Source organism: Eulemur rufifrons, chromosome 7 (genome assembly GCF_041146395.1).
Source record: "Eulemur rufifrons isolate Redbay chromosome 7, OSU_ERuf_1, whole genome shotgun sequence".
Classification (NCBI taxonomy): Eukaryota; Metazoa; Chordata; class Mammalia; order Primates; family Lemuridae; genus Eulemur; species Eulemur rufifrons.
The window spans coordinates 222,636,805-222,894,331 of record NC_090989.1 but is presented as its reverse complement, the minus strand read 5'-3'; the positions used below and the strand labels follow the sequence as shown (position 1 = coordinate 222,894,331).

Here is a 257,527-nt window from a genome sequence, read left to right as displayed (position 1 = left end):
TTTCTTTTCTTTTTTTTGCTTATCTGTATTTTCTAACTTCTACAATGCATTTATATTTCTTTGGAATATTAAAAGGGTTTTTTTGTTTTAAAAATTAAAATGAAGGGAAACTGAAGACTAAGTTTAGAAAGAATACTTTTATTTAAACACTACAAGAGAATGAAATAACTTCCTGTGTTAGTTTGGCTGCTGTAACAAAGCACCACACACCAAGTGGCTTAAACAACAGAAATTTACTGTCTCACAGTTCTGGAGGCTTGAAGTTTGAGACCAAGGTGTCTGCAGGGTTGGTTCCTTCTGAGGGCTGTGAAGTAGAATCTGTTCTGTCCCTCTCTCCTAGCTTCTGGTGGTTTACTGGCATCAGCGTGACCTCTGGCTTCATCTTCACGTGGCATTCTCCTTGTATGCACGTCTGTGTCCGAGTTCCCCTTTTTTATAAGGGCACCAGTCACGTTAGATTAGGGATCCACCCTACTTGAGCATGACCTCATCTTAACTAATTACATCTGCAGCGACCCTATTTCCAAATAAGGTCACATTCTGAGGCACTGGGGTTAGATCAGGACTTTAACATATGACTTGGGTAGGGCACGATTTAACCCATAACTCCCCAAGAGAAGATTCCTCACTATTTACAATTGTGTAAACTTTCCTACATAAGGGAATGAAAGTTACAATTCACAAGCTGTTTTCTCTCTCCTAGTCAACGCAAAATAACTGAGACTTTTCTCTTGACCTGTAAACAGTGCACAATGAAGACAAATAAAAATATCCCCACTTTAAAAAATGACTAAGCTGTAATGACACCTTCATAATCAGTATGTTTTATTTGAATGTGAACTTAGATTTTCACGGGCCAAATAAATGTCTGTAAAAATCCTACCGCTTTTGATAAAATTAATAGAGAAGGGTTTAAAAATAAAAAGCAATTATTGATTACTGGGAAAATCTTAACTTTTGAAGAATTAGTGTTGGTCTCATGAACAGTTTTTACTTATGATGTAAGACCCAGAAATGAGGATTCTGTATCAAAATACATATTTTCTCTTTCTAAATCCAGCAAACATTGCCAGTAATGAACTGTGATCTGACAAACGTTTAAATCTGGCTCCCTCTACTGGAGGATTTGATAGTTTTTCTTTCCTTTTAACTGAAGGTTCAAAAAGCATATACTGTACAGGACAAGGGTTCACGGCTCAGGGTTTTCCATTCCTTACTCATGTATGGACATTGCCTCACTGTCCAACTTGCGGTTTATAGCAGGGAATCACTTGTAAATTTCACTAGTTACAAACCAGCAACCACCTACCTGCCACCGTCCATTTCAAATAGAGCTAACATTTAATTCAGCCCCTAACGCAAATAAGAACATGACCTTGACATTCCATTGTCACCTTGATGGGGCGTAGCTTGCTGGTCTGAATTTAGGCTTTCAGAGCTGGAAGGAATCCATAGAGATCCTCCAATCCAGTTGTTCATTTTTCTGGTGTGAGAGCCTAGGTGCAGAGAGAAGTGATTTCCTTAATAAAGCAATTACGAGGTCTTCAATATGAATATAATCACAAATTATATATGATAGATTTCTCTAATATTTTACAGCAATTAGTGCAAGTTAATAAATATTTCTTGATTGCCTTCTATGTGCTGACACCAAGAGATATACAAAGATGTGTAAAATGTGATTTTGCTCCTCAAAGAGCTTATTGTTAATTAAATAGTGTACTATAAATGATGATTCCAGGTTAGACACAGCTGCCAGGCCTGCAACTCCAAATGGTCAATTAAATGATGTTTTTCACGTTAATAAATACTAATTCTTGACAGATGATTGATCATTTCTCTGTACAGCCAATCTTCTTGATTAGTTGTTGGCTCCTATGAGCCGGCTTTGGGGTTTGAATGCCTTTCTGACCTGGAAATTGGTCACTTTGAATGAGAGGGGAGTGAGATGTGTGTTGGGGTAGGGTTTCAAAATTGTGGGTGTTTGTGGTTAATGCATAAAATGACTTTGGATTGCCCTGGTGAATGATCTAAAGTTGCTTTTGAATGGAAATGTCTGAATCTCCATAAATTCATTTGTTCCCTGGAAAACGCATCTGAGTATCTGGTTCTATTTATTGATGCAGCCGTCTCAGCCGTAAACCCGTCTTGCAATGCTAAGATTGTCACTGAGGTAAAGGTCTGCAAAAGGGCAAAATGTATTACGAGTTGTCTCTTTAAAAGCCCCCACCCTTTTGGGGAATTAAAACCTGCATTCCTACCCAAGGCCAGTAATCAAAGGGGCAGAAAAAATGTTCTTTATTTTCTAGTATCTTAAATTATAGGAGACGGTTCAACAGAATTGTCATGAGATCATCTTCACTGGAGATAAGGTTGACTAAAACCACCAACTACAGTTAGACCCAAAGCCACAACATGTGACACTGGTCACATAGACTCAAGCTCCACCTAAGAAAATCTCCCTTTAAAAAGCCCTGTATTTCTGCCTAAAGCGGGAGTGGTGGTTTTTCGAGACGCTAGTCAGCTGCCTTCCTCATTTGCTGGTAAATAATAAACTTCTCTTTCCTGTCTCTCATATTGCTTGTCCTTGTTCTTTGTTCTCACTGATTTGGCCTTGAGGACAAATACCGAACTTTCAGTAACGAGATGCCCATGCACGTCTTTTGTAATCCATTCAGTGTGTTACTTTTATCTGGCTACTATGGTAACACAATCTTACACACCTGTATACATATACAGACCTTCACCTAAGAGTTAACTAGTAAGCAGAGAGAGAATGGAGCCCTGAAGCCATTCTGACTTCATTGTTTGAACCACTCTGCTGATCACTTATTCTGCTGCCCCAAGAAACAATATGGGTTACTACTGATACGGAGGCAGTACACTGCAGTGATTGGCAGAGGCAACGTCACCTAGGGAAAGTTATTTAAGCTCTTTGTGCCTCACATTCCTCACAAGTTGTTGTGATGATTAAAGAATTAATAAACATGAAGCCATGAGAACAGATCCCGGTACATAATAAAGATGTGTATGTGTTCACTGCCATTATTATTTGATTTGTGTGTGCAAGGAAAACTAATACAGTGTTTATACATTCCAAGAAAGGGTGCAAAAGGTCAATTACAAAATGAGAGCTAATGAGATAAATACCATGGCATGTTGGCTCTGGACACAGAAGTGGGGGAATTATTCTCCGGGGAAAGTGAGCCTCTTCAGTAACCACAGGCACCAGGGTGAGAAATCTTAGTTCTAAGCCAGTGATCTAAATGTTAATCCCCTGCTGTTCTCATATCTTCTGCTTAAAAGATATAAAAGTATTATGGAAATGATTTTTAAGTCCATCAATGGAGGGGAAAAAAATCCTAGTTTCAAAAGGCAAAGAATATGTATTTGAGCACACAGCATCTCTCTTCTTCCTCAAACATCTTTAGACATTATAGGATTTTCTATTTCAAACTCATTGGTGATTCTTGGGTTTTAGCCTCAGAGAAAAGATGCAACAGCAACAAAAGAACTCTGTGTTCTTAATATTCATGATATGCCAGCAGGGGCTCTGCTCAGCACCTCTCTGAAGATTTTATACAATTTGAAATATCTTCCAGAGGTGAGAATCATTCTGAGGTTGAGCAGTACCTCATTTTCATCAAGGTAGATGTAAATGTGATTATTGTAAATGACTAGAGATTTTTTTCCGAGCATTTATCTTTTCAAACTCAGATGAGGCTTAATCAGCTGTTTTCTCATTTTATATCACCAATGATATAAAATGCATGGCTCAGAAATCAAACTGAGCTTGAATTAAAATCTGTTTTTCCAGGATGTTTATGAAAGATAAAAAGATTAATTGGTTTACAGCTTCTTCAAAGCCCATACAATGGGTTGAGTTTTAGATGTTTAATCATTTGTATTACTATATAGTGTCTCTTCTATTACTGACAGACCCGAACCTTCTATGAGATGTTTTTTCTTAGTGCCTGTGATCTCACCAGAGCAAATCACCATTTCACCAAAAGTATCTTGTCACTATTAATTTGGGATCTCACATCATGTTACTAGTTGCTGCAAACCCATTTGGCATTCATGAGTGGACGACATATACTCCGTATGCTTCCTGCTGCAAGTTAGCAATGAATAAACCCACTAAAATGAGGGTTTGCTGGATTTCCTGCATTATAGTGCGGGGTACTCTGCTGACCTTCTCCACGGAAAATATGGTGAAAATTACTAAAAACAAACACACTTAAAGCCCTTGGAAATGGTCCTAAGGGCAAACAGCAAATGAAGAAACATCTAATTAAGAAAATCTACAAAAATTTGGTAGGAAATGTGAGACTCAATGGTATCTAAGCCAAGACTACTCTCTCCTTCCCCCTTTGCAGCTCAATGAGGCAGAAACTTCACATCACACTGCTGTAGCCAAGAAGGCAGGGATCCCTCTCTGTCCAGCTCCCAGTAGGAAGGCTTTTTCCCAGGAGGAGCAGGACTTCAGCCTTTCTCATTCTGACCCCAGCTATCTACTGCTGAGGTTAAGTACTGGGTGAGTTCAGTCAATAAGTGGGGACTCCCTCCCTCCTATGCCCCACTCATGGAGTGGAGACTATATCTTGGGCATGGCCCACTAGGAGCACTGGGGGCCCCCATTACCCATACCCCGGTTCATGAGGTGGTGGTTCCATGCCAGGAGAGACAAGATCGGGCTGCTGCTTTCACCCTCTACCAAGCACTCAGATCCTAGAGTAGAGAGAGCTATCACTCAGAGAGAAGCTTGAGCCCTGGATCAGAGATTTTGCCCGGTGGGATAAGCAGGCCATAAAGCAGATAGCTGTCAATCTCTTCCCAAGGGAACTGACTTCATTTGCAACCATGGAGAAGGACAAGCCAAAGGACTTTCTCAAGAAATTTATGAAGAAGACCGCTAAGGCAATCATAGCAACAACAAAAATAAATAAATGGGACCTGATTAAATTAAAAAGCTTCAGCACAGCCAAAGTAACAGTCATGAGAGCAAACAGACAACCTACAGAATGGGAAAAAATTTTCACATGCTACACATCTGATAAAGGACTGATAACAAGAATCTGTTTAGAACTCAGGAAAATCAGTAAGAAAAAAATCAAACAACCCTATCAAAAAGTGGGCAAAGGACATGAATAGCAATTTTTCAAAAGAAGATATAAGAATGGCTAACAAACATATGAAAAAATGCTCAGCATCTCTAATCATCAGGAAAATGCAAGTCAAAACCACAATGAGATATCACTTAACTCCAGTGAGAATGGCTTTTATCAAAAAGTCCCAAAACAATACATGTTGGTGTGGATTCGGAGAGACAGGAACACTCATACACTGCTGGTGGGACTGCAAACTAGTGCAACCCCTGTGGAAAGCAATATGAAGATACCTTAAACAGATTCAAGTAGACCTACCATTCGATTCAGCAATCTCATTATTGGGCATCTACCCAAAAGAACAAAAGTTATTCTACAAAAAGGACAGCTGCATCCGAATGTTTATAGCAGCACAATTCACAATTGTAAAGATGTGGAAACAACCCAAATACCCATCAATTCATGAGTGGGTTAGTAAAATGTGGTATATGTATACCATGGAGTATTACTCAGCTATAAGAAATAACGATGATATAGAATCTCTATCGTTCTCCTGGAGAGAGTTGGAACCCATTCTACTAAGTGAAGTATCCCAAGAATAGAAAAATAAACACCACGTGTACTCACCAGCAAATTGGTTTCTCTGATCATAACCTAAGTGCACATTTGAGAATAACACCAATTGGGTATCGGACAGAGGTGGGGGGTGGAGAGGATGAGTGTATACCTACATAATGAGCGTGATGCGCACTGTCTGGGAATGGACATGCTTGAAGCTCTGACTTGGGGGGATGGGGGGGCATCAGCAATATACATAACCTAAACTTTGTATCCCCATAATAATCTGAAATTAAAAAAAAAGAACAGTAGAGATTGTGGTGAAAGGCACTTGGGATGCACATTTGTGAAGTCCATAAAGACAGAGCCTAGACTACAGGTTGGCTAGTTTGTTGGAGAATACCAGAATAAGATAGCTGGGAGGAGCTCTCCTGGGGTGAGAACAAATGTCAAGTGCTGACCTCAGAAACCATTTCTTCAAAGGAGCCACAATTTGATTGAATTAGTTTGTAAAGCTATTTATGTCCCAGGCTACTTTTGAAAACAATGAAGTCATCAGCCAGCAATTAGTAGAATTCAACATCTGGGTGTCTCCAGAGAAGGAAAGAGAGCCCTACCAATACCAGGCATCCTGTCATCCCAGGGTTACCTTGGCAAGCCCAAAGCCATGCCTCCCCGGGGAGCAACATCAGGTGCTTAACACTGTGTGTGTGTGTGTGTGTGTGTGTGTGTGTGTGTATGGTGGGGGGGGGCGGTGAAACTTCGCTGAAGTAACCCAGTCAGTCCAATAAATAAATAAATAAATAAACAAACAAACACATGACAATAACAGCCCAAGGGAAGGGGGGGGTCTATAGTATTCAGAATTGCTACAATATATCATCTAAAATGTCCAATTTCCAACAAAAGTATGATGAAACATGTAAAGAAACAGGAAAGTGTGACCTATACATAGGAAAAAAAAAGCAAGCAACATAAACTGCCAGTGAGAGCAACCAGATGTTGGATTTAAAAGAAAAATACTTTGGGCCGGGCGCGGTGGCTCACGCCTGTAATCCTAGCACTCTGGGAGGCCGAGGTGGGCGGATCGTTTGAGCTCAGGAGTTCGAGACCAGCCTGAGCAAGAGCGAGACCCCATCTCTACTAAAAATAGAAAGAAATTATATGGACAGCTAAAAATATATATAGAAAAAATTAGCCGGGCATGGTGGTGCATGCCTGTAGTCCCAGCTACTCGGGAGGCTGAGACAGGAGGATCCCTTGAGCTCAGGAGTTTGAGGTTGCTGTGAGCTAGGCTGACGCCACGGCACTCACTCTAGCCTGGGCAACAGAGTGAGACTCTGTCTCAAAAAAAAAAAAAAAAAAAAAGAAAAATACTTTGAAATAGTCATTAAAAATAGGTTCTTAGGACTGGGCATGGTGGCTCACACCTGTAATCCTAGTATTCTGGGAGGCTGGGGCAGTGGGAGGATTTCTTGGGCCTGAGCAAGAACGAGATGAGTGCCCCCCCGGCCCCCACCGCCCATCTCTACAAAAAGTAGAAAAATTAGTCAAGTGTGGTGGCGTGTGCCTGTAGTCCCAGCTACCCAGGAGGAGGCTGAGGCAGTAGTTTGAGGTCAGTTATGATAACACCACCGCACTCTAGCCCAGGTGACAGAGCAAGACTCTGTCTCAAAGAAATAAAAAAGTTCATGGAACTAAACAATAGCACTAAAGAAGTAACGGAAGGTGTGATGACAGTGTTGCATCATATAGAAAATAATAAAATGATAAAAATTCTGGAATCAAGTAGTTCAAGAATTTAAACAAAAAAGTCAACAGTAGATTTGAACTGGCAGAAGAATTAACCTGCAAGCTGAAGAACAGAGAGAAAAAAAAAAATAAAGAAAAGTTAACACAGGGAAACAGCCTTGGAGAAATACGGAACACCATTAAATGCACCAATATAGGCATAATGGAAATGCCATAAATAGAGGAGAAGAAAAAAATGAAAAGAAATTATGGCCGGAAGCCTCCCAAATTTATTGAAAAACAATGACCTACATATTCAGGAAGTTCAATGAACTCCAAGTAGGGTAAACACAAAGAAATACACAAGCAGATACATCATACTAAAAATGCTAAAAGTCAAAGACAGAGAGAAAATCTTAAAAGCAGCAAAAGCACAGCTTATTACTTATAAGGGAAACCCAATAAAATTAACAGTAAACTTGTCAGTCAAAACAACAAAGGTCAGAAGACAGTGGAATGATATATCCAAAGTACCCAAGGGAAAATAATCCTGTTAACCAAGAATTATACACCATAACCATGTGAGATTTATCCCAGGAATGCAAGATTAGTTCAGCATCTGAAATCAATTAATGTAATATCTCATATTAACAGAATAAAAAAAAATCACACAATTATCTCAATCAATACAGAAAAAGCATTTGACAAAACCCAATACCCTTTCAAGATAAAAACACTCAACAAACAGAAGAGAATTTCCTCAACCTCATGAAATGAATCTATAAAAATCTCACAGATAACATTATATTTAATGGTAAAAGAGTAAATACTTTCTCTCTAAGGTCAGGAACAAGACAAGAATGTCCATTCTCACCACTTCTATTCAACATTGTACTGAAGTTTCTAATCAGGGCAGTTAGGCAAGAAAATGAAATAAAAGGCATTTACATTGCAAAGAAAGAAGTAAAACTATTTCTAGTCACAGATAACATGATCTTGTATATTTAAAACCTTAAGAAATCCATTAAAAATTATTAGAAGCAATGAACAAGTTCAGCAAGTTTGCAGTACACAAATCAATTATAATTTTATACACATGCAATGAACAATCCAAAGATGAAATTAAGGCAACAATTCCATGCACAGTAGCATCAAAAAGAATAAAATGCTTAGGGTCAAATTTAACCAAAGAAGTGCAGAATTTATGCCCTTGAAACCATAGAGCATAGTTGAAAGAAATTATAGAAGCTCTAAATAGATGGAAATCATCCCACGTTGATGCACAAGAAGACTTAGCATTGTTAACATGACAATACTCCCCAATCTGGTCTACAGATTCAACACTACTCCCATCAGAATCCCAGATTTTTTTGTAGAAATTGACAAGTTGATTTTAAAATTCATATGGAATTTCAAGGAACTGAAAATAGCCCAGAAAACTCTAAAGAAGAATGAAGTAGGACTCACACTTCCTAACTTTGAAACTTATCACAAAGTAATGGTAATGAAGACTGGCATAACAGTAGACATACAGATCAATGGAATAGAATTGAGAGTCCAGGACTAAATGCATACACCTATGGTCATCTGATTTATGACAAGGATGCCATGACCATCCAATGGGGAAGAAATAATCTTTTCAGCAAATGGTGCTGGTACAACCAAATAACCACATACAAAAGAATAAAGCTGGGCCCTTATCTTGTACTATATAAAAAAATCAGCTCAAAACAGATCAAAGGCCTACATATAAGAGCTAAAAACTATGAAACTTTTAGAAGAAAACACAGTAGTAAATCTTTATGACCTTGAATTTGACAAAACATTCTTATACATGATGCCAAAACTATGAACAACAAAAGAAAAAATAAATTGGACTTTATCAAAATTAAAAACTTTTGTGCATCACAGGCACTATTAGGAAAATAAAAGACAACTCACAGAATGGGAGAAAATATTTGTAAATCATATGTCTGATAAGGGACTTGCATCTAAAATATATAAAGAACCTTATTACTCAATATAAAAGTTAAATATCCCAATTAGAAAATGAGCAAAGGATCTAAATAGACATTTCTCCAAGAGAGATATATAAATGGCCAATAAGCACATAAAAAGATGATTGACATCATTAGTCATCAGGGAAATACAAATTAAAACCACAATGAGATACCATTTCACGCTGACTAGGATGGCTAAAATCAAAAGGTGGATGATGATAAGTGTTCCTGAAGGTACAGAGAAATTGGAACCCTCACACAGTACCAGTGGGAATGTAATATGGTGCAGTTGCTTTGGAAAACAGTCACACAGTTTCTGAAATGATTAAACACAGAACTATCATAAGCTGCAGCAATTCTATCCCTAGGTGTGTACCCAAGAGAAAAGAAAACATATGTCTACACAAAAAGTTACACACGAATATTCATACAAGCATTATTTATAATAGTCCAAAGGTAGAAACAACCCAAATGTCTAGCAACAGATGATTAGATGAACAAAATGTGGTGTATCTATACAGTGGAATATTATTCAGGAAAAAAAAAGGACAGATACGTGCTACAATGTGGAGGAACCTTGAAAACGTGCTAAGGGAAAGAAGCCACTCACAAAAGACCATGTATTATATGATTCTATTTATATGAAAGTCAAGAACAGGGAAATCAATGGGAATGGAAAGTGGATTAGTGTTTGATTAAGACTGGGGAGGGACTGGATGGATATGAGGGTGATAGCTAAGGGATGTGGGGTTTCTTCTTGATGTGATGAACGTGTCACAAAATTGTGGTGATGACTGCATATGTCTGTGAATGTATTACAAACCACTGAAATGTAGACTTTAAATGAGTGACTTGTACGATATGTGAATTATATCTCAACAGAGCTGTTTTAAACATAAATAAAAGGGTTGATGAAAGAAGGAAGAGGAATATAGGAATAAAATATTTAAAATAATGCAGCACTCAAACTTAGGAAAATGTTGAGCACTGTGTGTTTTTGAGTGTTGGTGAGGGAAGGGTGCCTGGTCATTGAGTTACCTATGAAATTTATTGACATGCTGAAGTCACACCGAGAATGATAAATATGCATGCAGATTTTTCTCCCTAATACTTTGAATTAGAAGAAATTCAGAAACAGAGACTATAAAGTTTTCTTGTATGTAAAGGGTCCACTGTCTTCCCAGGGTTCCAAAATATTATATTAGCACAACCTGCTTAAAACTCATAGTGTCCTTCTAAGGCCAGTGGCAATTAAGAACTTTCACTTTTGTATTTAGAGAAAAGAGGCATAGGAAATTTTATGGTTTTATCCTGCATATATTCCTAACTATTATTTTATTTTAAAAAACCTATTCTGTCCTCCACTAAAAGGTAAGCTTCATAATCCATTCATTCAACAAATATTTAATGAATTCCTGCAGTATTCCAAGCACTGTTATAGGTGCTTGGGGTATTTTCTTGGGGAGCAAAGCACAAAACGTTATGTCCTTGTGGAATTTACATTCTGTTAAAGAAAAATAGACAATAATAATAAACTTTTTATTTCAAAGTATCACGAGGTTACAAATCTTTTGGTTACATGGATTGCTTTTATAGTGCTTGAGTCATGATTGTAAGTGTACTCATCACCCTGATCGTGTTCATTGTACCCATTAGGTAAGTTTTTGCCCATCCCATCCTCGCCCTCCCTACTGCTTGCTTTCTGTTGAGTTTTACTTTCCTCTGTGCACATGTGTGCTCATCAATGAGTTCCAACTTAATAGTGAGTACATGTGATGTTTGTTTTTCCATTCTTTAGATACTTGACTTAGGGTAATGGTCTCCAGTTCCATCCAGTTTGTTGCAAAAGGCATCAAGCCATCCTTCTTCATGTCTGAGTAGTATTCCATGGTATACATATACCACATTTTGTTAATCTACTCATGAATTGATGGGCATTTGGGTTGATTCCACATCTTTGCAATTGTGAATTGTGCTGCAATAAACATTTGAGTACAGGTGTCTTTTTGATAAAATGACTTATTGTCCTTTGGGTAAAAACCCAGTAGTGGGATTGCCGGATCAAATGGCAGGTCAACTTTTAGTTCTTTGAGGAATCTCCAAACTGTTTTCCATAGAGGTTGTACTAGTTTTCAGTACCAACAAAAGTGCATTAATATAAGCGTGCCTGTCTCTCTGCATGCACACCAGCATTCACTGTTTTTGGATTTTTTAATAAAAGCCATTCTGACTAGGGTACGGTGATATCTTATTGTAGTTTTGATTTGCATTTTCCTGATATTTAGTGACATCGAGCATTTTTTCATGTTTATTGGCCACTTGTCTATCTTCTTTTGAGAAGCTTCTGCTCATGTCTTTTGTCTACTTTTTAATGGGGTTGTTTGATTTTTTTTTTTTTTTTTTTTGCTGCTTTGCTCGAGTTCTTTGTAGATTCTCATTATTAGTCCTTTATTGATACATAGGTTGCAAATATTTTCTCCCAATTAATAAACTTAATAAATAAGTAAACCATAGTGTGTGTTTGGAGGTGGGAAGTTTCAAGGAAAAAACCATGAGAACAAGGGCTTCATGTGTTTTCATCTGTGCTAACCCCAGTGCCCCAAAGAATACCCAGCCTGGGGAAGGTATAGTGAATATTGATTGAATGAATGAATGAATGAATGAATAGATGTAGTTCAAACTGTGTGTTTGCCTTACAAAAATTTGCAGTTTGCACTTTTGGATTGGTTTTCTTTTGTTTTTTTAAAAGAATCACTGGAGCTATAGAAAGAATTTAACATCTATCCTGCTTCCTATTTGGCTTTGCTCTCTAAGAGGAGGCAAAGCATTAAGCACAAAAACCTCCGGAGCCAGACTGTATGGATTCAATGTCAGCTTTACCACTTATTATTTCTGGAAACTTTAATTATATTTATCTTTACTAATAACAATATTTCAGTTGCATTCATTTCATTCAACTACAATTTGAGGCTTTGTGTTTTGAGACCTTCCTTGCTACAGATAATTTTGATGTGCATTAACTTCAGCCTGATAATTCCCTTGAATTCTTATAGTCAGTCAACATTTATTATGTGTCAGTTATTTGCAAGAATTGACGTTGAGTATTGGGTCCTAAGGGTATTATATAATGATGTGTCCATCATAGGTGATGTTAATGATCCTTTTCTGCTGTCAATAGGAAACAATATATCTAGATTCTATTTAAGATGTGAACTCTTTGGTCAGCTGGGACTGCCTCATTCACATCTAACATCCGCAGAACCTTACACAGGGACTGGCACATATAGACATACAGCAAATGTTTGATGAATAAATAAAAAGTAAAACACACTGTTACAGTGATTGGACATTCTGTTTAGCATATCTCTGGGCTGTCTGAGGTTGGCCTGCCTGAGTCTGGACTCCCTTTCAGATCAACAAAGCCTGCATGGAGGAGGATCAGGTGACCTGTAGCTTGGCAGCAGCCCAGGAACATGCTTCTCTACCTTGGACATCAGCCAGCCTGGGGCAAAATTGAGAGAGTAACTCTCTCCTTGTTGGATGTGCTGCTGCAACCCCCCTTGTGAGCTGGTTGTTCATTTCTGTGTTTTGGTTACCATTCTCTTACATCATTTTCTGCTCTCTCTCTCTTTTTTTTTTTTTTTCCTGTTTTAAAAGTAAAACAATAGTAGGGTTTGTTAAGACATCTCAAATAGCAATTTATTAGCTATGATACAATGACATCAGGAGATAACAAGATCTTTGGCTGTTTATTTCCCTTGCTGTGGATGGAAAGAGTAAGTACAGAGATGTCTCAGTTGCTATGGATACCAAGTGTTTGAGATAACAAAATTCTTTTAACATAATCCAGTTCAGTTAGGTTGGCTTTTCTCTCGAATGTTACATCTATCCAATATAATTTTTTTAATATAAAAAATTATATCCCTTTCTCTCAACATCAGGAAGTGTTATTTTAATTTTTCCTCCAATCTTTCCCTGTAGTTTTTCTTTTTCTTATATCTCCTCTTTCCTATACCAAAAAAGATGACATGGAAAAATAAAGTATAACCTTCTATCTAAGCAGGAAAACTGATTTTGTTAGTTCCACACAATTATTTACAAGTGTTACAACATAATTGGCCCAGATATGATGCCTGGATCTTTTTAACTCAATCTTTAAAACCCAGGTTGACTATAAAAAGTCCTATAACTATCTCTTCAGCATTCCATTGATTAATTGAGTCAGATTTCTTTAAAATATAATCTCTTCGGGATGTATAATTTTGAACACAGCATTAAGTAAATGATTGTTGCAGAGGAAAAAAATCACCAAGTCTTAAAAAAAAAAAAACCCTCAAAAAATAGCAACTCATAGTTTAGGGGTGTAAGAAAAATCTATTCCCATGTGTGAAAGTAGTCAGACTCCTTGCTAAGAGCAAACATTTTAAAAAGTTTAAAATGCTAGTTAAATTATCATTCATCTATTTTTTAGAGGAATCATCTTAGTGGATTTATAAGAACATGGTGATGTTTGAACTCCTGCTTTGGTCCCTCATTCCTAATTCTAACTTGTATTTATTTTTAAAGAGGGAATTGAGTTCATTATATAAATTTAAAATTCTACATGAGAAACACTGTTTTGGGCTATTGTGCTGGAGTCTGCTATGTTGAAGAAGAAAGAGGCAACTTATGTGTCATGAGGCCTGGATTTCAGGCCCAGCTCTGCCTTTGTTGTGTGGCCTCAGATGAGTCATTTAACCTCTTGGGTCTTAATTTCATCATCCAAAAATTAGAGGTCAGACTACATTGTTTTCGAAAGCCCCTTGGCATCCTAAAATATCTACATTGCTTTGAAATTTATCCATATCTCCAGTTGATTTCCAGAATCAAGGTTAGAAACTATTTTAAGTGAGTTTACTAAGTTCAAAACCACATAGAAAAGAGAAAATCTTACAATTACAAGCCTGCCAGCAACTCTATTTCCGCCCTGCACTGCATTGAAAATAACTTTAAATTTACAGTGGAAAATAGGAATTAGACCACATTCAGGTAGATAGTTTCAAAACCTTTATTGTTGGTGATATTTTCTCCAAATGGAAAGTAAGTATGTAAAAGTAATCCTGGCGAATGCTAACATTTATTGTTCCTTTAGTAAATGCCAGACACTTTGCTGAGTGCTTTATGTGGTTTTCAGCTCATCAATCCTTACAGCAACGCTATGGGGCGGGTGTTATTATGTCCATTTTATAGGTAAAAAATGTACATAATAAAGAATAAAAAGATAAATCTTTAGCCCTAAGCGGCTCAACTAGTAATTGGCAGAGCTAGGATTCAAATACATGCTATCTGACTTTGTATGTCCAGAGCATGACTTTCAGATTTTGTGTGTGTGTGTTTTATACCATTAGCCCTTGAACAACATGGGTCTAAACTGTGTGGATCCACTTATATGTAGATTTTTTTCAATCAAATATGGATGGAAAATACAGTATTGAGAGGGATGAGAAACCCATCTATATGGAGGGCTGACTTTTCATATATAGGGGCTCCACAGGGCCAACTGTGGGACTTGAGTACGTGCAGATTTGGGGATACATAGGCGGTCCTGGAACCAATCCCCTGCATATACCGAGGGAGGACTGTACATTCTTCATACATCTCACCACAAAGTCATTGTTTCTTGTGCACTCCCCAACCCAGTCCTTCTCTGCATGCCTGATCTCAGACAAGAGCACCACATCCACCAGCTACACAAGACAGAAAACTCAGAATTCCCTTTGCACTTCCCTTTCCCTCATTTCACTCACTACTCACGCAACCTGTCACTAAGTCCTGTCAACTCATTAAAGAGCTCTCAAAACTGTAGTATCCCTGGGCTTAAAAAAGTGATTGTTTTAAACCACTAAATTTTGGGATAATTTGTTATTAGTAATTGAAGCATATATGCAAAAGAAATTGTTCTGAAAATATATATATATATATATTTAAAATTATTAAGCATAGTTTAGTTGGGGATGTGATTTGGAGATGTGGCAGGAGAAGGGAGGGGAGAAACAGATGTTAATTTGTTCAAGGGCATATATTCTTTTAAAATAACATAAAGCAATAGAAGCTTTGCACAGTTGAAAGAACCAAGGGTTCTATACTGTAGAGAAATTGACATGGAAAATAGAACAGTGTTGGAGCTGGAAATGGGAAGAGTCCATGGAGCCTGGGGCAGGTTTTTGAAAAAGAAATCTACCACTCCTGTCCCTTTCTACTACCACCTCTGACATTCCAGTTTGTGACAACCAAATGTAACCCCAGAGAGTCAAGGGGAGAAAATGAGCTGGGGAGAGCATTCTACTTGGGAGTGTCCCACAAGATGACTCTCCTTATTTAAGTCAATTTCTGTAATAGCTACTGCAACCACAAACCAAAAATCTTTATATGTGGTTGTTGAAATGCTATGTAGTTTTAATGAGTAAGATATGAACTCTTCCCTGCAAAAATTCACCATAAAAGAATGACACCTAGCTGCTATTCTATTGGCTTTTGTTTTCTGGGTTGTACTACTGGTACCCAAGATAGAGGCCAAGGGAAAACTCTCCCTTTGCTCTTTGAAGATTTGCTGAAAAATCAGTTGACAAAAGGCAGATTAATAGGAGAACAGGCATATAAATTTATTAATGTTTATAAGAGTCATACAAAATATAAGAACTCTTGGTTATCCTAATTTCCAGTAAAAAACCTAGGAAGTAAGCAATTTAAATTGTTATGAATCAAATGCAAAGCCCAGCACAGAGGACAGAGTGGTGAAGACAATACTTGGAGAAACTGACTCCTCCCAGCATGGCCAAGAGGCAGAGCTGGGCTAGGGAGAAGAGAACCATACTGGGCTTGGATCTGCTCTGCCTCTGCTTTGGACACACATATGTCCCTAGATCTCACCATAGCCATTATGGTGAGAATCTAAGGGCTCAAAACCAAAGACATAAGCTCACAGACAAATCAAAAGTATCAAAAATATCACAAAAGTAACACTTTTATGACCTTAAAATATCTATCAGGGATAGTATAAATTTATCTGACCAGTAGACCCAGGCAAAAATGTCTAAGATTCTGAAGAAATTTCTGTTTTATTTTATCAACAATTTAAAAACTAGTTTTATTTATCAAAGATTACTAAAGTAACATAAACTTGAAAAGCCTTTGAGCTAGTTGTTTAATTTATGAATACTCATATATTTGTAAGTCAATTTGCTACCATGTAGACAATATACAAACAGACATGTATACACGTATTCATAAAAATACCAACAAACACAAATAAAAAGTTTTAGCTTTGATTTTAAAATTTTAGTCATGAGATCAGTAAAATTCACTAGTTTAAAAGGACAGTTGGAGTCAAACTGTGTCCTTGTAAATGGAACAAATTAAAGTTTATCTGTTCCACACGGCTGAAGACCTTACCACGTTTTAGAGAAAACAGGTTAGCGAATTTGCATTTCAAAACACAGAAAGATAATTTAAGCTTTTTTAAGAAGAATTTTGGCATGTTAGTTAGAGGAAGATTAAAAATGGTTGCCAAGGAACACAAAAACATAGGAATTCACCACAGGATTTTATTAGAAGAATCAATTTCATTTAGATAGGTAGCTTCTAATTTAGTCTCCATTTTCCAACTGGACCACTGAGTGCAGGGCAGAATCCATTAATGAATAGGGCCATCAAAATCTTTACAGTTTGGGGGACCTAATACTTATATATGTAAAAAGTAGGTGCAGCTAGAAGGCAGAGCATCTAGATTCCTAGTCATCAAGGATCCCATTTTAAAACTGAATCCTAGATCCTCCCCAAAGAGGGAAATGTCATGATTGGGGCTTGCCATGCATCCACAGTACACCTTGCTGCAAAAACATTCTCCTGAGGCTGGAGGGTGACCCAATGCCAATTAGCCACTCTGCGATCAGCCCATCCCCCGTGGGAGTCTTATCCTTCAGTGATGAGCGGTTGCACAGCCTCCAAACGCTCAAACCATGCCTTTCTTAACTATACACAAAGAGAAAAAGAGTAGTCCCCTGCAGAGACAATCACTATCAGCCAGCTCCAAACCTGCAGTCCTTGCCAGTTACTTGCCAGCCATTGCACACACAAAGGTCAAGTGCTCCCTCACAGTACAAAGTAATCCCTGGTACCCCTATCCCCAAAGACATCAGGGAACTCAGTGCAAGAGAGAGCAGAGCTTTAGACCTTAGAGAAATGTGCCCATGATTCTGAGAACTCCACATGGAAAACAGAAGACTCCCAAAAGGGGATGTGTGGTGCCTTTTTCTGTGTTCCCTTAGGGGGTCTCAGAGTTGTCAGAAGTCTCCTCCCTAGATTCCTTCATGTAGTACTGAAGATGGCAAAGAGGAAGGAGGATTAGAGGTAAATGGGAGAGCAATTCTCAGAGGAGCCAATTTGGAGAGATTTTAAGCTTTTTAACATTTTTTTCCCAGCAAAAATCATACCAACAAGAAAGGAAGCAAACAAACAGAGGGAACAAACATGTCACTAAAAAGGGGTTTTAGTCAAATGTAAAAATTTCCCAGAAACAGGATCCAAAAGAGAAGAAAAGTAGAAAGTCCTTAAAAAAATTATAACTGGAGTATCAGCTTTTAATTAAGTTGACTTCTGACCATAGAGCTCTTTTAAAAAATGTTTTTAAATCTCTTATTACCAGATTTTACCTGGGATAAACAGCCAATATTTCTGGCTTTTGATTTTCCTTTTTTTTTTTCTTTTCTTTTAAACCAAAGGCGCCTCTCAAAGTGAATTGCCAATACCGACAAGGCTCAACCAAGGTTATGACTTAACCAAAGACACATGAGGCATCTCCAAAGAGGTGCAAGGCAGCCCTCACAAGATCCAGAATCACCCCCAAGGTAGCCCAAAGAAAGGAAAGTTTCGCTAGCCACAAATGGAGTCGACCCACATTTATGTTCCACCATATTCTCTAGGGTCTCAGCTTCTCAGCTGACTGTCGTCACACAAAGGCTGACCATCCCTTGTGCCCACACATGGAAGATTATTTTAATTTAGGCATAAATTTTAGACAGTGAGACAGGAGATCAAAAGCTGCCCATGGAAGGGAAAAGGATCAGTAACAAATGAATACCTCCCTAAATCAAGAATCACACAAATATCAAACCAATTTTTTTTTTTTGAGACAGAGTCTCACTCTGTTGCCCAGGCTAGAGTGAGTGCCGTGGCATCAGCCTAGCTCACAGCAACCTCAAACTCCTGAGCTCAAGCGATCCTACTGTCTCAGCCTCCCGAGTAGCTGGGACTACAGGCATGCACCACCATGCCCGGCTAATTTTTCCTATATATATATATTTTTTAGCTGTCCATATAATTTCTTTCTATTTTTAGTAGAGATGGGGTCTCGCTCTTGCTCAGGCTGGTCTCGAACTCCTGAGCTCAAACGATCCGCCCACCTCGGCCTCCCAGAGTGCTAGGATTACAGGCGTGAGCCACCGCGCCCGGCCCAAACCAATTTTTTTATAAATATTACATCTGCAGGAACTGGTTCCCTGGCTAGGAATCAAACCTGGGCTATGGGTGTGAAAGCACATGATCCTTGTCACTAGACTACTTTGAATATTGGTATAACAGTGACAACTATTGCTTTTGTGATTCCTCTAAAGTGTGCCTACTATCTTTCTGACATTTCAAATGCATTAATATAGAGTAATAGTTTCAAATGTTTATAAATTAACAGTAATGCCTGTGTGACCAAAATAGTCAGAATACTTATAAATTAAAAGGTTGTGTGTCTCCAAATGACTAGAACAAGTGGTACGTATCTTTGAAGTTTCATTAATCTTTACTTAAGAGCCTTGAGAGCAACACTCACTACTCATAAATTTTAAAAAATGTTTTGAAATGTTAAAAGTCTAGGGACAATTTATGGAAAAAGAAACAGTGGAAACATTCTTTTCATAAAGTAAAAGAAGGACAGCAATATGAATAAAATACAGCAGGGTGTGAGTGTGATTTTTATAATAACAATAATGCTCTTGAGTAGTTAATTTAAATGCCAGCACTAACTTTCTAACTACTCTTGGTTTGTAACTACCCCTACTTTGGTGAGAGGACTTGTGTTACTCTCTAAAGGAGCTTGCAAAGCCCTTGTACCTTTAGTCGAGTCATGTGCTCTGTAGCAAATCACTATATCAATTGGAAAACACATCTGATAATGAGCAAGAGTAATTAGCACTAGACGTTTTATAATTCACATGGTGGTAAGGTACCATCCAGAATATAGAAAAAGCCAATTCACAATCATGAGAATTTGCATATTTATATTCTTTTGGAGAAAAAGCACACCACAGATATAATAACTCTAGGCTGTAATGAGTAAATTTTGTCATTGATTATAAAATATTTTCAAATTCAGTGTTATAGAGAGCACTTGCCTAGGCTCTACAAATGCTTCCTTAAATGAATTTCCCTTTATCAGTTGCAACATATATGACTAAAATAACGGTTATTACTTTTTAGTCTATAGCTAAAGTGACATAGAATAAAGTGTATTAATCATCAAATTGAATTCTATTAAAATTCACAGTTCAACACAGATTGAACACTGTAGCAAACACTGGGTCTTCTTTTAGTTCAAAGTTCAGAGTTCCAACTTGAGGCATTTAAAAATTCCCCTTTGAATAGTTCTTCTACCCACTGGTGCTATTTTAAAGGCCTTAAAATTTCATTTCCCCCCTTAACGTGTTGATTTAGTCAGAACAGATGTGTGTAGCATCTGTGCACATATGTTCCCTGCAGAATCCTTGGGAGTGGAGGATCAGTCCTCCAACTTTGAATCAGACCCCGTATGTTGAACATATTTGAAACCACTATTTCTGAATCTGAGAAACTACACTTTCTCCCTATCTCTAAAACTATCTGTGTTTTATGTGGTGGGCAATTTAATGAGCTGCCTTTTTCTTCCTACTAGATTTTTCCTCTAGCATGTGTCCCACTTTTCCAGCTGGGGACAGGCTTGGGAGTCCACTTCTGTGTCTGGAAGTCAGCCTGGCAGCCCAGCCCCAGAGCTACGGCCTCCTCACAAAGCCAGCTTTGTCACAGGGCTCCTTGACTGTGGAGAAACCCACCAGAGCAAGAAGTTTCTTTCATCAACTCTTAGGAGCTCTGAAAAATGTTCTGAGCAGTTTCCCTGGGTGTTCTGATTCCCTAATGAGGTTTCTGTGACTCCGTAGTCAACTTTTTCCAATACTGACTTTGGGGAGAGCTCCAAGAAATAATGTCTGTTTTATATGAAAAAAACTTGTTATTTCAGAAATTATTAGGAATGTCAGTAATATTTGGGAACTCACTGAAGTGTCTCATGCCATAGACAGACATACTCTCCCAGAGGCCCCACATGGTCAAAAGGGCATACTTACTGCTGCTGATGGTCTGAGGGTGAGTGATGCTCACCATATCAGAGTCCACAATCAAAGTGCTCCTGACATCTGTCAGAGGACCATGGAAAGATAGGGATGTGACAAACAAGAGCCCAGTGTCACTAAAAACTGGCATTTTTTTTTGTTTGTTTGCTCGTTTGTTTTTGCATATTTTGCAATGCATGAATAGTTTCCTACTGCCTCTTTCCAGGAGATCAATCAGGTATTTTTTTAAAAACAGTTATTCTGCCAGAATCCCAATCTATAATCTTCTGCAACTCCCTTAAACCTTGCACTACGTCTACTATGGTTCAGTGTGCATTACTGCAGGGCCAGGTAATCTTGGAACTATAGGGGAGGAAAAATAATTTCCTCTCTACCTTTCATGGTTCTTAACCAGGATTCCCTGTAACAAAAGACATATTAGCAAGAGAAAAACAAACAGGAGTTTATTAACATACACCTCAGGTATACATGAGAAAAAAACCTAGGGACATGAGTAAATCTCTAGAGTAGATCTCAAAGAAAGCTTAAACTTCAAGCTTAAATACCATTATTTGCTGAAACAAAGAAAAAAGCGTATGGGAAAAGTCCTGCTTAAGGTGAGATGGCCAGAAAAAGCACCTTAAGCAAAAGTAAAGTTTGTTGTACAGATTTAATTTGATGCCTTCTCCACTGATAAGAGTCTCTCGTGATTTAGTCCTCTTTCTCTTCCTGGTGCAGAGAGGAGACACCCTTTCAAACAGATATTTCCTTCATAGATGTAAATTTCCCTTACAAAGGACAACTTTTCAGAACTACTCCTTTGTCTGCAGTTTCTCAAAATAACTATGTCACAATAATCAATATGCCAAAGAAGCATATTTGGGGCTGCCATTTTCTGATCTCCTGGTCTCCTATTTTGGGAGACCATGTATAGATCATTGTGTTACAGTTCAACAGCCATTAATTTCTAAAGATAGTTCAAAATAATTTAAATATAACATATTTTTGTAATAACTCTTAGAAGTTATTATAAATAGATAAGGTTGTATACTATGAATAGGTAAGAATTACTAAACTCATCCTATGCAGTAAAAATGTACTAAGTACTTTGCATTATCTTATCCTTATGAAATCTCTCTGTGGTAGGTGCTATTTACTCTTATTTTACAGATGAAAACAGAGATTCAGAGAAAGTAATTTTTTGTTTTAAGACAGAATCTCACTCTGTCGCCCACTTAGAGTGCAGTGGCATCATCATAGCTCATTGCAACCTCAAACTCCTGGGCTTAAGCAATCTTCCTTCCTCAGCCTCCTAAGTAGCTGGGACTACATGCCCATGCCATGACGCTGGCTAATTTTTGTATTTTTAGTAGAGACAGGGTCTCATTCTTGCTCAGGCTGGTCTCGAACTCCTGAGCTCAAGCAATCCTCCTGCTTTGACTTCCCAGTGTGCTAGAATTATAGGCATGAGCCACTGAGCCTGGCCCCAGAGAAAGAAATTTAACTAGCTAATAAGTGGTAAAACTTGATCCTGAACCTAAGGGTATCTAAGACCAAGATAACATGGTTTTAACTACTGTCAAGAGACAAAATTACAACAAATTCAGTTTAAAGATCTAATTGGCTTTTATTTGTGATTCTAAAATTGGGCAACCCCTCATTGTCTAAAACAGAATTGGTGTTCCAATGAGCTGAGCAGAGGAGATTAGTTTTATTAACAGAAAAAGGCTGAGGGAAGCAGAAACAGAAAACAAAAAGAAGATTCCTTATTTCATAGTGACTTTCCTTTTGTCAACTGAAGAATCACAAGGTTCATGAATTGGGAGAGGAGAGCTTTATTTTTTATAAAGGGTTTTAGCCTGCAGGCTGGACATACCTCAGGCTGGGCAATGTAGTCTCCAGCAGAAATTGGAAGCAAGCACTTCTAGGGAGGGATGGGTGGAAAGGAATTTATGCCAAATGGGTTAGCTAAGAATATACGAGTGACTCCATTTTAGCTTGTTCTGTTGGATCTAGAGAAGGGCTTAGTCCAAACCAATGGCCTCCTATAAATGTTATTTAACATTACCATGCTATTTTTTTCTTCAGCATCCTTGTGTGTGTTGTACTTTCCAGTCAAAATCTGAGCAAATTTTCAGTTTCATCGGACTTTGGGAAAGCACTAACTTTTCTCTTGGATCCCAAGTTTATCTCTTTCTCTGGGTTTTAAGCTACTGTTAGGAGAAATATAATTAAAAATGAAATGTCTCCAAATCCAGAAAACCTCTCTATAATGGTAAGAGAGAAAGAAAGCAATTCTGTTATCAAAAAAGTATGAAACAAGAAAGTGATATGCATCACAGGTTGCCCACTAATGTGATTGAAAATACACAAAGAAATATCACTCTTTTACTATAGTCAAGTGGAGGATACATTAGGTAGATTTTGCAATTTGCAGGCAGCTGACAAGTTGGGCCTATTTTCTCCCAGGACACTGGGAGATGGGACATTTCAAAGAGACAACATTCAGGTCCTTGAGGAAACTTTCCTGAGCTGTGAGACTGGTAAGAAGCTTATTTAGCCATTAAAAATATTTACATGCCTTTGTAAAGTATAGAGAAAGAAATGCTGAAAGTAAAGGCGGGAGGAGGGGGAAATTATCTACCCTTATTTTCAACAGGGAGAATTAATTATTTTTAATTTGTATTTGCCTTTTGTAGTATCTAAGTCCTAGCTCTTCAGGATTACAATGAAATTTCCCCACCCTTCTCCATACACCCAGCTTTTAGAGTCAATCCCTCTTCACTGCCCCTGCTTCAACAATTCCCTAAAAAGTTCTCCTTGTATGACTTCACCTAGGATTTTACTTCTCTGGTCTGAAGTCTCTTAGCTCCCCCTAAAGCAGCTACCACTCCCAGACACAAGTCTCTATTTCCTTTCCTTGGGAACAGCATTAGAATAATCATTAGCTTCTCTCCAGATGAATTTATATTTCACTTATTCTGGAGCTGGACTGGGATTACTACCAAATGCATAGCGGTGGAGGACCCTGCAACCCTCCCTTCAGTATTTAGTGACTAAGATTATAACTTTGTGAAAAGGGTCAACCTCTAGCAAGAATTAGGAAAGTGATAAAAGTGGCATATCAGCCATAGATCTATCTTCCAGTTAAATGACCAGAAAAAACACTGAATTCACTGCCTGAGCTTTATATAAATGAAGTCTCAGTGGAATCTCAGGCTTACCGTGTAATTGCATTGCTCAATGTTAGAGTCATCTCCTGAGGGTGCCTCCCCTCCAATTCTCCCTCAGACAATTCCTATTCTCCAGAAAAAAAAAATGATCCTAAACATTACATTTTTAAATCTGATAGGATATTAATTAGGTTCATACCTATTAGCAAATTTATGTCAGCATTACCAATTGCCAACATGTCTCTGTTCTTCAAATTCTCATTTGAATTGATTTTAACATCTTACTGGTTTCCTCACTAATTAATGAGTTAAATAAAGTCTTTGACTCATGTTTATTTTACATTTGTTTGAGAGTAAGTGATGTTTTTAACCTTTTAAAGAATTATATTTTAGCATTAGGTTTTAGAGTTTGGGCTCTTGTTTGGGTGGTTCCTATTAAAGTAGGATGCCAGGGTCACTAGGAGCCAAACCTAAAACTCCGTGGAAACCTAAACTGACCTCTTTTAAATACTGCTGCTGTGGTTTGAATGTTTTGTCCCCTCCAAAACTCATGTATTGGAAACATAATCATCAATACAACAATGTTGGGAGGTGGGACTAATGGGAAGTATTCAGATCACAAGAGTTCCATCCTCATGAATGGATTAATGCTATTATAAAAGGGTAAGTTCAGCCCCCCCTTCTGTCATGAAATTGTGAACTAAAATAAAATCTTAAGCAACCCCCCCCCCCCAGCTGACTGAATAGTCCCTCTGTTGATCAAGGGAATCCTAGAAATATCCTAAAGCTGAGCTGAGTTGCTGGCCATGAGAAGGGAGGTCAGACATGCCTCACCATTCACCTGCCCCCCACCCCGCTTTCTTGGAGATGTCCTTTATAACTCATTAACAGGCCTAAGGCTATGCAAGACAAAGCTTAAACCACAACTGTAGGTGCTCAATTTACTTAACAGATCACTTAAATCTGTGTATATGTCTGGTGGTTTGTCTCTGATTAACAGACTTCCGTATCTTAACTTAAAACATTCTAAGTCTTTAGACAAAGCTTCATTTTTTTGACCAATTACAAATCAAAGAATCTTTAAACTCACCTATAACCTGTAATGCCCTGCTTTGAGATATCCTGATTTTTTTTTGCCAAACCAAAGTACAACTTCCATGTATTGATTTATGACTTTATGTGTAATTTCTGTCTCCCTGAAATATATAAAACCAAACTGTAACCCAACCATGGCTAGACCATTGCTCAAGGATTCTTGTATGTGGCTCCAAGCCATAGTCACGCATATTTGACTCAGAATAAGCCTTTTTAAATTATTTTACAGACTTTAGATTTTTTTCTATTAACAAAATGATACAGCCAGTAGGCCCTCAGAAGATCCTGCTACCTTGATATTGGACATTCTAGCCTTCAGAACTATGAACCACTACATTAAAAGTTACTTAGTCTGTGGTTTTTATAGCAGCACAAAATGGACTAAGACAGCTCCCATTCATTTATTCATTAAATAATCATTCAGCACTTACTATTGTAGGACATTATGCTAGACACTGGAGATATAGTAATGACAAGACCAAAGGTCCCTATCCTTAGGAAGCTTAGACCACAAATCAGTAACCTAATAGAAAAAAATAATTAAATTTCAAAAAAGTGGTAAGTGCAATGAAGAAGATAAAACAGGGTTGGAATGAGGTGAGGAGCTGTTATAGATTGGGTGGTCAGCGAAGCCCTTGTGAAAGAGTGGCATGGAATGTCAAGAAAGAGTCATCTGTGGGTGGGTCTGGGGAAAAGCATTCCAGGCAGAGGGGGTGGCAAGGGCAAAGGTCTCAAGATGGGAACAAGCCGGGCTGGCTTGGAGAAGTCAGGGACCAGACCATGATGGGTCTTGCAGGCTCTGGGAAGGAGTCTGGACTTTCCGGAAAGCGTAACGTGAAATCACTGGAGAGTTTCAAGCACAGGAGTGGCATGATGTCAGTTATTCTCTATAGAGACCGTTCTAGCTGTAGGGCATTCTGAAGGGAGACAGACATGGAGCTTTGGGAAAGCTATTCCATCTCTCTTAGCTACAGATTCGTTATCTGTAAAGGGAATAAAATAGTAACTACAGGGCAAGATTGTTGTGAAGATGAAGTGAGACTAGAAACCTGCCTGCCCCCTCTTTGTTGTTGTTATCACGGCTCACTCAGACCAGTGTGTCTGCATGAAGCCAGGCTGGGCCAACATGGCCACTGAAAGCATCAAGATCTTCTGAGTGGGGAGAGGGGTCAGGGTGGTAGAACTAGGCTAGGTAGGAACAGGAGTGGAGGTGAGAATAAGAATTGAAACACATGTTTTACGAGCCCTGGCAAGAGTACAAGTCTTGTTTGCAAGATTGAATAAGGAACAGTCCAGATTAAGGAACAGTTGAACAGAGTTTTTGTTTTGTTTTGTCTTATTTTAGTAGTAGACAAAGGTAAAATAATCCTGTTATTCTTGTGAAAGGCAGAAAAAAAGAAAGAGGAAGAGAATGAAAGAAAAAGAAAGAAGGAAAAGAAAAGAAAAGAATAGGAAAAGAAAGGAAATTCTCTACATTGCAGATAAGTCTGGATTGAAGAAATTATCTCACAGATAGATTTTTTTGATTTTTCCTTTTGAAGGAGTATTGTCTTTCGATCCCTCTTGCTTGGGGCAGTTTTTCAGGCTTAATTAAAGGAAGGAAAAACCTGGCCTAGACAAACTGTGGGAAGAGAGAAGAAAGAAGCTTTGGTTTCCCAAAATGTCTGAAGGTTTCCTTGCCTTTTACTTGTGGGGTGTCAGTTGAGATAGCCTACACCTGGCAGACGGCCTGGCGTAGCAATGACCCTGGGAAGCTGATTTCATCTCCTGCATTGCACAGATGTTGAAACTGTGAAGGCAGAAAATTTAAGGCAGTGGTCCCCAACCTTTTTGGTGTCAGGGACCAGTTTCATGGAAGACAGTTTTTCCACAGTCCAGGGGGTAGGTGGGGGGTGGTGATGTGCGGCCTGTTTCCTAACAGGTCACAGACAGATACCGGGCCTCGCTCGGGGGTTGGGGACCGCAGGCTTAAGGAACTTGTGCATAGTGGTAAACAATGCAGCTAGGACCGAAAGCAAGTTCTATCTGACTCCAAGTCTCATGCTTGTAAAACACATGGTAGATATATATCAGCATTTTCATATGGTTTGACTTGTCCCCAGTAATGATTTTTGAACTCAAAATATTTGAATTTTGAATATTTTTGCATATAACATAGATTCTGCTGTGATATTCTCCATCCTATGCACATTCTTTTTCTGATTAGGTAGGAAGAAACACACGCACATTTTAGATATTTTAGATTTGAGATCTGTAATCTTCAGTTTTTTCTAGAGAATAAATATTCCTGACACATTAAAAAAAATCAGATTCCTTTGGTTTCTCATTAAAAATACAGCATGTTGTTGAAATTGTGTATGAGAATAGGTTTGCTTTGTGCAACATAAATCCATTAGAATGGTTAAGGCAAATATATTTCAGATTCACTTTTGTTGATTAAAGAAGCAGCCAAAGTCAGATGGTAGAGAAGCTGCCCACGGAGTGTTTTCCACTTGGGATAGTGCCAGGAATCACCAACTGATAAGGCCTACCTTGGCTTTTTGCCTTGTAATAGCTCCTGTTATGTTTTTCATCATATTGGGTCTGACAGTCATTTCTCTGTCGTGTGATCATTTCTGTGATCTCAAAACAGTCTGTTTTCCTACCCCTGAATTAACAGAGTGGGACATGGGGCATCAGGACTGAGTAAGGAATTTGTGTGTGTGCTTGCATGCATGTGTGTGTGTGTGTGTGTGTGTGTGTATGAGAGAGAGAGAGAGAAAGAGAGAGAGAGAGAGAGAACAAGACACTGGAGGGCAGGGAGAACACGCATACTTTAATTTTCCAAGACAATGCACTAATTCATCATCTTGTAAATTCTGGTATTGGCTTTTTGTGGTATTTAGCCCACTGCTAAGAGTTTTTGCTTTCATTTGTTCCAATTCTTGCCATTTTAGTAAATGACTAAAGCAATCAGCTCCTTGATTTGTTTCTGTTCCCGAGGTGTATGTTGAAGAAAGCAGAATGAAACAGCTGGAAGGAGGGAATCTCTGAGCTCCCTCTTTACATTTTAAAAGAAAAATTTAAAAGCAGCCTCCTTTTCTGGTTAGTTCTTGCATATTTGCCAACAGAAGTGAACTGCTCATGGTGGTAGGTGAGACAGTGAGCTGCCAAGGCTGTGTTCCCCCCAAAGCTACGTCCTCACATCTCTGACTGGTACCTCAGTACCAGGTTTTGTTCTCCAGGACTCACTGGTTTTGGTAAATGACACCTACTCGCTATGGGCTGGAGGTTTGTGTCCCTCCAAAATTCCTATATTGAAACCCTAATCTCCAATATATTTGGAGGCAGGGCCAGTAGGGGGCAATTCGGGTTTGTTCAAATGATGAGGATGGAGCTGCCATGATGGAGCAGTGCCCTTGTGAGGAGATGGAGGGTCCAGAGATTTCTCTCTCTGCCACGTGAGGACACAGCAGTCTGCAAGCCAGGGCGGGGGCCTTCACCAGAGCCTGACCCTGCTGCACCCTGATTTCAGACTTCCCAGCCCCCAGAAGTGTGAGGAATAATTCTATTTTTCAAGGCATGCAGGCTATAATATTTTTGTTACAGCAGCTGACTAAGATGTCACTCAAAGTAGCTTAAGCACAAAGGTCTACAGGGGAAGGAGAATAATCTTTTCTTAACCCTCATAAGTTCTTAGACTGGGTCCTGGTTACAAAAGACATTAACAAGAGAAAAACAAACATAAGTTTATTAACATGTATATTTCATATGTGCATAGGAGACACCTGGGGTATGAGTCATTCTCAGAGAGGGGGCTTTCAATCCCAGCTTGTATAGCATCTTCAACAAAGAACATGCATTTTTAGAGAAGTGACAAGACAAAGGAAAAGGACTTTGAGTTTCTAGGGGCAGCAAATTGTGGGAAGGCAAATAAATGGCAGATAAAGGTTAGTTTGTAAAGTTTGTTAATGTAGATTCTTCTGGTACCATCTGTAGGCCAATAAGAGTCCAAAGTTCTCTTCAGTGTTTCACTGTTGTTTTCCCTGGTGGAGGCGTGGGGGGAAGGGGCCCTTCTGTCTCTGTAAATCTGTCCTGCTTTTAGGCAAGTAGAGGGAGGACAGAGAGCTCTCCTGCCTTTGTTGCTTCTGAGTCACCTTCAGCTCAACCATCCTTTGTATTTTGGGGTGGTACATTCTGGCCCCCCACAGGTTTAAAAGAGTCCATTAAAAGGGCAAAGGGGTAGTTTAGAATACCCCAGGGCAGGGATGTAGCTAAGCCAGGAGCAGATAGAGGGGTGGGGAACCTGTGGCCTCAAGGCCACACGTGGCCCTCCAGATTCCCGAGTGTGGCCCCCTGATGGAATCCAAACTTCACAGAACAAACCCCTTTATTAAAAATATTTGTTCTGTAAAAGTTAGATTCAGTCAAAAGGATCCAGAAGGCCTTGCTGAGAAAATGATATTTGAGCAAAGACTTGAATGAGGTAAGGAAGAGAATCCTGTGGCCATCTCAGGGAGGGATGCTCCAGGCACAGAGAACAGCTTGTGCAAAGGCTGAAGTAAGAACAGGCTTGGTACATTTGAGGTGCAGCAGGGTGAGCAAGTGAGAGAGTAGCAGGAGATGAGGTCAACAAGTACCTGGGGGCCACAATCGCCCAGGGCTTTGAAGGCCATCACAAGGACTTCCACTAACTCCTATCCAATCAGGTGGTTTCCGAGGAGTCTCCCAGTCCTAACTGGTCCCCCAACTCTCATCCAATCATGTGGCTTCCACCAGCCAACATTATTTAGTCTGGGGGTGGATATAGGACCCATCTAGTTTGAGTGAAGTTCTTCCATGAAATTTTAAACCTGAACATGGGTGGGAAGAGTCAGGATTTGTTCTAGATATTGCAGTTGGGCTCTCTCAACCCCATTCCAATTGCCTGCAGCAAGAAGGAAGTTTTCTTCCTTCCAGAGAAAGGAAACTTAAAGAAAAAGTCTTAGCTCGGGCTGCTGTAACAAATTATCACATACTGGGGACCCTGAATGACAAATGTTTATTTCTCACAATTGTGGAAGCTAGAAGTCAGAGATCATGGTTGGGTTCTGATGAGGGCCCTCTTCTGTGTTGCAGACTGCTGACTTCCCTTTGCATCCTCACCTGGTGGGAAGAGGGCCAGTTAGCTCTCTGGCCTCTTCTCATAAGGGCACTAATCCCATTCACGAGGGCTCCACCCTCATGAGCTAATCACTTCCCAAAGGCCCCACCTCCTGACACCATCACATTGGGGGTTAGGTGTCAACATATGGATTTGAGGGAAACATCATTCTTCATCCCATAACAGAACACATCACCCAGATTCTTTCACAGCTTGCTTTTTCTGGTAATTTAACGGACACCAGCCACATGCCCCTGAGAGATCTGGAAGGCAAAAGTCCACATTATGGGGCTGTTTGGGGGCAAGCATGGTGTGCAGACTTTTGTTTTTTCTGTAACAGTTGTAGCCGAGGTCCCAATGACTGGTTCCTAGCTTTGTGGGCATCAAGAAGTAGAACACAGAGCATCCTTTTCACTTGCACAGAGAGTAGCAGAGGCAGGCACAGCCTTCTGATTGGAGCAGGAAACTGCAGTATTGTCCTAGCAGTTGGTCCAGGAAACTCAGTCGAGTGCCTGCATCTCCAGCCCTTCCAGTGATTTTGTAAACACCGAATTCTAGGAGTGATGAATGGAGTAGGAATCACATGGCAAGCATGACAACCGGGTGTATGCTTTCTGCTCGAACTTGCAGGAGAGGTTTCTGTTATCTGCGACTGGTTGAGACCCTTTCTGGTAGGAGCTGCAACATGAAATGTGGGAGTTTTCAGTGATTCTGTTTTCTGCTATGGGGGAATGCTCATTGCAGAGAGAGAGAGAGAGACTAAAGTCAACACAGACTGAAGCATAGGTAGAGATATAGGCAGACAGTTGAAGTAAGACAGAGTTTAGATGCCCATTATCTGTGAGGCCCTGTAACACACGTTACTCTTGTGCTTTGGTTATCCAACCTGCCTTTAATATTGAGATATCCCAAAATCCTTACTATGAATTCCTTCTTTTGCTAAGCTTATGCAAGATGGATTTCTGTCACTAGCAAATCAAAAGTTGAATTTAATTGTGGTAAAGAGGACCCTATAGATGTTATTACTGGGTTATAACTTCAAAATAATTTGTCTGTTAAGCACGTGTATTCCTCTATTCTCTGTCCAATTTATGATGGTTACTTATTTTGATCATAGAGAGCTTGGGGTAAGCAGGTCAAACTTAAGGCGGAGGGGTTGCGTCTGCTCTGACGTGCAGTTACAGCTTCCTCCTAACACATCTTTCACTGCTGGAAAATCACCTCAAATCAAGGTGACTGCTGTTGGCAGGTTAGAAACCTATTTTTTTTTTTTTTAAAGAAAGTAGAGGTAACAAATAAATGGAGCACATATGGCTGCAGAGTAAACTGCTCCGCCCGACCAGTGATGCCTGCCTACCGGAGAGTAGCTAGCTGTCTGCCATGGGGAAGCAGCACCCCAGGACGGCAGTTACAAACTTATGGAGATAATCCCACCTTTCACTCGAATCCAACTGAGTCACAAAAAATCCAAAAGCCAAGCACGCCCATTCCCAACTAGTGGCCTATCTGAAATTTCTTGCAAAATGTTTTCGTAGCTACCTAACTAGCAACTGTGAACTAGTACCCCCGAGCCTTTTCCATTTTCACCACTGGGTGGCAGCCAGGTGCCAGGTGTCAGATCGGCTACAGTTGACAATGTTCTTGGCGGGCGGGAGTGTGGCCATTCCATGTGCCTTTTTTGGGAACGACCCCTCACTCATCCCCCTTGCTGGTAATGCACCCCTGGTGGTCACGTTTTACCACAGGATCTCTTCTCCCTCCATCACTCCTGGTCCTCAGATCCCTCGATCTGCCCCCGGAGGAGCCAGTCATTGACTAGCCAGGGAGCCCCCAGAGTTGTTCTTCAGAAAGGACAGTAAGAAAGCGATTGTCTAGTTGGTAGCGAAAGCTGGAGTTCAACGATGTCATGGACCAAAAAGCACAAGACATTGAAGGAAAAACAAATAAATAAATTAGACTTCATCAAAATTAAAAACTTTTAGGTGTCAAAGGACTATCAAGAGTAAAAAAAAAAAATGACACACAGAATGAGAGAAAATATTTGCAAGTAATACTAATATATCTGATAAGTGTCTAGTATACAGAGTATATAAAGACTTCTTACAACTCAATAACAAAAAGACAAATAACCCAATTTTAAATATGGGCAAAGGATGTAAATAGACATTTATCCAGAGAAGAAGCACAAATGACCAACAAGCCCACAGAAAGATGCTCAACTCATTAGCATCAGGGAAATCAAAGCCACAGTGAGATACTCCTTTATTCCTACCAAGATGTCTATAATTTAAAAAAAGGAAAATAAGTGTTAGGAAGGATGTGGACAAGTGGAATTCTCATATATTGCTGGTGTGGGAGTTAAGGGGATTTCCCTTGGCCCTCTGAAGTTTCACTGAAAAGTCAACTTGCAAAAGGCAGATATTTGGAAGAAAGGAATAAAAATTTATTTAACATGTAGACACAAGAGCCTTCAGAATGAGGACCCAACCCCCAACAGGGTGCAGAAGCTGACAAACCATCCTGAGGTTACAGAAAGAATGAAGACTTGGACCCTGGCGGAACAGGTTATGGGAGTGGGGAGAAGAGGCGTTCCACCGAGGGGCAGTAGATGATCACTAGGGGGATTTCAATGGGCTTGAAGAACATACAGTGGTCTGGGGCAAAGTCTGTTGGGACCAGAAAGCAGATGATGGTTCATAATAAAAGTCTGTCCAGGCTTGTGCTCTAATGGGGAAAGAGAGTAAAATGCACACACACACACACACACACACACGCATACACACACACACGAGAGCGAAAACAAAACCACATACATAACCAGGATTTGGGTTGAAACAGGATGGATTTTGGTATAAACAATGGATCTTAGCAAAGTTTGGTTTGATGGAAAAAGTGGGCTGTGAATTTCTGGGCCAAAGAGGCCCTCACGATGTGGTAGGACAGGCCCCGGGCCAGGGCTCAGGGCACAGCAGTGCCGGCCGGCTTGGCTGCTAGCTGACTGTATGCGTACCTATTTTTCTAGGCCTCAGTTTTCCTGATTTCAAAGGAAGGAAGGTAGTTTAGATCATCTCTATGGCCATTTAGAGTTTTTACACGTTGCTTTTCCTGCCATAGTAGAAGACAGAATTGGTTTAAATAGGGGAGGAAAGTCTTGGGGAGAGAACTATAAAGCTTATTGGCAAAGTTTCCCTTTCACTGGGAGCCAGTGTTGGCATCTGAGAAGGGCTGTTTTACAGGCTTATCCTTATGGGGGTTTGTAGGACTGGAGAGATGTGTGTGTACGTGCCTGGGGCGGGGGGCAGAGGGAATAGAACTCCACATGTACCATCAGCATGTGACTAAGTGACCCAGCTGCTGCTACCAACTGCTCAGGTACGACAGGCTTGTGACTAAGACTGAGACTGAGGCCATGGGGACAAGGGAGTGGGGGGATCATATAGGAGAGATACAGAAATACAGGATAATAATTCATCGTTCTTACTGTAGTGTGCGTAGAGGCAAGGCAGGGAGTGGAAGATGCAGGTGCCATCAAGTGGCTGGAACTCAAAGCTGACTCTGATCACACGTTGTTCCCTCCAGCTCTCCACTCCTCCATGCCTGCCACACTCACCTTCTCTCCCTTCACCACCTCTCGTCCCTCTGTCAGTCTTTATTCTCTTAGTCTTTTCAGTCCTCTCTGACTCCACCTGACTCCCTAGAAACTCTGAGCTCCTCAAGCATTTATCATTTCTTTGTGTTAGGAGCATTCCAATTCCACTCTTTTGGTTATTTTAAAGTATACCCTAAGTCTGTAGTCCCCAGTCCTCGGGCTGCAGACTGGTACTAGTCCATGGCCTGTTAGGAACCGGGCTGCACAGCAGGAGGTGAGTGGCAGGCAAGCAAGGGAAGCTGCATCTGTATTTACAGCTGCTCTTTATCTCTCACATCACCGCATGAGCTCCGCCTCTTGTCAGATCAGCAGAGGCATTAGATTCTAATAGGAGCAGGAACCCTACTGTAAGCTTCCCATGGGAGGGATCTAGGTTGTGGGCTCCTTAGGAGACTCTAATGCTTGAAGATCTGAGGTGGAGCTGAGACGGTGATGCTAGCACTGGGGAGCAGCTGCAAATACAGATTATCATTAGCAGAGAGGTTTGACTACACAATAAATGTAATGCACTTGAATCATCTCGAAACCATCCTCCCCACAGCCCTGCTCTGCCACGCCCCTCTCCGATCCGCGGAAAAATTGTCTTCTATGAAACCGGTCCCTGGTGCCAAAAAAGTTGGGGACTGCTGTCCTAACTTATGGTTGATTCTAGTCACTTGTTGTGCTACCAAATATTGTTCATTCTATCTAACTATATTTTTGCACCCATTAACCATCCCCACTTTATCCCCCCATTGCCGCTACCCTTGCCATCTTCTGGTAACCATTATTCTATTCTTAGTCTCCATGAGATCAATCATTTTAATATTTAGCTCCCACATATGAATGTGAGCATGCAAGATTTGTCTTTCTGTGCTTGGCTTTTATCTCACTTACTATGTTATTTCACTTAATGTTCTCCAGTTCCATCCATGTTGTTGCAAAGGGCAGGATTTCATTCTTTTTTATGGTTGTATAATATTCCATTCTGTGTATGTACCACAATTTCTTTATCCATTCACCCAGTGATGGACACTTAGGTTGATTCCAAATATTGGCTATTGTGAATAGTGCCGCAATAAACACGGGACTGCGGATATCTTTTCCGTACACTGAACTTCCTTCTTTGTCAAACCTCCTTTTCATCTCAGCTGAAATTCTTTTTTTTTTTTTTTTTTTTGAGATTTTTTTTTTTAAAACAATAGTTTCATATTTTTTTCCCCTCCCCCCCCTTTCCCGAGTCAGCACCTTCAAGTGTTACCACTCCCCAAACGGTGCGCAATGCACTCATTGTATAGGCATACCCCCATCCCCTCCCCCACCCCCCACCTCAGTCTGATGTCCAATTGGTGTCGTTTCCAGATTTGTATTTAGGAGATGATCAAGGAAACCAATTTTCTGGTGAGTACATGTGATGCTTGTTTTTCCATTCTTGGGATACTTCACTTAATATAATGGGTTCCAACTCTCTCCAGGAGAACCATAGAGATGTTGTATCTTCATCATTCCTTATAGCTGAGTAGTATTCCATGGTATATATATACCACAGTTTACTAATCCAATCATGTATTGATGGGCATTTGGGTTGTTTCCACATCTTTGCTATTGTGAATTGTGCTGCTATAAACATTTGGGTACACGTGCCTTTGTTACAGAATGACCTTTTTTCCTTTGGGTATATGCCCAGTAATGGGATTGCTGGGTCAAATGGCAGGTCTACTTGAATCTGTTTAAGATACCTCCATAATGCTTTCCACAGAGGTTGCACTAGTTTGCAGTCCCACCAGCAGTGTATTAGTGTTCCTGTCTCTCCACACCCACGCCAACATGTGTTGTTTTGGGTTTTTTTGATAAAGGCCATTCTCACTGGGGTTAAGTGATATCTCATTGTGGTTTTGATTTGCATTTCCCTGATGATTAGAGATGTTGAAGACTTTTTCATATGTTTGTTAGCCATTTTTATATCTTCTTTTGAAAAATTTCTATTCATGTCCTTTGCCCACTTTTTGATAGGGTTGCTTGATTTTTTCTTGCTGATTTTCCTGAGTTCTAAATAGATTCTTGTTATCAGTCCTTTATCTGATGTGTAGTATGCAAAAATTTTTTCCCATTCTGTAGGTGGTCTGTTTATTCTCGTGACTGTTTCTTTGGCTGTGCAGAAGCTTTTTAATTTAATCATGTCCCATTCATTTATTTTTGTTGCTGCTGTGATTGCCTTGGGGGTCTTCTTCATAAATTCTTTGCCTAGGCCAATGTCTGTAAGAGTCTTTCCTACATTTTCTTCTAGAATTCTGATTGTATCACGCCTAAGGTTTAAGTCTGTTATCCACCGTGATTTGATTTTTGTGAGAGGTGAAAGCTGTGGGTCCTGTTTCAGTCTTCTACAAGTGGCTAACCAATTCTCCCAGCACCATTTGTTGAATAGGGATCCTTGTCCCCAGAGTATATTCTTTCCCGCTTTGTCGAAAATTAGGTGACTATATGAGGATGGTTCTATATTTGGATTTTCTGTTGTGTTCCACTGGTCTGTGTCCCTGCACTTGTGCCAATACCAGGCTGTTTTAAGAACCACGGCCTTGTAGTATAGTTTGAGGTCTGGCAAATTAATACCTCCCATTTTGTTTTTGTTGCTTAAAATTTCAGCCGAAATTCTATCACTCTCCCTAGCCAAGGCATCTTTGACACCTGCTCCTTTAATAATCCTATATAGCTTGCAACTTTATTTTCTGTCTCTCCATTAACATTTTCCTAATGATAAATTTGTCCAAGTCTCTTTTCATTAAAAACAAAACAAAACAAACAAAAAACTGCTTCTTTTTCATCCAAGTTTAATAGACAGAAATAATGCTAATTAACACAAATAAACAAACTATACTTAATGTTTTAACCCAGTCTGTTTATTGTTGAAAGTTGGTGGAACAGAACTTCAGATCTCATTATGGAATGGAAGGACACATTTTGGACACAGACCCCAACTCTATATGGGCTTCACATCAAAGGAACTGAAAATCCTAAGGAAGGCTAGCCATACAGAAGGCTTGGTTTTATAGCTCAATGATGTCATCAAGAACCTGATTTCTTTCAATTTTTTGTTTCTCTTTCCATGGTGTCAGCTTTATCTAAAATGAAATCTTCTTGTGGTCCCAAGATGGCTGCAACAGCTCCCTGACCCACTGGCTTCCTTTTCACCTCTAGAGGCAGGAGAAACTTCATCCCAACCTCCCCGGCAAGAGTCCTGAGGTCTACTCTGAGTGGTCCAACTTAGGTCACATGCTCACTTCTGAACCAATCATTAGGGTTATGGAGTGCGTGTAAGGGTTGCCAAAGCCTCAGTTAAAGGCTCTACTACTAACTATACATGGAGTGGAGTTTTGGTTCCTGAAACCACGTGACCTGCCTAAACTAAATTAGAGGGTTTACCCTTTACTCATGTACTTCCAGGACCTGCAGATTGGTTCAGACTCCACTCACTGACGTGTCTCTAGACCTATGGCTAGCTGGTGCTCTAACCTTTGTCTGCCCCAGCCCTCCCACTAAAGTCAGAGCCCTTGGAAGTTAACAAAGTACCAAGTGGAAAATTCCAGAACTGTGCATGGAAGCATGTGGGCAGAGATGAAAGGACGCAGAGAAGTGGGTAGGGGTAAGGACTGCTTGGCCCTGTAATAGTGATGTGGTGATGTCAGGACTGTAACTCTCCAGACATCTGCTGCGAGGCTCCTGCTGCTAAAAGTGGAACAGCTGATTAGAGGACAAAAAGAATCGAGCGTCCACTTAATTCTGACCAAAAAGGAAAAGCCAGTTGGTGAAAGAGAAGGTATGGGAAACATGGGAGGAAGTGACTGAGTCACCTTGGAATTCAAAACGGCAGAGAAAGGGAACAAATAGGCATGTCCAGACACAGCCGTAGAATTTTTTTTTTTATCAGAGAAAAGTGAAATGAGTTCATGGTCCATTTCTAAAAGGGAATATTACTTAAGAAGAATAAGTAGCTTTAAAAAAGGAATGCTTGCTCTGTAATCTTGGGTTATCCTAATGAGAAGGACACTGAGAAGACGTTAAAGAAACTGAGTGTGCTCAGAGCTAACCAAGCCCATATTTAGAATGAACAAAAACAGAATCTGGGAGGAAGGGCACATAGTTAAGGTTGAATATAAGAACATGGACATGCACAAATCAGTGCAAATGAAACATGAAGGCTATCTGTGAATAAGTTGAGACTTGAGAAAATGTTAAGACCAAAAAGTCTATTTTCCCCCTTACTGTTATTATTTATTTTGTGCTTTTAATTGACAAACAATAATCAGACATATTAATGGAGTACATTGTGATGTTTTGGTACGTTAAATGGATAGTGATCAGATCAGGGTAATCAATGTATCTGTCATCTCAAATATTTACCATTTCTTTGTGTTGGGAGTACCCAGTATCCTCCATCTAACTCTTTTAAACTGTATAATATAGGTTAAAGCAAAAAGATAAACAAAGAAGGGAGAGATCATTGTTTGGGGTAGAGGGTATCAAGTTAGATGACAGAGAAAACAACTATTTTTTGCTTGACTCTTCCCTCTCAAGGATAGAGTTTTTCAACATGAAAAGGGTAATATATCAGAGAGAACTGTATTCCAAGAGAATAAAGATGATAGTAAGAGTATTAGCCCATTAAAATGCATTTCAGTAGTTAAGCCAAATGAATTATATCCAAAGATACTGAAGCAACGTGCTGCTGTGATGGTCTTGGGATCTGTGGTAGGCAGAATAATGACTTTCTTCAAAGATGTCCACATCTTAACCCCTGAAACTTGTGAATATGCTACTTTACATGGCAAAAGGGACTTTGTAGGTATAATTCAATTAAGGATCTTGAGATGGAGAAATTATTCAGTTATCTGGATGGACCCAATGTTCGCAGGGTTCTTATAAAAAGGAGGCAGGAGAGTTAGAGAAGGAAAAGATGATGTGATGATGGAAACAGAGGTTGGAGTGACACCATTGCTGGTTGGGGGCCCTCAGCCAAGGAGTGTGGGTGGCCTCTGGAAGCTGGAAAAGGCAAGGGAATGGGTCCTCCCCTCAGAGCCCCCAGAAGGAATGCAGCCCTGCCGATAACTTGATTTTAGCCTGATGAAACTGATTTTGGACTTCTGACCCTTAGAGCTGTAATATGACAAATCTGTGTTGTCATAAGCCAGTAAGTCTGTGGTAATGTGTCACAGCACCAATAGGAAACTAATACAGGATCACTGCTGCAGACTTGGAAACCCATTGAGAAGAGGAAAGGCACCAAAGGATGGAGGTAGGCAGATTCTAATTTTATAAGGGGTGTTATAGTAAGCACAGACTTAGTGTTAATTACTGGTGAAATTTTGGGTTAGATTACTAAACAACCGATTTGTAGGCACTTTGCAAAGGAGGTAATAACCAGAAGCAAGTGTAAATAAACTAAGAATCAATTATCTCCAAATAAAGTGACTTAGGTTTTAAAGATATTCAAATTATTGTCAGGGATATGTCTGTATTAAACAAATAAAAAATTCAGCAAAGCTTTTGGTAAAATTCCCTATGATTATTACGGAGACAAGATAAACAAATGTAGACTGGATTATAGACAATTTAGATGGATTCATAGTTGACTAAACAAATGTTGATTTAATAGATTGTTTTGCCATTTTGGAAAAAACAGTCTTCTTTGCTATTTTTTGGCCAAATCCTCTTAAGACATTATTTTAAAATCAACAACATGGATAGGTATGTAAATAATATCCTTATTAGATTTGTGGATAAGGCAATGTTAATAGGTAAGTGGAAAGAATTAGTATTTAAAAGATCTTTCCAGATTTTAAAATCAACAACATGGATAGGTATGTAAATAATATTCTTATTAGATTTGTGGATCAGGCAATGTTAATAAGTAAATGGAAAGAATTAGCATTTAAAAGATCTTTCCAGATTGGAAAAAACGGACAGAAGCTAGTAAGGTAAAGGTGTAAAAGGATATATGTAAAGTCTGGAATTAGGTTAAAACAATTCTGCAAAAGTACAGTATAGAATTATAGGAGAAACCTGGAAGGGCAGAAATTCTTATTTCAGAATAAAATAGTATTCGATGATTTTAGTTGATGATGAATGGTATTTGAATTAAGAAGAGTGTGGTCTAACTACAATTTAATCTTGAAATTAAATTGCCTTTTTGGAAGCCCAGGCTTTAGATCTGCCCTGGTCCAGCTGCTGCTGGAGTAGGTGCCCAGTTTTGTTCACTGCATGGTGTGTAACCTGAACAGTGCTGGAAGTTGTATCTGTGATTGTGGGTCCTGAAGATGTAAATGTGCAGGGTGTCCCCTGGGGTGGTGAACAGACCAGTTGGTTAGAATGGAAGGCTTCCATTGGAGAAGATGTGAGAGGAACCATATTGGGAGGATCGGTCAGGGCAGATTGTAGAGGTGAGGCTCTTAAATGCCCGGTCTAAAGAGTGTGAGTCTTATTTTTTAAAACATGGAGGTTTTAAGGATTCTTAAGTGGGATGAAAGAGCCAATGGGAGTCGTGGTTTTGAGGTTAGATCTGAGAATTTAAATGACATGGAGGCAATGTGATGGAAAGTAGTAGAGCTGAAGGAATGATGGTCTTCAATTTCTTCGACTTCGGGCATGACTCTTTACCTCTTTGTGCCTCTGTTTTCTCATCTGTGACATGTAGATAATAATAATATCTACCTTATAAAGTTGTTATGAAGGTTAAATAATTGAAATATATAAAGTGCTTAGAATAGTTCCTGGCACATAGTAGTGATACTGGTGCGGACCACCACCCACAATGACTGAGAGGATTCTTGACCTCCACGAAGGAAGGGATTCAGGTGCAGGATCACAAGCAAGAGAGAAGAATTCAGACAGGAAGTATGGGCAGAAGGAGATACATTTATGGAAAGCAAAGTACACTTTTTTAGAAGTAAATGAAAGAGTAGACTGATCCAGAAAGGAACAGGGTTAGGGTCTGTCCTTTTATGCTAATCTCTAATAGTATGCTAAGCTGGGGCAGAAAATTCATGGTATTCGTGGAGAGTTCTAGAACCGGGAACCCTCCCCTTTCTCAACCTCATAGGGTAACTTCCTGGAGTTGCCAAGGCATTTGCAAATTGTCTTTGTGCTGTTGGATGTGATTTTTATTATGTTAATGAGGGTAGTTCCTTTAGGGACACTGTTGCCTCAACTATGTGCATGCCCCCAGAGATATTACGGCTAAAGTAAAATACCTAAAGGTCCCTATTGATTACCGTTGTCTTAGCTAAGCAGATTCACATTCTTGTGACTTTCTTGTACTGTAGGCCTTCTCCAGTGACACCTGCCCTAAGTTCCTGCAGGATATCTGACTCTTCTCTCGGTAGTGCTACACAATATTAGCAAGTAGCTGCTATTACAGTTCAAACCTGGAATGTGTGGGCGGTAAGAACTACAGGAAGGAAGGAAAAGCTGCATAGAGCATGATGAAGGCACAATCCAGAGGCCTTGCTGCTTGCTTACCTGGGCCCCAACTGGTTCTCACCTGGTCTCCCTCATGAGTTCCAACCTTGGCTCCTGTCATGGTTGGAGGGCAGAGGAGGGTGTCTGCGTGGTACTCTGCATGGTGGCCTTGGTGCCTGAGGTCTTCCCCTTCATCCCTGCCCAGAGGGATTTCCATAACCACTTGGCTCTTAGGATACATTTCCTTAACTGCCTTTTCATTGCGCACACATGTGTCACTCTACCCAATTTCAGGCTTATCAAGGCCAGGCATTGTTTTACATATTTGTTTTTATCCCCTACGATATCTAGCACAGTCTCTTGCATGTAGTACATATTCCAAAACTGAATATTATTAATAAAAGAATGGGCTAAGTTAATGATGATTCCCGGTTTCTGAGCCTGTGTTCTTGGGGAAAACGGTAGCACCTGTGATGAAAGAGTAAAGCACAAGTCAGGGCTGGGGGTGTCAGTTTCAGAAGTTAATGGGTTCAGTTTTGAGGTATAGTGAGGTCGTAGAGCACATGGGGTTAGGTTCCAAAAGCGCAAAGTCAGAAGTTTAATTTTGACATAATTACCTTTAAGTCGCTTAAATCTCAGTGTTTCTCAATAAGTGATTTCAGTTGCATTGGGCCTAGTGTGTCTCTCTTAAGCACAGATGGAATTGTTGGTTTGTGTTTAGGGGGATATGCTGCACCAAAAGCACGCTTTTCTTGGCATGTGAGACGGTGGTGATGGTGTGGTGCCATCTGTATTTTCCCAAAGTGGGTATTGTGACATGACACATAGTCACATTGTGTGTGATTGGACTCCAGTGTAATTTTGTAGCATCCATGTAGAGATGCCTAATGAATTTCAGTAAGAGATTTAATGCTTCATGGCTCCCTGAGATTTTCTTTCTTTTCATAGTGATAACCTTCTTTTGATGAAACCTTTGGGGGGAAATTGTCTACCATCTGGTGACTCTAAACAAACACATGTCCTGGAAGATGCCCTCCATGACAGAGTTGGGCTTGGAAGTGGGCACAGAGGTGTAGGGGAGGATGAGTTCCCTATGCTCTTTCTAATTCCCCCCTTCTTCCCCATAGTGATGCTTCCACTTTCTACACTATCCCTGAAACCCACACAGGGAGAGGAAGCAAAGAATATTCTGGAAATGCTTTTCATTCCTTCAGCAGATGTGGATTATTGCATCAACCAACAGATTTGTAGACTGGGATAAAAAGACTACTATCAGCCTGACACTGTTTGTGTGTAACTAGTCCTGGTTATAAATCAGAGTCGACGTTTAAAAAACATTAATTAGCTTGGGGGTGGGAAACGAAAACCAAAATGCAATGTTTCATTTCACTAGACTCAAGAAGCAACTTTAATGACCCTGATGAATGTAGAAGCCAGCAATTGAATAAAACAACCTATTAGGCAGAAAATGTGTCCCATCATAGGAACAATCCAGCCATGCAGTGACAGTCAACAGACGAGAGCTGGCTGACAGAAATTAGCCATGAGCAAAGCCTACACATGAATACCATGGCGTTTTCACCTTAAATGCCCGGGAAAGGTTGCCTTGTTTTGTTGATATTGCTGTTAAGGAAAAAGAAAATCATGAATCTGGATATCCTTCCTCTTAATATTAACCATCTGCCCAAACGTAACCTGCTTATTTCCTGGCTGACATGCAACTGTTGTGGCTCTTTCTTTTCATAGTGATTATGAAAAATCCCTAATGGTGACTGGTGCTCACTAATGTAACTTGGAACAGTCATTTGGAGGCTGGCTTCCAAGTTCTTCTTCAACTGAAACTCTTCTCCCCAAATTCCTTACATTCAAATGTTAAAACTCCAAGAGGGTGGCCACGCAAACCCATGTTCCTTGTGAAAACCTCCCAAAATGAAATCTGTTTTGGTAATTTTTTAGAAGGTTAGAGGGAAGAATTGAGCAAAAGCATTCAAGGCCAAGATCGACTAACTCTGATTGAAGGGAAAAGGGGACTTAAGTCTGTTTTGCAGGGTCCCCCCAGGAGCAGAGAGGAATCATTCTTCTACTAGTGGTTAGCAGCTGTTCAAACAGACGTGCTAACCTCAATTGTCTTAACCAAAAGTGATTGAAAAATAATGTTTAAAAGAAGTGACAGGCTGATATTTCTGTATTTGAAACATTATGCAGCAAATGTGAGATTAGAAAAATGGGAGGGTTTCAATGATACTCTATAAACTTTAGCTATTTAGCTCAAACTTTGACTTTTGCTTGGTCTATTGTCTGTATGGGATATTCTATTTGAGAAGGTAGTCCTGACTTTCATGAGCTCAACTGTGTGTGCTGCATGGGTAATACTGGAGGAGCATCTAAGAGAGTTTGGAGTGGTACTCATGATTAGCCATACCTTCAGAGTCTTCTCATCAGCCTGAAAGCTGACAGAGCCTTAAATCATCAAACTGAAGGGAAGAGTTAATTTTTGTTGAGCCTTGATTCCACATGAAGGACAATTACAAATAACCCTAAAGAGATGCCTGGTGAGATTTCTTGTTCTGTGGTTCCCAGGATAGGGATACAATCAATTTACCCATATTTATCAATCAGTATTTTTTATTTACCTATAACCCTTTTTATTAATTAGTTCAAAGTGCTCTATTGAAGGTTTCTTGGGACAGAGTCTCTGTTGCATCTGCCTTGGCATTTTTCCAGTCCCTACCATTTCTGCTGTAGGTGTTCAATTCACGTTGACCTGGGAGGGGATCTCATGAACATTTAAAACTCCAGTGTGTAGAGGAGCAAATGTAAGCAGAGGAAATGGAGTGACTGAGTTCATCTCTCACTTGGAGGGCTATGACCTCTTGAAGAAGAATGTGAAAGCCAAGAGTCAAAAGGAGGGAAAGACGCAGCTTGTGCTGGAATTCCAGACTCCCTGCAACTGCTGGGTGATGTACGAGTTGCTCTTGAAGGCGGAAACCTGCTCTGTTCCAAGTTCTCTGGCTTTTCTCCTTAAATATTGGCCATAATTTCAGGCCAGTTGAAATGGATGCCATGTTATTGGGATTTACATTGCATGGCTTAAAAAATATTCCCCCTTCACTTGGCTCTGAGCAATGTGTTTCTCCTTTTTACCTCTTCCTCCTGCAGAGATAAAATGCTCTGCAAGAAGTTAATGGTTTTACGGCCATGCAGCTGGCAGCAGTAGATCACAGAGCTCAGTACAGAAATCCAATTATTTCCTTTGTCTGAAATGAAAACCTATACTTTGGGGGCGGGGGAAGGGCCTCTGCTACAGGGCTACTTGATTTAAGATTTTGTTCTAGAAAGGACATGTTCTCTGATGCAGCTTGGCTCCTGGGTCACAAAAGCTTGCCTTTCTCCTGCTTCTTCTTGGCCACCTGAGCATGCTTGGGATCCGGGAAATAGGACAAAACTTCTTCTAGGTTTCTGACTACTTTAGGGCTTAGACTGTGTGGTTAAACTAGTAAACTAGCATTAAATTTCCTAGGCTAATGATGATGATGATTCCAAGAGCTTACTAGCAATGCAGGAGACATTTTGGTAGTAATTTGAAAAGAGAAGCTGCTGCTGAGACCTTGGAGACCAAAAGTAGAAAGAAATCTATAAATGCACCGAGAGATAAGATAGATGATAGATAGATAGATAGTCCTCCCTCTGGGGCTTTTCACTGGCTTAGAGTGGGTAGGAGAGTTTCCAATTCCAAGCCAAAGAAAATGCTTGGGTCTCATTTTTTTAAAAAAGTAACCATTGCAAATGCAAAAAGAATAGAAACAGGTATCAGAAACCACTCTGTCACTTAACCTAACATTCTCATGTATTCCCCATTCATTTTGTCCCATTAATCTTGTGGAAAGGTGTGATAATGTGTTTTCCCTATAATAATGCTATAGAGAATATGAAAGAGAACAACGGATAATATGAAGGGAAAGAAGTTGGACTCAGGTTATGGAGGAACTAGAATACATCAGCGGTGCCTGTCAAGATGTTTGGTCACAATGGACGGAGATGGGGTTTGGCTAATAGTAATATGGTATGGCCAAGCCCATTGTAGGTTCAATAGGAGTCTATAGCAAACATACCACAGTGGAGAAGCAAGGCTTTCCTCATAGGGCCACTGTTAATTAGACCTTTCAATACTGGCATGTTCTTACTCCAGCCTAAAAATATAAAAGATGGGACTCTCACTTTACATGAGATGTTCCAACCTCTGAACTTAGCCCCATATCTGGAAAGCTCTAGGGTCCACCTGCTCATGTGTATCCTTTTCTGGCACATGCCATTTGCACTGCTTGTTGGCTGGCATGGGGGTAAACCAAAGTGAGATCATTCGAAAACCTCCTCCAAGTCATCATTCTTGTCAATTCTCAAACTTGGACCATTTCTTTGTGGTCTGGTATAGCTAACCCACTTAAGCCAAACAATTCTGAATTATTAATAAAAGGATATGGGATAGTTCAGGGAATGAAAGGAAATGCTGAACAACCAGACCCGAAGAGACAAGAGTCTGGCTTTATTTGGTTTATTCCTACAGGAGGCAGAAATTAATAAGCATTCTTTTGGGAGTGCCATCAATGCAATTGATTGGTTTCAATCATTTTCCCAAACTGGCTTCATTCCTCTGAAGATCCAAATTCCTAAGGGAGAGAATCCGATTGGCAGAGCTCTGATCACATGTCTGCAGTCCCATCCAAACTCTTCCCAATAAAAGAGGGATGTTTTTTCCAAGGAAAAGGAAGAAGGGAATGTGGGCCCATCAAAACACCGGCTTTCTCTTTTCTGGTTAGGACTCTCAGTAGAAGAGTTATAATCTCCTGATATTGTGGCCTCAAATCTTCCTCTGAAGGTAAGCTGCCTTTGCAGAGGACAGTGAAAAAATGATTAACCAAAACCTGTCCATATGTTGTACCTCATTCCTGAGCTAAGTTGATCCTATTAGCAAGTGAACAAGCTTCAGGATGATTTAGTATAAAACCACACAGTGCAAACATTGCAGGACTGCATTTTGAACAGAAAGTCTGTATTTTGGCACCTAGAAGGCAATACGCCTCCTGGATATGTGTATAAGAAGCTAACATAATTCCAGGTCTTGACGCATAGAATAACATCTATCCTGAGCAGCCAGAAGGCAGGAGCTGCTGGGATTGCAGCAGGAAGAGTCACGGTAGGGCTGACGTCTTGGCACTCTAGTGCTGAGCATGGCAGCCTTGAATAGCTTTCTGGACTTAGCAGACGGGACTCAGATACCATGTCCCTGAAGTATGATATTCTGTGTCACCCTGAGTCAAAGCATTCAGAAGCAGCTCTCCAACCCCTAACCCACCTCCCTAGGCAAAGTAGCCTCATTCCGAGGTCTGGATCTCTATCCACATGCCTTCTCCCCACTCTCTGAGGGACCAAGGACTCTCTCCCTGTACAACCCTATCTGAATCTCTTCTTAGGAAAGGATGTGAGATATTCATTCACACAAACAATAAACAATAGCTAATATTTGTGTAACACTTCATATGCTTCCAATGTTATCTCTTTGAATCTTTGCAATGATACCAAGAACTGGAATGCTCCTTTTCTGTCCGTATCCCCTCTTCACCCTTCTCCGTCCTCCTCTCTGCTGCAGGAGACTGACTTCTATGGACCATTCCAACAGGCTCCCTGGCCCATTGGTTTTTGCTTGGGTCTGACCAGTGGGAGGCACCAGCAGGTGGGTGGCACCAGCAGGAAGGCCACAACTCTTGTTGTGTGGCCCTTTCCTAAAGCTCCAGCTCCAGCTCTCTCCTTTTCATAGTAACCCTTCTTTCTCCTTGTTCCTTCAGATCTAGGAGGGATGAAAGGCTCTCTACTTAACCAGTCCCAGAGTGCTTCAGCATGTCTTGTTGGTTTCTTGTAATCCTGTGTACACATTTGTAAAATCCCTCCTTAAACCCTCCTCAATCACCTGTTTGAATGTAGTATGTATTTGCTGTGGGGACTCTTCCTGCTAGAGCTGAGTATTATTGTCTCCATTTTATAAATAAGAAAATTGGCCCAACAGTGTGTTGAAATTCACCGGTAGCTCTGGGCTTGAACCCAGATTGTCCATCTATAAATCGCAGGCTATCTCTATTAACTTTGTCTACCTGATTATCTTCACGTTAAAGAGAGCTCATAACCTTCAGCCTTTCAGCAATAACTCATGTTTAGAGGAGTGACCCCTCCTTCTTCCCACAAAGAGTAGATGCAGTTCTGTCCTACTGCCAAATACGATCTGGGTCCTCGTTTTCAATTTTTGAAGAATCTTTCCTTCTGTGGTTAAAAAAAATTGCTCTGAATCCCCTCTTTTTCCCTCAAAAATACCTCCTGAGACTTTGATATTTGTAATTCTATTACGTAGAACTCTTAAACGTAATTATTGGAAAAGAACCTTAATAAAATCTGACTCAAGGCAAGTTCTGAAATACCAGATCAGAGAAGAACCTAATTATCTATTTTTTTTTTCTTCACTCTAGAAGCCACAAAGCACATTAGTGCTGCAAATGGCCTTAGAGGTTATTGAGGCTCTTAACCTCGTTTTGCGTAACACAAACCCTCTTCAAATTTAAAAGAGCAGTGAACTCTCTCTTAAGAAAAATGTGTAGTCTGTCTTGCTTGCTTGCGTGTCTCTCTCTCTCTCTCTCTCTCTCTCTCACACACACACACACACACACTTACCTATAATATTTTTTGATTTATTGTCATCCTGAAGACCACTCATGGGCCCCCAGATTAATGCCCCCTGTTCTAGGCTAATCCCTTTGGCTTGCAGATGAGGAAGCTGATACCCCATTAGGTAAAATGACTTCTTTTCCAGGATCACACAGTGATCTTGCCCAGGATCACTAAGTGGTTGTTGGTACCTCAGTCAGGTTGGGCTAAGTTCTGCTGCAGTAGCAAACAACAATAACCTCAATAGCTTAAAACAACAGTTTTTGTCTTTTTCTCATTCATGTGGTTTCCACTGTGGGTTAGCTCAGGGCTCTGCCCCATGTCATTTTTACTCAGTGATACAAGGTGAAAGAAAAATGCCTTCTAGAATATTATCTATCATCATGACAGAAGACGAGAAAGCATTGCAAACCATGCACTGATTCTTAAAGCTTCTGCTTGAAAGTGACACATCACGGCCGGTCCTACTTCATTGGCCAAAGCAACTCATATGGCTGTGCCTAGCCTCCAGGGTGGCAGCGAAACAATTGGCAGATTAGCACACATGACTAATTTCTACCCTGGAAAAGCCAGGGTAGAACCAAGACACTTTTATATTTTTTCCAAATCCCTCTACTCTTTCAAGGCTACCATATCACAATCTAATTCATTTGGATGTAACCCACAGATTTGTCCTCCACTTAGGAGGGCTATGTTTTTGATATAAAATTGAGCCTGGGTTGGAGGCTCCTGTTTGTTTTATTTGTAAATGCTGATTTTCTGGCACAGTTCATTTAAGATGCTATTGCAGCAAAGGAGGCTTATTTCATGGGGGGGGGGGTCATTATTGATTTTATGTAACACTCATTTTTCAAACCAAAATCTTTTCTTTCTTTTGTATGGATTGTTCTTATGTGTCTTTGTTTCTAATACTCATTTGTTTTTCTAATACTCATTTTATTTTTAGCTTTGGACCCATGGTGTTGCCAATGCTAACACAGGGGAGTCTGGATTTTTCTTACTTTAGCAAGTGATGACAGTTGTGGCTCTATTTTTGTTTTCAATTGTTCGTTCATTCCACAGTTTATTGAATGCTTGCTTTGCTCTGAGGGTTGTAGTAAGGATTAAATTACAAAATCTACACAACCTGGCACAGAGTAGTTGCTCAAAACATGTTAGCTGGGTGTGTGTGTATGTGTGTGTTTAGTTTTTAGTTTGAAATCAATATAGGATAATGATTAAGAGCATACTATGCTGGAATCTGACAGGCTGGGTTAGCATCTTGATGCCTCCACTTACCATAAGCCATAAGATTTTAGGCAATTTTATTAACCTTTCTGTGCCTCAGTTTTCTCATTGGTTAGAGAGGGATAATAATACTACCAAACTCCTCAGCTGTGGTGAGGATGAATTGAAATAAATACACATATAACATCTACCACAGGACATGGTTTGGAGAAAGCCCTTGATAAAATTACCTAGTTATTGTTTATTAGCATGCATATTGGAAAATCAGATGGCCATTTGCCAACTGGATAGTGTAGCAAGGAGGAAAGAGCATAAGCTTTGGAATTCAGCAGACTTAAGTTCAAATTTCAGCTTTGTCATGGTGTGAATTTGGACAAGTTAGTCACTGTTCTGAGCTGTAGTCTCTTCTTTGGTAATATGTGATAGTCCTCTTCACCTTGCAGGGTATTTGGGAAAACCTCATAGAAATACGACACTACAACATCTCACATGGTGCGTGGCATGTTGGAAGCAGTCAATAAATATTAGTTGTTCTGGATGTTGTGGGGCATATGGAGAGGAACAAAGGAAACAAGTCCTATCCCCTGCCTTCTAGGGGTTTACAATCTAAACGTGGCAGTAAGACATGTCCACAAATAGCTATTGATAAGCTAAAATGGTGAGTGCCATGAGAGAGTGACAACTAATGGGCTGTGGAAGTTTGCATTTGATGAGTTATTTTTTATAAGAGGGTCATTTGAGCTGGGCTGTTGGCTTTGGCTGCAAAAAAAAAAAAAAAAGTATACTTTACTGAAGAGACACTTTAATTTACAAATACTTGTTTTCTTTTCTCTCTTTTTCCTCACCCCCCAGACCTGGGAATATTCTATTAGGCACCACTGGTAATTTTGTCCAGGGAGGAGAAATTCATTACCCTTACTGCCAGCACGGCTTGCTGATGCACTCTGTTTTCTGCTTGTGATATTTACAGCAGCTCAGTTAAGATTTAATTTTCTATTATTGCCTGAACTTTGCAGCCCTCATTTTTCATTTGCTGTCTGAGATTCATTGCTCCAGCACCCTGGAACCACGGCTGGAAAGACTTACTTAACATTCAGAATCAATGAACAAACAGGAGAAACGTTTTACCAGAGACAGGCCTCAAGTGGCATGGGGTTTAGCTTTGATTATGAGCAATAGTTTTATGCTTTTCCTTCTGCTTTCTGTGACCAGCTGCATTTCTCCACCTAATTACCAAATAAGATGCCTTGGAGGTACCTGAGCCTGGGTGCTCTCTCCTGAAAATGTTATTGTCCTGGATCTCCCTGGGTGTCATTATTTCCTTTTAATCTTGACCTCTGGACTTGCTTGATATTGTGGGAAGCCTGATTTTTCTTTTCTGTCTCTCAAGTCTCTTGCTGGACTTGCCGTATGACACAAAAACTTGTCTAAAGAGATCTCAAGGCCAGCAGGCCTTTTCCCTGCTTCATTATCTGTGGATTCATTTGGTTGGTGAGACAGGACTTTGATTAATGTATTTTTCTACTCCAGAGCTCACTGCTCCCTGCACAATCCCATCCCCTTAACCCCCTGAGAGTGTTCGTCAAGGATGGGGCTCATTGGAGGCTTTCTCATCCCATTGCCTTTTAGCCCACAGCCCTTCTACTGAGACGTTAGTGAATGTATCTGGACCTATGGCACGTTGATAACTGTCTTCCGTTCCCTGACACACACACCCATGGCATTGTGCTGGGAGCAGCCATTTTGGACAGTTTGACTACGTCTTTCTAGCCACACTTCCTTGGTGGGATGGGAACACTTAAAAAGTAGGGGCAATGAGTCTTTTCCTTGAGATTGTGAATTTTGGACTGAGAGAGCAGAACCTTGGGCTAGTCTTTTAATAGAGGCTGGAGCCACAGCTGTGAAAGTGAGGGCAGTTACATGCCATTTTTCTTCCAAGTGGAGCCAGTGTGTGGTAAGAGGAAAATGGAGAAGGGCTGTAGAAAGGAGAGAATGGAAATGCAGGGTTGGAGGGTTCCCAGGGCACTTAGTTCCAGTTGTTCCTAAAACCCAGTAGTATCTGTCTTCTCTGTCTTTTCAAGGCTCAGGTAACTCATATAGAAGATGAGGATAATTGTAACACCAACTTCATGGGGTTGTTGAGACTACTAAAGGATACAATGCACATATAACACTTAGTATAGTCCCTGACACACATTAAATGATGAAGACATACATAGAATTATTTTTTGCTATTATAAAGATAACTAGAGAGAGATGCCACACTGACGCTGTATTCTATCAAGATAGAGAGACACGGACTAAAATATGTATAAAGCAAAATGGAAAGTGCCAAGTGCCAAGAAGTAAAGAGCATTCCACAGGAGTGAGAGGAGGAGGTGGGAGGAGGGAGGAGAGAGTGAGAGGGGAGCCTGAGTGGGGTTTCATAGAGGGGTAGTGATTGCCCTAGGTCAGACATGTAGGTGGCAGAACTAAGCTGCTAATTGTATTTGTATATTTAATTATGTATGCTGTATCATATATTAATATGCCACATACATAAATATCTATGCTTGAATGACCTGGAACAATATGCATTCATTACTTATTCATTCAATAGATATTTACTGGGTGCCCGCCATAGGAAGATTACTGTTCCAGATGCTAAAAAAACAGCAATGCACAAGCAAAGTCCCCACCTTCATCAAGCTTATATTCCAGGGAGTGATGTTCACAAATATTAAGAATAAAAATATTCAGAAATAGTATGTGCAGTCTGATCTTATTTTTAACATGTATCGATATATAAACATACATATGAAACTGAGATCGTGTATGTATAGTTATGTATAAGGAGAGCTAGAGCAACAGAAATTTGGAGAGATAGATACAAAAGAATTAACAGTGATTATATTTCAGTGGTGGAATTATATTTTCTCTTTTTCATTTATCTGTATTTTCTAAATTTGGGAGCAATAAACTTGTGCTTTATGCATAATGATATTAACAAAAAGTTGTGTATAACATATGTAATTAAGCAACTAAGTGCTACAAGTTAGAACTTAACAGGAATTGCAAAAAGCCCTACTTTCCTTATTCCCATCTCCTAAAACAGCAGTCACATCTCTAACCCTGAAGGCCTCTTGATGTTCAACGTTTTCTCCTATGTATGCTACCATCCCCATTGTTTGTGGGCCATAAATCCTTCTATCTGATAAAATAAAATCTCCAGCTTGAGGGGAGTGCTTTCCCCAAAGAACACGCTCAAAATCTGAAGCTTTGGGCTTTCAGAGGGAAACATATTCTCTAAATGCAAGTGATTACTATTCCTATTTGTTTTATAGGTTGTTAATGTTTAGAAGATGTTCAAATAAAGCTCTCTAGAAAGTATAATAGCTCATGGGTTTTATGATGAAAAGTAAAACCCAACAGAAGTTAGCCTCCACTTGGTGGCAGGGGTCTCCCACTTGCAAGAGTATTTCTGACATAAATGTGCGGTGCTCTCTCCTGGCACCCAAAGGCAGGGGTGGGCCCTGACTCACCAGCCCTCAGCCCAGAGCCTCAGCTGTTGGGTGCGCTGGCAAAGCCACATTCTAGGCTCAGGTTCAGGAAAAGTTTGTTGGTCATGGCATCACTTCTGGCAAACGCAAATACATCTTTTTTCCACCGAGGTCCCAGTTTGCTTGGCATGACCTGGTTTGTCTGGCAAAGCTAGTTCACGGTGCTCCAGCTGCCTGCCTCTCGCAAATGGGCTGGGTGTGGTGATTTTAATAGGCTCACAGTTTAGAATATGACATTTTCACATTTCTGTTCATTTATTTACTCTTTGGTTTCCTATCCCCATCATTTCTGTCTTCTTCATCATGTATTGATTTCGTAAGTATGTTTTCATCCTGACTTGTCACTTGTGATTATGGACCTTGCTCATTCTGAGTAAAAACTAAGCACTTTGCCTATGTAATTGTTTTTAAGATGAAGGTCCGGTGGTGGTGGGTATAATTTAAGAAATGATTTACATGGATTTAGAGCAAAAGAAAATGAGTTATTTAAATATTGAAATGAATATGCATAGATATGATCATGCCAATAATAAAACCCCTCTAAGTTAAAAAATATCTGATTCCTCGTCAAGAAAGGCATTTATATGATTGTTTCACTTTGTTACTTAAAATTCTTTGAAGTTTTCTATTGCTCTTAGGATGAGGTTCAAGTGCATTAAACTGTCCTACAAGACCTGGCCCCTACCTGTTCTGCAGCTACAACCCTCACATTCTAACCACAACATAATCAATTTCTTTCATTTCCTCTACTCTTTGATCTCTGGATCTTCACGTTGTATTTTCTTCCTGGAACACTCTGCCCACTCCTCTTGGTCTGGGTACCTCCTACTTCTTTGTTACGTCTCAGCTCACAAGTGACTTCCTCTGAGGAGCCTTCCCAGATCTGCTCAGTCTAGGTTAAGGGCCCCTCTTCTGTGTTGTGTCATCACAGCAGGTTATTGACTGCTCACCTCTGTCTCCTCCCCGGTCTGTAAAATTGCTTGAAAGACTAGAGACCATATCTTTCTATTATCAAGTCATCCCTTGAACCTTGCACAGTGCCTAGCTGGAACATAGTAGGTGCTCAATAAATATTTCTTAACTGGATGGGTACAATGGAATAATTTGTTGAGATAAGGAGTCATGATTCAAGCGATTTTATGGGTCCCATGCTGCCATTTACTTGGGAGCCTGAATTATTCCAGACTGAACAAATATTATTGAACATTGGTATGTGCCAGCTGCTTCCACCTACACTATTTCATTTGATCTTTTCCTTATCTTTCTATTTTACAGTTGAGAACACTCAGGCTCAGTGAGGCTGAACAACTTGATCATGGCAACCCATAAATAGAAAGAACACTGAGCTTTGAAGACCTAACTCGTTGCTCTATCGGGGTGTTGCCTCTTTAAACGTTTGACTGTTACCATGCTCTGTTGCCACAACCATCCTCTAGGCTATCCTATTAGAACATAGGAATCCTTGAATTGCCTGCATATAAGGTACAACTGAGAAAAAAATTGAAATAGGGTTCTCGAGGGGAAGTGGGGGAGGAAGCTCCTGTCTGGGAATCTGTCTTTCCTGGGTTTTTGTCTTTCCTGTGTGACACTGGGCAAGTCACTTTGTTTCTCTGGTCCTTAGCTTTTTCATCTATACAATGGGTGGGAATGATTGGATAATTTTTTAAGGGGATCTCCAGCTTTAAATTCAATGATCCTTATAAGCCGGTATAGGGCATCAGAATTGCACAATGATTATTGCTCAGGATATCACTAAGTCTACCTGAGAGATTTCACCTCTCATGGGCTATTCTAAAATTGCATTCTGAAGGTAAGAAGTGAAGAGAATAAACACAATTTCATATCACCCTCTTATTTGCTTCTTTGTGCATACACAGATAACAAAATAATAAACATGAGTCAGGAGGGGAATTGAATGAAAAGAATGAATCACTGGCAATAAGCCACCTTTTCATCTGCTGTCATTATCAGTCTTTGAATAAGCGCCAGGGAAAGTTGGTCCTCTTCTGCACACCTTCCCGTAATCATAGAACAGACTCCTAATTGACGCTTGTTCTGTGAAAATTGTTGGTAGCTCTGCCTCTCTTGAAACTACCTTATGTACTCAAGCAATTTCGCATCTTATTGCTGCACAAGCAAATCTGAAATGTGGAAATGCAAATCGTAGGGAATGAAAATAGATTTTACATTGTTTGCATATAAATTGATTTTCATAAACAATTAAAACTTACCATATTTGTAATGACTTTTAGAGGTGCTAAAGTAAATATAATAATTATATTACCCACATGTGAACTTAGTAAAAGAATGGGAAAACTGATTTGAATAAGAGAGAGAGAGAGAGAGAGAGAGAGCGCGCGCGCGAGCGCGCCAATGAGCATGATCCAAGTTTGGCTTTAATGTAGGTGAAAACAAGGGATACTACAGAGTAAATTATAAAATATATGTAACTTTAAAATCTTAACATTGTCATAGAATGTATATCAATGACTACCTTAAATCTCCCTTTATAAATTGAAGTGGTAGAAAAGGAAACAAAAAAGAAATTAAAATTAACAAGATGTTTGTACGTGAGGATTAGTCTGGGTTAAAACAGTAGGAATAGAAAATGAGGATATTTATTTTTTCCTGTTTTCTCTCTTCATGTGAATTTGAAACTACATCAAAATTCAGGAAATTCAATTTGTCCTGTCACTAGCTAACTGTCTCAATTTAGGCAAATCGCATCAGGTCTCTGCAGAGAAATTTTGCTGTACATGGAATTAATATTTTATAAAAAGAGTTAAACTTTAGTAACTTTAGGAAAATGCTGGAAATGTCCTACCAGGAATGACACTACAGAGTGAAGCCGTATTCCAAGTTAAATAAATTCTAGAAGTAGATGTCCACTTTTCATGGAAAAAAATGATGCATTTTGTTTCCATATTGGATCAACTTCCTGTATTAAAAAGGGATTTTTGCTATGAAAATGGCTTGATTATTACCACTGTGGTGTGGGCACAAGAAGATCAAACCCTGAAGAACATAGATGCAAAAATTCTTGAGGACCTTAACCTGCATGGCAAAATATAGAACGCACTCCTTTAATCAAGAGATATATTTCTAGCAGGGCTTTTGAAGTATTGAGACATCTCATGGAAAATAAATCTATTTTCTGTTTTAGGAATGCTGCACATTTTCTGAGAAGTTAATTAAGAACTGCATTGTTTCTTTGTTGACAAAAAATCAATCACAACATTCTAGAGTTTTATAGCACCTTTCTTCAAAGAACTTAATATACTCAAGTGAGAAATCCTATTTTTCTTGTTCATAAAATTGCTAATTTGATTTGTCTCAGTGACAATGTAAAAACATGCATCACCTATGGACCAGAGAGAGTATATATTTCATCTGTTAAACTCAGAAGGAAACAAGGAATGGGGTGAGCTTCGGTGTTAAACTGTGAAGAGAAACTTCACTTGAGTTTCAAAACAATAGCCATAACAATAATGTAGATTTAGGGAACAGGGTTCATTTTGATGTTGAGCTTTGCTATGGTCTGAATGTTTATGCTCCCCCAAATTCATATGTTGAAATCTTAACCCTCAAAGTGATAGTATTAGGAGGTGAGGCCTTTGGGAGGAGATTAAGTCATGAGGGTGGAGATTAGTGCCTTTATAAAAGAGGCCCCAGGTTGGGCATGGTGGCTCAAGCCTGTAATCCTAGCACTCTGGGAGGCCAAGGCGGGCAGATCGTTTGAGCTCAGGAGTTCGAGACCAGCCTGAGCAAGAGTGAGACACTGTCTCTACTAAAAAAATAGAAAGAAATTATCTGGACAGCTAAAAATATATATACAAAAAATTAGCTGGCATGGTGGCACACGCCTGTAGTCCCGGCTACTTAGGAGGCTGAGGCAGAAGGATTGCTTGAGCCCAGGAGTTTGAGGTTGCTGTGAGCTAGGCTGATGCCAGGGCACTCTAGTCCGGGCAACAGAGTGAGACTCTGTCTCAAAAAAAAAAAAAAAAAAAAAGAGGCCCCAGAGAGCTGCTTTGTCCTTTTCTTTTTTTTTTTTTTTTTTTTGAGACAGAGTCTCACTCTGTTGCCCAGGCTAGAGTGAGTGCCGTGGCGTCAGCCTAGCTCACAGCAACCTCAAACTCCTGAGCTCAAGGGATCCTCCTGCCTCAGCCTCCCGAGTAGCTGGGACTACAGGCATGCACCACCATGCCCGGCTATTTTTTTCTATATATATTTTTAGCTGTCCATATAATTTCTTTCTATTTTTAGTAGAGATGGGGTCTCGCTCTTGCTCAGGCTGGTCTCGAACTCCTGAGCTCAAACGATCCGCCCACCTCGGCCTCCCAGAGTGCTAGGATTACAGGCGTGAGCCACCTCGCCCGGCCTTGTCGTTTTCATCATGTGAGGACACAGTGAGTAGGAGCCGTCTATGAACCAGGAAGCGGGTCCCCACCAGGTGCTGAATCTGCTGACACTTTGACCTTGGGCTTCCTAACCTCCAGAACTGTCAAAAATAAATTTCTATTGTTTATAAGCCACCCAGTCTACAGTATTTTCTTATAGCAGCCTGAACAGATAAGACAAGCTTGAACCAGATGTTCAGAGTGAACCAGGTGTTACATAATAAACTCCATGGAACTCCAGCATGAGCTATAAGAGCCAGATGAAACATGATAAAGTAAGGGAAAAAGATGATGAGCAATGAGAAAATGAAGTGAGTGCAGAAGAAAATGGGGCTGAGCTATGTGGGTCAGAGGAAAGAATGAGATGGAGGGTATATGAGGAATTGTGAATAATATGAAAGTTATGGTGAGAGATTGCCAAGGCATAATCATAAGGCTGGAGTAGAAGGGACATAGTAAACTTGAGGGTGGTAATTACTGGGGGGTACATTTGACTTGCTGTCAAACATGAGTCCCTGAAAAGTTGTGTGGAAGTCTAAATAGGTAGTTATTTAAAGGAAATTTATGCCTGTAAGGGAAGGGATACTTTTGTAACATGAATACCAATCCCCTAATTTATTTCTTTTAAAATTCAAGATTTGTGTCTAGGTTGAGTTTTCTTAAATCCATGGACAATTGAATCAGGCAGCTGAGAGAGAGAGAGAGAGAGAGAGATACAAGTTGTTTTAGTTTTGGGTGTGGCATCAGGAAAGGACAGCATGTTCCCAACTGAAAGAGGCCCTTGCGATTATCTAATTCAACTCCTCACTCTCCAGATGAGAAAACTGAAGGTTCAATGTGAAGTTCAAGGTTAAGCAGTGGGTCATGGAGATTTAATCAACAGTTGAGTGATTTGTTCATGGTCCTCAGCTGGTTGGCTGAAAAACGAGAGCTATAACCCAACAGCCCTCCTTCCCACCCAAGGCTCATTCTCTGCGTGTCACTGAGGCTGATGGTTTACTGTGTATATAGGGAGAAAGGAAGCCACAGCTGCACACTTCCCTTCTGTGGGGCCCTCTCTAGCTTCAAAATTCTGTGACTCTGTATCATCACTGAATCTCCTCTTTTTAAGACTGCTGCCTAAAAGGATTCATTGTAAGATCAGGAGGCAGCCAAAAGAAGAAAGAACTGTTACTGGCTCCCAAATGGCCAGGGAGTATAGTAATATATCTTATAGAGGGAGATAGATAATGTTAAAAGAAGAAATTTATCTCCCAGAAAGCAATAAAGCTTTAAAACTGAGTGTAGAGAAGGAAAAAAATAGCAACCCAGTTTCTCTTTAGTTCTTCCAGAACCTATCAAACATGGCACCTTGAATTGGTCCAAGTTTCACGGATACCAGGAAACCAAAAGTGTGATGTTTTGAAGGATGCCATACATCTCCAAAAACACATTGTTTTGTTCCAGCTTTCTCTTCTTTGCACTCCATTTAACTTAGCTTCTTGTCATTTCTTCTTAGAGATCCCACATGTATCTCTAATTCCCCAGAAATGAGCCCTTTATTTGTAAACTGCAGAAAATGCATTATGTAAGAATTGAAAGAGAGAAGGATTAAATATAATTCTCAAGCACTACTTTTTAATTCTCTGGCAAATACCATAGTGCTACCCACAGGTAAGTAACAGCCTTGCATTCCCCTTCCTGTCCCCCCTACCTCTGGCACTTATCTGACATACAGATTTCTTGCTAATAATAATGCTTTGGGTCATATGCATTCATATGAAGTCTTTAATGTAGCAGAATTTTTAGTGGGTCACCCAAAGAAGAATAGATATGACTGTTCTAAAAGAGAGATCCTAAACTAAATTACCTTCAAAATAAAAGTCATACTCTATTATGACATTATCTATATTTTAAATTGCATGTAAGATATCAGATAAAGCATTTAAATAGCCATCTTTTGCTGCAATGTAGACAAAGCCATAGAATCAAAGAATGCTAGAGCTGAAAGAGATCTTCGAGTTCTGGGGAAAGTTTTCTTATTTTATAGATGAGAAAACTGAAGCTGAAAACAGACAGATTAGGAGGAGGGCTAGCAGGCACTGCCCCAGTTGCCAATCTCTGAAGGGCACTAAAATATCACTGGGATCAATGGGAAATCAGAGCCAGATAACTCAGGTTTCCATTCACAGCTCCTTATGACTTTGTGTAAAGTCAACTGAAAGTTGACTGTCACCTAGTCTGCTAAATTATCTGGAACTAAAAAATGCATGATGTAGTATTTTAATCAGGAGTAAGTGATTTATTTTATTATCTGCATTTTAATTTCTTTAGTATGCATCCAAGCACCCTGATTTTTAAGTTTACAAAAGAAAAGAGAAGAAGAAGTCCAAAAGAATAGGTGACATTTTCTTGGATTTTTAAAAAATTACTGATCCTATTTTGGCCAGTAGAAAATACATTGGTAATCAAATTTCTTTCTCAAAGGAAACATTTTAAAATTCAAATTCACTCTATTTCTACAAAATGACAAAAGTGAAAGAAATAGTGGTTGACAAAAGGCAAAATCATTAGCTTGCCTCAAATACCCACACATCTTAGCCAGACCCTAAGCCCAAGAGGAGGGGCTGCCTTTACCAAGATCGTGAGCCACTGATATATTTGTACTGATGGATTTAATTCAGTAATTATGGATGCTGTGCCCATGCTGGAGTCCTGGGGATACACAAATAAAACAGTGACCCAGTCCCTTCCCCTGGGATCTGACATTCTAATTGTGAAAAAGACATGCAGACATTAACTATACCATAGACTAGCTCTTTCCTGAGATAGCTGGAGGTCCTTGGGGACACAGAAGATGGAAAGCTTGTGATTGCTGGTGGAAAGCACAAGGCCTCCCAGAGAAGGTGACATTTGAGCTGATAATTGCAGGATGAATAGGAGTTTGCAGGTGGAATAGAGCAGGAAAGGAAAACCAAGAGGTCATTTTGGAACATCAGCGTATGCAACAATAGCCTAGATGATTAGGAAACTTTCCCTGGTGAAAATATAAAGCTAAAACATTAATATTATACTTTAAAAGCATCAGCAAAAAAACTGGAACAGGGTAGTGGTTATAAAGATAAGTGCTAGACCACCGAGATCCTGTGTTGAGCCTTAAGGACTTATTCCTCTAGCTGCTGAGACAGTCAGTACTTGGCTACCAGACTTCTCCAGGAACTCATTTCACAAGAGTTTCCCCGGCTAAGGTCTCACCCTCTTTCTGGGGCACATCCAGTGACTGGTCAAAGTGGAGGTGTCCCAACTTGAGACGGTGCTGAAGGGCTCATTCCTGTTTCCTAGCTCCCAGAGAAATCAGCTGTGGCCATCTGCATTGCAGCCCAACTTCTCCCTCTGCCCAGTCTTGCTCCATGGCTTTCTCTCCATGACCATTGATCCTGCATGCAAATCTCCATCCCAGAGTCTTCTTCCTAGACACAGGGGGATAACTGAATAGTATAAGATGAATAAGGATGTAAAATATCACATGTCAATAAGCAAGAGCCCACCAGTCTCATACTCACTGCAGGGTGGTAGGATGGTCGGAGAAGCTAGGATTCATCACCAATTTATGGCCATCCCATCTGAACCCTTCTTTCTAGCACTTTCCGTTTAGAACAACTTTTGCCCTTTTTGGTCTTCTTTCAGGCAAACCTATTCTGCCATCCCTACCTGCAGGGGCTTTTAGGAGTTTCTTGGGCTCCAGCCTCCAGATGACTTTTCTGTGAGCCTCTAGACCAGTTCTATTCCTGGGGGGTCCTCAAGATGATTCCTCTAGCCCACTTCAAATGTTCTGATCACTATTTCTTAAAGCATGGTCCTCAGAAAGCCTGAATCAGATGCTTGCTTAAAATTCAAATAATAGACTGCACTCCAGTCCTACTGATTCAGGGGAGAAGCCAGGGCGGGGGCTGAGGGGCTGATGTCTGTCTTATAAGCAAGCTCCTCAGGAGGTCCTCATGCCCACTAAAGTTTTAGACCTAGAATCTTTTCCTAGGATTCCTAGGATTTTCTGGGGAAGATAGTAAAGAGAAACCATGGTGTTTTTTTTTTTTTCTTTTTTTTTTTAATACCACCTTTATATTCTTTTTTTTTCATTAATAACAATTTAATTTTACAGAATCAATGAGTCTAACAGTATATCTTGTTAGATACAGTATGTCCTCATAATGTATACATTATTTCTTGTACAATGATATGAAATAATATGGGAAATATTCATGATAAATTATTAAGTGAACAATGCAAGTTAAAAACAACAGTTTCATATTTTTTTTCCCCACCCCCCCTTTCCTGAGTCAGCACCTTCAGGTGTTACCACTCCCCAAACGGTGCGCAATGCACTCATTGTGTAGGCATACCCCCATCCCCTCCCCCACCCCCCACCTCAGTCTGATGTCCAATTGGTGTCGTTAACCATGGTGTTTTTGAATTGCCCGTTGAATCGATTGTTACATGTAATTTAGAGAGCTCTATAATTCAGTGACGAAAACAGTGTAGACATTCCTTTATCCTTGCTGTGATGATACTCTAACTTAAGCTTGCTCTCAGTGGGTAGAATAGAGGCTGTCTAAATCTAACCACGCTTCAGAAATCAGGCAACTCTGACCACATGTGGGGAGGTTCTGGATGTTGTTTGGATCTAGGCTGGGGTGTCGGCGGATCATTTTTCAGAGGAAGCATGGCAGCTGGCTGGTAAAAAGAGGTGGGTGCCTGTCATGCAGTTTTCAAAGTCCTAGTTCCAGGTTTCTGTTCAGCTGGAATAAGGGAGGGAGCAGGTATATATAACTGAGATATTTTTTCTTTCACTTTTTATTTAAGAAGGTTTAGGGGATACAAGTGGTTTTTTGTTACATGGATGAATTGCATAGTGGAGAAGTCAAGGCTTTTCACATACCTGTCACCTGAATAGTGTACCAGAATGGCCATTACTAAGAAGTCAAAGGACAGATTTTTAACTAGAGTGAAACAACCAAGGATTTGCCAACGGGCACTGAAGTTAGTGATTGCTGCCATTGTTGATAATAATTTGTTTAAAAAAGTCAACTTAATTGAGGCATAAATTAATTAAATTTAAACACTCCTCTTTTAAATGTACAGTTCAATGCTTTTTGACAAATATACTGCTGTGCAACTAGTTAAGATAAAGACAGTTTCCATCGTCCCCCAAATTCTTCAGTGCCCCATTTGTGGTCAACCTCCACGCACCATACCTGGTGCAAGGCAACCATTGAACTACTTTCTGTCACAAAAGATCAGTAGAGAATTTTCTAGAATTTTCTAAAAAGGGAACCATGCAGAACATGCTCTGTATTAGGAGGATGTCTTCACTAGATATAAAATTCTTAGAGACCGTTTTTCTTTCAGCACTTTAAAGATGTTCCACTGTTGTCTCACTTGCACAGTTTCTGGTAATTTCTGTAATAGTTCTTATCTTTGTTTTTCTCTATGTAATGTGTCTTTTTTTCTCTGGCTTCTTTTAAGATCTTTTCTCTCTCAATGGTTTTCAACAACTTGTGTGGGTGTGTTAGTGTATGTATTTACACAGCTTGGAATTCATCGAGCTTCTTGGAATCTGTGGATTTATGATTTTCATCAAGTTTCAACATTTTTTGCCATTGTATCTTCAAATATTTTTAGTTTCTTGGTGTATTCATCTATGAGATAAAGAGAACGATAGTGTCTTTTATTAGGTTATTAAGATAATGCATACAATGCACTTAGTACAGTGTTTGATACATAGACTATGCTTCCAAAAAAATGTCTGCTTCAGTGGGATGTCATCTAATTAATTGTCCCAAACTGATCAGGTTTGAGACTGAAAGGGGGCACTGTTAATATCCATGCGGGCTACAGGCATAGACTATTGCAGGCAAACCAGCATATGTAGTTGTATATGAGAATAAAAGCTGACTGGTGTAGCTTCCGTTTATAACTTGGGACACAGCTTTGGTGTGCTGGAAGGTTCCTCCTCCTCCCCCTCCCCCCATTAATGAGTGGATTTGCCCTTAAATTACAGTGAAGTCACCAGGATTGTAGACCATGACACCAAACAGCGGTGTGTACTGAACAACTCTCAATGAGCCTTTTAAACAATGAGTTGTTAAAAAATTTAATTACTAGACTTTTTTTAGAGCAGTTTTAGGTTTACAGAAATTGAGCAGATAGTACAGATAGTTCTCACATACCCCTTCTCTCTCTCACTCACAGTTTCTCCTAAGTTGTTAATAAGATCTTGCATTAGTATGGTACATTTTTTATAATTCACGAACCAATGTGGATCCAGTATTATTAACTAAAGTCTATAGCTTACATTAGGATTCCATCTTCGTGTTGTGAATTCTATGGGTTTTGACAAATAAATAACATCACGTACCCACTGTTGTATCATCATACAGAATAGTTTCGCTGCCCTAACAACTCCCTGTGCTCCACTCATTCACCTCTCTCCCCCAGTCCCTGGCAACTACTGATGTTTTGGCTGTCTCTGTAGTTTCAGCTTTTCCAGAATGTCATATGGTTGAATCATACAGTATATAGCCTTTTCTGGTTGGCGTCTTTCACAGAGCAATATGCATTTAAGGTTTCTCCATATCTTTTTGTGGCTGAGAGCTCATTTCTTTTTATTGCTGAATAATATTCTATTATGTGGATGCAACACTGTTTTTTTACTCATTTACCTTTGGAAAGACATCTTGGTTGCTTCCAATTTTTGGCAATTATGAATAAAGCAGCAATGAACATTCACATGCAGGTTTTCATGTGGACATAAGTTTTCATTTCAGTTGGGAAAATACCAAGGAGCACGACTACTGGGTCATATGGTAAGAGTATGTTTAGTGTTGTAAGAAACTGCCGGACTGCCTTCCAAAGTGACTGTACCATTGTACGTTCCTACCAGTATTGAATAAAAGTTCCTCTTGCTTCACATTCTTGTTGGCATTTGGTATTGTCAGTTTTCTGGATTTTAGCCAATCTAATAGGTATATAGTGGTATCACATTGTTGTTTGAATTTCGAATTCCCTAATGACACATGATGTTGGGCATAGTTTCACCTGCTTACTTACCATGTATATATTTTCTTTGGTGAGGTGTCTGTTCAGCTATTTCCCCCATTTTTTAGTTGGGTTGTTTGCTTTCTTATTGGTGATTTTATGAGTTCTTTTTATATTTTAGGTACAAGTCCTTTATCATATATGTTCACAAATATACCAGATATGTGTTTTGCAAAACAAAACAAAAAACAGATGTGTGTTTTTCAAAGCCAGTCCATGGCTTGTGTTTTTATTCTCTTGGTCTTGAAATGTTTTTATATTCCACCATCTTTCTGGGAAGCCAATTACATGTATATTAAACTCCTTGATATTGTCCACAAATTACTTGAGCTCTGTTCATTTTTTTCAGTCTTTTTTCTCTGTCCTTCAGGTTAGATAGTTTCAATTGCTCCACCTTGAAGTTTATAAATCTTTTCTTCTGCACTATCCAATTTGCTGTTAATTTCATCCAGTGAATTTTTCCCCATACACTGAATATTTTTATCTATAGAATTTCTATATTTCTGTTCTTTTATATTTTCATTTTCTCTCCTCATTAGTTATATGTATTCCATCACATATTTGAACATATTTACAATAGCTATTTTAATGTCTTTTTCTGCTAATTCCATTATATCTTCCATTTCTGGATCCATTTCTAATGACTAATTTCTTCCTAATTTATGGGTCACATTTTACTGCTGCTTCTCATGCCTAGTAATTTTTTATTGAATGCTGGACATTTTGAATTTTAGGATATTGAATATTGGATTTTTTTTTCTTGCTTTAAAGAGTCTTAGGCTTTGCTCTGGTAGATGGCAATCCTTGCTGATCAGCTTTATCCTTCCAAGGTTTACATAAAAGCTGTTAGAGAAGATCTGGAGTAAACTTTAATCTGGGGCTAGTTCATTTTATTATTAAGATGTGACCCTTCTAAAATTCTACTGAATGCCCTGAGCACTCTCCACTTCTGCTAATCAGATCTTCAGCATCTCCCAGACCTGTGTGAGCTCTGGAAATTGTTCAGTTTGTGGTTCCCCTGTCATTCTTTGCCTGATGTAGATGAATTTCACCCTAGGAACTCATGGCTCAGTATTAGCAATGGGCTCAAGAGGAAACCTGAGCAAATTTCTGGAGCTTTTCCTCTGCCTCATAGATTCCAGCTACGTTTGCCTCCTTGAACTTCAATCTTTGTCTCTTCAACTCAGTGATTCTATTGTGCTCTGCTTGGGATTTCCCTCCCTACACTACTTTCCAGAAAGTTACCCAGACAGAAAGCCAGGGCAACCATAAAACTCACCTCATTTGTTTCCTTTTTCTCCAAGAGCACAGTCCTGTACTGCCTGTTGTTCAGTGTCTAAAACCAGTTATTTAGTATATTTTGTTAAGTTTACAAGTGATGGTGGGAGTGTAAGTCTAGTTCCAATTACTCCATCATGGTTGGAAGCAGAATTTCCAATATTAAATATTTAAAAATTATGTAATCTTTCCCCAGCTGTGGTTGAGAGCTTATTCTAGCTCTGAGTCAGCCCCTTCGATAACTGAAGAGAGACCTAAGCACGAAGGGTCTCTCCTCTGGGCCCCACACTTTAGAAGAACACACCAACATGCGCACACGTGAATTTATTAGGAGCACGTGGGCAGCAGTGTCTCTGTCAGTTGAGATCTGGTGCTCAGCACTGACTCAGCAGGACTTGGAACCCAAAACATTCTGATCAGGCCTCAGGGATTACTTTTTTACATCTCTTGCCCTATGTCCCTGAATTGAAATTACAGAATGTGACTTCATCTGAATGCCACAAAGTTTTCTGGGTTGTGCCACTAATGATTTCAGAGACAGACACTGCTTTATGGTGCTGGGAGCATTTGAATGACAGAAACACATAGTAAGAGAAAAGACAAATTGACTTGCTAAATCCTTCCACTCAGCCTGAATACAATAAATTCTTATTGATCATTTGTTATTTGCCAATAATGCCAAATGTTTATTTTCTTGCTTCTTGTGTTACAATCTGCTGTACTAGAGACACTCACAAGTTATTATAGTATTTACAACAGCTTCACATGGCAGCTGAGGGATGCTTGACAATGTTTTAAAAATTAATATTTATGTTAAATTTGCATCAGTGTAGATGTAGACATAGCATGTGTGAAATATAATACTGATGCTTTATATCACCAACTAAATAGATATTGATGCCTAGAATTTTGAATAGGCTAAATTTTATTAAAATACTTATTGACTTAATTAAATTTGCAAAAGAGCAAATTTTATAATTTCTGCATTATTTGAACAACTTTAATTTAAGATTTTGATATTCATGAAGTATAATTTGTGTTTTGTTTTTAATCTTTATAGATAATTTTGAATATTTCAGTAGAAGCAAAACTTCAAAACCTGAAAATAATTTTAATTTTTAACATTTACCTTAAATTTTTGATAAGATACATTATCATTTTGATAAATTATATTTTAATATTTTATATCATTGGGAAGTAGTACAGGTTGAAATCAAGATAAATGTAGAAAATACAAACACGTAGTTTAGTTAAATGGCTGAAAAGGAAAAATAAGCATCATTCTGAAGGTGTATATTTGTCAAGGAGGGGGATAGAATGTATTTTATTTAATTAACTTGATTTGTAACTTTTAAATATTGACACATACAATGTGAGAGGCATTACTGGTACTTTTGCTCTGGACCTCATGAATATTAGGGGTGAGCCCAGATGAGAGGGATGGAGACAAAATCTTACTAGTTGAGACAGCCTCATGGAGTATGTTGTGCTCAGACTGGGCTGCTGAGGTGGGGAGTATAGAAAGGCTGATTTGACAATGTTTGTCCCTAGAATTGCTGGTTACGTCTCTGGTGTAGAGGTCTGCTTTCCCCAGCCAGGGGTCCTGTGGTAGGGGTTGAGAGCAAGTAGGCTCAGCTATGGGGCAGGATTTTAGCCAACAAGGAACTTAATTGCAAGCAGGGTCACTGAGACAAACATCTGATCTGTTCATGCAAAAAGGTGGTGGTTGTGGTGGGAGGGGGAATAGACAGGAAATGCCGGCCCTACCTCCCCTCTGGAGGTCACAGTGGCATAGCAGCACCCTTGGATACAAGCTCCCAGGGGCCATGTACCTGACTCCTGGGATGCTTCCTTCACTGGCCCAATCTCTGAGCTGGTGGAACACATCACTGACTCTTGCTCAATGCGGTAGGAGACAAAAAAATAATGGGGGATATTTTTTATCTATCCCATAGGAGTAAGAATAGCATTTGCAGCAATGGTTTATGAACAGTTTAGCCATAAGCACCTCTCTAGGCATGTCTCCTATGAAAAAATTTATGTTCTGTCTGTGATCAGCTTTGCTGGGTTACTTTGGCTGAACGAAGATTGATGGTGTGTTTGTTGTCTTTGTGCCAATGGCCATGCTGGGCACTGGGGAACTTGGGTCGGGAGAGACCAGCTATCAGAGTTTAATGGACTGCATCAGCTGTGAGAGGAAACTGTGCCTGTGAGAAACAGCCACTGAAACAAATCAGAGAAATTTAAAAATAACCATGTGGGGCCCTTCATTTGGCTAGCAGATAGCGCATCTTTCTTACCCAAGTGATCTCCGTCCTGAGAAACAGTGTCAGCAAAGCCCAAATTGATGATTGCCTTTCCCAAGGTGAAACGTTAGTGCCCGTTACAGATTAGCCAAAAACCACTTGGATATTCGTTTCCGTGCCTCCGGTACCTAGTTCGCTGGTTCTCAGCCCTGGCTGCACGTTACAAACACCAGGGAACCTCTAAAAATGTTGCTCCAACCCAATCAAATCAGAATCTCTTAGCCACTGGGCACTGGCACCTTCTTTTGTGAAGCTTCCCAGGTGATTGTAATGTGCAGTCAGGGCTGGTGTTGCTAAGCTAGCTGTCAAGCTATCCATTACATAGTATTAATAATTGCTTAATAAACATTCCATAAACTGAACTTGGAGCAAGTCACTTTTGCAGATGCCACTTTAATTGAGAGAAAGAGAAGGATGAGGAAAGGGCTGCATCCTTCCAGTGGCAAACTGCAGCACTAGGGCATTTTTTCTAGAAGTATAGTTTCATGGCTACTACACAGGTGTGTGGAGTAGGGGATGGTGGTGATCTTAGGTTGTTTTGGGAAGTGGCAAGGTGGCAGCCTAGGACTGTCTCTCTAGCCGGAAGTCTAAGGGCTGTGGTGAAAGCATTAGAATTTTCAAGTTGTACCACATTGCTGCTTTTGGTAGAATGAATAACCTCTGTTCAGATTTGCCCCTTTGCACATTTGTTTAAGATAGATGCAGCTTCTTCTGTTGCCTGTGGGAAAGTGTGGCCCATGGGCCCTGGCAAGAGGACAAGAATGGCCATTCTCTGTGTATAAAAAATGCATAACCCTAGACCACTCAGGTCTGGGAGCCTTCCCTCTGTGCCAAAATGTGGGTCTGGGTTTAAGGCGGTTCTTACCTCATATATTTTTGAGTTGTTCAAGGCCGAAGAACAATGTATGAGTTTGCAGACAAGATAAATATTAAAGCATTGAACTAACATTTCTAATGAAGGCATTAATGAATATATTGAGAGTAAAAATGGCTTGCTCTTTTTCCTTTCCCTTCTTCCATGGGTGAGGGAGTTAATGTATACCCATGTGCAGATGACTACTTTTTAGGTAGTATTTTAAGTTACAACTGGTTCTTTGTGGGGATTCCTAATCTTGATTATTGGCTGTGTCTGGCTGAGTTCCAAGAGTGGACTGAGTTTTGATGACCCAAAGGAAAGAATATTATACCTAGTGTTGCAATATATTTCATTGTTACTTTGTACTCTCTAATAACTTGTCTTACAACAAAAAGACATGCTTGAACTTTTGGGGGGTTGCCTAATAGATAAGATACATTAAGTTATTAAAAAATTAAAAAGTGGGCCGGGCGCAGTGGCTCACGCCTGTAATCCTAGCACTCTGGGAGGCCGAGGTGGGTGGATCGCTCGAGGTCAGGAGTTCGAGATCAGCCTGAGCAAGAGTGAGACCCCGTCTCTACTAAAAAAATAGAAAGAAAATATATGGACAACTAAAATATATATATACAAAAAATTAGCCGGGCATGGTGGTGCATGCCTGTAGTCCCAGCTACTCGGGAGGCTGAGGCAGTAGGATCGCTTAAGCCCAGGAGTTTGAGGTTGCTGTGAGCTAGACTGACGCCACGGCACTCACTCTAGCCCGGGCAACAGAGTGAGACTCTGTCTCAAAAAAAAAAAAAAAAAATTAAAAAGTGGAAAAATGAATAGATGGATGGATGGATGAATGACAAAACGATATCAACCTTTGATACCTGTGGCTGCTCCATGACATGTGCTGTGATACAAAACTGGCCCATCGTAGTCACAGTTTCATTCAGGTTTTGTGTGTGTAGAAGGAGCTGTTGTCCAGCCACTGATAGTGAGCCTAACATTGATTTCACTCTACGTAGGGATTTTGCTCTGTTCTGGTCATCAGCCCATGACTTCAGCTGTTTCTTGTGTCCTTGTATCTGTAATGAACGGTGAGGGTAGACTAAAATGAAATAAAATGTTTAGGGTATATCACAAGACCAGAAATGACTTTTCAAAGATATATAACTTTATCTTGCATTGTATTATTTACTGCCTTATAACATCTAATAAACGATGACAACTTTCTTTAGAAGCTTGCTGCCACTTGTAAGATCAGAAAAATATTACTAAGTCTTGGGAATTTTAGAGTTAGGGAACTGGAGTTATCTAGTCCATTTTGTAGATGAGGACACTGAGGCCCCGAGAGATTGGTTTGTCTTAGACCATGCAACAGCACACACAGCAGAAGGACCCAGAGGGGACATGACTAGTCAAACTCAGTCAGGAAGCGAAACCTCAACCATCAAGTGACTGAGTTGATAGAGTCCCCTTTTTTCTACTATGACTAGAGAAAATCTATTTGTCAAGGCTAAGAAATTTGGGAGTCGGTGTGGGTAGGAATAAAGAGGCGGAGAAAGGGAGGGTATATCGTCTTGGTTAGGAGCAAGCTTCCCCCAGCTGTAGGTGGTATCATTCCACTAGCTGTGGGAACTGTCAGGGTTTCCATAGACTAGTGCTCAAGACTACTGGGAATGGATTGAGTTCTGAATGAAGGTGATAGCTCCATCTTATCAGTCGTAGAACTGGCTCAGGCTGCCTCAGTTCTGTCCTCTTGACCAATTGACCTCTCAGCATGACACCACCACCCTTCTTGCCCTGGTGGCAGCTCCCATGACCTTGAGCTGCACGTGGTTCCCACTGCAGTGTTCCACTTGCATTGATTTACTTTTGTAACTGTCTAGGACTCAACTCTTAGTCCAGGCATTTAAGGGAAAAATAAGAGTAAATATGACAGAAACATTGATATCACAGCGATGAATGAAAATAGCATTCCTCAGCAATCGTATTTTATGGAGTCTGCTGAGTGAATTATTCCAAACCAATCGGAATATTACTTAGCAGGACTTGAATGGGGTTCTGTTACCTTGTCCACATGCAGATAAGCTCAGGGAGGTTAAGTCACTCATAAGTATTTTCAACCTAGGATTTGCTCCTCAAAGAAGAGTTCCTTGAAATGTACTCAAAAGTGAATTTGACTGGGGGATCTGATAGACCTGGGCTCCGGAGCTAGTTTTGCCAGTAGGGAGTTGCTTTACCTTGCCCAAGTCACCTTCCCTCTTTGGGTCTCATTTCCTCATCTGCGTAATGAAACGATAGTGAGACTAGCAAGCCTCTGGCTTTTCTTTTGGTTCTAACATTCTGGCAAGTATCTTATGATCCTAATTATTTCTCTTGCTCCCTTTCCCCCGTACATGGTTCCCTGACAGCAGTACGTGGAGAAGGAGACTTGTGAGCTGTTCAGTGCTTTGGGACTAAGCGCTGGTCTACTTACAACTAGTCCACCAGCTGCAGCGTCCTTCACCCGGCTGCCTCCTCTCTGGGACTTGTCACCTACAAACCTCATTGATCATGCTCATCACTCTTTTTTCCCTTGGAAAAGCCCCTCACTTCTAAGAGACCTCAAATTCTTTCTCCTGAGCCATAACCTCTCCACTTTCTAGCAAGGCAAAGCCTGGCACAAAGACTCCCCCTTTCTGTGCAAAGTTCCTAAGACTAGACCTCAGTCTTAAGCCATATAGGGAAAATAGTCCATTTGGAGATCTGTTCGTATAGCCTCATGAGACAAGCTGTATTTTTATTTGGTGATTTTGAGATCCAAAGCACAAAAAATAACTTTAAAAATACTTTTGACCCCTTAGATTTCATTTCTGTTTCCAAAAATCATCTACCACATATGAATGTATATTCTTAGATGTATGCTACATAGGATCAGCTATGCTTTCTGTTGATCTTTACCCTTCTATAGTTCCTTGTGCTTTCTTTGTAACAGAAATTAATACATGAACATTCTTTGGTCCTAGAGGAAACATTTTGCCCAGGAAATGAAAGTCTGTTGTTTTCTCTGACAACCTTTATTTGTGTTTCTTTGGAATAGATTCCTGAGTCATGTAGCCAGTGAAAAATGCCAAGTTCTTTTTATTAAAATCTCACTGGAGTCTGCGAGACAGCAAAGAGTTATAGCATTAGAACATTATTTGACCTAAACGACTTTCAAAATTACAGAATCCAACCCTGTCTCTACAGATAAGGAAACAGGCCCAGAAAGGTGAACTAACTTGTCTGAGGTCACACAGCTTGCGAGAAACACAGAGAGAAGCATCTAGGTCTCCTAATTTTTAGCACATACATTTTAGGAGAAGGTAAAGTAGAGTAAATGGAACAAACCATAGTTACCTTTTTGGTGATTTTACATTCTTATATTTTAAAGTTTTGTTATTAAGTTTGATATTTTAACAAAAATTTCCAACATTATAAAATAATCTTGATACCATTATGTACTGCAAGAATATCTTCTCAGACCAGGGCAGTAAACTCAACTGCTTCAGGGGTCAAGCAGGCTTGGGGGAAAAACCCAATGGAAATGGATGCTTCTGGCACACTGGAGCTACGATATAAGCCTTGCCCGTAGTCCTGGGTCTCCCTGACCCGCTTCCTCCTTCTCTGACACATCCATACAAAACACTGAACCAAAGAAACAGTGTAGCCCCTAGGTGACCAATTTACTCCCCCTAGTGGAAGCTGCCGGTTCTTCTACTGCAGTAGGGTATAAGCAAGGATTCTTGTTCACTAGTTAATCCCCAGCACAGAACCTGTCATATCATGGGTAGCCAATAAATACTTTTTTCAGAGGGGCCGGTGTTTAAATATGTATCAACACTGGGAGTCGGAATTCAGTGTAATCAGCTGCTTTTGTGAAGATAAACTAGTTCAGATCTGGAGGAAAATCTTTCTGAAATTTACCATGTAGAATGTGCCCATTCTTAAACTGTGAGTACCTTGGGAAGGCCATCAGTCACTCACAACTGAGTATGAATCAATCCCACTTGCTTTTCTTTCCTCCTCACCCTGAGTTGAGATCAGTCGCATTGGGAAGGAGGATGTGGTAGAGGAAAAGAAGAGTCATGTGCCAGGGGGTGGGGATTGGGGACGTTGGCCTCATGGCACAAATGGACGGCAGGGAGAAAGAAGGGGCTTCAGAAGGCAGAACGAGAAGCAAAGGAGTGGGGGAGAGAAGTAAACAGTGCCTATTGTACCATTTGGTTCAAGGCTGGCAATGCCTGATTCCAATGTAAAGAAAATGAGGAAAACTTTCAGCTGTAGCTGACTCATCAGTGAGCTCATTATCAATTCTTTGCAAGAAATTAGGCCCTGTATTCTGTTCCTTTATCTGAGAATCTTTTCCCTTCTGCAATCTCAATCTCCCCCCACTCAACAATTATAGGGGCCAGAAATATATTTCCTCCTTTATCACTGGGGCCAGGTATCTCCAGTTACATCACCATCCTCTCGAGCACAACACAGCCTGCAGTTCATCACACACTGTCAGGGCTCCAGGCAAGCTGCCCCACACATGGCTTTGGTTAGGGGAAATTGGGAGCAGAAGTGCTCTGAATTGCACTTTTCAAAACCTGTTGTGCACTCGTGCCAACAGAATGGGGAAAATTTCCTTCCAAAGCTGCCAGGAAGAGCCTCCAGCTGTCTTCTCTGAGCTGAAGTGCACCTGCGTAAGAGGTTGCCTGGGATAGCAGCTGCCAGGATCCCTGGGGAAATCAAGCCATGCTCAGCGCCATGAAGTGGTGTCGTGGACAACTTGGAGTTAAGAAGTTTCGGGGAAAAGGATGCTGGACTTCACAGCAGATGATCTGAGTTTAGTTTCTAGCGCTGCTCTTTCCTAGCAGGTGGTCTTGGGTAAGTCCCTCAACCTCCCTGAACTTTACTCTTGTTTTCTGTAAAGACAGACTCCAACTCCTTCTCTGCCTCTAAATTACAGCCCCCATTCCTTTAGCTCCTGCTCTATGCTGGGCACACTTGAGCGTCCATTAGTGTGTTCATTCCTCACGACAGCTCTGTGTGTAATTAGATTCTGTGATTAACTTCACCTTAGAGATGGGCAAACCCCAGCTCAGAGTGTTTAACGGAACTGACTAAAGTAGCACAGCCAGGAAGGGGCAGGGCTGAGGTTTGGAATGAGGCCCGCTTGCAGAGTTGTTGAACAGACCAAATATTATGTTGCCTGCGGGAGGGCTTGGAAAACTATAATCTAGAGATCGCAAGCATGAGTGGCTTAACAGCACGCGATCTTATAGTCAAAGAGGTGGCTGTGGGTGGTGAGCAAGTTATTCACCCTCTCCCAGCCTCATTTTCCTTATCTGTAAAATGGAGATGGTCACAGTACCCACCTTCTGAGGTTACTGTGGGAATGAAATAAAACTGTGCTTATAAAACCTTTAGTGCAGTGGCTGGCACCTAGTTCCACCAAAGAGTTAGCTGCTGCTTCTGCTGCTGTTAGGAGAATGACTCAAAGGGACTGACTATTAATTAGAGAAGAAAGGTTTATTCACAGTCTTTTTTGCATCTTATGCATGCCATCTTTCCTTCACTTTCTATTCCCATTTAAATGCAAAAGCCAGAAGCAAAGCTGATTACTCACATCAATTTTTAACAAGAACATTTTTTAGTATGAGTAACAAATGTCCTTAAGGCTCTCTGTTCCTCAACCTGAATAAATAAATCCAACCCCCAATACTTCAATAAATAATAGAGCCTTCTCCAGCATGCCTAGCCCTGCCAGCCTTCCACAAGGGTTCTTGGGAATCCCCTTTCATCCCAGCCTTCGTTTGCTTCTTGTCTGTTTCTGGGCCCTGAAGTGTCAACTCCTCTCCCACCTGCACTCCTGTGGGTGGGCGTCCATCCTCATCCTCTCATCACTGGGCCCCAGGGATCCTTCATCCACGGCACTTCCGGTTTCCACAGTCACTTTGGTCTCCGGCCCCTGGAGGCCCCGCCCTGCTGTAATTGATGGTGGAGAGAGCTTGGGCTTCACCCGGCTTGTGTGCTGTGCCTTCTGCTACTCCCTGTTTTTAGCTCTCTCATGATTCACACAGGGGCATTTACCAAGCAAAATAGCAATTGAGGCTCAGACTGTGTCTCTCAATGTTAGGCCTCCAGATGTTTCCAGAAACCCAGAAGTTTTAATCATGCAGCTGAATTCCTGTCCACTTGAGTGAATTGTTAACTTTTCCTCATGATGTGGCATCCTGCAGCCACAGCCTGTGACTCACGCAAGCTAAGAGCAGGATCTCTCGGGGCACAGACATTGGAATTGTCTCTGATGCAAATATACCTTTTCTAACTAAGCAGACAAAGGTCTTTTCAGGCTAGTGTCAAAACTGGACTGTGTGAGGTTTTCTACAATATGGGAATTAGGTTTTAGTAATAGAAAAAAGAAGGCATGGGATTCATCTCTTTCATGCCAGCAAAGCATGCTTTTTCAAATAGCTTTTTCCTCAGTGGCTTCCAAGATATCTGCAAGTCTTCCTTCTGCCCACACCTCCCAACTCTTATGGCCCAGTGGAAACTGTGTAATCTGCAGAAGAGTTACCCAGACCTGGGATGGAAACCTCACTCGACCACTGACACGCGTGTGTACTCAGCAAGGGGGTTAACTTCTACAGCTCCTGACAATGGAGGTGATAGGATCTGAAACTTGCCAGTTGAGGGAGTTAAAAGAGTGAATATATATACATGCACAAAGTAGAAGTCTATGTGGGTGTTATGTGTGTGTAGCTATGTGACTGGTATGCATGGATGGGGTTCAGGACACGCTACCCCCAAATGTGGTACCTTTTGCATTTGAGAAAACAGCAGAAGCAGGAAGGCCACTCTCACCTTCCCCCTGAAGCAGGTCGTAAAACTTTCATTGCAGAGGTGCCCTCCCTATACCCACAGGAAAGGAATGTCCTTATCTCTGAAGACACAGGGACTCAGAGAAGAATCTGAACAAACAGGCCTTGCTAAGTTCCCCCCAGTTTATTACCCTTAGGTAACACGCCCTTGACCAATCTTACTTCTCTACAACTTCCATTTCTTCATCAAGTTTAGCATAAAAATATGCAGGTTTGCCTGTTTATTTGGGTCTTCGTTTCCTGTGTCACATAAAACTTACATTAAATAAATGTGTATGTTTTTCTCTCGTTAGTCTGCCTTTTCTTATAGGAGCCTCAGCCATGAACCTAGTATTAGGTGAGAAATACTTTCCTCCTTGACAGTATCCGTGTGTATATCGGTCTACATAATACTGTCACTTCAGTCCTCCCCATTTTGGTGAGCCATTTCTTATAAATATCTTTCTCTGATCACAGGGACTATTTGTAATTTTATCCTGATCCCAGCAGTAAAACTGGAGTTGTTGAGCTGAAAAAAATTCCTAAAAGTAGCCTCTTGTTCAGACACTATAGGGTTATTGGGTTTGTTTTGATTGTATGTGTGTGTGTGTGTGTGTGTGTGTGTCTGTCTGTCTGTCTGTCTGTCTGTCTCCTAATCTTCCAGTTTTTTCTATTGCCACCATTTGTCTCCTGCAGGCCTCTGAGAAGTGGTCTGGTGGCTGTCCGGTTGGGCTGGCTGGTGGAGCTGTTTCAACTCACTGGCCTCAGAATTTCCATTGGCCTCTCAACCACTCTCCTTCCAATATGTCCTCAGCTAGTCCAGTACTAGATGGGTTGCTTGCTCTAGCAAATACATCTGCATGATTTCTTTTGCAAGAAAAGTTTTATTAAGGTGCTTCCCTCCATCACGCACACACAGAAAAACATCCACCTGGTGTCTGATGGTTGGGAACATTATGCTTTATCTGTCAATGAGTAAATTCTCTGTAAGTAAACAAAGCCCTGGTGGTACCACTTTATTACTTCATCATCACTTGAGAGTTCTAAAAACATATTATTTTCCTCTCATCCAGGGAGAATTTGAACTTCTTTCAAAAATGGGTGCCATACAAATTAAACAAAATCAAAGGTGTCAGATATAAGTAAGAACTCAAAATAAGAGGAAAGAGTAGCACATTTGTTCTGTAGAGTTGCTATTGTCCGATAGCCAGTGGCCAAGACAGAGAGAGAAGCTCTCTCAGTTCCAAGAGCTGTAGTGTCATAATATAAATGCAAACTAATTTTTCTCAAGACAAGAGGGAATTCTATGTGACACTTCCCCAAGAAAAGCCATTGCAATAACTCCCAAAGTGCTATTCAACCTGAATTTCTGGACAACTCAAAACCCTAGGGACATTTTGTCCATTGACTTGGGCCTAGGAAAAAGGTATAACCGTGTTTATGTATGCACAGAGAGAATAAAACTATAATCACTCGTCTCCTAAGCATGGGAGTAAGAGTAATGTGAGCATGCCCCTGGCTCTTCCAAGTAGCGGTATTATGTAACGTGGTGTAATTGAAAACAATACTAAATTCCTGAATGTGTGTGATTTTAGATCATTCAGCCGAAGGGAAAGTTGTATTTATCCTTCATGGGCCTGCCGAAGTATCTCTGGTCTATGAAGTTCGGAGGCATCTCGAGAGTCCCCAGCTAACCCCTACCAGAGTAGCAGGAACCTTCTACGTCCTCTGCTTCGATACGTCTTAATTAAAAAAGCACAATGAATACCTTTCATGTCTGCTGCTCAGCTAGACTGTGAGATTCCCGAGGCGAGGTTGCCTTATCCATGGTTCAATGTGGTTGCTTTCTTGGTGTCTTCTACCCTGAACTTTGAGCATAAAGAGTAAATATGATATAATAGGCAGAGTTCTCTAAGGGCTGCACATGGTTTTTCTCATTTAGTCCTTTTAACAGCCACATGAGGTAGTTACTATGATTATCCCCATTTTACAGATGAAGAAGCCATGGCCCAAAGAGTAGTTGGTCTCTTTACTGGAAGGAAATGGTAGAAGAGAGAATTTAAACCCGTCCTCTCAAGTTCTTTCAACCAACACACCAGAACGAAGACCAAGTCTGAATGTTTTCAGGAGGTAGGCCAGTCTCGGGCTTGGAAGGTGCTAAACGTAGGTTGTGTCACAGGAAAAGAGTAAAATGTTGTGTTTACTAAGATACTTGACTTTGAATTCCCTTTTATTACCACAGCCCCAGGAACGAGGCCCTTCTTTGACCTGCAGCCAATAAACATTATCTTCAGAAGCCGTGGGCATTCCTAGGGACAAGCATGGCAGGGCAGACGGAGCAGCTTTATAGATCTTCATTTCTTAAAGCATGACATCATGTTAAAATTTAGTAATAAAGCTAAACAGGTTTGCGAATGGTACTGCATTAACTTATTGGAAGCTACCAGATAGAAAAATAGAGGCAATAATCTTTGCTTCTGATTTCTCCTAAATGTTTACTCTCTCTCAAAGCAAAGTACTGTTTACAACTCTCCGTTAATTCACTCTTAACTCAGCAGATTCTTAAGTGGCCTGACATCTTTTTATAGTTTTCTAGGGGAAAGAATGAAACAGTTGCACTAATCTAATGTTGGTATTTGCTCTAACATTTAGATAAATAAACCTCAGTTTCGAAAGGGAATTATGTTCTTTAGCTATACTTCACATATTTCTTTTCCAAGTGCTTCCCAAATACGTTGACTACAAATATTTCTACTAATAAGATGGCCTTGAAATATCAGCGCTGTGATTATGGGCATAAACAGTGAATTTCATTAGGTTGCTTGAGTCCATTTTTGATAACGTAGTAAATCTCAGAAAAACCGTGCGTGGTAAATAGATGAAAACGTTTTGCATATAATTAACTTATTCTAGTACACCTACTAGCTACCTTAACATGGTAATTCTAACCCAATCTCAGGCTACTTTAAATACGTAAAACAATTTAAAACTGTTATAGGGACTCTTCATGAGCCCAAAGAATTAATAAGTTAAAAGAAAACAAAACTCCACAACTTTCAAGTTTGATAGATGCATGAGGTTTTTTTTTATTTCAGCATATTATGGGGGTGCAAATGTTTAGGTTACATATATCACCTTTACTCCACCCAATTCAGAGCTTCAAGCGTGTCCATCTCCCAGATGGTGCACACTGAAATCATTAGGTGTGAATATACCCATCCCCTCCTCCCCACTCCCACCTGCCGGACACCCGATGAATGTTACTACTATATGTGCACTTAAGTATTGGTCAGTTAAGTCAGTTAATACCACTTTGATGGTGAATACATATGGTGCTTGTTTTTCCATTCTTGTGATACTTCATATAGTAGTATTTTTTAAAATTCTCCCTTTACTTCACTAATACTCACTGTCATTTGGCTATAATCTAGGCTATAATACCTAGTACCTAAAGTAATATCACATAGCGTACTCACAGTAAATTTAATTGCATCAAATCCTTAATATTTTGTCCTAAATGATATTGTTGTGCTTTGACAGTTCTCAGATTACTATTCATTTTGGTATATGTCCTGATGAACTCATAAGTTTTATTTGTGAATGTGCGTTGGCATTGGGGGTGGATAAAGGGGTTTTTCTAAGCTAGGAATACACATGGCCTTGGAGATACACGTACAGTTATACCAATAGTACATAAGAATACCAGTTTCCTCACCTCTTCACCAAGGTTGTTTTGAAGAGAACAGGCCATTTGTCTTGTAGAATGTTTCATATTCTGAATTTGTGTGATTGTGTCCCCACGGTGGAGCTTAACTTGTTTCTCCATCACCTGCATTTCCTGTAAACTCGAAGTTAGATCTAAAGACCTGAGTAGATTGAGGCTCATTGTTCTGGGAGCTAGTACTCCACAGGTGATGCTGTACACGTCATGTTGCATTGCACCTGGGGTCACATCATGTCACACTGTCCCTCCACTCATGCAGCCTGGTCATGGTGCTGATGGTCAGACCCTCCTTCGGAAGGCACTTTTCTCACTTTATAATTAGAAAATAGTTGATGGGATGCATTTATTTAATTTTAATAATGGTACATATTTGCATATGTTATTGGCCAAGGAATTAATTTCCTCTGTTGAGGAAGCAAGGTTTTTATTTGTGTTTGGAGCAGCGCTGGGGGCACCCGGCACTCCGCAGTGCACACCAGGCAGGCTCCCACTTAGCAGGAAGTCGCAGAGGATATTCACACCACGGGCACCTGGGACAGTTCTGTTGCTTAAATCATTTTATAGGGTTAAGTATAGCCAAAAGCTTAAGCCAGGGAATTTTGGAGCTAATTTTAGTTTTGTTTACTTTTTAAATAAGTAATACATTCATGTGATTCAAAATTTAAAGTCTATAAAGGGCAAAAAATAGAGTCTCTCTTTCAGTTATCTATTGCTATGTAATGAACCACCCCAAAACAGTGGCTTGAAACAGTAACGGTATCATTATTTAGTAATGAAGCGGGGGTGCATGGGCCCAGATGGTCAGTTCTTGTTCAGGGTCTCATGCAGTTGCTGTCAGACAGCAGCTGGAGCTGGAGCCGTCTCAAAAGTGTCACCACTTATATGTCTGGTGCCTGAGCTGGGAAGACTCAAAACAGCTGGCGGCTGGAGTGGAGGGGCACCTTGGGCATCCCTCTTCTCTCTTTTCCCTCTGTCTCTCACTGTGTGGTTTCTCTGCTGGTGGCCCCTTGGTGGCCGGGCTTTTTACATGGCAGCTGATAACTCCTGGAGTGATTGTCCCAGCGGAACCCGCAGGCACTGCATGCCCTTTTCAAACACAGCCTCAGATTTCTTGTAGCAGGACTCCTACTCCATTCCATTCATTAGGGCGGCGGCAAAGGCCCACGAGGGCCCAAGGAAAGGGTCAGAGACTCCACCTCCTGATGAGGGGGTGCCAAAGAATCTGCAGCTGGGCTTCAAAACCATCACATTCCCCCTCATTCTCCTCTCCCCCAGCTGCCCAGTTTACTTTTCCCAATGCTACCAATGCCGGTTTCTTGTGAGGCATTGAAGAGACCCTCTATATATGGGATAAACATACATATTTTTCCCACTCAGCCTAGTGTAGGCAGTGTCCTGTACCTCGACTTTTTCTTAACAATATTTCATGGAGATTATTCAAATCAGTCTGTAAAACGAACCTTCATTTTTTTTTTATTGCCTTTGTAGTACTGCGTTATATAATGTTTAACATTCCTTTGTTCATGGTTATTTTCAATCTTTTATTTATTTATCTTTTATTTCAATAGATTTAGGGAGTATGTGCGTCATTGTTGTTGTTGTTGTTTTGTTGTTGTTGTTGTTGTTGTTGTTGTTGTTGTTTTGAGACAGAGTCTCACTCGGTTGCCTGGGCTAGAGTGCTGTGGCATCAGCCTAGCTCACAGCAACCTCAAACTCCTGGGCTCGAGCCATCCTCCTGCCTCAGCCTCCCGAATAGTGGGAACTACAGGTGTGCACCACCACACCTGGCTAATTTTTTCTATTTTTAGTAGAGGCAGGATCTCACTCTTGCTCAGGAATCCTGCTGCAAGAATTCTGAGGCTGTGTTTGAAATTGGCATTCAGTGTCTGTAGGTTCCCCTGGACAATCCTATCAGCTGCCATGTAAAAAGCCCGGCCACCAAAGGGGCCACCAGTAGAGAAACCACATGGTACACATGGTTTTCTGATACATGGATGAATTGTATAGTGGTGAAGTCAGGGCTTTTAGTGTACGTGTCACCCGAATAGTGTACATTGTACCCAATAGGTAACTTCTGATCCATCACCCTCCTCCCACCATTCCCCCTTCTGAGTCTCCAAAGTCTGTTAGACCACTGTGTATGACCATGTATACCCATCGTTCAGCTCCCACTTATAAGTGAGTACATGCAGTATTTGTTTTTCTGTTCCTGAGATATTTCACTTAGGATAAGGACTTCCCGTTCCATCTAATTTGCTGCAAAAGACATTATTTCATTCTTTTTTATGGCTGAGTAGTATTCTATGCTGTGTGTTTGTGTGTGTGTGTGTGTGTGTGTACACTATGTTTTCTTTATCTGCTCATCAGTTGATGGGCACTTAGGTGGATTCCATATCTTTGCAATTGTGAATTGTACTGTGATAAATATACAAGTCTTTTTGCTATAATGATTTCTTTATCGATCCCCAGTAGTGGATTGCTGGATCAAATGGTAGCTCTCCTTTCAGTTCTTTGAGAAATCTCCATACTGTTTTCCATAGAGGTTGCACTAAGTTACTTTCCCACCAACTGTGTGTAAGTGTTCCTTTTTCACTGCATCTGCACCAACATCTATTGTTTTTTGATTTTTTAATAATGGCCATTCTGACAGGGGTAAAGTGGTATCTCATTGTGGTTCTAATTTGGATTTCCCTGATAATTAGTGCTATTGAGCATTTTTTCATATCTTCTTTTGAAAAATGTCTGTTCATGTCTTTTGCCTAATTTTTAATGGGATTATTTGTTTTTTTCTTACTGATTTGTTCAAGTTCCTTGTAGATTCTGGACATTAGTCCTTTGTCAAATGTATAGTTTGTGACTATTTTCTTATGTTCTATTGGTTATCTATTTACTCCACTGATTGTTTATTTTGCTGTGCAGAAAATTTTTAGTTTCATTATTCCCATTTATTTATTGTTGTATTTGCTTTTAGGGTCTTAGTCATAAATTATTTGCTTGGGCCAATGTCCAGAAGAGTTTTTCCTAAGTTTTCTTCTGGAATTTTTATGGCTTCAGGTCTTACATTTAAGTCTTTAATCCATCTTGAGTTAATTTTTGTATATAGTGAGAGATAGGAATCCAGTATTATATTTCTGCATTTGGCTAACCAATTTTCCCAGCACCATTTATTGAATAGGGTGTCCTTTCCCCAGTGTATGTTTTTGTCCGCTTTGTCAAAGATCAGCTGGTTGTAGGTGGATGGTTTTATTTCTGGGTTCTATATTCTATTCCATTGATCTGTGTGTCTACCTTTATGCCAGTACCATGCTGTTTTGGTTGCTATAGTCTTGTAGCATAATTCAAAGTTGGGTCATGTGATGCCTCCAGATTTATTCTTTTTTGTTTAAGATTGCTTTGGCTAGTCAGGCTCTTTTTTGATTCCTTATGAAGTTTAGGATAGTGTTTTCTAATTCTGTGAAAAATGTCATTGGTACAAACAATGCTAGTATGAACGAGCCTCTTTGAACATACATCATTTTGGATGTGTATAAGTATATTTGTGTTATAAATTCCTGGATGTAGAATTACTGGACTAAAATGACGTGAGCATTTTAAAATTTGATAGATATTGCCACATGGATCTTCACAGAGGATGCGGACATTTTCACTCCGGCCGTGCACAAGAGGACCCACTGCCTCACACCCTCACAACAGAAAGAAAGTTCTCAAATGTTCTGATTAGTGCTAAGTGAAAATATAGTTTTAAGTCTCTGTAGTTTTAATGTGCATTCTTTTTTATGCATGAGTTTGGGCATTTGTTTTTCTGTGTTGAGGAACCACTTGTGTTTTTTCAATTTCCATAAAAGTTTTGGAGATCATTTTAATATAAAACAAATGTTTGAGAGTGAAAATGTGAGATATGCTACATTTTTAAATAAACCTAAAGATCTTTTAATAATCCAAAAAGGCCACTTTTCCTGAATCCTGCAAAAAATGTAAGCTGTAAGCATCTGGAGCCTTTGTGACCCTGGAGTTATCATGTCTCTCAAACCCATCCTGAGTTTCTCAGGTGGGCAGAAATTGCTCTGAGATATTATAATTAATTAGATGTCTACTTCTATAGTGATATCTACTCTTTATCAGAAAAATTCTTAATTTAAGAAAGGTTTCCTCACAGTCCCTTAAGGTTTAATATAAAACCTTCATTATTTCTGTAAAGCTTTCTCTAATATCCAGATTTGAGATGAATAATCAGTCCTTTGGATTTTGTGTGCTTTCCTCAGATTTCTTTCTTACATTCCACCTTGCTGTCTGCTCCCACTCCCCAGCTAACGTTTTATTTTGTAGATTTGTGGAATACATGGCAGTTCAGTGTTGTACAGTGATGTGGTGTAGTAAGTAACAGAGAATTGCAGCAAAAGTCTGTAGGTGAGAGAGAGGACAAACTGATGTGGTTGAAAGGCACCAGTACTGGAGCCAGAAAGCCTTCCATTTACTCACCTGGCCATGGGCTAGTTACTCAACTTTCAGAGAATCAATTTTCTCATGCGAAAATGAGAAAAATACGTACTTACAAAACTAGGTTGTGGTGAAGATGGAGAGAAAGAATATATTCAGCTAGCATTTATTGAGCACCTGCTATATCCAGGTGCCTTGATATACTTGATCTCATTAGTCCTCAGAGAGTTTCACTAACTTTCCAACTTAGTGACAGTATTAGATTCTTAGAACTGCTGTAACAATTTATAGGTGGCTTCAAACAACGGAAGTTTATTCTCTCACAGTTCTGGAGGCCAGAAGTTTGAACTCAAGATGGTGGCAGGGTTGGTTCCTTCTGGAGGCTCTGAGAGAGCCTCATCCATGCCTCTCTCCTAATTCTGGAGGCTGCCTGCAATTCTTGACACTCCTTGGGGTGTAGATACATCACTCCAATCTCTGCTTGCATCTTCATGTGGCCTTCCCTTCTGGGTATTAAGTCTGTGTCTTCTTTTCTGTCTCTCATAAGGACAGGCCCACCCTAAATCCAAGATAATCTTGAGATTCTTAATTTAATTATATATAAAAAGACTATTTCTAAATAAGACCACATTCACAGGTACATGGGGATTAGGAATTGTACGTATCTTTTGGGGATCACTATTTAACCCTCTATAGTGACCAAGCTGAGAACTGAATCCAAGTTCTTTCTGATTCCAAGTTCAGTACGCCTTGGACTCCCACGCTCTCTCCTTCTGTGAAACCACTTTGCCAGTGTTAAGGACTATGTCATGGTTTCTTCTTGTTCTGGATTTTATATGGTTCCCTGTGCTTCCAATTTATAACAAAATGTAGCTAGGGTACCAAATCACTGGATTTTACTAAATTTTTTATTTGCTTATAAGAGCATCCCCTGCCTCAACAATTTTTGAATCTCCAGACATGCTTGAGGGGGGAAAATAATTTTTGAATACTAAGTTGGGCTATGCACTTGGGAGTTGTTAAATCATCCAACTTATAGCAAAAATAAAAATGCCTAACATTTATTGGGTGTTTATTATACGTTAGGCCTGTGCTAACTGCTTTGCATGCATCATGTCCTTTCATCCTATGACATAGTGACTGTTACCATCTCTCATTTATAGAAGAAACTGAGGTTCAGAGGGGTCAAGGAACTTGTCTCAAGTCATAAAGCTGCTAAGTGGTGCAGCTGAGATTTGAATGTAGTCTGACACCAACCGTCACACTTTTGAAACTGCAGTAGAATAAACTTTACTACTGCTGCTCGTGACACCTAATCAACACCCCGTCACCAACTGGCCTGGAGCCAGTTGTGCTTAATGAAAAAAGACTTGTTAATCATGAAAATTAACCATGTATTTCTAATAGGAACAGACTGGGCATTCAGATGTCTTTTTGTTTTCCTACATTTCTGGAGTGACACAGTTGAAAGATATTTGGAACTGTTGAATGAAAAGTACTTGGAACTTAAGCTCAGTTTTTAGGAAAAAAAAAAAATCGGGATATTTCCTTTCTGTCATTGCCATTCCACTCCCTTTGGTCTGGAGTTTCCCTCTGCATTCATAACTCAGAACAGTTACTTTGAATTCATCAGTATGTTATAATGCAATTTTGCTTAAGAAATATAGCATTTCCCCCACCACCACCACAAAGGCTGAATTTGTTTTGGTTTGTCATCAGTGTAAAACAAATTTCCCTTCAACAGGGTAATATAATAAAAAGCCACGTAACTACAAGAGAGGATGTAGTTAAGTTAGACCTAGTCAGCACTGTAATTCTTTCTTTCTAATTAATATTTTTAAATTATCTGTAGCTGAAACTAGAAAGATAAATCTTTAATATGACCCCAAAGTCTAAACAAAACTTATTGCTTTAGAGTATATTCATTTGTTTTTAATGTTCATGTCAGTTTTTAAAGAATGACTTTGTAAAAATATTTTAACTACTTAAAACATTAACTACACAGTCTGCCATTCTATCATCTTAAGTGAAATGCTGAACTAAACTAGAATTGCTCATTGTCTTCTCATGCCTGTAATGAAATTCGTCAATGATGGTTTATTTATAGCTGATATGGAAAAGGTCGTCTTCTTTTGTATATTGTCCTCTTTTAATTAACTTAAGATCCTTGAAAAGGAATTTAAGCCTAAAAATCCTTGTGGTAGATTTATTATTTTCCTCTTAAAGTAACAATGTCACTTGTATTTAAAGGATCAAATTAGCTTGCTTCAACTCCAAAGCAGTCTATAAATCATGCATTTGAGAGGTTCTTGGAACATATGCTTGGATTCAGGGTTGCAATTTAATTGCATGAGGATGAGCAAGATTAGGAAACAAAAAACAGAAGTTCTGGCAAGAAAGGGAAAGGTTGGCCCTCTTGCCCATTTGCTGAGCAGTTACTTCCTCTCCTTAGCATTCAACACCAAGTCACCAGGACAACACAGGCAAGAGACATAGGGTGGAGTTGCATTGCGACTGGGAACCAATGTGTTTAGACTTTTGAAAGCCATGACACAGAAAACTCCAACAGTTGTATATAAAGTTTCTATGTTATTATTTGAATCATTTTGCGTGCACTAAACCAACTTTTGATGATTCTTGCTCAATATATTGTTTTATAGATTTTTCTATAAGTTTTAAAGAAACAAGATGTCTACCCTGGGTTTCTCCATGCCGTGGATTTACTTGACAACAGCGAATTCAGTGAATTTCCCAACACCTTGGTGGGGAAGCTATTTTTTCATTGCAGGGCTAGGGAAGATAAGGAGCAGAGAGCTTAAGCGATTTGCTCAAGGTAAATTGGAGATCAGGGAATACTTGGCTCCAGACTTCCTGTGCTAATTATTATTCCATTGCTCTCTCCTTGATTTATGCCTCTGTTAATAACTGGGTTTTCTTTAAAGCTGAAGAAAATGAGTCTGAAAGACCTTTTCAAAAGAAAACTAGCTTTTGATATTTTTGTCGTCAGTAAGCCCATTCTGCTAGTCTTCATTCCAGGTCTTTTAAATCTTTTTTCATTGCTCACCAAAATGGGGAGACTTGAAAATGGATGAGTGTTATTCTGAGGCTCAGTTTTTCAATATGCTTCACTGACCAGGGGCTGCGAGAGTGTTGCCGTGTTATCTAAATTATGTGGGGTTCAAGTCCCAACATTCAATTCTCATAACACCAGCATAACCGGCCCGTCGCTGCAAAGTGGGTCTCACACAAAGATATAACAGAAATCATTCTTTATTGCCTTTTTTCCTGCTATCTTACCATCTGGGTAAATACCAAAGTGTGGGTATAAGTAAAATAAATTATCTAGTCAATTTCCATTTCGTTTTGATTTCCAAATCTACTAATCAATTCCATATTTTTTATTGTGGTAAAATATATATAACATAATTTACCATGTTGACCATTTTTAAGTATACAATAAAGTGACGTTAAGTACATTCACATTGTGTGCAGCCATCACCACTATGCACATCCACAAACTTTTCTTCTTCCCAAACTGTAATTTTGTACCTGCTAAACAGTAATTCCCTGTTTCCTCTAGCCCTCAGCCCCTGGTAACCACTATTCTACTGTTGTCTCTATGAATCTGACCATAGGTACTTCATTGAAGTGGAATCATGCCATATCTGTTCTTTTGCATCTGTCATTTCATTTAGCATAATGTTTTCAAGGTTCACCCATTTTGTAGCATGTATCAGAATTTTATTCCTTTTTGAGGCTGAAAAATATTTTATTTTATGCATATACCACATGTATTAGTCAGGGTTCTCCAGAGAAACAGAACCAATAGGATATATAGAAAGAGAGAGAGCAAAAAAGATTTATTATAAGGAATTGGCTCACACAGTTAAGGAGACTGAGAAATCCCACAGTCTGCAAGCTGGAGACCCGAGAAAGCTGATGGTGTAATGCAGCCCAAGTTTGAAGGCCTGAGAACCAGGGAAGCCGATGGTATAGATTTCAGTCTTGGTCTGAAGGCCTGAGAACCAGAAGCACTGTGGGCAGGAGAAGATGGATGTTCTCGCTCCAGCACTAATGCAGCGTGGGCCAAATTCTTCCTTCTTCATATTTTTTGTCTTGTCAGGCCCTCAATGAGTTGGATGATGCCTGTCCATATTGGGGAGGGAAAACTGCTTTACTGAGTTTACTAATTCAAATGTTATTTTCATCTGGGAACACTCTTGCAGAGACACCCAGAAATAATGTTTAGCCAAATACCTGGGTGTCTTGTGATCCAGTCAAGTTGACACAGAATTAACCATCACAACAAACTCTATGTATCCATTCATCTATTAATGGATGTTTGGGTTGTTTCCATCTTTTGGCCATCATGAGTAATGCTGTTATGAAAGTCAATGTACAGATATCTGTTTGAGTTTCTGCTTTCAATTCTTTTGAGTATATACCTAGAAGTGGAATTTCTGGTGCATAGGGTAATTCTACGTTTAAATTTTGACGAACTGCCATACTGTTTTCCACAGTGGTTACACCCATTTACCTTCATACAAGCAACACACAAGTGTTCCAATTTCTCCACAGTCTCACAAACACTCATTATTTTGTTTGTTTGTTGTTTTATAATAGCCATCCTAATGGATGTGAAATGATAATCAACTCTATGTTGAACATTGCCCATAGTGGACATGTGTCACATTTGCAGTGACCCATCATCTTCTGAATGGTTTTTCTAAGCATGGGGGAACTTCCATGTTATAAGTTCTGCCTTTGCAATATAGAGCTCAGAGTTCAAATCCCCAACTCCTTTTCGGTTAGAATAAAATCATGTGACCTAGACTCCACTAATCAACGCAGATTTAAATTTCTAAGTGACGAACAAAACATATAAGTCCTTTTCAACATTTCCATTTTGTTGGATTACGTGGTGGCAATGGAGTCTGACTTTTGGGGGCATTAACCATTGCAATAGGTCCAGGGTAGTCAAGTTCCTGGTATCCACGGTGACAGTGGCATTTTTTCATCAAGCCATTTCTGCAGCATGATTTTGGATATTGTTCCTGGAAGCTCAGCTTCAAGCCTGTTTCTCCAACCAAAAAATTTCAATCCAGTCTCATTTAAACTGCCCCATGCCAGCAGCTAGGCTTCTGCTTGAGGGCCTTCAAATGGGGAAAGGGCATTGTCTTCATGCTCACTCTTCCTTCTCTCTTTTTCCTCTAGTCTCAGTTTCTGTAGTGCAGGGCCAGGGAGGATGGATGGAAAAAAAAAAGAACGTTCACCTAACTGGTGCCATTATAGTCCCCTTTCAGATATCATTTCCCTCGCTGTATTTAGGCACAGGTCTAAATACTGATACTCCTGGTGGCAGACTTTTTAATATATGGAAGTTGTCAGAAAACTGGAATCTGCAAAAGTGTCATTAAAGAAGAACAAAGGCAGATTCAATAAAGCATGGTTTTTTTTTTTTTTTTTTTGGAGACAGAGTGTCACTCTGTTGCCCTGGCTAGAGTGAGTGCCGTGGCGTCAGCCTAGCTCACAGCAACCTCAAACTCCTGGGCTTAAGCGATCCTACTGCCTCAGCCTCCCGAGTAGCTGGGACTACAGGCATGTGCCACCATGCCCGGCTAATTTTTTCTATATATATTTTAGTTGGCCAGATAATTTCTTTCTATTTTTAGTAGAGACGGGGTCTCGCTCTTGCTCAGGCTGGTCTCGAACTCCTGACCTTGAGCGATCCACCCGCCTCGGCCTCCCAGAGTGCTAGGATTACAGGCGTGAGCCACCGCGCCCGGCCTATAAAGCATGGTTGAAGGCAGTAAGTGGACAAAAATCAAACCCGTTTACATTCAAGCCCCTCTGAGTTCAGGTTGTCTAACATGCTGATTACTAAAGGTGCAGCCTTTTGAGGGCCCTATTCTTATAAAGAAGTCTTGGTTCCAGCTCTTCACAACCCCTCAACCCATCTTCTGCTCTGGGAGGTCTACTCTGTCTTGACCTTTGCCACTGCCCTCACCCAGCTTTGGTCAGTGGTGGAATACCCCACCGCTTCCAGCTATAGGAGTTCCTTATTTGATGGGTCACCCTCTTGGGTGGGGTGCTAGCAAGACAGCTCAAGCCTGGCTACCGTGGATCCACAGGAAACTTACGTACCTTTGCCCTACCAAATAGTGAGAGCACAGACTGCTACTCATTTGCATTCTTTCTGTCCTATCATTTTTCTTCTCATTTCTTTTTCCCCTGAGCATATAGGTCACAGATCAGAAAGTGCACTGTCTAAACAGAACCTGACCTAAGTAATAAGGTATCAATAAGACACTCGGGATCTCTGAGAATGATATGTAGAGCCCTTTTTACATTGGGGGAATTTGGAAAATGGCAGCTTCCTTTTTCTCTCCCAAGGGGAGATCAGGGAAAAGCCACAGTATTCTCATCTTTCACCAGCAACACTCAACTCACAGAATTCTACTTTCTCTCTCTAATCTTCTCTTACGTACCCTGGGGATGGAAGAAAGGGTGGGGCAGAGGCTGGAGTGATGATTGGGAGTTACCAAGCCTATTTGGCCACTTCTTAATAATCCCTGGAAGAATTGCCTGGCCCCAGTTGGTTTCACTTCTCTTCCAAATCTGGGACATTTCATACCTCTTTTATCTCTGGGCAATAGGTCGTATTCCATTCAGCATTCTAATATAAAACATCTACTCCCTGGGTATTGGGGGAGGGGGCGGTAAAAGCCCATTATTGATAGTCTCCTTTCAGAATTACATATCTTTGAACATCATCCAAAAGCTATTCTTGTGCCTCCAATGATTTATTTTATCGGTATAATTTTTGTGTCCAGGGGAATTAACGAGCCCAGCATACAACTGTAGTGCTATACATTGATTCTTAATGAATCCTGAATGAGCCCCATCAAATCCTCCCTGGGATTGCTGGAAACCCTAAAGAGACTACAGGAGACCAAAGACAAAGATCGATAATATGCAAAGGAACAACTATTAGAGTGTCAACAAACTTCTCAACAGCATCAACAAAGGCCAGTGGGTAATAGAATAATTATTTCCACATTGGAAGCTAGGGATTTCTTTGTTTGTTTGTTTCCTTTTGCATCTGCCATACAGTTGCATACTTCCCAGAGCCTCATGCTTTTAACATAGTAATAGTGTAATTTTGCTTAGATCAATCATCAATGTTTACATTATTATAAGTATTATTTGCTTTAGAGTATATGTGACCCCTTTGCCCTCTGAAAGCTTTTAAGATATTGTTGTCCCTATTCTTCTGTTATTTCACAATGATATGCCTTGGTATGAGCTTGAAAATTCTGAAACTTTTAGTCTGGAAACTCACATATTTGAATTCAGGAAATTTCCTTAAATTATTTTTATAATTATTTTCTTATTCATTTTCTTTGTTCTCTCCTTCTTAAATCCCCAATATTCAGATTTTGGACTTTCTAGATAGTTTTATAAAATGTTTTATATTTTATATATAAAAACATAAATATATAAATATAAATCTATATAATATAATATAATTTTTTCTCCTTTTTTCTTCTCTTTGCTTTTTGCTCTACTTTCTGGGAGTTTGATTCAATATGAACTTCCAACCTTTTTATATTGCATGTTCCAGTTCTACTATCAGGTTTTAAATTTCTAAGAGCTCTTTTATGTTCTCTGAATGTTCCTTTTTAAATAGCATTCTGACCTTGTTCCTGGGATTTGGTATCATTGCTTATCTCTTTGAAGATATTAATAATAGTTTTATTTTGGAGTTTTCTCTTCCCATCATAGTTTAACTTTCCTCCAAGTTGTTCTTCTCTGTGGCTTGTGTGCTTGATCTTTATCTTGTGTGTTAGAGGCATTCTTCATCTGTGTGGTATGATAACACTGGGTGTCTGCTCATGTTTAATTGTGGCTGAGTGAAAAGCTGATGTGAAGATCTAGTGGCTTTTATTGGAGGGTGATCTGGCGGGGTCATTTTTGGGGGGGAAACTCTGATATAAGTATGTGTGAGTTTTTCCTATCAGGCTGGTCAGATCCCCCAGAGGTGACTCTTCCATTCTTCTAATTCTTCTACCTTGAGAGTAAAGATCTTGTCATCACCATTCTGGAAGCTGAGTAGGTGAACAGGGCCTAAAGCCTTCGGTGTCTACATATTCATTTATTCTCCCTAGTGTCAATGTGGTATTCCTCTTTATAATTATTATCATTTATTTTTAGAGAAGAGGGTCTCACCATGTTGCCCAGGCTGGACTTGAACTCCTGGGCTTAAACAATCCTCCCGCCTCGGCCTCCTGAGCCACTGCACCCAGCTCAGTGTGGTACTGTTGATCTTAATGCAGCCTGTGCCCTCCAAGTCCAGGTGACCTCTATTTTACCCTTTCCAGAGAGTAAACATCCTTTCTTTGGCTGGGGTGGGGTGATGTTGTCCAGCAGTGTGGAGTGTAGAGGGAATCTAGAAAGCTGGTGCTTCTCAAACAGCTTTTCTAATCCTCCTTACTTTAAGCCTTCCTATTCTCTCCCATTTCCAGTATTACCTAATGTCACCATTTCCTGAACTCTTGATGATGTTGCAAACAAATAAACAAACAAAACAAAACAAAACTGAACCAGCTTCATATCTGACTGTCTTTGATCTGCTTGGTCAATTTTTATTTATCCAACTTATTTCTAGCTTCTAAAAGTTTGTTTTTGTCTCCTCTCTATTTTCCATATCCTTAAAGGTTCATACATTTTTAAATAATGTCTATGCATGGCAGTTTTTATATGGTTTCTGGAGAAGCAAAATCTGGATTAGTGTGTTCAATCCACCATCTTTACTCAGAATTTTAATCTAGAAGTCTACATCTAATTGAAGTATCCTTTGTGATTAATGTTTTCAAAGCCCCCCCCCCAAATTGACCTCTCATAGGTCTTTGCTGAAAAAAGTTATGTATTTCAAAAATAAGGAAATTAAACCTTGAAGGAAAGAGTGGAATACAGTAAGATGCAAGAATTAATAGACTCAGGAACCTGGTGGAGACTCAATGACGTAGTGACGTCATTGGTCCAGTATGGAAACTTAGCAGAGATGCAGAAGGCGGCCCCCTCCTGCAAGGCATTGCCACAGGGAGAGTAAGAGAAGCCATTCCAGTCCTATTGCCTCGTTTTGGAGTGGAGCCTACAGGTGAGGGAACTGAGCACACCCATCCCCCACCACCATGGGAGAAATTCTGAGTCCAATGAGTTAAATCTTCAGAAGTCTAACTTGAACCTGCTATGGGTGACTGAATCAATAAAGCTTCCACATAATTAACTAAACAAAAAATAGATATGTATGTAATGGTGCAAAATGGGTAATGTAAAAGCAACCTTTTCAGTTTGGGGAGGATTTATGGGGGCTTCCAGCTATTCATAAAACAAGATGCCCCACTTATGAGTTTCCTCTGTGATTCTTTTTCTCAGAAGACACTTTTATCAGACACAGAGAGACTTGCCCCTCAGCCTATAGCTAGGGCCCAAGATAATTTCCTTTAGCCCCTAGAAATATCATCTTGTAAGATGCCTCTTCATATATTCCGTTCCATGTTGTTTGCTCCACCTTAAGTGTCATCAAATAAAGATTTCTATTTTAATCCTGAAACCACATTTTCCACATTACTATTTTTATACCATAGTTGTTGATCCTTATAGTGGCATCCACTCAATAGTTTAAATTTTTCTTCTATTCTGATAGAAGCTACAGTTTACTAATGGTTCAATTTGTATTCCAAGTTTCTGCGCCTCTCACCCCCAAAGGCAGGACACTATACGAAAGGCCATTTTGATGGATAAACTATGTTGTCAATTTCAACTATTGGCCTGGACCTGTGAAAAACTTGGATTGTTAGAAAATTAATAGTAAATATTTATATAGTACTTCACATCATGCCAGGCACTCTTTGGAGCACTCTAACCATATAAACTCATTTAGTGCTCATGACCACCCTGTGAGGTAGGTACTATTATTATTTCCATTTTATGGATGAAGAAATTTTGACACAGACAGATCGAATAATGTGCTATAGGTTCATACATAGTCAGTGGCAGAGCTACAAATTGAATCCAGGTAATCTGGCTCCAGAGTCTGTGGTCTCAAGGACAGAATTACGCTCCCACTCCCGATATAACACTTTCTTACTCTCTTTATACAGCCTTTTTTCCCTTCTGTTAACAGTAATAGACTTAATTTTGTTGATGATGAATGGATTAAGCCAGTGTGTTCTTAACCCCAGCTCAGGAGAATCACCTTCCAGAGCCTTAAGGAAATACCAGTGCTTTGGTTCTGCCCCAGAAATTATAATCTAGTGAGGCACAACCTTTGTATTACAAAGAAACAACTCCACAGATGGTTCTGAGTTGTGATTTATGGGATTAGGTCATCGAGCCATCTTGCAATGTCTGGTGATAGAGTTTCATCATTATCACCAATTATCTGGGCCTTAGGTACTTGGAAAATCTGAAAGAATCAGTGACATTTAACATCTTTAAACCCCCAGTGCTTTAGCCCTTTGCATCCCGAGCCTCTGGATTGGTTGTAACACCGTGACTCAGCTTCTCGGGGCTAGTGTGTCCTTGCACACACCCCATACACCTGTTCAGAGCTGACATTCTCTATCTGTCATCCTCCCAGCTGGCATCTATTCTGTCTCTCAGTGCCCAGGCTTGTGAGGAATATCACTCCATCCCTGTTCAGTTTAGATCAAATCACACAATCTGTGGATCTCCAGTCTAACAGATTAATAATGTCAGAGATTATGAATCAGAAGCTAAGCTGGAGTTTAACTGATCTCCTTGGAAATGTTTTTGCCTACAGATGCTTTATTCTTCCCATTTCCATGCCAACGCACTCGATCAAAACCTGTAGAGGAGAAAGCATGCCACCTAGGTTTAGCCTAAGTTGTCCACGTGTCTCCCCGGCTCTGGAGCAACCGTTAGCTATCATAAGTCACATTCCAGTGTCCTCTGCCTCATTCTTAACCACAACAGATGACACAGAGCCTCAGCTCCCAGAATTTTTGGGGATGTCCTAGGGTGAACATGTGTGCACATGAACCAGCCTGCACATCCTGGCACTGCCACTGTGCTGCCCATTATCACTGCAATGAACCCTGAAATGCCAAAGGGGTCATGGTCTATAGCAAAGTGGGCCATTGTGCTGCTCACCTGCTCTCTTTTTAATACTGTCACAGGCAGTATTAATGTAGGTCATAGACCTATCTGTGGCTCAGTGTTTTGTAGAGATTTAGGAGACTAGATTTTTCTGGTTTTCCAATAGCCCAGTCTTTCTCCTAAACCCAGCTGTCCACAGAGCTGGGCCAGGACAGACTCAGGCGGCAGGATCCAACCTGTTTCATAATCTCTATTTCCCTCCAATCTCCAAGGCCTAGTGCCTCCTTCCAGGGGTCAAGTTCTTTCTCTGCAGCCCTGTCTGCCTCTCGTGAAAGTAGACTTCTAAGAGTTTGCCTCCCTCCTCCAGTTTGCCAAATGTACCATTCCGACCCACGACAGCCTGCTTTTGCTTCCTGTTCCTACCCTTGCTCCTCTTCAGCTTGGCTCTGAGCTCCCAAAGTACATCTGTGAAGTTCATTCCCATAAATATCCCCCTGGGTGACCTATAATTTAGATTTAGTTCTTTTCTTCTAATCATAGGTTGCAGCTTAGGCAGGCCCTTGCTTGGGTTGCATGTACCAATGAGGATACGCCATTCTGTAGCCTTTCCTTCAGCAAGCATTTATTGAGTAACTACAATTAGCCATGCTCAGAGATAGCACAGGAGCAGACACAAAGATAAAACAGATTTGCTCTCCTCTCTTCCCTTGAAATCTCAGCTTCTATTACAGATAACAGAGACATAGGAGGCCACGGCAGGCAGATCGTTTGAGCTCAGGAGTTCGAGACCAGCCTGAGCAAGAGCGAGACCCCATGTCCACTAAAAATAGAAAGAAATTAGCAGGACAACGAAAAATATATAGAAAAAATTAGCCAGGCATGGTGGTGCATGCCTGTAGTCCCAGCTACTCGGGAGGCTGAGGCAGGAGGATCACTTGAGCCCAGGAGTTTGAGGTTGCTGTGAGCTAGGCTGATGCCACGGCACTCTAGCCCGGGAAACAGAGTGAGACTCTGTCTCAAAAAAAAAAAAAAAAAAAAAGATAACAGAGACATAGATAAAGTCTATTACAAAGTCATACAGCATGCCAAGGCATGAATGTTTGTGTCTCCCCCAAATTCATTTGTTGAAATTCTCACCCTCAAAGTGATGGGATTAAGAGGTGGGGGCCTTTGGGTGGTGATTAGGTCATGAGGGTGGAGCCCTCTTAAATGGGATTAGTGTCCTTATAAAGGAGGTCTGAGAGAGACCCCTTGCCACTTCTGCCTTGTGGAGATAGAGTGAGAAGACGGCTACCTGGGAGGAAGCAGGCCCTCCCAGACACCCAGCCTCCAGAACCGTGAACTATACATTTCTGCTGTTTATAAGCCACCCAGTCTGTGGTATGTTGTTATGGCAGCTTGAATGGCCTAAGACACAACATAACACATGCTGCTGCATAAGAAGTCAGACATAGAAGAGGGGACATTTGAATTGATCTTGAGACATGAGCAGGAGTATATTTGCCAGGGCTGCCATAACTAGGTACCACAAACTGGGAGGCTTAGACAGCAGGAGCGTATTGTCTCACAGTTCTGGAAGCCAGAAGTCTGAGATCACAGTGTCAGCAGCTTTGGTCCCTTTCGAAGGCTGTGAGGGAGGATCTGTTTTATGCTTCTCCCTTAGCTTCTGGCCTTCATGGCCTCAGCTCTGCCTAAAGGTAGAGTAAGGAGACAGGGTATCCGAGAACAGGACATTTCAGAGTGTCTGCTCAAATTCTCCCTGTGTCAGATGACGGCACAGAGGTCGAGAGGGCCTTGGCAGGAGCTAGAGTTTGGCTCCCATCCCAGCTCTGTACCCTTGGGCACGTCCCTCCAACTCTCCGAGCCTAGTTTCTTCCTCCATGAATTGACCGTGAAACTGCCTACACATCACAGACACTCAACAAAACATGGTAGTGTCATCCCTGTGACAAGTCAGCCCAGAAAACTTTGATTTAAAAAAAAAAAAATCAAAAGGTAGCATTCAAACTGTAGTGAAGGATGTTTGACTCCCAGCGAGGATCCGGAGTGAGCTGATGGAGAAAAGATTAATTACAGAAAGAAAACATCCATTTAAGTATCTATTTCCTTTTAAATGCTTGCTCTAAAAGAACTACTTTCTTCACGGGTTCAGGTCATTTGAGTGTGGCCATTTGAACAGCGGGCTATATATTTTGTAATAAAAGGGATTTGTAAGAACTGGCTACCCTTGGGCCTTGGTCCCTCACGGCAGATGATTCAGATCTGTGGTGGGCACATGACGCCCCTTGGGGATGAGAGGCAGCCAGTGCTGGGCAGTAACCAAGGGACACCACCGGCCTCGGGGCAGAGCCCGCAGACACCTCCTGCTGGAATGCAACAACGGAGGTCACTGGCAGGACAAGCCACAGAGCCTGGAATTATTTTAGCAGCTCGTTTCCACCTGATAGCGGGAAATGAATGGGGGCACACTGGGTGTATGTGTAGCGAGAGAGAAGGAGACAACAACACGAAAGCAAGACAGAGCAAGACACTGAGTGCAGTATTGCAGATTCGGTCTTACTTTCAAATAAAATCCTAAAGAAGTCGGTAAAATTCATATAAAGATATGTTTAAAAGGTTACCAGAAAACACAAAAATTTATAACAGTGGACCAAAATAAATATCGCAATCCTTATAAGTCACTGTACATAAGTAATGTGATTCTAATAAATAAATCAAACATTAAAAAACAACAACCACTGAGTGCAGAGTGACAGTTAGAGGCAGAAGTGAGCCCAGTCAGAGTGCACCAGAGCGAGAGAGAGACAGGCAAAGACAAAAATGCAAAGATAATGCTTTGGCACAGATTAGAGAAGACCCAGGTATTAAGAGAAGAAAAAAAGATATCTATTCATTTTATTCAAAAAGATATATAAGAGAATGAAACAAAGTATAATGATAACAAGAATATTATCAATATTATTATTAATAGCCTTACATCTGCACAGGTCTTAGAGTATATGAAGTCCTTTCCATGTGCCCAAATATTGGCCAATTTGGAGGCTTCTCATCCTGTCCCTTCCACTTAGGGACATGTGGCCTTGGTTAAAAGTCACTTAGACTTTTCATGCATTTTTCTCTTCTGTAGAATGGGACTGCTCCCGTGTGCCCAGCCGCCTCCTCTTGAGGGGGGTGCAGTGGGGCCCCGCACTCTCTGTCTCCAGGGTTCTTTCTCAGTGCTGCAAACTGCAGCTCAAGAATTGAATTTAACCTCCCAACAGGTTTTGTTCTATAATGTTTTAATTCCTTGCCAGCATCTGAAAACCAGGAGCTACTACACAAATACCTGGATGTTGGGCTTCTTTTGCAAAATGGGCAGATGGAGCAGAGCTGGTCCCTGTGATGCCCTGTAGTTGGGCTTGCTCGCTCCAGTTCACCACACTCCCCATCACTCCCTATTGCCTGCCCCACACCAGATCACTTCATTCATTTATGTGACTTCCCTGGCCCCTGGGCTTTTTATGTTTGCAGCCTTTGTTCTGTCTCATCCACATACGTCATTGCTTGCGGGCCAGTCTCCTGTCACAGAGGCAGAGGATGTGTCTTGTTCACCCCTGGCTCACAGTAGGTGCTCAGGAGATGTTTGCTGAACATTAGATGACACTACATGAGAATGACAAGAAAGGCGAGAGAACAAACGTGAGGGAAAATGGGCGATCGAGACAGCAGCCACTTTGGCCAGCCTCAGAGCTGCGTGCGAGGATGTGATCATACGCACTGGCTGGCTTGCTGTCTTCCCATGGCTGAGCTTGCTGCTTCTAACCCCTCGCCCGGCTCTGAGCGGAGACACTGGATAGAGAGGGACAGGACGTGGACACCTGTGAGGAGTGGCAGTTTCATCTTCCTCTTACAAGCAAGAATTTGGAGATCTCCAGGCTGAAAGTGTCGCAACAAGAATCAGAGCCCCTAGTGAAGGGTACCTGAGGAGATCAGAGCAGGGGTGACAAAGAGCAGAGGCTGTCCAGGCTCTGTGGGAGGCGGGCGTTGTGCGGGCACTGACAGAGCAGGGCACTGCGCCTGTGTGTGCTGCAGGCAGCTCCCGTCGGGAGAGACAGGCCTGTGTAAAGAGGCTGTGTTCAGGGAGGCGGTGTCGTGTGTAGCCAGAAGACTTGGGCATCCGGGGTAGCCGGGCTCAAACCCTGGCTACATGCTGGCTGGACGTGCAACCTTGAGCAGGTTAACTGACTCTCTCTGGGCCTGTTTCCTCTTCTGTAAAATGGGAACAATAATGATATTCTCCTTATAGGGATGTTGCACGGATGAAATGAGATGACGCATGTTAAGTCCCTGGCACATGTTTGCTTAATACATAACACTATCTGTATTGTCATAGTTTCCTACAGCTGCCAGAACAAATTGCCACAAACTGGTGACTTAACACAACAGAAAGTTATTCTCTCACGGTTCTGGAGCCAGAAGTCCAAAATCATGGTGTTTGCAGAGCTACAGCGCTCTGGGCCTCTGGGGGAGAAGTATTTGCCTTTGCCAGCTGCCGGTGGCTTCAGGCGTTCCCTGGCTTGGAGCTGCATCACCCCAGTCTCTGCCTCCATCTTCACATGCCTTCTCCTACATGAGTCTGTCACTTTTGTCTCTTAGAAGGACACTTGCCATTGATTTAGGACCCACCTGGTAATCCAGGATGACATTATCTCAAGATACCTAGCTTAATTACATCAGCACAGACCCTTTTTCCAAATAAGATCATGTTCACAGGTTCTAGGATGTAGACATATCTTTTGGGGAGGCCACCTTTCAACCTATCATAATACCTAAGTACTGAGTGCTTTGTGTAAGCCAGAATTTTACATACATTATTTGATCATTCGATGAAGGTAAATCTTAGAGGATACCATTCCAGGTTCCTTGGGGCCTGATCCTGTTTTCCCAAGTGATAAGGGAGTGCCATAACCATGTGGGCTCCATGATTAGTGACCAAAAGAAGTAGGTGGATACACATAATTTCTAGATTCTCTGTATTCCCTCCTTGGCCCTCTCCCTGGTCCCGATTTAGTCCACAGGACTCAGTCCTTTCTCTGCAAAATGCCTGTAATGGACACTGATGTGCAGTCCAGATCCCCTTTCAAGGAAAGACTTGTTATCCTAGCTGCTGGGAGTATTGTCATCAGCCTTCAGCTAGTGGCCTTTATGGATCCTCCTCAGTAGAAAGAGCTGCCTCATGGAGACGAGTTTCGTCCCAAGATGGGCAACGTCCAGTGACTGATGGAGGCAGCAGTACAAAGGTCCAGTCATTTCGGCTGAATGTGGGACAAGCCAGGTGGGCCATTTTAACTCTAGAGTTCCCTGTGGGGTTGGAAGAGACTTCACGGGACTTGTATTGCAACGTCACTTTTCCCTCTGCCCGCTCTGCTTCCTCTCCCTCCCTTCCATGAGTGCCGATTCCAAGGGCACCCCCTGATAGACACCCTGACACTAAACTCCAAATCAGAGTCTGCTTCCCAGACACCCCAAACTGTGCCAATGTCTAAGGATCGTATGTTCTTGGGATCACACAATTATGTGCAAAATAGAAAACTTACTCCTAGTTTATGTATAGTGATTCTATTTCCCAGAGGTGGCAATAAACCATGTCATCTTGAAGTTTTAAATCATATTTAAAATATTTTGGAGATCTCTTCAGGGCTTTGCAGTTTTTCATTTTTCTATGACTTGTAACGTAAAACATGAATCTAAGGGAATTCTAAAACTTTGAAATACTCCATAGGAACCTGGAGAAAGGAGCACCAGTTTGATAGTTGCTGAAAACTTGCTTGGCTGAAAATAGTATTTTGAGGTTTCAACTGAATTCATTCTTGTCTTTGAATTTTTAATTAACTAATTTGATGAAGTCCGCTAGATATTTAGCACTGTCAGTGAGCAAGAAGACAAAAAAGAATGTAAGACAAGGGGAAACAGGCTTGTCGGGTTGAGAAAATAGGCTTTTGGAATAAAGCAGATCTGGGTTTGAATCTTCTCTCTAATACTTGCTGTTGTTGGGCTCTGCACCTCAGTTTCCCAATCTATTAAATGGGGATAATAAACATATCTACCCCATAAAGTCTTCGAGAAAGTTAAATGACATTATCTATATAAAACATTTATAATGGTAAATATAACAAATGTTCATTATTATTAGCTACTACCTGAGGCAAAACATATAAACACACACATACACCAAATAGCATACACTAAATACATTTTAGATTATTTGAGTCACTGCTTACAGAAAACTCATGAAAATTTGTACAAACTTTTAAAGAAGGGTCCTGGACATTTTTTCATTATTAGAGAGAAAGCTAGTAAATTTCTGATACTAAAGGCGATATCTCATTGAAGACCTCACTAGGCAGCGAGGCCTGTGGCTCTTTGTGGAAGAACATTTCAAGCAGAGGGAACAGCAAGTGCGAAGTTCTGAGAGGACAGCTGGACCGTGTTTGAGGATGAGACTAGAGGAGTAAGCAGGGCAGCTGAGGTCAGAGAAACTGGCAGGGGGTCAGGGGAGGGTAGGTCTTGTAGGACCTGGTAAGTCATTGTGGAGACTTGGGATTTTGCTAAATGATTTGGGAAGTTGTTGGGTCTTGAGCCAAAGAGTGACTTGGCCCATGTTCCATACTCAGAGGATGCCCCTGACTACTGTGTTAAGAATGGACGTAGGGCAGGCAAGGCAGAAGAAGGAGACCATGCTTAGGAAGCCACTGTGGTATCCCAAGCTAACAGTGATGGCAGCTTGGATCAGGCATCACCACAGACATGGAGTATGGTCAGCACCTGCTGTTTGTTGAATCCTGAACTGACAGGAATTGGTAATGTCTTGAGAGGAAGAGACGGGCTCAGGATGCCTGTGTTTTCTGTCCTGTACCACTAGAGGAAAATAGTTCTTTTAACTGAGATGAGGAGGCTGCAGGGAGGGCAGTTTGGGGAAGGAATATGAGGCTTTTATGTTGGGACCCATGAAGTATGACATAGCTTTGAAGCATCCAATTGATGGCCAATTATTGAGGTCCAAGAGTCTAGCATTAGTGAGCAGTCTGGGCTAGAAATATAAATTTGGGACTTATCAGCCCATATTTGGTATTTAAAATGATGACACCGGATGAAATCACTGAGGGAGTGGGTAGAGACAAGCAGGAGATTAAAGGGTAGAACTTGGAGACACTCCCCAGTGTTAAGGGGTCGTAGAGAACAAATAGCAAAGGAGACCAAGGAGGAGCTGCCAGTGAAAAGGAAAGCCAGGAGTCTGGAAGCCAGGTGAAGACCTGCAAGTAGGGCTTTGATGGCTGAACAGGAGTTTGCTAGGCCAGTGATTCTCAAAGTGTTGTCCCAGACCAGCTGCATCCACAGCAGCATCTGGAAACTTGTTAGGAGGGTGCAGAATCTCAGGTCCCCGTCCAGATCCACTGGAACAGAAACTCTGACCTTGAAGGCCCCCAGGGGATTCTGATGCACCCTAAAGTTTTAGAACCACTGCCCTCTTCACAAAATTGCCTACACAAAATTATAAAGAGAATAAAGGAGGAGGAGGAGGAGAGGAAGAAGAAGTCTTTACTGGAAGAGAATATTGTTGGATACTCACCTAGTGCTCAAAGCAAACTTGTAGCGAATAGGTTCCTTAGAAGTCACCCCCTGCCCAACACCCCCCCCCCCACACACACCCTCCACACCCCAGTTTAGAACCCTCTGCTAATCAATCTACCATGGCTCTTTGGAGAGGAGGAATGCCCCCATTTCACTGGACAGAGGGAATGGTGAGCACCAGGCATGCCAGACATTCCAACGGCTAAAAAGAGGGGTGGTATTCCAGGGCTAGCATTACTGGGCTGAAACTCCTGAGATATAAAGCACATTCCACCCAGCTGTTTCCAAATTTTCCCCTAGGCTGTCCTAGGAGAATTGCACCCTCTTCCATTCTGGGGAGAAGTTAAAATTAGGGCCAGCCCTGCGGGGCTGACATGCCAGATGCCGGGAGGCTGTCCCCAGAAATAAGCTGGTTCCCACCGCGGATGGGCGGGGCGGGCGCCTCCTGTCCCAGCCCAGCGGAGAGGCTCCTGGAAGGCCTGCCCCTTCCAAGTGTCTGCAAGGGGTCTGGTCCCAAGCTTTAAAATCCTGAGAAGGCACTGCGTGCCGGCCTCTCCTCTCCCAGCCAGTCGTGGCCGGCCTTTCAAAAGTGTGCAGTTGTCTCCTCCCTGCCCGGCCCCGTCGTCGCCCAGGACCAGCTGGCGGCGGTCTGACCCGCGGCTGCAGCTCAGCGCCGCGGCGCTCTGCATTCGGGCGCCTCCAGCGCGCGGCTCGGCTCCGGGAGCCGCTCTGCAAAGTTGGGCAGCTCCAGGCGCACGCTTTGCCTCCCTCCCTGGGTCCCCGGGTCTCCGGCGCCCCCGCCCCCCACGCATCCTTTCACCAGGAGCAGCCTGTCCCAACGGGCTGGCAGCTTGCACTCCTTCCCAGCCTTTCTCCCTGAAGCGCGACCATGCTGCTAAGGGTCGTCCTCCTGGCGGTGCAAGGTAAGGGCTGGACCTGGGGACACCCCCGGGGGGCGCTCTGGCGACTCGCTCCGGCTCCTGCTGCCCCGGGTGGCCTGGCTGGCTGTGCTGGGCTGAGGTGCCTCGCGGTCCTTCTCCGCAGCCGCCAGCCTCCCTCTCCTAGCCAAGGCCAGTGGGGTGGGCGTGGGGTCGCGCAGAGTAGGCGCCGGGAGTGTGTGTCGCGGGGAGGGGGGGCGTGTAGTAGCTCATTCCCCTCCCGCCCCTGCTGCACGCCTTCCCCACGCTTTCACCAGGTCGTCTCCCCGCGGTGCCCCAGTTGGTGCAAATGCTCGCGTATGGGAGCCCAAACTGAACTGAAACTCGCTTTGTGCCCGCAGCCCTGCAGCTCGCTAGTGCCCTGGACCTGCCCTCTGGGTCCTGTGCCTTTGAAGAGAACACTTGTGGCTTCGACTCGGTGTTTGAGTTTTTGCCGTGGATTTTAAATGAGGAAGGTAAGGTGGCTCCGTGGAGAAGAGCCGTAGGTGAACTTTTGTCCTCGCTGGCTGGGCTTTTTTTTCCCCCACATGGGTAATGTTATCTTGGAGTTAATTCCCCTCGGCAGGAAAAACGTGAGTCATGGATCCTCCTCTTAACCCTCAGCCGTGCTGCAAGGGATGGCCAAGGAAGAGACCCGAGGCCGTCTTTGTTTACCTGGCCTGTGGTAGAACTTCTGAGAATTTGCTCCCCACCCCATTGCTCCTTAGTGGAAGAAAGAGAAAGAGAACAGCTAGTGATTGTCACCCACCAGCTGTGTGGCCCCTGCAGGTCATCAGCCTTTCTGGTCCTCGGTAGACATGTGTGAGCTGGGAGAGTTGGATGGCACTAGTCCAGCTTTGCAGAAGTGGTTCCATAATTCTGCAACGGGACCTCAGTGCCAAGACCTCACATTTGCCTTGTGTATGATAGTGTTTTTGCTGCATGATTTCATCCTCACTCCTGTTTATAATCCAGCACTGGACAAAAGAGGAAACTGAGTCCACCATGGAATGCCTGAGGTCACTCAGCAGGTGGGCGTTGGTCACTGCCTCACTACACCATACTGTTTGGGTCCCAGGGAGAAAGCATAAGTGTGAGGTCTTCAGAAGTGTCTCCTTAACTTCATTTATATAAAGAGAAAGTGGTTCTCAGTACCCAAGAGCAGGCACTGGGTGTCTTCTCCTTCCCTTTCTCTCTCCCTTGTGTCACCACCATTTAGAAACCTGATGGCCCGGATCATCTGGACTGGAAAAGAGCCTCCTTTAAAAAACACTGCACCATAAATGAAACCAGCTAAACCTCCTTCCACACTCAATGGATCTGGAGGATGGGGCCCAGAACCTCTGGTTAGGTGTATGAATTTGTCTTCACAGCTCACTCTGCCCCAGGCTTCTGCCCAGGGCTTTGCATACATTAGCTTCTCTTACCCTTACAAGTGGGTAATGTTGGCCCCATTTTACAGAGGAAGAAATATCAGTCTTAGAATATTCAAATGGCTGGTTCATGTCACGCAGTGTCACTGAGTGGCCAACTCTGAGCTGTCTAGTTAGGAGAAGAAACAGGAAGGAACTAATTCAGTAGTAATCTTCATTTATCTCCAACAATTGCCAACTCTTGCCCACTACAGTGTACTTAGGGGTAGCTGGGAAGGGGCAATGCCTGATTTATTATCAGAGGGATTCCTACCTTGCTAATGGCTTTAGGAATGTCTCTTTAATGTCACCACCCCACCTTTCCCTGTTCTGGTTGTGGGGGACACATTTTGGGAGATGGCCTTGCGTATGCTGCGAGACTGGCTTTGGAGAGCATTATTCTCTAGCACAGTGCTTCTCAAATGTTAGCGGCATCGGAGTTACCTGGTGGGTGTGTTAAGATACAGGTTACTGGGCCCCACCCACTAAGTGTCTGATTCAGGGGGTCTGAAGTAAGGCCTGAGAATTTCTAGCAAGTTCCTAGAGGCTGCTGCTGCTGCTAGTCTGTGGGTCACACTTTGAGGGCCCGTGACTTCCACAGTGTATGTTTACACACATGCACACACACAAACACACACACATACACCCTTCTGTACTGTGGGTCCTCAGCAGGGCCAGGGCTGGGGCGAAGAAGCCACTTGCATGACCCTGAGCGTGAACAGCTCCTGGTTTGCCTCACTGTAGTGCTGGCCCTGAGAAAAGGAAGCTCAAAGCAGTCCCTGAGCCCCCACCCCCAGCCCTCTGTCAGGATGGGGGCCTCTGGGTCAGTGGGCATGCCACAGCCTGCTGAATGCAACCGCCTCCCAGGCCCACAGGAAATGCTCTCTGCTGAGTTGGCACTTCTGCCCAGCATGGCAGTTAAACAGTCCTCCTTCAGGGAAAACAGGAAGATGCTTATAGGAAAAGGTGATTACAGTTTAATAGTATAATGAAGGCACTGTGGCTTCGCTTTTTGCTTTCTTTCTAACAGCCACTGCTTTCTGGCTCAGGATTGGCACTACTGGCTTGGCTGGGGGAAGTTAATTCATTCTCCTCTGAGCTCTCCAGGGTGGAGCAGGCAGGTTAGACTTCAGTCATTACAGATCTGGTTTTTCAAAGGCCAGAACTTGGACATAACAGTCCACTCCAGACTCCAGGGCAGTGTGCCGGTTGCTGTGGTTGCCTGCTGAGAAGCCATCACCAAGAATTTCCTCTATAAACCCATTTCTAGGTTGGTAAATTAAAGATAATAAAATTATTCCAGGCTGAAATCTGGCAAACTGTTCATGAGCCTCTCTGCAAATTTATGTCATCTTGCTGCAGAAACCCTTTGAAATTGGTCCCCTCCACCTCCATGGGTTGGACCCACCACAGAAAGTTGTGGGTTTCAGAGAATTTTGCCCACAAGCACTAGGGACACAAATGGTACTTCCTATATGTCCTTGGTCAATATGTTAATTCACAGTGGAGAGAAAGGTGCTAAAGCCCAGTGAAGGGAGTTTAGTTGGAAAACAGTCTGCAAATTAGAATTCCATCACAGGAGGATCAAACATGGGGGTAGGTGGAAAAGTCACTTTGTCTCTATATATGTCCCCTTCTGCCTGAAATTCTATTTGAGATTCACTCCTTTGGTTTATTTAGAGTATGAAGTCCCTAAGCCTCTCTGATTACAGTTGCAGTGTCCTTCGTTCATGGCCATTTTGAAATATGCTTTGTCTCCATTGGACACAGGATCAGGTAAATTTCAGCCGGACAGCGTGTTGTGTACCACAACGGAGGGTTCCCCCAGGCAAAGGTGGTTGCACTGGTGCAGGTGACCACACACTGCAAGTCCAGCTTTGTGTTTCTAGTTTTGCCAGCAGTTGCCCTGCTTCCTTGATTTCCCTCGATGTATTTTGTAGAATATTTTTATTTTCCTGACATCAAGAGAAGTGAGATTACATCAGACTCAAATTTGAACTCACTTCTATATCTTAGATTTGAATTAAATCAGGACAGGAGGTATCTATTTTATCCTATAAAAATCATCTTCATTCATTCATTTATCCTATAAAAATTTCAACTGTGATTGATTCATTCACAGTTCAAAGAATCTTGGAACCCCTTTGAGTGATGGCGCTCCACTGAATTGAGACTGTTCCTTCCATTTTCCTAATGCCAGCTGTGGGGGCAGGAGCCCTTCGGCTGAGGATTCTTGGAGACCATGCAGTTGGGCGCGCATCCAAACAGTCACAATTTAAAAGAGTCATTGAGTGGAGTTTGGCTTCACTCTCATTTTGGGGCATTGTGGCTTAGTACCTTTTACCTGATCCTATGAGGAAGCCATTGGAGGAACTTAGGAAGGAAGGAGGGGAGGTAAAACCAAATTCAGGTACTGCTCCTTAATGAGAAGTTTGGAACACTAAGCCACCTGGGAGGGGAAGGCAGCTGCGGAAAGGTGTCAGGTTAAGAGGAGGTAAAAAGGGAAATTGAAAGCACTTGTAGGGAAGCCCAACATTGCTTTTCCACAATAGGGGCCGGGGTGTGAGAAATTGCCTAATGCAGGAAAAGTCTGGATGGTTTTTGTATCTTGGAGCAAGTGATAGCATCTGAGGCAGGCAGGCTTCGGGGCTGGGCGTAACCAAGGGGAGGGTGGGGTGTAGCAGAGTGTACTGAAATCACGTTGTAAGTGCACGTGTGTGTCTCTTTCTGATACCCCCTTCCTTCACTCAAACTCATCCCTTCTCTTTTAAGGACAATCTTGGCTACTTGGCCATCTGCGTTTCGGTTCTGCACTCAGTCATGTGCCAGTTATTATTAACAGTGATAAATCCCGCCTCGTACTTCTTGAGGCCCAGCTGGAGCCACAAGTCTGGCCAGGATCCCAAGGGGAATTCCTGGGAGAGAAGGGCCAGTCCTCTTCTTCCTGTAGATTATAGCTCCTGTCCTGACTTTGGGGGGCTGATTCAACATCCCACCCTCACATCACAAAGTTCATAAGGCAATTCTTATCTTCAGGGGCTGCTTGATCTTCCATCATCCCTGCTGGTTGTTCTTTTTGGAGCTCTCTAAGCAGAAGTGCAATCTCCCATTGTTTAGAGACTGGAAACCAGCACAAGTCTGGGGGGGTTCCTTGGATGCCTCTGGGAGAGATGGTTTACACCAAAAATTTGGCCAAGTTGTCCTACAGTATCATGTGCCCTTCCCTGGTGCTGCCCTGGCTACTACTACTGTCCTGTTGAGCATGGCTGTCATGTACTATGCCCAAGAACAGCCTGGCTTCTCCCTGGCTCTGCCTGGAAGCCCAGATCCTAGAGCCGGGCCTTGGGGGTCATCCAGTGTAACCTCCTTATACACAGAACACGTCGGCGCAGCCCTGGGGCAGGGCCTGATCTCCTTGGCTCTCCACGGGTTCTTTCCTCCAGCAGTGCTGCCTCTCTGCGAACATCCCTGTCTCCCCTGAGACCTGGACTCTGCAGCTAGCTTTGTTGTGTTGGAAACTCTTCATCAGAGAGCTAATTATATTCCAGACATGTGGAAGAACTCAGATTCCAAAGATGCAGTGCTTTGGGCCTACCAAACCCACAAAACACTACGTATTATGCCATACCACGTAACATTTATTCACTCTTTCAGATGTGTAGGGATCCTACCTGGCTGTGATCTTCAGCATATACAAAAGGGCATGGCACATAATGGATGCTCACTAAGTATTTGTTGAATGAATGAATTCCGTGAATGAATCCAATATTAGATGATGAAAATGTTCTTATGCATTTTCCTACATTCTCCTGGTTCATTCTACCCCTTCAAAGGTAGTTCCTTATCATGAGTAACAGTTTAAGCCTAGGGGCTAATACAAACTCTGGAGCTGGACAGCTTGGATTAGACCCCAGGCTCTGCCCTTTCAAGCTGTGTGGGCTTGGGCAAGTTATTTATCCTCTCTATGTCTCAGTTTCTTTGCCTATCAAATGGAGATAATAGAAGTACCTATCTCATAAGATTGTTGTGAAGATTATACTACATTTAACACATGGTGAGCACATTATACGTATAACCTGATGTTATTCTTACTCTTAGTGTTACCAGATTTGTATTTTATCAACATTATAAACATGACAAATAAACATTAATTCTTCTAATTAAGACAGCTTTCCAACACAGCTTCTGGGGAGATAAGGAGAATGTAATTTTCTTTTGCTTATAGTTTTACCATTTGCTCTTTATTCCAACCAGAGAAAGAACCTTCTTTTTCTCGTTATTTGGCTCTAGTGTAAGCATCAGTGAGCGTCCTCTCACTTTTGTGTGCCTGAACGAGGTGCGAATGTAAAGTAGTAAGACTGAGTTTCACGCTTAGCATATGCACTCCCAATGGAGTACACTGTTTTCTTTATAAATTACTGGGTTTTGCCAGTAGTGCTTTGCTTTCTGCCTCATCAGTCTCCCACCCCAGCCTGCGGTTCCCCACTTCTCTGTTCCCTATAGTTGGTACCTCAGCATCAATCAGCTCTATTATTGGTGGTGCTGGTGCCAAACTGATCTCTCATCCCCTAAGCTCTTGGGCAGGTCCTTAACCCTTGGCCTCCTTGTCAACCAGTCTGGGTCCTCGAGTTCCCTGGTGTGAGCCCTCCACTTGGGACTTAACCTGCCTGGGTTAGTGATATCTGCCTGCTCCTCCCTCCTTGACTGACTTTTCTGGATGTAGACTCCATCTGGGCAACCTCCTTTTATCAAGGCCAACACCCAGTCTGGGTTCCTCCCTAGTCGCATTAGACTTGCTGAATGGGAAGTTGCTACCCAGCTTCCAGCCTGATCCCCAACAAGACACCTGGGGATTTTTAGGATGTTTCCCTTCTCATAATTGCAGAAGTCAGACAAGGTCACAATATGTTGGAGAAAAAAAATAATTTCTTGTCAAAGGACTTTATGTTTTTGTTGCCATCTTCAAACCTTTTAGCCTACAGTTATCATGTTTTGTGACTTGCACCGTGGGATATAGTATTCATAAAAAGTTCTGGTTCTTAAAATAGCAGAAGCTCTTTGGGTAGGTCACCCCAGCAGCAATCCCACTTCTCTCTCTTATTAAACTGTATTTGGTTTGTAAGGGTGAAATCCATTTATGTTAATAGAGGTGATGGGCATCTCAGTAAGTAGAGCCAGCAGGCAGTTGAACGTGTCTTGGGCAGCCTTGCTGGTCAACCCTGCTTTTCACATCTGACAACTATCCCAGCACTCTCCCTCAGTTTTTTTATGCTTGTCCTAATCAACTAAATCATGTGAATGTATTTATGCATTCATGTCTAGGTTGTGTTCAATTCAGGTCTTGGAGTGTTTCATTACCTATTCAGCTATCTACCTCTCTATCTGTCTATCTTAGAAGAAGGTAGTGCTTAACACAGCATAGATTGCTAGGAGGAAGTTATTTAGGAGTAAGGAATTTTCACAGTATATCAGAAGTTTCCATCATATGAACAACCTGCTGTTTCACCTATGCAGTGGTTCTCAGTCCTGGCTGGACATTAACAACCACACAAAAAGTTTTTTTAAAAATAGCCGTGTCCAGCTCCTACCCCAAGAGACAGTGATTTATTTGACCAGAAAAGGGGCCAGACTTGGCATTGATTAAAAAAAAAAAAAAAAAACCCAAACACATTAACAAAGAAACCTACTCCCTAGGTGATTCTAATGTGTGTCCATAGCTGAGGACTATGCATTGGGATGGCTACCAACTCCCTGGCCCCTCCAGATGTAAGAAAGAAGAAATGCCCTCTTGTTAAGCATCCTTTGATGATTAGCAGTTGCCCACAGGATAAAGTGCAAACTGCCTAGCTTGGCATTCAAGGCCCTTCATGATTTGTCCCAAACTGTAATTCTACTCCTCCCTCCCATTAATCCCTAATGTACTGGTCACTGTTCTCCTCTTCCTTCCCATTAATCCCTAATGTGCTGGTCACTCAGCATATCCTTTACTTTCTTGCCTCTTAGTCTGTGTACACTGTCTCTACACCTGTATAATCCTGATTTTTTTATTCCCCTGTCCCATCCTGGCCTATTTAAATGCTATCCATACTTTGAGGTCTGGCTCTTTCTTAAAACATTCCATGGTTTTCCCAGGTGAAATGAACCTCTCCTTTCCCTCCCTGCCCATAGCTTTCACTTCCCACTCTGTAAATCTGATTAGCGTCTCCCTTTTGGAATCTCCATCCCATCACCTCATCGGACTATTACATCTTGGAGATCAGGGATCACATCCTTTCTACAATACCTGACGGAACATGATATAAACAAACACTTCGAATTGAATCAATCTCTAAAGCCCTTGTTGAGATTGATTAAAAAAAAAAAAGAGAAAAGAAAACCTTTAACATTTTTTTCTGTAGTGAAAGAGGTTGTGTTTAATAATCCTTCCTACCATAGGACTTCAAAGACTTTAGAGGCTTATGTTGTAATTTCCAAATAGGACAGTGAAGCGGTGTTACAGCTGGCCTCACCAATACATGGCCTGTTTCACCCCTGACATGCCAATGGGGAAATAGCTCTTGGATTATTTAGCCATCACGCTGCCTGAGTCCCTTGATCCTCTGCCATCACAAACAATCACAGTGCAACCTTGAGAGTGGAGCTGCTGGGTCTGAAAAGTATTTTTTGGCAAAAGATTGTCAGACTTTGAACTAGGTATTGAAAGCGGGTGTTTCTAAGGCACTCAGGTGTGAGCTATCAATAGTATCTGCCTTGGTGGTTAGAAGCAGGTAAAGATACCTGTGTGCTCTGGGAAGAAGTTCTTGCATACAGATATAACAGATGGAGAAACCAAAGGATCAGGTTTGTGATTCAGTGAGATCTGCCAAAACATTTGCTTTCTCTACTTTGTGAGAAATTTGTGTGTGTTTGGGGGGATTCTAGGGCTAAAAATAAGATAATAAAACAAAACAAGTGGTGTCCTACTGTACCTTCATAGCATCATGAAAAGCTGCTAAGGATATTCATACTATGAACAAGCACTGAAGAGCCTACTATCCGTCAGGAACTATGTCAGTAGCTGGAGGACATACACATGGGTGCACAGTACATGGAGTACATAGCCCCGGTCCCTGCCCTTGGTGGCAGCCATGGGCCAATCCAGGAGACAAAAATCTGTAATCATGGTAGAGAGTAAAAGGAGTTGTGTGCTAGTCAGGGATTTTTATCCCTGGGCTGTTTAAATCAAACAGAAAAGGAGTTTATTGGAAGGGTGTCAGCTCTCAGAATCAGAAGGAAGTCACAAGAGCTCTATCTGGGCAAGAATAATAAAGAAATGCAAGGTGAAGGCAAGATCCTTCTGATAGAACCATTTGTGTGACTCTGCCACTGAGTATTTGTTACTCCACTGCTGGACCTGCCTGTTCAGTAGCTGTGGGGGAGGTAAGATTGGCCATGGGAAGCTGGTTAGGGGGTTCCCCGGGGGCCTAAGTGAGCGACGACAAGAGCCTGAATTAGGGCAGGGGTATTAAGTTTAAAAGGGAAGGGGTAAACAAGGCACCATAAAGGGGATTAAATTGGCAGGGTTTGAGGATTCTTGAGTGGGAGTGAAGAGTCAAAGGAGAGTGACTCTGGGATTTCTGGTTTGGGCATCTGCTTGGTTGATGGTGCCAACAGGTGAGAGCATTTCAATAGGAACTTGATGTTTAGGGTAGAAGAAGATATATGGCAGGTTCTGAGCTGCCTGGAAAATACCCAAGTGGAGATTTCCAGCAGGTCTTTGATGCAAGAATCTGAAGGCCAGGTATAATCTGGGAAAGACTGTGGCCATGGGAACCTTTAGCATAAAAATCGTGGTTACAATCCTGAGAAGAGATGGTATCACCCAAGGAGAAGGTAGAAAGTAATAACAGTAGGAGGCCAAGTATGAAGGCTTAAACTCGCAATTAAGGCTTCAGCTTAGCAAGGGGGAAGGGACACAAGAGAAACAGAAGGAACCAGGCATGCTTGAGGAGAATTAGGAAAGTGAAGGGTCACAGAAGCCAAAGGAGTTAGGAGTCTCCAAAGGAGGATGTGATCAGCAGAGTCCCGCACATTAGAGAGGATGGACACAGTGGACTTGGCCATTGGAATTGACAATTAGGAGGCCATTGGTGCTTGAACAAATGCAGTTTTTGGTGGAATGATGAGGGGAGAACCAGGCTGCCCTGGGTAGAAGAATGAATGGAAAATGTAGACGGTTGGTAGAGATTTCTCAGCAAAGATGCTTGGATGTGATAAGAAAGAGAATCAACCATACCTACAAAGAAACTTGAGAAGAGAGTTTTTGTTTTTGTTATGTTTTTTTTTTTAAGAAGGGGAGACTTTTACTTGTTTATGGTGTGAGAGGAAGGGACCAGCAAAGAAAGAAGACTGAAAAGCTGGTGGTGGGGTTGGGGGAGGCTTCCTCACTAGCTCTGAATTAGACCCAATTTCCACTTTGACAATTCAGAAACATACGAATTTCTTTGGCCCGTGTAACCCAAGAGCCCTGCACTGAGTGGCTGAGGGCACTGGAATGTCCACTTTGACATATGTGTGATTGTATTTCTGCTGTAAATGCAGAGGAGGTAGGAGATTGGGCTGAATCTGTGGTAATTATGATGTGTCCTGGAATTTGCCCATTAAAAAACACAAACGAATCTTTCATAAGCTGCAGGAGAATGTTTTAGGTCTAAGGGAGCTTGAATGCATAGCATATCCTATTTCTGTTACAGAAGTAGCTCCCAGAGGAAGTGTGAAGTGAAACTTAACGAAATAGTCACACAATAGCTTCCTAGGCAGCCAGGGTCTGTGATCTACAGAAAGCATTAAGCAGTGCCTGCCAAGCACATTTATTGTCATCTTCTCCAGCCTTTACGACAATCTTGAAGGTGGTCATTATCGACACTTTATGGATGAGAAAGTGTGAGGCATGGTGAGATTAGGATGATATGCCCAAAGCACTGCAGTTAGACAGCAGGAGAGTGGACACATCAACCTAAGCTCACCTGGCTTCAGCTTCCCCTGGTCCTAGGCTGCCTCCCACAAGTGAGTAGAATGATGCCTTTGTTCTTCTAAATGTCAACACCAAGGAAGACAGACTTGCATGGTTTATGTTTCTCTAGACAAAGTGGGAAGCCTCTGCCCACATCATCAATTTTGATGATGTCCCAATGTTAGAACTCCTTCCCTGAGTTCTAGCCCCCAGCTACACCTAGAGTGTCCCCCATGCATTGGCAAGCCTTCGGCCTTTGGAAGGCATCAAGAGACAGGGAGATGTAATTTTTACTTCTTTTTTCCATAACAGATTATAGTTTACTCTGGGAACCATTTGAAGGATTCTCTTCTCATTCCTCAGCATAATCTTGGAAGAAAACTTCAGGAAAAATTTACAGCTCGACCTAAAATACTTTGGCAGTCTTAAGGAGTATTCCTAACCTTCAAATTCATCTATTCCTACTGTGAAAGAATTAAAAGAGTACATGGATAAATGTGTTTTTGCAAGCTGGTTGCCCCTCTAGACAAGCATTTTGGTACTTATTCATTCTATTACTCTTAACAGAATGGCAATGTTTCTATATAGCTAGGTGATATATAACTTAGCTAGATGCTTAGAGAAATTTCCATTCCTTATTTGAAAAACTTTTGCCTCACTGCCAAGGAGAGCTGAAGTGTTATTTGGGGCTATGCTTATAATGAACGTGACTTTAATATGCTTTCGCTTTACTGGGAAGCTGCCTCCTTTGCTTAACAATATTTTACGATTAAGACCATCTCGTCTGAAAGTATAACTTAGGAAGTTCTCTTTTTAAGTGTCCACAGATTTCTTCTATTTCTGTGACTTTATTAAAAATGGATAAATAGGTAGATGGTTGGAGAATTTTCTTTTGAAGTATGTTTTGATCCTACACTAGCCAACTTTAAAGTATAAGCTGTATGGAAAGAAATCCTTTGGTTTTCCATTATAAATCCTGAAAATGAGTGACGCATGTCTGAAATTGCACTGTTGTTCCTGAAAACTTTTTTCTTTTTTCACAGATTCTGAAAAAACATTAGTACCTTAAAAAAAAAAAAAGAATCAACACTGAATATTAGTTCTCTTAGAACTCACATTTGGAAAAACGTATAGGAAAAACTGAAAAGAAAAATGAATATCTCCCAGGTTATATATTAGTGATACAGATTTCCATCTTTGTTGTCAACATAAAATACTGAACAAACTACCTACACATGGTTCTGTGCTGAATATTGTAGAACACAAGAGAAGTGGTGTTGGGAATAATACATCTGAAAGTGCATTGAAAGTTGCATGAGGCACAATTCATCTGTAATCCCAGGTTTTTAGGCCATCCTCATTTAAAGAACCCATCAATAATTATTAACGATGTCTTCATTTCTGCCGTGTTCAAGTTTGGTCCCAGTGGCCATCTTGCCTGTCAAGTATGCTATTAACCAACTTTGGAGAGAGGATGAGGATGACCTACTTGTGTAACAGCTGGAAGTGGACAGCTCAGTTGCTAAGAAAGTTTTCCCACCCCTCAGAATATTCCTTGAGCCTCTTGTCTTGCCACAAACTCAGCTACTCACAATAAAAATTGCTGGTAGATGAAAATGGTTTATATTTTTAATTAACCCCTTTCAGTTTTCATTTTGGTTATTAGGAAGCCATACGTACTTTTGTGGCTATATTCCTGTCATAAAATAAGTTTGGACACATTTATGAGTGATCTCTTGCTGGGCATAATGTTAGCCTAGTAGTCTAAGAATTCTTAGAAAATTAATGGGTCTTGGAAAAATAGATAATAGTCACCATCATTCTATCCAAATGCGCAGTGAATCACAGTCATGCACAAAAGACGCTGGGTTTTAGACTCAGATGATTTAAAAATTCTGCCTTGGAGATGGTGACAAAGGAAAAAGCCTGGAGAGTGAACAACAGGGATTCAGAGTTTCAATCTCCTTCTAGTCTCTGTCTCCAGCCCCCAGGTGTGCTGCAGAATGGCTTGCCGTCAGGGTACCCTCAGCTGGGAGTTCAGGATGAAGCCTGGCATATTTTATTTCAATATTTTGAAAGTGGATACATAGATGATTGGTTTTTTTGCTTTTATCCTTAGATCTCATTTCAGAGTAGCTAAAAACAAGCCCAGAGACCAAAGTGGCACTGGCAAGCATTTACTGAGCAATGGGTGAGGGTGTTGATGTTGAACCTGAAGATTCAGTAGGAAAATGAATAATGATGTTATTTTATTGAATATTTATTGGGTAATTATTATATGCCAAATACTATGCTAAGTGCCTTACATGTGTTATCTCATTGAATTCTTCTAATAACCCAATGAGGAAGATACTTTTTACAGATGAAGGAATTGGGGTTTAGAGGGTTTTTTTTTTTTAAACATTCCCAAGTTAAATCAGCAAGTAATTGATAGGACCTGGATTTTAACCTAGGTTTGTTTAAACACTAAGGACATCGCCACTCTGCTATATTGCCTCTGTTCCCATTCTCCCTTGACATGAGGTCTCAGGGAGTCTTTGTGATAGAAATAATGATAGTAGTTATAATATAGCTAACCCTTATAGAGTGTATATGTCTCTTGTGCATATGTTGTTCTAGTGTTTTATAAAATTAACTAATTTAACCCTCCCAAGAGCCCAGTGAGGCTGGGTCCTATTTTTATCCCCATTTTAGGGTTGAGGAAAGTGAGGCATAGAGAAACCTGAAGATCACTGAGACTCTAGGTAGCAAGGCTATATTTTATAACAGGTTTTCTGGCTCCAGACTGTGTTCTGTGATGGATATAGCAACTGTCATATTCTTTTTTTTTTTTTCCACTGCACTTTGAGGCAAGAAACTCTTCTACTTGAGTTCTGATGTGAGTGACTAAGAGAACCATGTAAAAGTATTCTTCTCCTAGATTCTCCCATGGACAGAGAGAAATGAATTCTAATTCGAGGAAGTGAATTCTAACTTGAGGAAATTTTAAATCAATCTTTTCCTTTAGAAATGGCACAGGGCCCTGGGACAACAGAAGAATTTTCTGCTTGGTTCCAAGTTCTAAATGGGATTAACTTGGGAACTCCTGTGAGAGTCTCACACTCAAAGGGTCCCCACGACTGCCCTGCATTCTCTGGACAAATTCCAGTCCAACTGTGTTCCTCAATGATCTTGATGGTCTTGTTTTGAAAATGAGTCAAGTATCCCTATGCAAGGAAAAATGAAAAATGTAATATTTGTCTGCTTGAGTTATGCAAAAAGACATTTAAACTCAAATGAGGAGGGATATAAGCAGGAAACAACATATCAGCCCCAAAACAAGAAATATCTTTCAACCTTGGATAAAGTCAGAGGAATGAGATTGGTTTTTCTGTCTTTTCATGCAGTAGTGGGCAATGTCTTTTGACCCGTGGCATAGGAACATGCATCTCTCATTTAATTCTTGTAATGACCCAATCAGGAAGGTATTCTCTATAGATAAAGAAACTAGGGTGTAGATCGATTGTTTTAACATTTCCTAAGTTCATTCCATGGGACATGATGTGTATTTTAGGAACCAACACATAAGGGCCCACGGTCATAATAGACCTGTTAAGCTCATCTCGCATGATCATCTCCCCTCTCTCCTCTTCCCACTGGCTCTTGGTCCCTTAGGACTTGTTCTTCCAAGCCTGGAACAAGTTCCTTCCTCATTAATTCAGGTAACCTAGTGCCATCATCACAAAACTGACTTCACGTTCCACTTCCCAAAGCCAGTTTCAGTCTCCTACAAGTGGAAAGAAAGCTTCTACCACTACATTCCATTCTCTTTGGCCTCAGTCCTTGAAGAATAGATTTTTTCATCATTTCCAGAGAGTCTGCAATGGCTGATGGCTCTATTAGCATCTGTTAGAAGCTAAGGGGTCAAGATCAAAGGTTATTTTCTTGTGAGAAACCTGCACTACCACACCCCAATACCCAGTCCATGCGCTCCATGAACTGGAGCTCAGCACATGCTTCATTCACCTGTGAATGACACAGGTAAGGGTGTGCAGTAGTGCCATTTCCTGGGCATGCCCAGAACCCTTCTCCAGACTGTCCCAGGGCATTCTCTTTCTCATCATTCAAGCCTAGGCTGAAATGTCACCTCCCCACCCAGCACCCCATCTCAAGGCTGACCTTCCTCCAAGTTACTAACTATCACATCGCCTAATTTTATTTTTCTCTCTAGCACATTAGCTCTCTGATATTTTTCTTGTGGATTTAATTATTTGTTTGCTGTCTCCCAACTCTGTTAAACCCTAAGCTTTGTGAGAGCAAAGAACCCATCTCACTCGTGTCACCAGACATTCTCCCACGCCTAACACATTGTCTGGCACCAAAGAGGCGCTCGGTAGATGTTGGACAAATGGATGAATGAATCTTAGTCCCCGTGGCGATGCGGCCTTAGCAATCTACAAAGGCCAATGTGTTGTCAGGATCTGTTCAATGAAATGAAATCCCAGATGAGCTTAAGCATCAGAGAGACTTTCTGCAAAGTGATGCATTTCCCTCAGGGATGTATCCAGGCAGAAGAAGTGGACAGGAAAGATGGATTTTTCAGTTATGCGTTAGTCCTGCCATTGTGGCGCCACCAACTTTCCCTCTGTCTGCTGGTTTGAGTGAGTGTTCCACTGTGGGAACAGACTGATTTCCCAGAAACAAGGTAGTATTTTCTCCTTTTGACAAATCTAGAAAGTAATTCCTGCAGCAAAGAAAGATATATAACATGTAGAAACTAAATTCTAAGACACTGTCCAGCCATGAATAAGGAGTGTGTGTATGTGTGTGTGTGCGCATGTGTGTGTGTGTGTGTGTGTGTGTGTGTGTAAAGGGTAAATCCTTAGCTAGTCCGTGGTTTGAGAGTGATTTTTCAGAAAACTGGGTAGGTCCTCCCACTAACCAGTTGTGTATGAATCATTCAAACAATTGTTTTAATGCTTTTTTCTTCCCCTATGATAAACCAAACTGATACCCGAAATCCATCATGGTAATAAAACTACAGATCATATGGAAAACACTCCCTTATCACAGATTTTTCTTTTAGGATCCTAAATGACACAGAACTCAGTGTGGAGCTCTGGAAGCAGTTCGAAAAGAAATTGCCAATTACTGGGTGTGAGTGTCTGTCCCCCTTTCTCATGCATCCTTATGCAAATGCACACAGTGTGTTGCATTTCTATGCCCTTCTCTCCATGGAGGACTGGGGGAACCAGTATCATAACCCAGAGTTATGTGCTATTCCCCAGGCCCACTTAAATAGAATCACAGCTACTAACTGCTGCCATTTATCGTGGGCACCTGCATGCTTCGTGCACTTAACTTCGTTTCATCTTACAACCATGCTCTGAGGTGGGTGACATTCCCTCTAGCTCACAGATAAGGAAACAGAAGTCTCTGGTGGTTGAGTGGTCTGCCTGACATCACACAGCTAGAAGTGGCAGGGCTGGGGCAGGAAGGATTGTCATGGCTTCTATCCTGCCTTGTCACTCCTGAAGCACTGTCATGATTTTTGAACCTCTCTTAAAGTGCTTACCACGCCTTCATTTTATTGGCTTTCCTTCAGCACATACCTTTTCCCTCCTATTAAGCTATGATTCTAGAAGTTGGCATCCATGTCTCTTCCTTGCCTTAATCCTGGGACTTAGTGAAATGCCCGGCACGTGATAAAGCAGGGCCTAGACCAGGGGCGAGTCAGGCACTCGCCATGGGTGCAAAATTTAAGGTCGTGCCAAAAATCTCAATAATCAAGATAACTAATATTTTAATGCACTATTTTAAAAATTCAAAATTAATGCAAAAATTTCATGAGGAGCAAAATGACAAAATTTTAAACGAAGATAGGCTCCGAACCTGCACTTGGCTTCCTTTGAATTACCCTGGTCCCAGTCCCATAAGAAGCACTTAGGACTTGTTGAATGAATGGATTGTAGAACTGGTGTTTGGCGCACGTGAGCTGAATGTATGGCTAACAATCCAGTGAAATGTTACCATTCAGAACTCATTGATGAATCTGGTGGACGAAAGCCCTTGGACTTTCCCGCTGTTGGTTTGTCCACAGAGATGTTGATTCAGCTGTCGTGGTCACTCCCAAGCCTGGAAGAACTGCCAGAGTCCAGCTTCCCTACCAGCCTTGGCAGCAGTCTGCCCATGGGGAGTAGTTTTCTTAGCAGAAGTTTAACTCTAAATAAGAAACTGTCATTGGTTGTCTAGGATTTTGAAGTTTCTACAATTGCTTTTTCATTTTGTTATTTTCCCCCTTTTCAGATATTTTTATTTTAAGAAACCAGAGTAGTTGTTTTGGAAGGACAGTGATATATGTATTAATATATACATATGTATATATACACACACACACACACATACACACACACACTTATATATCTATCCATGCCTTCCCCACCATTCCTACCCCTCCACTAGGGCTGGGTGGAAAATAGAAGCTCAGTAAATATTTGTGAGTTTGTCAGTTGAAGGATTAGTAGAAGATGGACTGTAGGAAAAAGAATAGTTTAATTTTGAGCATATTAAATTTATATCCAAAGTCACCATTATGTTTTGTAGCCAACAAAAAGCTTTAAACCAAACAAAAAGATCAGCAGGTCTAATTTGCTTTCATTTGTGTTATGCCCATTTTCCCAAGCTGTTTGCATTGTTTGTATTTGGAACACTACTTAGCCAAGTGAGGGAATCCGTAAGTGGAATGTAGTTGCTTGTTGTTCACAATAACATTTAATAAAACAAAAAACAGGCTCAATTACAGAACAAATCACCACTTTCAGGGGAACTTTAGTCTCCCTCTAAAGATATGTCTCCTCAAAGTCAACAGAATTAAAATGTAGAAAACGAGTTTCAAATGCACAAGCGGTCAGCCTGACTAGAAACCGAAAGGGAACAGAGGAGCCCTGAGTGCTGTACAAGCAGGGACTGGGCAGGAAAATCTTTCTTCTCGCCCATAGATGTGGCTGTCTTAACTGGAGCACAGGGGTTGCAGCTCTGGACCTAAACTGTTGAAAAGAAGAAGAAATTTCTATTGGAATAAGTCTTTCTACTGCTTAGGTATGATCTACCTAGACAGGCACAGTCTAGAAAAAGTTACCCATTTTCAACAAGACCAGGTTATTTATTTATTCATTGATTCTACAAATATCTACTGAGGATCTTTGGATGCCAGGTGCTGGGGATTCAACAGTGAACAAAACAACAGTCCATCTCACATGGAGCATGTGTTGTGGGGGGGAAACATAAGATAAATGACTGACTAAACAATGGTATGATGTGCTGGGTGGTAGAGGTTTCATGCAGAGAAATAGGACAGCGTGGAGTAGCTCTTTGGGCTTAGGTAAGGAGGAAAAGACTCTCTAGAGAGGAAACAGTTGACCAGAGGCCTGAATGAGAGAGGGCGTGAGCGTAACACATGATGTGTTTGAGGACCAGCAAGGAAGTCAGTGTGGCTGCAGTGAGGACAAGTGAGAATGAGAGCAGGTGGCACAGGTGCCTGGGTGCCCGATCGTGTTGGCCTGGTGATGGCCCCGGGAAAGAGTGAACTTTATTCTGAAAGAAATGGGAAACCTTGGCCAGGGGGCGGGGTGGGTGTTGAGCAAACAATGAGCTGATGTGATTTTTGTTTTGTAAAGATCACTCTCACTTCTGGGTGGAGAAAGAAGGGTGCTTTAGCCCTGGGAACCCAGAAGACAGGCATAACCCTGCCCTTGTGGAGCTTACAATTGCATGGGGAATTTTGGCAATGGGCAAAGAAAGAGATAAAGTCAGTTCAGGTACATTAGGAGTAAAATTAAAGAGCATGCTAGGAAAGCAGAGAGAATGGGACTGCCTGCTTCAGTTCATGGTTAGGAGAGCTCTGGAGAGGTGGCACTGAGCTGAGAGCAGAATAAGGAACAAGAGCCAGCCATGCACCAATGAGGGACGGGAGACCATGCCAGGTGGACAGTCAGCAGTGCAGAGACCCTGAGGTAGAGATAAGCCGTGTGTGACAGAAGGACAGCAAGAAGGCTAGTGTGGCCGGAGCACAGTGGTGAGGGGGGCAGGGCCAGACCTTGGAGGGATGTTTAGGTTGTGGTGAGAAGTTTGGATTTTAATCTGATTGAAATGGGTAGCCACTGGAGGGATTAAGTCTGAATTCTGTTTCAAAAGGACCACCCTGGGTGCTTTGTGGAGAATCAATGGTGGAGTGAAATGGAAGCCAGGAAACCAGCCTTTGCAATCGTGTAGGCAAGAGATGAGAATATTTGTATTCTGGTAGAGGTTTTGGTGTCAAAGAATGAATTTGGGATATATTCAATATTTTGTGGAGGTAAAGCAACAGGATTTATTCATGCCATGGTTGTGGGAAGTAAGGAGAATCCAGAATGATATCTAGGTCATTGGCTTGAGCAACTGGGTGGGTGGTGGGACCATTTATGGAAACAGAGAGGAACGGGGTCAGGTCAGGTGGAGGAGGGCCTTAGTGGACGCAGGAAAATCCAAGAGTTCTGATTTGGACACATTACTTTTGAAGCATTTGTTAAAGATTCAAATGCAAATGTTTCATAGATAATTCAACACGGGCATCTGGAGTTCAGAGATGAAGTCCGAGGGGAAGATATCAAGTTGGGGATTATCAGCCTGCAGATAGTATCAGATGCCCAGAGATGGATGAAATCAGTTAGGGAGATGGTGCGGATAAGGAATAGAAAGAGGGTACAGGACCAAGCTCTGGGATACTCCAAGATCTGGAGTAGAGATGGAGAGAAGGTGCCAGCCAGGAAGTCTGTCTCTCTGGAAAATCCTGGCTGAGAGGGGTGGCCAGGCAGGAGGAAGGCAAGCCAGGACAGAGGGATGCCTTAAAACCAGAAGAAGAGTGTTTCTGGGAGAGTGTCCAGCTGTTATTGCAGCTGATTAATAAAATGAGGACAAAGAGAAACCATTCAATTCGGCAACATGAGGGCATTCGGTGATCTTGGGCAAAAGCAGTTTGAGGTGAACAGAGAATAGCAGTTTTGAGCAGCTTTCCTTTAGCTGAGGAAGCCAAGTTTTATGACTCCTCCATGAAGCCATTTGTGAATTTCTTTCTCTGTAGCACAGACAGACACACCTGTCACCGGCTGCTGTTGAACAGACTGAAAACGGTTGCATTCTGTGGCATAGAATTAACCAAAGTTTTTGGTATCCTCTGTTTTGTCCAAAAACAATCCAAAAAGCCCAGTTGTTTCACTTGTGCCTATTATTTTTGAAGTGTTTGGAATCACAGAATGGCCAGATGACTTTGGCGATCATGTGTATAATCCCTTTATTTTATGGATGAGGAAACAGAAGCCTGGAAAGGTAGAATTATGGAGGGAGGCTAGAATCCAGGATTCTTTCAACTGCATCATACTCGGGTTTTATGATCCATATAACTCTTCCCTTCATCCTCAAAATTCACCAAATTAAATAGGATTAGAAGCATGGTCCCTAGGTGGTTTGCATTAAAGGCATTCCACCTCCCTAGTTAATTCTGATCTGAGGCTCTTATCTGTAAAACAGAATCACCTCCATTGGTTAGGTAATTATTAAACCACAGATGGTACTATTTATGAAGGTCTGAAAAACAGAGACAAATGACTGTGTAGTAAGAATGGCCTAGCTCCATGCACATCACATGGGGTTTCTGTTCATCCTCTTGTCTGATTCTAGTGATATGGGTGGAATTATATTACCTCCCTCCCATGAAGAGGTTGAGCCTCATGCAAAACTTGACTTCCGTGGGCCAAATGGCAGAAGGTACTGACTTTAACCGGTTCATGCCAAGAGCAAGGACACAGGCCTTGGCCAACAAGACTAGAGTCTGGATTTACTCATTTCAGTATTTTTGTCTAGAAGTTCATACTGGGCCTGGTTCCCTGACTCAAACAGCATATATCTGTTGTGGCTCACACAAGGAGTGGATTTAAACTCCAGTTTAATACAGGCACGGGAACCCGTTGAGATTGAATGAGTACTTGGGGGGCAAAAGGTTAAAATCAGTGTGACAAAGTACAGGACAAAGAGGGACACCAGGTCAAACCTGGTACCAGAGTTTAGACAGAAAATGTGTGCTGTCTTAGAGCTTCCCAAGAACAAGTTTTTCTATTATTTATTTATTTATTTCAGGATATTATGGGGGTACAAACATTTTGGTTACATGTTATGACTTTACCACACCCAAACCATGATTTGAGGCGTGCCCTTTCCCCCCTACCACGTTTTTCTAACTGGTTCTAAAGGCTGGTTAGGGTGGGAGTGGGTGCCTTTTGTGATCGGAGCCCCAGGTTTTCCTGGAATAGATCTTGACCGTATTCCAAAAGTGTCAAAGCTAAATGAATTTCAATGTTATTGAATAAGTGAATAAAAGAAAAAAATATAAGAAAGTTTTTTTTACTACTATATTTCAGAACTAAGTATTTAAAGTAGATCTTTTGAAAATAGTGTTAATTTGTCTTGTAACTTAATGTCTTTTCATTCATCACTAGATCTTAAAAGAGAAAACAAGAAGATGGTAATAGTATTACTAATAGTTATCACTGGAACCATCTTTGTGCCACACACTTATTAGGTATTTTATTTTAATCATTTAAAATCTTCCCAATAGATTATCAACCTGCAATTAAGTATTGTTATTATTAGTCCCATTTTGTAGATAAGAAAATTGAGGCTCAAATAATCTGCCTGAAGTACATGGTTTTAAATATTACATCTGGGATTTATACCCAAGTTGTCTTCATTCCAAAGCCTGTTCTCTTTTCAATGTGCCAATGATTAAACGGAAACCACCTGAAAAAATAGAATTTTATTGAAAAAGATCTTCATTGATTTTTGCTGAATTACAAAGGAATAAACATTTTTTATTTAAAAAAAAACAGAAGTGTCTGAAAGACAAATCACATGTGCTTCTCACGTCACTGTTGAAGCTTTTATTTATAAAAATGATGCATATATGATAACAATTTAAAAACAATATAAGGATATATAAATTAAAATTAAAAGACTCCTTTCTTTCTCCCCAAGCCTCAATCTCACTCCGTATAAGTAACCACTACAACCAATTTCTCGTGTAATATCTGCAATTGTGTTTGCATTCAGAGGCAAAGAGATGTGTGTGTTCATGTGTGTGTGTATAATCCATCTTTGGGATATAGCTTTTAAAAATAATTTTCTGTTTCCATCCATGCCACTTATGCAGATAAATCCCTCAACTTCCTAAATAGCAAAAATTTTACTGCATAACACATCTAAATTGGAGAATTGACTAAGGAGGAAACTGAAGTCCAGGAAAGTCAAATGACTTTTGTAAGGTCTCACAGTCGGTGGGGGAGGCCAGCACCCAGCCAGTGAGAAACCTGGTTTGGTACTTTGTCTATGTAACCTCATGCTGCAAAATAAAACAAAATGAAATCAAGAGAATGCTGAGCTCCTGTAACTCAAGTGGAAACAACATTCCAAGAGCTTAACTGCCATGTGAATTAATATTTAGGCAAATACTTAATCATGTTTCCATCTGTCTATATAAAATATAATGAGAAGAATAAATCAGTAAAACCTCCTTCTCTCAAAATCACCACGGAAACATACTGGAGAAATGACTAACAATGATTACAACCTACTTAACCAAAAACCACATATATCAGCTTTCCAAATCTTGGAGGCAAGTGTGAAATAAAGTCTTATTACTAAAAACTTGTCTTTGTCTTTGAAAGGTGCTTTATGGTGAACATTCCAATACATTAGATTTATCTAGATTGATGAGATTTCCTATGTATGTTGCACAAAACGTCAGGGATTAAAATGAAATGAGTTCTCTTTAAGAATCCTAACTTCTATCTAGAAAGTAAAGATTTTTAATGACTACTAATCTATCCATATGCAAATATTTGGGTGCTTTAAAGTAGTATTAGAGTCTACTTTAAATGGCTTTGGTTTAGGAGGTGGACCATACAAAAAGCACATTTCTATGCTCATTGGAAAAATGTTATAATTTTTATCTAAGAGAATAGACTTTGTCTCATCCAAGCAGGAGTCAGAAATCAGAATAAGGCAGGAAAGCCATGTAGAATTATGAAGTCACATTTTGGTAGAAAACATGTGCACTTTACTCCAATCCCCAGCCTTGCCATTGGGCTGAGCTATCAGATGAAGTACACTGTGTTTCTACCAAAATTATTTCACAATCTCATCCATTATTTTTGTAAGAATTACCAGAGCTCAGGAGTCTTACATTACATAGCCCTAACGAGCATGTTCCCATCAGTTTTTCACCCTCCTATTCCTTGTGCGCTTGCAGAAGATTTGGTAGGAGCTGAACGTTGTTTGTGAGCGAGTTTATTTATTCAGTCATTTTTCTCAACAGAATCTATTGGATACCTATGATATTTCAGGCAGTAATGTAGGGACTGGGATATAGTAGTGAACAAAACAAAGTTCCTACTCTCGTAGAACTTATATTCTGGTAGGGGGAAGCAGAAAACAAACACATAAATAGGTATACGAGAGATCATGTGTTATGAGGAAGTCAGTGCAGGTAGGAGGATGGTAGGAAGAGGGTAGAGGCGGTCTGGGAAGACCTCTGTCACAGCTGCACAGAGACCCTAGGGAAATGAGAGGACAGCTGCATGGCTCTCTGGCATCTGAGGGTAAAGCAAGGGTAACACCCCTGAGGAATGAGTGTGCTCGTGGGGAGCCGGGGAGAGCTGTAGAAAATGAGGTGAGAGGCTGCTGGGCCAGATAACTCAAGGACTAATAGGATTTATCTGCATACGTGGGAGTTGGATGATTTTGAGAAGAGAGGGGCCATAGTCTCATTTCCTTTTAAAAGGACTGCAGGTTGGTGTGGGGAGTACACTGTGAGTGGGCAAGGGACAAGCAGGGCAGCTAGAGGTTATAGTTCAGACAAGAGGTCATGGTGGCTTAGGAAGAGCTGGCTGCAAGGCCATAGTGTATGATGGTACAGGTTGTTCACTGCTCAAGGACATCTGGCTTTTCTCATTAAGCCAGGGGCTGCATCAGTCAGGAGGAAAGATGCCTTTTTCTAATTGGCATTCTAGGTGGGGGCTTTTCTACAATTCATTTGTCTTTTTCTAAATTGCATGCTGGCGGGTAGCAGAGAGATAAGTGAGAAGTGGTCTTACTAGGGATATATTTGAAGAATAAAGCCAATAGGATTTGCCAATAACTTAATGCATACATGAATGGCTCAGTTAATAAATTAATCAATTCAGTCAGTCAATATATAGCGCCTCTTCATTGTTCCCTGTTGCAGGTGGGTTCCTTGGAAGCGGTCCCCAAGGAGATTAGCAAGTTTATGAGGGAGTGCTCCTGGAATCAACACCTGAGGAAGGGAAAGGGAGGAAGCAGTGTTGGGTAGAGGGAGAAACTGGGCTGAGATGCAACCTCAACAAAGGCCTCAGCCTACTTCATGGATGCTCTGGAGCTGGACTGGCCCTTTGTGTTGTTCCAAGCTGGAGCAAGGGGGCCATGCCTTTATATCCCTATGACTAGTATCCAGGAAAAAGGATGTGATCTTGGATGTGCCAGGTCTCTTCACTGGAGGCATTTTCCAAAGACGGCTGACCAGCTGAGGGCTGCCTTCCAGTGGCAGTCCCGGCATCTGGCATAATAAGTACTTCAGTCCTGAAGGAGGATCAGCAGCACAGCATGTCCATGTCCCTTGCCTATGGCATAGATACTATCAGGCTACTCTTTTCTGCTTGCCCAAATATGTAGATATATCAATCCAGTAGATTTCCAGGTATCTACCAACAATCCTTTCAAATGGCGGTGCAGTGAAACCTATGTGCCTTATACATTTTAGAAAAAAGTTGCCCAGACCCCAACCCTCAGAAAGCTTAGAGTGCACAAGGGCAAAAACTGTACATAGAGCAAAAAGTAATAGATTCAGAGCTCTTCAATCTGTCAAAGAACTCAGGTGATTCTACGGGCCAGATTCTGGCTGATGCGGTGTTTATATGCGTTTACTATCTAAGGATAGTATCTCTCAGTTTGGTGATGCAAGTGGGAAAGTGAAGTGGGAGATGTAGCTCTTCTGGATCATTTACAAAAATCACTTTGTTTATGAGGAAAGCATCTCTTAGACTTTCCCTGTGGCTCACCAGTGTGGTGTTGCCGTGGCAACACCGCCTGACTGAGATGCTAGATCAGAAAACTAGACCTCAGTGTACTACCTTGTGTGGCTCCAGCCGGATCTGAATGTGCTGAGCCATGGGATCTTACTCAAGGCATTACCCCACCTAAGTCTTATTCTCAACATGTGTAAAATGAGGAGAATCCCTGCTCTGTATCCCAAAAAGAATGCTGTGTGGCTCCAGTGAACTAATTTGAGCGTGTGCAGCTGATGAAGCATGCTACAGCCGTGAGCTGTTACAAGACTTACAAAGAGAATTCAGAGCCGAGTTAAGCTTGACAATTTTGACGCCTTAAAAGTATGAGAGACTATAAAAATAGGGAAAATATTTATTTCAGTTATCTTGCAAAATAGGCAAAGGGCTATTTTATGATTATTCTGGGCATACGTACTACTTCTTAAAGGCACAATGATAACTCTGCATGTAGGGCAGCCTGTGTGTAGAGGCACAGCCTGGAGCTGGGGATCCAGTACGAGAGCATTTATGGAGCACCTCTTCTGTGGGAGCAGGGAGCACGGGGCTGGGCGGATTCAGTGACGATGGAGGCAGGATCCTTCCCTCAAAAGAGTAAAAGCCTAGAGAGAACAGGAGACAAACATCTAAACCCCAGGACAGAATGTGATGTGTGCAACAGGAGAGATACAAGGGTGTCTCAACGTCCAAGGAGTTCTGTTAGGGATGGAGGACAGCAGAAAAGATATCTTAAAGTGGTAGAATTTACAATATGCTGCGATGGATGGGTAGGATTCTGAAAGTTAGGTAAGGTAAGCCAGGTGTAAGGCAAAGGCTCAAAGATAGGTAACAAAGTTTATTCCAGTGAAAGAATGATTCAATGTGATTGGAGCAAAGGTCAAAGTTGAAGAATTCTAGCTAACACTTACTGAGTGCTTGCTGCACACTAAGCACTGGCCTAAGAACATTAAGGATATTTCTTTAGGTAATTATCATAGTGATCTTATGGGATAGATACTGTCACCCCATCATACAGATGAGCAAATTGGGGCACAAAGAGGTTAAGTAAATTGCCCAAAGTCACCCAGCTAGTGAGTAGTCACTGGCAAAAGCTGGAATCACACTGGAGCCATGGAACCGTGCTGCAGCCATGGAAAGGGATGCAGCCACAGGTCAGGTGACATTACCTAAGGCAGAGAGGGACAGGGGAAAATACCCACACTTCTTTCTCCATGCAACTCTCCAAACTCCTCCCTCCAGCACCTCCTGTTGGCTGAACCCTAGCTAGGAAACACAGCCCACTGCGGTACAGAGCAGGGGACCAGGGTGCCAGCACTGAGGCTCTAGCCCTCACCTACTTAGAAGTAATTATGGAGGGGCCAGTGGAACCGGGATGCAGAAGGTGCATTCTAGAGACATTGATAGACACAAAGGATGGGATTTGCTATTGCTTGGAAGGAGTAGAACATGGTGGGAGGATTTGTGTATATGTGAGAAAAAGAGAAATAAGCTGAAGAAAACCCCAGATTCAGCCTTCGGTTATGAGTCCCCCTGAAGAGTACCTTCTCTTTTATTCACAGATTTTCCATCTCACGTGGCATTTCGGTTGCATGCTCACCAGCAGTGTTTGCATTCTTCTTGTTACTGCTTTGTTTTGTTTTTCTGTTACCATAGTTGTCACTTCACTGGTCACGTTAAGGAGCCACACAACTATTATTAGTAATTATATTTATTATGGCCAAGAGTATGTTAAGCATTTTACCAATCATAGCACAACTTTCTTGTGCAACTATTACACCTGCCTGCTTTCTTGGCTAATGTATGTGAACATAAGTCTCAGGATCTTTAATATTCCTGTGGATCAAATAGCCAGGGCTCGTCATTGGAAACATTTTATAGATGATAGGGTCAGAAGGAAACTGTGAACATACATAGTCTTCGGATAATTTGTTTAGGATAGGGTTCCTGACAAGTTTTAAAATCAAAAGCTACTTTGTTCCATAGTGGCTAGCTGAGGCTATAAATAATCCAAAGTTTTGTTTCAAGGAAGAAAATTGAGGTTTCCAATTCCTGAAATGGGGAACTTCTTCAAGATGATCGTGAATATTTTGCATTGGCCCTGATCCACTGTAGCACCCAGGAGGGAACTGCTTTGCTTTCCGGAACTTCTTGCTCCTGAAGAGTTCACAGGAAAAGTTGGAGAATTTCAGCCAGAAACCTTTGCTCTTTTGGTTGCTCTCCCCTTGTTTCCTAGGACATCATTCTCGTGTCGGCATGGCCTTGACTGAAGAACAATTTATTCCTCTTGACGTTTTCCTCAGCTAAGAAAAACAGTCTTGACGTGCCTTTTCGCAACCCTGTCTGAGACTTCTCTGGTCACCCTCTTGGGGGGGAGGTGGTTGCAAAAGAGCTGAGCTGAACTTTGGAAACAGTGTAGGGTGAGTGAGGACTGGCTGGTTGATCATATTTTCATTGTGCATTGTTAGAAACTGTCATGCTATTTGGGAGATCCACCAATACCTAAATCCTTCCTTGGCCAGTTATCCCTCAATTTCTTGAGTTTCCTGAGAAATAATCATGCACAAAATGAGCATGATATTAGCTGCTTCTTGGGAGGAGAAAAAGCAAGATCTGGTTTTATCCTGTGGAAGAGTGGGCCTGGGCCCTTACCACTCCAGGCATATGGAAAGAGAAAGGGAAGAAAGACTAAACCCATATGGGCTTATAGTCTTCAAAAAGCTCCACTGCTAAAATAAAAAATGTGTATAAATATATATATATATATGCACGTGTGTATGCATATATATATATATATATATATATCCCAGTCAATTTAAGGATTTGCTCTCTTTTTTGGAGAGCACAGTTTTTTTATCTTAATCTTGACTCATCCTTTGGAAGAAGTAAGAGATAGGGAAGTTGAGCCATCAGCTCTAAGAAAAAACAAAACAAAACAACAACAACAACAACAAAAACCCCACACATTCCCATGTAGTACAAATATCTATAATATTAATATAAGCATTTAGCAACATCCAGAGACTTGAGTCACTGAAAGTACATAGCTGAGCACATAGTAGGTGTTCAGTAACTTCCTAGGGATTGGATGTTTGATTGACTTGAGAGACAAGAAGATCTTATAATAATATATTTCATCTATGATGTGGTCTTCCGGTCTGCAACTTGAGTAGTGAATTATATTCAAACCTTAGACTATTTCTGAACCTTCTTTATAGGTATTTATTTGTCATAGATCCTTGGCTAATATACTCACTGTCTTATCCCATTTCTTCTTTTCCTATATGTATTCTTATAGCAGAATATATTCCTCTGCTATGTCTATACTCAATTGTCTTCTCCCTCCTTTTTAAGGTAAATATTCTAAGATTTAAATATGTTATATAATGTTGCTAAAAAACATTTCAATAAATAGAGTTGCTATTTGCAAAGCTTTCAAAAAATCATGACCAAATAAATATTTGAATATCAATGGTCATTTATATTAACCTTTTAACACCAAACATATGATATCTGGAACTCTATAAACAAGAAATTTAAAAAGGACCTAATAGAATTCCTTAATAAAGAGTAATTTTTAAAAGGTCAGAAGGAGGTTACTGGTCTGTCAGAATGAGAGGCCTTCTCGGTCCTGGTTTTGATAAAATTAACTTGGGTTGTGTTGGGTTAATAGTGTGTGCTTGACCATACACATTGACTGTCTCTTCCCTGTAAAGGAGACCAACCGTGAGATGAAGGAAAACTTGAGAGCAGTATTTGCTTTACCTAAGATGTCACAGTTTCCTTTCAGGAACCAGAAAATTCCCCAACTGAGGAGGCCATGCTACAGCCCAAGGGTTCCAGAATTAAGAAGTTACTCTATTTTTTTCCATTCAAGTAGAAATAATTAACTTAGGAACCAAGCATGAGTCATAAATCTAGGGTTTTTGGTGAAAATGTTCTTTCTTTGATTCTCAAATTTTGTAAGATCAGAATGACTGCTTGTCTAACTTCTCTGAATATGAGCTGAATTGCCATATTCCTTGCTTACCTCCCCAAACTACTGTGACATTAATGGAGACAGTCAAGATAAACAGTGTTTTGTGAACCTTGATGTTCTATACATACATGAGGTATTATTTTTATTCTTACTTATTAATAAGATAAAGCCAAAAAATTTGCATCATACAGCCCTTGGGTGACTTTTCAGCAGTGGGTGGAAGCATTTTCATTCGGGAGGTTGTTTATGGGGGGTGGTATCAGGAGTCAGCAATTCTAGAGAGAAAGCAAAGTGACAATCTTAAAGAAATGAATAAGTTGGGCAGAGGGAGAGCACCTGGGCTTGGAGAAGATTAGTAATGAATAGATGAACACAGAGGCTGAAGGAAGGGACCGAAAATGAAATTGACATTTCCCTTTAATTTGCCACAAAGTTCCTGGGAGTAAGTTACAAAGTGAGCTTGTACAATAGGAAGTAGGTACACTGGGAGTTTAAATTTCAAAATACAAATGTAAAATGTTTAAATGAGCCCTCATTTCAACTATTTCAGGAACCACTTAAGATTAAAACCTCACAGAGTTTATTAAAGATTGGCTGCCCATTAAGCAGATGCTGTTAATATTATGACTGACTAATATTAATCTCAGATGTATTTATTGTTAAGAAATTTTCAGTCCTTTGGTAATTTGGGGAGGGTGGAAGATGCTAACTCTCATCTAATTCGCCTTGTTTTCAATTCTTTTAGAAAGAACAACATGTCAGGTTTTCCTGCTTAGTGGCACCATCTCAACATAAAACCCCTCTCAGAGAAATTTGGTTCGTGGTGATCACTGGTCCCACCACTGTGTGACTTGTCTGCCTGAAGCTCCAGTTCCCAAGGAGTGAATTTTCAGTTCTAGCCGAGGCCCTGTTTCCTCCAGATAAGTACTCAGGAAGCCACCCTGAATTCTAGTCTCTTCCAAACTAGATTATAAATTCTCTTAATTTTAGAATTATGATACTGCATATACTAGAATAATACTGGTAGTTTTCATACTTAGCAAACACTTTCTACATATCAGCCCTAACTCATTTAATCCTCACAACAAATCTATGAGCTGGATATTGGTATTATTATTATCCCCACTTTTAGATGAGCAAATTGAGGCATGGTGAAAAAGTTAAGTAACTTGCCTAGGTTATATTGAACTGGATTTGAATCTAGGCAGTGTAGGTTCTTAACCACTAGACTCTATTATCTCTCTAAGCTAAATACTTTCCCAAACTTTTGAATCATCAGCAGATTAATATATATATTTGTCTCTGTTGCTGCCAAATTAAAACAGAAAAGGCTGAGATAGAAGAGTGCACCAAAAATTAAAGTCAAGAAGGGCACATTCTAAGAAGAAAGTTGAAAACATATTTTTATGACTTCTGTTTGAGATTCAGGAGAGATTTGTGTAAGGGAATGACAAATAGGCTGCAAAAGAGTCAAGCTCTCATTTCCAAGCTTAAGTATCTGCAAGTATGTTCTTTCAAAGGGAAAAGGCTTTCACTCTGACAAGCCAAGTTTGTTTTACTTTGTGGTACTTGTACATCTTGTACCTGAGGAGCACGGAATATTTGTAATAAAGTGTCCCAGTTGTCTTCAAACCAAAACAAAACCAAGGGCTGGAGTAGGGGCTGATTCAGCTCCAAGGGAAGACTCTCCATCCAGGCAACAGATAATTCTTGTGGGAGGGGATCGACTTTATCTTTTCCAGGTTCCAGGATGGCTGTTTCAAATGTCAATATGATCTCTGCAGCTCAGACACCTCTGCTTAAGCTACTGAAAGATTCATGGACTCTGGCCTTTGGCCAAAGACACTGAAAAGACTAATTGGAAAAAAAAGCACTATTCTGCAGTGATTTATTATAGACTGTGTGCTCGCAGCTTTCAAATAATGTGAATTATATACAGGATCCTAGCAACTTTCAAATAGTGATCAAGTGCAAATCATTTATGGTTCTGGTATAAGCCGTGAATCTCATCTCACCAAGATGGTACTGGGAATAAAGAATTTAGAATTTCTCTCCTAGCCTGGCCACAAGCCCCTTCTTTCATCATTCCAGTCCTGGTGGTATCTTTTCCATGTTGCCTTCTTCTACATCTTACATTGATCTGGCTAGTGACTGTTATTACTTCAACATGTAAACAGCCAAAGAGAGCTCTGTCTGCAGCTGCGTAAAGCTCAGTCCCCATTGCTATGTTTCTTTAACTCTTAGAATGTGGGCCCTTTTGGAATCTGATGAGAGCCATGCATGTTGTCTCCAGAAAATTACTCAGATACATAATAGTTTGTCTATAGTGTCACAAACCTCTGGAACCAATCCCTGTATCCCAGGCTAAGAACCCTGACCTTGTTATCTTTAAATGAAAGGATGTTGTTTGGCATACAGGCTCTTTCTCGCTCACACTTTGCCATGCCTAGTTGTAGCCCTTATCCTCATAGTCTCAGATAGTGGCAAATTCTCTATGCTATTAAGGGCATTTCCCAAAAGTTGCACATAAAACTTATGCTTAGATGCAAGACTGGCTCCATGGGCATGTGACCACTGCAGTTAAATAGGTAGTTAAACCATCTTGAAATTCTTAATAAATTTATGTTTGAATCTGTGTTTTATTAAGTGAAGTCCAATGGGATAGTGGGGCACATGCCAGGGGTTTGAAGCCTCAGCTCATGCAGGGTCCCACCTCCCGCCTCCTGTCACCTCCTCAGGACCAGTCCTTCACTGCTGGACCCTCTCCCCTTGACACCCTGGGCCTTCCCAGCCTCCCCTCTCCATCCCCACCTAGCGATTGCAGCAGCCCACTGTCCTGTGCACGTGGGCCCTAGGGGGGCGGTGTCAGGCAAGTGGAGCGGCATTTTGTGGCAGGGCATGGTGACAGTGGTCCCTGCCCTGAGCTGCCGGTGCGGTAGGTAGCTAGCGAAGTAGGCAACTCAGTGGGAGTGAGCAGCTCCCTCACCTGGACACCTAGCATGTCCCAGCGCATGGAGGTTGCAATACCCTTGGGGGCCACTGTCCATGGTGTGCTGGGGCAGCAAGACAGTAGGAAGAGGAGATGTCTGATTCGACCTCCCTGCCACCGGGGCACCAAATGCAGGGCTGGCCTTTGGCAAGAGGGCAAACCCAGCAGCCCAGGGGCTGTGTTTCACTGAGTCGCCAGAGTGAGGGACTTCATTTGTCTGATGAGTGTCTGTGAGCTTGAGGGAGCAACATAAAATAGCAAATAAAAATCATGATGACAGGTTGAGAGAGAGATCCTGGAAGAAATGAAAAACTTTATATTTAATACTTTTAGCTGCACCTTTTTTTGCTTTTTCAACAAGGAGCCCTGCATTTTCTTTTTGCCCGGCACCCTACAAATCATGCAGCCTGTCCTCCTGTGTCTCACCGGCCAGCCACAGAGGGCTGCAAAGGAGGCTGAGAACTATAATATTCATTCTGGTGGCTGTGCCCAGCCCAAATCAGGAGTTCCGCTACCATGGAAGATGGGGACAATGGATATTGGGGTAGATAACTAGCAGTTTCTACCATATAAAAAAATATTTTTAAAATAATCACCAAGGACCAAGCATTATTGAAAGTGTTTACAACTTTTTAGCTCATTTAATCCTAAAAGCAATAGCATTATTAGACCCAGTTTACAACTAAACAGCAGTACACCCAGGTGAAGTAACTTGCTTAAGAACACACATCTAGCAAGTGAGGAAGCCACGGCACCTGGATTTCAAAGTTCAGGTCCCTAACCCTGCACAGCACCACATCTGCAGCTCAGCCTGCGAAAACCACCATCTGCACCTTGCAGGGATGTTCTAACTTTAAATGTCTTATAAAAACATTGGTCTTAGGATCACCTGTCCCAGAATCGCTACAATATTTGTTTAAAATGCAGCTCTCTAGGCTCTAAGCCAGACCACTGAATTGGAATATCTAAGGGTGGATCACAAGTATCTTCATTTTAAACAAATTCCCTCTAGTGATGCTTACAAAGTTTAAGAAATGTTACCTCAAAACTTTTAGGGTATAATAAACTTCCTGGGATGAGTATTGTGTGGGAAGTTGTGAGGAAATAGACATTCGTATTAACACATTGGTGGCAAGAGAGCAAAAGGTTATAACCCAACGAAGGGGAATTTGGCAAAATCTACCAAGATTATAGATGCATTGGCCCTGTGATGCAGCAGTCCTGTTGCCAGAAAGCTATCCTACAAATAGACCCACACGTGTGTGAAGTGACACACACGCAAGGTTATTCATGGTGGTGGTATTGATATCAGCAAAATACTCTCAGCAACCCAGGTGTCCAGCAGAGGAGACCCAGTTGAGTCCATCCTCGCAGTGGCACACTGTGCTGCTGTCCAGAAGGAAGAGGGAGATCACTAAGGATTGACACAGGGAAATCTCCAGGACATGTTGGGAATTGAAAAATACAAGGAGTAGACCAGTGTGCACAGGACAGGCAAGCAAAATAATCCTCTTTCACCAGGAACAATGTGCTCCCCACAATGCCCTGTGACTTTACAAACTGGGTGTCAGGGCTGGGATGAGGCTGAGGGTAGTCACCTCTGGCCCCTCTTCGTAAGCCTGGGTTGTTGAAGGCCCCTGACAGCTTTAAAATTGATGGAGGTACTTAGGGCCTCTCTTCTCTAGGCTGTGGATCCTGTTCACCAATTCTGTGGCAAAGGAAAACATTTTATTACATCTCTTTGGAGATGATGAACGTAGCTTTGGAGTGTAGAACGATTCTGAGATTGCATTAACTTTTCATCCTTTCCAATTGGAAAAGCTACAGCTGCCTCGGGCCTGGACTAGATTGTTTGGGGACAAAGTTTTTTTTCTAAGTGCTTTTGGATGATTGGTGCTCTTCTTCCAGCTCTGTATGGTGCCTCTCGCCTCTTGAATTTGGATCACTCGCTCATGGTAGGGTGTTTTCTTTTGGGCCTTAGAGAATGCTTACGCTCTTGAGTGGAAACACGAGCGAGTTTCGATAATAAATTGTTCTCTAAAAATAGTCCCTTCAGCCTTTCCCATTAAACTAGGTGTCAAGGATCAGAGTTAACAGAGCAGTTTGTTAGAGCAAAAGCACCATGAAGCGTTCCCTTGGAGATTGTCATATATGGCTGTGAAATCCTAGGAAGGCTGAATCCTTAGAATTCTTCATGAGTTAAAGGAGAGAAACCCAAGTGCCAGGACAATTTTTTCTCTTTACTTAAAAAATACTCTGGCATCAGGAAGCATTGTAGATTAGTAGATGATCTGTTAGCACTATAAAAATTCTGTCATCTTCCTGTGTTTTGGGCCTGGATTAATTCATTGTGTGTTCTATCATGGTTAGTTAGTAGTGGTTCCAGAATATGAGGCGGGAGGAGTTGACACTGTATTTTCATGGCCCTTTTGTAAGATCAAAGGATTTTAAATTAATCATGTCAAAGAATGAAGGAGTAGCTGACGTGTAATAGAGGTGAAACCCTCCTTCATCCCCTCATCTTGGCACTTTAACTGCTCTAACTTGGTGGATGATTCTCAACACAGAGGCCCAAGGTTATGTCCAAGGTTAATCCAGACCAGTGACATCCAATAGCACTTTCTGGGGTGATGGAAATGTTGTGTGCCTGGGCTGTCCAATATGGTAGCTGCTGACCCGATGTGGCTATTGAGCAGTTGAAATGTGGCTGTGTTTGACTGAAGAAGTAAATGTTTAGTAGTATTTCATTTTAATTAGTTTAAATGTAAATAGCCACATTGGTTATCATTGGGACAGTGTAGCTTCCTGATGCTCGGAATGGGCACCAGGAATTATGATTTCTGAACTCTGTCTTTATGTCAAATTACGATGATGGTAATGTCACATTAGTGCTGTATGCATTACATGTCCATCTTATAGAATAGATAATAGTGACACTGGCTTCTCCTTTGGGTGTTCTGAGAGGTGCAGGTCATCCAGACCTCCTCCTTATTGAGGTCCATAAACTGGAGATGCCACGCCGTTCTTTGACTATGATTGGTCCATTTGCAAGAAACAAACCAGGGATTCAGTTTTGGAGAGGCAGGCTGGCACAAAAGCACAGCCAAGCAGCAAAAACTGTGAAATCACAGCACTGCACCTGATATTTATAAGTAGAAAAGCTTCCCTTGTGTGTGTGTTCCTTGAGGCTCAGAACAAACTCATTAATGTCAGAGACTTCACTTTACTCACATAAAACCCAACTCTACTCATTCCTGCTTATAATTTTTTATCAAGAAATAGAAAAGAACTGAGCTATAGTGCACAGCTCAGGGCATCATGACACTTAAAGCCTCATTTGCTGTTACAAAACAGTCTTGTGTACAGGACAGACGTCCAGAGTGACTTGTCAGAGCAAACACCATTAAATCTGTGTATCTTATTCACCCTAAATCAGTCTGATAACGCTCTCCTACTCTGTTTCTCATGTTTTACCTTAGGCCCTTTCAGTGGCATTTTTCAAAGTGCCCATATACTGTTTTATGCTGCTGATTAAGAACCAATGGGAGGTTGGTGGGGCAAAAATTAAAAAAAAAAAAAAAAAAAAAGGGTAGTCAAGCCTCCTGTTGTGCAACCTGCCATGTCATGCCAACAAAAATCCTCACCCCAGAACCTCCCGGTAGCTGAACACATGGAGGGTCCCGGAGGGTGGTGCACTCAGGGAGGGGACGGAAGCTCCGCCCCTTCCCTCGTACCTCACCCCGTGCATCTCTTCATCTGTATCCTTTGCAATGCCCTGTATAAAAAACCTGTAAACGTCCTTCATGATGAGAGATTTGGGGGCCCTTCCCTCTCCTCTGTGTAGTTGAGAGTGTGGGTGGTGAAGACATGGCTGATGGTGTCAAACCCTTTCTCCAGAACCTTGTCAGGGGAATCGAAGACCACCTGGAATATTTGTACCATCTTAAAGCTAGATGCTTGAATCCTGCAAAAGAGAGAGGAGCAGCATTGAAGCGCAAGGAGTGTCCTGGAGCAAGGGAGAGAGAACCCAGAGTATAGAGTGGAAGCAAGAGAGTGAGTCACATATTGTTAGTAGAATTTTCCAGTGTTGCAGCCTGGAATGGTGGAGTATCCTGGTTCCGTCTCCTCTTATTTCATGGAGTGTTTATTCCTGTGCTTCAGTCAGCAACAGCCCGAATTATTAGTGATCCCTCTCTACGTGGAGATGTCTAGTCGTGGCTGGAACTCTTGCTCACGTCAATTTCCAGTGCTTTTGGGGTGATCCCCTGTTTGTGCTTAGCAAAGTTGTGAATGCCATTTGCTCTCAAAATATAGCTGACCTGGCATTTGAGGTAGCAGGGAGGAAGCCTCACCCATTCCCTGGTCTCAGCAAAATAATTGCTGACATGCTCTTCAACCTTTGGTTGCAGGCTCTTTTCCACGTCCAGGGAATGTTTGTGAGTCTGTTTCCCATCCATCTTGTGGGTCAGCTGGTCAGTCTCCCGTGTATGTCCCTGCTCTGCTCACTACACGACTTCCAGTAGCATCGGTTCAATAAGGAGATGGAAATGCACCCACGGTTGTCAGGCACAGACAGGAACTGCCCTTACTGCTTTGGGTCTGGTTTGCCCTTGGCTTCTCTCACAGCAGTGCAGTCCTCGTACATCATCAGTGGCTGCCTCTACTCTATCCTCTTTCCTTCATTCATTATCCGCGCCAATGCAGCAAAGACCCCTGGCAAAGCATACTTTTTCAGCTGCCTCTTCTCCTGGTGGCATTCGTAAGCAACAGACTCTTCCACAAGACAGCGTAGGGTAGTCTGCCCTGGGCCGCTTGCCCTCTGCAGAGAAGTTCCCTTCATTGGGTCCATCTCCTGCAGAACCGAAGGCTGCTGCAGGCCACTGAGTCACCTGCCACCCAGAGGGCACGGGTGGGACTGGAGGGAGGCTGCAGCAGCTCTGTTCCCTGCTCGCCTCCCCCTGCCAGGGAAGGCAGGACCCACGCTGCCAAAGCCCTCTGCATATTCCCTTTTCTCTGAGGAATTGGAAGTTGTCTCTGGTGCACGTAAGGCAGAATCTTCCTGACAGCAGCGTGTGGATTTTTAGCAGCCCTGCGAGTCTGAAAGGACCACAGGTCTCTCTGTGGCTGGTTTCTAGCATGTGCCGGCCCCCCTGCCCAGACTGATTTGGGTACTTTGTTTTTCTCCCTGAGCCATTTACCCTCCCACCTCTCCTTCCTGCCTTCCACCACCCTCTGAGGAAGGGATTTTGTCATTCTGGCTGTTGTATTTTGTGGACTTGGTATTTTTGTTGTTTTTCTGTGAAGCACACGCATTGGATGTGGGAGGTGGAGAAGTATCTCAGTTGCTCCCGGTCACTCCCGTCACTGTCTTGTTTCTTGTGACTCAGGCTAGGTTTTGGTCCCTCTTGCTCCGATGCAGAAAGGCACAACAGAGCCTGATGGAGAGCTGAGGAGACGGGGCCGAACGAAAGACCTCCCGGCCAGATCTGCTGCGTTTCTTTCTTCCCCTTGAAGGAGAGAAAGTTTTTTCACTGGTACATTTAAAGTCCCCTAACTATGGGGAGGGACCAATGCTGGACAAGTGCCACTGCAACACAGGGCTCAGAGAACCTGAACTTTTCAACCCTGAAGGGGTGGGATTTACTGTTGGCCACTGCCAGGTCTGTCTGGTATTTCAAAGGACTATTGGGTATTGCAGACAGGAGCCGAAGGGGTAAACTTCTTAAACCCATTAACCCTGTGACTAGTTGGTATTTTCCTTCATTTGAAGAGACTAAATATGATGGTGAGAGATGTCAAAATGCTTGTACAGTTTTAAAATGTCACAATTAATGTGAGCTCCCCCCCTCAAAAAAATCCTCATGCCAGGCCTCACACACTCACATCTGTAGGCCTAGAGCAGCTCCAGAATTTTTAAGGGAGAGGTCTAGCCCTCCTTTCCTTAGGAATTGTACCTGTTTAGGAAGTGGGGCGGTTGGATGGCCCAGAGCAAATCCAGCCCCCTTCAGATGCCCGGCTCCAGTTGGTCGTGTCTCCTGCAGTGGCCATCTGGAAATCCCAGTACCTCAGGGTTCGCACAGAGGGGCCGTCTTCCAGAGTCAGCCTTAACCCCAGCCTCCATCCACTTAGCGGGTGTGCTTTGTGGTCAAGGCGTGGAGCTGGGTCGCCATCTCTTGGCCTCTGATGTACACCCACTGGTAATAAACCATGCTTTACTTGACACATCCTCCCCCAGCCCTGAGATGCCATAGACGGGTGACTATGGGCTCACTCACCCTCCACTGTTAGCAGAAATCCTAAAAGGGTGAATCCCACTGGCATAGGCTGTTATGTAGGACACGTGGATCTGAGATAATTTTGTGATGTTGGGACACCTAAGCTCTCAAAGGGCTTATTCCAGGAACAAACTCATGACATTACAAGCTGCTCTAAGACTGACATTAACTATTCTCCTCTCCTACTGAGCAAGCCACCCAGCAGAGTGCCATGAGTAGAAACAGCCCTAGAAGGGCAGATGTTATTGTCTTGTTGATGAGCACACGTGGTCCTTGAGTGTAAAGTGTGGGTGGTCTGCCGGGGGTATGAATCAAAGCCGAGGGGATTTGTTCTCTGGTCAGCCTTGGCGTGTTATTTGTGAGCCCTTCACTAATTGCTTCTAAACTGCACATTTAATGGCTACTTCTGGGTTTTTGACAGGAAAATGGCTACTGTTTACTCTCCGATGTCATAATAAATCTGCGCTTTACAAAACAGAGAGCCAGCACAGCCAGGTGAATGGATGAGGTTTAGAGGACCTCCCCGGGATCCACAGCTCACTGTGCAGCCTTGCAGAAGTTATTCAACAGGTGTGCCTATCCCCAGCACAAGCAAAACACACCTGCCCTTTATCTGGCTAAGGGGGAGCGTGTGCAGCTGCAGTCGATTAAAACTGAATGAAAGTTTGTGTGCAAACACAGCTTCTTGGTGGCTAGATGTTATGTAATTACGAGTGTTATTGCCAAATATTATTCTTCCTTACTTTGTATATGTTGAAACAGCTTAAACTCATCATTCATTTTGTGGGGTGGAGAGTATTTTCCGTCTTCTGTTTTTGCTTTAACACGCTATTGACTATTTTAAATGACCAGAACATTCATGCTTTTGTGACAATTCAAGTAATACAGAATACGGGGTATAAATTACTAATTAATAGTCTTCCTCATCTTATCCCATCCCTCTGAGGTAACCAATGTAGTGCACTGCGTACGTCTTTCCACAATTGTTCTATGTGTATAGAAACAGAAACTTTTGTTTTTAAAGTTTATGTAAATGTAGCCATGCTTTTTATATGCTGTAGCAATATATATGCATACATATGTATATATACATACACTCATACACGTGACACATTTGCAAGTCAATATAGAGCCGCCGCATTCTTTTTTTTTTTCTTTTTTAAGAGATTAAGTCTTGCTATGTTGCCCAGGCTGGAGAGGAATTACCTTATTCTTTTTAATAGTTGCCTAACAGTTCATGACATGGACCATATAATCTAGTTAATCATTTTTCTACTGCTGAGTATTTTCTTTCTTTTTTTTTTTTTTTTTTAACCTTAAGACCCTTTATTAAGAAACAAGGAAGAAAAAAGTGCCTTGCTCTGCAGTGACGGAGATTTCAGGGGTAGCTGGTTGGGTTGCATGAGTATTTGGGAGCATTGTTTGTTTTCTCAGGAGGTTTCCTAGGTTTCCGTGTGTCATTGCCAATCTGTGTGAGCTGTCGGCCAACAGCTCTTCCTAAACCGTGTCTTGTGGCCAGATGCAAACTGAACATCGAGGAATGGAAAATGTTGCACGGTTTCTAAATGGTCAGGGAGGTTTTAATTCCAAAACAGGTCTAGTTCCTATTTTGTGAAAAATAGCGTGGAAACACCTAATTTTTAAAAAATCCTCATAAATATTTACATTGCATACAGGGAAGGAAAATGTTTTTTACTTGGTGTTAAATGAAGAGAGATTTGGGGTTCCTGGTCTGATCAGGGGCCCCCACTCAAGCGTTCTTCAAACATAACACTTCCACAGTAGACTGTTAGCTCACTGAAACAGGCCTTGATGTGTCTTTGTTCTATGCCTGGCGTAAAGTAGGCACTCAATAAATGTTTGTTGAACCAAATGGATTTACACCGAGACAAAAAATACCTTTTATTTTCTTTGAGAGTGTGGCTGAAGAGGGACTCTCAGATGTTTGTTTGATGCAAAGGAGAAAGTTTGATGAGACAGAGAAGAGGACAGGCAGGCCAGGAGTAAGATCTAATTTGGGAGTAGGAGGAGACCCGGAAAATGAGGTCATGTGGTTTGGTCTAGTGATAGATACTAAGATCTTGAGGATGTTTATCTTGGACCTGAGAGCAATGGAAAGCCACAGAACCTTTCTGGAGGGGCAGGGAATGACCAAATCAGTGAGTTGAGAGCAGACGTGGGCTTTTCATGTGTCATTGTGATTGATGACTGGGGAGGGACTGTCCTCTCCTGCCCCTTGCGTAGGATGAGTTTGTTATACCTTATTTTTTATAGTTTGTTCCACTAAGTTTCCATGCACCAAAGCATATTCAGAACAGTAGCCACAAATCTCCAATGTTTCATATTGTGAGTTTGTCTGTAGTACGGTTTCTATGTGTGTATACACACCACACATTATTTCCATAGATCAACCCACAAAAATAAAATTGGGAGATAATTAAAAAAACCCTTTAAAAACCATGAAACTTCTTTACTAGTCCTTAGTCCTCCTGAGTCTCTGGCTGGCTCCAACATTTTAACCAGTGTCCCAAAGACAATAAAAGCCTATGCATAGACTGAGCAAATTGAGGGCCCCGTATTCATCATATGAGATAGCCCCAGGCCGAGCCACCAAGTGGAAGAAGTTGCAAGAGGTCATCTTTTTATGGAGGCTCCTTGAGGCCAATACTTCCTCCCAGGAATATCCAAGGAGGCTAACCAATTAAAATTGATTCACCTGATACTTTTACCTATCACCTACTATGCCTGTGCCAGATGTTCTTACGTGTGATGATCTCATTTCCAGTCAAAATAAAAGATATCTTGGCCAGGCACGGTGGCTCACGCCTGTAATCCTAGCACTCCGGGAGGCTGAGGCAGGAGGATCTCTTGAGCTCAGGAGTTCTAGACCAACCTGAGCAAGAGTGAGACCCCATCTCTACTAAAAATAGAAAAACTTAGCTGGGCGTGGTGGTGTATGCCCAGCTGGTGTAGTCTCAGCTACTCGAGAGTAGTAGGAGGATCGCTTGAACCCAGGAGTTTGAGGTTGCTGTGAGCTGGGCTGACGCCACGGCACTCTAGCCCAGGCAACAGAGTGGGACTCTGTCCCCAATAAATAAATAAATAAATAATAAAATATATCTGACCTGGACATAGCAGATTTTCACAGCTCTGGTGAGGGCCATGAGATGGATGTGGCTTAAACCTATGGGCCAAGGAAAATGCAAAGAGAAAGAGCACATGCTTACTGGACTTTCCATCTTGCCTCTTGATACAGACCTTGAAGATATAAGATATAAAGATATAAGATATAAAAAACATGGGATAATAATAGCTGCTTCAAATGATTGTTGGAAAGCTCAAATAAAATAGTGTGGGTAGCAGGTCTGTGTAAACTGCAGAAAGCTCTATGAACTATAGTTGTTAGTTGTTCTGGAATGCAAGATTCACTAGGTAAAAATTTCTTTGAAAAAAGCTGTCTTCAAAAGCCAAGCTTCAGTCTGTTTTTGATTTGGAGTGTGTCTTCTAACTTCTTCAAGGATATAGGAGTATATATTTTTTCTTTACATATAGCCCCTGTCTTTTAATCCAAGAATTCAAAGGAGTGGCTGGGCTTCTTTTTGTCTGAAAGGAAAGTGAAGAGCTCTTGCAGCCTTATGTCTGGAGAGCCTGCTACAAGCAGTTTAGCACAGGTTTGGGTCTGTTTCTGGCAGAATTACTGTTGGAGGGCTGGTTAGAAAACAGTGCCAATCATGGAAGTTACTTTTCTTTGCAGAGAAGCAATTCCCTGTTCTTTCTGACCTGCAGGCTTAAGAAGCAATTTCCTCTACCTGGTTCACTCTTGGCACGTGCTGCAATGCCACCTGCAAATCAGAACTTTCTAATAAATGCCTCTCTCCCCACCCAAAAGGAATGTTAAAAATGTAAAAAATAAAATTTTAAGATATCATAGGAATATTCTTCTATAAGACACTAACTATCAGTGCAATTTCAAACCTTAGCTCCTAGCATCTCCTGCTAAAGATTGAATTAACATAAATGAAACATAGGACATTTTATTTTATAAGTGAAATCAGAATACAGAATAGCCAATCTGACCAACTTTTGAAAACCATAGAAGTGAGCATGGCCACTATTGTCTTTTCCCAGGAATAGGAACAATTTTCACGTAAGAATGGCTGGTTTGTCCACTGTTGCTCTCCCCTCTCTCTTTGTATTTATGTTGTACCATTGGTGGTTTACCAATACTATAATAATGCAATATTTTCATTTTAAAGTTTCTATCTATGGGATTCTCATTTTAGTTTTACAAAGTTATATTTGTTTTGGACTGAATTTTTGGAAAATAGTTCACAGTTCAGTTGGCTTTTTAAAATATTACTTATTCTATGACCAAAGCAATAAAGGGCTCCATAGTTCAGTGAAAATTCTTTTTCATGGATATATGTCTCCTAAGCCAAAGCAAGTCCTGTCTGGTCAACCACTCAAGACAGTCTATGCTATTTGAGAGCCGTAACAATCACATGCCAGAAGGGAGTTGTAACTGATGATGAGGATGGTGCTTCGCACTGGAAGGAGCCAGAGAGCTCCGGGTCAGGCCTGGCATTCCATTGCCTTGCCTGCTTTCCTCCTTCCATGCTTATCCAGGGTTTTCTCTTTCTTATACCCCTAATCCCAAGCCTAAGCACAGCTTATCAGGGGCCTAAGGAGAAAAGCAAAATGACTGCCCTGTAGTACCTCAAGTTTATATTTATTAATGTGGGTTCAATTAGCTATTGTCATCAAGGAGACTCTGTAGCCAGACACAATTAAAATGTGAAAGTCACACAGACAAGCGTCTTGCTTCCATCTCGGTAAAGATGAGCATGTTCTGGCTTTGCCACTGATTAGCTGAGAGACTTAAGAACAGTTGAGAGAGAGGGTTGGACTCAGTGACTTCTCAAGTCTTTTCTAATGTTAATGTGTTGTCGTGTCAAAGAGACCATGCAAAGAAACCCAGCTCAGTATCACCTATGTCTTCCTTAAAATATTAACTCTTAGGCTTCAAAATACCATTGGAACCCATGTCCAATTTTGTGGCACTTCTCAATTCATATACTGGGAGGCTGGTTTTTATGAGATGGGGGACTTGTCACCTCTAAATCTCTCACCCAGGTCTTCCATGTCCCCCACTTCCAGGAATGACATCCCCACCTACTAGTTAGTGACCTACTGATGTGTCTTGACCATAGTCTTTCACCTGAAGAGTCGCCACCCAGTCAGTTCTCACTCAAGGTGACCTGACTTAAGATTGCCAGAAAAGAGCAAATAATGCCCTGAACATCTGTTTTGTTTGCAAGAGAATCTCGAGGGCCTAGAACAATACCTATACTGAGTAGATGCTCAATAAATATTGTTGGATGAAGTTAGAGCCAACACCACATCCTTGTGTCTTGGACTCTACACAGTTACAATTACACATTGGGCAGGTGGGTGTCCCTAGTGGGTATCCCTAGATATCCCTAGATATTCCTAGTGGATATCTCTTCTCCTATCCCACCGCTTGCCCAACCTTTACTTATGTTTCTTTTCTTCCTTCTGCCTGATTCCTTTCCTAGGTTAATTCTATATAAATCTGCTAGTCATTTGATTAATAATCTAAATGTCATGTTTTTAATTCTGTGAATACATCATTTGGAATGAGTTTGGTTTTTCAATTATTGTTGTGATTCACTGACATCATAAGGCAAATATGGCCAGAGAACTTTGGCTTTGAACTCAAAAGACTTTGGACTCTACAGTGAGGAGTCAGCTGAAGGCACGTTTTCTACACTAGTAGTAGTAGTTGGTCAGGGGGGAAAATGTTTGGCAACAGATGTCTGCATGAATATCAAACCAGGGATTTTTTTTTTATCATGGACTTTACTATATCTGAAGTTATAGTAATAGGGAAAATTAAACTTGCTTTAATATAGAATTTTATTACATTTAATAAATACATAATTTGCTCTATCATACTTCCTGTAATCTACAAATATAAGTACCCCAAATGGATAATAAGAAATCAAAGGTGAACATTAATACATTAAAACTCTACTGCAGGGCTCCTGTAATGTTAGTCTTGGGGTAAACTTCTGTTCCCAAATTATGTGGAATAAAGGCTTTTGGAAAACATTCTCCAAATACTACGATCATTAAAGATCCTTTTACCAAGGGACATAGACATCACCTCTAAGGCTTTAAGACAGACCCTTTTGTGGACTATTGTAACTGGTTCCCCTATGCTTCCAGAACCAAGTTCTTCCATTGAGGGGTGGTGCCAATTGGGAATTTGGGGGCTTAGAAGATGAGAGTCTTCATTTCTTAGGGTCTTAGCTTTGTCAAAACACCTCTTGCCCAGGGAGCTATCCAAGGTGCTGTCTGAAACTCCCTGTTATCCGGTAGATCTGAATCTTTTGTCCCAGTGTTGACACGTATTTCTGCCTATGAGCCTAATCCTCCTGACTGTGTCTAATTCCGAAACCATCTGTGTTTCCCAATTTGGATCCTACCAAACCTCTACTTGCTTCCAAATCGTGAGATGTGTTCTGACATGTTCATAACTTGCCCTCAGCTAACCCTTTGCCTGCCTCTTGTCTTGACTCTGCCTCGTCTGACTTAACTACTGGCCTCTCCTAAGATTGATCACCCCGTTCCCATATGGTTCTTGTGCATCTGTAGCACATGTGAGCAAAATAATAGAAATCAGAAGTTAATAAAAAAGAGAAATTAAGCCTCAAGATATAAATGATTCTTAATTTTTGTATTAATATAAATTGCCTAAGTTATGTACTATTGAAAAAATAGTTTTCTAATGAGAAAACTTCCAGTTATACGGAGAGTAGAAGGAAAAATAGAAAAATAGTTTTCATTTTTAGTTTATCTTTCAACATGTTTTTTTAAAGCAAATTAAGTATTCAGCTACTGTTGGCAAGATCAATATTATTCTTGGAACATACATTTGTTATACAGGCTTTAGTTCCATTCATAATTTTTACCTGAAATAAAGCAAAGAAAATTGTTTTGACTATAATGATGGACAACACATTCAAGAAATTGGTGCTAAAATCTATTTTAAGACATTTTTAAAAGATATGGTACATTTTAAATTTGTGTAAGTGTCAGAACTTGCCTTGAAGTTAATATATTTTAATATAATCATAATAATTTATGTTTCCATAAAAATCCCTCTATCTGCTCTCATAAAAATTATTCCTGCATCTGATTTCCATTACAATATGTGTGTTGTCTCTATGAGGAAAAACAAATCCATGTTACTTTAGAATACTGTGCATACACATCAGGTGTTGTGCAGTTGACTGTGCAACAAATGTCCTTTGTTTTCTCAGCTTCTTCTACACTGTTTTGAGAAAGAAAAACAAAACCTTCAAGCACACTATCCTCTGTTTGCTAGCTATGAAGAGTTCGCCTATTGAACATTGCCAGTGGTGTTTGTATTGGCATTTAAGACAGAGCTAATCATGAGCTAGAATCATTCACACTCCTTTTCCCAGCCTCTTGTGTGACCAGTGACCCGCATCTCTAAGACAGTTCTCAGGATTGGGGATGCAGAGAATAGCCATTAACAATTTTTTTTATGTCTGCAGAAAGCTATTAATAATAAACCCTCCAGGGATTGAGTTCTTGACCTTGGCTTCTGACCAACTCCTAACGTAGAGCAGAAAATATGAACCAGGCACCACATTCTTACTGGGCCCCAGCTGAGATTTGATTCAATTTAGACGTCAATATAAACAGAACTGGAAAAATAAAAATAATCTATTTTAACAGTGGAACCCATTCTTCCAACAAAACCTCATAAGAAAGCCTGGCATATAATATGGATAAGAGGAGAGCTAGTGCCCTGGAATGGAAGTCTGGGCTGGGGACCTCCATCCATTGCATGGGCCACTACAGGGCTTCAGCATTCTGTCTGAGAACTACTGATTGTCTGTTTCCTTCACATATGGGGAGACTGAGGCTTGGAGTGGTTAACTCACTGTTGCAGGCTACACAGCTAAATAGACACAGTTGAGCCAAGAAACTGGCCTGACCACCTTTCTGTTCCATTCACTACCTCCGCCTCTCTCTTTCCTTTCCCTGTTTCCTCGTGGTGGAAACCAGCACATCACGAACTTACTCAAACTTCTGTATTGACAGAGTTCTTGTTGTCCTCAAGTAAAAAAAAAACGCTCTAATTCAAATTGGCTTAAACTAAAGAAGGACTTTACAACTAATGTAAAAGTTCAGGGATATCTGGCGTCAGGTGCATCTAGGAGCTTAAAAGTGACATCCAATTCAGTCTCCCTCCCTTCATATCCCTCAGCTCTGTTTCTGCTGTGCAGGCGTCATTTTCAGGGGACCTTCCTTGTGGATGCCAGCAGATGGAGGCACCCAACATTCTTACAGCTGATAGTCCTTACAAAAAGAAAACTTCTCTTTCCTAATAGTGCTAAGAAAATTCTCATAGTCGACCCCTATTTACCTGAGTTGGTTCATGCACTTATCCCCGGGCCAATCCCCGTGGCAAAGGGTTTGAGTGATCTGATTGGTCGAGGCTGGGTCATGTGACCATCCCTGGACTGCAGGTGGGGAGTTGGGGTCAACCCCACACAAATCATCTGGACTAAAAATAAGGAAGGATAGGTTTCCCAAAGAAAAACCAGGGTAATGTTAACCAGAATTGTGGGAGGATGGATGCTGGGAAGGCAAAAACAACATACATTGACTGCAACATCGTTAACTCCTAGTTGGCTTTTGAGGCTGATACTTAGAAACAAGTGAGACGACTCACTGCAGAGCTGCCTGACCGTTGCTCCTTCTGTAGTACCCCAAACTCCTCTCGATTATAGACTCTTCAATTTTATTTTTGCTTACTTAGGGATTATTTAGAGATTTCTTGATTTTTTTGAATGCATAGAATTCAAACATAGCCTAAATTTTTGGAGGCAATTGGTAGAAATGTCCAGAAGTCTTGATACATTTGAGAATGTATGGTTGAGAGAGAATAAAACAAGATCACACAGACATCTTCCAGAAACAGAATATAGTGTTGACAACCCTAAATCTCCCTGCCCTTCTTTGTTCTGTTTCATTTGCCCCTGGGCTCCTCCAGCCAAGCCAAGCAGAGCGCTTAGCTGGGTGTTCTCAGGTGTGCACTATCAGGAATGTTCTGAGAGGAAAGGGCTGCCTTTTAGTTTTCCTCGGTGAAGAAATAATAACAACGGTGGCAGAAAGGCAAGGTTGCTTCAAGATTTCATGATGTTAATCCTGTAGTTTTGCAGCAAGAGTCTAACTTTGCCTCCAACTAGAGGTATTTTAGGAGGCTGGCTGATGGAAACATGGACCTGGAAATCTAGATTCTTGTCTCAATTCTGCATTGTCTAGTTGACTTTGATCAAGTTTCTCACCCTCTCTGGGCCTGAGTTTCTAAGTCTGGAAAAGGAAAGGTTGAAAATATAATCACTAACTTTCACGTAAATTAGTAAAGTGTAGCATGCAGACCATGGTGGCTCATGAGATTATTTCAGGTGGCACATGGCCATATTTTTCTATTTTAATAATTATGTATGTATTTTTTAACATACTAGATTAACCAGCACAACAACCACCAAATTTTGTGGATAATATGCTAAAGAACCACCTAAATTAAATGCTATATTTTTCACACGCTTGAAGCTCTGGTTTGGGTGGGGAGCAAGGGCAATATATGTAACGTAAACTTTTGTACCCCTGCAATATGCTGAAATAAAAAAAATGCTATATTTTTCAAAGATGAGTACAGTTAAAGGAAAACATTAAGTAATATTAGTACCACGGCTGCACAGATATGGCAAAACCGCAGAGGTGGTATATGAATGACAGAATTTGAGGAAACTCTGATATACATGACTTCAATCTAAGTTTTTGGATAAAATAGTGTTATAATGATTTGACAGATGTGAAATTTGAGACCATGCTTTATTGTGAACCTACGCTACCCACTGTGCATAGTTCTTATGCATGATATTGTTGAATTTTCTCAAATATCCCTGTGAGGTATATGTTGTTAATATTATTCCCATCTTATGCCTGAGGAGCTAAGGTTTGCGGGAGGTTCGTTAAGTTTCCTGAAGTCACACACTGATTGGCTGAGTTGTTATTCAAAGTAAGAATTACTTTGTTCTAAAACCCATGCTCTTTCCGCCAGCCACACTATAACGCCAGGACTCACGGCTAACAGAGAGGTAAAATCAGGACAGGAGCTTCTGACTCCACATCCTGGATGTTTTTTCTGTAAAATTCACAGGTCTTCAAATTCCAGAGGCGCCTTCTGATGCTCTTCTCAGTCTAGATAGAGCTGGACACACGGACAGGCAGAATTTGAAGCTCCTGCTTTGTCTGATTCTGCAAATACTCCCTACCTCTTATCATATCAATTATTATAGCTCTGATTTTATACATATTTGAATTTTTTTGCATCTTCAAATTTGCTTTTGTGCTCTGTAAGTTGGGGTTGCTGTTCAGTTTGCACCCTAGTAGGGAATAGCTGAGAGCTGGCAGGAAGACCTAGGAAATTCTATATAGGCTCAGAGTGTATACAGGATATGTGGGTAGGAAAGTAGGGGCTGTGGGGGAATAAGGGAAGAGGAAAAAGTGGAAAAATGCAGTGTTGAGAAAGAAGGTTGACTAAAAAGTTGAGAAAATACCAAAGACAAACTCCATATGATTTGATAATTTTATTTCAGGCTACTCTAGGTCCAAATAAATCTTAGGAACTGTTGGTACAATGACTCAATTGTACCTTTCTTACAGGACTACAGGGATGACTTATAAGCATTTAGTGATTAGCACATGACTTGCCCCATAAACAGCCCTCCTGTAAAGGGTAGCTGTTTTAGTTCTGAGGATAATCATGTGTGCTGTTGAACATGATCCTTTCTTTTCCTAAGCTGGATATTTCTTATGTTCATGGAAATATAAGATGTTTTCAAAACTCATTAAGTTGTGCATTAAAAAGATTGTACATCAAAGGACAAAGGATGAACTAGAGGAACATTACAACTCGTATGACAGGTATCAGGTTTATTTCCTTAATACAGAAAGAATTTCTGTAAATCAGTAGTGAAAGACCAACAATGCAATAGAAAAAAGATGGGTCAAAGACATCACACAAAAGAATTATCAATGACTTTTAAACACGTAATAGATCTTCAGCTTTATTCATAATGAGAGAAATTCAAATTACAACTGCAATGAGATGCCATGTTTTATCTATCAAATGGACAAACATCGAAAAGTTCAGTAACACACACTGGATTGACAAGGATGGGGAAAATGCTTTCATATATTGCTGCTAGAAACATAAATGGGTAGAACTTCAGGGAGGAAAATTTGGCAACATTTAACAAAAGTATAAATGCACATTCTTTAACCCAGCAGTTCCCTTTCTTGTATGTTTTCCCATGACTATACTCAGCAATGTGTACTTAGGTATAAGGAGACTTATCACCACATTGCTTGTAATAGCTAAAGACTGGAGGAAATGTTCACCACTAGGGCACCAATTAAACCGTGGTGGTAGATGTGGTACATCTATACAGTGGAAAGCTATGCAGCAGTTAAAAATGTCATGCAGCTTTAGATAGATAGAAAATCTCCAAGATATATTAAGGGGAAAAAAGCATGACACAGAATAGCATATAGTATGTCAACCACCTGTATAAAAATTAAAAGGCTCTATGTAAATATTTGTTTGTATATAGATTAAAACATCTCTCAAATGATATCCCAGAAGCAAAGGTAAGAGAGAGGCTTACCTTCATTCTCTTGTATCTTTGAATTATATGCCATTCTGTATTACTTATTTAAAATAATAATAATAAACTATTGAGTACACATGGAGAGTGTGGGCCTGGAGCCCAGAGAGACGTCACCTGTGGTTGTGTGCCACCCTTTCCCTTCCTCAGCTGGGCCCACTGCTCTGCTGGAGCAAGGCACAGATCTGCAAGAGGTGGGCATGTGTGGAACCTTCAGGAAGGCCGATCACTGACAGTTAGAAAGGAGAGGAGAAAGGGACCACAGGCTCAGCCCATTTGATCCAGGAGGGTCCACTGTGACCCTCGAATCTAAAATGCTCTTTTCATAGAAAAAGAATTGGCCTGGAACCTAGGGTTGCAGGACGTCCTGTCAATTTGAATCTCAGACAAAAAACATTAAATTTTTTTTTAGCATGAGTATGTCCCAGGCAATATTTGGAAAATACTTAGGTATTTTTAATTGCTTAATCTAGCAGTCTGAGAGGGATCCCGAACCCAGCTACTCATTAGGCAGCGTACATTCTCTGAGCCAGGCTGTCCTGATCTGTGAAATGAAGCGTGATAACTGTCTGGCTTTATCATGGGGTTGCTATGAGGCTTAAACACGCCCAGTGCCCTGTGAATAGTTACATGCTCTAAAATTGTCGGGAATAAAGACAGTTGCTATCAGTGTTATTGTTATCCAAACCCTGGTCTCCATGACAAACAACGCATTGAACTACTGCCTTGTTTTCTTCCAACTTCACTGTGATTTCTTGTAAGCCTTAGGCACATTGTCACACATCTATTTTTCATATTTAAGGCATGTTCCTAAAACATATCAACAAGGACTTCATTTTCAGTGTTTTTTGTTCTTGGACTTAGATTTATTGCCTTTATTTTAAACCATCTTTACCTTAGGTAAATGACTGGCAGGATATACTGCTTAATTCATTCAGCATATCTTTATTGAACACCTATTATGTGCCAGGCATTGACGGTAAAGGGCTGAGTGAAATAGACCGATAGAGCCAAACTCTTTCATCACTGAATGTATGGTCTGGCGGAGGTCCAGCTGTGTTAGAACCAAAGGAGGAAAGTAAACAGATAAGAAGAGTGCTTCTCCAGGCTGTCTTGACTTTAGAATCACCTGAGGAGATGTCTAGGCTGTCTGGCAAACCCAGGCCTCCCTCAGTGATTCCAGCGTGCAGCCAAGGTTGAGAACTGCTGGATTAGAAGGGGCATGGAGCATGTCGGCTCTTGGCTTCAATAAAGACTATTTTGCAAGTGAGGACTTCTCAGCCAGCATGAATGTGGTTACTTACATAGACATGTACAGAGGGAATTGGTGTAATAGACTAAATACCCGGCAAACTGGGCAAAACAGCTGGAAGGAGCAGGAGTTGGGTTTGGAGCAGGAGGACGTGGTTTTCAACGGCCATATTTGAGAAGACTCCAGGGAGTCTAAGTCAGGGGTTCCAAGCCCTCCCTGGGCTCAGACAACAAGCTTTAGGGGCCCCAGTAAAGGAGGTTGGCTGGGAGGGAACAGACTTCGTAGGCAAAATTGCCCTGGACAACAAATGACCATGTAGAACTATTCAGCCCACCTGGCAATTGCAGCCACTCTTATTTGTTTTTGTTAATAGATGGACTTCTGTGTTCAATTATGTTTTGGGGAAAAAAAAAGTTTTAAAGTCACTTCCTAATCTAGATCAGGTGGCTCATTTTACAGATATTGTGGGGTTTACTGTCATTTAAACTCTTCTTTCTGTTATTTTGTTCCCACCATGTAAGTCACATCTTCTCTGTAATGTAGCAAAATGAAATGTGTTTACCTCTGCAGCTATATTTTCTCTTAAAATGGAATAATCTTATTCCTACCTGCTTTTATCTTTTATAATAGGCATAAAATGCAGACTGTGCAGTGAGAAAGTGCAAATAAAATAAAATATATGTATATCAATACATGTATGTGTGCATATATATATTCAGAGTTATTTATTTACCTGTACCATGATGAAATTTTCATAGTCACTCCTATTTTCTTCTGGTTTGAATGAAGCTGAAATGCATATAACTCCTTTTGTTTGACAGAAGTGCCTTGCATAATGCATGAGAAAAAATATTCAGCTGTGCTCTGGCAAGGTAGAGAGTTAGAGTCTCTTGTCTTATGAACAAACACATATTCTGTAGAAGAAAAATACTTTTTTCCCACCAGGTACACTTGGGGAACTCGCAGAGTGAATTCAGTCATCCAGTGTCCTCTGATCACCACCATCCACATTTCTTTTATTTTTAATAGGGGGACTTTTCTATGTTTCCAAGGAATATCTTTTCCACCTGACAAGTAATGTAATGTAAAATGCGTTGTGAGGACTGATCTCTGATAGAACAAACACTATCAGGTAATGCAGCCTTTTCTTATATTTTCATACTCTCTTAAGTAGTGTGTAAAGTGAAACTCCTTTTCCAAATATGCCATGACCTTTCATTGTGGGTTCATCACTTGGTTTTCTGTTGGTAGTTGCTAAGGTAAACTTCTCTTCTAAAACTGCCACTTGGGCCAGCAGGGTTTATAGCTACACCCTTCCCAGACCCTATGACAAAGGGTGGAACAAACATCTGTGGCTGTGGTTGCAAATGTTGGCAGATTGTTTACACTGGAGATTGCCTCCTGGCATCTGCTTTGCTTGTGCCAGGCTTAACGCTTTGTAATCTTTTAAGACTACTTTTGCAGTGTTAGCTTTGATATAAGAATAATTTCCCGTTGTCAGGGAGAACCAAAATGGCGTTGGAGACAGTTAAGCAATGCTGACCTCATCACTTCTCAATGTATTGCTGATTTCTGCACTTTGGAACTCATTGAAATTTGAGGCTGATAAAACTATAGCTCCTTTTAATCTAGAAATGTCACACAATGAAACATTTTCTGAATGCTTCCCACAAACTCTGCATTCCAGAAAGGCAAAGAATTGTGCACTTCAACAATCCTTTGTGTATCTTGACATAGTAAGAATTTATGTTTCAGAAAATATTAACAGTGGGAGCATATGTGAAAATAATAAGGGTGGTGTGAGTTGCCAATGAATTTACAGCTCTCATTAAATATCATATTTCCTACAATAACAGTAAATTGAGTAATTAATATGAAATTCAAACTTAATGAGAGATCTCCATAATAAAAGAAGAGTTTTAATGTGGCTTTATATATAAACATAATAAAACAAGCCTGTCATCAGGAAAGAGTTTACTCACTTATTTAAAAATATAGAGAGCACCTGCTAGGAGGCAGGCAGATATGTTATGTATCCTTATATGCTTAAAATCCTAGTGAGGAATACAGACAAGTAATCAGCAAATGAAAATGAAAATTATAATGCTGGTATTAAAAGAGCACTTAGAAGAGACATCTAACCATATTTGGAGGTGGAGATTAGCAAAGGCTGCCTGGAAAAAGCAGTATCTAAACAGGACTACTGTGTACAGTTGTATGGGTTGTGCATTGCACAATTGTACATGATGGCTCTGTTAAGCTAAGGCTTCAATGGTGTATGGAGTGAGCTAAGAAGGAAGCAAGAGGTAGTGGAGTAGAATGTATGAGGGAAGGGAGATGAAAGAGTATCCCAGGTAAAAGAACAGTATGTGGGAAGGCTTAAAGCAACAAAGAGTCTGGCACCTTAGCTTAGAGACATATGGGTCCAGAACTGAATAAAGGATTGGGCCAGAGACAGAGACTGGAGAATCACCTCTGTATAAATGAAGTTGGAAGGCATAGGGATAGAGAGTCACTCAGGTAATTTGGATACCTATAGCAGGAAAACTCTAAACAATAATGGTTTAAATTAGGATTTCTTTTTTTCTTTCATAATGCGAAGTACAGAGGCATGAAGTCTAGAGTGGTTAGAAGACTGTACAATATGATCAGGTATCCAACTCCTTCTATTTTTCCGCACTGCCCACGGCAATGGCTTCTATCTTCAGGGTTGCTTGCTAGGATAACCAGCTGGGTCAGTATGCCCAGGACTATGGGGGTTCCCAGGACATGGAACTTAAAATTTTAAAACCAAGATAACCAGGATAGTTAGGATGGGTTTGTACCCTTGTCACCTCCTGGTCTTAAGATGGCCACTGCAACTCCAGCCCATTGCGTGCACACTTCAGGGGGGAAGAAAGTGGGGAGGAGAGGACAAAAGGGACCTGCCAGCTGAGTCAACTCCCATCCTTGAGCTTTCTTGAAAGCCCCATCCAATGACTTTCTGCATTTAGAACTTAGTCACTGGCGACCCCAAACGCTTAAGAGACAAACAAAGGTAGCGGATACCACGGAGAAGACTGAGGAGTAGCAGGTGGAAGGTAGGAGCAAAACATCAGAGAGGACCTCCAGGAATCCAGAGGAGAAGAACATTTCAAAATCAAGAGGTTAATGCTGTTCCCAAGTGCCTTTATAAAGCCACCTCCAAGGTGAAAAGTGCCACAATTTTCCTGTGGAAATTCCCCTCGTTGCCAAAAAGCCAAACGCTCCAGATGTGGGAGAAGTTGCTGAGTCACCCAGGAAGGAAGAAGCTGGGCATGGTCTGCGCCCCCAGGCCAGACATTGCTAACTGACAGAGACACCCTACTTACTCGGTGCATCTACACCGGGCCTCACTCTTTCCTTCAATTTCAATCCTAAGTGGCACTGGAGAAAAAACCTTCCCTGGCACTACTGGACGTCAGGGTTCCTTCCAGCTTCAACACGTTAAGGTTCTCCAGAGGTTCGGCAGTCGCAGGCCAAGCTCTGGCTCCCTTTGTAAGAGGAGCAAATTCTTATTTATAAGTGAATTTGGAAAGGATGAAAGTTTTCTTTTTTTAATTTTGGAGATAAGCATTGTATCATAATGACAGATGAGGAGTGAATTTCCTGAGCCGATCGACATTGCCCAGGAACACCGGAACACTGAAGAGTCAATTTCCACATCAGGAGGGAGGGCTCCCCCCGCCACGGCCCTGTGTGTTGGGATAGCACGGAAGCTCGTACGTAGCAATTTTAGGCTGCTCTTTAAATGCTGGCTTTCCTCTTGCCTTATGCAAAGCTATATTTTAAATGTTCCCCAGTGCGAGAGCCTCTTTGCTGTACTAGGGAAGGTTTCGTTCTGGGTGGGGTTTCTTACCGCTTGGGACCAAAATAGCATGGAAATGGCCAGTGGCTGTTTCTCAATTACAGATCATTTTGCTCATCACACTTCAGAAGTGGGACCTGCCTATAAAGTTACGCTGCACACCAACCATCCTCAATGCATTGACTTCTGGCGAGATTTAGACGAAACCTCTTCAATCTCATTCATCTTCTTATCCTTGGAAACTAGCCAATAGCCAGGGGTTTCATACACTTTTATCGAACGAGAATGAGAAGTTTCTCAAATCAGTGTCGTTATTAGGGACCTCACATGGCAAGGAGAAGGGGAAAGAGAAACCATTTCCATCAAAAACAGTTACTGAAAAGAGATGTGCCTTGCAAAACTCTATGGAGAGACCCTTTCTAATCCAGCAGGAAGATTGGGAGCCTGCTGGACTTGTTTTTGTTGGGTGGTACGAAGCACCCTGCTGTCTGGCAGCTAGGGGTCCTAATCCTTTATGGAAATGGATTACCGATTAGCTGTGTACATAGTGCCTTCTGTTCGCTGCAAGTTAGTAAGTACTTATTAAGACCTGGGCTGAAACCCTGGACCGTGCTTTGTGTATTAGCTGATAACTAGGGGTCCTGCACTGCCAGTGTTTCCCTTCCGCGGAGTGGTTGCGCACCCTCTGTCTCTGGGTTGCAGCACGCCCCACTCCTCAGCTGGCTTTGCAGGGGATATTTTCTGGGGTCCTCCGAGCCCAACACTGCAGGGTCTCTCTGACAATAGACACTAACCAAAGTGCAGGTGCAAATATCTTATTTTGTATCCATGGATTCTAAGTTGGATCATTGATTTGTTATTGTCCTTTTGGGGGGCTGGGGAGGTGTACTACTATAGATCAATTGTAAGACATACCCTAATTTTAGAAAACTTGACATGTTTAAAAACCTTCTAGATTTGAGGCAATGTGGTGGAAAAGTTAATCTGGTGGTTGTGTTGTCAGTATGGATAGTATTTGTGGAGAAGCCAGAGTGAGTTTCCATATAGCTCCACCCATCCCTTCAGAATCCCAGTATAAGGAAAAGGAAGAAAAGGTTGTTTTCCTGCTAGAGGAAGATAATACTATGAACATGTAAATTAATAAAGAAGACAGACAAGGAAATATTTGGAGGCAGCCTGGTACAGGGGAAAAGGCGTGGACCTAGTGCCAGACTTTGGCATACTAGCTGTGACCTTAAACCGATAAATTAATTTTTGTGAATCTCTGTCTCCTTATTGGTAAAGTGGCAATTCCTACCTCATAGGGTCATTGGACAGGATTAAGAGAGAACAAATAGCAAGAATCTAGTGCCCAGAGCACAACAAAAGTTAGTTTCCTTTGAACTTCTGCTTCTCAACAGATGATTTGGGCTGAAGTTTTGAAAGGTGTGTTCATTTTCATTTGATTAAAATTATGATTTGTATAGTTAGTGAATTGTTGAATGAACAACACAGGATAATAGTAAAATTGAAAACTTCAAACAGAAGGTGAGAATAATTTATGCAAGTCAGAGATAGTTGTGATTTTTCTTAGATATTTTCAGATCAGAACATTTTCTGCCAGAAGTGATCAGTAGATTTACAAATAATTATGAACCTGATTGATTGAGAAAAAAATCAAATATTAACAATCCCAAAGATTTAATAGATTTTTTTTTTTAACATTTGAGGAGTGCTGTTTCATTTATTTTCTTATAACACAATCAATTGTTTTTGAGAACCCCTATGCCTGGTTGCATTTTCTATACATATTCAGAAATTTGACTTTTTAATTTTTTAAAGTCTTTGATGTGCAAAGAAAGCAAGACTCCTTCAAAATGTAAGCTGATGGCTTATATATAATTGAGAATGCAGTTCCACAGAGGCATCCTCTCTCTATGATAGGAATCTGGTTCTTTGCAGAAACTTTTTGAATGTTTGCTAGATGCTTTGCATGTATTATTGTCCAGACTGCTTTGATCAGCTGATAGAGCCCAGAGACAATCTGACAATCATCTAGCATAGAACACAGCTGGGAAATGGGATGGGACAGAATGGAAAAGGCTGGGACCCAGAAAAAGATGTGCCCATGTCAGTAGAGCAGGCACTAGGGAGAATGGATCCAGCCGCAGATGGATGGAAGATCTACACAGTGGGCAGAAGTTTGGGTCAGAAGGGTAGGGCAAGAGACAGCAGGTAGAACAATAGCAGTTGGTAGCAGAGAGGTCCAATGTGAAGTACCAGGTGGGCTAACTATCAGAAGAGCAGGCTGATCGGATAACTAGAAATAGAAGAGCTAACATTTATTGAGAGCTTGGCACTGTGCTAAGTGCTTTACTTCTATTATTTGACTTAAACTTCTTTAAAACACTACAAATGGCCAGGCTCATGCCTGTAATCCAGCACTTTGGGAGGCTGAGATGGGAGGATCACTTTAGGCCAGGAGTTTGAGACCAGCCTGGGCAACACAGTGAGACCCCATTTCCACACACACACACAAAAATGTTTAAAAACTTAGCTGGGTGTTGTGGTGCACACCTGTAGCCCAGCTACTAGGGACACTAGGGCAGAAGGATTGTTTGGGCCCAGGAGTTTAAGGCTACAGTGAGCTATGATCACACCACTGCACTCCAGCCTTGGCAACACAGGGAGACCCATCTCTAAAGAAAAAAAGAAAATGCTACAAAGTTGATATTTTAGCATCCCCATCTTACCAATGAAGAAAGTGGGTTTCAGATAGCATAATTGACTTGTCCAAAGTGACATCATTTCTAAACAACGTGGCTGGGATTTGAATCAACATCGAGCGGGTGTGATAACCGCACTGGACCACTCCACAGCACTGTTTTCACAGGCAGGACCTGACCCAGGGAGGCGACAGTAAGATATTCAGAAAACCAGGTGAGAAGATCCTAGCCTGGGTTCAGAGACTGAGCTTTGGCCCTGAGAAGGAAGCTGCCAAAAAGAAGCAGTGTCCTTGTCTTAGCTACACAAGGTGCTAAGAGCTAGACAAAAGGGTGACATAGGCATTGCTGTCAGACCTGGGTCACAAGATTTCAGCCAGCATCATACCAGGAGTTATTTCAGCCAGCATCATCCCCAATATGTTTTGCTGGGTCCCACTTTAGATGATGATTAATCCTAGGGAAGAGCCAGGGAGGCTCAGCTGTGAGCAGGGGAACTGCCGAGGGTGGGCAGCCAGGAGGGGCCTGGCCCTAAAGAGGATAGAGTTGCAGATGTCAGCAGCAAAGGGCCAATTAAGGTGAAATGCATGAAGACTGTTCTCATGTCAGCATTGAAAATGTGTGCTGGTCTGTTACCTGAACAAATATCTGCTCTGATCCATACTGGAAAAAAAAAGTAATAAAATATAAATTTCTCACTATCTCTGGAACAACTAAAGGACTCTTTCCCTCATAATGAAAACAGAAATAATTAACAGTTAACATTACTGTTTACAAAGCATTTTTCTATACAGTCACGCACTGCGTAACCAGATTTAGGTCAACAACGGACCGCATATATGACAGTGGTCCCATAAGATTATAAGGAAGCTAAAAAATTCCAATAGCTTAATAATGTCTTGATGATCCTGACCCTGTGTAGGCCTAGGCTAATGTATGTTTGTGTTTTCGTTTTTAACAAAAAAGTTCAAAAAGTAAAAAAAATTAAACATTTTAAAAATAGCATAAAGCTCATATAATAAGGGTATAAAGAAAGAAAATATTTTTATACAATGCTGTACAATGAGTTTGTGTTTTAAGCTAAGTGTTATTACCAAAGAGTCAAAAAGTTTTGAAAAATTTAAAGGTGCATAAAGTAAAAATGTTACAGTAAGCTCAGGTTAATTTATTATTGAAGAGAGAAAAATATTTTTTATGAACTTAGGGTACCCTAAGTGTACAGCGTTCATAACGCCTACTATAGTGTACAGCAATGTCATAGGCCTTCACGTTCACTCATTCACTCACCCAGAGCAACTTCCAGTCCTACAGGCTCCATTCATGGTCAGTGCCCTGCACAGGTGTACCATTTTTGATCTTTGCTACTTTTTTTATTGTACCTTTTGCATGTTTAGATATAAAAACATTTACCATTGTGTTCCAGTTGCCTACAGCATTCAGTACAGTAACATGTCATGCAGGTTTGTAGCCTAGGAACAATAGTTTATACCACATAGCTTAGGCGTGTAGTAGCCTGTGCCATCTAGGTTTGTATCAGTACACTCTATCATGTTCACACAGCAAGGAAATTGCCTACGCACCCATTTCTCAGAATGTATCCCTGTCGTAAAGCAACCCAGGACTGTACATCATTTCATCAGGTTCTCACAGCAACCCTATAGATATGAAGTCATAGCTCACTGGAGTTTTACATTTTAAAGTCAGCACAAAAGATGAAAATTGTATACTATCAAAATTGCCTTTGAAATTTCCTTAAATTACACACAGAGTATAATGTACATGACTTTCTGCATATTATAGCATTTCTATGTACAACACAGCCAATATTTTCCTTTCATTGTGGAAATCTATACTTTGTTTAAGCATTAATGAAATAGATTCCATTCAGTGGATATTCACGTGAAAAATTTATTTCATGTGTGTATGTCTGTAGAGCAGTGGCTGGGTTGTTTTTAGTTGGTGTTTTTCTGAGAACATTGAGTGATTTTCTAAATATTGAATGTAAATGTCATGGGACTCCACTTTTTTATTATTTCCATTTTGCAAATTAAAAAAACTCATGATGCAGTTAGTATGTGCATGATTGAGTCTTAAACTTAGGTTATACTTTGCAAACCTGAGTGGGGTCCACTGTACCACAGAGTCATCCCAGCATGATCATCACAGCTGAAGGACAATGCCTTCGTTGTCAGCCAATAGTCTCCTGTGATCAGTGCCCTGTGGTAGCCAGGGATTTACCCTATCATGCTGTGCCTTGGCTATCAGAAATCATCAATGCATTGAGTTCCGTCTGTGCAAATGTGCCCAGCAAGTGAGCATGACCTCAGGACTCAGCTCTTTATGACTTGCCTTCACTGAAACAGAAAAGCTTTTTCTGTTGTTGTTTTCTGGTGCCTGCATGTGACAAGGAGACGGTCAGACCCTGGGGCATGTGGGCATGTGGAGTCTGTTCTTTTTGGCAAGATGGTTTAATGATTGTTTCTGATGGCTGACTTACTTTTTAAGAGACTCTGTTTGGAAGTTTCTGGCCCTTTTCTGACCCCTTATAAAGATTTTATTATTTACAATAAATGGCTCGTAAATCAGTTCAAATTGCCCAAGCAGCAGTATTTGAAGTGGATCCTTCCCTCTCCTCCTGACATCATGTCTTCAACACGGTGGTTGGTAAATCTCCCCCAGATCCTTGGCCTGAAGATCACAATCCCCATGTGATTTCTGCCTTTCTTTGCTTGTCTCCTATTTGTTTATTTTAATATCTCTGAAGCATTGTTTTTTATCCTTATTGGTTGAAAAAGATAGGGAAAGAGGATATGTCAGCAGGGATGGTGAAGTAAGGACCTCAAAAGATCCTCTCTCCATAAAAGCAATGAGAACACTGGAAAAATGATAAAAATCAACTTTTTAAGAAGCCTGGAAATGAATCAAGCATTTGAAACATTCAGGAGCATGTATTAATATTTAAGAAAAATGACTGAATATTGGTAAGAACAACTTTGTGATGTCTGAACCTATCTTATTCTCATCCTGCTCTTTAAATTCATCTGGAAATAGAAGGGACCCAAAATAGCCAAATCAATCTCAAGAAAGAAAAATGAGATTGGAGGGCTCATACTTCCCAATTTCAAAACTTACTAGAAAGCTACAGTAGGCAAGACTATGTGGTACTGACGTAAGGATAAACATAAATAAACCCTGCATCTATACTCAATTGGTTTTCAACAATGGTGGCAAGAAAAGCCAATGCACAAAAATTAATTTGAAATAGATCAAAGTCCTAAATGTAAGAGCTAAAACTAAAAAACTCTTAGAGAAAAACATAGGTATAAATCATCATGACCTTAAATTAGAGAATGGTTTCTTAGCTATGACATCAAAAACATATAAAAAAGAAGAAAAAATAGAAAATTGGACTTCATCAAAATTTTAAAATTTTACATTTCAAAGGATACCATACAGAAAGTAAAAAGACAAACCACAAGAATGGGAGAAAAAAAATTTGCAAATCATATAGTTGATAAGATCTAGTATCCAGAGTACATAAAACCTCTTATCATTCAACAATAAAAAGGCAAATAACCCAATTTTTAAAATGGAGGAGGAATTTGAATAGACGTTTGTACAAAGGGGATATACAAATGGCCAGCAAGCACATGAAAGATGTTCTACATCATTAGTTATTAGAGAAATACAAAATCAAAAGCATAATTAAATACCACTTCATGTCTAGTAGGAAGGCTATAATAAAAATATGGACAATAAGAAGTGTTGGTGAGGATGTGGAGAAACTGGAACTCATACATTGCTAGTAGAAATGCAAATGATGCGGTCACTTTGGAAACCAGTTTGGCAGTTCCCCAGAAAGTTAAGCATACAGTTACCGCATGACCTGACAATTCCACTCCTAGGCATACACCTAAGACTATTGAAACTTATGTCTACATAAAAACTTGCATACAAATGCTCATAGCAGCATTATTTATAATAGCCGAAATGTGGAAACAACCCAAATGTCCATCAACTAATGAATGGAGAAATAAAATGTAGTATATCCATAAAATGGAATATTATTCAGCTTCAAAAGGAATGAAGTACTAGTATATGCTACAACATGGATGAACCTTGAAAACATTAGCCAAGTGAAAGAAGTCAACCACAAAGGGATGCATATTATATAATTCCATTTATATAAATATCCAGAATAGGCAAGTCCATATAGGGAGATAGTAGATTAATGATTTCCAGAGGTTGGGGGAGGGAATAATGAGGAATGACTGCTAATGGATATGAGGTTTCCTTTTGGAGTGATGATGAAAATGTTCTGGAATTCAAGAGGAACTCTCAAAACTATACAAAGACATGGAAATTAAACAACTTGCTGCTGAATGGTATTTGAGTCAATGATGAAATTAAGATGGAAATTTTTAAATTTTCAAAATGAATAATAATAATGCAAGCTACTATATCAAAATCTCTGGGATATAGCAAGGTACTCTGAGGGAATTTTATAACACTAAACACCTACATCAAAAAGACAAAATGATCACAAATGAACAACCTAAGGTCACATCTCAAGGAACAAGAAAAAAGCAAACCCAAAGCTAGCAGAAGACATGAAATGTCAAAGATCAGAGCAGAACTAAATGAAATTGAGACAAAAAAAAAATACATAGGATCAATGAAACAAAGAGTTGCTTCTTTGAGGAGATAAACAAAATCGATAGACCGCTAGCTAGATTAACCAATAAGAGAAGAGAGACGACTCAAATAAGCTCAATCAGAAATGAAAAAGGAGGTATTATAACTGATACCATAGAGTACAAAAGATCATCTGAGACTACTTTTAACACACCTGTGCATGCACACTGGAAAATATAGATGAAATGGATAAATTCCTGGAAACATACAACCTCTTGAGCTTGATCAGGAAGAAATAGAAGTCCTGAACAAACTAATAATGAGTAGTGAAATTAAATCAGTAATAAAAAAATCTCCCAAGTAAACAAAGCCCAGGACCACATGGATTCACATCTGAACTCTACCAGATTGACAAAGAACTGGTACCAATTGTACTGAAACTATTCCAAAAGATCAAGAAGAAGGGAATCCTCCCTAACTCATTCTACAAAGCCAGTATCACCCTGATACCAAAGCCAGTATCACCCTGATACCAAAGCCAGGAGAGGACACAACAAAAAAACCTACACACCTATATCCTTGATGAACATAGATGGAAATATCCTCAACAAAATACTAGCAAATCAGGTCCAAAAGCACATCAAAAAGATAATTCACCACAATCAAGTGGGTTTCAGCCCAAGGATATAAAGATGGTTCAACATAGTAAATAGACAATGGGAGAAAATATTCACAAGCTATACATCCAACAAGGGCTAATCTGAGCAATTTAGCAAGAAAGAAACCAAATAGTCCCATTAAAAAGTGGACAAAAGACATGGACATTTTTCAAAAGAAGAGAAACAAATGACCAACAAACGTATGAAAAATGCTCTACATCACTAGTCATCAGGGAAATGTAAATTAAAACTACAATGAGATACTACCTTACCCCTGTCAGAATGGCCATCACTAAAAAGTCAAAAAACAGTAGATACTAGCATGGATGTGGCAAAAAGGGAACGTTATACACTTTTGGTGGGAATGTAAATTAGTACAACCTCTATGGAAAAAAGTATAGAGATTTCTCAAAGAACTAAAAGTAGATCTACCATTTGATTCAGCAATCCCACTACTGGGGATCTATCTAAAGGAAAAGAAGTCATTTCATTACAAATACACCTGCACTCATATATTTACCACAGCACAATTCACAATTGCAAATATAAAGAACCAAGTGCCCATCAACTGATGAATGGATAAAGAAAATGTATACATATATATATATACACACACACACACACAAACACCCCCCCCATGGAATATTAGTCATGAAAAAGAATGAAATAATGTCTTTTGCAGCAATTTGGATGGAACTAGAGGCCATTATCCTAAGTGAAGTAACCCAGGAACAGAAAACCAAATACCGCATGTTCTCAATTATAAGTGGGAGCTAAGCAGTGGCTGTGCATGGTCATAGAGAGTGACATTATGGACATTGGAGACTCAGAAGGGAAGGGCAGAAGGGGGTACAGGATGAAAAAATTACCTATTGAGTACAACATACCACTATTCAGGTGATGGGTGCACTAAAGCCTACTTCTCCACTATACAATTCATCTATGTAACAAAAAAACATTTGTATCCCCTAAATCTATTAAAATTTAAAAAAAAGAAAATTTTCTGGAATTAGTGGTGATGGTGCGCAACTTTATGAATATGCAAAAACCACTGAATTGTATTAAAAGGGTGAATTTTATGGTACGTGAGTTGTGTCTAAGGTTAACTTCCAAATGACCATCTCATTAGGATGAAATAAATGAAATATTCCACACACAACGAAAACTTCATTAACTCACTCAGTGGTAAAATGATTCTTTTTAATAAAGTAAGAAGAAACAACTCACAAATTTGTTTTAGAATAGCAATTTTATTATTGACAGAGCAAGGAAAGTCACCATCCTTGATATATATCTTCCTCATTCTACATTTATTTTCTTAAACTTCTTTGAAATATACCATGTTCCTTCTAGTTCAATTTAGCTACAATATGACCACAAAATATACTCTTACACTGAAGCCACAGGCAAGGAGAACAAATAGTTTCAACTCAGGAGCCAACTCAGATTGACTGGTAGTGGCTACATGCAACACTGTGTTTAGAAGGATTCTGAAGCTATATTCCGAAGAGGCATGAAAAATGTAGTGATTAATTTAGAAAATTTATCTTGAACTTGGCAGTGGTAGTGGAGGTGGGCAGCACTTGGGCTAATTATTGAATCTAGGAAAATGCATTACTCTTCAAAGTGGCTGCAAAATCAGTTGGGTAGATAAATCTTTGGATGAACTGAAATGCAGCTAGTAGGCACATTCACATGCATAACCTAAACACGAATTTAAGCTCCGTAATTTAAATGCAAAATACCAATATTTTGAAATAGCTGACATTTATGGCTGGGATGTCAAAATCACTCAATAAATAGCACCAACTTTCATCATACAGTATAATATGAAGGTATTTTAAGGAATACATTTTATATAGTGTGTGCTCTCAAAGGTTCTTGACAAGAGAACATTAGCATATGCTTATAGTAAAATCTGATCTAGTGAGACAGAATGTCAAGAGAGTTTTTTTATGGCATTCACTAAGAAGTCAAAATAATCACTAGCATATGGATGCTGTGAGCCTGCTATAACACACATTTACTTCAGTTTGAGTTGTACCTTCAAGTAGAACTGTCTCCTGCCTCATTTCCATGCTACAGGAGCTGCTCTTTCTTTGGTAGACGAGAAGTGCCGAGAGAATGAGCCCTGGTTTCTCTGTTGTACCTTACAATGATCAAAGCACAGCGCACACCGGCAGCGGCAGCGTCACCTGGAACTTCCCGGGAATGCAGTCGGTTAGAAATGTGGGATCACCCCAGACCTACTGGGTTGGACACTCTAGGGGTGGGCCCAGAGATCTGAACAAGCCCTACAGGTGACTCTGGGCTCGGTCTTGAGAGCACTGCTTTGGGCTGTTCCCTTCTAGAATGGGAAAGGAAGGAGGGAGGGGAAGAACGGGGGAAACTGAGGAAGTGCCCAGGGAGAACTAGGTCTCCATACGTGGCAGCTAAGTTGGTACTTGGTGTGAATGTTGATAGGTCAGAGTGCAGACTTTCTTTGTTTCTTTCCTCCTTTATCCCCCATGTTCCAACTCTCTGTTTACTCAGAAAAGATTTGAAGTGCTCCCGGGATCTCCCCCAATCCCATCTTCACCCCACCCCACTACCAGCCTGCTCAGAGTCCCTTTTGGGGGCCAGTAGCAAAAAGTAGAGAAAGGAGGATGGCGCTAATGCATTTCGTCATGTCACAGTGAAGCAGCACTTGTGTTCAAAAAGGGTCGGTGTGAGGGCCCCGACTCAGGACTGTAAAATCCAACAGGCCCCTCGGCTGGGAATGTGTGTGCAGCACGTAGAACAGTGCCCGGGCCTCGGCAGTGAGGGTTGGCTGTACGCAGGAGGTGGTGGTGGTGGTGGTGGTGGTGGCAACTTCTCCACAAGGGTGCCTGGGTTGGCATGGAGAAGCAGTTGCTGTTTGTACCCAGTGGTAGTTGCTATGTGAAGAAGATTGCCAGCCAGAGATAGATCTCAATCTTGAAACCCATCAGCCGGCAAGAATGGCTCCCTGGAGACAATGCCCTAACTGTGTTCCAAATGTGAGAATGGTCATCGGCTGGGCTGCAGCTGGCCTGTCGCTACTGGCCACGGAGATAAGGATCTGGGCTGGGATGGGAATTTAGGACAACAACTGTGGGAGGAGGGGCTGAAGAACATTGAGCAAAACAAAGAGGCATTTCAGGGCCTTTCTAGTAACAGATTAGTTTTGGGAAGCCCCATGTGCAAGCAGTGGTGTGCACAGCCCCAGGCTGGAAGACAGCAGGTTAGATGCTGGCCATGAACATGGGGACCATTGAGCAAGCATTAGAGTCTGCAGGCCAGAAAGGGCCAGGGGACCCCACACACCCACAGGCGTCTGGGTCACTGATAGGACACCAGGCAGCCAGAGCTGGGTCTGGAAGGCTCCAGTTGGGGCTCTTAGCTTCAGTGCCTCCTTTTGCTTTATAAAAGTGTTGTTGCACATCCTGGTGCAGACAACAGAACACCACTTGTCAATGTTGGGCGGATATAGGGGGAGGGGAAGGAAGAGGAGGAGAAAGGGAGGAGGAGATGGAGGAGAAGGAAATGATAATTGTTAGTCCCAGAGTGTCCACGGCCTTCCCAGCCCTATGCTACATGTTTTGCACATGTTTTTCTCATTTAGTTATCAGAACTTGAAATGTGGTCATAGAAGACTCTAGGGAAGGGAGTCTTATACTTAAAAAACAAATAGTTTACAATGAACTTTTTCTGCCTACGCCCCAAGATCCAGTCTACTCTACACATCTGTCTACAGAATGATGCAAGTTAAATGTGGGTTGAATCGTTAGGTACGAGGAGAGCTATGGAAGGAGGAGTGTGAGTGCACTGAGTGATGCTCACTTCAGGTGTGGGTGTTGCACCTGCTCATGGTGACCCTCTGGATTCTGATGCCAAACTCACACGCCACGGGGCCCAGGGACATGAAGGCAGTGTGCTCTGTGGCCGCAGACACTGGGCTTCAGTGTCAGGAGTTAAAGGGAGTGACAGGGATTACGTCAAACTGTAGACCAAATGCCTCCCTCTGCAGAGGCAGCACTACTCAGCTCCAGCCTTTTGTTGTCATGAGGGAAAGTGACCTCAGTGTGGCCAGACTGTAATTTTTTCACAAGAGGCCAGATATCCGGTGTTTAGGCTTCAGTGGGCTGACAAAATGCCTCTGCAGTTTCTATCTGTCCACAGATTTACTGGACCACAGTTATATATTTTTCCAAGTTGCAAACAAAAGGTTGATCCCTTGCCTGTGCTCCTTTCTCTTTGCAGGCCATTATGTTTACGTGGACACCTCCTTTGCCAAGCAAGGGGAGAAAGCTGTTCTGCTGAGCTCTGACTTACAGGCCGAGGAGTGGAGCTGTCTCCGCTTGGTCTACCAGATAACCACATCTTCAGGGTCGCCAGCAGATCCCAGCCGGCTGAACCTCTACATGAGATTTGAAGACGAAAGCTTTGATCGTTTGCTTTGGTCGGCTAAGGAACCTTCAGACAGCTGGCTCATAGCCAGCTTGGATTTGGAAAACAGTTCCAAGAAATTCAAGGTAGATGGAGTTTAGGAGGAAGATAATGGGCTTGTTATGTGTGCTTTATGCTATTCTAAGACACTGTGAAAATTTCTGCTGGTGAGGTTAGTTATCTCCTGAATTAGAATGTACTGTTTCATAGGAGATGTGGCATAGAAGACTATCAGTAATGTAAATTAACATTTTGTTTATTCCTTAAAAGAGCTTCTTCCCAGATTTCTTTCCCATCTATTTAAATGCGACTTCGGTAAGAATCTAAATGGGGCTTAAATCAATCTCTTCCCTGGAAATAGATTTTCTGTGGTTTTAGGGAGTATCCTCATTTCCTATAATTTTGTTTCATCCTTCTAAATTGTGTATGGTGTATGTTTATATTATCTTGCTAATGGCTTCTTTGCTACAAATTTTGAACAAAACATTAACTATAATAAAAGGAAAAATGAAAATACTTTGAAAGAGGAAAGATACTTTAAGGATACATTGTTTCCTTTTCAAAGCGGGAAGCTGTTCCTTGAGAAGTGCAGGAATAGGAAGGTGGAGGATGTAAGATGATGCTGGTTGGAGGAAGGAAGGAGCATGGGGCCTGGACACACTGGGCCGTGAAGTGTGATGTTTACTGAGACTGTGTCACTGAGGATGCGATAGAGCCTTCCTGAAAACTTTCTCCCTTCCTAACCCACTTTTCAGTTTCCTATCCCATCCCTCTTCTCCTTTGTGAAGTTTTGAAATATTTTACTCTCCTAGGCCCTTTGTCTGCTTGGAGTCCCTCCCAGTCTGGCGGTGGCTGGGAAAGCTGCATCGGGGGTCTGAGTTCCCTCTTGTGCTACGTCCTCCCAACAGTTATCACATCCTGAGTCTGCTAGCACAGTTGTAAAATACAGAGCCAAAAGCACACAGGAAAAAGCTATCGCTTTCAGAAACAGGACCACAGTGCTACCACAAGCACTGGAGAAGGTGGTGGTTGAGATAGCAACAGAAGAGAAGACCGCTGACTCAGCTTCTTTTGGACATGTGGCTCACCTCAGAGTTCTGAGAGTATCTATATGTGTTTATGTACACACACACGCACACACACACACACACACACACACACGCATCATACACAAGCACATTCTTTTAATAAAGTCCGCAGTGACATTGGTATCCAATAGCAATGAACGGAAACTAACAATCCTGTTTTACCTTGAATTGCTAAACAGCTCCTGATGAATGGCTGAAATTCTGAACCAAGGAAACATGGTGCTTTGAATTCTAACTCCTCTTCCTCCCCTTGTGTTGTGCAGATTTTAATAGAAGGTGTAATAGGACAGGGAGAGACAGACAGCATCGCACTCTTTGAAATCAAGATGACAACCGGCTATTGTATTGGTAAGTGGATTTCATTTTCATTGAATCAGAATGTGAATCTTTGTCTAACATCTACTGTTGCCAGAGGGAACTGAGTCAATCCTAAAGATCAAGCATTGTATAGAAGACGCTGTATGATGCTTAGTAGTTGAAATTCTTTGCTAGCTTCACTTGAAGGCTGGATGCTGTTGGTCTTTAGAGTAGAAAGCTCATTGGAGTTTGCCTGGACTGGTCAGATTAATGAAAGAAAAGTAGATGCAGCAACTGTAACCTCAGAGTTGCCACTTTAACTTCAACATGTTCTAATAAAAATAATTTCCGGATTGCTGTAAATTCACCTTTTTGTAGCATTTGTCAGAAAAGCAGGTGTTGTATTATCTCCTTTCCTCCATTGCTCTCTTGGCACACCATTGCCCCCCTCTTAACCATGGTTGTCACTTAGATTCCATTTCAGCAGAGTTGGATGGGTGTCTCTTATGCACCAGCTTCAGAGAGGGCATCGGGAGAGGACAGTCCCTGTCCTATGGCTGCTCACCTTCTACTTGTCTGCCACCGAAGCTGGTCCAATACATGATAAATACCACCAGAGAGGGACAAGCGAGGCTGTGGGGGTGCAGGGAGCAGGAGGAGAAACTGGGGAGAACTGGTAAGGGGGATGCTTTGGGGCTGGAGTTTCAAGGAGTAGAATTTAATCAAGTGGAGGCGCATGGTAGGAAGGAAAGGGCTGTGCTAGATCCTTGCAGGGAGAAAGAACAGAGCAGGTCCAGGCAAAGGCAAGAGGCTGAGTAGGGTGTTGGAAGTGAGGATCAGGCCTGCTAAGGGAGTTTGTGATGGAAGAGTGTGGATCCTGGGTGTGGAGCTCAGATTTACTGAATTATGTGGTTGGGAGGAACCCAAAGTCACCCAAAGGGGAGAAGTGTGCAGTTGCAGGTTCACTTGATGAGTTGGAGACAAGGAAAATACAGAGCAAGCAGGACAGGGGGCGACGGCGACCTTACAGAGGAAGGAGAAGTAATGAAGGTAAAATTGGGAGTTAGTGGTGGACTAGGAAAGAGGCAATACAATTGAGGGATTTTTAGCACTGACTGTATGTGGAGGCTAAATGGATGTGGAAGAGAAAGGAGAGTGACATGATTCTGAACAAAACAGAGGCTTTGCTAATTCCCTGACGTCTCAGTTCTTGTTTTGACCTTCCAGTGATGTCTCTAATGCAAGTGAAAGAAAACAGACTGGGAAAGTGGCTATTTTCTGAAGCTACAGTGCGTTGACCCAAGCTCGCTTCCTGAGCCTCCCTCTGGCCTCTCACCTGGGTGGTGGGTTGTGGCCTAGACGCAGACTAGTCAGGCACACCTGGTGGAGCGCCACCTGCTGGCACAGTTGGCTTATTGATCCTCTCCACCTGTAAAATGCGGATGAAACACTCCCCTCCTGGGATTCTTGTGAGGATTGAGATCGTGGATGTGAAGGTGGTTGGCACAGTGCTGGGCACTCAGGCATGTTAATTGCCTTTTTTCAAATGATTTGGGGGCTTGTAGTTTGTTTAAAACAAAAGAAGTGCCAATGCTTTAACCTTGCTAAACTATATGATCACACTCTCACCTCTCCTCTCTTTCTGGGTACTTTCTCTGCTTCCTTCAGTTCCTCATCTGTAAACTGGGTTAGTAACAGTACCCACCTCATGGAGCTGTTTTGAGGATTAAATAAGTTAATTTATAGAAAGTGCTTAGAACAGAACCTGGCCCACTGGGGAATATTTTGCTTTTTATTTTCCCCTATGGCAACCTTTAGCTCTGAATGTTGGGCATTGGTTAGCAGATGCCGTGGTGGAAAATTTGAAAATGAAAATCTTAAAAATATTCAATGCCTGATGATGTAAAAACACATTGATAACTCTACCCATGAGGATCCTGGCAGGGAGACAGGAACAGGGGGCATACTCAACCTGAGTAATCTGAGGAAAGCTCATTCTCATTGAGAGACCACAAGGTGTGAGTGATAAAGGAAATCATCAAGGGGCAGTGCTGCGACCCGGGAGTAGTAACAGTGATGATTTATGAGCTGTTACCCTCTTTAGGTCTGAAAGACAAGGGAGGAGGAGGAGGAACCTGGGAACAGGAGCTGTATGGTGAGGGCTGCTTGACAAAGTTCACCAACCCAGTGCAACCTGGCCGGAAGAGAGCTGGGGGAACAAACCCCTGAATTCACTCTGCTTCTGCCCTCCATGGGTCAAATCCAACAGGAAGCTGGCAGGCAGGGGAGCCCACTGATACAGTCCAGATAGGTCAATCACTAGAGGCCAGAGCAGGTGGAGGACAGGGTAGATCTGCAGGGGCCAGTAGGAGATGTCCAGCACCATCCTACTTCATAATTTAATTGCATGATTATTGGGGTCAATGGAAGCATCAGTTTGTGAGTTTCTTGTTCCCACTGAAGGAGTTTGTTGATGGGGAACAACTTACCCAAGCAAACATGTCACTGACACTAAAGGAGTTCTTTATCTTCACTCTCTTCTCCACTCAGTAGCTGCAGAAGGGACCCAGAGCCTAGGAAATACCTGCCCCACCTATTTGACTGGGTTCTTGTTTATAAGAAAAGCAGGGGATTTTGGCATTGAGGAAACACGCCCCTCATCTCTGAGTGTCTTGTTCACCATCAGCAGAGAAAGGGATGGATGACTGGGCCACCAGGTTCAAGGAAAGGTGGTGGACAAAACTTCTGGAGCTAAGAGCATAACCCTGCACAGTGCTTTGAAAGAGAGATGACTGATAAAAATGGCCAGCTTATTCCAAGCTCCAGCTGCGTGCTTGGTGCTGTGCTGGGAGCTGTCCACACTTACAACAGCCCTAGGAGGTGGGAACATTGTCCCCATTTCACACATGATGAAACAGAGGCTAAGAGAAGTGATGAGCCATGCTGCAAGCCACATGGCTAGTAAGTGGACTGGAATTCAAAGGGCCAATGATGAGTTAGAATCTCGATTCATTACAGGACCTGTCTCTTTCTTTGGCCAATATTGTCCAGAGGTCGCAGTAAAAGGTTCTGGTGGGCCAAGGAAGAGAGAAACATCTGAATATCTAAGAGCAAACTTTGCAGTGAGAATGGGGTACCCAGGTGTGACTGAGTGACCATGAAGAGTCTTTCTATTTCTCTTCTGCCAGAATGTGACTTTGAAGAAAATCATCTCTGTGGCTACGTGAACCGCTGGAACCCCAACGTGAACTGGTTTGTAGGAGGAGGAAGCATTCGGAACTCCCACTCCATTCTCCCGCAGGATCACACCTTCAGGAATGAACTGGGTGAGCTGGGGGCAAATGGAGTCCTTTTCCCAGGAGAAACCTTTCTGCCTTCTCCTCCCACCCTGCACTGACCTAACTGTGGCTTCTGTCAACAAGGAAGGGAGGAGGGGGGAGGGTGAGGAGGGACCAGGAGGCTGGTGGAAGAGCAGGGAAGAATAAACAGCGGGGTAGAGACAAACTGCACGTGTGAGCTCTGTGACTTAGGAGAAAGCAACCCAGTTAAAAGGTTTTTCTGTACCTGTGACCTGGTCTTGCTGTTTTCACATTTCCTTACTTTCTAATGCCTTACTTTCTAATCTGTTTGTTGTTTAATATTTCTTATTTCTAAAGACAAGGCTGGAATAGTCCCAGGTTACTTATCACTAAATATAGATGGAAGGACAGGAATGAGTCCTTAAGGATTTCCCAAGTGACAGCGGGGTGAACCCGCACTGACGGTTAACTGAATGTTGTGTGCAACAGGGCCCCCTAGTGGCCAAGTAGGCTGGTTCTCTGCAAGGAAAACGGGGAGGTGAGATTGCGATTTCAGGGAGAAGTCGGCTTTGAGGAGAAAGTCTCCACGGGAGGGAGACAGGGGCAGGGGCTTCCTCACTTGTGGGTTATCGCTGTGGGCCTGTCACCGGACCCTGGTAGACTTTGTAAAAGCCTAGGTATCCCCACAATCGCAAGACATTCCAGTCCCCAACTCCAAGGTCTTCTCCAAGTAGTGAGAAGCTTCCAGTGGCTGCTTTCCAACAAGAATAGGAATTTGGGTTCTGCTGTAAGTAGTACCTTTTTCTTTTTTGATCCTTCTCCATGTGGACACTGAGTGATCTACTCAGGCCTACTAAATTGCCCGTGCTGACAGCATGTCCCGTGCTGGAAGACGTGATGACTTTTTACGGTTCTTTGCCGTTTTCCTCATTCACTGTAATTTCTCTTCATCTGAATATTTTTAACCATGTCTGCAACTTTTTTTCAAAAGTGCCCATCCTGCAGCTTATCTTGGCTCTGGGCCGTCTTCATCCTGACCTTACCGTTCTCTTTGCTTCTACTGTCTCCTCCTTTATGCCCAGAGTCTCAGATTCAACTTCCTCCAGGGATCAGGCATGTCGTATAAGCAAGTGATATGTGGGCTGGGTGAGGACTGTGGCGAACCAGAGAGCAGAGACCCTGTGCAAAGACTACTCAGCCCCAGTGAACGGCTGCCGTGTGAGAAGGCAAGCCCAGGTTGCCCGATCTTTTGATGCTTGATGTTTCTAGATAATCAGAAAGGCAGAGTGTTTATGTGAAATTACCCAAATTTTTAAAAGTTGGTGAATATTTTCTAAAATCAATGGGCTAACAAAACATATCTTCTGGTTAGACCCAGCTGACAAACTTCTATTTTGCAACTTTCATTTTACAGGTTCTCTTTTTTTTCCCCCCACATGTCCAGGCTTTTTAAAACAAAATGCTCACAAGCAACTATATGTGAAAAGATTGGAATCTCATAGAGCTTGCCAGTTTAAGACAAACCCAACTTTGGATCTAGCACTTACATTCATTTGACTCTGTATTAACTATGATGGGGAAAAAGACAAGTCCCCTATGGCCTCTTCCCAGTTTCTAGGGACAAACATTCAAGAAAGGGAAAGAGATTTCGACCACAAATGGATGTAACAAAAGGTAGTGTGTCTCAAATGCTGTGAGAGTAGTGCCCCTTCTCCACAAAAAAAAAAAAAAAAAATACTGTCCATTCAGAGACAAAAGAGATCACTTACTGCTCCTAGGAGACATGACAAAAGAAGTAAACTACATTGAAGTGTGGGCATGATTTTGACAGACAGGGATGAGAGAAGGCCAGTGCACTGATACAGTGGCAGCAACGGGTAAGTGAGGGAGAGATATGGCTGAGAAAGCAGTGTCAGGGCAAATTTTAAAAGGCCTTGAATGCCAGGAAATGGGTTTTACCTTTATTTTATTGACAATGGGAAGCCATTGCAGATGTTCGAGCAGTGGAGAGAGATCATCATAGCAAAGTATTTAGATGAACGTGACGATGATTATCTCAGTAGAGGGAGGACAAAGTGGTAGAGCAAGAACACAGGATAGAGCTGGAGCCCATTCTACTAAGTGAAGTAGCCCAAGAATGGAAAAATAAGCACCACATGTACTCACCATCAATTTGGTTTCACTGATCATCACCTAAGGGCACATATAGGAATAACATTAATCGGGTGTTGGGCAGATGGGGGGAGGGGATTGGTGTATACATACATAATGAGTGCAGTATGCACTGTCTAGGGGATGGACATGCTTGAACCTCTGACTTGGGGAGGAGGGGGGAGGCAAGGACAATGTACGTAACCTAAACTTTTGTACCTCCATAATACGCTGAAATAAAAAAAAGAATACAAAAGAATGCCCCAGAAACTATTTCTTCAGATACATCTAGAGTCACTTACATAAGATACTGAGATAAGAAAAAAGAAAAACATTTTTACATATTTCCACTTTTAAAAGTAAGGTTTAGCACCTTTGACAATGACAAAAGATTGGCATTTCTCTCTATATGCCTCATATTATGACCCTAAAGATGCATGGCCCATCGCCACTTGTGGCCATTGTAGGAACCACACTATAAATGAGTGTTCTGTGTAGAGTGAATAACAGCCAGTCATGCCAGGGTAGTCCATGAATCTGCATGAGTATTTTAGAGGATAACTGGGTTAACCCAAAACAATGAAATGTCACCACCTCTTGCGACCTTTGTTTAAATGAGTAAAGCAACTAGCAATCTCTTGAGGGGTTCAGAAAAGAAAATCCAGGTGACTTTTTCTTCATGTATGAAAATAGGCTGGTTCTGAGACTCTTTTTCTATGATGTCTTAAGAAACTAATGCAAGGAATGGAAAGGATCTTAAAAGGCTGATACCCTCAAATTGCAATAATTCTCCATGTCATTATCACAGTTACACAGGGATGCAAGTTTACGGAGAAGTGTTAGAGAACTTGATACAAATCACTTACAAATTAGTTACGAAGTCAAATCCTCTGGGTAGCCAATGTCTTGATTTAGTGATTTCTTATTTAATGCATCATTTTTGTCCTCAATGATGGCAAGTGTCAGCTGGTGGGGAGATGCACATTTCTTGGGAGAGGCAGCAGAACTATGAACTAGTGTCAAATCATCTATTTGACTCTGTTACCTGAGTATAGTCTGTCCTTTGAAGAGTGTGATACCCCCAGCCCTTCCTCACACTCATCTGTAACCGTAGAACACTCTGACCATATTTGCATCAATGAAGGATGGAGAAAGAACATGAGGCTAGGAGTTGGAATGCTTGTGTGCCTGGCCAGTTACCAGAGTACTGTATTACCTCGAGCAAACCCTTAACTTCTCAGGATCTCCACTAGTCTGTTTGCAAATGAGGAATTTGAATCTGATGATCTCTAAGATGCCTTTGAGTTCTAGTAGTTTACTCTTCTCTCTTTGCCTGATGCTATATATCAGGGTCTTCAAATTTGTCACCCACTGAGATCTGTTTCAAAAAGGATGAGTCCTCCTGAGTACTTTACAAGCACATTGCATTTGACATTAGGAAGAAAAAGAAAAAAGGAAGACTAACAGGATGAAGAGGTGAGCAAAAGAGGACCTGACTTTTTTAATGTCTTGACCAGAGGGCCAAGAGCTAAGCACAGTGGTGTGGTCATTCCTGAGGAGCGCTAAGGCTTGCTGGGAGGGTGCTGGCACCCCGCCGTAGGCACTTGCCTCTCTCCTCCTCTCGCACTCCTTCTCCTGCTCCCATCTTCCTCTTTCCATTTTCCCGTCCTTTCTCTTCTTCCTTGGCTATTCTTAAACACCCCCCAAAGGCAGGCAGCTTTGCCCACTAGCTTTGCTTGGCCCCCTGATGTCAATACTGAGGGCTAAAGAAGGAGCTGCCCCTAGGGCTGAAGGGGAGAAGTGTAACGAGACATTCCACCTCCTTCCAGCAACGCACAGAATTATATAGTCAGTCTGGTCAGAGCCTGAACACTGAATGAGGTTTCTTCATTGATCACTCACTTACTCATTCAACAAACACATAATAAGCACTTTTTATATGTCAGACATTCTTGCACACCCTGGTGATATGAAAACAGGCACTGACCTCAAAAAGATCACAGGAACCAACTTTTCCCAAAATGCTGTCCCCTAGAATACCAGTCCTTGAGTATACTAATCTTCACATGGAGGCAGAAGGGCGATATGTTGTCACATAAACTGGGGAAACCCTGAGTTAGAGAAAGCTAAACAGATTTCTTTATTTCAGGACTTCTCATGGCCTTTAATATTGTTCTGTGTTAATACATTACAGCATTTCTCAAATTATCTGAATACCAAAATGCTACATAAATGTGCACAGTGATGCATGACTAATAGAGGTATGAGATAAATGTTACGGGACTAAAGAAAAATAAAAGATTACCTCGGTTTTGGAGTGAGAGAAGACTTTCTAGAGGAAGTAATAGCAGAACTGGAATTTGGCAAGATGAATAAGGGAAATATAAATGCTACATGTGCAAAAGTGCAGAGGTGTGAGTGTGAATGGTTTATTTCGTGTTTGGAACATATCTGAGCATGCCAGGGTGTGTGCTGATGGCAGAGGGAACCCTAGGTCCTAGGCTACATTCCTGCTTATGGGTAGGTTGGGAAGCCTGCATGTCTGCACCTCACTAGCTTCTTCCAACTTTTTTCTGCTATTTCACTCCAATTTCCCTCCAACTTTGGGACTGATGCTTTGCCCATTCATTAGCCAACAGCCTTCTCATCCCCACTCAACACACACACACACACACATGCACACACACATACACATACGTGCACACACACATATAACACCCACATGCACACTCCTCATGCCTGGATTCCTATGTCAGTCTTTCCCCTATATAGGATAGGACTATAAAAGGTGAGTGAGTTCAAAGATTCTAAAATATCTTATTTGAAAAGCTCTGCCCATAAGACTCAAAGATTTGAACAGGATCACTCTTGAACAACAACAACAAAAAACTTCAGTGCTCTAAAAATGAAAGAGGTTGCCTCTCTTATTACATTTGCCTTGTGCTGGGTATATTGATCTTCCCTGAGCTCTATCAATTTGGGTGGCAAAGTAAAGATGAAATGGTTCAGATGTCTGCCTGCAGCAGCAGATTTTACTCTATATGAACTCGCCTCCTATTTATTCGTATACTGGACACAGCTATTGCCTTTGCTTTCGGGTAAAAACTGGAGAAACAGTGGGGAGAAGGGGAGCTGTGCGCCTTCTCAGGAATTTCAGAACTGCAGGGAGGGTTGAGGGAAGTCTTCCCAGGAGGGCGCTGTCTTTGTGTTGTAGAAAAGAGAGCAGCAAATGTAATAATCTGAAAAAGACAAAGTGGTTATGAGTTTTCCTTCATTTCCTTGTACGTTTTTAGCAATTTGCCCCAAACATTGAGTCAAGATTTTTCAATGTGCGCCATGTCCCCAAATTCTCATCTAATGATGGAGGTGGCTGAAATAATGCAGTAAGAATTGTGGTGGGACATCTTTGGAATACTGGAAGGAATGTGATTTTATCTGATTCATCGCATATGGGTTTCTTTCCTTGTTAATATTTTATGAAGTGAAACACAGTCTTTCAGGAGCTAACCTACTGACAACTCCAATCATTGCTGTTTTCTACACACCTTAGCAAAAAGAAAGATAATTGCTGGAAAAATAATGAGGGAAATTCATCTCTTTGCTGAGATTTTAAAAATCAAGCCTGCTTAGGGTGCCACTCTGGAAGGAGCTGGACCAGGTTTCAAAACCTAAAATCAGATCAGAATGATTTTCTTCCATCAAAGACCATGAGGTGGATGGATCTTCTCTCCATAACTCATGGCACTCTTCTCATTTCAGTTTGGAATGAGCCCAAGTGTCACCTTGACAGCACCTATTCATTCGCTCTCTGCATGGATCCATTTGGTGCATGGCATGAGCACTCAGCAGGGAAGCGTCTTTGTCGATTTTCTTGCCTTTGCTTTTGTGCAAACTCTGCTGGGTCTCTTTTCCCTGCCCCTGGATGACTTACATAGCTTCCCACTTACTTTCAGGTACGAACAAACAGCCTTATTTTCGAGGATTAAGTTCAGTCAAGTCACAGCTCCAATGTGTCATCACGTTCAGAGCTTCCCCCAGAGTAGGCCACAGAGCCACAGTAGAGAGGAAGGTTTGTGCTTTCATATTTCTTCACTTTTTTCTCCCCTCCTCTTCTCCCACTCATTGTGCTGCTTCTGGCTCCTTCAGGGTTGGGAGGCATGATGCAGGAGGGAGGAGAAAGGGAAAGGCCAGGGACAAAAAGTTTTACTTGCCCACTGCTGTTTAATCTAGAGTTGATGTCCTTCATGCAGCAGGTGGCCAAATTCTGGCCATTTCTGTCATGGCTAATGGGGAATCCCACTTCACTGTCCCAGGCAGGGACGACGCACTCTCTGGCTGACCATCTGTGAATCCCCGTTAGCTCCTGTAAGTAATGGTTCACCCTGCGAGTCCCTTGCTATTGGAGATACAATGCTGGCAGGCAGCCCACTTGAGAAGAGTCCTTCCAAGGTAGCCCAGATGCCTTCTGAATTGCCCACTTAGGCTAAGGAAAAACTCAATGTCTTTGCCCATCAAACTCTGGAAGTGCAGTTGACTGGCAACAAAATCCTTCCCCTCCACTCTGCCCCCACAAGTCCTTATAGTCAGCTTCTTGCCTTTAGATGTATGCAACAGTGTCAGGCACCAGTCTCTGCACCCCATAGACTCAAGTTACCATGAATCAAGTTCTCTCGAGAACTCTGACAGCCCTCGTCTCAATGCCCAAGGCAATTGCAGAGCCCAGGAATTTCTGCGCATGTGGGAGGGGATGAGGTTTAGAGAGCAATTTCCTTTCTCCATCCCTTCCATGAGTGTTTCCCTTAAGCCCCCTGTCTTGGATCAAGGTAAAGAAGAGAAGCAACTCCCCTCCAATCTCTCTGACCCATCTCTAGCCTTCTCTTATACACAGGCTGTAGGAGACAAATGTACTGAAACTGGTAGAGCTGGCTTAGGTGCCAGGTGCTGCCATTAGCATGTTGATGGTCTAGCACCACTTATTAGAAAATAGAGGTTCTTGTCACATGTTGTTTTGAGCTTTGAAGTCTTAGCAGAGACTAGAAGAATTCCCACTTAACTTTTATTTATGTTTACATCATTCTTGAAAGATGCTGAAAAAGACTAGAGTCGGACTCTATCACAGTAAGAGCCACCCAAACCCTAGAACTGAAGGTTCATGACAACAACTGTCGGATTCATGGAGTAGGAAGCAGGCATGTTAACTTGCCGTCCTGCGTGTTAACTTGCTGTCTCTGGGTGCTGTCTCCTCACCAGGGCAGACCAGTGGGTATTTCCATGTGGCATATGTTTCTTCAGACCAAGTTGTCTGCCTTACCGGGGAGACAGCTTGTCCAGACAACCAGCAACACTGAAACAGACGATGCAACTGGAGCACAAATGTGGCCAACAGGGCCGAATCCCAACTGAGTCAGAGGATGCCTTTGGCATCATGGCCAAGCCAGGGGCAATCTTTGGGGAATGCTGGTTAGCCAGACCGTTTGAAAATAAACATTCAAGAACTGCCTTCAAAGTTCTTTCCCTAATCCAAGGGAAAATGGCTGACTCCAGGAGCTGCTGGTTGCACATAGAAAGTTTAGCAAATACAGAGGGCTGCAGCAAGAAAGGAAGGAAAGTCCTCTTCAGAAGCAAGTATGCCTGTATGGTCACCGCAGGCATTATCCCAGAAGGGGCCTGAGTGTCGGCCGACATTACTGAGAATTGTGACCTTTCACCGGAATTTGAAATTGTTTTTTTCCAAGAAACCTCAGGTTCCTTTTGCATAATCCAGCATGAGGCAATCATAGATTGGCTTCCAATCTCTGTATGGCAAAGCAGCGCAGACGTCAGAGGAGTGGCAACAGGCTCCTCAATTCTTAACCTTATGGGGAACCCATCTCCTTATATAAACTCTTCCATTTTCAGTTCAAGTTTGAATACTTTAAAATCTATGTGGCCTGCAGGATCCCCGGTGATTTGGCTGATTATAGGGTCCTACCTAAAGTCCATCCGTAGGTAGTTTCATCCCACTCATATCTTAAAGATCTGACAAAAATTGCCTTTCCCAGAGGTTCTGGAAGCTCTAGAACCCTGGGCCAGATAGGAGGGTTGGGCTCATTGAACTAGACAGGAAAATTCATGTGATACCAGACACTGGACATCATTGCCCAAGAACTCCAGGCTACCTTCCTCATTCTCCTGGGAAATGTGCATAAAATGGCACCTGCACCCACCCAACTGTCGGCTCCTCTTCCTCAGAGCAGATTGTCCCCAGCGACACACTCAGCCTGGGTTGGTGGTCATTCCTCCAGCCTGGCCTCCTGGGGCAGACACCTGAATGATGATTTCTGAATCATCCCCACCCCTTCAACTGCGATGATAAACTTATGATGAGCTACCTTTTGTTTCCCAGTGAGAAAGCTAATGTCAGTCAATAGTACCCATCTTTGGCAACAAACGAATGATGGAGGGAAAGGGGGGCAGGAGAGTGTGGTCTAGTCTGCTGGGCGCGTAGGAGACCTGGTGTCAGCAGTCTTGGTCTGATTCCCAGCTGCCTCTCTGACTCACTTTGGGCAGGTCACATTGTGTTTGTCGGATGCTTTTGGGATCAGAAATGTGATTGTGGTTTACTTGGCCTAGCATCTTGAACAGGAGTCATTAATGAGGTGCTTTGATGGCAAATGTGTGAATTGAAATATTGTCCACACAGCAGGTGAGTAACCACCCTTTAAAGAAGACTGTCGGATGTCTGTCATCTGCAAAGAAGACGAGTTTAGAAGGAAGCTGGCTGTGGAAGCAGACGCTACGCTGGGATCAGTTGGGAGAGAGATTTATTGGGGGGGAGGCGGATGGCTGAGAAGGACTAAGGAGAAGGGAGCCAGAGAAGCTGGGGACAGGGCCGACGAGCTCATTAAACACAGTAGGACAGTGCCTGGGAGCCACAGCATGTTTAGGGATCCAAGAAAATGTTTTAATTTTATTTTAAAGTCAGAAGAAAACAAATGAGTATAATAAATATAATAATAACAAATCTAGCCTACATTATATTCATCTTTATTCCAATGTAGTCATAAACTAAAACTTGTAATGTTTTATGTGGAGGAAGGGACCCACTGCAGCCAGAGTGCCCAGGGCCCACAGACATCATAAGGTGGCTCTAGGGGGAAAGAACCTTCAGCGCAGGGTGCAAACCCGACCCCTGCGCTCAAGCAGAGGCTGAGCTGATGGGAGCTGCCGAAGGGCCCCATGTCAGGCAGTGCCTGGTCACTGTCTGGGGGCAGCTCAGGGTGGCTCGGCCTTGGTGCAAACCCTCCTGTGGACCCAAAGGTGAGGCAGCTGGAGGCTGTCAGTCGATAATGATCCCTGCAGCAAGCTCTCTTGAAGGCCATCTCAGTGGTCCACCTCCATGGCCCATCCCGCAATGAGGTGTTGAGGAAGCAAAGTATTGTAGCTTGCCTCTACTCAGTTCCCCCTGTGGCGTATCTTGCAAAAAGATTCTATTTCATTGGCAAGACAGGTTACCAAGGGCAATAAAGACTTCATCTCTGCCTTTCATACCCCTGTGAGTTCTTAGTGAATGGAGGCGTGTTATAGAGGCTAAGCGGTCATACGTGTTCTCCATTACTAGAATGTTCTAGTTGAGGCTGGCCACCAGGCATGCATTAGAGGGCATTTGAGCTTGGGATAGAAAAAAGTGGCCTTCCTTCCTTCCGCATCAGGGATTCCCTGATTCTGTCCAGTCTGACATTTCTGACTCTTTGTTTAAAATGTCTTCCCAGGGGTGGCCAAGGGGAGCCCATCAGCCATGTCCAGCCTGCAGACATGCTTATTTGACACACACAAAGTTTTAAAAATTATGGTGAGAGGTGTGTCGGGTTGAATTGTTATCCTCCCAAGTGTGTATGTTGAAGTCCTAACCCCCAGTACTTCAGAATGTGACCTCATTTGGAAATAGATCATTGCAGATGTAATTAGTTAAGGCGAGGTCATGCTAGAGTAGGGTGGGTTCCAGTCCAGTATAACTGGTGTCCTTATAAAAAGAGGAACTTTGGACACAGAGGGAGAGACATGCACGCAGGGCGAATGCCCAGTAAAGATAAAGGCAGAGACCTACAAGCCAAGGAATGCGAAGATGGCCAGCAAACCCCCAGAAGCCAGGTGTCCTTCCCTCACAGCCCTTTAGAGGGAACAAACCCTGCTGACACCTTGATCTTGGACTTCTAGCCTCCAGAACTGTGAGGCAATAGATTTCTGTTTGAGCCACCCAGTTTGTGGTATTTTGCTACAGGTGCCCTATCAGACGAACACAGGGATCTGTCATTTACAAGCCGATGGATGTGCCATGAAAACCTGCAGCACCAGGCTGGATATGAGGACATGAGCTGGGAGCGGAGCCGTCCTCGCAGGGAGGATGGAGAACACAGCCCCATGCAAGGGGCCGGGGCTTCTTATCACCAGCTGGTTGTTACCGCATGAGAATATGGGCCCAGTGCTAGCAGATTTTTTTTTATTTTTCCAGAGAAGCTTAATATTTGTTTCTTCTTGCTGCAAAATATGATTGCAAATGCTGGCGACTAATTTACCCCTCTATTTTCTCCCTGACCCAATCCACCTCACTCATGCACTTAATCTGGCCAGCCCCTCTGAGCATTTGAGTTTGTGATCTCTGTTTATTCACAGTTGCATGGTTTGGCAAGACTGTAGAGAATTATGTTTAGTAAGGGGGATTATTCAGAAGTCAGGGTGTTGACCAATTTGCCACCGGGAGACAGTAAGCTTTGATCTGCCCATCTTTCCCTCTGCCGTGTTGAGGTGAAGACTTCTGAGACCACATTCATGCTTTGAATAACCATGTGTTGAGGCCCTACCGCATACCAGGTAGTGCTAGACACAAAGTGAATGTCCAGTGTGTGAATGTATATATTCTTCCTAATACTCTCACTGCTCTTTTGCCAAGGCGAAAAGGAATTCTTATTAACCAGGAAACATGTAATAAAAACAAAGGTATTGAGCTATAATTGTTCTGAGTTTGTAAAAAGAAAGGGCATTCTGTTGAAGCTACATGGCATAGCACTTCTTTGTCATTACTTAAATAAATCCATATAAAATTGCTAGTTATGATAGCTACCCTTTATACAAAACAGACTATAGGGCAAGCATGGTTCCAGAATGATCGATAACATTACTTTATTTCATAATAATTGTGTTAGATGATTACAATGTGTTAGGCAGATGCTAAGCACCTCACATACAGAATCCTGCGTAATGCTCGTATCAACCCTATGAGGAAAGTATTTTGATTCTCATTTTAGAGATTAGGAAATTGAGACCCAGACAAGCTCAGAAACTTGCTCAAGTAAGAAATGGAGCAGGATTCAACCTCAGTTCTCTTCGATGCCAAATCAAGGCTCTCCCCATTCTGCTATAGTTTCTCTGTTTCACACGGTTTCTCTGAGGGAGGTCAGCCCCTGGGCCCAGAGCCCTCTAAGATGGCACGTTCAACCTTCCAAATCTTAACCCTGTCTGTAGTGTTGATTGACCTACATGTTCCATTAGCGATACACAAATTGCCATCTAGTGTGAATTCAAGATCTTAGTTTCGCTCAAAAAACACACGGTGACATTCTATATAAATCATAAAGATGTGCAGGACAGTCTCTCCTTGTCCTTTTAAGAATAGATGGTTTGCTTAGTATACGCTCTTACCACTCAAAAAAGGCTTGGGAGGGGGTGGCTTCTGGGGTAATGTTCTGTTTCTTTCCATGGGTGTGCTCAGCTTGTCAAAATTCAAGCACTTTACAGATGGCATATCTGCCTTTCTTTATGTATGTCTATTTTATTTCAATTAAAAGTAAAGAAGAAAGAATGGTCTCATTCTGTATTTAGCAGAGTACAATGAACCCCTGGACCCCTCTCATGGCCACTCGTGGCCAAACTGCTTTCATCTGTAACCCTCCCGCGTCCTCCCCACCACTCCCACTGGATTCTCTTGAAGTAAGTCCCAGAGTCGCATCATTGCATCTGAAACCCCCACCCCCAGCCTGTCTTACGCTGTGTTCCGTCTGTGTGACTTTCAGGCCACTACATGTACGTGGACTCGGTTTACGTCAAGCACTTCCAGGAGGTGGCACAGCTAATCTCCCCGAGGACCACGGCCCCCATGTCCGGCTGCCTGTCGTTTTATTACCAGCTTCAGCAGGGGAATGACAATATCTTCTCCCTTTATACTCGGGATGTGGCCGGCCTTTATGAGGAGATCTGGAGAGTGGACAACCCAGGAAATGCCGCCTGGAACCTTGCGGAGGTCGAGTTCAATGCCCCTTACTCGATGGAGGTAGGTGCAGGTGCGCCCGTGTCCCAGGTGTGCCCTGGCGGCTGCTCTGCGGTGGCCCCAGCACAGGCGAGGACACCAGGAGGCTCCGCGGGCTCACGTGCAGTCTGTATTTTTTGCTGTGCCTCAGCCTCCATCTTTCCTTTCCCGTCCTCGGCTCCCTCTGCTTCTCTGCCTCCTTCATCACCTACATGTTCTAGCGAGAGTATTTTTTGATAAGGACAAATAAGGAAAAAGCCAGTCAACCAGCTGGATTTCTTGGGCACACTCCTCTGAACTTTGCACAGTGGTCATGCAGGGTTCAAAGGAAGAGATCAGAGCCCTCTAAGTGAAACTCATTCTTGAACTTCCACTCCTGGGAGCAGTTTTGAAGGTTTCCTTTACTTGAAGGAATAGTCTTTCCAGAAAAAAAGTGACTTCTTTCTTTCTTTGCAATACAAATAATGCCACAAACTCAGAAATAAACTTAATATTATGGCTCTAATTTGAAGCAAGCCATGATGCCTTAGTTTTAAAAACTTTTTACAGTTATGTAAGCAATAAATGTTCAATGCAGAAAAATTAGAAAATTCAGAGAAACAAAATAAACTAAAACACCCTAAGCCCACTTCACAAAGATGAGGACTACTAACATTCTGGTGTTTATCCTTGTAAACCCTTTTCTAAGCACATACATTATTACATAGCTATATCTATGTATGTATTTCAGAGCTTACAAGTACTTTCAGTACTGACTATCCGACAAAATAGATAAAATTATCTCCATATTTATAGATAAGAAAGGAGAAAACAGAGTGTCCAAGTTTGGCATTTCTTTTCTAGGTCACACTGGTGAATGCCAGAGATCTTAGTAAAGTTCCTAGACTAAATTCTGACCTAAAGCTGAGGATGGTGGCCCGGCTCTGTCTGAGGACCCCAGAGAACCTCTGGAATCATTGGCTGCAGCGTTGTGGTTGCTATACGTATAAGATTGCTATAAGGATTTGGAGCTATAAGCAGAGTCTCAGTTACCATAAGTTATTAATAGCCCCCACTTTTCACTTTGTGCTTTTTGCAATATCTTCCCCAGTTCCCTTTAAATTGCAAAAGAAGTGGATTATTCCTCTGGACGCTTTTCAGTGGTGCCATCTGCTAGCCTGATGCAGAGCTGCAGAGAAGGCTGGGGTTGGGCCTTGGTTTCTGACGTGTTCTGTCTACTGATGGTGTGCCTGCCTCTCCCTGCACCCCTCCGACCCCCCAAACCGGCCCGGAGAGAGCACAGTGCCTTTTGCAGAATGTGTGCTATTTCCTATCCCAAACTCGGACCAGGTCTCGGGTTGCTCTTGCAGCCCAGTGGAAAATTTTCTGTGAGTTTGGATTACAGGAGGGAAAGAAATGCATGTATTGCTTCAAAAGTTTTCCTTCTGCCAAAGTCAAATGAATCCCACACACATACTGACAGCATTTTCTTCACCAACTCCTTTCATCCAACCGTAAACTCCTCAGGCAGCATTTATGTGAATGAAACTTCACTGAGTTTTTTTTATATCAATACTTGAAAAGTTATAATTCTGAACACTATTAAACCTCCATACACATCCTTTGGGTCCACAAATGTGTGATTTTGCTCTACTGTTCTGAACCTGTTCACTGGTATTATTTGCCTCTCATTGTCAGGAAAAGAAACTTGTCCTGCAGAAATTGGTGAATTCAATGCCACCGTATTCCCAAATGAATTTTAAAAAGCAAAACAAATGTTGGAGACTGTCTTTCTGAACTCGAGAGAACATATTGGCGCCAGGCGTGTGCTTAGCATGTTATGATCGGAAATATCATTCTCACGCCACCTGCTCAGTATGAACCAAGTTCTGTCATTCACTCTCTGTATCAGCTAGTGCCTTGAAGTCTAAATGTCGTGGACCTGTGTTAAGTTTGTAATCTCAGTTTGTCCCTAGACACAATCGAACCTATAGCAGGCCTGACTTCTCACACACCAGCAATTGATGAAGCTGAGTAACAGCTGCCCCTTTAAACGGGGCTTGCTTCATTTCATGTGAGTCTGCACCAATACCAAGCCCAACCGCACGCATTTACACTACCTGCCTGGTCTGCACAGGCATTGTGGTTTCAAACCCTGCCCCATGTTGTGTCTTCTCGTGTTATCCATTCACACCGAGTGGACTGCATACCTTGGTGGTTTTCCCAGCATGGGTGAAGGCTGTGCTGATCACACCTGATCCCCCATGGTCACAGGCAGAGGTGGTCGATTGAGCTCGGAGTCATAGTGTCAGGGAAGAGAACAATACTAACGGGGTCGAGCTCACTAACCCACCTTCTTTCTAACCATCGGAACATACCTGGAGAAGCTGAGATCAGGGCAGTCATCCCTGAGTGCTGCATCTTTGCCCAGGCCCCCACATAGAGTTCCATGTAGGAAGAAGGAAAGGGATTCAGAGGGGCTTAGCTCCCTATGGACAGCAGGGAGAGAACCTGGCCTGCGTTCTTCACTTAGCCTGTTTTTCCTTTCATCGAAGTTCATAATGCTAATGAATTCTGTAGGTCTATCAGAAATGACACAGGCACTTCAGCTGACACTCAAGGAAGAGGGAAATATCCACCAGTAAAATGCAACTTTAGGGTTTCCGTCTTATGCCATTTGGGATGCTGTAACAAAATATTGTAAACTGGGTGGCTTATAAACAACAGAAATGTATTTCTCACAGTTCTGGAGTCTGGGAAGTCCAAGGTCAAGGTGCCAGCAGATCTGGTGTCTAGTGAGGGCCTGTCTCCTGGTTCGTAGATGGGGCCTTCTGTGTCCTCACATGGTGGAAGCGGCAAATGAGCTCCCTTGGGCCTCTTTTATAGGACAGTAATTCCACTCGCAAAACCTAATCACCTCCCCAAAGGCCCCACCTTCTAATACCATCACCTTGGGAGTTAGGATTTCAATATATGACCTTTGAGGGAACACAGACACTCAGATCATAGTAGTTTCATTCTCCCTAAAAGAGAAGGTTGAGGAGGTTGGTGCTGAAACTCTTATATTTGGAAACATGAGTCCCTAAGTCCTTGTAACTTGTCATCAACTGGCTTGATTGACATGCCATTTTAAATCATGGTTTAGAGCACCTAAACCTAACAGAAAATATGTCAACATGTGACAACATGTCATCTGCCTCCACAGGTTATTTTTGAAGTTGCATTCAATGGTCCCAAAGGAGGGTACGTTGCCCTGGATGACATTTCTTTCTCTCCCGTTCACTGCCAGAACCAGACAGGTGAGCATGCTCTTTTTCTTCTTCCTCACATTTGGAATTTTCCTATCTCAGCAGATGTAATCAGGACTTGCTTTGATTGCTTTTGATTTCCAGATCTTTCCCCTTATCTTATCCTTAAAAAATTATTTCATTGAACAGTCATTTTTCTGGAATATTACTCTTTTTTTTCTCTCACAGAGAGAATCTATCTGTTCTGACATCACTGGCCCGTTGTCATATCTTAGGGAGCTTTCCATCTTCCCTACCTACTAGGAAAAGAAAATTAAATGGTATCAACTTATTCCCACTGCATTTTTCTCTTTCCAACCGTTTCCAACTTTGTGTATCCACGATTTATAAATGTTCTCATGTTTAAAGATGTTAGCATTTGGTAGACATCTCTAGATGGTTTTGGCTAAATAGTATGTGTTCTTAATTTATCTTCTTAAATGAACCCTCATATTATTTTATCATGGCAAATTTTGTAATTTTATAAATTTCGAAAGAGGACATTTTTTACTTTCCAGGAAAATAGATAAGCAAATTGATTCAAAGTGAATTAGAAAACAAATGTTTTAGCATAAGAATGATGACAGTATACTAATGATAACCCACATAAATGTAATTGACCTTACCATTTACTGAGTTTGTTTCCATGAGAGACCCAGGAAGACACTGTGGTCACCCCATCTTATTAGGGAGCCCTCATTCTGGGTTTTGGAACATAGAAAGAAATTTTTGGACTTGGCCTTCATGGTCTCACTTTCACTTAAAATAGAGTTGGCCTCTTAATATGCTATCAGATATATTTTACAAGCAAGGGGACTAAAAAAAGATAATATTTTCTACTTGAGCTAAACTGTTACACCAAAATGAGAGAGAAATCTGCTAATTGGCTGAAAGTAAATATTATTTTTTACTAATTCTAATTTTTAAAGGTGGTAAAATAAATAGAACCAGACTAAATTTACATATTTTAAATGATTTTACCCAAATAATAATTAAAGATTATAAGAGTCTCTAAATTTGACAGAACCCAGAAATCAAAATTGTTTTACTTCTCTAAATTCATGTGCCCCCTAATCCTATCCGTTAATATTTCAGTTATGTTAATAGTAATTTTACAACCTTCTTATCATTAGTTTTAGAAAGTTGCTCTTCTCTGTCACTAGGCAGTTACATTGAACTTTTATATGTCCCAGTTCTGTATAACATATGGGAGAAAATGTGTTTATTCAATATCTGTCCTGGGTAGAGCGTGGAGTGGCAAGGCAGCCAGCGGTAAGAGAATTGGTCACTTTAGAAGTGATATTTAGAAATGCTCTTTCTTTGAAAAAGATACAGAATTTTTGTGAGCTCTTTCCTGTTATACTGGTGGTCTGACTGGTGGGGAAAGGAAAAGAAAGGTTCTAGCAAAATAAGGACCATCTGTTAAGAGGGCTATTGGCCCCTCAGTCTGTAAAATACAGCCCACATAAAGACTGTTTCTCTGTAGGAACCTCCACAGGTACGTATTTGTATATATTAGGGTTAGATTGACCAAGGCTCCATGTTGGTCTTCAGAACTTCCCACCATACCAACTTGGCTTTAAAGTGGTTTCATTGCATCATCACAGTGTTATGCTCAAGAACCAGGAATTTGGATTCACATCCCTATCTGCCGCTAACAAGCCGTGTGGAGTTGGTCATGTTATTTAACCTCTTCGAGACTCCGTTTCCACATCTATAGGGCAAGGATGGAAGAATCTGTCTCCTGGAGTTGTCAGGAAGATTAATGAGTTAATGTCTATGAAGGCCACTGCATAGAGTATGACACACAGAAAATGCTTGGTCATGAGACAACATTATGTGCTTTATTTTCAAAATACCCCCACCCCTTCCTAGGAGAACAGAGGGTCAGATTGCAGCTAAAGGGAACCAGCCAGGGGCACTGCCTTGATGAATGTGTCAGCTGGAGCCTGCTTTGTGCCTTTCATTGAGTGGCTGTGGGCCAGACTGACTCTTCAGAAGCTGAGCCCTTCAGTTTTCATACTTTATCTTGCATTTCACAAATAGTTTATGCCTTTCTGTTTCAAAACAGGTGCCAACATTTTTTCTTTATCTCGGTTAGCTCCAGACTTGTTGTCTCTGCTTTTCCCAGCTGGTTCAAGCATTTTCTTCCCTCTTCTCCCTAGTAGGCTGAGACAGGAATTATTTCAGCGTATGAAGCGCCGTGTTCCCACCATCTGGTTAGGCTTAGAGTTAATTCAGTCTCCCAGACTTGTGACCCATTGCACAGTCACAGGTGTTCAACACTCCGTGTCGTGTGGCCCCCCAAGAATGCTTCCAGAGGACAGTGAGGCCACCCCCACTTTGAGTTACGGAACTTCCCTTTCCATCCCTTTCCATCCACACATTCCCCCTCTACAACCACGTTTGTCCTGAAGTCTAGACTGTAGGAATAAGCCCTCCTGTTGGTCTGCAAATCCTTGAATGCCTAACAGGTATCCCACCCACTTTGCCCAACCCGAAACTGAGAGCTCCACTGCCCTGCCACATGCAGGTCCAACCTCCTCTCTGGGATGAGGTCTCCCCCACACCCAGGCCATGGACTGGGTGGATTCTGACATCCGTGGATATACCTCTCTCGGAGGATCACTACCTGAATCCCAAAATCGGCCATTCACCAAAAGCACACTGCTGAGACCTCTTGTCCACTTGGAAACCCAGGTCCAATTGCTGCTTAGGTTATAGCTGAAGTTGCCACAGCCTTCCTTATCTTAGGTGCTTCCAAGGGTCTCACCAGTGACCCAGCCTCTTGCTTCATCATGTTCCTCAGCGTGGTGGGTCCCACTCACTCTCTTCCCCAAGTCAGCTTTGAGCTATTGCAGCCTGCCTTCGGGCTGGCTCATGCTAAAATAAAACTACCCTGCAATTTTAGCCATCTAGAGAGCACACTGCTCCCAGTATCTCTCTTTTTAGCACCACAGGGGCTGATGAGCTTTTTAGATTGATAGGACTGATGCTGGGTTTATCTCCGTGAACCCTATGGAACAGAGGAAAGAATGAGAAATGCTCCCAACTATTCTCAAACTGCAACACACCACATCTAATTAGATTATCTTCAAAGCTTCTCATTCCTAAAAAGTTCAAATGTCAGAAAGCAAGTGATTAAACCTTACAGGATGATGTTTTTTGATAACTTGCTTAAAGGGGCTTTAATTCTTTTTTCTTTTTTTCCTGATCATCAACTGATGCTCAGGGGCTTCCAACTGCCTGATTCCTCCCCATGCTTCAGGTATGTCATTAACACTCCCCAGTAGCTCCATCTGTGATCACCACTTGACCCACGCTTCTGAAACAAGCTTGAAGCAAAGGCTTAGCATCCACCCCAGCTCTCTGGGAGCACATTGGTCACACACGGGCCCTCTGGCCCCATCTTCTGCAATCAGATGTTGTCTCAGCGTAGAAGCAGCATTCTAGCTGAAAAAGATTTCACTGCTGAGTTAAGCTTTTGAGATTTTCTTTTTAACAGACCTTCTCAGGACCCCAGACAAATCCATTTCTAAAACTAGATATTTAGTAAAAGAATATAATCACATCATCAGAAAAATCCTTTCTGTATAACTCAATCTATCACCATGGAGAGATGTGATCCTTGATTACTGTCAAGTTTTTTTTTAATAGACTTTATTTTTTAGTGCAGTTTTAGGTTCACAGCAAAGTTGAATGGAAAGTACAGAGATTGCCCATATTCCCCCAGCCCCCCACATCACTGTCACCCACAGTCCATAGTTTACATTAAGGTTCACCTTGGTGGTGTACATTCTATGGATTTGGATAAATGTGTCATGACATGTATCCACCATTAGAGTATCAGACACAACAGTGTCCCTGCCCTAAAAACCCTCCGTGGTTTGCCTGTTCATCCTACAGCCAATCCCTGGCAACCGCTGATCTTTTTACTGTCCGTATAGTTGTGCCTTTTCCAGAATGTCATATAATTGGAATCATACAATATGTAGTCTTTCCAAATTGGCGGCCCTCACTTAGGGCCACTTAACTTTCCTCCATGTCTTGTCATGGCTTGATAGCTCATTCCTTTTTTAGTGTTGAATAATATTCCATTGCCTGGATCTATCACAGTTTATGTATCCACTCACCTACTGAAGTACATCTTGGTTGCTTTTAAGTTTTGGCAATTATGAATAAAACTGCTATAAACTTTCTAGTTTTAATACCACCTCCCACCCCTTCCCACACACCTAATAAATTAGTTAGATTTTCTTGCAGTTGCCCAAGGGTACTGCTTTGAGATTCATTCCTGATGAGTAATTCCACTGACCTGCTGTTTCTTCACACACGGCATTTGGGAGTGCCACCCCATTTCCTGAGCTCGACGGCCATCTGTAGATTTTGGACTTTCGTTTGTTTTTTCATCACCAGATATCAGAAGGGTGACTAACACTAGAGACCTTAATGAAGTTTCCTGTGGTCTCCGATCTCCATAGGATAATGTCAAAGGATCCTTGTTTGTATGACATTATATTCATTTTTTTCACCAACTTTATCTTCAGGGCTTAAAGCTATGCCCTGGTGCTGACAGAATCAGGCAGAGCAGAGCGTGGGCTAATCCACCGGGCTTAGCGCCCTGAGAATTTTCTGTGTTTCCTCTTCTCCTGTCTGCCTCATCAGGGTTTGCTCTTGGGGCATTCCTAGGGTGCGTTGCCTGAGATACAATCAGGTTCTAGTTATACAGGAACATTTTCTTCCTAATCTTTTTTTGTAATGTGGTGTTAGTCACTTACTTCTTTAAAAACTTTAATGTTTTTGAAACTCTTTATTTTTATATCATTTCAAACTCAGACAAAATTTGCAAGAATACTACCAAGAACTCCCATTTCCTTTTCCCCCAGATTTGCACATTAACATTTTGCTATGTTTGTTTTATCAATCATTTAAGAGTAGGTTGCGAACATCATGCCCCTTGGCCCCTAAATATTTTAATGTGTATTTTATAAGGCCAAACACATTCTCCAATGTAATTAATTGTAGGATAATTATGAAGCTCAGGAAATTCAATACTGATACAATATTATCAACTAGCCCTGTAGTTCATACACCAATTTCTCCAATTGTCCCAATAATGTCCTTTATAGATATTTGCTCTTGTTCTTCTGGACCAAGATTGAATCTTGGATCCCTGGTGGCATTTGATTGTCGTGCCTCTTTCATCCCTTTTAATCTGGGTCAGTTCCTCAGCCCACTTGAATGTTTTCTAACTTTGAAAATCGACAGATTGAGAGGACAGTGAGTCTGTGTCTCTAAACATCTCCCTGTTTCATCAGGTCCCTGCTCCCAGAACGCAAATATTTCTCTAGAGATGATTTTCCAGTTATTCCACACGGTGCCCTCTCTCGCTAGAATGTCAGACACGTGTGTCAGCGTGCAGGCCAGAATCATACTCGGCTGCATGGAATGTGTCCAAAACTGCTACAGTCACATCTCTGGACTCAGTGGGCAATCTGAACAGTGAGATGTACAACTCACTTGTTAATAGGACTACAAAGTTATTCTCAAAAGCAGTCATCTTGTATGGCCCATTTCCTCCCTGCCATCTAGGCTGAGGTGATATTTATGAAATCAGGGTAAATGATACCAGAACTCAGCTAAGCCAGAACAATAGCAGTATTGTTGTGACTTTTTGAACTGCGTGATTTGTACTGAGTGAGGACTTTCTTCGAGCAGATCAGCTCCTACTACTAATATCAGTTATAAGTAGACAGCAGCTGTGCACACAGAGATTGGGCAACAAAGGAAAATTATTTCTAGAAAATACTATTTCTAAAATATATATCTTAGAAATTAAGAGTCCCTTGAAATCCTTTCCTTTTCCCTTTCTTTCTTTTCAATTTTGTATGAATGAATTTTGAATTGTGAAGAAGCATGTGAATCAATGCTTACAGTCATGAAAGGAAATTTCTTCTGAAATCTAGTACCTCATTTTTGTAGAGAGTGTAAACAGGGCTCTTTTCTCCCCTCCCTTTAGAGAGGGAAAGAACAATTTTCCTGTCATGTTCAAATGTTGCTTTGATGCTAACCTGGCAGTGTGCCATTCGGGTAAAAATATTTAGCTGTGTTTTACTTCTTCGGTCTCCCCCGGCATAAATGTATACGTATCTGTCAACTGGTTGCCGTAGACTGTTGAGATCTTTGGGTTTGACTGTCGTTAATTTTGGTTCTCCTTTGCTCAGATCTTCCTTTCAGTGCCGTGGAAGCAAGCTGCAATTTTGAGGAAGACCTCTGCAACTTTTACCAAGATAAAGAAGGTCCGGGTTGGACCCGAGTGAAAGTAAAACCAAACATGTATCGGGCTGGAGACCACACCACGGGCTCAGGTAAACCGGCAGGCTGTCCACGTGGGGCCCCCCAGGTAGTCTGCATGCCTCCTTGGCCATTCCTCAGCCACACCTACACCTACAAAGACATCGATTTACTAAAAAAAAAAAAAAAAAAAAAAAAAAAAAAGCAGCTATGGAGAAGGAAAGACAATAGATAATCTTGTGTTTGACAATTTTTATAAAAATTGGAATTCAATTTTCTGTGCTCGCAAATGTATTTGCCAGTTAATTAAATAGCCAAATCTTTGGAAATTATTTTGCTCTTCACTTTAGCTGAAACACTTTAAAATTACTATTGGATTCCATCTACATGAAATCTTCAGAACAGACAAATCCATAGGGATGGAAAGCAGATTAGCGGTTGCCAGGGGCTGGGGTTGGTGGAATGGAGAGTGTTTAGTGGGGATGGGGTTTCCCTTTAGGCTGAGGAAAGTCGTCTGGAACTAGATAGTAGTGATACTTGCACAGCATCGTGAATGTACTAAATGCCACAAAATTGTACACTTTAAAATGGTTAAACTAGGAAACTTTAGGTGTATTTTACTATAATAAAAAAATCTATTGTTGAGGGAAGTTATTTGAAAATGCAGGTTGGGCACTTGATGGATATATTTATAAGGAGCTCTTAGAAACCTGAGTTTGAGCACTCCTTGTATAGGGAATATCTGTTAATTTAATGACATATTTTGCAGAGCCCACCCCAGTAGAGACGAGCGGAAAGAGCTTGATTTCAGAGGGTTTAGTGTCTCATTCATTTATTCAAGTATTTATACACTGGGCACAGGGGTGAATTTATCATGAAGCTGATGAAGTTTAAGTTCCAGGGCCCCTGTCTGGGACCAGCCCTGGGAAAGGCCCTGAAAGGGCCCTCACAATTTTGCACTTGTTATTTTGTATTCTTTTTTTCAGAGGTTGCCTCACTAGTAGGAATACAGGCCCTACAAAACCTATTCTGACCTTCGCAGACTCACTGGAAAATCATCTCTAGAGAAACATTTGAGTTCTAGGAACAGTGAGCTGATGAAACAGGGAGCTGTTTAGGGACAGAAACTCACTGTACTCTCACTTTGTCAATTTTTAAAGCAAGATAACGATTCAAGTATGTTAACTCCTGGGCACTACAATAGTAAACAAATCTGATGTGAATCCTATTCTCGCTGGCCGACAATCATTTCAATGGGCAAGAGGAACATTAGACAAATGTATGCACAAATAAACTTATAATTACAAGTTGTGGTAAGTGCTATCGGGAAAGAAATACTTTTCGTCTGCCCTCTTAGTTTCTGTGGCTGGGCCTGAGAATTAAACTGGCAGAAGCGAGATTAACAGGGGAAAAACATATAAGTTTTATTTAACATTTTTACACAGGAGCCTTTATAGGAAAAATGAACACTCAAAGAAGCAGATAGGCCTGAGAGCTTATATACCATTTTTAACAAAGAATGATAAAATTATAGAGAAGTGACAAGGCAAAGCTTCTAGGGGCAGTAAGGTATGGGAAAGTGACTAGGAAATGTACGGGGGGAATCTAATGAAAGATAAGGGTTATTTTAGCAGATTGGTTTGTACAGATCCATCTTAGCGTCAACTCCCGGTCTTCTGTTATAAGAATGTTCTTCCCTTCCTGGTACAGGGAGGACACCTGGTTCATGGGAAATTTTATGACCCGCATTTAGGTAGAAGGTGGGAGGCCAGAGAGCCCTTCCTAAATTTGCTGTCTCTCAAGTGCCTTTAGCTCAAAATAATTCATATGCCAAAGTGGCATATTTTGGGGTGGCACATTCTGATTCCCTTTAGTGCTATGAAAGAAATGAAGAATGAGCTCTGAGAGAGAACAGAGGGAAGTTTTGGTGGAGGATTCAGAGAAGGTTTCTCCGAGGGAAGCTGCAGTTAGCTGAGAGCGTGGGAGTGATCCCGGCAGAAGGAACAACATCTGCAAAGGTCTTGAGTTTGGGAAAAGCTGGTCACACCACGGAGCAGAGCGGGAAGGTCAGTGTGGCTGTGGCTGCACTGTGGGGAGGGAGAGTGGAGACAGTGGAGGAAAAGGAAGTTGGAGAGGAGACAGATCACGGGCGTGGCAGGCCAGAGTGAGCACTGGGGAGTTTATTATAAAGGAAATGAGAAGCTATTTAAAGGTTTTCAGCAGAGAAGGCCTCTCTTTAAGACCTCTCTTCCTGGCTTGCACATGGCCACCTTCTTGTGGTGTCCTCACATGGCTTCTTTGTGTATGGAGAGAGAGCGAGCTCTAGTGTTACCTTCCTTTTCTTATGAGTTAAATAATTGAATAAAACTAAACTGTGTAGCAAAGTTTGATGTGCCCAAAAGGAAATTGACGGGGGAATGAGCAGAAAAGGGAAAGAAAAAAAGTAGGTGTTATTTTTTTTCTTTTCTTCCCGGGCTTTCCAGGATACATGGACCTGTTTTATTAAAAATTGACCATAAGGGTGGTGAGAGAGGGAGTTTCCTGATCTTATTTTTCTTTATGCCATTTAGAAATAAGGGAAGAACACAGATCTTCAGCACCTCAGAGGGACTATCTGATTAAAAACTTGTTCTTCAGGGGCAAGTTCAACATTTGACCAAGAAGAGGAGGTCTGCCCATTCACACAAAGACTGCCAGGCCAGACTCTGATCCCTCCGTCCCCATTGGTCACTGGACAGTTAAGAAGGAAAAATCTGCCCTGGGCTGTCCCTCCACTGCGACCCAGCACTAAGTATACAACCCAAGCCAGCTGGTAGCCCCAGTATGATTTCATCCTTTTTTGTTTCATGAAAGGCGTAAATGACTACTGAAATTTGAGCATATGCAGTAGGAAATCTTCACTGGTTTATAAAGTTTACTTAGAATTGAAGGAGGTTTTATTTACATAGATCTTTTCAAATTGCAGACATTAGAAAATGCTTCTTTCATTTAAAGCCTATGGAAATAGTCTCTGCTGGCAAATGCCACTGCTTTAACCACATTTTTTTCCACCTGCTAACCTGGATTAGATTATTTTTCATTGAGCATACACTAAATACTTTGTCTTGTTCGCAGGGTATTACTTGCTTGCCAACACAAAGTTCACATCTCAGCCTGGCTACATTGGAAGGCTCTATGGTCCCTCTCTACCAGGAAACTTGCAGTATTGTCTGCGTTTTCATTACGCCATCTACGGGTTTTTAAAAATGAGTGATACCCTAGCAGTTTATATCTTTGAAGAGAACCACGTGGTTCAAGAAAAGATCTGGTCTCTGTTGGAGTCTCCAAGGGGTGTTTGGCTGCAAGCCGAAATCACCTTTAAGAAGCCCATGCCTACCAAGGTACAGTAGAACCTGTGCATCCTTTGACAATGTTCTCTTGCTGGACTAGTTTGTGAATTTCTGTTTAGTTACTGTCTACTATTGATATCTTATTTTCCTCTGCTCAGGCAAACAGCCTCACCCTCACACTCTAACCCCAGCCACATGCAAGTTAATCCTTCAGTTCTCGTCTGTTTTCCAGGTCTCTGAATCATGGCTTTTGTTTATCTCTTAAGATTCCCTGAGAATAGTCCAAAGCCTGGAAGTACATATTAATAAATAGTCTAAGTTCAACAGCTGAACTTTAGGTTGAAGCCATAATTCTTTCTGTTTGTCTGCCTCTCTCACACACACATGCACACACCGATGGGAATGCTAGTATTTAAGAAAAGGTGAAATCAGTGAACCTCTAAGCTGAGGCTTTAAGGTCAACAACCTAAGACTCCAGCATTTAGCACTAGATGAGGAAGCTCGTTAAAAGATATGCAGCCAACCCTGCCCCTGCCAGAGAGAATTTACATAAGGGAGCCATCAGCAGCTGATTTTGATAGCAATGAAAATACAAAAAGAGATCTTTATTGCAAGGGGAATGCAAAATGAAAGCTGTAATCTCCCAAGCTTAGCAACTCATAAACTTAAGGAAGTTTTACAGATGCAATAAATTCTGTCAACTAAAACCCAGATATGAAACTGGGTCAATACATTTTGTTTGTCAATCAGCAAATATTTCTTGAGTATCCTCCCTGTGCAAGAAAGGGGCCCAAAGAAAGATAAAGAGGTGCCTTCCTTCAAACGGATAACTCGCACAATGGAAGCTCAATAAACATTTTTGAATGAATGGATAAATCAATTGATCACATTCATTATCCAGGAATTACCCGAAGTCCAGGCTCCCCAGGAGAAGCTACAAACCTGGAGAGCTACAGAACCTTCACAAACATTCTGGACTTCTCTTAGTTAGAACTATCTGGACAGAATGATAGCTGTGTCCATCTGTAATTTCCTGCTAAGGAAATTTTGTACACCATTCCTATCACAGTGTTGTCTGGTTACTTTTAATCTATTGGAACAGCTACCAGGGCGTGATTAATCTTTACAATGCTTAATCAAAGATGTCTGAAAATCTTTACAAAGTTCTTTTCCGTTGCTAGACAAAGATGGCATGGTGGCCTCTTTGACTTACTGATTTCCAAAAGGGTTAAACCAATCTATAATACCTCCAATAGAGGAGACGCATAGAAATTTTATCTCACAGGCACTGCTTGTTATTATTTTTAGGCTAATTAAAGAGGTAGTGTTGCTGTAGGTATCTCCTGCTTAATTCCATCATACTTTGTTCACCTGACTAAATAGATATTTGGCTCAGCTCCCTGGGCAAGAGAGGAAACAAATTGGTATTTCTAGTGCCAAGTTTCTACTTGTAGCCTAGGCTCATGATCTTTAAGCTTATTGCCAAGACAATTCCAAATATTTTTTGAGTGAACCTTTCTTTCTACAAATGTCATCCCACACTTGCGGGGTAATTGAATTTCCTCTTTAATCCATTAGTCCTGGAGAAGTCCAAGCCTCCCTGCACCTCTTAGGGATCCCGAAGGCTTAACTTGCATTCCCATTACCAATTATCTAACTCCTGCAAGGAGTTATGGTAATACACACACACACACACACACACACGTACACACACAAATAGACATGCACCAGTCACACAATCAGGGATGCACCAGAAAGTAATGGAATTTTTGTTATACTCCATACCTTGTTTTGCTAACGTTTAAAAAAAGGGAGGATATAATGAGCATTTTGTTTATTCATTTGGCTTTTATTTATTCATTTACTCAACCAGCATTTATTAGGTATATGCTCAGTGCAAGGGATATAAAGATGAATGAGGCTCAGATCCTACCCTGGAAGAGGAGATCATAGGTGATAGAAGACTAAGTAAGCAACTCACTGTAGTACGTGTCATGTCACTGTTCCTCGAAAGGGCTGCACAGAAAGATAGAGGAGTAGTTGTTATAAAAATTAATGGCAAATAGAGCCCCAACTGAGCTGGTGTTTGAATGGTTCAGATTCAGGCTATGCTGGATTCTAACTCCTGCTCATCGCTCGACTCCTCTCCTTCCCATGTCCTCTGCTCACAGACACATGGCTTGTTAGGAATGTGCTCATTCCTTTATAGTGAATCCCTGCTTGTACCTGACTCCCACGCAGTTGAAAGGAGCCTCCCAGCAGATAAGGGTGCCCTGGAGAATTTGTTCCTTTCTTCTCCGGAGGCTGACTACCAAGCTTCCCAGCGACTACACAGTCTCCTTCGCCCTCTTCCCACAGTTCCATTTAGGGAAAAATGGATCTAGACCCAGTAGGGGCAGGGAAGTTCTTACAGCACTCGGAAGAATATACTCATGGATTCAGCCCCAGTGCAGATGAGGAGACGGTACAGTTCAACACTTGAAAACTATGGGTACATGGACACATGTCTGAAGGTGACCCATAGTTGTTGACAGGTCCCTGCTGAATAGAACTAGCTCCTCAGAAAGTGAGAGAACCATTTGATGTCCATCACAGAGGCATGCATTAAGTAAGGCAGGAAACTAAAGTTCACTCACTTATATAACATACACAGATGGAAATAAACATGCAGAAAATATTTAAGAGAATGAATAAAATGAAAAGTCAGAGTTTCTCTCACCACTTCCTACTCCTGAACTCAAACTCTAATTTTACTTCTTGTTTTTCTGATGGTTTTTCTTCCTGATTTTCTGAAAGTTTGCTCTATATTCTAAATATTATATTTCTACCTCCATTTCTTGATTCATTAACCTTAACAGTATTTGCTGACTCCCTGACATGAAAGATAAGGAATTTATCTTACCGATACTATTCCTTTCCCTTCTCTTATTCACACTTTTAGTTATGCTTTTATTTTTTATGTATTTATTTTTCAAGTGAGTAATTAGTTATTGAGGATCTTAGTGATGTTTTGGGAGATTCAAAGAAGTGTTATAGGTGCTTAGAGACTAAGTGGCAAAAAGACACATAGGAATCCAAAGTTAAAAATACAAGACTTCATTCATCAAATGCCTATTTCATGAAGGACACTATACAAGGTTGGGGATACAATGATGGAAAAAAACAAATCACCAGCCCTTGAAGATCTTGGTCTTATGAAGTAGATTGACAAGGGATCTGGCCTCAAGGTGGGCCTGGTTGTGAGCAGAGATGAGTCAAGAGCTCTATTCACATTTGGGTTACTTGGGAATGAGTGTGGGTCTGCACCAGGAATGAGGCCTTCAAAGCAAGAATTGCTGGCTGGGTGTGGTGGCGCACACGTGTAAACCCAGCACTTTGGAAGGCCAATACAGGAGAATTGCTTGAGGCCAGGAGTTTGAGACCAGCCTGGGCAAAATAGTGAGACTTCATCTCTACAAAAATAGTTGTAGCTACTCTGGAGGCTGAGGCAGAGGATCACTTGAGCCCAGGAGTTTGAGGTTACAGTGAGCTATGATGATGCCACTGCACTCTAGCCCAGGTGATAGAGTGAGACTCTATCTCAAAAAAAAAAATAAAAAAAGCAAGAATTGCTGCTGAAACTTTGAAAGATCTCAGTGACAAGTTTGATAATGGAACTTTCAATGGCAGAATAGAGCCTGGATTTGAGATAATAATGAGGACTTTTTCCAGTTTTGAGCAGAGGAAAAGATATTAAGAGATTGAGGACATATTTTTACGCCATAAAATCTATTAAAACACATTCATTAGGTGAATATGGGAAGTCATGTCATCAATGACATTATGACATCATTTTTCTTAAAGTTTCTTTTGATGAGAGAATTAAACTTGACAAAGGTAAAAGGCCTAAAAGGTTACAAAATGGGATTCACACCTTTGAGGTCAATCATTTGACATTCAGCAGTCAACTAATATTGAAGAGACTACTACTATATGCCAGCCACTTTCCAGTACACAATAGCAAACAAAATAAAGGGTCTCTGCTCTCTTGGGGCTCAGGAGTCTAGTAGAATTGACCACTATTACATTTATGTGCTATACTAAGCAGCTAATAATACATATTAATTACCATTGAGGGTAAAGTAGCATTATTCCTATTTTACATAAGAAATTAAGAAGCTTGCCTATGGTCTTGCAGCTAGAGACAAAGCCAGAGCTTTTGAATATTATGTTATGCTGCCTATAGCAGAGCTGTGGCCTCAGAAATCTACCCAGACAGACTTAATGCCCTAGAACAAGGTCATTTGTTAAGGCTATTTAAAAACAGAAAACTGTTAACCAATGGCTCCTCTTCTAACAGTGACATGGGGAAGGAAGGCAGGATTTTCAAAGGAATCCTTGAATAGGTAGTACATATATGAATAAATTTCAAAACTCTATGTCTTTGAGAGTTTGATTATAATGTATCTTGATGAGGATCTCTTTAATATATTTGTGGTTCTCTAGGCCTCATGGATCTAGTTGTTAATTTCTCTCTCCAGATTAGGGAAGTTTTCTTTAAACTTTTTGCCTCTTTCTCCGCTTTTTGTGGAACACCCAAAATGTGTTTGTTGGTTCTCTTGACAGTATCCCATAATTCCCATAGGCATTCTTCACTCTTTTTCATTCTTTTTTCTTTTTATTCCTCTGAGTTATTTCAAATGATCTGTCTTCAAGTTCAGAGATTCTTTCTTCTTCAGAGTCTGCTGTTGAAGCTCTCTATGGAATTTTCTAGTTTAGGTATTGTATTCTCTAGTTCCAGAATTTGTTTGGTTCTTTTTAATGATTTCTATCTCTTTGTTGAACTTCTCATTTTGTTCGTGTATTGTTTTCCTGATTTCATCTAGTTCTCTTTCTGTATTTTCTTGTAACTCACTGAGCTTTTTTATTAAAATTATTTTGAATTCTTTCTCAGGCAGTCCATAAATCTCCATTTCTTTAGGGTTGGATACTGGTGTTTCAGTTTTTTCCTTTGGTGGTGTTATATTTTCCTGATTGTTCATGATCCTTGTGGCCATGAGTTGGTTTCTGTACATTTGAAGAAGTGGGAACTTATTCTAGTCTTTAAAGACTGGCTTCAGCAGAGAAAACTCTTCACCAATCAGCTCATCCAAAGATTCTTAACACACCATATGGTGTGGCACATGGGCCAGCTAGCCTGCAGCAGTGGGCCTAGAGCCTGTGTGTTGGGGCCAGCCTGAAGCCAAGATCCATAGGTACTTGGCCTGACCTGGAGTCTAAGTCCTCAGGTACCAGCCTGGAGCATGAAGCTGTGGAGAACTGCCTGTCACTGGGTTTTACTAAGGTGGGGCTGGTATTGGGGTCCAAAGCAAATCTGGTTTTTAATTCATTCTTCTTTCCCATGCAAAGGATATCTGAGCTGTGCTGCCTGGGGATAGTGAAGGGATGATGTGGGTTCTGTGACATTGTCTTTCCTACCCTCTTCAATGCATGTTATTTCTATGCTATACCTTGTAATCTCTCACTTGGTTTCCTTAGCTCTTGTGGATATATTTTTGCATATTGATAATTGTCAAATTGATGTTTCTGTGAGGCACTAAGCACTGGACCATTCTATTCTGCCACCTTGTTGATGTCCTGAATAAACTTCAAAGAATACAGTGAAGCTTTTTCTAATTTCTATTCTCAATACTTATCTAGGTGTCACACAGGGCTGTCAGACATCTGAAATCCTGACAGGCAGGTTTCTCATTCAAGTGAAGGCATCTGAAAACTCCACATGCAGACTGTCTTCCTGCCACTATTTCCTGTATTCACATGGATGAAGTATGCCTTATTTTCAAGTTATCCTGGCATTGCACTTTGCCAAAGTCCATAACTGGCCCTCCACAAGTGTTTGGAGCTCCAGAAGGCATCCCAGCCCAGGCAGAGGTCACAGGTGAAAGGGCTGTTTTCATTTTGAACTTTTCTCTTGATTCTCTTTATAACTTTAATATACTTAATCATCATTTGGACCCATAAACTTTAGACAGTACCTCTTGATACCCACTGTGTAAGATGAATACATTTATACCCCTACACTTCCCTTTATCTCTTGTGCCTGCTTCACTTTCCAAATTCTCACAGATATACAATTACTTTTAAATTGCTATGGATTGTAACATTTCTATTCCTACAATTAAGCCTTCTGTGCTTGCATATGGCTGGATTTCCCAACGAGGGCCCCAGTGGCATTTTGAATAGGACAGTTGTGCCTTTGTGTGGGGCCATCCCTCACATTACCAGATTTTTAACATCTGTGATTACTGTAGCAACCAAAAATATTTCCACATGTTTCCAAATGGCCCCAGAAGTGCCATCCTATCCTTGGATGAGAACCATTGGCCTATAAGTTGATTCTGAAAATTGAAATTAAAAACCAACCCCACCTGCCATCCATTCTTGTTGCCCTGCAATCTGTCCTCTGTCTGGCAGCAGGGTTATCACGATGCAATCCTCCCCCACAGGAACCCTTTGGCTTCCTATTGCTGTTAGAGAAAAGGCTCTGTGTGCTCTGATATCAGACACCTCCCCAGCTTCGCCTCTTGTTGTCTCAGTTCTAATCACACCAAATAATCAGTTCCTGGGACATACTGTGCTCTCTCTTAACTTGGGTGGTTGCATATTCTGTTGCCTCTCCCTAGACTCCTCTTATTTAGATATTAACTTAAATCTCACTTCGTCAGGGAATCCTTCTCTGACTCTACCCCCATCCCTAACCAGTATGGCCAGGTTAGGGCTCCCTGGGCAGCCTATGCTTCTTCTTCATCATCTTGGAGACAGCTGAACACAGCGATTAGGAGCATATACACAGGAGTCTGGCTAGTTTTAAATCCTAATTCTACCACTTACTAGCTTTGCAGTCATAGTTCTTGTTTTGTTTTTCATTTTTTAGAGACAAGGTCTCACTCTATCTGAGTGTCAGGCTGGAGTGCAGTGGCACAGTCATAATTTACTGCAACCTCAAATTCCTGTATTCAAGCAATCCTTCTGCTTCAGCTTCCCAAATAGCTGGAACTACAGGCATGTGCCACTGTGCTTAGCTAATTTTTTTTTGTAGAGACAGTGTCTCACCTTCTTGTCCAGGCTGGTCTTGAACTCCTGGCCACAGGTGATCCTCCCACTTCAACCTCCCAAATCACTGGGATTACAGGCATGAGAAATAGTCAGTTTTCTTAATCTCTTTCTTCTTTACTTTTCCATCTGGAGCCAAAAACCTAGCACAGTCCTTGGCACACAGTTGATGCTCAATAGTTGTCTGTTGACTGTCACATTCTGACTTTTGATCAGGGGTTGTTGACCCTCATTAAAATTGCCTGGAGAGTTTTAAAACACTGATGCCCAAGTGTTACCTCAAACCATGGAAAGCAGACACTAAGATGGAGATTAGCATGCGGGAAGTTTACGAGGGTGTGCTCTTGGGCTCCTTACTAAAGGAAGGGAAAGGAAGGAAGCGGGGTCAGGCAGGGGAGCTGCTGGGCTGCAGTGCATTCTCAGTGAACGCCTCAACTCGCTTGCACAGAGCTCTGAAGCTGGTGTGGCCCTTCGGAGTTGTCCTGAATTGAGCAATATTGTCTATATAGTTCCATATTGATCAATCATTAGATGCTGGCTACCTCAGGAAGAGGTGTTGCCTTGAACAAGGCAGCTCTCTTCAGCCAAGACACTTCCCAGAGTGGTCTGACAATCTGAGTACTGTTTGCTGACAGCACCTTCAGCAGCTGGGAGATAAGCTCTTCATTCCTAAAGGGTTGTCTGGGCAGCATATTATAGCATCAACTATACCGATTAGGCCAGAATCTCTTGGCACAGGGCCTGGGAATTAGTATTTTATAAAGTGCACCAAGGGATTGTAACATGCAACATAGAGAACTATTGCTCTAAATAGCTAACCATGATAAAGCAGAAAAGGAACAAGCAACAAGAAAGACCATGTGTTTGTCTTGTATCCAGCTCAGCTACACTGAAACCAGCCATGGTAGACCAGCAGGTTTTGTGGCGGCCAGAGGCCTGGGCAAGGGCATATCTATGCAGCATCCATGCCCAGGTCCCCCCCTGAAATGCTGAGAGATGTTCCTGTGACCACACAGCCAGGCAGGGACAGAGTTGGATGAGTGGTCTTCCTGCCCTTAGGTGACTTTTCCGTCATGAGTGACTCAGAAAGCGAGAGTCAGATCTGCAGTCCTTGTGTGTACCCTGTAAGCCAGGAAACCCCCGTCAAATCTTCAGAGATCAAGAGTTTTCCAGAGATACGACACCAAACCCTGTGTGATTGTTTCCCACATGTGGTTTCTGTCCACAGAGAGTACGTGGCTCTCCAAATATTCTTGCCATTTAGAAAGGAGTTTTATTTAAGTCACAGAGCACCAAAATAAGCATATGGTGAACACTTGTCAGCTGTTACAATCTGTCTAGAAGCTTCTATTGGCTGTTCTCTACAGTTTAATAACTCAGTGTTTACTTTAACTAACTCCAAACTGATGACAGTTTGAGAGATTTTTCTGAGCCTATCGGGCTTAGCATACATTTTATAATAGTTTGAATTTTTAATAACTGAGATTCTGAAATGAACTTGCTGGAACACTTAGAGGTTCCCAGTTCAACCTGGGTCAGAACAAGGGACAGCTTGGCTGTTTATCAAGTACCTACTTTGTGCCAGGCAGCATATGTTCTCTTGTTTAATCCTTAAACATTATGTTACAGTAACAGATTCCAAATTTACAAGTGAATAAACTGAAGTTTTATGAAATTAAAGTAGTTTAATTCTTCCTGGTTCCTTGCCACTCTCCCCCAAATTCCAGACAAAATCCTTCCATGATACCTCTAAAATTCATCTCAAATACATCCACTTCTCTGTCTCCCCAGCCACCACCCTGGTCTGAGCCACCATTTCTCACCCAACCTACTTCAGTATCTTTCTATCTGGTTTCGCTGCTTCCACCTTGTGCTCTCCCTCTGCATGCAGCATCCAGAATCGTCTTCTTGAAACAGAAATTAGATCATGGCATTCCCTTGTGTGAAACTGTTCTATGGCCTTTAGAATAAAGTTCATCCCTTGCTGTGGCGTACAAGGCAGGATCTGTTCCCTGCCTACTTTGCTGACTTCATCTCCCTTCGTTCTGCGGTGATCACACAGTCACACTGTCTGCACAGTCACAGGGCCCTTTTCCCTGTTCCTTGAGCCCCAAGGTCTTTCCTTCACTGGGGCCTTGTGGTTGCAGCCCCCTCCGGAGAGGAAGCTCTTTCTGCAGCTATTCCCATGTCAAGCTGGCTCTCATGGTTCTGTCCCAGGTCAAGTGCTTCCTCTTGGAGAGGAACTGTCCTACCACCCAGTTAATCCTTTCTTTCCCCATCCCCATTATTCCTTAATAAATTGCCTAGTGCATAACATTTATCTCAATCTCAAATTATCTCATTTGTTTATTTGCTCACTTGTTCTTTATCCATCTCTCTTCTCTCATGAAAATATAACTTACATGAGGACAGGGACCTTGTCTGTCTTGTTCATCTCTGTATCCACAGCATCTAGCACTGTGCCCTGGTGCAAAGTAAAATTCTGTTCAATACATTTTGTTCGGTACCTATGTGGTCAATGAATGGCTAAAAGAATGAATGAGTGAACTTTCTAAGGTTGGTAAGTGGCAGGGCTGGGGTTTGAATCATGGTCTAGCCAGCTCTGAAGGCTGCCCGTTAGTGCAGGGTATCTTTGGGAGGTCAAGGTCTCTCTCCAGTCTTGGGGAAGGCCTGTTCTTGTGCACCTGGAGAAAGTGAGGCTCCCCTAAGCGTGTCTTGGGGCAAAGGCACCTTTTGTCATTCAATTCTCACAACACTCCTATGAGGGAAGTGAAGTATTTCCTTTCAGTGTCTTTGGCATCCTCGGATGTGCAGTCAGACTAGCCTATAGTCACCCAGGTGTTCTACTAGAAACGAACTAAACTGAGCCTGTCACACGTATGTCACTGATGTAGGAAAGAGCCCCTTTGCCTATGCTTCATGTCCTCACCACCCATTCCTGAAGCCAGCCAAGCGTGATCCATCAGGGCCCAACTCAAAGACAGTACCTGCTTTCATGAACATTACTTTCCGCTCTCTCTGAGTTGTCGTGTGGGACCAGTGCTGAGCTGAGTGAGGGGTGTCCCAGGCATAACTACAAAGAAGTCAGGATTTTCAGCCTCTCTCTGATTTCCTTCACTCCTGAGACCTGTGTGCCACCTCATCTGTGCCTTCCCAAATGGCCTTCTACTCTGGATCTTTCTTTACCTTTCTTTCCCCCATCAGCATATGCCCAGGCTATTTTAAGGACAATGGGCTAATTAGATTAATAACTTCTTGCTGTCACCCCTAGATAATTTAATCTTTGGCAGAAACTATAATATAAAGTTCTAACTCAGGAATGAAGCAATGGTGTGTCCCTTAGAGCATTCTAGCAAAGTAGCCTTAGGGACAGATTCTGTAATGTTATCACAGCTGCCAACAAGAGGGACTTTAACTGAATACTTGCCAGCACTTCATCTGATGCCACAGCTCCCTAGGAAGGAAAGCATTATAGTACCATTTAACAGATGAGGAAAGCTCAGGCAGAAAATTAAGGATATTGTTCAACATCACACAGCTATTAAGTGGCAGAGCTGAGAAGCAGACCTACGTTTTTTTTAACTTCGGAATCCATGCTTTTTAAGCCTAAATGTCTAAGCCTAAGTATCTCCCAGCCCTCTCCTGGCTGACATCAGAAGTGTAGAATCAGGTGAGGAGGGGATCCCAGTCCTAACTCCTAGGATTTCTAAAAAAAGTTTAGGGCTTTATCACTAACTCTCATTGTTCTATTTTAGAAATAACTTCGGCTTCTTGGAAGGGTCAAAATTCAAGGTGGTTTAACACAAAGGAAAGCTGTGGGTTAGAGGAAAACAAAGCATAATGCTTAAGACACTTGGCTATGGATTCTCTGCCACTTACGGATCTATAATTTGGGCTAGTTATGTAACCTTCCCAATTCTTACTTTTCTTCATGTGTGAAATGGGTATACCAGCAGTATCCCCGTATGCCTATGGTATATGGTGAAGACCAAATGAGATGCATCAGGTAAAGCCCCTAGCATAGCACCTGATACATAGTTAGCATGGATTAAATTTAGCTGAACAGAGAGAAAGAGACTAAAGAATTTTTTTTCTAGGTCCTGATCCTCCTAAGGTTTCATAGGCAACATCTCTTTAGTATGTAAATAATTCCACACCTTGATTTTTGCTATAAAGTATTTTTTAAACTAAAAATTAGGTCAGAGTTAAATCTTTATTTTAACAGTACTAGACTTTCTTAAAGAAATGGCTGCTTTTAAGCAATCATGACCAGGCAATCATGAACAGCCTACAATAATTGTTTTAACGTTTAGGAAACATTTTGAAAAGGCATGAATCATGAAATGGTTTTCTGCGTCCATTTTTCTCCTTTCCTAAATAGACAGCACGTAATCAAGAGTCACCTTGAGACTTTCCTCCACTAAAGAAGGTAATGAGGAGAGAGAACAATTCGCCCCAAAATGCTTTTTCTAAAAGCCAAATGTCAGGAGGGCCTACAGTGTGATTGTCAGAAATTCCATAATGAGGGAGCACAAACATTAGCCTTGATGTGTTCAGATTCACGGTGTAACATTACACTGGGTCACCATGGCACATATATTAGAGGCTGTAATACCTTCGGGCCTGAAGATAGCATTCCCTTTAACAAAGATCTTTCAGTGGTTTTTTAATTAGAAGCACTGGGAGGAACTCAATGTTGTGTTCATTAAATATTTCTTTTGGAGAAAAACTGAACAGTCCATAAATGAGAGAATGACTAGGCATTCTGTTTCATCCGATCAAGCTTAATGATCAGACCAGCAGTCATTAAAATCTTTATGGTAAACTCTTTTAAGTCTACAAACCTTTACTCTGTTATAGGACCAAAAAACAAATAAACTTCAAAAAGCATTTATATATTTAACCAGTTCAAAAATATATAGATACATACATTTTTTACTGAGTATCTTATGTCAGCCCTTCTCGCTTAATGTCTGATGGAAGACAAATCCCTCGAGATAGTCCACTGAAAAGGGATTCTGCGGTCAGATAAGTTTGTGGAATTCTGCATACTGGATCTCTACTTCTCCACCCACACATGAAGATTCACAATGCACAGGAACATATTAGAAACCCTTGATAAGGTCTACATTAAAGAATCCTGTTTTAACCTCGTCAAAGGTGGCAATTCCCTCAAAGCATGTGGCCTGAAACCCTTGCCTTGTGTAGCTCCTGCCAGCATCAAACTACTCTCATAGTACTTAATGCATTATACTGAAATTGTCTACTTACCTGCCTAGCTACTTAAGTCAGATGTAAGCTTCTGGAGGATAAGGATCTGTGTCTTGTTTATTTTTTATTTCTAATGCCAACATAATTTCTGGAAGAGAGTAGTTGCTCAATAAATACTTAAGAAAGAGAACTGAATTATCAATGAATATGTGTTGATGGCAAAGAAGAACAACGTAATTCCATCAAAGGAAGAAGGGAGAGTTAATGTTTCTGCCTTTGTGTCAGATAAACTGTCATCCCTTATGGCACAGCACCCCAGCAATTTGTCCTGGAAGGAATTTCATTTTGAGTACTTAAAAGAAGAAATTCTCTGCTGGAGTGGATATAGGACACACATGGACACATATATGCTGAGTCTGGTTTGGGGCTTTTTATGATGATATTTCCGAACACCAAGAGCTGTGATTCTTCCCTTCGAGACAACTTCCCATTTCTACATTGTGCCATTTCGCTATTCTCGGGGACCTCTATCAGGTTTTACCAGCCCCCCGATTCCCTGGATCCCTTCCCTGCCCTCCAACACAGCGTCTCCAGCCTCCATTCTGTGTTCATGGTCATCAATGCAGTTGCTTCCATCATTGCCTCTCCACCCCCGGGTCCTCCCGGCATCTCCACCTTAGCCCTCCTGATCCCTGGGAAGCCCAGGCAGCTGCTTTCATCTTTACCCCAGGCTTATCCGTACAGCTGGAGAAAATAAGACTAATCTCCACTATCCCCTCCATGTTTCTGGGGAAGCCTTTTACTCATCTCATCTCTTATTGACTTTCTCACTCCCCACCCCAGAGGGTCACATCCATTTGATCCATTTTCACTCGCAAGTTTCCAACTTGGCTCTCCCAGCCTCATTCTTAGGATGTGACCTCATGGGTTCATATCCCAAAAGGATGAAGGCATCCAACACAAGCTCCTTCAGTTCTGTTCATCTCTGAAACTTCGCCTGCCTCTCTTCATCCCCTGATCAATCTGACAAAGAAAGTATTATCCTTGCTCTTAGTCAAAACCAACCCGCCCATCTTTGCATTTGATCTCAACTGCCTGCCTTCTGTGGGACTTTATTTCATAAATTATTCCCTCTCTTGTAAATCTCCAATCTCCATCAGTCCTTTGCACACTGGCAACATGTGTTGGTCTCCTGCATTTGACACAAATGAACAGCAAACTTTTCTTTCATCTCTGTACCCATTTAAGCTGCCACTCTATCGCATTCCTTTAGTCTCCAGACTTCTTGACAGATGCATCTTCAATTATTGTCTTTGTTCCAGTGTAGTTTCCTACTCTTCAAATCCTCATCCTCTGCCCTCTGCCTTCTTCTTCCAATGCTCCCTCAGAGTTTAGCAACAGCAAAGTATTTCTCATTGATCTTGCTGCAGGAATCATTATAAGTACCTGAAAAAATGTGATACTTCTCTCAAAGACCATCTCCAATGTCCCTTCCTCTTTGAATCTTTGATGTCATTGATTTGTGTTTTACTCGTTGGAATGATATTTGTGCAATGAAAGAGCCCCAGTTCAGGAAAATGAAGGCTTGGCCTGACTCTGGCATTGACTATGTAAATCAGAATTTCATGTCACCTTTCTATGAAATGAGGACATATTTTAAGATGACCTCTAGGTCTCTTCCACTTCCTGTTATATTTTTAGGCATCTTAAGGGCAGGAACTGTGTTTTAACATTGCGCAACACAGTTCTTGTGGATTTTTTTTCTATTTCTTTATTTTCTCTTACAAAAATCTTTTCCTCTTAGGAAAATAAAGTTGAAATTTAAGTCTATGATTCAGATTTCTACTTTTAAAACTTTCCTTTTAATTATGCCCTTAAATAATGAAAATCTGACTAAATGTAAAATACCTAGGATTCTGAAATTTTTAAAGGCAATATCTAAGATTTTACTCAAATAGAAGAACAAGTCTAGAAAGTTTCTGTAGGGATTTATAAAGAGGCAGCTATTTAACAGCAAGATACCCTGCTATAGAGGGATTAAGGAACCAGAAAACCAATGTGTAAACAAGAAACATGAGAGAAGATGAATTTCCTATCACATTTCATGATGTCTGGGAACATTGAGAGAGGATTGCTCCAGGATACGAATGCGGCGGCATTATTAAAGCAGGGCAGCTGAATGCAAAGCAGAAATAGCAAGATCATTAATTACTGACAAGGTAATCAGCACATTATAGCAGCTACCAGATGTGTTAGGGTGGTTCCGTACACAAACAAGGACATTATACTGTCAAGTGGAATAAGTTTTAATGTCAAATTGAATAGACGGACTAAGAATGGAAAAGAAGCTTGATCTTGAGTTTTTCAAGCTAAACTCAGCATCAGTTGTCAGTCCAAGAATTCTATATTAAGTATGAGTGAGGCAGGGTTCGCATACTCTTGTTTTCCTTCTGTTTCATTTCCTTTCAGGTATTTATTTGGGCTTCTGTATTTCATGTCAACTTATGAGAAAATTACTGGAAAGACTGATTAACACAACTGGTAGTTGCTAACACATAGATTATGTGAGCATAGTGTTTATGTCAGTGCATTCTTTCCTGAGTAATTAATTTCATGGAATACTGCTGGATTGGCAATTTGTCCTCCCAGAACCATGGAGAGGTCTGAAAAGACAGAATAGGCATTCTTTCTTCATAGTTTTACTAATAACCTTAATTAGGCAAACATTTATTCCAAGGTTTGTTTATGAACCTGAAAACATTATCTCTCCTCCATGCTCTCAAATTTCTGTCTTGTGAGTATTTTACAGCCTTCCAATAGCTGCATTTTTAGGGAATCTTTTCCCAAGCTCTGGATGATGCAATATTATTTGTTGATGCTCACATTGAGATTCTCTGGGCAGTCTCTGGCATTCTGAGCTCATTATCCAGGTGAGCATTTGCTGGTCTCTTTAGCCACCAGCTCCATCCACACAGTTGGAATGGACAGTTCACGCAGTGATAGAGACTCTCTAATTTCACCAGGGGAAAAGATATCTTATTTCCTTTTGTACGGCAATCCCCACCTTTTTCTCCCTCTCTTGTATGTCGTTTTGCAGATATTTTCTGCTCTATCTTTTCAGTACCCACCTCTAGTAGAAGTCTCTCTCCAGCAAGTCCACAAACCATTCCCTACGGCATCTCCCATCACGCCACTGATGGGCCACAAGCTTCTGTTTTCTACATAATATCAGAGTACGTGTGTATCTACACAATTCTCAAGGACAAATTACTGTTTGCAGCCTTCCATTTCATCTCAGTCTTCAAACCAAGACATTTGGTTCTTCCTTTGTTTTATTCTTCAAACAAGGAACGCCTAATAAACAAATCTGTCAAGCCAGAAAAAAGTTTGCAACATATAGGACAAACTCTTAATACATTTAATAAAAATGTATACATTTACTCTAATAAATCAATAAGCAAAAGGTAAACTAAGAAATAGGAAAGCAGATATAGGATATAAACAGGCAAATCAGAAAAAAAGAAATACAACTAGAAAATAAATGCACAAATATATCCAACCTCATTTATAATCAAGGAAAATCTTAAAAATAATAAATTAACACATGTCTATCAAATGGATAAAAGTATTTTTAAAATATAATACCCTGGTGTGATGTTTAGATTAACAGCTGTCTTTATACTACATACTATTTGTATTGTTTGATTTATTAATTAAAAAAGAAATCTTTCACTTTCAACCAGAAAATATATATGTATTTATATAGGTAAAATATATGTATTTATATATTTAAAAAATGTATTATGTTTAAAAAATCTTTCACTTTAGATCCAAAAATATATATGCATATGTAAATACATGGACCTATTTATATATATACACACATATATATTTGGGGGGGGTCTAAAGTGAAACATTTCTTTTTTAATTGATAAATAGAATATATATTCAAATATACATATGTATGAATATATAATCATGTGTTGCTTAATGACAAGGATACATTCTGAGAAATGTGTTGTTAAGCAATCTCATCGTTGTGTGAACATCATAGAGTGAACTTACACAAACGTAGATGGTGTAGCTTACTACACACCTGGGCTATTTGTTATAGCCTATTGATCCTAGACTATAGACCTGTAGAGGATGTTACTGTACTGAATACTGTAGATAATTACAACACGATGGCAAGTATTTGTGTATCTAAACATAGAAAAGGCACAGTAAAATTATGCTAGTATAATCTTATGGTACCACCATATATATACAGTACATCAATGACTGAAACATCATTATATGATGTGTGACTGTATGTGTGTCTGTATATATATACATAAATATATATGTGTATGTATATATATTACGTTACCCTGGAAAGATAAAGATGCAAGGAAATAAGAATTCTCTTATGCTCTGATATGGGGGTAAATCAATGACAATTCAATTACATGAATCAGAAAGAAAGCTCCCAAACATGTGTGCCTTTTGACATAACAATTCTACTTATAGGGATTTATCATAAAGGAATAATCATGGTTATGCACAAAGATTTAGTTACCAGTGTTCATCCCAGTAATGTTTGTAATATTGAGAAATTGGAAACTACCCACTGTCTAATTTTTAAGAGTTGCTTAAATAAGTTGTGGTATAGCTAGAAAGGGGTCAGAGTTATGTAAGCTTTAAACTGTAGCTCCTCATCAAGTCAGGGATTTATACCTTGCCTTGGGAATCAATGAAAATCAGGCTAACAATTGTCTCTATGTCTCAGACATGAGTGGGGTAAAGGCCGTCCTCCTGTTTCAGTATTAGTAGGGTAATACTAAAAGTGCCTGCTGTCTTCTCTTGACCCAGGAGCCATTCATCTAGAGCAGAGTGAGCCCTTTAGGGTCAACAGAAAGATCTAGATTCTTCTTTTTTTTTTTGCTGTTTATTGATTGAATTCTGTATGTCTTCTCTCGGCCAGCTCTGGAACTCAGCCACAATCCACGTAAGATTCAGGCTCCTGTGCTAAGTTACAGAAAACTCTATACACATAAGGCAAAATGACAGGAAGCTGGTCGTAAACACAGGTGAAAGATATGTTTGGTCCAGTGCTATTAATTGGGGAGTTTCAAGCTCATGCCTTTCAGAATCATATTTTAAAATACGGAAAGCAAAACAGAGAAAAATGAGCAGGGTGGTGTAAGCAGGATGCTCTATCAGGAATCTGGAAGGAGAACAATGTTTCATGCCTAGGTCTGCAGCTGGCTGGGGAGGGAGCTTGTATCACAGGCTCTCCAGGCCTTTTTCTTTTCTAAAATATGACTGATTCTGAGGTCTCTTCTGGAACCTCCCCTCCCCTTCTCTTCGGCCAAAAGATCCAAAAATAATGCAGATTTCTGAAATCCATGAATTCAGAGATTTGGATGGATCTTTACCACCCAAATAGAGATGATAAAATTCGGCTGTAGGCCTGTATTCTATCACAGTGTGGCCTCTACCCCAGACCTGAAGGCTCCTGGGAGCAGAAAGACTTTCACACTGGAAAAAGTTGGAAGCTATTCAATCTTTGTTGCTTGTCGAAGCCAAAAGTTGAATTAAATCAGATGGGTCTTTAAAGAAAGAAAAAACAAAACAGATGAGTCCTTTAAGAAAAAAAAGTGTTGGTCAGCTAAAGACTTTTTTAAAAACACATGGTCATTCTGCCTCTTGGGGGATATGCAGACCAAATATAGTATCTGCAGGAGGCACGCTGTTACATTTTAGCAACTATTTCCCAAAACATGGCTAGATTCTAAGGACGCTGAAATCTCACACTCACTTTTCTAGATAAAGCTTCAGTCAGTCTATTTTTAGGGATTTGTGAAAATTCCATCCTTTTCACCAAGTATCTCAATATTGGAATTTTTGTTTTGTTTGGCTTTGTGCTTTTCATATTTTTAAAATTCTATTACAACTTATTGTCACACAGTTTAAATGAATGCAATTACATTATATATTATATCTTGTAATTATACCAGTAGCATCTTTTAGAAGGGCTCTGGAATTTCATGGACTGAATTATAGTAATTTTGTGAATAACTATTCTACCAACTCTGCAGTTGCCGTATCCAAATTTATCTGTGCAAATGATTTTAAAGGATTTTTAACCTCATCAGAAGAAAAGTTAAATTTAACTCAGAATCAAACCATCTGGTAAATTATTGAGGTCCACCACGCATAATAAGAACTTAACTAGATTCATTTTGTGAGCATGAGTAACTTATGGTGTTGTTGGCAAAGGAATGAAATGTTTTTATCTGAACATAGAAGGCAATTTCTGGAAGCTATCATTCCCATGCTAATTATAGGCCTAAATGGGGATATTCAATTGGTAAAGTAGATGGTGGATTAACCCAATAACCTGGCATACCATGTCTATCAAACATGCCATGGAAACTACCCTAAAAGGCAGTGAAAAAACAATTAATTCAGCCAGTGTTCAGCTGTTTCGTACAAACAACTCTTTTTAACTGCACAGCAAAGGTTCTATTTTATTATATTCCACAGCTACCTACAAAGCTTATTTCTTTCTTACCCTGGCAAAATCCTATGTGTTGTATTTGGAAGCTCTTAAACTATGACATCTCATAGAGTGAACATCAGTAACCCTGATTCTTTTAAAACCTAACCTAATTTGGTTTGAGAATATGAATTTCTTGGCATACCTATTTCTCTATTTTTTTCTTTCCTGAGTACTTTAACCAGGAAATTTTCTGGACTTTTACAGGCCTAGGGGCAGTTTGTCCCCTTTGACTAATGCAGCCTGGGAGCTAGGTTTCTATACAGACCCCTCTCCTCAGCAACCCTCTTCCCCATCCCCCAAAAAAAACTTTCTAAAGAGAGTTGAAATTATATATTACAAGGAAAGTTTGCTCAGTTATCTTTAAGGTTCTGCTGCATGTCATTATGTTGTTTCTAAAGAGCAGACCATTGTTTCTCGAAAGGGAGAAAGATGAAAACAAAGAGGAGATTCTGTTGCCCTCTGATAATTGCAGTTTTCTGAAGTAGGAAATTGGAATAGTAAATCCCTGGTAATGTAAGGGATGGTTATTCAGCTTGAGTATTAGTCCATCTGCCTTGTGTTTCTGTTCCTTTACCTTTTGTTCCCACGACTTGAGGATTTTTCATTGCTTGTTGGAACCAACACCTGGTGATATGCAGAAGAGAAAACTAACTCAATCTAGTCCATTTATGACACACTCTTATTCTGAGTGGGAAGAATAAATAGGTTGAAATCAGCGGTGAATCCAAAAATGAGGTAACACATCTGAAAGTACCTAGCACAGACTGTGCATCATAGGAATTTAGTAAGTGGGATTTTATAATCCACACCACAGTTTTCTACTATTCTTGACCAGTGATTCTCAGCCAAGGAGATTTTGCCCCCTAAAAAATATTTGGCAATGTCTGAAGACATTTTTGATTGTCATGACTTGAGGGTGACACGGGCACCTAGTGGGTAGAAGTTAGGGTTGCTGCTAAACATCCTACAATGCACACAGCGGTCCCCGCAACATAGAATTATCTGGCCCCAAATATCTATAGTGCTGAGGTTGAAATACTCTGTTGCTGTAGATTTACAAAAATGTACAATGTCTATTTTCAGTATAATAAAGAATAACTTAAGTAATATTGTTGATCCTTACTTAACTATATTTAAAATTGTTTCTTTGCAAATATGTTTATAGAGCTCTCTGTTCACTGCTTGTTTGTGTTTTCAAAGTTAGTCTGGGTAGGTTTCCTCAACAATGAATGTTCTGCATCAAAACAAACATGTTAACGTATTAATAGTACCTCTAAAGACTGGAACATTTAGTACACTGAAAGATGGATTTACACAATTTAATTTGCCCCAACTTTTAAGTGATTTGCATGAAATCAGGAACATCTGTCTAAGAAATATCATTTTACTTGGTTCCTCTTATCTTCTCTCCTCTTAAATAGATATTAATATAGCTGCCTAAGATTTTTTCTAGTCTTTAGAGATTTTTCCACTTGCTTTGAAATACTGCCTAAAATGAAATAAAGACTGTTTTTTAGAAGCGTCTATAAATAAACAAGAGGTTAATCCCCTCAGGAATGTAGACCATGGCTGATTCCCTTCTTGTCACATTCTTCACTGGACCCAGAGAGAGAGTTCTTAAGAGCAGGCCAAGATGTTCGGCTTTTCCTTCGCCCTGTCTCCACCAGGCCCCCTCATCAGCCCGGTCACCAACTCTCCTGAAATAACCTCTCCACCTCACGTGGCCCATAAAATGTAAACTGGTGGCCCCAAAATAGGAGCTGACATTATCGGCATGATTAGTAGCTGGTGGAAAATCTAGCGTGTTAAACCAAACAAGCTGATCTTGTGGTGTTTGTCTTGTGTGTTGAAGTGCTGACAGACAACTGTTCCACAACCTTGAGGCTTGAGGCCATAGTTAGAATCTAGTCAGAAGCCAACTGACTTTGGGGATCTTTATCAGACAGAACAACCTGTGGTCTGCCAAGTGCTCTAAGTGTCGAAAAGCTCTAACAGGAACAACCTAGTGGCCTGCTGTTGTCCAAAACATCTTTACCATTTCATTCAACCCACTGTGGCAGTTCACAAATTGTGTGGGATGTCCATAAAGAGCATCTAATACAGTGGCTGCTATACTAGACAGTGACAATCTAGGAAATAATAATGACCAACTCATTATCCACATTTTAATTATAGATCACCTGATTTCTTTTTTATTTATTTATTTATTTATTTATTTTTGAGACAGAATCTCACTCTGTTGCCCAGACTAGAGTGAGTGCCGTGGCGTCAGCCTAGCTCACAGCAACCTCAAACTCCTGAGCTCAAGCGATCCTCCTGTCTCAGCCTCCCGAGTAGCTGGGACTACAGGCATGCACCACCATGCCCGGCTAATTTTTTCTATATATATTTTTAGCTGTCCATATAATTTCTTTCTATTTTTAGTAGAGATGGGGTCTCGCTCTTGCTCAGGCTGGTCTCGAACTCCTGAGCTCAAATGATCCGCCCACCTCGGCCTCCCAGAGTGCTAGGATTACAAGCGTGAGCCACCGCGCCCGGCCTGATTTCTTTTTTAGATACAAATATACTAATAGAAAATAGGAGGGGATTCTATTCAATATCCATAATTTCATGAGCCTAACATAATTGTTATAAATTTGGTAAAATTTTCTGGCTTTTTTTATATATTTTCAGATGAGTTAGATATGATTTTGTTATACTTTACCAGCTTTTTTCTCTTAACATTATGAGAGGAATATATTTCTGTACTACTGAATAATATTCACAAGTAATCAGATGTAATGATGGCGTATTTCTTAGATTGTTATTCCATAATTTCTTTATTTCTTGTTTTTGAAATTTTGAAATTTTGCTTGCTTTCTTATTTGGTTTGATGGCCATTGTAAAATAATGCTATAGTAAACACATGAAGCATGTTAATAGATCCCCTCTTTAGAATACGTTACCATGCCAAATGTTTGCATTTTAGGCAGGCAATAATTTACATAGTGAATCATTTCGCTACCACATATTCATTTTCAAAAAGTACTTTTTTGCTATACTTGGGAAAAATTGACTTTAAACCTGCCAGAAGGAAAGAAAGCCAAGAACTTTTTCTCTGCAGCATAATTAATTCAATAAATTATGAGACAGATTAATATTTCTTTCCATGTAACAATAAAAATTGCTGATAATACATAACTGCATTCAGAGCTGCTTTGCAAATGGGGCATAAGTTCCCAGGCCTAAACCTTGCAAGTAACATATTTTACATGTTCTCTAGAATTTACAAAGATGAAAAATTAACAGAGGTAAACAAAAAAACAACCACCAAAAAACCCACCCTGTTTTGTTTTGGTCTTTGTAAATATAGTTATGCATTGTTATAACTCTAAACTCTCCTTTTTATAATTGAAAGTAATATGAGTACAGTGCAAATAAACCTTCACACATCTTACAGTTAGTAATTGTCATGAAGGTCTTGGCTTAAGACATTTTATATTTTGCATACTAGTAAGCTGTCACATGATTTTAAAATGTCTTTTTAAATAAATTTGATATTCTAATGAATCAGATCATCAAAGAGCAAAGGGAGCCTACTGATAACACAAATAAATTTAAGACATACATTCTGCATATTAGAACCTAAAAAAATCAAATGTTCTCATTATTCATAAATTGGGTTTAGCTTCTGCTATATCATCTATTGTCTTTGTTTGAATTGAGATTTGTAATTGAGGAATTGAACATGGACTGTTTAGGCTTGTGCTACTCAAACAAAAGAAGCGAAGCAGGTTTGTAAACTACAAGCACAGTGAAAATATAATGTAAATGCTTTTTGAAGTGCTCTTTCCTCATCATATATATGAAAAGTAGCCTTGAAAATTATCCTAATGGGAAGAAATCTAAGACTTTTCTCTCTTTCTCTGGCACAATAAATTTAATAATTTATGGTATGGATTTATTTTTCCTTCACATGCAACAATAAAAATGTTTGGACTGATTAAATAACTGTGTTTAGGGCTTTTATCAGCGATACCGACCAGGAACATATATCTTTGTCTTTGGAAATGGAACATAAGTCTCCAGATGGCAAATCACTGGGACTTTGTTCACAATGTGAATGAAACATGTTGCCAGAAGGTCATTTCCAAAATATCGATAGTGTTTGTACTGAAAATGCTTAAAAAATGTTGGAAATCCATCAACTCTATATTCTTTGTGGATTATCTGGAGAAAATATTTAAAACATGATAGGCTTTTCTCTGTCCTCCAGTTAACCTCAGGCTTTTCTCTCCCTTTCTGTGAATTCTTTGCACAATGCCACTGATTTCAGCATTACTCTGCACAATTTATCACTATAAAGGTGACTCCACTCAAAAAAATAACATAAGTAATTCCAGGGTCATATGTAAATGATAACCATTCTTCATGCCTCTGTGTTCTGTTATTCATAGGGACAATGAAGAAGTGTTTGTAGCTTGCTTATCCATGCCTGCTGTGCTAAGTAAATCCCAGGTTGTAAGAGTTTCCAATTTTCAGTTAACAGAATTTACAGCTTTATTTTTATGAATTGCAGGTGGTTTTCATGAGCCTATGCAAAAGTTTTTGGGACTGTGGGCTCGTAGCCCTGGATGACATTACAATGCAATTGGGAAGCTGCTGGTCTCCAGGTAAGACGGCAGTCACTGAAGCCCTTTGTCTCCCTGGCCTATACTACACTTCCTGTGTAGTACAGGGAAGAACCACATACATGGAATCTGTGCTGGTCTGTCCTTTGCTTCTCTTGACAAAATTGTCTTCTGCAGAGCTGTGTAGCAAGCTTTGGAATTTAGAAATGGTGACTCAAATGTAATGTATGTCTTTGTATATGTGACTTAACCCCTTTATTTTTATTTGTAAGGGGGAATATGTGATATCTACCTGAATATTGAGGCTAACACACATACATTCCCTGGCATAGGACCTGAGGCAAAACAGTACAAACAAATATCTTCTACTAAAATTATTACTGTTGTTATTGTTGTCTTACATGAATGAAGATTGTCAAGCAATATTGATGAAATCCTTATTTCACAGTTACTAGCTATGCATATAATTTTAAAATTTTAATAAAATAAATATTTTCTAAGTGAATCAAATGACAGTGGAACAATAGACCAAGCATTGATGATAATGACAAAATAAAGTCATAGTAGCTAGCTGTGTGTTGGATATTCTAATGAGAAAATGGTGCATACCTCAACCCAGATCATGGGTCTGTATCTCCTAATTACCATCCATCCTAAATCATGGTGTATCCATTTCACCGATGAACAGGCAAATTTTTCTATCAATCTGGCACTGGATAAGAATCTCCATGGTTACTTAATTAAAAGTCAATTTGGTTTTAGTCCTTTGATTTGCCAGGCACTATAAGGTCAAGGCATAGAAGAGGGAAGGGTTAGATGAAAAGCCCAGACTTCACTACTATGCAACATATCCATGTAACAAATCTGTACACGTACCCCACACAAATCAATAAAAAATTTAAAAAAGAGGGAATGAGGCTTCATTAGCTAGTACGTAAAATAAAATGAAGTAAAATAATTATCACATAAGAGACATAAAAGATAGGCTATGTATTAGAAAAATTTGCTAAGAATCTAGATGTACAGTGATACAACCAAGGTCAGACAAAGGTTAGGAAGTAGTGCCATTCTAATAATAACTATTAAAGTTATTGTAGATATTATTCAAAGACATAAACATTTGATTTTGGTAAAGGAAAATAAGGTGGCAAAACAAGTTCTAATATTTATTTCACTAATAATTTTTGCCAACTTCATGTTTGAAATTTTCACTTTACATACACCATTTCATTTAATCCTCACAAGTCCATGAAGTATTCCCACATTATAGACAAGAATACTGAGGCACAGAGAAATAAATAAATACTGTGTCATTTGCTCCACACAGCTCTGCCTCCGGAGGTACATTTAGCTTCCTCACATTCTCCCCTCCTGTAAAGCAACTCTAGTGTTGCTAGGAGGATACTCTTCACTCAGCATGGATTTCTGGAGAAATTTCCTGCATTTACCTAATTTTATTATTTTCCGTATTTTCATAAACGCAATATACTTCTAATTGTCAGAGCTTTGGAAGCTAATTCACACAAATAAATTCACAATTTAGAGAAAGTTTCTTTCTCAAAGTATCCCAGTGTTTTCAATCTAGATTTCTGATTGTTCTCTGCCTGTGTGGCAGGACCAATGGCGGAGTGCAGCCTCTAGACAGAGGTAGGAGCTTCGTGTAGGTGGGCGGCCGGTGGGGGTGCTGCTTCTCTATTGTGTGGCATATGGCCAGAAAACACTCCTGCAGAGTGGAATGCCAGCAACACACATTCATTGAAAGTGTCTCAGCAATTGCAACAGCTGCTGTTTCCTTGCAGAGGGCCTTCCACCTACACCTGGAGAGTGTACTTTCGAACAAGATGAATGTGCCTTTACTCAGGAGAAAAGAAACCGGAGCAGCTGGCACAGGAGGAGGGGAGAAACTCCCACTTCCTACACGGGGCCAAAGGGAGATCACACTACTGGGGTAGGTGAGTTATGCCACATGGTGCTGTTTCCTAAGGAAACCTTCTAAAATAGCATTCTAGGATTGTCTGCTGCATTTTGAAATGTGCAAATTTATGTCGTGTCTAGAATTAACTGCACGTGGGATTCTACACACAGATGATTCCATATATGATAGAAAACCATTCTTTCTGTTTATTACATTGCTTCTGTATGGGGCTGCACAGAGGACCTAAAAGGGCTTACAAAGATATGGACAGGAAGATAATTTAATTAGAAGTAGGTTTAAAAATAAAAGAGAGAACGATGAAAGTGAAAAAAAAAATGGTGTCTAAATTGGAGCCAGGGCTGAGGCCTCATATACAAAATGCACTGTCAGGCAGGGGGCGAGGCATCAAGTTTGACTCCAGGCTTTCTAGGAGCTGAAACAAAGATGGAAAACTCACCTGTGACACAGGATTCACAGCATCCTTAGGATAAAAACAGAGGGAGCAGCCCACGTGGGATGTAGGAAATAAGCGGGTGCATTTTCTGTGGAAAGTATATAAACTACAATAAAGCAGACTGAAAGCTGATCTGCTTCATGTTATCACCATGTGTCAGCAATTGTAAACAATGTCAGTGATAAAATATATCCCATAGAGTGGACCTTCCTCGCTGACACCCCCATTTCATATTGCATTTGGCATTCCAATGGGATAAAAGCACATTTGGTCCAGAGAAGCAAACTACCCCCTGATACTAAATTTGTAGATATGTTTCTTCAAGGATCCTTCTAGAGAAACCATTATGATATTTACCATGAAGCTGAGTTGCATTGTGCTGTTTCCTATGGCCTCCCTCAAGATAGGCCTGTGGAATCACACCATAGAACAACCTACGCAGGATAATCTGTTTGTCAGATTGGTTAAACTTCGTAGGATGCAGTCATGAGCAGCTTTTTTTCCCTTTCCATCCCTCTCTTCAGACATACTCTAAAGATTCTCCCCTTCGTCACCTCTTAGCAAATCCCTTAGCTTCCCAGTTCTGTTGAAGTGTTAGAGCAATCATATATGCAGGTCTGTTAAAAAGTACAGTCCCAACCAAAACTTGCATTTCTCATTCAACCGAGTCTTCTCTTTCCCTCAGTTTGGGCCTGACTCATCGTTTGGAGATGATAAAAGATGTGTACTTCCTCCCCATGTACGCAAAATCTATGAAAATCTATCAAAAACACATGCAGTAGATATGAAATTGCTCATAATTCTACCCCCATGCTTGCATTATTCCTGGTTTATGGGGACACACTAGCTAATTTGGTGTGACTTTCTTTAAGGAAAACGAGGTAGTTGTGTTTACTTTGTCTTCTTGAAAACTTAGAGGGATGTTTCAGCTGACCGGGGTGAAACTTTAGAGCAAAAATTGAATGTAGAAACTTCTTGGTGTGTTCAATATTTATTTTGAGTAAATACTTGACACATTAAATGAAATTCTCTGGTGCACAACATAGAAAAATTCTGATTTTTAAAGTAAATTATTTCTAGGGTCTGCCTTCCTCATTCTTTATTTCACCTGCTTCAGTACAAAGTTTCAAAGATTTCTCAAGATGCTTTCCATTTTTCTAACTCAATAAAATCTTCTATTGGTTATATCTTTTTATTTCCATGCACAACAATGCAAACAAGAAAACAAATTTTGCTATGCTGTGTCCAGAGTACAGACAGATGTAGCAATGGATTGAAGGTTTTCTGCTTTTGTTCTTAAAATCACTTTAATAGCTGTTTTACTAGGGAACTATAATAGCTAGTGATCATTTACAGTAGTCTCTCCTTATCCATGGGGGATACGTTCCAAGACCCCCAGTGGATACCTGAAACCATGGATAGTACTGAATCCTATAAACGCTATGTTTTTTCCTATACATACGTACCTATGATAAAATTTAATTTATAAATTAGGCACAATAAGAGATTAACAACAATAACTAATAAAATAGAACAATTATAACAATGTGCTGTTCACAATAACTATCCACAATTTCATGGATAGAAGATTTGCTCTTACAGTAGATCTTAGCAACCTCAGCATATGGTTTTTTTCTTTCCCATTAAGTCGGGGACTCATACCTTTTCACTTAAAGGACGCACTTTGCAGCCTCCCTTTGGCATATCTGAATTGTCAGGCTTACTACTCTTGCTCTTTGGGGCCATTATTAAGTAAAACAAGGCTAACTTGAACATGGGTGCTGGGATACTGCGACAGTCAATCTGATAACTGAGACAGCTACCAAGTGACTCACAGGTTGGACAGCATAGACAGCGTGAATACGCTGGACAAGGGAATGATTCACGTCCAGCTCTGGACCGAGCAGGATACTGTGAGATTTGATCATGCTACTCAGAATAGCATGAAGTTTAAAACTTATAAATTGCTTATTTCTGAATTTTCCGGTTAGTATTTTTGGGTTGCAGTTGATTGCGGGTAACTGAAACCGTGGAAGGCAAAACCTCAGATTAGGAAGGACTGCTGTATTGAACATTTACCATGTGCAGGCACTGTGCTGGGAGCTTTTATGTCCTTTCCACACCTATAAAATAAGAGAAAGTTCCCATTTTTCAGAGGAGGAAACTGAAGCTCAGGGAAGTTAAGAGCCGCACAGTCGTAACTGGTAGAGTGGGGACTGAATCTCAGGTGTGTCTGGCTCTACTGGCCATATTCTGTCCACACTGCCTCACCAGAGTTTCCCAGTCTACGTGGCACTAAGAGACCACACATGACATACAATGGCTGTGACAGCTTATATGTAAAAAGCACAATGTTTCACATAACAGCATAATCTCATCCCTAAGACCCTTCACACCAAAGGGGAGTAAGTTGTCTTGGAAAGACTATATTTAAACCAATGAAAGGTATTTTGGGGCATTCTTAGAAAGGCAGCCAGCAGAAAGCATCTAAATTTTTTTCTGAGCTATTTCTCATGTCTTTGTAACAGTGTTGTAAGTTTAACTCCAGGGCTGCAGTCCGCAAACCTATTGTGTATCCTAAACACTGCAAAAGAGTGGCTTCTTTTTGACCTGGCCTCTGAAGCTGTGAGCTCTACGTGGCTGATGTATTGGCTCTTAGACCACAATGTGACAAGAGTTACTGTCTCAGTCTATTTTGTGCTGCTGTAACAGAATACCTGAGACTGAGTAATTTGTAAAGGACAGCAAATTATTTCCTCACAGTTCTGGAGGCTGGCAAGTCCAGGATTGAGGTGCTGGCATCTAGTGAGGGACTTCTTGCTGCATTATCCCGTGGTGGAAGGGCAAAGAGAGGGCGAGAGAGAGAGCAAGAGGGGGCCAAACCCTCCCTTTAGTAAGGAACCCACTCCCATGATAACAGCATTAATCCATTCGTGAGGGCGGTGCCCCCATGACCCAAACACTTCCCACCGGGGCCCACCTCCTAACATGGCTGCGTTGGGGATCGAGTTTTCAACAAATGAAATTTGGGGAACACATTCAAATCATAGCAGTTACCCATTCAAAAATTAATGCATAAGCAAATGAAGGCACCTTCAAAACATCCATTTATTTGTTAAAGCCGCTACTGTCGGAAGCTACATGTATATAAGAATCAAACATCTTAGAACTGGCAGCAATCATACATGTTATATAGTCCAGGGTCCCTAGTATCTTGATCTATTCCATATTTCCTGCATTATGCATCAAATAATTGCCCCAGAATTACAGTAAGCAAAGTAATAAGGGTTAAGTTTTAGAGATGATGGAACCACGCAGAAAGAAGCAGGTAGCTCTCCTTGGAAGCGTCTTAAAGGAAGAGTGTGAGTTTATCAAGAATGGTGGGGAGTGAGGAAGTATTTCAGGATGAGGAAATGACAGGTGTGAAGTATTGAGCTATTAAGCAGTGTGGCAGCTTTTGAGAACTATAAGTGATTATACTTGGCTGCCATGTAAGATATCGTCAGCCAGGATTTCTAAGAAAGTGGAGTCTAAAATGTAGTCTTTTTTTTTTATTGTATCCTTATGTTTTTACATTCCTTTACTGGTCTTATTCTTTTAATGGTTACACCTGTGTTTGTCTTACAATTTATTTCTGTATATTTTTAAATCCTAAAAGATATTACTAGATTGGTTTTCTTCTATATTTATTCCCGTATTTCTTTATTTCTTCTCTTTTTTTTTTTTTAGAGACATAGGCTCACTCTGTCACCCAGGCTGGAGTGCAGTGGTACAACCATAGCTCACTATAACCTCAAACTCCTGGCCTCAAGTGATCGTCCCAGTTTAGCCTCCCAGAGTGCTGGGTTTACAGGAGTGAGCCACTAAGCCTGGCCACCAAACTCAGCCTTTATTCAAATATTTCCCCTTTCCATTAATCTTCATTCCCTTATGCCTTTCTATATTTCTCTCTTGAATTATTATTATTTTTCTTTTGCTAGAAGTATTTTCTTCTTCATCTAGTTTTTTGTTTTTGTTTTGTTTGTTTTGTTTTTGGTGCAAGTCAGCTGATGATGAATTTTCTGTCTTTTTCTGAATGTCTTTATTTTTCCTTTACATTTGAAGGATAGTTTTGCCATTTATAGAATTCTAGGTCAACAATTATTTTCTTGTCAGCCATTTAAAGATGTCATTCAATTGAATTCTGGCTTCCATCATTTCTGTTGAGAAGTCAGGTAGAAGTCCTATAGTTTTTCCTTTGAAAGTATACTATTTTCCTCTGGTTGCTTTTAATATTTTCTTCTTATGTTTGATTTTCAGCATTTCAGTATAACATGCGTGTGTGTAGTATTCTCTGCAGTTATTCTGCTTGGGGATCATTAAATTCCCTTTATCTTTGGGTTGAGGTCTTTCATCTATTTTCAAAACTTCTTGACCTTTATCTTGTCAAACATTGCTCCTACCCCATTTTCTCTCCTCTCTTTCTGAAACTCGTTATATGTGCATTAAAAGTCCTCACCATGTACTACTGTATATCTTGTATGCTCTTTTAAAAATATTTCCTTTCTTTTTGCTCTCAATTCTTCAGTTTGGATATTTTCTATTACTTTATTTTTTAAGTTTATGAATCCTCCTCTGAGCTGTGTCCAGTGTGCTATGAAACCTATTGATTGATTTGTTTTAATTTCGGTAATTCTATTTTTCAATTCTAGAATTTCCATTTGTTTATTTTTTAGTAATAGCTTTATTGAGATAAAATTCACATACCATACAATTCATTCTTTTAAAGTATATGATTCAGTGGTTTTTAATATACTTACAAACTTATGCAATGATTACCACTATCTAATTCTGGGACATTGTTGTCACCGCAAAAGAAACCCCATAGCCATTAGCAGTCATTCCCATTCCCTCTCCCCATCTCTTCTCTCTCCGCCCCCATCCCTAGACAACTACTAATCTACTTTCTGTCTATACGGATGTGCCCATTCTGGACCTTTCATATAAATGGAATCATAAAATATGTGATCTTTTATCTCTGGCTTCTTTCACTTCACACAGGGTTTCCAAAGTTTACGCATTTATCAACTGATGAACATTTGGGTTGTCCAATGTCTTGACTTCCTCAGGAACAGTTCCTATTGACTGCTTTTTATACTGTATATGGGCCATAGTTTCCTGTTCTTTGTGTAGCTGGTAATTTTTGTTGAAAAATGGACATGTTAAGTTTAAATGTCCATTTTATAATTTAAATAATAAAAACATGTATTTTGATGGTCTGCCTCTGGTTCCCCCCTACACCTAGGGTATATTCTCCAAAATTAGAGGCTCTCCTCCTTAGTAAGTCCTAAACCTCAATTTTTGTCTCTTCAGCTGATGAGATTGCTAAAAACGCCACTTCGTTTTGCATTTGGCTTCTTGGCCTCTTGCTCTCTGCAAGTTAAAAATTTGGCAAATGCCTCAAAAGAAGATTGGCAAGGGATGGGCCCACTTTTCTGTACCTCTCTTTTCTTACAAAACGTGGCCCTCAAAGCCTTGGCTGCTTTGGTAGCCCTGAAATCCAGTTATTGTCTTCTCAACCCGGTGAGAGATGTTGGTTTCTCTGCCACTTGGCAGCTATTTTCCACTTAGCTTCTAAATTGAATAGGCAAGCACCTCAAGATGAAAAGCAGCTTTTAGAATGTTGAACTTATTCCATTGACCTTGTTTTTCTCTTCTGGGATCTTGATCCCTCAAGTCCTTGCTGCTTGGGAAGCTCTCAATTAACTTCAAAATAGGTGTTTGGGTTTTTTTTTATTACCATTTAAAACAAAATTTGTCAGCAGAGTATAGATCTGCTACAAATTACTCAACAGAGCCAGAGGGGATATTTTTGGTATTTTATGTTTTAGCATCATTTATTTAAGAACATGAATATTATACTAAAGATTTGAAGGCATTTTTTTTTCTTCTGCATTACAAACCAACCAGTCATAGTTCTTTCAATGAGATCTTTGTGTCTCTGTCTTCTCATAACTGTATTCTTTTGTTGATATTTTCTGACTATTCTACCCAAGGTCTTGCTGTATCTGAGACTGTTATTGCATGGTGTTCTGTTCTTTGGCGGGGGTAAAAGGAGGAGAGTATTAAAGTTACATTTATGCTGCCTTTGGCTATAAACTGCCTGAGAGACTATGGAATTTTCTACTTCTTTCCCTTTGTAAGTCCCCATCTTGAATAATAAATATTGGGGACATCTAATGATGTTAAAGAAAAAATTATTCAATGATACTTGTTAAAACAGTGCAAGGCAGACTTATTCTGGCCCACTGCTGTAGGGATAGAAACCACTGCAATGGAATTTTGCAGTAGGGGAGAGAGGTTGAGTTCACCTTTGAATACAGTGTGGGCAAGTGGGAATTTATAGTCAAGAAGTTGGGTGAGGGTCAGTGGATGGAAAATTACTAAGAGGTAGCATAAGGGGTTAGAGAGATTGTGGTCACACCAACCTAATGGGATTCTTGCTAAATACAGGCCAGGGTGATCAGACAGCACCTGGAGAATGGTGGAGAACGAGGAACCTGATATTGAGGGTGGTCAGATATTGAGGGTCGGGGGTTCTTGCTAAACTGACTGAATAGGGTTCTTGCTAAAACTGGATTTTATAAGGAAGTAAAAAGATAGGCCTAGGAGAAGTTTTGGAAGCCTAACTAAAGTTCAGTCAAGCAAAGAATCTTTGTCAACTACCATAGTAATAAAGTACTGCAATTGTCTTTTTTGTTTGCTTATCACAGAAACCACTTTGACAATCACCTAAAGAGTTTTTAAAGTGATTTATATAGTAAATCAACATTACTTAGAAGAATGTCACTGAAATTTCCCTTCAGGAGAGGACATATCCTCAAATAATAAGAAAATTTTAGTTGACTCAACAAGTTAACAACCATTCATAGATTTTTCAGTATGATGGAGGTAGATAGGATCTTATAGATCAGCTAAAACAACATACATATTTTTAACATTGAAACACCGAATGAAACCCATTTAAGGGAGTTTTAATTATTATCTGCTTGAATCCTGGGATAGCAACAAGAAGCTTGCCTGTGATTAGTTGTATAATTTAAACAATAATGAAATTCCATTCAAAAAGGAGATCTCCTATAGCCTGCATTGCTGATTTATTGCATTTAGTCCTAATAACCTTTTCTATGTCTCCTTTTCAAATATAGACAATGAAGTGATGCCAGGATACAAAATGGCTGAACTTCCTGTCCTATATATTAGCAAAGTAATTAGATTGAAACTCTGGGCCAGCGACACAGTATTTTTCTCCTTGAGGACTACAGGGTATTTGTTTGGTATTGGTGGTAACAAGAGTTTTTCAATGAGTGCAGTGCACTCTGGGACTTTCTGAGGATATACCTGTGCTTGTAGATTGAATTCTGCCTTTTCACTTCCCATTCTTTAAGCCTGTCAATTTACACTTGGAAGAACACGCACAGGAAGAAAAAAACAAGGGGAGAGGCATGCAAAGCTGCTTTATGGACAACTGCGATAGACAGTCAGTCAAGATAGATCCATTAAATAAAAAGAGCTCAGAAGAGCTTGGAAAAGCCACATTATAAATATATCAATTTATTGTGTGTCTGTTAGAATCAATACATCATGATATGTAGCAGTTCCAAGGGAGCTGTAGTTCCCAACTTACTAACTGGGGATGCAATTAACCTTTCAAAACTCTAGGGTGTTGCATGGTGTAGTCTAGTGGAAAGACCAACCAATGAGCTGCCTCTGCCACTTGCTGCCTGTATAACCCAGGGAACGGTTACATAACTTCTCTGAGCCTCAGTTTCCTCATATGTAAAATAAAGGTAACAATCAATGACCTTCTGCTATGGTTTAAATGTGTCCCCTCCAAAATTTAGGTGGTGAAACTTAATGGCCTGTGAGATAGGATTAAGAGATGGGGCCTTTAAGAGCTGATTAGGCAATGAGGGCTCCTCCCTTGTGAATGGTATTAAGGCTTTTATAAAAGATGTTTCACACAGCAATCAACTCACTTATCCTTTTGCCTTCCACCATGTGAGGACACAGCATCCTTCCCTTCTGGAGGATGCAGCTCTCACCAGGTAAATGAACATACTGGCACCTTGATCTTGGACTTACCAGCCTCCAGAACTGTGAGATATAAATATCTGTTCTTTATAAATTACCCAGTCTCAAATATTCTGTTACAGCAGCACAGACTAAGACATCTGCTAATCTCTTAGGGTAGCTGTGATGATCAACTGAGATTACATTTCTGCAAAGAATTGATAATATAGGGCCGGGCGTGGTGGCTCACGCCTGTAATCCTAGCACTCTGGGAGGACGAGGCAGGCGGATCGCTCAAGGTCAGGAGTTCGAGACCAGCCTGAGCAAGAGCGAGACCCCGTCTCTACTAAAAATAGAAAGAAATTATATGGACAACTAAAATATATATAGAAAAAAAATGAGCCGGGCATGGTGGCGCATGCCTGTAGTCCCAGCTACTCGGGAGGCTGAGGCAGTAGGATCGCTTAAGCCCAGGAGTTTGAGGTTGCTGTGAGCTAGGCTGACGCCATGGCACTCACTCTAGCCAGGGCAACAAAGCAAGACTCTGTCTCAAAAAAAAAAAAAAAAAAAAAAAAAGAATTGATAATATATAAGTGCCACTGAAATGAATGGTATTATTTTTACAATTAGTGAATCTTTTACAAATTCTAATGCTTATCTCTGGAATATTTTCCCAGGATCACTGTTTTATGTCATTTGTACTTTTATAAAATAGAAAGTCATGGCCTATTACTACAAGTAAAATGGCTTAGTAGAAATCAGAAGGTTTGATAGAAACCTTAATCCAATGTCTCTCGAAATGCATTACATCTACAACTAGGTAATTCAGTGGTAACTACATGAACTCTTTTTAATTTGGTAATAATATCCATGTATAAGAAAATATATAACCAATCCATCAAAACCATTATTTCACAGATTCTATTTGAATATATATATTTAAGTAAAAAAAGTCAAATCTATTTAAAGAAAAATATTAAATGAATAATGGTACAGAAAGTATGTGGATAAGCAAAATATATCATGATAGTGGTATTTGTATGAATAAAGTTTGGGAAACACTTGTAGAACAAGTCATTTTAGTAGAACAACAACAAAGACAAAAAAAAATCTAGCCCCAGTACTTCGCTCCTGTTCAATAAGATAATAATGGCATCAGTGACAGATGGGTAGTGACTTGCATTGAGGTGGGATGGACTCTGCAGGATTTGACAATCCATTTCCTGCCACCATTTACGTAAGTCACCTGATCCTGGCAAGAACAAAAAGTTTCCTGATACATTAATACCCCCTTAAACGTGATTTCACACTTCTACAGTTTCAGTTACCCACAGTCAACTATGGTCTAAAAATATTAAGTGGAAAATTCTGGAAATAAACAATTTGTAAGTTTTCAATTGTACACTATTCTGAATGGTGTGATAAAATCTCCCTTGTATTCAAGTCACCCTTAGTTTACTTTATAACAGCCACAAAGTGCAAGAGTAGAGATGCTGGCAATTCAAACACGTGAAAGAGAAGATGTAAAGTGCTTCGTTTAAGTGAAAAGGTTGAAAGTTCTCAACTTACTAAGGAAAGAAAAGCAATTGTGTGCTAAGGTTGCTAAGATCTACAGTAAGAATGAATCCTCTGTTCCTGAAATTGTGAAGAAGGAAAAAAAAAAGTCATGCTAGTTTTGCTATTGTACCTCAAACTACAAAACTTACAGCCACAATGCATGATCAGTGCTTAGTTAAAATGGAAAAGACATTCCATTTGTGGGTACAAGACATGAACAGAAACGTGTTCCGACTGGGGCGATGTGTTGCACCAGGAAGCTGTGAGCCCGTACAAAGACTTCAGCAGGGGAGCCCCTGAAATGAGTGACAACAACCCATTTACTGCAAATTAGGGGTGGTTGCACAGATTCAGGAATAGGTTTGGACTGAAAAAATATAAACATTACTAGAGAGGTTTGTCCGCTGATAAAGAGGCTTCTGCCACGTTTCCAGCAGGGCTGAAGAAGTGATTAAAGAGAAATGATACCATCTAAAGCCAGTTTTCAAGATTTCTGGAAGAAGATGCCCACTAGAACCTACATTGATAAAAGTGCAAAGGAGGCACCAGTGCATAAAACGTGGAAGGACAGATTAATGCTGGTACTATGTGACAACACTGCAGGGCATATGATAAAGCCAGCACAGTATACAGAATGAAGAACTCACTCACAAAAACAAAAACAAAAAGCATTGGCCTGTGTTCTGGCAGCATAATCAGAAAGTGTGGGTGACAGTCATCCTGTTTATGGAATGATCCCACCGATGCTTCATCCCAGAAGTGAAAAAAATACTTAGAAAGGGAAGGGTTGGAATTTAAAGTCCTATTAAAAATAAACAATGTACTTGGCCATCCTGAATCTGTCTGCTATGAAAATGAAAATGTTGAGGTCGTATTTTTACCTCCAAATACAACCTCATTGCTTCAGCCCCTCAACCAGGGCATCATTTGGTGTGTCAAGGCCACAGACACCTGCCCTATTTGATTGTATTCTGTCAGCAATCGATGCAGACCCTAATCTGGACACAATGCAGTGCTGGAAATCATTCACTATTGCTGATGCAATAACAGTCATCAAAACTGCAATAGATAAATTAATACCAGAAACTGCGACTGCCTGCTGGAAGAACTTATGGGGGGAAGTGAATGATTTTAAAGGCTTCCCGGGGATCGATGGAGAAGTTAGGAAAATCATTCACACAGCAGGACACATTGGTGGAGGATTTGTCAGCATGCTTGATGAAGAATTGTAAGAACATATTGAAAGCTATAAAAAGTATTAACAAATGAGAAATTAGAAGAACTTGCTACCTACAGAGGAAGAGGAAGATGAAGAAACTGAAGCAGAACCAACAATATAGACATTACTGAAATCTGCTGAACTGTTTCAAATTGCACCAAGATTGAAGGACAGAATTATGGAATACAATCCTTGGATGAAACGCAGCATTATAGTCACCAGTATGATCACCTCTGCGGCAATACTTTGATGAGTTAAAGAAAAAGAGACAACAACTACCAATTACAATGCCCTTCCAAAAGGTTTTGGCAAAAAAACCAAAAAAAAAAAAACAAACCAACCTTCAACTATTGAGGATCTCTAACCAACAACATCATCTGCTCCTGATATCCAACCATCAACGTTGTCATGGCTCGAAGATCCAGGATCACCTGAAGCAGATGATCCTGATATATCTTCAGAAGCTCAGGAGTAGCCTAACGCTACATCACAGTGCCTACGTCACTCATTTCACTTCATCTTATCATGTAGGCATTTTGTCAGCTCACATCATCACATGAAGAAGGGTAAGTGCAGTACAATAAGAAATTTTGAGAAAGACAGAGATCACATTTACATACCTTTGATTATAGTTACTGTTGTAATTTGTCCCGTTTTATTATTAGCTATTGTTGTTAATCTGTTACTGTGCCTAATTTATAAATTAAACTTTATCATAGGTATGTATATATAAGATAAAACATAGTCTATATAGGGTTCAGTACTATCCGTAGTTTCAGGCATCCATTGGGGGTCTGGGAACATATCCCCTCCAGAAAAGAGGGGAGTACAGTATTTACAGGATAATAAAGGTAAGTCTTAACAAAGTCCCCAAGGTTTCATTGGCCGTTGCAATTTTATTAACATATGATATAATGCTGTCAGAATTCTTTGTAAACATTTGTTTGAGTTGACCTGGAATTTATAGAGATTTTGTAGCCAAACGATAGTAGAATAAATAAATCAACACATAACTAGCCAGTTTAGTGAGAAAATGCCTTCAATTGTAACATTGCCTAGCCCACTCAGTCCCCCAATGAATAGATTAGAAGTCATTCAGTCCTCCTTCCCCCGTGCTACTACGTCCCAGAAACGCAGCTCTGCACCATTCTTAACAATTTCCAGAGAAAGGATACCATCGCTTTCTTTTGTGGTACAGTTCAATGTTCCAATAAATCTTCCTTATTTCTGGCAATTAAATTCTCTTCCAACATGCTGCTAAGTAAAGGTAGAAGTCTTCTTCATTTCCAAGAACACCCCCTTCTTGTGTGATTAAAATGTCAATAATACTTTGATGCATCAAATAATGAAATTTATTTATAAAAATATGTTGTTAAACTGAAACTATGTATTTAATATGTTAGTTCCAGTCTATTTCAAGTGGTTGTCTTTTAAGAATTTTGGCAGTTGCCATTCAGACATGCAACAATGCTACTTAACTAGTTTGTAACCATCCGAGGAATTAGCTCCAGATTATTAAAATCTCTCCATAGTAAAACCTTGTCTCTAAAAAAAAATTTTTTTTTAATTAGCCAGTGTGGTGGCACACACCTGTAGCCCCAGCTACTAGGGAGGCAGGAGGATCCCTTGAGCTCAGGAATTGGAGGGCGCAGTGAGCTATGATCACACCATTGTGCTCCAGACTGGGCGATAAAGTGAGACCTCATCACTGAAAAAAAAAATAATAATAATAATAAAGAAAGGAAAGAAAAAAACAAAACTCCAGTGTCCTTCAATCTCTCTATAACTTATTTTGTTATCTTACTTTCTGATATTGTCAGATCTTTCTTACACAGAGAAAGCTCCTATGAAAAGCTTTTAAAAATTTATTTGGTGGTAAAATACACATAAAATGTTCCGCGTTAACCATTTATAAGTGTGTAATTCATGGGCACTAAGTGCATTCACATTGCTGTGCAGCAATCACCACCATCTGTCTCCAGAACTTTTTCATTTCCCCAAACTGCAACTCCGTACCCGCTAAACAATAATGCCTTATTTATCTGAGGCTTTTAGAATGACTTAAAAGTATAGTAAAGAGCAACTTTAGGGAGACATCTTTAGCAGCCTCCCAAAGTATTGATGCCTTTTTCCCCTGGTTTTGAAGAGTCCTCTTCCAGCTTACTGAACGCAGATAGCTGTTCATTCCACATTGCTTCTTCACACGGGCACTCGGGCTGCTTCCCCACCCTGTGAAAGAGACCAGGAGACTGGAGGAACAGCTGCTGCACAGCTCAGAGTTATGGATCTGTTGTGTGTCTGTGTGTCTCAACACATCACAGTTGCTGTGCAAAGAACAGATGGGACCCTGATCTCCCGGTAGATCCATTGGAACCCCTGTTTTGAATGTTAAACAACGACTCACAGAGAGAAAGTAATTTGTTTTCTCCAGTTAATAATCCCTTCCCCAGACTGGAATCCTTCGTGCACAAGAACATGTGAGCCCATCTGAAGCTTCAGTGCTGGGGCTTCCTGGCTTCCAGCCAGAGCTTTTGTTTGCCGAGACAGACAGTGCTTGAAGCCGTCATGTGGCAAAACTTGTCAACACACAGGGCTTTTCTCTGCTTTCTAAACACATGTGAGGCAGACTGGCTCTCTGTGAAGCTCTCATCTTTTCTGGGGAAAGAAAGTGTCATATGCAAGTCAAGAAGAAAAAATATTTGCAATCCAGAGAAATAATTAGTTGGTATATTAGAGGGGTAAATTCTGATTTATCGACAAATTTGGTAAAATTATTTTTAGGTATAGATATTGGTCTGGATAGCTCTAAATCTATATTGCCATATAGAATATACATATAGTAGTCTCCTCTTATCCACAGGTTCTCTTTGTGTGGTTTCAATTACCTTTAGTCAACGACAGTCAAAAAATATTAAATGGAAAATTCCAGAAATAATGCATAAGTTTTAAATTGTGCATCATTTTGAATATTGTTATAATGGCTCCATTTTATTATTACTTATTGTTGTTAATCTCTTACTATGCCTAATTTATAAATTCAACTTTATAATAGTTGAATGTATGTATAGGAACAAACATCATATATACAGGGTTCAGTACTATCTATGGTTTCAGATATCCACTGGGGGGTCTTAGAATACATACCCTGAGGAAAAGGGAGGACCAACTGTATCCCGAAAGATATTTGCAAAAGCCAAAATTATTCAAGAAATGTAGATTTGTGTCAGTGCCCCAGAAAGGCACTCATATTCCCCTGGATGTTACTCTTCTGTTCCAAAAGCAGCACAATTACAGGTCAAACAACATAGGAGATTTCTTTTCATATTTAATAGTGCTAAACGTAAAACTTCCTAGAACTAGAAACCTTAGCTAAGAGTGTCAGCTTGATACCCAAGACCCAGAGGTGCATGAACTGAAAACATAGTAAACTTCAGGAGTCACATCTATGGAGGGGTGTGTGGCCCAAAGAACAGAAGATGGGATGGAGGAGGCTGTGCAGATCATCCCTGATTTAGTTAGAGTCCCAGCCTCTCGGGAAGTGCCTGGCAACCAGAGTAATACTTCACATTTTCAGGGCTAAATGAATTAGTGCGTTGGACCCATGGAAGAAAGAATTCGATCAAATGATCTTGGAGGTCATTAAGAGTTTTGCTTTCTTCCAGGATCTCAGAACAATCCTGGTCAAGGTTCATATTGTATCACTAGGAATGTGCAACTATCGTCACTAAAGACAATTCTCGTGTCATCTCTCACTCGTGATGAATCTGTTGCTTCCTCTCTGTTCTGAAAAGATTTTATGTTTCAGGGCCCTTGTAGTCTCTACTTTCCAATTCCCCAGTGATAGCATTTTTCAGAGAAGCCTTTTTTTCTCCCTATTTGAGAGTTTTATCTATACCTAAGGTCCTTTACCTAAGATTCAAGTGGACCTTTTGAGAGATCCAAAGCCAGGTGCAAAAATTTTTTCTTTGATTTTTTTTCTCATTGCCTTAAAAAAATTATTTTTGGAGGAAATGTTTTTTAAGTTAACCGTATTAAGGTATTGTTTTAGTCTATCGTGTCACTAACTTATGTATAGGATAGTATGTCATTCCTTTGTCCATAGTTAGGTGATACGCTGTGATCATTTTCATGCCTTGACCTTATTTTCCGTGGAATTAAATTAAACACACCTCTCTATTAGGATTGTGTATGTCCATATTTGTTTGCATTGACCTAGCTTAACACATTAACTGCCAAGTGAGTTGTATTTAACTCACACTAGTTTTGAACCAGGGGCCTCATGAAACATATGTAACTCAGATGTCTCTACCTTGGTAGACACATGAACTATTTTTCAAGTTGCATATAACTCACGCACAGAAAACAATAAAAAGTAACAAATTTTTCATGAAATTAGAAAGGATTGTTTTGCTTTTGAAGTTTTTATTCTATTTTTGCAAAAAGAACAGTGTGGCCCCAAGGAAAAAATTTTTTTCTAGTGTGGCAGTCAATGTGTTAAGTTAGAAAATGTTAAAGAAAAGAAAGTGCAATAAAGGTTCCTTTCATTGCTGAATGCACAAAAACTCCAGTGCTTCCTTCCTGTGTAGCAATTTTCTTGCCAGTGAAAGAATGAAGGTTATAAAGTCAAAGAATTGTCGTGTGTGTGCTCATTTAAAAAAATGCATCAGATGGTGTGGAACTAGTTTGAGAACATTTGCTTCAATAAGATTTTAATTTTATCAAAACTTGGATTTGCTCTAGTTTTGCCTTGGAACGTCCCAGTCAAGTGCATATCTCATTGCCAAGAATCTCATACATTTGTAGTGACCTTGGAGCCACGTGCTCTAGAAACAGTCAAACTGGTTTGTGCTTAGAGCTGTGGAAGAAAATGCATTTGCTTACCCATTAAACATACATTTATTGAGCATCTTCTATATTCCAAGCACTGTTCTAGGACCTGGGGACATGGCAGTGAACTAAACAAGGAAAAATCTCTGCCTTTGTGAAAGCTAGAGGGGAGAGATCGACAAACATGAAAAATAAGAAGTTTACATAGTATGTTAAGAGCTGATTTCATGAATTCATTATGAAACCATAATAAATTGGCGTGTAGAGAATAAGGAGTGCCAGAGGAGGGGGCATTGCAATTTGAAATGGTGTAGTCAGAATAGGTCTAATAGAAAAGGTAACATCTGAACAAAGGCTTAAAGGAGGTAAAAGAGTGAGATCTGAGAATATCTGGGGGAAGAGCAAGAATTATAATAGCACATGCAAAGGCCCTAAGGTAGCAGCATACCTACCAGATTACAGCAACAACACAGAGGCCAGCATAGCCAAGCAACACAGGATGAGTGAGGAAAATGTTGTAGGAATCAGAGAGATAATAGAAGCTATGGCCATGCCACTCTGAACATGCCCAGTCTTACCTGATCCCATGAAGCTAAGCAGGGTTGGCCCTGATTAGTACTTGGATGGGAGAGCAGAGAGGTAAGATAAAGGAATTGTGTGGGAGATTCTGTAGGGCCCTAAGGCAATTGTAAGGGCTCTAGTTTTTACTCTGAAATGCTGATACAGTGGAAGTTTTAAACAGACGAATGGTAAAACTTTGCCTTTGTTTTAGAAGGATCACTATGGATACAGTGTTGGGATTAGATTGCAGGGGACAAGGGAAGAAGCAGACAGACTATTTGGGAAGCTGTTGCATTAATCCAAGTGAAAAATGATGGCAGCTCAGACCAGGGTGGTAGCAGTGGAGGTTGGTCAGAAGAGAAGTGACTAGATTCTGGATATATTTTGAATGTAAAGCCAATGGGAATTCCTGATGACCTGGATGTGGAGAGTGAGAAGAAAGACTAGTGGCATGTGACTACCAGGTTTAGGCCTGGACAACTGGACATTTAGCACACTGCAGGCTGTTAGGAGTTTAGTTCTGAACGTGGTCAGCGTGAGATGCCTATTTGACTGTAGGTGGAGATGTCCATTAAGCAGTTTGAACAAGTCCAGATTTCAGCAAAGAGGTTAGAAATTTATATTTGAGATATGACAATATATTTGGTATTTAAAGGCCTGAAATCTTATGAGATCCTCAAGGGAGTGAGAATAGAGAAGTTCAAAAACTGGACCCTGGGGCACTCCAAGGTTAAGAGGTCAGGGAAGAGAGGGTGAACTTGCAAAGGTGTGACCAGTGAGGTGGGAGAAAAAGCAGGAAAATACAATGTCCTGCAAGCCAAAGTAAGAAAGTAATTCTAGAAGTCAGGAGTGATCTGCTATGTCCAGTGCTGCTGATGGTACAAAAATGACAAGGACTGGAAAGTGACCATTGGCTTTAGTGATGAGGATGTCATCGATAAACACTCCAGAACACTGACAATTTTTCTCCCTGTAGTTTAAAGCAGATGGTGGGGAAATTGACAGCTATGCCACTTCCTTTAGCATGACGCTGGACAAAACTACTGCCAAAGAAATGAAAAATTGAAATTGGATGTCAAATGTCACATACCAGATCAAAGACACCGCCATAATTTCAATTTCTTATATAAACCAACTCGCCTTCTAATTTAAATTTACTTTTGAGCAGGGCTTAAATGTGTGTAGTCTTTAGAGTACCCTAAGGATGTTTTGATTTCTACTTGCTCACTGTATCCATGGATCCACAGCTAGCAGGGGTCTGTTGGCACCGTGGCTTGATTACAGGCAACCTGAAGTGACAGACACAGAACACTGCCCTGATTCAGCTTCTCTGGGGCAGTATCGTTCCTAAGGATGTGACTAGTTGATGGAGGCCACATCCCATGAGTTGGATAACCCAGTTTTGCAGGGTGAAAACTTTATAAACACTAGGGGAAGGGTTTGAACAGTGTACATAATTTAATAAGACTGATGGTGATTTCTCCCACTCTTTTAGTAAGCCTGTAGGACTCCTTGGATCTGTGTTTGTGGAAATAGAAAGGAGGTACATAGATGGGACTTCCAACCAATTCTTGACGTGATATCTCATATTGCCATATTTGGGAAATGATTAGAGTCCATTGATTAAACTTCAAACTCTAAAGAAAGATACCCTTGATACATTTCATTTACATGCATTATTTGAGATCTCTTTATTTTTCTCCTCAACTTGGCCATTAATTTCTGCATGAAATAATGAAACATATGCTACTTTGTAAATATTATTTTTTATATCATGTATGTAAAAAAATAAATATTGCCAAATGTTTTAGTTTGCTTGGGCTCCCATAATAAAATATCATAGACTGAGTGGCTTAAACAATAGAATTTATCTCTCACACTTCTGGAGGCCGGAAAGCCCAAGATCAAGGTGTCAGCTGTTTTGGTTCCCGGCGAGGACTCCCTTCCTGGCTTGCAAATAGCTACCATCTCACTAGGTGCACACATGGCCTTTCCTCAGTGTGTGTTCATGGAGAAAGAGAGAACAGCTTTCTGTTGGCTTTTCTCATAAAGGCACTAATCCCATCATGAGGCCCCCATCCTCATGACCTCATCTAACTCTAATTATCTCCCAAAGGACCCATTTCCAAATACTATCACATTGGGGTTAGGGTCTCAACATATGAATACTGGGGAACACAAACATCCAGCCCAAACACAGACATAACACCAAAGAAGGCAATGAAATTGCATGCAAACATTTTTTTGTGGGTTTTATTTTTCAAATAGAAGAGATCAAAACTTTTAATCAAATGGTCAGAGGTTAAGAACTATTAATGTAGAGTTCAGGGCCTTTTTAAAAATGAACCTCAGGCTGGGCATGGTGGCTCACGCCTGTAACCCTAGCACTCTGGGAGGCCGAAGCAGATGGATTGTTTGAGCTCAGGAGTTTGAGACCAGCCTGAGCAAGAGCGAGACCCCATCTCTACTAAAAATAGAAAGAAATTATATGGACAACTAAAAATATATAGAGAAAAAAATTAGGCGGGCATGGTGGCACATGCCTGTAGTCCCAGCTACTTGGGAGGCTGAGGCAGTAGGATTGCTTGAGCCCAGGAGTTTGAGGTTGTTATGAGCTAGGCTGATGCCAAGGCACTCTAGCCCTGGCAACAGAGTGAGACTCTGTCTCAAAAAAAAAAAAGAACCTCGAGTGCACAGAATTATATTACTGGTGCATTACTCTAGAAAAGATCTCTTGCATTACTATTCATATATAGCTTTATTTCAGTGACATGATGGCAATTGTTTAACACCAATTGGCTCTCTTTGGGGAAGAGGTGCTGATTTGCATACATGCCCTATTTCTGTGGTGAAAATACTTTCATCATGGCCCATTTCAAGCTTTCCATGTGAAGTCACTTGGAACTGGTAAAGGATGCACACAACTGACTCTTGGGAGCCAGTAGAAGCTGGCTCTAGCACACAGTTGCCTTATATAAATGTAGACTAATCCTCTTTCTGCCTGAAACTAGCAAATTAAAAAATAATCATAAAATAAAATTAGAAAAGGAAATTGGAAAGGCAATTTAAAAATGTTATAGAATATGTTTTCAAGACTAAAAAAAGTGACACAAAAAATTTTAGGAAATGAGCAGGACAGGAAGTTAATATTTGAATATATATTACATGCAGGCATATGTCGAATATCATTTAATTCTCACAATTCTGTAGCACAGGTATTACCAACCTTTATTTTAAAATGTTGACTGTAAGTTCAGAGAAGATCATTCCTTAGACCAGGATCACGTAGACAAATATTAGAGTCAAAACTTGAACCCAGATCTACCTGACTACGAAACGCATGCTGTCTCCCCTAAACCAATGCCTGGAAGCTTCAGAATATTGTCCATGAATTAGTAATATAAATTCTGATGTGTTAATCACCTTATCAGTGGCATAATTCTAGCATATTAATTGCCTCCTATCTATTAAACCAAAGTATAAATCATTAAATTTTAAAAATCATTTTGATGGTCTCATTTTTGTAGCATATTTATTCTGCTTGGATTATACATACTCTCCAAAATTATAAAATCCTTTCTCAGTACTGTAGTCAAATCAGCCATGTTTCCAGAGGAACACTATGAAAGAAGAAAATATGATTTGTGTCCTTTTTTAACAACATCTGCTTTTGCATTTCTCTCAAGGCTACTACATGTACATCGAGGCCTCCCACATGGTGTATGGACAAAAGGCTCGCCTCCTGTCTGGGCCTCTTCGAGGAGTCTCCGGAAAACACTGCTTGACCTTTTTCTACCACATGTATGGAGCAGGGACTGGGGTGCTGAGTGTTTATTTGAAAAAGGAGGAAGATAGTGAAGAATCTCTCTTATGGAGAAGAAGAGGTGAACAGAGCATTTCCTGGCTCCGAGCACTGATTGAATACAGCTGTGAGAGGCAACACCAGGTGAGACAAAAGAGATAAGAATATTTTGTTCTTCTTCGGGGTCATAGAGAAAGGCAGGATTAAGAGTAAACATAATTAGTCTATATATAGATTAAATCTAAGCAGTGAATGAGGAATTAAACAGAGAGAGAGAAAGCCTTGGGAATTTAGGCACAAAGTGATTTTTTTTTTTTTTTTTGCAATTCAATGATGAAAGTGTATCTATTTTTGTCTTGATACATTATGGATGTCAAATATATTTCTATGTATCCTGCAATCTCCAGAACAAAGTCTCCCTTTCTTCTAAATATGGTATTACCTAATTAGTTGCTGCAGCTGCATCTTTTACTTGTCATTACCCACATGCATGGGAGGGCTTTGGTTTTAAGCCTCTATTTAACAGTGAGTAAGGTTTTTTTGTTTTTTTTTTTTCTTTTCTTTTAAGCCTCTGCCCCCATCACTGCATTGATGCAAAAGAAATTGAGAGTCTTGATCCCAATCCTGGGTCTCCCCACCCTGGTCCTCTCATGTGCTATATAGATGAGACCACACTAGATGATCTCTATCATAAGCAAATCTGGGCAGCAATAGGAAAGACCCTTTTAAATTCCAGTAGGTGGGGCTGAGCAACCAATCTAGTCTGGACACCAGCAGCCACCTTCTGACAGCCACCAACTTCACCTGCCTACCATGAGCCAAAGCTCCAAAAAGCTCTGGGGAGATAAACTTTGGATTCCTGACTGCTCCTGAAATTGCTGTGTAGAATTCTCAAGCGTGACCTCCAACTGAAAGCCCAGCTTCCTCCTCATCCTTGCTTCTGGCTGATAAATCTCCTGAACCAGCTCTCTTCAGCTGTAACCACTGGCTGCCTGGTCTAAGCCCAAATCTTCCTGGGAAAAGGTATTCAAAACAAGGGCTCTATTTTGCACTACTCTACGACCAGAAAGCTAGAGATCTAAATGGGAAGGAATTGCAGTAGCTCAGGTGACCATCGAGGATGCAGCATTGTTAAAAACCGAATGACAGAGAGCAGATGAGCCACTATCTGGGAAAAGCTCATTATCTCAGCATGGATAAACTGTCTAGAAATTTATTTAAAAAATAACAGCCCCAGGAATTATTTTAACAGTGATTTAATGTTTCTTTACAAAAGGAAAGTGGATTGGTCAGGAACTTACTAATACAATTGATTATTATTCAGAGATAATGGCTTGATTTTGTCAGGCTATTAGGGCACCCATATATCTACCTTCTTCAAATGGTTCTCAAAGTGTGGTCCAGGTACCAGCAGCATCAGCAATACCTGAAATGCAAATTCACCTGAAATGCAAATTCTTAGGCCCTACCTCAGAACTGCTGAATCAGAAACTCCAGAGATTTCTGGTACCCCAGACATCTGTTTCAATAAGCCTTCCAGGTGATTCTGATGCATGCTAAAGATAGAGAATCTTTATACCAGACTACATGAATCTAATTTGGTGGTGACACCAGAGCATTTGATATTTCTTAAAACTCCCAAGTGATGCTAACACACAAGTGCTCTAAGCTTTGAGTTCTGGAAACAGGCAACTTCTCAGCCTCTAAGTCCTGGAGATCAGGCACATGGCTTTGCACATACTAGATTTGCTGTGTACCTGGTCATTTGAAATGGTTTTTGAGTATAGAGTAATGAGGCATCTAGGGTGGCATCTGGGGGTGTTCAAGTTCAAATGGTACGAAACAGCCCTAGAGATTTATAGCTCACAGTCTGTAAGGAAAATTCCAGACTGTTCCCCTTAGCTGGAATGGAAAATATGTGAATCTTCTCCTCTGGATTTAGAGATTCCCTAGGGAATCCCAAACTGGTTCAGCAGGGAGACAGGGCTGAACCAATTGCACTGAAACATGCTAGTGTCTAATAAAATGCAGATGTATTCATGCACACATAGATCAGCAGCCTTCTACGTGACAGGCACTTGCAGTGCTAAGAGCTGTGCATAGTTCTTTCAATTGACCTTATAGCTCCATTTTACAGATGGGGAGAAATAAATATCCAGCTGGTAAGTGGCCAAGTGAGAACTCAAACCCAGATCTGCCTCGTTCAAAGTGTGTATCCCCAGGCCACTGTTCTATGTTGCCTCCCACATAGAAGTTCTGAAATACCCTCATTTCCCTATGGGTTACAAGCACTGGGTGATTTTGGAGAAATCTTGGACCCTCTGAGATTCTTTATACATTTTCAAAATGGGGTAATAATTCCTGCCATGCTGACATTGCCAGAGTTAGAGTGAGAATAAAATCAGATATTATATGTAAAAGGGTTTTGTAAACTTTGAAGTACCAAAATATAAAAAGATATTATCACTGTTTCTAAAAACATATCCCTTCCCAAGTCTCCCTAGTCTCTAATTCGTATCTCCATGGTAGAACTGATACTCTCAATAGCTAAATCAAGCATCCAGACTGAGCTCCTGTAGTCTGAGATCAAAATGTCTCATTTTAATAAATATTTATTGATCACTTGCTATTCTAGATGCTGAGGATACTGCAATGAATATAGCATACAAAGTTTTTACTTATTTGGAGTTTACATTCCAATGAGGGTAGAATATGTAAGCCAGAAAGACATAATGTAACATCAGGTGATAAGTAGTGCTATGAAGAAGAAAAAGTCAAGTTTAACTCATAGAAGTAGAGAGTGAAATGATAGTGATCAGAAGCTTGACGGGGGCAGGCAGGGGAACAATGGAGAGTTGTTGATCAAAGGCTACAACGTTTCACATAGAAGAAACAAGTTTTGAGATCTATTGCACAGCAGGGTTACTATAGTCAATGATAGTGTATTGCCTATTTCAAAATAACTGAGTAAATTCCAAATGTCTCACCACAAAAAAAAAAAAAAAATGATAAAATAGCTGGCCACGGTGGCTCAGGCCTGTAATCCCAGGAACTCCCAAGCTAAGGTGGGAGAATCACTTGAGCCCAGGAGTTTGAGGCTGCAATGAACTATGATCATACTACTGTACTCCAGCCTGGGCGACAGAGTAAGACCCCCATTTCTACAAAAAAAAAAAAAAAAAAAAGAGAGAGAGAGAGACAGAGATAAGTAAGCAAGATGACGTTAATTAGCTTGATTTTAACCATTCCACATTGTATATATACCAAAACATCACATTGTACCCCATAAAGGCATGCAATTATGATTTATCAATTTAAAATAATATTAATTTAAAAAGAAGAAGAGGTGGAGGAGGAAGAAGAAGAAAAAGACCACAAAGTCAAGCCAATCAAGTGATAAGGTCAAAGAAATATTGGGATAATCACGAATGGCCTTGAAGGGCATGGTAAAGAGTTTGAAATTTACTCCAAAAGCAATACGAAGCCATTATACAGCTTTAGGGTAATATGATCCGATTTGTGTTTTTAAATGATCACTCTAGCAACTACGCAGAAAGTACACTACAGTGGGCGAGGGGGCTACTGGGGGGTACTGCAGTAGTACTGGCAAGAGGACTGGTGGTTTGGGCTATGTAGCAGAGGTGAGGAGGTGTCCTCAGAAGCCCACAGGACTCATGCATAAAATGTGGAGTTTGAGAGAAAGAGAGGAGACAAGGTGACTCCAAGTTTTTGGCCTGAGCAATTGCTAGAATGAATAGAGATGCCACTGATTGAGGTGAGGAAGACTTTAGGCAGGGCAGATATGGAGGAGTGAGGGCAATGTGTGCGGGAAGGATATTAATAAGTCGTTGGTTTTTCTTTTTTTTTTTTTGGACATGCTAAGTTTTTGATGTCCATTAGAAATCTAAAGGAGCGTGTCAAGTAAAGAGTAGGACATGAGACTAGAGTTAGGGAAGTAAGTGGGGGTGGGCAGGTATAGATGGTTTTTAGAGTGCAGTGGTAGTAGTGCTGCCGTTTAAGGCTGATTCTATGGGGAAAATATGTGGGTGGCCTCCCAAAGACATTCACTCATCAGATTATCCTTGTAGGAGAAATTCATCAAATGGCAAATTTTTAATCATGTCCCTTCCTAAGGGATTTATTAAAGTGTCAAGCAGAACCTGACTCACTGTTAATCAAAAGCACAATATCATTTTATTTCCTTTGGATTCCCTGATTACCTCTCCTCTTCTACTTTCAGGTGTTTTTCTTTTTGATTTCTTGGATTTTGATGCAACTGAAAGAAAGTTTCAGACAAATTCCCAGCTCATTGAAATATTTACATCAGTCATATTGTTAATTATACCATCTAACATTGACTAGGAATTCCTATGTGCTCTGTACTCAACTTGGACCTAGGTCTCCAAATTTTCTTGTTCATGGAGCCCTTAGTTTCGGTAATTTTTTCCTGGTGCCCCTAGACCAAAAGAAATACCTAACAGTTCCATTCATTAAGTACAGGGGTCCATACAACTTAATAAGTATTTATATCCTAACAACTTTGTAGCCATTTGAAAAAATAATACTTAAATTGAAAGAAAAAATAATATTTTTACCTAATTCTTAAATAACCAAAATTGTTTACTAATAGAATGTGTATACCTGTTGGGCACTGCACAACTTCTCAAACCTTGAAATCAGGTTGAATACACCACCCTCATTTAATGTTCTGCATTGATTTTTATATGGTACTTGCTTTTAATTATAACAGCTACCAAAAAACCCAGCTCTGTGAAGGTATGTTATCAGAAGAAATATAGATCAATCTAGTGTTAAAACTTTGAATGATCTTGAACTAGTAGTTCACACAGTGTCTTCTAGATGTTGAATATTGCTGCATTTCCCTTGCAATTGCAAACTATCCCACAGCACCCATGTGAATGCACTTGGGCACCCTGGAGTGCCTCAGCACACAGTTTGGGAACCAAGGACATATGTTATCTTATTTAACCCTACATTTGTTGTGTTTGTTCTCTAAATGAACAAGTATTTGTTCAGCAGTTACTAGATTTGGATGGATTTGGTTAGTCCTAAAGTGCAAAACTAAGTCAGGTGAATCCTGTCGTCAATGTAGAAAATGAAGAGATGCTACTACGTATCTATAATATAAGGGGGAAATCATAATGCTATAAAATGGTCATCACTACAGTATTAAGGAAATTCAGAGGAGAAGGTTATATGAAATCAAGTGTTTGGCCAAGTCACAGACTATTCAGAATATAATTCCATCAGGTAATTTGTCTATTACATTTTCCATTGCAGACTTGCAGGTCAAAAAAAAAAATTTTATTTTTTGTTCAGAAAACCGGAATGTTTATTCCCTGCACTCAGATGTCCTCCTATCTAGATATGTTGGGACACTTTTTCCCTGCTCTTGCCATTTATTTGGATTCTTGTTTAGGGTTGTATATTAACCAGGGTTCTTCAGAGAAACAGAACCAATAGGAGATATAATAGATAGAGAAAGAGTTTATTATGGAAATTGCCTCACGTGACTGTGGAGGCTGAGAAGTCCCACAATATGCTATATGCAAGCTGGAAGACAAGGAAAGGCGGTAGCATAGCTCGGTCCAACTCCCAAGGCCTAAGACCTAGGGAAGCTGATGGTGTAATTATTAGTCTGTGGCTGAAGGCCTGAGAACCTCAGGTGCCACTAGTGCACATCCTAGAATCTGAAGGCTGAAGAACCTGGAGTTTGAGGTCCAAGGGCAGGAGAAGGTGGGTGTTCCAGTTGCAGAAGAGAGCAAATTTGCCTTTCCTCTGCCTTTTTGTTCTGCCTGGGCTTTCAATCGATTGGATGATGCCCACCGACAGTGAGTGAGGGTGGATCTTATTTATGCAATCCATTAATTTAAACGCCAATGTCTTGCAGAAACACCCTCTCAGACATGCCCAGAAATAATGCTTTACCAGCTATCTGGGTCTCCCTTAACCCTGTCAAGTTGACACCTAAAATTAACCATCACACATGTGTCCTTAGAAGTTTTATTAATGGTATTTTGCCACATGTATGTCATTAAAGCTTTTTAGAGTCATTAATTTCAAGATAATTTCATAAACTTATTAATTATTCAATTTATATTATTTGATTTAATTTTGGGGAGGGTTTAAAAGAAATTAGTTTTAGGGCTTTCTTTTTAATTTAATTTAAATCATAAACTAATCCAATGAGGAGTCATCTGCTCATAAAATGAATGGAACAAATATATCTTCTGGACAATTTTCATTACCCATGAGCCTCCTTAGAGTATTTAGTAGTTTATTAACCATTGTTGGGACAGCCTTAGAACTGGTAATCTATTTTTCCTAGAACCAGAATATTTGATCAGTCATTTTCTTCTCAGAATATAAAGTTATGAAACTTATTTCTTCTTCTCACTGGGTTGTGTCTTTGATGTTATGGTATTTAACATAAGTGAACCATTATCTTTTGTAAATTTAATTATTATGGCTTTCTGTTCATATGTGGGTATTATCAGTCATACTATAATAAATTTTTCCACCTAGTACTGGCATCCAGGGTGGATTTGTGGAAAGCCTAAGAAAATTTAAGCTTCTGGGACTCTCATTTTCATGGGCCCTGTGGGTTCTGGGAGAGGCTGGGAATAGAATGTTCTCAGTAGGGAGGGGAAACAAGGTCACCACCAGAAAGCATTTCTCAGTAAGCATTTCTGGGAAGTTGTCTAAAGAAATCTCAGAAGAAAAGGGACCTGAATCTTTAAGACTCCACTAATTTACTGTGAGTTTCTTTAAATTCCAAATAAATGTTTTCTTTAACATATAAATTTGAATTTCTAATTTTGTACCCTTTTCCTTAACAGGAACCCCAAGAGCAATCTAAGTTTCCAGATGTCAAGAGCCTGCATCTGCTTTGACCAGCATTGTTTTATCAGGATGACTCTATTTCTAAATTCAAATTTCATTATTTTTCAGATAATTTTTGAAGCCATTCGAGGAGTATCAGTAAGAAGTGATACTGCCATTGATGATGTTAAATTTCAGGCAGGACCCTGTGCAGGTAATAATATATTCCCCAATTATATAAACTTGATTGATATGAATTTTACAATTCAGTCTCAAACTATAAGAATTCAAATTGAATATTTTTTCTATAATAAAAATAGAAAAAGCTATTATTGTGTATTTTTCTTTTCTGACAGAAATGGAAGATACAACTCAACAATCATCAGGATATTCTGAAGACTTAAATGAAATTGAGTATTAAGAAGTGATCTGAATTGGATTAACTAAACAAAAACCATACCTCTCTTCAATCAAAATAAAACAAATGGATACTGGACAGTCTTAACCATTTCATAAGTTATAAACCAACTTCAGAGCACCCTTCTTCATTACTTTTGCAAAAAATACTGACTCAGGGCTTTTTTTTTTCTTTTTGCGTATGACAACTGTTACTAAAAGTACAGGCTGCTGGTTTTGCATAGATCATTCATCTTAATTTTGGTACCAGTTAAAAATACAGACGTACTACACTGTAGTCATTTTAAAGTATGCAAATAAAAGGCACAGTCGAAATGAGATGTGCTCATTTAAATCTGCATTCAGTGAATGTGTTGGGAGAAGAATAGGTCTTGTGGGTTTCTTTTTGAATTTCAAGTATCATAAATATTTTTAAAGTAAATAATATGGGGTGTCAGTAATATCTGCAGAATGAATGCAGTTTTTCATGGTAACAAGTTAGTCTGGGAAAATAAAGTCTTATTTTTTATGTTTTATTAATAGAAATGGAATATTAATTTTTAATATTTTCACCACATGTGATAACAAAGGATCTTTCATGAATGTCCCAGGGTAAGTCACTATTAATTAATGCTGTATTACAAGGCGATGCTACCTTCTTTTTTCCCCCTTGGAACTACCTTTGAAAGTTACTTTGAGCACATGGATAGAAATTGCACTCTTTTTTGTAAAGCAAGCTTGAAAATGTTTATGTACACATACCCAGCAATTTTTATAAACTTGTCAAATAATTTTACTGATTTTTATAGTAAATGTTTTAAGGTTTTGAGTAATATGAATTCAAGCAGATATACTAAACGGCTTTTAATTTACTTGTTTAGAAAATTGTATATATATGTTTGTGTACTCAAACAGCTGTTATGAAATTATAAAATTACCTAATAAAAGGTCATTTGAAAATCTTTTCACTAGCAATTTACTCATTTCTACATTATTTGTCTTTATTAAAATATCTTTACTACATAACTGCAGATTCTAATTTGAATCTCCACTCTGGCCCAACAGAATCTTCTTAAGCCTTTTTATTAGTGATATAAGCACTGCATTCATTGATACAATAATTAATTTTAAAGAGTGCTTTATTTCACATAAAAAAATCTCAGTTTCCCCCCAAATTTTATCTCATTAGGATGTAAATTTGTGAGGACAAGGATTCTTGCTATTTTGTTTATTTTTGTATTCTCAGTACCCAGAACATATCTGATATATAGTAGGTGCTCAACAAAAAAAGTACTTGTTGCATGAATGAATGAATTTAATCTTCCCAATATCCCCTGAGACGGAAGTATTATTAGCCCTTTAATAGGTAAGGAAACCAAGTCTCAGAAGAGTGAAGAATTACTTAAGATTCTGCAGCTGTTGATTGGAGGCACTTAGGAGTCAGGCCTCTCTGGCCCCAACGCCCACAACTCTTAACTGCTTTTTGTGGCCAAAAGTCCATTGTTCTCATGGAGTTGGGAGGTGTTCCCACTCAAGAGTGTTGCAACCCATAAATTAGTCTTTTAAGAGCATTATACCTCCCTGAATGCCACATTACTTAGAAAACAAAAAATACTCAACTATATGAAATAAATAGCCTAAGGTTTATGGAGAAAATAAAATAAAATGTTATAATAAAACAAAATTTTGTGAATCAAATCCTTTCTATTCATGATGATTAATTACCTGTAGTAGAGGAAATCCCTAAACAGAATTGAAACATTGGGGAAGGAAGATTTCGAGATGTTGACCAATTCATCTGCATGCTAGGCCAGGCATCATGATTCCCTCAAAGCATCATTCTTGTCCACAGCTATAGTTATAATTGCTGAATAAAGGGATGAAGGTTGTGCCTCCAGAACCTAACATAACGTCTGGTACATAGGGTTTATAATATCTAGTGAATGAATAAAGTCATTCACCGCCTCCTTGCTGGTGACATGAATCCTCATAGTAATAATGGCAGCTAACATTTGTTAAATACTATTTTCAGATATCGTTCAAAAGTTTTACATGAATTTGACTATTTAATCCTGACAACAGTCCATGAAGTAGATACTAGTGATGTTTCCATTTTATAAACAGGGAAACTAAATCTGTCCAAGGTCAGTAGGTAATGTAGGGCCTGGGTTTGAACCTAACTCTGTTTCTCTGCCAAACTTGTGTTCTAATCCTTACGAGATTGCCTCCTGAACCTGCCAGCTCTCCTACTGACTCCATGCCCAACACTAATTTAAATTCTAGGCAAAGGTTCCAAGTTTCCCTCTTTCAAGAGGATTTATAAGTTACCAAAATTGCCCCTAAGGTTGCTAAACCAGGAATACTATTAATACTTGGGACACCTGCTTTGGGAATTGAAAAAAAAAATGGTGTGAGTGGGGTACTGGGTATTGACTTGGGGCAGAAAGGAAGGAAGGAAGAAGGTAATAATTACCAAATGTTGTTAAGAAACAACCTAAAGTTCATATAAGAGAAAACAGAAGGTGGAAAGTGAGCTGATTAACTCTTCCCTTATTTATGCTCCTTTTGCAGGATCCAGTTGTTTGATGCTTTTCTTCCCTTTCCAGGTTGCCCTTGGTATTTCACCTGGATGAAAATAGGAAGGATCATAAGCACAGTATAATTTTCTCAGGTTTAGAAATGCCCAAGGGGAAGAAATACCAGCTGATATGTACTGCTTAACAATTTAAGCCTAGTGCTTACATTTATTCCAATTCTCAGCAGCACCTAAACATCCAACTGCTTTAAATAGACGTTGCTTTCTCAGATTGTCTTCTCTCCTATAATTTGCTGTCTGGGATGGAGATTACTTGTGTACAGAAGGGAATAGGAAGAGGTACTGAGAAAATAGTGCCTCTGCTTCAGGGTCTGGTTTAATACAGAAGAAAAGTTCAACAAAGATTTCTTGGGAAATCTATGCTCTAGGCATTGTACCAGGCTTGAATGTTACAAAGATGTTCACAGATTAGTGAGGAACACAGAGATATGAACCAGTCAGCACAGTTCAGAATGCTAAGTGTAATGTGGTCATATGCCCAGGGTGCTATGGGAGGGTCTTGGAGGGGCATCCAACCCGGAAGGGCAGGGGCAGTCTCCTGGCTGCAGTCTGGGGAGAGCAGTGAAAACCCAGCAGGGACCCTCTAACAGTGTCCCAGATACCTTGATGGTTTCTCTCACTCTCTAAGGACAAAAACCTTGCTCTTTGATAGATTTCCCTGTACGATTTAACCAACTTAGGGGGGGGACCCTAAGATTTCATAACTGATAATTATAATGATGCTGCATTTTCAACATGCATACTACTATAAAGAGGTAAAACAACACAGTGATTAAGTGCATGGTTTCCAAATCCAGGCTGTTTCAGTTTAAATCCTGGCTCTGCCATTTACAAGGTATGTGACTGAGGCGAGTCACTTATGCCTGCCCCGATTGTAGACTTTCCCTAGTCTACAAAATGGGGCAAATACTTGTCCCTACTTCCTAGGAGAGCCGTAAAAATTAAATGGAAATAATACATATAAGTAAGCACTTAGAACAGTCTCTGATACAAAAAAGCCATTCTAGTTTATATTATTAAAGCCATTCTAGGTTTCAGTGAAATTTCAGATAAATCCTGGTTATTTTTATGTACCCTTTTTCTACAAAGGAATTGTGAGTTTATAGTGCCATCTTAAGGATAAAACAACCACATAATCTTGTCATTTTATTGTCTTCTTTTTCTTTATTTACTAGCAGTACAAGGCTCATTTGGACCAGCGGCAGGGCAATGTCATTCCCCGTGTTCTTCTCACTACAGCCATTGTTGATGGTTCTTCGGGGCCCCCAAGCCTGTGTTCATGCCCCCAGCAAAAATGATCACACTAAACCCAACCCCTTGTTTACTTCCTTAAGAATGGTCACTTACTCAGTTTTCTACCCCCACTGCCTAGCATACTCAACAAATATTCCTGAATTAAATAAACAAATGCTTAGTAAAAG

General features: G+C 40.9%; 1 protein-coding gene and 1 pseudogene across 2 annotated transcripts; both read left to right on the top strand.

Annotated features, from left to right (window-relative positions):
* Window positions 1-102,684: 102,684 nt before the first annotated feature.
* Window positions 102,685-254,474, top strand: MAMDC2 (MAM domain containing 2). Of its 2 annotated transcripts, none has more exons than XR_011233927.1 (14): window positions 102,685-103,321; window positions 103,678-103,791; window positions 170,236-170,507; window positions 171,773-171,857; window positions 174,995-175,132; window positions 187,306-187,562; window positions 190,723-190,816; window positions 197,029-197,172; window positions 200,213-200,478; window positions 223,833-223,926; window positions 225,684-225,832; window positions 246,156-246,415; window positions 253,244-253,328; window positions 253,471-254,474. XR_011233927.1 is itself a non-coding variant. In XM_069474127.1 (14 exons), exons 1-14 carry the CDS (start codon window positions 103,288-103,290, stop codon window positions 253,533-253,535), a joined length of 2,061 nt encoding a protein of 686 aa, XP_069330228.1. In that variant the 5' UTR covers window positions 102,949-103,287; the 3' UTR covers window positions 253,536-254,474. The 2 variants fall into 2 exon arrangements, 1 of the variants encoding a protein (XP_069330228.1); XM_069474127.1 differs by having other exon boundaries at window positions 102,949-103,321; window positions 225,684-225,836.
* LOC138387216 (etoposide-induced protein 2.4 homolog pseudogene) lies at window positions 138,651-139,715 on the top strand (annotated as a pseudogene).
* Window positions 254,475-257,527: the final 3,053 nt, after the last annotated feature.

Bases quoted from the DNA above. Each gene is read 5' to 3' on its own strand.
- MAMDC2 (XM_069474127.1), top strand. From the start codon at position 103,288: ATGCTGCTAAGGGTCGTCCTCCTGGCGGTGCAAG. The intron at 170,508-171,772 runs GTAGATGGAGTT...TGTGTTGTGCAG, and splicing joins ACAGTTCCAAGAAATTCAAG to ATTTTAATAGAAGGTGTAAT. The intron at 246,416-253,243 runs GTGAGACAAAAG...ATTATTTTTCAG, and splicing joins GCTGTGAGAGGCAACACCAG to ATAATTTTTGAAGCCATTCG.